General features: G+C 42.3%; 5 protein-coding genes across 12 annotated transcripts; 4 read left to right on the top strand and 1 right to left on the bottom strand.

The window, feature by feature from the left end:
• The first annotated feature begins 39,984 nt into the window (after positions 1 to 39,984).
• On the top strand, positions 39,985 to 59,231 carry AMN1 (antagonist of mitotic exit network 1 homolog). The gene is made up of 7 exons (XM_027726510.2): positions 39,985 to 40,098; positions 48,706 to 48,838; positions 51,454 to 51,598; positions 51,964 to 52,181; positions 53,641 to 53,697; positions 55,354 to 55,465; positions 56,077 to 59,231. The coding sequence occupies exons 1-7, from the start codon at positions 40,037 to 40,039 to the stop codon at positions 56,148 to 56,150; spliced, it is 801 nt and encodes a 266-aa protein (XP_027582311.1). The 5' UTR covers positions 39,985 to 40,036; the 3' UTR covers positions 56,151 to 59,231.
• On the bottom strand, positions 54,832 to 67,324 carry ETFBKMT (electron transfer flavoprotein subunit beta lysine methyltransferase). Of its 2 annotated transcripts, none has more exons than XM_039383160.1 (4): positions 67,196 to 67,324; positions 64,531 to 64,966; positions 61,536 to 61,666; positions 54,832 to 60,812 (listed from the first exon to the last, which is right to left on the bottom strand). In XM_039383160.1, the coding sequence occupies exons 2-4, from the start codon at positions 64,836 to 64,838 to the stop codon at positions 60,448 to 60,450; spliced, it is 804 nt and encodes a 267-aa protein (XP_039239094.1). In that variant the 5' UTR covers positions 64,839 to 64,966; positions 67,196 to 67,324; the 3' UTR covers positions 54,832 to 60,447. The 2 variants fall into 2 exon arrangements, with proteins under 2 accessions (XP_039239094.1, XP_027582310.1); XM_027726509.2 differs by lacking the exon at positions 67,196 to 67,324 and adding an exon at positions 66,979 to 67,141.
• Positions 67,325 to 81,251: 13,927 nt separating this feature from the next.
• Positions 81,252 to 194,799, top strand: DENND5B (DENN domain containing 5B). 2 transcript variants are annotated; one of them, XM_027726588.2, is made up of 22 exons: positions 81,252 to 81,534; positions 126,394 to 126,459; positions 132,950 to 133,059; positions 138,231 to 138,897; positions 151,072 to 151,259; positions 154,491 to 155,021; positions 156,414 to 156,645; positions 158,734 to 158,884; positions 169,757 to 169,850; positions 173,219 to 173,350; positions 174,451 to 174,603; positions 175,130 to 175,208; positions 176,431 to 176,512; positions 181,481 to 181,609; positions 182,922 to 183,043; positions 184,808 to 184,953; positions 186,642 to 186,760; positions 187,835 to 188,022; positions 188,687 to 188,769; positions 188,915 to 189,041; positions 189,854 to 190,028; positions 190,839 to 194,799. In XM_027726588.2, the coding sequence occupies exons 1-22, from the start codon at positions 81,423 to 81,425 to the stop codon at positions 191,020 to 191,022; spliced, it is 3,870 nt and encodes a 1,289-aa protein (XP_027582389.2). In that variant the 5' UTR covers positions 81,252 to 81,422; the 3' UTR covers positions 191,023 to 194,799. The 2 variants fall into 2 exon arrangements, with proteins under 2 accessions (XP_027582389.2, XP_027582391.2); XM_027726590.2 differs by lacking the exon at positions 126,394 to 126,459 and having other exon boundaries at positions 81,255 to 81,534.
• A 20,537-nt stretch (positions 194,800 to 215,336) lies between these two features.
• SINHCAF (SIN3-HDAC complex associated factor) lies at positions 215,337 to 229,240 on the top strand. The gene is made up of 6 exons (XM_027726722.2): positions 215,337 to 215,351; positions 221,278 to 221,425; positions 223,097 to 223,196; positions 224,128 to 224,254; positions 225,734 to 225,884; positions 226,752 to 229,240. Exons 2-6 carry the CDS (start codon positions 221,298 to 221,300, stop codon positions 226,912 to 226,914), a joined length of 669 nt encoding a protein of 222 aa, XP_027582523.1. The 5' UTR covers positions 215,337 to 215,351; positions 221,278 to 221,297; the 3' UTR covers positions 226,915 to 229,240.
• A 17,463-nt stretch (positions 229,241 to 246,703) lies between these two features.
• Positions 246,704 to 280,937, top strand: CAPRIN2 (caprin family member 2). 6 transcript variants are annotated; one of them, XM_027726670.2, is made up of 20 exons: positions 246,704 to 246,727; positions 247,858 to 248,120; positions 249,829 to 249,891; positions 253,400 to 253,486; positions 255,893 to 256,131; positions 257,499 to 257,581; positions 259,531 to 259,695; positions 260,173 to 260,216; positions 261,572 to 262,417; positions 267,502 to 267,633; positions 267,834 to 267,921; positions 268,361 to 268,416; positions 269,035 to 269,145; positions 270,507 to 270,617; positions 271,254 to 271,406; positions 274,369 to 274,552; positions 276,226 to 276,348; positions 277,628 to 277,728; positions 278,464 to 278,530; positions 280,012 to 280,937. In XM_027726670.2, the coding sequence occupies exons 2-20, from the start codon at positions 247,872 to 247,874 to the stop codon at positions 280,578 to 280,580; spliced, it is 3,471 nt and encodes a 1,156-aa protein (XP_027582471.2). In that variant the 5' UTR covers positions 246,704 to 246,727; positions 247,858 to 247,871; the 3' UTR covers positions 280,581 to 280,937. The 6 variants fall into 6 exon arrangements, with proteins under 6 accessions (XP_027582471.2, XP_027582469.2, XP_027582470.2 ...); XM_027726668.2 differs by having other exon boundaries at positions 276,163 to 276,348; XM_027726669.2 differs by having other exon boundaries at positions 246,705 to 246,727; positions 276,166 to 276,348.
• The last annotated feature ends 6,467 nt before the right edge of the window (positions 280,938 to 287,404 follow it).

Raw genomic sequence — 287,404 nt, 5'->3', positions numbered from 1 at the left:
GCTTATCATTGCACAGGTTTTCTAGCAATTGGCATGGCTTTCCTGTTACATAACATTTCTGTTAACTAGATTGGGTCAAAATTTTAATAATCAGTCCAATCATCATAATTTAGACTCTAACTTTTAAATGTACATGAACCACTCTCTCAACCCTTGGAGAAAGAACAATGGAGGCCGATACTCTATCTGACCTGGTTGTCACCAAACAGGACAAAAGAAACTTACCCAACACCAATTTGATGTGAATAAGCAGACATTTCTTTATTCAGCGCACTGAGAACACGGGGGATTGCTCCTCCAAACATGTTCTCTTTAGCAACAAAATCCATTCATTTTTATACTTTTTTTTTTTTTACATAAGCCCTTTCTTAAATTTAACCTTTACAGGGATTGGTGCCATTAGTTATATATCTTTATTCTAAAGCAATCATTGGTCAATTCTACTTAGCTCTACTGATTGGAATCTTTGATACTCAAATAAAGATGGAAAGGGTAAGGGGGTTTCCAAGCAGCATAAATGATCCAGTAACTTCTTGGTGAGGTTTCTATGGATGTATACTTCAAACTCAACACTCCTAACAATCCCATACATTATGCCTCACAATTTCCTATATTTAAATCGCAACTACTTCTTCTATATGATCAAATCTCAATTATTTTATCAGATTATTTGCAACATGGTGAAACAGGATGTTCTGCCTAAGTGGCGGTGAAGCAACTCAGACTTTACCCTATTTGCAAAAGGTGATAGATGAAGAAGAGGGATCATACTGGCTTTGGTGTTGAATGCCAAGCCAGCCTGACTCAACAATCCCAAAGCTAAACATGCTGAGGATGTGAAGAACAGTGATTCCTGGCAGAAACTGGTACAGGTAAGGAAGTGGCATACAAATTTCCTGATAAAGGAACCAACAAGTGAAACTACAGATAACTTATCTAAAGCTGCTGAGCTGACACAGCTGGCCAGGAAACATATGAATGACAGTCAATCACTTTATATTATAAAAGCCCAGCCCCACTGGGTTTTTTGTTTGGGGTTTATGTGTTTGGGTTTTTGGTTTTTTGTGGTTGTTTTTTTTTTTCCCAGGTAGATAACAACCACAGCCTTTTCCTCATCCACTAAGTAGGTCACCTTGTCATAGAATGAGACCAGGACCTGTCTTTCATAAACTCATGCTGGCTAGGCCTGTGCAGAAGCCTGGGCAACAAGGAGTTAACGCGCTGCTATAGCCACCAATAACCACCACTGTGCAAGCTGGAAAAGGATGTGGCTGGAGAGGGGGCCTGTATGGAGGCAGAGCAGCACCTTCCTTGGGCCCACTTCCCTGTTCTGGTCCATGGAGACTGAACAACACAAACCACAGCACAAACACAACACAAACACAAAACACAACTGAACAACACAAAACACAACACAAACACAGCACTCTCTCTTCCTCCCTCCTTTTCCCTGTTTTCTTTAATTCTCTATTTCTCTTACTACGTAGAAGATAAGGGCAAAACTTATACCACTTTCCATGCCAAGTGTATAATTTACTTGTAAAACTTTGTGAGGTTTTTTTGGACCCTCTGACATTTATTGTTCCTTTTCAACCACGGGCACCTGCAAATCTTCCTCTTGGGAATGGGACATGACAGCCTGATCCCCTGGTTGTCCTGTGTGGGCTGTATGATGGCACTCAACATGCTCTGCTCCATAGCCTTCCCTGGCACTGATGTCAGGCTGAGTCCTCCTTCTGACCTTTCACGTAGATGGGCATGACATTTGCTAACTTGGTAATTAATCTAAAGAATATGGGGAAGTACAAGGGGCCAGAGAAACCCTGGGAGGGGAGGAAAGAAGTAAAGGATTAAAAGACTACTCAGAGACTGAGGTAGCACCAGCAACAGAGAAACAACACTGATAGTCCCACCATGTCATAGTATTTTTCTGGACAAAATGTCCAGCACACAGCTAGACAAGTCCATAATACATTGCATGAACAGTTGGGCTCAGAGTTACAGTCAGTGGGGTTACATCAGGCTGGCACCAGTCACCAGTCAGGTCCCACAGGCTCAGTTTTAGGGCCAGTGCTCTTCAATGCCTTTATAAACAATCTGGACACACAAGTCAAACATACATTAAGTTTGCTGCTGGTACTAAATTAGGAGGAGCTGTGGACTCCCCCAAGGGTAGAGAGATCCTAGAGAGAGATCTAGATTGACTGGAGAGCTTTGGCAATCATCAACTGTATGAAATGTAAAAAGAGGAAGTGCTGGATTTACCAGCTGGGACAGGGTTATATGTGTTATATGAGCAAATTGGGGGACTGTAAGGAGCTAAAGAGCACAGTTGCCTGTCTGAAACATGGTTAAGGCCAGAGAAGGAACTTGCCATAAGATAAGACATGCGATAGCCACCACACCAGGAGCTTGAGACAAACACAGAAGGGAGCACAGAAGGGAGCAAAAGGAAGGAGCTAATTCCTGGAAGAAGGAGATCTGGTTAGCACATCCTGGTTAATGCATCCGGACAAAAATTCCCACTGTGGCAAACTGTGAAAGAAGCAACTGCTCATACACATATCACCAGTCAAAGAAAGATGACCCCAAGCTATGGGACAGAGAACATCTGTGACACCAACAACCGCCAAAGCCCCTCGAAATCTTGGAGGAAACATACACAGAAAGAGGACACACCCATCCTCACTTAGCATGCAAGGAAGGCTCTCCCATCCTTGCTTCATATGTAAATTAGGAGTATGCCTCCGTAAGTACTCAGAACTTGGACTGTATACCACCAGAAGAATGACCTGGGACTCCCACCACTGAATAGGCCAGGTTGAGGATAGACAAACAGGACACTGCTGGATTCAGAGGTGATGGATTTTCTGCTTGATCTCTCTCTCTCTCCCCACCCCACTCTATTTCTTTTACTATTTCTATCTCTCTACCTTACGTTTATTTTTAAATAAAATCTGTATTGCTGACTTCGATATATGGTCTCATTCGCACCTTAATTTGGGCGGAGGCATCTCTCACTTATAGGATCGTAACAGGGATGAGAGGCTGAAGAACAGCCCCCTGAAAAGAGATCTGGGGGCTTGGGTCGACAGCAAGTAGAGGATAAGTCGACAGTGCTCCCTGGCAGTCAAAAGGGCCAACCATGTCCTGGACTGTTTGATGGAGGTGGTTGTCCTGCTCTACTCTGCCCTACACTGGTGCAGCCTCACCTCTGTAGGGGGAGTTTTGTGTGTGATTTTGGGCACCTCAATATCAAAATGACATCAAACTATTAGAGAGTGACCAGAAAAGAATGACCAAGATGGTGAACAACCTCAAGTGCAACACTTATGAAGAGTGGCAGAGGTCACTTGGTTTGCTCAGTTTGGAGAAGAGAAGACTGAGGGGTGACCCCATTGCAGTCTACAACTTCCTCGAGGTGGGTGTCGTGAATGAGTGCTTTGGTTGCTTAAAGAATCACCACCAAAGGTATTAACAAAAGAAGGTTTTAATATATATTTGTGAAAGCATGACTTAACACAGTTAAATGGCAAGGTTTGCTCTATTGCTACATAAATAAAGGATATAAAGGAAATCTGGATCAGAACTTGTTTAAAATCATTTTCACTGAGACTGGGATACAAAAAGTAAGAGTGCTAAAGGATAAGGGAGACCCTCAGATTGAGTCAAACTTAGCTTCAGGCTTACTCAATGGTTTTATGTCTAAAGGATTTAGGAGCTTAATCATTATCTCAACACTACAAAATGGTTCAGTAGAACATATAAGTACAGAAGTAACTTAATTACAAATCTGAGTTGGCAATATTCATACTATACTTGCTACAGGGTGTGCAAAGCCAATACATTCAAAGGTACCTGTTAAAAATTCCACCAACACCACATCACCACCACCCCCAGATCAGTGAAATACTCATGTGGAATGTCTTTGCATCTCTCAACAGGTGAAGGGTTGAGCTGTGAGGAGTGGGGCTGTCAACCCAGTTTTTAGCTTTCAGTGATGGTCCTCCAAGTCTTAGAGTTGGCCAGCTCTGAGAGGCATCCCACCCACAGTGAGAGGCTGGCACATGCAGCCCACTGAGGTCCAGGAGAGCTCCAGGGGTCTCACTTAAGACTGCTGTTTATAGGGTTACAAAATGCTTGGCTTCAGTCATCTGTCAGTCTCCAGGATGATTCAGGCAAGTAATGTTCCAAGACTGTCACAGAATGGCTGCCTGTCTCTTGTCCTTTGTTAGCTAACAGAAGCTCCTGCTGCGGACAGTGCCTTCCTGCCTCAGTCATGCATGAGATAAGGTCCAGGAAAGCTTCATTGCCTAAGTCATTACTCACAGCTTACTCCTAATGAGAATTCCTGAGACTGTAGAGCAGCCTGAGGAGGGGAGGAAATGTACCACCACAGGGAGCAGTGGAGGGAGAAGTGCTGATCTCCTCTCTCTGGTGACCAGCAGGAGGAAATGTAATGAATCTGTGCTGAGGGAGGTTCAGATTGGACATTTGGAAAAGGTTCTTCACCGATGAAACAGAGCAAGGCCTGAAAAGTTAACCTGGTGAAGCAGAGCAAGGCCTGAAGAGTTAACTTAGAATGCATGCTCTGAGCAAAGAAACAAAGAACTAAGTTTCAAGGAGTAGCAGAAGATAACACATACATAAATCTGACACACTGACACAAAAGAACATAGAGTAAGAGCACCAAAAATGCTAACACACACATAAATAGACATATGGAAGGAACACAGGAAGATAAGGAGGAAAGAGAAGGGCCAGAGTCCAGAAACTCCAGCCAAATACATGTTGGAGTCAGCCAAACTGAGGAAAGTTCAAAAGATTAACTGAGAAAGAGGAGTAAAACAAGGACCCCCAAGGCCGAAGTAAGAGGATGTACCACCAAGGATCTCCCCAAAATGATGACTGCACCCTTAACTCTGCCCTAACTCCACCTACTATGAATATTACAATGAAATGTTGCAATAACATGAATATTCATGAAATGATGATGTAGTCTCTTGCAAGAATTGTATAATAGTCTGGCTTTTCACTGAGTGCTTCGGAGCTCTTTGTCCAGCGCGAGCTGGGAGTTCCCCAACGTTGCCTAAAATAAATACCTCGCTGCTTAAAGACTAAAACTTTGTCTCTGAGCAGTTTCTCTGCGCCTTTTGGGGCACAAATTTGGCATGACCGACAGGATGGCCAGTCAATGGAATAAGCTCCTCAGGGGAGTGGTCATGACACCAAGCCTGTCAGAGCTAAAGGAGCATCTGAACAACATCCTTTGTCATTTGGTTTGGTTTAAGAAAGTCCTGTGAGGAGCAGGGAGTTGGACTTTGATGATCCTTGTGGGTCCCTTCTAATATGAGGTATTCTATGATTCTGTGATCTGAAAATCAGTTGCTACAGAGCTGAATATCCTTCTCAACATGCCAAACAGGTTTCATGGGCCCAACATGTTTAATGCAAGTGAGAAATTAAAACTTGTTTCTTTATTAAGACAAACTCAGTGTCATGCTGCACTTCTAATTACCCTTGCACACACTCACAGGCATGTCACAACTTCCCATTACAGCAGAGAAATCAGGAGTGTGTTGCAGCAGATGGACTTCAGGTACTTATCCTATAACGGTTTTCTTGTTGCCCAAGGCTTTTTGGTTTCTTTGCTGGTCAGTGCTTAATCTTTTGGGGATCCTTGACCTTTGCCTTCTTTAGATTCCAAGTTGTCAGAGCATGACTCCCAGCCTAGTGCTGGTTTTGTGGCATCCCTGTCCCTTTACTCCACTGTCAGACATGGCCTCTCCTTGGTCAAGAGCTGAGAATACTGTGCAATCAGGAGCTATCTACAATGAGATGTGACCAGCAGGACAATGCAGTTCACGTCTTTGAGTGGAATTATCTGTCCCTCCTCGGGCTGAATTTTCTCATCTTTTTTAAGCATAACTGATTTTGTCAGATAACTTATACAATAGAAGTTGCTTAATGAAGAAAAGAACTTTGGGTTTCTTGTCCTGTAAGATTCACCCAAATAAAGCAATCTAAGATTACATCACCCAAATAAATATGCATTTGGTAAGCGGAGAATATGTATTAGATAGGTGGGTTTATGTGAAATTTACTGTATGAAAGAGGTAACTTTTTGGCCATGGTATGCTTGAATTGGAAACTTCCACCTTGCACCCTGCAAAGAGCAAACAATATCTCTTTTCTAAACTACACTCTGTGCCTGTGTTCAGAGAGCTCCTAAAATTAGCAACCTAAGCCAGAATTGGGTGTGATGCCCCTGCTGTGTGCCATGGCTGAACTGTGGACAGGAGAGCAATTTCAAAAAGTAAGGGAGTCTGTGAAACGTAACAATCATGAATTAATTATTGGAAGGTGGTGTCAGGATATAAGCTTGCTCTTCTTGAAAGCTGATACAGCAATTATATCAGTTACACTGCACTGGGCCAAATTGCTGAGGTAACAGTGTTGGAAACACAAGGTTGAAAAGGAACATCGGGAGTAGCCAAATTAGGGCTAATTTGAAAGAAATACTATGGGGAATGTTGTTTATTTTGGGAGAAATCTGGTCAGAGACAAGCAGGTATGGGTAGGGACAGTGAAAAGGTGGGATCAGGGGAAGAGAAAATGGGTAATTAGATATAATATGAGGTAAAGAATAAAGAAGGGATCTTGTGGCACTAGGATCGCAAGTTATTATGAATGGTGGTATTCAAAAATGGAGGTAACATGAACTAACCACATCCTGGTTTCAATTTCCATTCTGTCTCGGGGTCACATGCATTTTAATCTCAGTCCATGGCATGTCTTAGTTCATGTGTTTCAACTCACCTAGATGCCCAGATTCCATTACAATTGCTCTAAGTTATGTTGATTTTTTACAAGATTAAGTCTGAATAAACTCTCTAGGTCAGATTGCTAACGTTATTAGTTCACACAAGTTAATTTTCTTCCAATCAAAACCCACAATCAGTAACAGTATTGTTCCCTGCATCTTGAAACATGAAAAATGTTACTGATCCATTGCACTGACTTTCCACAATTCTCAGAATAGTGAGGGCAGACAGACTCATCATTTCCATCGTCTTCACCAATAATAGGTGAAAAATCTGTTTTCACTGAAAGAAACAGTGTTTCACTTGTGGAGATGCTGTCAAACTGTTTCCATTTTTCTCTTTTTACCTAGATCTAGGTTATGTCCCTACCTGGATCCGTACCCGGGGCCTTGCCCAGCCATCCTGGAGCTGTGTCTGGCCCTGGTTCCCCTCACCGGGCCTGGCCCTGACCCTGATCCATGGGCTGATGTCCCAGCAGTGCCCATTGCCAGTCACTGGGACTGCCCCCACCTGCCCTGCTCCCCAGCTGGGGTGGTAGGACAGTCCTGGCTGCCAGCCCTGCCCTGCTGCCCTTGGGAAGAGCAGTGAGTCAGGGAAAGCATCCAGTTGAGGGACAGCTCAGGGTTGACCCTGCCTCCACTTAGGTACTCCTTTCTCTTTGACGGGAGATTATCCCGCTCACGTGGTTGCACATCAAACAGTTCAATGTTGCAGTAACTGGAACCTGGGGTCACTGTGAACTGATGATTATCAGCAGGCACAGGATGTTCACTTTGTGGACTGAGACTTGATGGTGCACACCAAGCCCTGTCCTTGACTCCTCGCCAACCTCCAGGTCCTCACCTTGCAATGTCTATCAAAGGGCTATAAACCAGCAGAATATTTTTAGTATTCTATATGCCTTAACTGTGATGCACACACTCATTTTTTCATTATGACATTTCATTGATTTTATATGACAGAGGACTCATTCTATTTATAGTCACAGAAGGACCTCCACCTTTATCCTGCAAATTGTGTTCTGTCAACAATTTCAAACACAAAACTGTGTCCCCAGTCTCTGCATATATATATATTTGGAGGGGCACCTTCACTTCTATCATTCCTATTCTAGCAATTTTCTATTTTGCTTTATATCTCTGACCATTCCTGATGCAACTCAGTTATCCAGGTTAGAATATCTCACTCGGAAGGAGTTTCTTGTGAAGGTAAGGGCATAATGAACATCATCTTAATTGCAGAAAAGTGTTTCAAAGAATTAAATCCCAGGTGCCACTCAAATTTGAGCTTCTTAAAACTGTCAAGGTCAGGGATAACTAGTAATTTCAGTTCTTCCTTCTCTCGTTCACTGTCTTCTGTCATGCCCCTGTAACAGTTTTCATGGTTTTCGTGCACCACTTGTGCAGTCAGGATGACTGAAGGTCAGTCAGCACTTGCAACTGTTGCTTCATCCTCAGACCTTGGAGGCTGGTCATGGTCACTAAACCCTCGGAACAAAGGCCTCCAGCTGAGTCAGCAACTTGTCAAGTCACGCATGTGGGATGTATTTCCAGTTATCATGTTAATGCATTATATGTTTTTTTATTCCTATGCTTTCTTTTCCCTTTCCTGTTTTCCTAATCTTCATGTTTCTGTTGGGCACTGATGTTTACTGTTATTGATTGTATCACATGCCTCAGGCTGGCAATCTCTCTAACGGGCATAACCACCACTCTTTCATTCAGTTCCCTAATCTCATTTCTCTGGTGAGCTTTCACATGTCTGATCCACAAATGGTTCCTAGACTGACTCATCCATTTCTCAATCTCTCTACATGGATCCTTATTTGAAATAATCTTCCCATCTCCTGACTTTCACATTTCAGCTCAAGCAGATATCCAAAATCGTATTCCCTGTGCACAATAATCTGAATCTCAAACCACTCATCCTTCTATCACCTCTCTAAAATCACTTGCAGGCCTGCATACTTGGAATTACCTGCCCAGAAGTTCATCCCCATGGATGTTCACAGGTATATATCCAATGCACTTAACACTGAACTTCCAACAGTCAGCCAGATTTTGCTGAAATTATGCATTCATGCTTCAAAGTCTTCCACCCACAAGGTATTCTTTTACAGTTGTTGGACATTCTTGTTTTGGTCCTTCATTACTAAGGGCACAGTATCATAACCTGAACAGAATCAGATTTAAACTGATATCAGTAATATGCCATAATTAGACAGATATTAAGGAAAAGCAGTTGAAAAGAAAGGTGTTGTATGCATGTATTGTATTACCATTGATGTATAAAGTGAATTTTGAAGGTTTCTAGAACAGGGAAGTATCTAGTCATTAACCCTAGAAGGGAACCATGTTGGAATGTGCTTAGACTATTAGGACTCTACACCCAGATAAAACTATCAAGATACTATATGTTAAAGTATGTCAAGCTCCATCAGGGAAAACATGAGCTATGCTACCAGGGTATCTTGATAGATGCAAAACTCATGGGGTCATAAATGGAAATGCTCTCAGGAAACTGTATCTTGACGGTGTAGCCTTGAAGCCCAAGTAAAGTGGTGGTGTCATTGCTGGTACAGAGGCCAGAGGCTGTGATTTAGTTTTGTACTGCTTGAAGGCCGAGATTTGTCAACAGCTGCTTTGTCTGAGCTTGTTTTGGCCTGCATGGGGCTTTGCATTTGTTTATTTAGCTGTAACAGCAGTTGCCTAGCAATCAGATTACATATAATATTATCTAACTTGTTTCAACATTAGTTAACTTCATGAGTGTTATACTGTTATAGTAGCTTTTTATGTAACTATAGTTAGTGTAAATAGGTCATTATTCTGTGTCTGTGACCTAGAAGCTCCTGGAAGAGTATTGAGTACAGGATGATAGCAGAGGCCTTGAAAGTACAAGTACAGGATAGTACCAGAGACCTCAGGGTCATAAACAAGTTACCAGTGGTCAATTACCAGTCACTGAAGGAATGCAGCCTTGGGAGCCGGATAAAACTGGTTTTAAGGAAAAAAAAAAGAGAGAGAGAACAAGGGGCAAGTATTTAACATAAACTAAACCACAGACAGTGAATTTTGTTATAATAAGGAATTGTGAAGCAATAAAGAAAGAGGAAGCTGTGGTGCATGTTACAAGACATGTAAAAATAAATCCAAGCACAGACCCTAGAGTGAGGAAGTCCCCACCAACAGCATCACATTTCTCCCAGTGAAGAACAAAGGACACCAACAAATCACCATAACTCTCCTTTTTCACTGTCAGCTTCTGGGGCCAGAGTGGTAGTGGAAGGGTGATTCTTACGCCAAAGAACAGGGTAGGTAGGTACTGGAAAGTTTCCATACATCTGCTTTAACTGATAATTAATGTGGCTTTTTCTGTAATAATTATATTAATTAGACTACTAATGTTGGTACCGTTGTCACCAGACTGATAGCAATGCTTTGCTGTTGAGAATCCAGTTATTCAAACAACAAATTGTAGTAGTACAATGTATTTCTTTAGTCTGCACAAATGGTACATGTTGCAGCCCAATACTGAAGGAAACCAAAATGCCTGTAATTCAAACACTGCATAAGGGACCCACAACATGATCATGTGTAGAATCTGTTGAGGATGTGTATAACTGATACCAGAACTGGAACCATCTTTAGATGTACACCTAAGACTGCAACAACAACAATAGTAACAAAACCCACATACCACTAGCAGGCTAATGGTTATAACTCCACTATAATAATAACAACTACAAATGGCACAGGCACCACTGCCTCAGGGTGTGCAGAATCAATCAGTGCCATTATACAGTGCTGTGCCTTTCACTTTTACCTTAGTAAGGGCAAATAGACCTCTGATGTTTGTCTTGCCTCTGATTACTTCCACTTGAAGCCTGTTGTAACATGGATGCAACAGTGAGCCAAGAGATGAGTTTTCAGGAGTATTTGCTTTTTCAGGCAATATAAATCTGAGAAAGTCTGTTTTCTGCCACCTGGAATATTTCTTTTGTCTAAACATTTCCAAACATGGAGTGTATTGCCTGATTCACTGCTAGCTTGTTTGATTTTTTTTCTTTTTTTTGGAGGGGGGGTGTTTTGGAGCTGGCACCAGCTTGCCTTTCTGACATTTTTTGCGGTAAAACTATTGCCTGTGTGGTTGGCATGATGACTAAGAAGGACGTGTCGAATCTGGCACTTTTATGCTTGCAGCCTGAAAAGTTTCCAATTTCAATTGTCTTATGTCCTCTTCCTGCCTTGGACCTGTCACAAAATAAATGGTTTAGGTCACTTAAAGAATCCCCATCAAAGGTAATAGTGAAACCAAACTTTAATATGAATTTGCAAAAGCACAACAAAGTTTGATGGCAAGATTCACTCTACTACTTACTACACGGATAATACATATAAAGGAAAAGCAAATTAGAATCAATTTAGAGTGATTTATGTGGAGAGCAGGGGTTTAAAAGGCTTAAGGGAGAAAAGGGTAAGGGAGATCTTTCACTGAGTTGCAAGATTCAGAGTGGACCCCCTTGCTTTCTAAATTCCTTCTCAGAGAGGAGTTTGGGTGCAGTTGGATCCAAACTTAGGCTCAGACTTGGTCGATGGTATATGTCTAAAGAATCTAGCAGCACTTAATCATAGAAGCCCTTAAATGTTAAATTAACCAACTAACTTTGCTGATATACTCCTCCTTGTGTCTGCCTCTCTGGTTATCAAATCCTGTTCTTTATCTTCCTTCCATTCTCCACATCTTCAGTTCTGTCCTTCATTTTCCCAGTATGCTCACTGATGTTCTGAGGTCTTGTTAACCGTCTGATCTCTATGCCACCAACACTCACTATTCTTTTAGCCCTTCTGTAAACTGTTTCTGCTGGTGCTTTCAGACACACTTTTGTATTTGCCAGCCTTAGTGTTCCTATCACAAATCTCTGCATCAACAGACCTAACTACTATATAGAAATTGGGTTTTTTTCTCTATTTAAATTATGAGTCACTGTGTGTGGTTCCTACCTTTTTTTTCTTTTTCAATGAATGGATCCAGCCACTTCCTTTCACAATGAAGAAACAATGGTGGAAAGATTTCATCTTGCCTTCTCGCTTTGGATTCTCTGCCAACTTATGTGGCAGTTAAGAAAACAAAACTCACTAGGAGACCATACAGATAAGGAAAGTGATTTTTATTTAACTTCATGAATCAGCTGACTCTGTTTACTCATATTTTCACCAACAGAAGTATCAGTGTGTGTGTCTAATTAACCTGGCCAAGACGATTTGTGCTCAACATGCAGGACGAGACATGCCAGTACTGAATACTCTCTACATGTCCTAAACAAACTGCATTTGGATAACCTTTGAGAGTCAGCACTTACTGTGATCTTAGTATCCAGTTTCACTCCACATGAGTCTTAGACAACACTGCTGTGTCAATGCTCTGCTTTTGTTTTCCCTTTCTGGTTATGTTCTGGCTCCAGGCCAATTCCTTTATCCTCCTGTCATCTTAATCTATGGTTTCATTTTCTTGCTCTCTGGTTATTGAATGAAACCATTCATACCTTGTGCTGTGATCCAGGTGAACTGTTGACCTTAGATAACAATATATGCTGTTGTTCTAGTCCTTGTTCTACTGTTTCTTCTCATGTTTCCGCTTGCCCAAGCACACTTCCACTCTCACTTCTGGAACAACCATAGTATTTATGATGCAAATGTCTGCATAGGTTCCAAACAAAAGTGTGGGGTCATTTGCAGACTAGGATTTCAAAGAATGCTATCAATCACTAACATAATGTAAGTTAAATTGCTGGTTGTATTTGCCTATTCTGTTGTCAAGCAAGTTCTAGCTGGACTCACCACAGGAAAGCTCTTTGCTTCTCTGATGTTTTGTCTGTTATGCTTTCCAGTCCTTCTGTATCTTTTTAATAAGTATAGACTAATATACTGTCATAAAATTTGCTAAGGCATATTCGGGATTTGTGGACCTATCAACCTAGGATCATGTAGTATCTTAAGAGCTGATGCTTATCAAATGCCCTAAAAGTAAGGTTACAGTTTTCTTGGCTTACCCCTCTGAAGAACATGTGTGTACACACATTGCAGAGAACTTGAAACATTACTGAGTGTTTTGCCACAAAACAAGAGCAAAACCAAGCTAGTGACTGTCATCTACAACAGTCCCAGTGTAGTCCCAAGTATGGGTTTTACCCAGCACAAAGAAGCCAATTTACACAGAGTCGAGATCTGTATTTATTTCATGTCTGCACAGAGCTGGGTGTTGAGTGGTAAATCCAAAGCTAGCACCCACTCAGTATACCAGCTACCCACTTTTTTACACTTCAAACAGTGAAAGATAAACATTTCCCCTATACACAACAATGTAAACCTACAGTCACTGTGAATATATCTCCTCACTTTCATTTAAAGGCACAGTACCCGTTTATTTTTGCCATGCATGCTCTATGGGAAAGGGGCTTATTTGAGTAGGGGGATACTACAGACTATGGAGGTGTATTTTACTACGCAGATTACTAAAGGCTAGCAGGAAAGTTCAAGCAAAATTCTTCTTTGGCCTTATCAGCACTTTGTTCCTCTGTTATCTCCTTGTTTGATGGATTTAAGGCATCATCTTGTTCTCACTTCTCCTCAATGGGGCCTTGATTCTTGGTTTCTTATGATTATCTTGAATAGATAGGGTTTATTGCACATACAACCCCAGTCACCATTTGTTCAGTTCCTCTCTTGGGTTTCCATAGTTTGCACATGAAAGAGTCCCAGTGACAATATGGTCTGATGGAAATACTTCATCCCAAAGCTAGACTGGTAATGCCTTGCCTGTGCAGGGCTAGGTTCAGAGGTAACTTAGAGGTCTGTTCCTCTGCTGCCTACAAACCCTCTTTAAACATACTTGATTTTTACCTAAATGCTAAACAGCAAGCTGTCTTACAAGGGTCAGCCTGCAGCCCAGTATATTTGCACATTGGTCTCTTGAGAGAAGAGTCTGAGGTTGTCTGGAGTATCCCAGCTCTGAAGGGTACTTTTACCACTTAGCCATTGATTCAGACAGGCTAAGCTTGGCTCAAGCATTTGTAGAGGGATCTGTGGTAATTTAAATGTTGCAGTTACGGTTTCCTTTCAGGTTTTTATAATGGTTTGATGTGATTTCTCTGCATTTCCATTAACTTGAGGATTTTCTAGTACCATGAAAAGGTGTTTTATAAGCTCTTTTTTAGAAATCAGTTGAACTAATTCCTCTGTGAAGTATGACTAGATTTTATGAAAATGACTCATCTGGAAATCGTGTATTCTGTCAGGTATGGAAGGGCATAAACCTCCATGCTGCCCTTTCTAAGAGAGTTTCAGTCTAGTTGATGGTTAGTGATATCAACAAAGGCAAGTAAGTAGTTATTTCTCCTTGCTGTAGATTCCAGGAACCCTGCATAAGTGATGCAAATGTCATGGTGATAACCATGAGTCTTGTGATACTGAATCTCTATTCTCCTTTGGCTTGTTAAAGCTGTGGCTTATCTGATTAATTAAGCCTTGGGGCATTGAAGTTTTTTTGTGGGTTTTGTTTGGTTTTTTTTCCCTTAGCATAGGTATTTAGTGAGGGGTGGGTTTTTTTGGCTGGTTTTTTTTTGGGTTTTGGTGGGGGTTTTTTTCCCCTGAGCATAGGTATTTAGTGCTTCTTTGGAGGATTCTCAGGATTGCTGGATTAACTCCTACCTGCTATGGCCAGTACAACTGGCTTTCTGCTTCTGTAAATTTCCTGTACTTCTGTGGGGGTTTAAAACAGTTTGTTGTGCACACATACATTATGTCGTACAGCACATTTATGATGAGTTCTTTTATATCATTTGACTAATCTTATGGTGTTTGTCACAGGCAAATTTAGCCACAAAGCACCTGCCTTAACCACATAACTTGAACAGATTTAGGCACAGAATTCTGAGTAGATGAGCAAGTGGAGGTGTGTGTGCAGGATAAGGCAAGGGGATCCATGTCTCTTGCCATGCAAGAAGTTTGCATGAGAGATGCCTTGCTCTGAAGTCACATCAACATATGTTAATCGAGGTCCGAAAGGGACTTCCTGGAATCAACAGTGATTCCTCCCTCCTTCAAACACAAGGTTAGATAAAGTTATACAACACTTAGTTGCCCCAGGCACCAAGCAATACAGAAGTTTCATGTTAAGTTACCAACTGTTTAGTCACCGTAATCACTCATATATAATACCAATAAAACATAAAACTCACGTGACTCTCTATGATTGGTTACTCAGTCAATAAATATCTCTATGACTATACTAGATTTATACTATAAAATTTCCAGTATAGACTGGCTTTTGCATGTAACCTTCTTGCTGGCCATAGCTGAAGAAGCAGAAGGTGCTTATAATCTGTGGCCCACTGTGGCCCACGTGAATGCAAACTTGACATGGTGCACATCTAAAGCCTGATGGACCTTGGATGCCCAAAACCTCTCATAGCTGTTTGTCAACAGCTGGAAGCAACTGCTATTGCAGACCTGCTGGCTCAGCAGCCCAGGTTTTAATCTAAACCTGACTCATATTGAATCAAAAGTAAATCCACCTCCATAGTATTTTTCCCAGGAAAGTACCCTCATTCTCACAAATTATTAATTTCTAAGCAGCAGTGTAAATGCTGAGCTCACTCTCCCTTGAACTTCATCATTGTTCTAATTTTCTAGACACTGTAGGAAAATACCGTTCTTGTGAGGCACTTTCCTTTTGCATTTTGTGCCCTTGGTGTGGATTTCAGCTGTGCCCTGGCTGTCTCGGGTCCATACTGTCGTGGATAGAATGATGCACTTCGCTGGTAAGAGGGAAGTAAAAACATACTTCATCGATATAAAGCGGTGAGTTAACAAAGCAAATGTGACAGTGGCTTAACAAGATTCAATAGCAAGGTACAATTTGTTATTTATTGCATAGAGAACAGGGTCGGGCAGAGAGATACTCCCACTGAGTCACAAGGTGCAGAAAGGCCCCCCTTGCTGTCTAAACTCCTTCTCAGAGAGGAGTCTGAGTGTGACTGGATCCAGACTTAGTCCCAGATTTGGTCAATGTTTATGTCTAAAGGATTTTATGTGCACAATCAATCCTTTATATCGTTTAGCTAAGATATCAAAGTTTAACATGCTATTAATCACTCACTGAGAACCTGTTGTGGCCATCTCTGAATCCTGAGGAGTGACCTTGAGAGGCATCCTTGCTCAGTGGGAGGTACAGTGTGCAGCCTGCTGACCTGCAGGAGAGTTCAGTGGGCCCTGGGCTGTCCACTATTTATGGAATAGGGTGACTGACTCATAGTCACATTTGTAGACCAGCAAGACATCTGAGTCACTGTTCTAGAGAGCCCTTGGTCACCATGTCACCATCCATCCTCCAAAGTCCAGAGTAAACTGGATGCAACCACCACAGCCCCCACTGGTGGTTATGCCTTAAGGGGATGGGTGTGTGGGGGTGTGTGTGTGGGGGGGGTGTTAAACCACACTTCCACTATATTGATTGCTGCCATACACATTGTAGTTTCCACTTTAAAATGCGCTGTATGAAATCGGTTTAATACTGAAGAGAGTATTAACAATGAGGGAAAATAACAGGCCACACACAAGTTAGGTGGCTGTTTTCATCAGCTCTCACTGAAATCAAAAGTGGCAGTGAAAGCAGCGAAATCAGAAGTGGCAGTACAATCAGAAGTGTAAAGGTGAGGTTGGCAACACAGAGATAAGAGGCAAGGTGAGGTCTGGAGAAGTGAGAGGTAATACTGTCCCATCTGTTTGTGAAACCACAGCCAGAAGGTAAAGTTCCATGATAGGACTGGGCTCATCATCACCTTTATTTTAGGTTCATTTTGCAATAGAATTCCTAGGTTCTTAGATTCTTTGTTTGGTAGTGCAGGGAACATGCCCTCACAGCAGTTTTGCTGAGTGAAAAACTGTGAGAACACTTGTTATATTTCTGTAGATCTTACTGGCTGTGCACATCTTCCCCCTTCACAGTAGGGCAGGGATCTCATTAGGGCTAAGCACAAGGTAATGCAGAATAAAAGGTAAGTGAGTCTAAACACATCAGGTTAATATTATACTTGGGCTACGCAGATCAGGTGATAAATATTCATCAGTAAATAAAGAACTAAGAAATAATGAAAATCCTGAGAACACTATTCTGGAGAGGCACCTGATTGAGAGGGAAATGAAACTCCCTGAAAAAACCCTGGAAGAAAGCAATTGCTGTGTAGCACAGAGCTCCAGCTTGCTCCTGGGTAATCCACTGACTCACAGAAGCTCAGCAAGAGTTAAGCAGGAAAGATTGCCCAGCTATGTCTGAGAGTGAGAGGGTCTCTGGCAATAAAGAAAAGGAAATGGGCTAGATGAGCACTCAGGCTCCACTGCTTCTGAAGCAGCTCAGGAATCCCAGTACCTTTGATGGGCATGGGCTGAGGATGCATCATGGTGCAGTTCCCCTTCCAGGCACGGTACCACAGGTCTCCTTTGGGAGATAAGTGACTGGAAAAGACTGGATAAGTAATTAGAAAGAGCTTTTAACTGCTGAAAGAGCTGTTAGCTGCTGATGCCTCTGCCCTGAGTGCCTTTCCAAGGGAATGATTCTTCCTTCTGTTCCCAGGAGAAGCAGCCATCTACCACTCCCTGACTCACCCCAGGATCCCATTCTCTGCTGGTGCTGCTCCAAACACTGCTGCCAAGTGAAGAGCCCCTTTCTGTTAAAGCAGGCAAACCTAAAAAGGCTTCATAAGAGTCAGTGTAAACAGCATAAGGTAGCAGGGCAGGCATGTCCAAATCCCACACAAGGGACCTTGACTCTATTCACCACAAAGAGAAAGGCAGGTATAAATTCCCCTCACTTTACTCAGAAAAGAAAGTGAAGCTGGCTCAGTCTCACTTTATAACACTCTTTCTCTTTTCTGAATGCTCAGAGATCTCAGTTTTTAGTCACTTGTCCTATGCTGTAAGTTTCTTTAGACTGGATTTGGGTAACCTCCCAATTCTGGGGACCCAGTTGTCTGCAAAATTGGATTCATTATCTGGTATGCAACAGGCCAATAGTTACACACTCGAGAGAGGCATTGATTATTTCTTTATTCCAGAGCTTTGCAAGCCTGGGTGCTCGGTGGGTGTGATTTTTAGTATTATAATGAAAATACTTCAGCTTTAGGATACCTGGACCTTGAGTCTTTTGACAATTTAGCAATGTATACTCAGACATACATCAGCATCTTGATTTACTACATCCTTAAAGCCTGATAGTTCCAAAATGTCCTTGACTAAGGGATGCTAACTGTTCTACTGATATACAACAGCATCTTGATTTACTACATCCTTGAAGATTGTTAGTTCCAGGAAGTCCTTGACTAAGGGTTGTTAGCTGCTGCCTGTTCCACTGATGGTCTTTTTTTGCTGGTTAGGCTTGGAAGCATACAAAAACATAAGATAGTTTTGACATCAAAGTACATCCTAACTTAGGAAAATTTTGATATATTTCACATTTTGCTATACCTTTGTCAGAGGAATTTCTGAAGACATAGGCCCTACTTGATGGACTTCAGTGCTGCTAAATTGACTAAGAACTGACTAAAGACACACTGCTTTGTTTCTATTAGAAACCCTGTATTACTGCTGTCTCACAAACAGGGTTTGGTACCTGGTGTGTAAAGACAATCTCACACACAGAGATGAGATATTTGGTGTATTTCATATTTGCACGAAGATGGGTGCTAGGTGATTCCACAAAGCTAGCACACCATCTGAAGAATATATGCATAAGTAGACACTTTGGATCTGCTTGTATCTTGTTGTTTACTGGTAATTGATTGGCTACATGTTTGCTAACTAGTCCCACATCTGACATAACTGCACATCCTTTGAGTCAGAGGGTTTCTTGAGTCTGTGGCCCGTGAGCCAGCAGTCACAATCTCCCACTGCTGGAATTACTTTTCCTATTAGGACACCATTTTTGAGCCAAAGCAGTTAACTATGTTGTTTATACCTTTGATTTAAGATGGGCCTTTTAGCCAAGATCTGTAGCCTGGCCTTGGAAGCCATTGCTTCTCAGTATGTTTTTGAATCATTTACTGATCTCTTTAGGTCACCTTGACTTTCTGGCATAAACCAGCACTTTTTCATGCACACTGAGCAGCAATTCTTTTAACCCATACAACCAGCAATGATTTTTAAGGAGCCCTGTAGCAAACTGTGTATGCTTGTACATTCATGTTCCTGTATTTGATTTTCTGTCTAATAAGACTGATTTTGACTGTCATGGGTTGTGTGTCTCACTAGGAATCTGGACATTAAACCTGAATGCTTGCCACCCAGGACCTTGGAGATTCCAAGCATGTAGGCACTATTTGAACTAATTTTCTCACTTTTATTTTTTCACTCTCTGAATGTACTCATAGCTCTTAGTCCAAGATCATCTGCTGGAAGAAAGACAGGGCTTCAGGACATTTGGTGGGATCACTCTGTCTCAGAGCTGGCCTCTTTTATTGAGCTCCTGTCTTCTGTAGAGCTAAAGACAGCCTTGGTCTTGGCTGTGAATTCTCATGAATAGCTTTTCTTTTGCTAGAATATAAACAGCTCATTAGAGGACAATTAGGTGAATTCTTTCTTAAATGTTACATCAAAGCAAAGTGTAAACTGTCCTACCCTGATAAATGAAAAACAAGGTGGGGAGGCAAGGTCACATAAAGGAGCCACGATTTACTTGTGTCTCATGGGAACAAACTGATAAAATCCCATTGTTTTCCTGGATACATATTATCACTGAATATATTTAGAGAAGCACTGCTATCAAAATAATAGAGTTCAGTAGCAATACATTTTCTCACAAGAAGAGCATTTAGTCAGGTCAGGTTTAAAGGACAAGCAGCTCAACAATTTAAACATAGATTAACTAGTCAATTATTTCATGCTAAACTATGTTTACTCATCTATTCATGTATCTGAAGCTTCTGCACCCTGTTAATCAAATGGCATACATTGCCGGAATACCTGGCACGTACGCTGAAATCACGAAATTAAAAAGTGGGTTGGAAGGGACCTTTAAAGACTGACTAGCCCAACCAAACCCTGCCCATGGTCAATTAAGTGATGCCAAGCCTCAAGCATTCCTCATGTCCTGTGTGATTCTTAGGTTGATGACCATGTTCAATTATGACTTGGCATTATTCCAGCATTCTTACCTCTTGTGGTTAAAATGATATAATTATGGGATACATACAAGACAGCTATCATAACAAGAACAGATAACTAACAATTTTTGAGGCAACTATAACAAAAGCAGAGTATAGCTACTACGAAAAGAAGAAAAAGAAGAAGAGAAATGGAAGACAATTTTATAGGTTTCCTCAAGTGGCAAAACTACACTGGCAGAATCACTCTTTCAATGGTATAGTTAAGGCTCCTTAGTATCTGTCAATACAGTTGTGTTATCACAAAATAAAAAAAAGCACCTTGGTGATGAACACTGCTCTGGGGCAAAATAAAGGAATTTAGGCCTGGCCTTAGGTCTTATCTTTGGGACATAATTAGCTCACAGCAACCACGTTGGTGAGTTTAACTGTGACAACTGTAATAGAAAGGCTAAAACTGGTGCCAATGGAGCATGAATGAGAATGTCTGGGTGTGCAGACAGACAAAGTGTACCCATCAGGGAAAGGGGCCTGTGTTAACAGCACCCAACTAGCAAGTCATCAAGAACCATTCAGCCTCACAGGACAATAAGGCATGAAGACAAAGACATGTAATGACTCCTGATGATGCCCAGAGATAGAAACCTATTGATCACTGTTAAAATTCAAACCTACAAAAAGACATATCCAAACCCTGCCCATGGTCATCAACCTAAGAATCACACAGGACATGAGGAATGCTTGACACTTAGCATCACTTATTCTCCCTGTCACATGTGAATACAAGACTTGGACACAAGATTAAGATGCCCAGACTCCTGGTCAGATAGCTTGAACACCCAGGTGCTGGTGTCTGGATTCTGGGCAGACTCCATGGACACCACACACACTCTGGTACATGTCTGGGGGAATGGAAGTAGGTTTGTTTCAGTTTGTTCTAAATAAAGTCACCTCCTATAAGTTCTCACAAGGCTATTTCCTATGCAGGTCAGACAATATTGCACTAGTATTTTTCTTACCAAAGCCTCTTCAGGTCAATCCAAACTTTTAACTGTCTCCAATTTAATTGACTGAGAGAAGCCCTTTTCCATCCTGATGGAACTATTGTTATTACTGCAAATGAATTTTTACATTTACCCCCATGAATGTTAGTTTTATCATATTTCTTGTGTCCTCACTGTGCTTTTGTTGTCCCAAACATGGACTCATTACCTACTGTGCAGCCAATCCTCACACTAAGGAGAGGTATTTCTATTTCTTTATTCTTGTTTGTGCAAAGTAGGGAGCTGTGTGGTAACCCCCAAAAATCTGGCTCCCCATCATCAAAACTTTATGCTGTTTATACATTTTAACAAACAAAGGCATCAGCATTAATTGATTACAAATCACATAGCTTTTTCATGATTTAGTACTCAAACCCTTATTTGCTAGTTGTATCTCTCACTTCTCATGGTAATTAGTCCTCATGCACAGCTCTTCCCTCCATTTGACTCGGGGGTCTGTTTTGAGTAGGTGGGCAGTGGGTCAGCGGTCACAACCCCCCCTGCAAGAACTTCTTTTCCCCAGTTACTGCTCAGTCCTGCTGACTTTGCTCCTGGTGGCTCTTATCCAGACAGCCAATTCATCTTGGGATTGTTCTCCCTTTCCTTAAAACAAAGGATCAGCCAAGCCTACAAGTTTCAGTAAGTTTCACAATGCAGCTGCTTAATCCTAACTGCCTAGATATAGCTACTGATTAACAACAAAAATATTACAAAATTTGGTTCAAATCGTGAGAAGCTAGATAACTTTTTCCATCGTTATCTCACAACTAAGGTAAAATATTAAGGTTAAAAAAATCGCAAATCAAGAAATTGGGGAAGACACTGAAATCCTTTATACTAGTCAAAGGAACAATCAAAGAACACAAGGATTCTTTTTATACACTTTATTTCCCTTTTTTTTTTTAAATACAGGTAATCTTTAACACTACACAAAACATTAATATTACAGCAGCTGTATCACTTTGCTAAGACGTACCATGTTTCTAAAATCTTTGTCATAATTTGACAATTGGCCTTGTCAAGGACTATTCACCTAATTCTCTCTCTCTACCCTTTTTCACTGAAATCCCATTGTAAGCTGATCTCTATCAGGGACTCTATTGGCTCCCATGGTATCCAATATATCAAAACACCAACATTAAATTTTTAAGCCTTTATTAAGAGATTAAACTGGGCTAAGAAACCATACTACTGTGCTGTGTGCCAGAGAAACATTTGAAAAAGATACCCACGCAGGTTGATTTGTATTGTGGATGGAAAAGGAATAGGAGTATATCAGGTCTGTAAAATGCTCATAACAGTTCTAAATGTTCACATCCATACTTCTGATTTTTGTTAGGCTGAGCCCAGAAGAATCCACCCGTGAACTTACAGTGAACTCAGTATGTCAGGAGCAGGATTCTTGGCACTAAATCAGTTCAGTGTGCTCATACGATAAAGTACAGACACCATCAGTAAAACTGGCAGTTCTTCCCCGCATTACTGGGTGTCAGCTGTTTGATTTAAGGTGACTCAGGCCCTACAGATCATGACTGAAAAGCAACTCTCCATTTTTAGCCATTACTATATGTAATAATGGTTAAAAAGCAATTAAGAAACTTAGATTAAAAGGATTAACAATAACACCCAATAAACTCTGCCCTGCAAGTCAGTGATTACAGTTCCATTGATTAATCTTGCAAAGCTTTTTTCAGCAAAGGAGAATAATTTTACTTTAATGAGTGAATGAAATGTCTAATTTCACCTACTACTTCTATTGTGCTCACAGTAAGTGTGAAGTACATCCATTTGAAAACTGGCCAGCTACCAAATCAGGTCCACTTTCTAAGATCAAGTTAAATGTTTGAAATTCTGCCATGGAAGAGGGATGCATCTCACTCAAAAGAGAGAAGCAGTAATATGTTTTATTAAAAACAATAAAAAACAATGAGGTAAAACAACTTGATAAAATTCGATGGAACTTAAAATTCAGTGGCAAAATTCACTTTATTAATTACTGCATGGAAGAAACATATGAATAAAAATTGATTTACAATGGCTCGTAGAGGGACTGGAAGATGAAATGTTAGAAGGACCCTCTTATTGAGTCACAAGGTCTAGAGTAGACCCCTTTGCTCTTTTACAGAGCCTAGGTAGAGCTGGATGCAGTCTTAGTTGGTTCACATCTAATGAAATTATCCACACTATAACACCTGAGTAGCTACATAGATCAGTAATGCTTCACAGTATTAATTCAGCATGCTCTCAGTCTCTTTGTGAGTATCTGCCATGGGTAAGGGATCTCTCAAGCTCAAGGAGTAACCTTGGGAGCCACCCCTGCTCAGGGAGATATCATTGCCAGGCAGACTGCTACTTCAGCAAAGGGAGCTCAAAGCTTTGCACGGGCTGCCTGTGCCTGTACAGTGAAATAGCTGGCTGCCAGTCAACAGTGTAGACAAGACAGATACCTTGTTTTAGCTCTCATATCTTGTTCTGTACTTTTGGATATCTTGAACCATTGGGTTTTGAGTACATTTTCTGAAATATTTTTTCAGAACGCCTTCGCTCCCATGTACGTCAGCCAGGAGCTTTACAGCTTGTGAGTGCACCCCAAGGACACGAGGCCTTGTTGCTTCTTGGTCAGTGTGACCAAAAGTACAGCCAAGGGTCGAGTGTATCCATCACATTATCCCATCGCTGGAGGGTAAACCTGTGAGCTTGTTATACTCTATATAGTATAATGTAGTATAGAATGTAGAATATAAAATAGAATACGGAATATAGCATATAACATACTATATTGTAAAGGAAACTCCCCAGACTGACCATTCAACAGCCACTCTGGCAGTCCCACTCCCACCACCCGAGACTTTCACAGCTGGGACTGAAGCCCCTTCACAGTGGCGGCTCCAGTGAGGTGACAGGTGCCCCCCTTGACTCCCTGCACACCCCACTCTCACATAGTCAGACAAGTTTCCCTCACCAGTTCGGCCCCAGGTTTCCTATAGCAGGGTCACAGGCATCTGGTTCCTTTAAGTAATTTAATTGTGGTGCAGCAACAGAGGAACAGCTCAAGCTTGTGCCTCAGGGGAGGGACCTCAAACAAAGGAACCCCTGGGCCATTATACCCTCCCAGACCACGGGTATAGTCCAGGGGTTTTTGAGTCCTCAGCTCCTGCTGTGTCTCTGGGTAACCAATCACCTGGGCTGCACCACAGGGCCTGTGGTGCCCTTTGTTGAGCCAAGTTCACATCTCATTGCATGGGGTTCCCAGAGCACAGCCTGCAGCTCACACACTGGCCTACCTGCACTAGGCACATTCCTCAATACTTATGCTCTTGTAGCTTAAGAATATGATATTTCTGGTCACTTTTAGGCACAAAGCATTGTAACAGGTAATATTGTTACAGAGCAATTTAAATTTAGTAGTAGAATGGCTAAGGCTTAGTAGGAGAGTAGGCCTAGAAAGCAACACTCCAAAGTAGTAAGTTAGCAGCCTTGTTTGTGAGCATGGAATGTGTTGAAGAAGTGGAAACAATAATCAAAGGATTTAGTCAAGCATGTATATAATGATTTGTTACCTAGGATGTGGTAAGGGTCTGTTACACAGTTTCTAGGGGTAAGACAAATTAAGCAGATTTATGATTAGAGTAGATGATTATCAATTGTTATCAGTATGAAATATGAGCTTGTTTGTAACTGGATGTAACTGTTTTGCTGTGGAAACTGTACGTAAACTTGTTTGTGTATAAAAGCTGAATTGAGAATGAGGGTCTTTGGAATCCTGACTTGGGACGCTAGTCCTCAGGTTCCCGGGCCCAGAATAAAGCACCGCATAAACCGGCACTCTGTTGGTTTGTGTCTTTGTTACGGGCAACAACATGGCTTTGCACAAGACATAACTAGGCAGTAAGTAAAGCAAAGTTTGAGCAATTTGTGCAGAAAATTCTCATTGCCAGAGGTTGGTGTCCACAGAGGATACAGAGGAGTTCTGCCAAAGTAACTTTGTTCATGAATAAAGGGAGAGCTCAATGAGCACATCCAGTGAAAATCTCTCTTGAATAACTGGAGGATGTAGCCTCCTTTTTATTCTAAATTCTTCCTGGTCATGCTCTTACTTTCCTCACTGGCTAAAGTACCCAGAAGGTACAGACTTCCCAAAAATGCCTATTACATACAAGCATTTCCTTTCTCACTATTCTTCTACAGGTTAATTGATTCTTTCAGTCATTTTATCACCTAAAAACCAGCTATTTTATTACCCACAATTAGCCATTTCCTTGCATCTGCAAGCAGATGGAGGTTGTCTGGAAAGACACATTCGTCTTGTTCTTGTCAAAGTGGTTAGGAGTCATAAGACTAGATTTTTCCAAAACTAGGTTGACTCATTCTACTCCGAAGTAGAAATAGCCTTTTTCCACTGCTTTTTATGGTTAGATTTCATAAGCTACATTTAGTCCTTAAATTTTCTTTTGTTTCTCCCCTCCATCAAAGAGGAAGACACTTGAAACAAATTCTTCTCAACAGTTTCAGTATTGTGTAACTATGCAGCTAACAGGAAGTTTCTCCTTATTTAAGCTAAAATAGATTAGACTACTTCTTACAGATTTCATGGATGTCTGAGCAGCCAAAAGCATCTCTCTGACCTTCATCCTCTACCACCTGTGATTTCTTCCCATGACACACTTTACTGTTGTCTTTTACCTCAGGCACTGACAACCATCTCCCAGCTGCTTTTCCCACAGCAACCATTGACTAAACATCCCATAGAACCTGTTTCTGCAAGTTTTTCTTTTGCTTTGTACAGAATACCCCAGAAACCAGTCAATGCTTAAAAATGTTTGTATTAACATCTGGCACATTTCACTGAATACACATTTCTGTATGGCATGAATAACACAGCATCATCCACCTTTCTCTGTGTTTCTGGTATGTTATTTCCTCAGCAGCAAGTGTTACAAGTTTGGTGCCAACTTAACAGAAACGAATCAGTCTGGAAGTATTATTGATACTTATGCAATTTCTCTCAATTACATAACACATGTGAGCTAATTGGATTTAAAAAGGGAAGACAAGGACATGATAGCCGGGCTGGCAGTCTCAAAGGGTCAAGCCTAAGCTAAAGAAATGCTCTTGAGGCAAAGCAGAGACCAGGGGAGTGAAGACAAGCACAGAAATTCCTGATGGATGCCATCCTCAGAGAAGCAGTGATGTTGAAGAGCGTGTTTCTCTGCTTCACATGCCGTTTGGTCAGCCAACAGAATTTGCCAACAATTTCCCTGCAGTCACTTGTAAACTCTAGGGTGTTTGGTGAAAGTTTGATTTATGCTAATTTTAATTAAAAAACAGAACTTTATTTGCAGGAATTTTCAAGCCTTGTCATCTTTACAGTTTCCAAGTGAAGTACAAAGAACAGAACAAAGAAATTATTTTCCCCAAAGACTTTGATGAAAATAACTCACCTGCAACCAATATCAGGCCCTCAAATTGTTCTTAGAGGTGTTTTAAGAGGTAGAGCAACATAGAAAAAGACCTGCATTGCTCTAATTACTCTCCACTTCCTTCACAGATCTACATGGTATGCCTTTCAAGTCTTAATTCATTTGAGAGCCTTTGCAGTGTGCCAAATATTCAATCATCTTTGACTTTTGCTTGCATAGTTTCTAGCAGTAGCCCATACCTTTTCCCAGATGTGTATTTTGCACACAAGGTGAGCAGCACTGCATTGCCTTGCTTTTGTTTGAGACTTGCAAACCAGACAGAAGATCTACATTTGCCTCACAAATAGTTTCTTTACTGCTGCCTGTTGTCATTCACAAACACCTGAACAGCAGGGGCATCTTGTTCAGCTTAAGTTAACCAGCCTCATAAACAACCACAAACACTTAAACATTGTGACACCACCGGAAAAATTAGGAAGTGCCTAGGCACATCTAAACCACAGTTTAGCAGACAAAACTTTGTTTACTGCTCAGCACTGGGAACCTCTGTCCACCAGCTGGGCCCATGACCCAAGCCACATGCTGCAGCCAGGGAGAAGAGTGTCTTGGGGAGCTGCCCTTCTTACATACTCCTGCTCACAGGCACTTCAGCCCCAGCATTCGCATCACCATACAGAAGGAAGGAGAAATATGTCAGCCAGCTCCAAGCCCTCACAGGACACCACAAATTTTCTAAATTTCATAGGCATTCATCTTTCCATGATGAACCTTCTCACATCTGTCCCATTTACACTGTTTTGCTTTAAATTTGTTCTCCTTTTACATTACAGCCAGTTACATTATTATTCTCAGGGGTAAAGCCCTCTTTCCTACATCCTTGTTAGAATTCACAAGAATTATGAGTGGTTGTAGAGATCAGCTCCCAACAGAGAGGTTCAAATAAAATCTAAACATTTACAAGGCAGATCACCATCGAGATTATTATATTTGTCATCTCATCATTATTTTAGAGAAAGTGTTATTTACTAGACAGAAAACAACCAGTGCTTGTGAATTAGTAAGGGTGTTACTGAAAAACAGCCTAAAAAATCCTTAACCCCAACGCAGTGTTAAGAAACAGGCATTTTTTATTTGGTATCAGATGCACGAGGGGACATTTCCTCTGAAATACTGGGCATCCCAAATACAGAAAAGGCTCAGAAAAGGCTCATGTTTATATCCTATAGTTTACATATGTATTCATTGATTTTCCTAGAAGAAATATACATATTATAATAATTTTCCCCGAAGTTATTAACATATTTCCCCTCCCACTGACACACGCATTTTCTTGTCCTGAGTGTCCCTCAAGTGGTCTTTGGCGGTTGTTGACCCAAGAATTATCCCTAACCACTCGATGAACTCAATGTTACCTCCAAAATATGAAGAAGAGTTGGCATAACCTGCACTGGCCATTATTTGGAGTCCCTAGATCAATGAAGTGTACTTCTTGTTCCCCTTTTTGGTTGATGTTTAACATAGTTTTAATTGTGCAGTTCCATAGGCAGTTTTAATTGTGCAGTTCCATAGATTTTGCAAAATAGGCATTCTATTAACACCAGCTGAGTAAATAGTTCTTCATCTGGCAACAGGGGCTCACGAAAATGAAGTAAATTACATATTTCTACCTGGACAAAGCAATGGAGCACTTACAGCTATTTTCTGTGAATGCACCTAAGCGTTCAGGAGAGGCAGAGCATTTTAAGCGAGGGCTACAGCATGAGTGGTGAAACACCTACAGAGTAAGAGAAGACAACAACAGCTGGAAAATGTCTGTTAAAGAAGATGCACAATGTCTGTTAAAGAAGATATGTGTGTATGTACAGTATGTGTGTAGGACTATTGGGGTGAGCATAAAGCTTCAGGAAGGAGTTCAAGTGCAGCACATCTCCCACTTATCACTGGGGAAATGAGTGAAAAGGAAAGGAGAGAAAAGCCACTCCACTAGCCTCAGCTCCTCTATAATGTTTCACCACAGTGACACCACTCACTGCCTCAGGATGGCTGATCAGCTTCTGCCCCAGCAAAGCCTTCCCTCACAAGCCCTGCCCACAATCCATCTCAGTGCCACGTTTCTCTGTGCTGCTGGTCTCGTCCAGTAGCTTCAGCTCTTTGGCTCCCTGAACTGTTCTTGCCTTAATTTCATACCTGAACTCTTATCGCTAAACAATCCAGTGTTAAGCACCACATTAGTGCTCGGTTTCTTATTGTCTGCTGCATACTGGTCAATGACATTGGCATAAATTCTTCTGTGTAAAACTCCTTTAATTAAATGAACTTAGTCTAAACAGATCTTAAAGGCACATTGATTAAAATTCACACTACTTAAAAACCTGAACTTTCTAGCTGCAGGCTTCTATGCAAGGTCCTGCTGTAGAAACTTGAGTCCCAGTGGCTATATCCTGGGATTGCAAGTCAAATGTTATTTACTCAGTCTGATTGCAAATTTGTTCAGCATAATGAGTAGGTTTCTTCAGTTAAATCTTCTAGCCTGCTGCTTCTATGCAGCAGCCTGTTAAACTACAAACCCTTCCTTAAAGCCTTAGACCTCTGATAAAGCGTCTCAGGTACTTGCTAGTTAAACTGCTCTTACTCATCCTTCCCAAATCTGAGCTTCTGCCTCCAGGTATTCAAAGCTGCCTCCAACCTAGATCTTGCCACTCCTGTGCAGAGCCCCCCTTTTAGCCAACACATCTTGCTTCACTGTCTTCCATCTTCCAGGAACCTGTTGCCATTTATGAATACCTATCAACCTCTTAAAGGCTTATGAATACCTATCAACCTCTTGAAGGCATTTACAATTTGCAGTTGAGCACGTTTTTTGTGATGCAGATAGCAGATAAGTATGCTACTGGAGAGCTGGCAGACTCCTCAGTAACACAGTGATTAGCCATTCAAATCAACTTCTACACTACTCAAAGAGAAATGCACATGACACAGCCTGCCTTCAACACTTATTTTCCATCTCAAATTCTGTATCATCACACCTTCCTTCTCCATACTTCCTCCTTGTATGAAATAATGGGGTTCTCATATACTCACCAACATAGTTCTGCTTACTTTTTCTCTTTAGGCTAGACCATTACTGGAGCTGTTGGAGATAAAACCCAGGAAACACTGGTTTTACTTCACCCGCTGTTGAATTCACTGTACCCCAGCAGTGCTTGTGGTCTCCTACAAAAATATCACCTCAGCTCAGCTCCAGCTCCGAAATGAGGGCTGTACAAACCATCTTCCCATTATCTGCAGTAAGCAGGACACAAGGTCTGCTTTCTTACTGCTGGGCATCAAGTCCAGTTTCAAGTAACAGAGTCCACTGATCAGACACAAGCTGCCCTGGCTAAGAGCAGTAGATACTGTGTCCTAAGAGAAATACTTATTAGCATGGAAGGAACATTTATTTTACAATTCATACAGGCTAATGAGTCAGAAAGCAGGAACAGTTAGTGACTGCCAGGCAAAGAAACCTTCTGGCATCAGAGATAAAGTACATCCTATATATCCTTTAACTATCAGGAACTGGGAGTCAGTACAAGCCAGCCTAGCAGAGCTCACCCAGCAGTAGATGTTCAAGGATTAATTGCTTGATTAGTTATGGTACACATTGTTGCCTTATTCCTAGGTTATGGAAGTGTGTAAGAGCTGAGATGATTTATCAAATACACTGTCTGACTGTTGTAAGCTATTAATACAAAAAAAAATTGTATAAATTCATGGTGAGACATTACAGAAGGGGAGAGTGCTTTTGTTTTAAAAGTTATTTCACTTCTACACATTCTTTCATACTTCAAGCACCAAAGATGTATGTATCAGAGGGGACTCACCAGAATCACCAGCATGTCACAAAACAGCTGCTGAGACTTCTCTGCATGGCTTAGGCTCCTCTTAATTGACCTTGGGCTCCTCCGCTTGGTTGATTATGACAGGAGCTTTAGTTACTTTTTTGGACAGACCCTGTAGAAAACAGCAGTAATTCTAGAAAAAGCAATGGATTGCCTTGGAATGTTGCTCCCTCCAGCATCCTTATACCTTCAGTAAAATTGCTGCCTATCATCTTTGTTCTCTTATTTTATCAGGTTTGTCATCATTCTTGCTTTCTGAAATCACTTCCTAACTGAGTGATATCCTTCTCAAAGCCCAAGTCAGTACTGTGGATTCAGGGTATGTAGTGTAATCAGGACCAACGAATGTAGCTTTGCCTGGACCGGAGAATACAGACCTAAGAAGATATGAGAAGTGATAATGGATCAAATTAGGACACTAAGAGAGCAATTGTAGCCTCATAAGAAGTAATTAGGGACTTATTTATAGGGGCCCCTGGTGGTCTAGTGGTTAGGTTGCAGCACTCTCACTGCTGTGACCCAGGTTCAATTCCCAGCCAGGGAAAAACTCCCCCAGGCAGATGGAGCTCATCAGCCCTGTAAGGCCATCCATCTAAGAGATGGTCACTCTAAACAAACCTACGTCCTGAGGACCTTGCTGCCACCATCCAAGCTTGCTCAGCCCCAGCAGATGAACCTCAGGATTAAAGGGTGGGCTCAGTTCAGCACACACTGGGTCTCACCTAAAAAAATCCACTGTGCAGGCTTGAAGGGTTAATGACCTTTCCCAAATCTTTGCTTGCGAAGACTGGCCATACAGGGACTTATTTGTATTTTATATTGCAAAACCAAAACCAAGCTGACTTCTCCAACTAGTTGTTCAAGCACTGTCTTAACAACAGTGTTTCTAAGGATGGTGAGGACTGCTGTCCTTGATTCATCAGGCCAACACAGCCACAGCCATGTGAGTTGCATTAACATGAACTGTGATGAACTGTCCGTGGAAGCATCATAAATATTATTTTGAAAATGAAATTGTGCAGTGAGACCACTCTCCTTGACCTCAAAGAACATAACTGAACACGTGACAGTGGCTGCATCACTCCAAAGAACTCAGGGTGGTTTTCTATGGGGTAGTCCAAGAAAACCAGAACTTCCATGGGAAATTAGAAATTGCTAAAATACTTGCTATGGGCTAAAAGACACTATGTAAGAAAAGTACTGCAATATATAGATAATTAACAGTTACAAGATTTGCAGTATTAAAAAAATGGAAGCCATTCTGAAGGTTTCAAGCTGAGTGTGATAGATGAATAAGATGCAATCTGTGGAATGATAGAAATCTGCCAGCTGTAAATAAATAAGTTGAAAATCACTTTGGGGTGTCTAAATGCATCTTCTTTGCTAAGAGGCTATTTACCCAAATGTGCTTATCTGTGTATCTTATTCCGAGACAGGAAAAGATTTCATCCCTTACAACAAAGTATTCCAGGCATCCTGTATATGTGATGCATTACCTATGTCTGGAAAGTGCAGTCTCCCACACAGAGACGCCTGTGTGGGTCCCTCATTACTGCTGTCATTTTGAAGCTCTGCAGCTGCCTGGGGTGGCTACAGCTCTCAAGACCCCTCACTTGCTTATGAGATTCAAAAGAGATAACTTAGACTGAAACTGTTTTTAAGTATCCAGGATAACACTGCAATCTCGCTATCTTTCTCACCTTCACAGTCCTACTTTACTGGTTGGATCCCCTGGCTAAATACCTACAGCAGTAGCTTTCACAGCACAATTTACTCGGAGATAGGAAAAACAAAGGGAATTTTCAATCGTTAACTAAGGTACAAAAGACTCTGCTTGAGTCGTTTTCATAGAGGAAATGTTTTGGAAACATACTCTCATCTTCAACACAAGCATGTGTGTTCAAGTCATGAAAAATGATGTCCTCATCTTGTGCTTGGAGAACCAAGCCATAATGCTATGTCAGTAAGTAAATAAAAAGCTTTCAAACAAGACAGAGTGCAAACTATAAAACTGTCTTACTGATATTTAAATTTATATGTCAACTTTTTTTTTAATATATATAATTCTTTGACTTCCTGGCTCCTTAAGCAGCAAAGAGAGCTCTGAATTGCAAATGAAGTAAGATTTATGATTACTCACTTCACTATAGGTCCATCTGGTGTCAAAACCTGAAGAAAATCAAATCCATTTAAGTAAACCTGATATATCAGTGTGACAGTTAACACTGCCATAAGTAGACAGAAATAACTATAATGCAAAAGCATTGTGCATATATGTACATAATCTCTAAAAAAATTCAACAAACCTTGGCAAGAATGTGTGCACAACCTTTTCACTGACCCTAAAACAAAAATGTTTGTTACACATAAGCAGCATGGGCAAAGCTTGTATATGCCACATCCAGAAAACAATCTGTGTTATTAAAAAAGTGTGTCTTGATGGATGTCCAAGAAAGAAAGACACTCCCTGTGGGAAAATCAGCCAACCAATGTGTAGGAGTCACATAACTTTTTGACAAGAATAATTGTATAATAACTGTTGGAACAGCACAATCTTTATGTTCCAAAATGAACTACTTATGTGGGTGCCATTGTTTCAGAACTAGGTATGCAGAATCACTCTGACATTCTTTAATGCTTTGTTTGCAAGTGTTATCTTGCTATCATTAAAGAAAACAAACCACAAATGTTTGTGTAGGATCTAGTATCCAGCTCTTGAGGCTAGTCCAGAGCAGTGGGTCACCATTCCCTGGGCAACTACCCCGAGTTTTATTGTTCAGCATGACACTATGGACTATCCCTTGAGTCAGTTGGGATCAGCTGTCCTGGTTGTGTCCCCTCCCAACTTCTTGTGCATGCCCCAGTCCACTAACTGGTGGGGTGATTTGAGAAGCAGAAAAGGCCTTGAGTCAATGTAAGCCCTGCTCGGCAGCAACAAAAATATCAATGTGTTACCAACATTATTCTCATCCTAAACCCAAAACCCAGCACTGTACCAGTTATTAAGAAGAAAATTAACTCTATCCCAGCCAAACCCAGGACATACCCTCTGCCTGTACTCAGTGTCAGACAGCCCCCAAGGATGTCTAGTTTTGTACTCAGGTGTCAGCACAGGCTGCCAGTTGGATCAGATCATGATGATATTGCAGTATACCTTTCTAACCATTTCAACTCTTTAAAATTACTATTCCAACATGCATTCTGGTACCTTGTTCCTTACTAACTTAATTGTCAGTCATGTTAATACTGAGCAATAACAAAATTTAACACCATTGCTAATAAAATCTAATAGTCACAAAAACATCCCTTCTTAAGCACAGCCAGAAGAGGCAGCAAATAGCACAGCAGTTTCTGGGGTCTTGCTTCTAGATCTGCTGGGGCCTTCTTCTGGGATCACTGTCAAAGGACCTCTGGGAACCCTTTTGGGAAGCCTTTGAGGAGCTTGAGGTTGCCTGCTGCTGTTGGGAACAGAGAGCTGCAGGAGGCCTTGAGTTGCAGCAAGGTCTAGCAGGGCTAATGACCCGCCAGCTGTCTTTGATTAAAGGGCCCTTGGAGGTTTAGTTCCAGCTGACACTGATTGGGGAGGGTCTGACACCCTTTCAGGCTGAAGGCTATATAAGAGCTGGGCCTACGGCACAACGGCTTTGGGGGGCATTTGGTGTGGGAAGGGTTAGTGCCTTATCTTGTAACAGCACATGCTTCCTCAGCAGTGGTCAGGATGTGCTATAAGCTGCTGCCCTCAGCAGTCTTGGAAAAGCTTCCCCTGTGACGGTGGAGGTCTCAACCCAAGACAGACCTTCAGAAGAAGAGTGCTGGTCTCCCTTCCTTTAGCCTGAAGGGAGAAGCACGCCTTTTGAGATGTTTTATTAAGCAAAGGAGCTACAGGACGAGGTTAGCGTGCTATAGATCATCAGAGGTTGTGAAAGAGACTTGGATCTTCTCTGAGATCCTCTGGCTTTGAGAAACCATGGAGGTATGTACTGAGGGAGGGGCAGGCTGAGTCTATCTATCAGGGTGGGAAGTAAAAACTCTCAAGATGTTGAAAGCCTGTGATTCCTGCTGGTAGGAGAAATGATTATGCACTGCCTGATGATTTGTAATTACAAAATATTTTCAGCCTTGTGGTTGTAGAAAAGAGTGTCAAGTGAACCATCTGAGCTGGCTGAGCCTGAGCCTTGCAGAAGTGTAGCCATATAGAATAACAAATGTAGCTTAAAACTACTTAGCTTGACCTGTATAGCTTGTCATTAAAGGTCAGTACTCTCAGCAGAAAGGAATTTTTTAAGTGACAGAAGGTCTCCCTATTTTGAAGCAGAACTGATAAAAGGAACACAGCTATCAGGCCAAGTCAAAACTGGCCTTGTGCTCTGACACAGTCCAAAGGGCGTGAAGATGTCCTTTTCTTAAACTCTTTTGAACTTTGGCACAACCTGAAAAAGATGAGGCACAACCACCCAAAGGGACCATGAACAACCTAAAGATCATGAACAACCACCCAAAGGGACCACTGACTCAAAATGGGATTTGTGTCAAGGGGAGGGACAGGATTAGGTAATGTTTGAGTTGTTAGTTTGGTTACTGAATAAAGGCAGGAGGCTTTTGTAACTCAGGTATGCACAATTTAGAGACAATATTCTCTTTAGATCTTTTGTGCATCTTTAGATGCACAGTATTCTCTTGTGCATCCAGCATGCTGAAATAAAAGAATGTTTTGCTCCCTAAAACTCAAAAAAGGGTTTTAGAGAGTTTCTTTATACCCAGTTTTCAGGCAACAGGAGCACCAGAAGGAGGCATTAAGGGTTGCTTCCTTGATACTGACAGCTCTGCTGTAGGGAACAGGCCTGTCTGCTGACCTGTTGTCCAGGGGGCTTTGCTGCTTTTGAGGGTCTGTGATTTATGATAGCATGAAAAGCCTGCAGAGGCATCTCTGGCTGATTATTGATCCCTGCTGCTTTTTCATGTAATCATCAAATCCTCTCCAATTACTGGAGAGACCTGGATAGCATCAAGTATGATACAGCTCTGGAGAGATGGCACTCCAGAGTGCATAAGGGCCCATCTGGTGTGTCTTCAGACCTGCTGGTCAACTGTGGAGGTCAATAAAGCAAAGAAGATCCCATCTTGGGGGCAAGAAACTGGAATGGTTTATTGGACTCACAAGTTCATATTTAAAGGGTTTAGGGTCTACATATTCAACAGGGGGTTGTAACTATTACAATTATTACAATTAGGGGGTTTCAGGGAAGGGGAAAACCTAAGTTAACAAATTTGGGGTCTTACCACATATATCATAGGGGAAAACCCATTTTATCTTAGGGGAATTACATGGGGGGAAGATATTCACATCTCTTGAGACAGGATTATGCAGGGAGCAGTAGATACAATAGGACATGTGATAACATGAAAAAGTCTCTTCACAGCCTGCTGGAGAAGGCAGGAAAATTCCACAGAGATGAGGTCAATGAAAAGGGTTTTTTTTTCCCAGCTTCTGTAGCCCATGGCTTCTGTTTAAACCCAGAAATGTCCTTTTCTGATATCCAAATTTTGGAATTCAACAGTCAGCTTGTGGGGTTTTATTTTCTATGAACGTGGTATGCTCTTTGATGAGTAGATGTCACTTGGAAGAACTGGGATACACTGGACTAAGATGGGAGAGCATCTTTGCCAACAGGATGGTCAGTCTGGTAGGAAGAGCTTTAAACTGAGAACGATGGGGAAAGAAAGGATGACAATCAAATGAAGAAGTTGTGGATGAGGTTATCAAGCAAAAGATGAGGGCTTATGCAAACAGAGGGGACTTTATCATCAACTTGGGTGTCACTGAAGTACATGCATATAAGCACAAGATTCATAAAGGACTTCCTTGCTTTCTAAAGTCCTCAAGGAGGAGTCTAAGTGTGCCTGGATCTATACCAACCCCAGATGTGATAAGTGTAATTGATTCTATATATAACTTTGTCCTGCAGGATTAAACATGGCAAATGAAATACGTTAGTACGCATACAGTATGTGTTTTAATTGTAGTGATGAGAATTAAGCCAGCGATTATTAAAAGGTAAAATATCATAAGCACAATTGTCTACTACACAATATCGGTAGTTATAACTAATTACAGTGCACTACTTATTAAAACAGTAGTTTTAAAGCTGTCTTAATAATTATCAAGTAGATTGATGTTACTTACCCACACTGATGATGTGGGCAAATAATTTTTGCTCATACTCAAACAGTTACCTTGAAAGATATCCCTACTCAAGGGAGGAATCTCCACACATACTCCTAGAAGTCCTCTCTGCTGGAAAATGGGACCATGCCTTTATAGTACAAAGTCATCTGTTGTCAGTCATGTGTTGCTAGGCTAGCCGTTGTCAAGTCAACTCAACAGAACATGCTTTACTTTTAAATAAGATGTTGTCACTTGTTTGTTTTTTCTCATTCTGTAAACATCTGTCTTTCACATCCTTGTCAGTGCCAGTCTTTGTCAGGAAACATCTGTCTTTCATATCCCTGTGATGGGATTAATTTAGGATTGTTGTTAGGGTTGGTCTCAGCATTCTTCAACACTAAAAAGAGTGGTTTTATTGGAAGTGAACTCCATTGAAACGGAGTTCAGGATCTTGAAAAGAGGGAAGAAGAGGCCAGGACTATTGTCATGGCCTTCAAGAGGCCAGACTTCAGCCTGTTCAGGGATCTACTTGGGTGAATCCACCTGATATGATCCTGAAAAGAAGACAGGCCCAGAAGAGCTGGTTGGTTTTTGGGTTTTTTTGGTTTTTTTACCCCACAAAGAATCACTTTCTACAAGCTCAAGAATGGTCCATTCTGGTGTGCAGGAAAACCTGCAAAGATGGCAGGAGGGCCTGACTGAACTTAAGCATGGAAAGGAAGCATACAGGAGGTGGACACAAGCACAGGTGACTCAGAAGGAATAGGGCCACTGTCCATGTGTGCAAGGATGGGGGTTAGGAAAGCCAAATCCATCTGGAGTTGAATCTGGTAAAGAGATGTGAAAAACAAGCAGTGTTTCTGCAATAGAAAATGTGGGCTCGCTCCTCAATGAGGCTGGGACAGGGTGAAGAAGAATGCTGCAGTGGGCCAACACAGAAGGTATTGTAAAGAAGAGGCTGATTTCAAGCAGTTTTTAGGCAGAATTTAACTAGGTTTTGATTGTAGAGTTGCATGTGTGTTAGCATGAGGAACTGCTGAACTTGAGTATATGGCGTGTTGCCACTAACAATGCAATCTGTGTCTATTCTTTGTAAGGGCTCGTTCCCACGGGAATGTGTAAAAGTGTAATGTTTCCAGCAAACCTCGGTGTACCCTCTAGAACATTTAGTATCGTACAATAAGAGACTGATGGATTTGTTTTACTTCGATGAATACTGTAAAGATGTGATGAACAATGAGGCTATTGAATCTTACCACAAAGAATTCTGCAGAGCAGTGGCTCTACCAGAGAGAACTGTCCAGGTCTGCATCCTTGCATGTTTCTCAGCATTGGAAGAGACATGTAAGACTTCCCACTGTAACTTTTAAAAACATCTTTGTCTCTTAAGCATCTTCTGGGTTTTTGTTTGGGGTTTTTTTTTAGATACAGCAGAACCAGAACTTCACACTACTAAGCAGACATAGAAAGATTGAGGTCCTCAATGCCTTATTTGCCTTAGTCTTCATAGAACGGTTTGGATTGAAAAGAACCTTTAAAGGTCATCTAATTCAACCTCCCTGCTATAAGCAGGGATGTGTTCAACTAGATCAGCTTGCTATTGAAACCAATCAGGTTTCTGTCCAGCTCAGTATGGACTGGATAATTGTATAGGGAGGTAGACTGGAAACAGCCTCAGCTTCTGATTTCAAAGGATTAGCAACACAAAGACAAGCTGGAGACCAGTCCCTTGTGGTCAATACTAAGGTTATACCACTTAATATCTTCATTACATGACATGGGGCAAAGTGCATTCTCACAAGTTTGCTGATAATTCAAAACTGGGAATAGTGGTTGATGTACCTCATGTCCCTTTGAACAGAAATATGACAGGTTGGGGAAATCAGCATATAGGAACCTAATGACATTCAGCCAGCTGCTGTCCTACCCCGGGGAGGAATAACCTCATATACCAGCACAAGCTGAGGACCTGACTCTTTGTGGAGAGCCCATGTTCAAGCACTTCCTGAGTCACTGTTTATAGCCTGGTGTTTATCGGTATGGTTTCTCGCCATGTTAAGGCTGATGTGACTGAATTTCTTTCTGCAGCTTCCTGCAGTCAAACCAGTGTAAGAGCAGCACTCTTACACTGTCTGCTCCCTGGGATAGCCCGATGCTAGTTGGAGATACAGCCTGTGTGTGTGCTTCCTTCCCCTTAAGGGTGGCTTTTCACAGGTATGTGAAATTTGGCAGTTCATGAGCTGCTTCAGAAGCAACTCCTGAGGTTAAACAGCTAAAGGCTGTCAGTGGGCTAGTAGTTATTTCCAGCCCAGAAGCTGATGAATAGTACCCTCAGCACTGCCAAACTTGCTGATGGGAGAATGTGGTAAACTGAATATTGTGGAAAAAATAGCAAGAGAATTGGTTGCTCATCAGCCAGGTATGTGTGCTGTTTACATTTGTCACACAAGCACACAGAATTTGTCAGGACCACACAGTTTGCTGCAGCTTTATCATGCCCCCTGACCCAAGGAAAGGGATCTCCAGGGAGGCCTGCTAGCATTCTATGCTCAACCCAGCACCACCAGCATGGAGGTTTCTGCATTCCCAGTGCTAAAATGCTGCTCAAGGGAGCTTGGCTTTTTCCTGCATTTTTTTGGGGACAGACACTTCTCCATGGGAGCCAAGGCCAGCCTGCTCCTGCAGTATTCCTGATGCTCAGGCTGCTCGGGGGCATCTTGCTTGTGCTGTCAAGAGGAAAGCTAAAACAAAGCTCAGTTTAATGACCTCGTGTGCCTCCTGCTCTTGTTGCAAAATTCACAACTGGCCCATGATGATTGAATAGCATATTTCATTGTGTGCATGAGATGTCCCAGCCAAACTGGGCACATGCAAGCAATTTTTCTTTGGGGAGTTTTATAGCTTACACTTACAAGGGTATGATATGAATTACCCAATTACCTACTAATGCATATTTCTAATTATCCAATGACAAAGTATATGGTCTTGCAGCAGCATTATCCATTGCATCCTTGTGGTTTATCTGTCAGTCCAGATGTTTCAGTTGTTGACTTCAACAAAGTTATCAGGCATCAGCAGCAACCTGTGTTTCTCTTAGATACGGATCCTTCAGTTAATTTTATGAGAACAGAAGTTTCGTTTTCTTAGTCTGTCACTTGTTCTTTTTAGTAGGAGGTAGGTGAGGGGTCTTGGGTCTGAAGATAGCAATGAAGTCCTAATCATCTGGCTGATTTTTGGGAACTGTTTGGTCTCAATTTATGTCACACCATCCAAGCAGGAATGTAAAAAAAAGGGAAAAAAAAAAAAAAAAGAGAGCGAGCGATACAACGAATTACAGGTGGAAAGACGTGGCAGGCAGCTGGCATTCCTGCTGATTCCCGCACAGCCCCCGAGGCGGGAGCAGGACTACATCTCCCGTCATGCCGCATCCCGGCGGGCGCCGCCGCCATCTCGGCACCGGCACCGTTGGGTCGGGGCGGTGTCCCGGCCGCATTCCCCGGTCCCGGCCGCATTCCCCGGTCCCGGCAGCATTCCCCGGTCCCGGCCATGAGCCGCCTCAGCGGCGGCTGGGACGGCGCCGGCGAGGAAGTCCGGCTCCTCCTGGACCTGTGAGTGCCGCCCCGACACCCTCCCGCCGCGCCCACCTCGGGAGGAGGGCTGGGACTGAGGCACAGGGAGGGGACAGCGTTTGACAGGCCTTTGGCGGCGGTAGAGCGGGTGACAGGGTTTGGCAGAGTTCAGGAGCTGCAGGAGAGGTGACAGGGTTTGTCAGAGGTGACAGGGTTTGTCAGAGGTGAGCAGGAGCTGCAGGAGAGGTGACAGGGTTTAGCAGAGGTGACAGGGTGGCAGGGTAGGTGACAGGGTTTGGCGGTGTGGCAGGGTAGGTGACAGGGTTTGGCAGAGGTGACAGGGTGGCAGGGTAAGTGACAGGGTTTGGCAGAGGTGACAGGGTGGCAGGGTAGGTGACAGGGTTTGGCAGAGGTGAGCAGGAGCTGCAGGAGAGGTGACAGGGTTTGGCAGAGTTCAGGAGCTACAGGAGAAGTGACAAGGCTTGACAGATGTGACAGGGTTTGGGGTGGCAGGGTAGGTGACAGGGTTTTGGCAGAAGTGACCATTTGGGAGGAGTTACAGGACAAGTGACAGGGTTTGACAGGACTGGCAGGGCTTGGTGGGGGTGATGACGTTTGGCAGGTAGGTACCAATATGCTCCCGGACAGATCTGGATGTGGAGAGGTGGCTGAGGATCCCTGGCTTTGCCTGGCACCAGTTTGGTTTTGCTTTGAGGTTTTTCTTTATGCCAGATTCCTTTGTGTTTAGGAGGGAGTTAGAGACAGCGTAGGGGTAAAATATTTCATTTGACAGATAAAAGAAAAATAGCTGTCAAAGAGTAGAGTTAGTCTAACATTTTTATTCTTAAAAGCACTGAAGATAAGCTTATAGTTGCTGGGGTGTAGGCAATAAATGTTTTATAGTTTCCTATAAAGGTAGAATAACAGTGAAAACATAATTTAAATGATTGTTTAAACTGCAGATCAGTAACGTACTCTGCAAATATCAACCAGCTCTTTGAAAAGAATGTGATTTATCTTAATAATCTTTTCATTCAAGCTGAATTTAATGTTCTGTGGCAAGAGACAGTTAAATGTAACAGGAAAACTTGGCATAACTCACATCAATTTCCATGTATCTGCATTGGGTTTGGAATATTTTCTGCAAATTTGAACTAAGTAGTTGGTCGATTTACAGGCCTCTTTTCAAACATGGCTGCATTAGCCATTTAACGTCTTTAAGAGAAAAAAATTAATCTGAAGCTTACGTTAAGTTTTTAGTTACAACTGTTTTAATTTACTGCAATATATGATGACGGTCTGCCTCCTTCAGGGTGAATTGCCAGAAAAGTTCATTTAACCAGTGGCCAAAATGTAGGTGTCATATCATAAATATGTATTTAGCACATAAATGAAGCGTGTGCCCTTGTGCGACAAAAGACTGCTGCTGCCTATTCACATGACTCTATAGGCATCCATCATAGAAGAGGGAACAGTCACATGGTGGGTGCACATGTAGCCCCCCCAAAAGGCTCAAAGTCTGACTCACCCTAGCCAATGGCAGGATGCTGTTTTGCAGCGAGGAGGTGCCGGTTCATTTGGGATCTCAGTAGGAAAGGCGTGGGTTCTCAAGGCTTGTTGACTGGTTCATTGTATAAGGAATAGTAGCACTGGTAAAGGTGACAGCACTCGTATGTCCCTTCTGATGCTGAGGCCCCCTGGCTGTCACAGTGTGAGACAACCCCTTCACAGTGATCAGCATGTTGCCCCGATCCTGCCTATGGGGAGGTTCATATTTGTGGTCTTTGGAGCCTTGATAAGATTTTTTTTTCTTAGAAGTAAACAACTATTCTTCATTTCTGCAGTCAAGTTAAGGAATGTTGCATGTAGATTAGCTGGCTAATCTCAAAGCAGAGAATGTGGGTGGTGTAATCTACATATACTGTGTCAGAGCCTGGTACAGGCTTCTCTGTTGGTCAGGGAGCCAAGTTCATCCAGCAGTCACTGAGATTCTGTGAAGGCATTGCATTTTTGCACACAGGAATGAGTTAAAGGCGGCCCTGGTGCGTGCTTAGGTTTAGAATGTTGCTCATGTTGACATACAGGTCTCTGCACGCCAGGCCTGGGTTAAACTCTGCCCAGATTCTGCTTGAAATCATGGTCTCCTCCTTGAGTGTCTTCTACAGTGACCTACTTGAGATGTCTTTAATACACTGTGCTAACTTTAGTGGGGTTTTTTTGTGTGCTTCCACACTGGAAATCTTGCTTCCTTCCAAGTTTAAATCTGTGCTATGCTTCAGATTACAGAGCCTTAATATTTTGACCTCTTTAAAGTTTTTAATTGGTATGAGTTTAATTTGCTGTGATTTGGTGGCATTCTGATGCCAGACAAGGTTTTGTTGCAAAACCAGTTGTCTATAGGGACTTCAGAGCTGTGGTTTTATGCTAAATCAGATTTGGTGTAACTCTAGGTTGCTGCTGCCTCCTGCACTCAGCCAGTTGTCCTGGCAGTGTTGTTTCTGTGTCCTCACAGTTTTAGTCAAGGGTTTTTTTGCATTCAGATCAGATGCTGAACAGCTTACACTGCAACTGCGAGTTTCAGGGACAGCATGAGAAAGACACAGTAAAAAGTGGTTGAGCAGTCAAGTGGGGTATGGAAAAATAGCCTTTGCAACCTCTGGACTTTACATTTGGTTAGAGTGGGGTGTAGTGACCACATTAATGATATTTAAGGCAATGTATTATGCTACATGCTTAACCTTAGATCTTAAACTTGGTAACTTCTCTTCATCTGTACTGTAGTGCTCGATACCATAAGCAATTTCTATTTTTTGTTGGTTACTGATCTTTTTTACACTACTTCATTAATACTGCTGCAGTATATTATAATGTAATTATAATATAATTAATGGTCCATAAGACCACTACTCAAAACCAGTAATTACACAACTTCTTAACAAATGTAATTTAGTGTATTGTTTCTTGTCTTAATGCCAGTCGGGTGATGGCCATCTGTTAATGCCAGACTGCACTTTAAGCTTCTTACTTAAACTAGCTCTTAGGCTTATTGTTTAACTAGCAGAACTTACAAGAGAAACTAAAACCAGAACCAAATCTATTAATGTGTTGAGTAGTCCTTTTAATAAGGTCATTATTTTTAAGATCTCCAAACAAAGTGCATTTATTAAGGTGCTTGTCTGACACTTGATGGCCTTTGCCCCCTGCCCCAAAAGAGTAATTAACACTCCAACGAGAGCATCATATTGAAAATACTTAGAAACGTTCTTTTTTTCTCAAGCTATATCTTATATAGCATGAAGTTATTGCTCTCAAGATGAGAAATCACTCGCTTAGACAGGCAGTCCTAGCTGATGCAATTTTAAGGACAGTCTATCTCAAATTTTTAGTTGGTTTACATAATTCTACTTGGCTGAAAACTGACAGTGTAGGAGTTGCAGGGCCTGACAAACCATGGATGCCTGGCAGCAACAACACTTGCTGGAGAGGTGGAGAGGGCAGCTGGAGCAGATAAACAGCTTTAGCTGTCATACTGTTGGGAGGCTGGTGTTAAAAATCTCTCAATCCTGGCAGGTGTTTTAGGATGATTTGTTTATACCCAGACATGAGATCAGAATGGAGATTCTACCATCAAGCATCAGACTCTTAGAACAACACAAATAAAAGATCACATTTAAATGTGTTTTAATTAGTTACTACATGGTGAAGAAAGCATGCTACACCTGTAAATCATCACAAGACTGTGTATTTAGGTGTTGCTTAGGATTGCTCAGTGTGTCATTGATATATAGCTCTTGTTTAACAGTGTCAGGCTATTGCAGACTAATGTGTTAGTGACTAATCTGTCAGGGAAAAGGAATATCCTACAAAGCCATCAGAACATGTGGAGATGGGTATAAAAAAACTGAGAACAGAGGTAGAATAGCAACTTCAAAACAGATCTTCCTTTTGTGGTCTTTCTATGAATATAAATGATCTATTCCTAAAGAATGCAGGAAGATGTATCCATTTTGTTATTTGCCATTAAAACCAGTTCAGTATCTGTTCTTCTGGTTCATTTTTTCCGATATGTCCCACTCCTAACAACTGTTCTGCTATTCTGTGTTGTGTGACATTACTTAATATAAGCTGCACCTTGAGGTAAGATAGGCTATTTGTAGAATAATTAGTCATAAGGATCTAATTTCTGTTTTATGTATTTGAAATTGATGCCAAAAACCTCAGAATAGAAGAACTGCTCAGAGACTTTGCACCTTTTAGCAGCAAGGTATTTGGTTTATTGCAATGTTGGGAGCAAGGCAGTTCGCACTGCACAAACTGGCTTGACCCAAAAGTGCAAAACAAGCCACTTTATACATTTTAGATACACAGTTACACCTTCTAGCACGCATATTACTAGCTAGGCGGAGTCCAGGCCGAGTCTAGGCAGAGCTTTCAGGAATCTTCTTTTGGTTCAAATTTTAGGTGATCTTCTCATGCTTCGGTCTCCTGGTCGTATATGTGATAAGTATGAGGCTATAAATTTAGGTTGCAAGGAACAAAGATCTATTAATGCCACAAACAAACAAAAACGGCTAGCCGGGCGACCAGAGGAAACCCCTGTTCCTCCCGTGGTCCGCAAAGGGGAACAGAAACAGCACTTATTATACCCTTCTTTGCCACCTCCCCCCCAATGCCATGTCATCAGTTCATTGGTGGTGATTTCGCGGGCTGACTCCAGGTTGGTTCCTCCTTCGCGGGCTGACTCCAGGTTGGTTCCTCCTTTCGCGGGCTGACTCCAGGTTGGTTCCTCCTTCGCGGGCTGACTCCAGGTTGGCTCCTCCTTTCGCGGGCTGACTCCAGGTTGGCTCCTCCTTTCGCGGGCTGACTCCAGGTTGGCTCCTCCTTTCGCGGGCTGACTCCAGGTTGGCTCCTCCTTTCGCAGGCTATGTCCGTTGCTAAGGAGCACCCACCAATAGTTTTAAAGTCATTAGTCTCTATTAGGCCGTGATGCTGGAAATTTCCATCGGGATGACGGTTGGTCAGCCTGACTCCTCGTGGTCGACCCCCTCTTGTTTGTCTCCATATTGCTCTCTATTAATATGCTCAGAACAAACGCTTTCAAAACAGCAAGAGATAATATGCCAAATCATCATTGCGTTGTGGTCTGTTAGTTCGCAGCTTACTAATCTTGTGGTTAGGCATTGCATAACACTTAAACTTGTGATTACAACAAAGCACTTAATATAATTTAATAACTCTATTAACTCTTCCCATTCTGAACAGCAAATTTACTCGATGATCACTTATAACAGTATACAAGAGTCTTCATCAGCTGAACTTTTCAACTTTCATTGTTAGGTGACCTAGATTCTTCAAGCTTGCAAAATTCTGACTCTCAACCTCCTATGTCTAAACATCTGGTTTAAACCTGATTTATTACCTGGTGGTCTATTATATACTGCTCCTTATCATTCTTTCTATAATGAGACTTTGGTCCGGTAAGCAGGACAGAACAAGACATTAACCAGTGTTCCTACAATGTTCTAGCAAAACAGGCAGAACAAACATTAGGCAATACCTTCTTCTGGCTCAGTAGGGCAAGGTGTTTTACCAACTAAGCCATCATTAGCTCCTTTTGTGCTTTTCTCTGCCATCAAAATATAAATATTTGTCCTGTCATAAGGCTTTAAGGTTAAAGATCCTATGCCTTTTTCTGTTCTGTACCTCTAGACACGTTTGGAACAAATGGATGTGTTATTTAACATTTGATAGACAACTCTGAACTATAAACATCCTGTGTAACAAGTCTGATAATGTGGAGCAGGGGAAAAAGCTTTGCAAGAAGGAATGGTCTTTTATCAGGCCATTGCAGGAGTAAAACACCAGTCAGTTTTCCCTGTCCCTGAAAAACAGGAGTCATGACTTCTTTCATCAAGTTAGACTAGGTCAAAGTTTGTCTGCCAGGTGATTGCATTACAGGCTTTACTTACCAGTCTTAGTTATTGCTGTGTGTATCCAGATCCCATTCAGTCTAGGTGCCAACTACAGTAGAGAGAAATACTGTGCAGTTTCAATCACTGGTCTGAGTTTACTTGTAGGGGGAGTCAGTGGGAAAATGTCGATTCTACAAAAGCAAAATGTTTTGTAGGACGGTAATGTTTTCTTTCGACACTTTGGATACGATTTAAAAAGAAAAGTTGGCCTAGGGAATGTAATTCAGGTAGCTATGATCAATAGATAATAGAACCCCCAAATCAAAGCATTCCATCATTTCTGTGGACTCAGGTGTCTAAGTATGAGGAGACAGTGAAGAGTTACTCTTCCTCTCCCATTTCAGCTCCCTCCATTTCAATTTTGCTGTATGGTAATGCTTTTTAAACTTTTGGCATTTCCTAAGCAACAAACATTACCTTTTTGGTTATCTCTGGATGTTGATTAGCTTCATTCTAGTTTATGTTCCTCATTTGCCCAGGGACTTTGGAGTGGTGATTGCTCTGAAGGTCGGTATGCTCAGGGTGCTTAGAAGCCATTCCTAAACTCTTCCCGGACTTGCCTCTGGTGTTTCAGTAAGCCTGTGATTGTAATTTAAAGTTGCAGAGGTTGGAACATTAATATTTTACGTATTCTATGATACATTAAAGTGCTTTAGGAATCCTAAAAAGATAGGGTTGCATGATTAATGTCCCTCTCTGATACTCAATATTGCAAAAGTGAATATTCTTCTGTATATTTGACCCTGAAAAGCACGATTTCAGGTGTTCCAGCTGGGCACTATTCCACGTATAACTGGATAATAGTGATCTTTATTTTATTTTGCTTAAGTGAAGTTTTTAATGTTTTTTCCCCAAAAGCTCTGTTCCATCTAGAGTCTCGTAACATATTCAGAGCAAAATGATCCCTTTTTCTTGCATTCACACAGATAAAATTGTAGGATTTCAAATCCTGTCTTAAAGCATCGCCCAGCATTCTGTGATTCTAGTAGGCCTATTAATATTTATTTCTGCTTAGTCCTTCCTTTTTTGGACGAATACTTAAGCCCTATGTGTCTTCAAGATTTGTTTTGTAATTTCTCCTGCATCAATATCTCATTATGGAAACTTTGTGTAAGTCATGTTTCAGTATCTGGCCAAGGGAACAGATTGCTCCGAACAGGGAAGCAATTGTGACCCTAATACAAAAGTTGCCTAAAGGGCAGGGTGTTTATGATGTGTAGAAAACGCAGTATGTGTTGGCATTATTGCTAGTTCAAAATCTCTGTCCTGGTGTGTGTGATAATCAGGTTGTTTCCCTCATGTTGATAAATCATTCTGATGAATAAATATGTGGGGAGGCCTAAAATACTGCTATTAAAAGAAAAGGAATTGGCTATACTGATTTAAACTAATCAGTGTTTCTGATTGTGAGAGGATTTCAATAAGCTGTGTGAGGACCTTCCTCCTAATCCTAGGGCAGCTTAATTTCTTGAAGAACCATTGCTAGTGATGCTTTTTGTAATACCTTGTAAGGTCACTGTCCCCTATATATTAAATTTTCTGTGTGTCCACTTGTTACTTTATTTAACTAATCTACTTTCTAGGACTATGAGCCTGTTGATCTCAGATTTCCTGTACCCTACTGTCACAGGAAATTTTCTACCTCAAGTGACCATCCTGTGATCAGATCTAGTTTTAAGCACAAAGATAAAAGGGTTGAGCACAGGTTTACACAGCACAATTCATATTTAAAGAGTACTACAAACCAGACAGTGCACAAAATACTACACTGAAGATATCTCATTGTTTTTATCTGAGGTGAAAGAGAGGTGTCCCTTCCCTGGATCTAGCTGTCCCAACTAAAGATTTTAGTGCTTACTTAATGGAGTTTAGCTGCTGAAAAGGCTTTTCTTAAAGCTGGTGAATCTACTACCAGCAAACTCGTTTGGTAAGTGGGGCTGGTGACTGCAATGAAGGAGGCTAATCTTTGCCTGCAGGTGCTTGGGGAACACTTTCACAGAAGGATCAGCTGATTGACCCTGAAGGGCAGCAGCTGAATTGGTGGTAGCATGGAACAGCTGGAACTGATAAGGTCTGAAGGTATTTATTTAGTGCAACATTAGGGAACTAGCTGGCTTGCACGGGACAAACTAGCTCTGAAGTTCTCAGTGAAAAGCCAGGTAATTTATACAGTTTTCATGAGAGGTTGCAACATCTTTACATACGTATTCATTTGATTTTTGACATCTAATTATCATATTCATAATGGGCAAGACTTTTGGGTGGTCATTTCTGGTTTCTGTTCTTTAGCCTCACTTTGGGGGTCGCTCACTCTTCTTCCTCTCTTGAACTTTTCAACTTTTTCTGTTCATAGACCTAGTTTTCTGGGGCTTGCAAAACCTCTTGACTCATGGCCTTCTTATCTCCTTCAGATGTCCACCTTAGCTTTATTTATGACTGCTAAGTTACTTAAAGTACATTCCTACTATCTCTTACTTCAGCAGAGCAGAACAAGCTATCTCTATTTCAACATAAGCAGAACCCCTACCAGAGCGTGGTACCAACTCTATCCTAGTTAATCCTTTAAAACCTTGCTCTGTTTCAGCACCACAGCTGGATGCAGAAAATGACATTTCATGGCTTGCTTTTTCTGAGTGCCTCTTTTTGACTCTACTGTAACTTTCTTTTATTTCAGATGCCTTCAGTGTTTGACAAAGAACCTTTCCAGATATGCTGCAGATATTAAGTCACTGCCACCCAACATAAAGGATAAACTGATTAAATTAATGAGTAGGCAAGGGCAAATAACTGATTCAAATATCAGTGAGGTAAGAACCTATTAAAAACTATACTGTCTGTGATAGTTAATAGACGAGAATGAGCTGGACTAAAACTGTTTACATGAGGTAAATCGAAAGCCTTCTTACTCTGTCCATGTCCTTATAGTTTTATTTCTTAAACCTCATGGTGTTGATAGTCCCGTATTAGTAGTAAGATTATGTTTTAGTAAAAAGTAAATTAAAAATGTTCGCCCTTCAGTGATAATTGACTTTTGTGTAATCAGGTTGTTGCCCGTAACAAAGACACAAACCAACAGAGTGCCGGTTTATGCGGTGCTTTATTCGGGGCCCGGGAACCTGAGGACTAGCGTCCCAAGTCAGGATTCCGAAGACCCTCATTCTCAATTCAGCTTTTATACTTTTACACAAACAAGTTTACGTACAGTTTCCACAGCAAAACAGTTACATTTAGTTACAAACAAGCTCATATTTCATACTGATAACAATTGATAATCATCTACTCTAATCATAAATCTGCTTAATTTGTCTTACCCCTAGAAACTGTGTAACAGACCCTTACCACATCCTAGGTAACAAATCATTATATACATGCTTGACTAAATCCTTTGATTATTGTTTCCACTTCTTCAGCACATTCCATGCTCACAAACAAGGCTGCTAACTTACTACTTTGGAGTGTTGCTTTCTAGGCCTACTCTCCTACTAAGCCTTAGCCATTCTACTACTAAATTTGAATTGCTCTGTAACAAGGTGACATATAGTATCCCTGCTCAGTATGGGAAAGTAACCTGTATTGCACACCAGTCTCTGTTCCTGAATGCAGTATGTTTCAAGAAGCTTATGCATAATTTAGTAATGAAAGGATTTCAGGAACTTGTTAGAATTCTGTTAGGTTCTATTGACGTTAAGCACATGATCCGCATATAATTTATTTAAATTTTGATTCTTTGAAATATGATGATGCTAAGGCTAGGAATTGATAGTTCAAATTCTCTCGTCCTTTCTGCTTACTGATGTGTGCCAGTGTTTCAAAATGAAACCAGTTAATGACTTTCCTTCAGCTGTAAATTCAGGGACACATCTGTTTCCTATCTATCTACTGTTATCTTACTCAGCCTCAAAGGGAGGTGTGAAAATTGAGGAAAGCTAAAGGTTGGCTTTGGTGAAGTAGAGAATGAATGACTCCCTGTTCATTCCTGCTTTGACTTGTAATTCAGAAGAGACAATTATTATCAGTTTCTCAGAGCCAAGATAGTGAAGCCAAGACTGGAGGCAGAAGTAGAAGTACTGTGGAAAACGTACAAACAAAAAATTTTATCTTTATAATGTTCCATTTTTTTGATACTCTGCCCTTTGCTTCTCATTTAGACTTCCCTGCATTTAATAGTTCTTTTGCCTCATAAAAATTCTCATGTGGCTTCAAAATCAGCAGTTTGGTGGATTTTGTTGTGTCTTAGACAATTCAGAACTGTGAAAGAAAGCCAACAGTCAAGGAAAGCATCTTGAAAAAATGTTGATGATCACTTTGGCTTTAAGCTGTATTTGTCTGCTTTAGTTCCTTAGATATGAATTCAGAAATATGAGTGAAATAAGAACTGAATGTTATCTTGTGAAAACTGCTCACAAGTATCTCGTGGAGCATGTTGGCAGTTTTATGCCATAAAGAGACACATAAAGGCTTATAGCATTTGGGGAGGAAAAGCTGTCAGAGCTGTCTGAGGTCTGCCATCCATTTTGCTGAAAGGTTGCAGTTGGAATCTGCTAGAAGTTTTTGTTTATTTGACCTTGTTAGTAAATATTATATTTGTGAAACAGAAGACCAGTATTCCTTGTAATATCTTTATGGTACTGTGTTATAGTGAACCTGAGGAAGGAATAGACCTTTAACAAGCCTCTTAGCTATGCGGTTGTCTTTGCTTATGTGTGGAAATTTATGCTTTTGTCCTTGGGAGTTAAGGAAGGGAATAACAAGCTGAAGGGAGTATGTGGCTATCATTACTAAAATCTGAGGACTTCCATTGCTTTGGGTCTAACTTTTCATTAATGTCCTCTTGGGGAAGATTTCACAAAAACTCTGTCCTATGGTCTTGTGAGAGTAAAAGAGCCTATTTAATGAGGATTTGGTACCTCCTCATGGTATGATAATGAGATTGGTTGTTTATGAGCAAAAGAGTGTGTCTGCAGGTGAGAAAAATACTCTGGGATATCTTTCAAATATCACTGTTATCTGTTCCAGAGGTTTAAGTTCTGATGATAATCCGTGTTTTCTTGCACTGCAGATTTCTGCCACCAAAGTTGTGCTAGTAAATATGAGGGTATTGTCCCTGGTAAACATATCTGTGCTGGTAGAAGCACTGCTGGTAGCAATTGTACCATCAAGATATTATTTCCACTGTTTAAGTATCAATATTAATGTGTTCCTACTCTGTATGTCACAGAAGCTGACCATTCATGCTGTAGGACATGAACTGTTGCAGCAAATAGACCATATTTTCCCCAGAGCTTTCAGTTCCTAGGACTGGTAACCCCATCCTCTAGTGAAAAGTTCTATGTGGTATCTTATATTACAAGTTTTTTAGATTAAAATGCGCATGTTTGATGGCATAGCAGAGTGTGACTGCAGTGGTAGGTTTTCATTACAGGTACTGCACCCTGCTGTCGAGTCTCTAGACCTCCGAGACTGTGATATTTCAGATAATGCGTTACTGCAGCTTTATAACTGCAAGCAGCTGAAAAAAATCAACTTGAATTCTTGCAAGGAAAACAGATTTGGAATCACTTCAGAAGGTATGTTATCTGCGCACAGATAACTGGGATCTTATTTCTGGTTTGTTTTTCTTGTTAGATTGGAGTGAATTGCAAAAAATATCCAGGGTAAATATTGCTTTAGAAAATCCCCAATGCCACAGCAATGCTAATTAAAAGTCTCTTCTTCGGTGTAAATTACAGGCCTAGAGCACTGATTATCTTATGAGAGAGCTATCAGGTTACTCTCATGCTAAGTTTCTGGTTTAACTATGCTATGTGGATCATATTTTCCACTTTATCTTAATTATTCCTTCCTCAAAACTTGTCCCAGAGCCTTTGGACTCAGCATGGTGGTGATGTTAAAAAAGGAGTACCTCTTTCCATTGCTCTGTTTACTTTGGCAGGTGTCATAGCACTGGCCTTATCCTGCCCTTACCTGCAAGAAGCATCTTTTAAAAGGTGCTGTGATATAACTGACAGTGGAATTCTTGCTCTTGCACTCAACTGCCAATTCCTACAAATAGTGAACTTGGGTAGCTGTTCAGGCATCATGGATGCATCTCTGAAGGCACTAGGAGAAAACTGCAAGTTTCTTCACAGTGTGGACTTTTCATCTACTCAGGTAACTGTGGTGGCAATTGGCCAATTGACTGTTGTTTGTTTATTTTTTAGGATTGTCATGATAAAATTGAAAGGGGATCTTTTTAGCTCTATTCTTCACAAGATTTAGGACCACAGTTTACTTCCAATTTCCTCCTCTCAAGGAAAAGGAAAGGTATATTTTGCATCTTGGTAACCAGAAAAATATATATTTTGGTATTACAGCACGTATTGTGAACCAAAGATAAAGTTTTGTTAGACTCTACTTGATATTGGACGGTTGGGGCTTTTTTTTCGGTATCTTTATTTGGTGCATTCATTTTCAAGTTATAATGTCATCCAAAATACTTAATTTAAAGAAAGTGGAATCTTGGACTGATTATTGTCTGCTTTCAGTTAGGACAAACTGACATGAATAATAATAATATAGGATATCAAACAGTATAAGCCCCTAGTAAAAGTAAACACTCCATGATTAGTTCTAGTTCAAGAGTGACTGTGCTTTCTGAATGGCTTGTCAGAGTTATGTTATGGAGTCAACACTGAAAGAATGACATTGGAAATGTCAGAAATGGCAGGCAAGGGGATTTAAAAACAGTATTTAGCATGAGAAGAGGGAAATCAGCTGCAAAAGCAATATTGTAACATACAGTGAGATAATGAGCCAGGGAAAGGATTTTTTGCAGGAAGTGTAGTTCAGTTGAGGGTGATGGTGAATAATTATGTTGCATGTGAGTCCAGTACTGAGCATTTATAACGAAGTGTCAGATCTGTCAGATCAGGTTCTTATTTTAGATGATCTTCTTCTTTCAATTTTTCTAGAAGTAGGATATCAAAGGAATTTTAATATTTCATTTGGTAGTTTTTATCATTATCATTTAACTCCTACTTCTTCAAACTTAATTACTTCTTTATTTCCTTACCTCTCTCTCCCTTTGTAGGAATAGCTAAGTTTCCCTGTATATGTTCGAAATGAGATGAAAGCTGCTTGAGTAACTAATTGTTTCCACATTTTTTTTACCTTTCTGCAGTGATTACCTTTTTTTTCCCAACCCAAGAAACTTCCTTCAATTCCTTTGAGAGCGTCTGCAGTCCTGAAAACAGGAGAAAAATTGGTCTAGGTAGAGCAGAAATGCTTTTAACCTTATAAAGGAAAAGGGCTGTGCTCTGACCATAATAGTGTACCCGCTGTTAAATGAGACAGAGAAGCTGCAGAAGTAGCAGTTACACAGTTTGAAACATCCCTGTAGAAAGCCAGGCAGGATCACATGGCAGGAAAATGAAACAGTGTTTAAGAGAATGAAAACCAAACAAACAAACCAACCCTTGGATAATCTTCTCTACAAGCTTAGTTGGGAAGAAAATACTCTAATGTTAAGTGTATTCATTGATTGCAGGGAGGGAATAAATTAATATAATTTTCCCACCCAAATAGCTGTGTTGGAAAAAATTGAGCTTTAATCCACTGTGGTTTTTTCCAGGTAACAGATGATGGCGTTGTAGCACTGGTGAGTGGAACATGTTCGAAGAATTTAAAGGTAATTTACTTAACCTAGTAACAAGTGGATGAACAAAAACAAATACCTGCATTTTAAAATTATTGTTATCAGCATTACTTCTCAGGGATGGTTTTTACTGACAGACTTTTTTTGCTTTTGTTTATGTATACGCTTGCCTTGATCTTGATTGTGAACTGTATATTTTCTGTATCTCTGTAGCAGTGCCCCAGGCCAGTGTTTTTTGATAACCTCAGTCTTTTCAAAATGTTTCCTTCAGTTGACTATAACAAGCTTATTTTAACTGACAGCATTGGAGAGATCTATATAATAAATGCAAATGAATGCTTAACTTTTACTCTTGATTTCTTTGGAGTTATTTCTTGATTCTGTTGAACACAGAGGCAGAATTTGTAATGTGGAAAACTTCACGAGTTGAAGAAATCAATTAGCACCTCTGCATGGGTAAATGTAACTCTCACAGTCTCTGCAGTTTTAATAAGGCAAAATTTAACAGTTTTGTGTGGGATGACAATTTAAAAAGTTGTGTTCTCTCAGCATAAACTTCTAAAACAGTTTCTTCTTTACTAGCAGTAAGAAGAAGAAATCTAGTAGAGAACATGAAATTATTTGCTGCAATCTCTTCTTCTGTGTAACTGTTTTCCTTGTCTGTGTCACAGTCTTCATAACCTCTGTTTCATATCATCAAAGTGCAGATATAGTCAGTGGTGTAATGTCAGGTAGACAGTGAAAAAAGAATAGTCTTAAAATTCTCAAACTGTAACAAGCAGGTAGATTTATAAATACTTTTACTTCATTCATAGGCAGATTCCACATTTCACTTAATAAAACAAACTGAAAATTATACATAGATCAGCTCTTGTGTATATTGCTTCTCTAAGTACAGATCTTGTTTTATGTGTCATCATTCTGTACAAAGTTGCATTTATTACAAAAGGTCTCTTTCATTTCTCTGCTTTTTAAAGATCCTTAGAGTTTTTTATTGGAAAGTCTTTTTTCCAATTTATTTTTTTTATTTTTACCCCTGAATTCCCAAAGTACGTTTTACCAAGATTTGCATATTGATAGTTTCTTTTCTGCATTTCTTCTTTTATGTTATATTTAGTGATATATAAAGCAATTCAGAGGAGGAAAAAAGGTTGGTAATAATCTGTAAATTTATTGTGATTTTCTTTTTCTAGCACAAACAAGAGGTAATAGTTATACAACTCCAGAGAAAGGTTTTAGTCTAGTCTTGAAGAAGCTTTTAGACTTCTTTTAGGAACCATGTAGATAGATATTAGAAACTTCACCAGAGACTCATGAGTCCTGCCTGTTTTGGAAAACACCAGAATTCAGTTTGGGTCCTGGACAACAAACTGCTAGGAGAGCGTGTGTCATAGGAAAAGTGATGGGACTCAAACACCATGGAATGTCATTGAAGAGTTTTCTCAGTTGTCTTGAATGATATGTGCATATTGGGAAAACTCCGATATAAGTTTTCAGTTTTGACTCTTCATAGAAAAGCTGTTTTGTTTTTCCTGAGGGTATTTTCCCGGTCCGTGTAAGACCACATACAGGGGCAGTGCACAGAGGAGTGTGAGTGGGGATCTCTCAAACTGCTTGGGCAAAGGAAAGGTCTGCCTCTAAAACTATGGGTGCTGTGACAGGCTTTTGTTGCTACTATTTTCATACCAGGAGATCCACATGGAGCGCTGTGTGAACCTGACCGATGTCGCCGTGGAAGCCGTCCTTAATTGTTGTCCGAAGATACACATTTTTCTGTTCCATGGATGCCCACTGATAACAGGTAGGTCAAATCATGCAGGGAGTGAGAAGAGTAATTTCTTGCTGATAGTACCTTCTTGCTCTCTGGAAGAGCACGCTATACATTGTAAATAATCCCAAACAAATAATAACTTAGTAGATAAAATAATCATGCGCTGAGATTTTTCAAAGCAGGATGAGAGTTTTGCTTTGAAATATGCAACCTTCAGAGAGGGATTTTTTTGTTGTTGTTTTGAAAATTAGATTTATTTTTTTTTTTTAATGTCCCTTTTTCTGCCTTCAGCATGCTGATGAAGATCCAAAGACTTCAGAAAAATGTTAGCATCTTAAATCCCTACTCTATTCCAAAAGCATGGAACAGCACCCATTCAAGAAACAGTGGAATGGAGTAGGATAGCCCGTGGGTTTTTTAAGTCCTGTTGGTTGGTGATGCTTTATAGTTAGGTGATTGGAGAAAGAAACAAGTTGTTTTGGATTACTACAGGTGTATCTGAAGTGTGATATTGTAACAGCAAAATAAGCATAAATGCAGGTGTATAATTGAATTACTTTGCTGTGTTGTGTAGCTTATTTCTGAACACCACCTGTATGTGTTCTGAATCAATAACAAGAAAGTCCTTCGTTCTTTTGCAGATCGCTCCCGAGATGTTTTAGAGGAGCTCATCATATCAAACAAAATCAAGCAAGTCACATGGACTGTTTACTGATTATTTATCCTGTACAAATGAGTGTCAAGTTTACAGATGGGAGAGCCCTTTCAGCAAGCAAGCACCTTGGAGAACCAGCTGGTGACTTTTGTACCACCAGATTGTGTCCCTCCTGGTTCCCACTGGAGGTCTCTGTTGCTATTCCAGTCCTTGCCTGTGAGTCTGGGCTTCCCCATTGTCTCTGCTTGGAGCTCTGTCTCTCTTTGCATCGCTGAGGATACTTCATTAAGAGGAAAGTTAAACTGTAATTAACACTACACTGAGCCATAGCTCAGCCTCCTTGAAGTATCAGGCTTGGCTGCTCCTTGGCATCCTTTAGCAACTTAGCTACATGTACAGACCCACTTTAAGTAACTCTGAGTTTGTAGGCTGGGAAGGTACTTGCAACTAAAAGTACCAAGCCTAAACACATCATTGACACTCACACAGAAGTGTCTGTAAAGTTGGCAGTTAAATCTGACAAAAGTCATCAGACAGAACAGGTGAATGGAGGTGGCATTAAGAGCAATACAAATGTATTTTTAGTAGTAACAATCTCCTTTCACCATGTACTTCTGCTAGATCTGGAATGAAAAATGTAGGCACCTTTCTTCTGATGTTACTGATGCTGCAGATTTCTGGTTTTACTTACCATCAAATACTTGCTGGCTTTTTATGTATCCAAAGCTACAGTCTGTAAATGTGTGAACATAAACTTGCTTTGGAATTGTTATGGTGACTTTACAAATTTCAGAGTAGTAGCTATGACCTGTAAAAGAGTTTTGTATATGGGCAAATACTTAATTTGCTCTGGCTTTTGCCTACGTTTCTACATGAAAATCCTTTTAGGGAACAAAACATTGGTACTCATAAGCATAGCTGTGAGTGAAATAGGACCAAATTTTGCGTTTGAGTATATAAATCTCAGGATGGTAGAGTTCAGTAGAGTATGTGTTCTGCTGTATGCAGTTTATTATATATCCAGGGTCCCCCAGAAGCTGAAAATAACAATAAATGTATTGTTTAATTATAGTCATATTAAAGAAAAAATTTTTGAATTGTAGAATGAGTTGATTACATGATGGAGCAGTGGTCTCATCACAGTTACAAGTCATGTTCATTGGCTTTCTTGAACCAGCATAATCTCTCATGAGAATTCTGTGATTTCTGCATTAAACTTCTTAAATGCTAGCAATTTTAGCATTGTACAGGGCATGGAGCACACTAGGTTGATACTCTATGTGGAAGTAGAAGGGTTTAGCTAGGGTGGTCTTAGATGAATCCTGAGGACATTTGGAAACTTATGAGTTTAGGCAACTATAATGAATATGTTTACTTTACAATTTAACACCTGTCATAGCCACACTTATTTTAAGTGTTGCAGAAATAAACCAGTCTTCTACTAATCTATTCAAAGTTCAAGCAAATTGCATGGAAGATACATGTTGCAGCCAATATTAAAGGATATTATGATGTCTGACAAGGATCTCGTTCTTGTGATTATATGGTTCATGAAAGAGCAAATCTATTTAGAAAAGTTGTTCAAGTGTAACTAAAAGCATAATTTTCCAACTCCAGTGCCTAAATCCCTTACTCTTGTTGCATGGAGTACCATGGCTCAGCCCAGTGATGAGTGTGTTACTGTGATCCCTCTAGGTACAGCTGCACCAGCACAAACCATTCTTGCAAACAGGAGTTGATTTCGCTACATTATCCACAAGCATCTGAAAGCTGTAACTGCAGCAGATCCTTGCATTGGATAGATTAATAACCTAATCTACCAAGTTTTATTCCTTTTTTTTGGCTAAGTTTATTTTTATACCCTGTGTAGTCCCTGGTATCAATCAGGGCCCATCATTCCTTTGAACTCTTGGACGTGAGTTGGCAGTAAATTTGTTTTGCACTATTTTTGATATTGATCCATCTAGCTGATTAGGCAGCAGCAATGAGAGGCTCAGTAATTGTGTCCAATGGGTAAAGCATTCCTGGTTTCAGGAAGGTTGCCACAAAAAGACTAAGTGGAATTGAAAGTTAACTGAAGAAGGGAGGAGCCTTGGGAGGTTTCAAGTATAACTTCCTGCCCAAAGTAGGGCCAGCTCAAAGCTCAAACCAGCTTAGTCCACGCTTTATCCAGCCAAGTCTTGAAAAACTGAAGGTACAGAGCCTTCACAACCCTTTGAGGCAACTTGTTCCACTGCTTGACTGTATTAATGCTGAAATTTTTTTCCTTCTGTCCTGTTTGACCCTATTTTGTGTCAACACCCTTCCTCTCGCTGGTAGAGCCTGGCTGTCATCCTGATGGCCTCCTCATAGGTGTGGTCAGGCTGCTCAGACCTTCCTTGAAGCCCTGTCTTTTCCAAGCTGAACAAGTCCAGTTCCCTCACTCTGTTGCTGGCACGTAACAATTCATGTTATGTTACAAAGTGGTGGCCACCAGACTCCCAAGTGCTACATCCAGAAAGAAAGTTACAAATTAAGCTTATGTACAGTAGCGAGAGGTGGAAGACCACCAAACTCTGTAATAGCACAGGACACTTAAAAAAAATTGCCTGTGGGACAATACTACTGCTAACCTCACTGGCAAAGTTGTCCTTTCCCCCCTTGCTAATGTAACCTTGGATTTGTCATGTTGTTATGTCGAAGGCAAATGCAGCCTATAGTGTGTCCTTAAATGGGCGTGTAGATTTACCATTTTCCCCTACAGCCTCTTCTAAATGTCTAACTTAGTGCTTAAAAAATCTGTACAACAGGGCAACGAGTTAACACCACATTTTTAGGTTTGAAAGTTTAATGTAAGTCACTTTAAATCCTTCCCCAGTAGAACTTTTACATGTTTCTTACTTGCATAACTCTACTGGAGTATTTTTTGATTCAGGTTAAATCACAGTAATTTTCAACAAATGTTGGCAAGCACTGGGTGAAGTGGGAGAAGAACATCATGTATGTGCTTACCACTTCCTATTTCTGTATTGTTTGGATATTGTTACTGTTGCAAAATGTTGGGTGAGCACTGCAGAATATTCACATATTGTTCAGGTGATTAAAGTTTGTAAGACATCTGTTTGGGTAGTTCTGGAAACTTGTTAAATTACATAACATGTACATCTGACTGTGCTCTTAAGCCTCCTGCTTCATAAATACCATGGTTTTCTGAGTGATTACCACATACTTGTTCACACTTATAAGCTTCTACCACATAACCTGGTATTTGAATAGTTGTAAGTGCATTCTGTTGGTTGTGCAGGTATTAGTTCCCCATCAATGGTTATTCAGTAATTGACTGCTAAAGGGGACAGTTCTTGCAAGACTGCTTTGAAAACAGTGGTGGTTTCTTCAAATGGCTGCAGTTACAGCCTCTTACCTGTGGAACAATGTTTTTTTGACCCTGCAGACAGTTCTTTCTTGGCAGATGTAACTGAGAATAATTCTAGAGCTTGTTGTCCAGCATCTCCTCAAGAGAAGAGCAAAATAATTATATCAGACTTTTATTCCCTGTTTTTATTTAGTTATATTCTGTTTGTCACACAAGGAAAGATTTCTCCATCCCTCAGCAGCTTCCCAAGGTGATAGTTTGCCTGGTTTACCCTTGCAAAGTTCAGATATGTAGGTAATTTCACCCTACTCTCTAGATGATCAAGTTACCCCATAGCTAGTACTGTTTAGGTACTTTCCACTTACTAAAAACTTCTACACTGGCTACCAGTCAAGAAGCTATTTTAGGTTTGTGTGCAACTCCTACATAATCACTCAGGCAGTTTGAAGGAAGAGTAAGCTTTTATTATAGAGGAAAAAAGGGAGATTCAAATTAGTTACTCTGACATTCAGAAGAGAGATCCAGAAAAGGAGCAAGGCACTTTAAGTTGAGCATATTAAGAACTATTAATCTCTTATGATTTAGAATTTTATGAAGGACACTGACAATTTCTCTATAAATAAGCTGCAAAAGTCTGTGAAAGCAGTGCAGTAGTCTGTCAGCCATGGCCCTCTCCCCACAGCAGTGTACTGGACATCCAAAACATTTCACAGTACTGTTAGAGAGCAAGACACAAATATACATGAAAAACATCAAGCATGCAAACTCTTATGTGTGATTCATCTGTGGGTCTGCACTTCAGTGCAGGCCCTCTGGATACAGTTTGCATGTAGCTTTTACCTCAAATGGAGCAAAAGCCTCAGTGAGTATGACAAATCAGTTCAGTGAAGGTACAGGAATCTGCTTTACATTAACAAATAATGTACTGTGTTTCATTCCCATTTTCTTTTTACATACTCACTACAAAGCTAACCAAGCAAGACAAAATTCCTTACAAAGCCAACTTCAACAGTCTTCTGAGCCATTTGAGGGCTGATAACTCCAGACGATACTTGATGTTAATCCATGGTTTTCTTGTCTAGTGTACTCGGGAAGTGAATATTCTATAACTTTGTGCAAATGACTGTGAATGCTGTGGCTTAAAAACTGATGCCTGCCAGGGTCACCAATCAGCACTTCAGTTTGCTGTATCCTGATGCACTTCCTCAGCCACTGATGCAGACCATCAGCAAGTTGTTCATCATAAAACATATCTCCTAAAACAATGAGGTCCCAGTTGCCAGCCTCTGAATTAATGATGTTCTTAATGGTGATGGGGAAGGGATTCAGGTGGTTCAGTTCACAGTTCAGGATCATTGCCACTCCTGCAACTGAAGAAAAGTCAAAGCAAAATGAAAGTTACATTTTAGGATTCTGCCACTCAGCCCCCTTACAAATTTCCTTGACAGGTTTCAATTTCATCTCTTAAATATTTTTGTTTATCCTATCTAGGGACTTCCACAGTTTTCGTGATGGGTTAAAATCTGGCATAGAGTGATGAAATTTTATTCCCATTACACCATGACACAGGGAAGAACTATTCCTGGAATGGATACCAGTGGAAAACAATCATGGAACTGAATTAGGATATCTTACTGCCTTAATCTATGGATATACTTCTTCCCTAAACAATGAGTAAGTACATTATGAATAAACTGAATTCATAAGTGAATTATGGAAAAGTCTGGAGGGAAAAGGCAAAATCTAGGTCCTAACATCAAAGTACAGGAAAATGCTACAGTCCTATAGAGAAGCCAACTTGCTGTTTGCACTTGGAGTTCTCTTCCAAAGCAGCCATGATGGTGTATAGGCAACACTTGACAGAAACTTAGCTGTTTGTTCATTCTTAGGTGTTATAGAGATATACTGGTCCAAGAGAGGCTGGTACAACCCAGCTTCTAATACTGGCAAAATCCATTCCGCTTTTTAGCATTCTTAGAACTCTGTTTGGAGCTTGAATTTCTCCCAAATGGAGTAAAGAAAAGTCCTTGTTAAAGGTGCTTTAAAAATGAATAAGTATCTTTACACAGAGATGAAAAGAAAAAAGCCCTTACTAGGGTCGATGTCATTAGCGAGGACTTGGGATGCCCCACTCATCACAGCAGCTATTGCTGTTGCTCCACATCCACTTCCAAGATCCAAAACTGATCGTCCCTTAACGACGCGGGGATTATCTAAAATGTACCTGAAAAAGAAAAGCTGTTAAAGCAGTGGACAAGATGATGCAAATGTCTCAAGTTTGTGTTACACTAAGAGTTCTTATACATGTAATGAAGTGTGATACCTTAATAACACTATCCCACATGTGCAGCTGGTACGTAGCTCTTTATTTGTCTCTGCTGATATGAAAATCAAGAAAATCTTTCTTCCTTACTTGTTCCCCACCCTCCAAATGAAAAGAAATCCAGCTAAGTAAGCAGCATTTTATTTCAATCAGCTCCTTTTCTGACAGATGAGCTTCTAGACACAAACTGCAAGGTGACTACAATGAATCAGAATATATCAGAAATAGGAAAGTAAGGATCTGTAGAAATTAAAAACAATCTGCCTGAACAAACATGATGTATTCACAGTGAATATTTTGCCTGCCCATCGCCCTGAAGTGCTGCTTATGCAACTGCTTGGAAGAAGAGGAATTTCTCCTCTTTCTTTTCTTGAGCCACAAAGACACAGATGCAAATACTTCAAAACTGCTTAATGTTGTTCCTGAGTCGCACCGAGAAAAAGAATAGAGCTGTGGTGAGCAGAAGGAGTATCTTCATCTAATTGCTGACACATGCCAAAAGGAATCCTCTAAAACCTCTAGGCTGGAAGTGGGGAACTGACAGAAGGCAAGCAGCAGTTATTGTTAAACACTGTGAATCATATTACGGCCATTACAGAGGATTCAGAACTTTAACAACTGCCTTGACATTCAATTGGCTGTGAAGGGGAAGGCCCTCAGTGTCAGAGAAAAGAGCCCTGGGTGAAATGAATTACTGCAAAGCTACCATAAATTTACTACCAATTTCCATAACTTCTGTTGAAGTAGAAACTGGAAAGGATACTACATTTGTGTTATATTCTGGCAGGGAGAGCAAAGGCTGAGTCTTCACACAGGGCTACTGGTAAGCACAGCTTTTGCAGGGGTATTTCAATGCAGAGAACTGTAATGGAAATGTTAAGACTGGTGTAAATAGGGAATGGATGAATGGAAATGTCTGGGCCTGGTAGTACCAGCAGGAATGGCACAAAGAGGCCCAATAAGAGTGTTGAATGCGGGACACTTGTGTAGAGGCTCAGCAGCTCAGCTATTTGGCAATATTCCACTGAGGACATCGTTCACAGAATCACAGAATATGCTGAGTTGGAAGGGACTCACAGGGATCATTGAGTCCAACTCTTAGCCCTGCACAGGATCATCCCCAAGAGCCACATCATGTGCCCGAGAATATTGTCCACACTTTCTTGAACGCTGTCAGGCTTGGTGCTGTGACCACTTCCCTGGAGAACCCAACCACCTTCTGGATGATGAATCTCTAATATCCAACCTAAACCTCCTCTGACGCAATTTCAGGCCATTCCCTCGGGTCCTGTCACTGAGGACAGCCCCTAGTTTACCAACAGGGCTTGGTTTACCAACCAAGGGTGGAAGACTGGGGTGAGGTCTCCACAGAAGTGCTCTGTTTCTCCTATTTAGTGGCTCTGCTTGGATTTGCCACGACTTTCCACTAGTAATTTGTGTAGACCATGATCTTGCCTAATGCTGCAAATGCCTTGTTTCCATCTGAGTGGTTCTTGAGTTACTGCTGATGACTGTAGCGACTGAGGACAGCTGGACCCGGCTGTATCCCCTGGCACGCACACAGTGCATCAAGCTGCTGTTGGAGACTGCTGTCTGCCCTGCTGGGCTAACGAGGTATCTTAGGTTACACCAAGAGGAGTAGCTTGAAATAGGAGACTCCTGATGTTGTGGAAATGCCAACTGTGAAAGGAGCGCAGTTATAGAAGCAGCCGTATGTTGTCATGCTCCCTTTTTACCTTCCAGATTATGCAGCTAATCTCTGACATTCCTTATACATCAAACAAATGCTTAAACAGTAAGACAGTAAAGTAGTGAACTGCCAGATAATTACTGCTACCCAAATATATGGGCATATGTATCATATGATAACAAAATACAGAGATTAATTTATCTAATTTATTTACCCAGTGTTCAGGAGCGCTGTAGTTAATCTACGTGGCTAAGCAACTCACAATTTAACAGTAAGACTCATCTTTTCCCTGGACAAAAACACCTTCTTATTTATGCTTTGTCGCAGATAAACAGTAGAGCCTCAATTCAGATCCTTCCCTTTCATCTCTGTGGGGATTGTCTGACAGCTTGTTCTTTGCTGTAAAAATTAAGAATTTTTTCTGCTGTTCAAAGTGAGAGATTTGATTTTACAGAATAAAAGAACTCCAACTAATTCCTGAGAATCAGGAACATTAAAGACATTTTGACAGTCAGTAGCCAAAACCAAAATGTGGCTTCTGATGTGACTAAAAGACACCCACAGTAAGGCTTGACAATAAGGCTGCTGAAATCCTAGTTGAGGAGAGTGATTCAGGCTAACCAGCACTCCAAGTGCAGCAGCACAAACGTACTTTTCTCACCAGACCATATGCACATCCACACTCCTGTCTGTCTCCTACAAAAAACCCCCACACGTTATGACAAAATACAATCCTCCTGTTTGGAGCAAAAACGAGTGACAGAATTAACATTTCACTAGGTTGTGATGGCAACTGCACTGCCCTTCCACGGATCCAAATTCAGCCCCACTGTCAGCCACTGCATACAACAGATTTCTACTTAAGACATGTAAGCTATTCTGTATAGCAGCTGCTGGAACGTCACTGCCAACCAGCAGAGATTGCAGTGCTCTTGTATAAGCAGAGAGGGGTATGGATAATGCCCTCACAACAGGCAAATACACATTGCTAGGAATCACTACAAACAGAGCCAGGTCTGACATCCCGGCCTGCAGCAGACTGGACTTATCAATTATGGTGCATTGTGCTGCATACCTGGAGAGGGCTTGGCCTCCTGGCCAGTAAATTGCCCAGAATGGGTCCCCGTAAGGCCACAGGTCGGGTTTTTCTCTCCAGAACCTGCAGCGAGGGGTGAGGAGGCGCAGCCGTATCTCTGGTGTGAGGTGCCCGCTGTTGGTGACCTCCGTGTTCTCCTCCAAAAATGCTTTCACCTCGGGGTCCAGAGACTTGCCAGCACTCCAATGGCAACAGCGCTTCCAGCCTCCCCTCCTGCTACTCCAAGCTTTGGCAAAGAAGTTCTGCCTGTCCAAAAGGAGGAGCCACTTCCAGCCATGGAAGGCCATGCTTCTCCAAGGAGACGAACCCTCCCCAGGAGAGCTCAGAGCACAGCTTATCTGAAGCAGGCTGATGAGGCAGAAAGCTTGAAACAAACTCACAGGATGTCGTTTTTCATAGCGATGGATGACAATTCCTGAGAGGAGAAAAATGCTCCGTAAGTGATGTTTCTTCAAGGCTTTGCACCACCAGGGACTTTAGGAAGGAAAGGTCACTGTGCTGCTGTGTGACCACAAACACGTGCCTTGCCCCTGCCCAGGGTCTTTTAAGTCTGGAAGATGGGGTATTCAAGGAAGAAGCTTTCAAGAGACCCATTCAGGAGAGTACTATGAACATATCCATTGAGAAACAACCAGTTAGTAGGGCAGCTGATACAGGCAAAAATTAAATGTAGCCTTTTAACATCTCCCTCCCTCTGCCCCTACAATCCACTCTCATTTCAAGTTCTTCCATTGAATCTTCAGATTTTGCAGGAGGGCTCTGGCATTGCAGGGCCTATGGACATAGCAAAACTGATCTTAATCAGAGTACTCCCAATTTGTTGCATTTCAGTCTGTATTTTAAAGGATCAGTTAGTGTTACAGTGCAATAGTCTCAGGTGGTTGCTGTCAGCTATAGAAGAAAGCAGAGCTCCATCATTCTGCCCACCCCTGCCAATTTTTCACAAGAGAAGAATCGTGGACCACTTCACCATCCAGAGCTGTGCATGTTGCCCTTAAAAAAAAGCTAGACTAAGGGACAACAGAAAAAATATGCCAATAAAATGAAGTCTTAAGACTTTGTATTTCATTACTTCTGTTTCTCTTTATTTGTCTGTGACTTCAGTAAAAGTCCATATGTGTTTAGTGGTGTTTTTGTTGTGTGCTGGCCTCTGCTTTAGGTACTGGCTTTGGTAAATTTGACCGCTTGCCAAAATGTTAAACTGTGAACTTCCATCCCCTAACACTTAGCTGTTGAGGCTGATACTCCCATTAAGTCTTTGTTTAAATCACTGGCTAAAGGCTTTGTGGTTTTATTAGAAATAAACACACACATTCGAACATACTGCATTTTTCCATTCAGCAGAGTCCATGTAATTAATGAATGTAATTAATGAATGCCTTCCTTCTTGAAGGCAGAGCAGTATAAGCCTCTTCTGCCTAAGGGAAGCATGATGTTAACTGCAATCAAGCTGAGAGATAAATCTTGTCAGCTAATGCTGTATGCTGGCTTTTCCCCATGAATTGCTGCAAATTATCAGGGCTGAGGCTCCGCAGTGTTTATTTTGCAATGCCTGCCATGATGGTTACTTTCCTGAAATTAATCGACAGTAGAGAAACACCTGCCAAGAGCTCTGTGCTCAAAATGCCAAACTGGGCTCAAGCTCCTAGTGAGAGGGAAGGTGTCAGGATAGATATCCCTGCGTTTGACACTTCCAGCCCACCTGCCTTATTGGGAATAAAATCAGGATGGATCGCAGGATGGCTATCCCTGTGTTTGACACTCTCGGCCTGCCTGCCTTATTGGGATTAAAATCAGGATGGATAGCACGATGGCTATCCCTGTGTTTGATGCTCCTGGCCTGCCTGTCTTACTGGGAATAAAATCAGGATGGATAGCAGGATGAATATCCCTGCGTTTGAGACTCCTGGTCTGCCCATCTTACTGGGAATAAAATCAGGATGGATAGCAGGATGGCCATCCCTGCATTTGATGCTCCTGGCCTGCCCACCTTATTGGGAATAAAATCCAGATGGATAGCAGGATGGATATCGCTGTGTTTGACACTCCTGCAGGGCCTGCCCATCTTGCTGGAAATAAAATCAGTGGGCGAGTAGAACTTGGAAAAGGGGACAAAACCGAGCAAAACCTACGAGAAAAACCCCACCTTCGAAAAAAACCCCAACAAACAAACCAAAAAACAAACACACATACCATAACCAAAACAAAAACAAAAAAAACCAAAAGCCCCAAACAAAACAAACAAACAAACAAACAAACCAAACAAAAAACGAACTAATCCCAAACCAAAACCAAACACCAATTATTATGCAATTTAAGCTTTTTTTTTTTCTTTTTTTTTTTTTTTTCCCAAGGCAGCAAGTGCCTTCCAAAGCCCAACCGCACCGACACCCCCAGCCCCTTCCCATGGGGGTAAGCCAGACCTACCCGGGGCCGAAGGCCGCCCGGTTCAGCGAGGGGGGCAAACCGGGGCCGCCCCGCCGCCACCCCCGCACCCCCCGTGCCGGGCTCCCCTCTGCGGGGGGCACGGGCAGCTCCCGGCTGGAGCGGTGGGAAGGCCGGGACCTCCGCCGAGCCCGTCGTGCTGGGCCGCACCGCCCCCGGCGGGGCGGGCCCGGCGCCGGCAGCCCCGGCCCACACGTACCTGCGGCCGCCGCTGCTCCGCCACCGCCCCCGGGGCCGGGCCGGGGAAGGCCCCGCTCCCGCCCCCCCTTAAAGCGGCAGCATCGCCCTTGAGGGCTCCGCTGGTGCTCGGCGGTGGTTCTCCTTCCCGTCCTGCAGCGCCTGCCCCACTCTGAACCCACTCTGCTGCCCGGTCGGCGCCGTGCGCTTGCTGCGCTCCTGCTTCGTTTAGAACGCCTTTCTGAAAGGCTTGCGCTAGTGTGAATCATAGAATCATAGAATCAGGTGGGTTGGAAGGGACCTCCGAGATCATCAAGTCCAACCCTTGATCCACTACCGCTGCGGTTGCTAGACCATGGCGCTAAGTGCCACATCCAGTCTCATCTTAAAAGGCTCCAGGGACGGAGAATCCACTACTTCCCTGGGCAGCCCATTCCAATGTCTGATTACCCTCTCTGTAAAGAAATTCTAATATCTAACCTAAACCTCCTCTGGCACAACTTAAGACCATGCCCTCTTGACTTGCTGACTGGGGGGAAAAGAGACCAACCCCCACCCAGCTACAACCTTTCAGGTAGCTGTAGAGTCGAACTAGCTCTGTGTTTAAAAATGTGTATAAAAATCCACTCGGGAAAGGGAGTGATAACACGTCTGGATTTGACAGCAGGGAAAATGATGTGGGTTTCTTTTCCCCTTTGCACGTCAGGTCAAGGCCGCTGTCAATCCGATGTGACTCAGCCAGAGCTCTCCAGCTTCTCTGAGGCAGCAACAGGTACTGCGGGCACCGGCCACCGAAAGAGCATCCAGTGCCGACTCTGCTACTCAGACAAGTTGGACCTTTTGTTTACCCCTCTGCATGTTCCTTTTCCACGTGCTCCATCCGTTCAGTTCATATTTCTGCTACTCTACAGATCCCTTCGCTTCCCTCCACTCCAGACCCTCTCCAGTGTGGACAGGAGGGAGGGGTCTTCCTCTACAGCACCATGCTGCTGCTGTCCCTCAGGAGGGCACAGCTCTGTGGCAGGTAAGGGCCCAACAGCCTGCAAACAGTGGTGTTTCCTCTGAGGCCTCAAAGTGGCCAGATTTTCATGTGGCAGTGGCTGCGACTCACTGGTGGCTGGACAAGGAACCAAACCCACCTGCATCCCTCCCATTGCCAGCCGCTGACCATCACAGAGGGATCCACCCAGACAGGGGCTCACCTCCCTCCCAGGTGGGCTCAGTGCCAGAGCCAAGCCCAAGCCCCTCCTGAGGGTGCAGTAAGGCCAGGCTGGGTCTGGAGGTGGTTCTTGGGATCCCTGCTCGCTGGTCGTTTGCTGTCCTTCCTGCAACAGCCGGTTTTGTTACATTGACTAATTGGCTCCATCCAAGGAGTATCCCAACAACTCAATAGGAGTCACACCTGTGACTCTCCAACAGCTCCCACCGACTCTCTGCCCCATCTCCTGTCCCATCTACCAGGATTTAGGAAATACAAGCAGCTTCTGACAAGAGTGACAAATGTGTGTTTCTCTAGTTTCCCTATCGGACAAAGCGTCTCAAATTTCTCAGGCTCCGTTTTGAAAAGGCTCTTGTGCATTGCCCGAGGCGATGATTCTGCAGCACTTAGGATGCCAGGGTTTTAAACTTGGCGATTTCTCAGCCCAGGCCTGGATCTGCCCAAATCTCTGAGGTTACGAGGCCATCTAGTGAGCTGTTGGTTTGTTGCAATTAAAAGGTGCTCTCCAAGGTGGGAAAGCTGCTTATAAACCAGGACCTGTTCTTTAAACGAGGATAATCCGCAGTCTCCCACGAGAAGGTGACCCCTCCAAGTTGGGCTGCACAGTGTCTGAGACCCAGACAGAAGCTGGTGTCCACCTGCCACATGAAGGAGCCTGAAATCCACAGATATGTTAAGCTACAGGGATACTTGCATGCCTTTTAGTCTTGGGAAGCAGGACTCACACTCGGTGTTTTTAGAAATGATCCCTCAAATTGTATAAAGGTGTGGACTTTCGTGTTTTAAGCTCAGGAAGGGCATTATTTCTTGGAGCCCTTAGGGAAACTGAATTTTCAAAGGTCTTTCAGCAGCTCTTGCTGGTCCTTTCCAAGGAGGGAGACATTGAAAACAGTCATAATACCTAAAATTGTGCATAAAATGTGCAATTCAGGACATGGGGTTATGTGCCCTCTAGACATTCAACACCATGCAAGGAATAAAAAACTCGGTAATGTAACAGGAAAATCACTATCAACATCAACTCAGGATGCCATGTAAGATGCAGTACCAGCTTTAAGCATGCTGACAGATGAAGATACACCTCTACCTTGGACATTTTATCTTATGCCTGAGAGTATTCTCAGAGAAATCTAACAGGAAAGCTTTTTCACTTGGATCTCCAGCCTCTTTGATTACTATTTTAACAAATATCTTCTCAGGTCTGTTTTTTTTAAACTCCTCATATATGATTTTACTCAGTAGCTATGGGGGCCTCAGTGAGGTCACTGCTGTCTAACACAGACCAGCATCACACTGAGGCAGGTAAGAAGGATATAATCATAGAATCATGGAATGGTTTGAGTTGGAAAGGATCTTAAAGATCTCCAGTTCAAACCTTCCAAAGATGGTCCCTGGCTGTTCCCAGATGAGGGATTGCTTAGGTGAAAAAAGAGAGGTGAAGTCCTTGCTTCCCATTAACACTGGCTGGAATGTTAAAACCAGAAATCCAGTATTTCTTATTTAACTACAAATAATTAGTTATGATTGTATAGACTTCTAGCATGACATAAGAAAGCTCTGATACCAGTGATAGCTGCCATCCTTCTTGTGAAAGTCTAGGGGAACTACTTAGACTTTCAGAACATGCTTTGTGCTAATTACTTCAGCAAAGTCTGTCCCCCGTGAGAAAAAAAGTTTAATTTCCAAAGGCTTTTTGCTTTAGATGGTGGTATCTCAAGAATTTTTGCTGCTCAAATCTACGGTATCCTGTGCAACCAACTACCATAACTGTGCTGGAATTCGCTCCGAGGACAAGGACGTCTTTGATCATAACATAACATCGATTTGGCATATCATGGAGGAGTGCAACACTTGCAAAATACAGTTATAGAGTAACACACAAGGGACTCCTGCGTGTCCAAGGGAATTAGGGGATTACTGGCTGATGATACAACTGCCTGTATCTCAGGGGAAATCTTGTTTGAGCCAATTAATAACAAAGAAATGGAGCTGCACAAGGACAGATAGAAGGGGAAGACAGAGAGGAGCTACCTGCACATTAGCAAGCCCTCAGCTCATGATTCCCCACAGATACAAAGGTTAAACTCAAAAGAAGGCAAGCCTGTGGTTCAGCACCCAGCTGTTCATTCTCTCTTTTCCAGCTGGTACAGGTGACAAGACCAGCTGCTCCAGTTTGCTGCAGTGAAAGGACTGAAGGGAAGATGGATTAATTCGGAGCGCTGTTGATTTGTAAAAAGTATCCTAACAACTCAGTATGAATAGTCAGGGTTTTTGCACATCAGGATCAATTTGTGGTTGCCCAGAGGCTGTGGGAGCAAGTAATTATCAAAACGTAGCTGATGCATTAGCTAGGAGCTAAGGTAAAATTGAGGCTGAGAGCTCTGGCTAGGTAAGGGAGAGACAATTCAATTATTCTGTTGTGCCTTCAGCTGGAATCCAATTTCAGAATAACAAGATATCTTTTGCAGTTGAAGAATAATATCTTAACATAACAACAATCACATATTATATGTCATGTGTCCTGAAAGCATTAGATGTTCTCTTCATAGGATTATCTTTCCCCACTGCCTTGGCAGCTGCATTACATTAGGAGTAGGAAAGAGCAGCAGCAGGCAGAGATGAAGGCATCAAGTACCTTCTAGCAGCGGTAGATACAAGATAGGGGAATTTGTGATGTGCAACTGTTCTTCAAAGTGGAGGTGGGGTGATGAAATGAGAAGTTGTATTAATCTGACCTTTGTGCCACTGCAGATTCAGTTTTTCTCTGTGAGAGGTCCCTGTGAGAGCCTTGATGGTGAGACTGGGATGTTGAAACTCTTATCTCTGAGCTCATTCTTGATTTTGTCTTTTGTCCATGTGTGTGATTAAAGTATGCTTGGCTTTAGCTGACTGCTTGTGTTCATGCATGGTCAGACATGAGAGTATTTTTATAGCATGAATGAAGACTGGAAAGATGCACAGTCAGATGGTTTGTGCTTCTCTTTGGTGTATTGTTTGGATACTCGTTTTGCTGTTAAAACTACAGAGTATGTCTTTTCAAGCCCTGTTTTTGAACCACTGAAGTCTCCTTGAGCTGGTGGGACTTTGGCTCTCATATATCTCTTCAGTAATGATCCTTGAGCTCCTGAGGTCACAGCAATATCTTGTGACAATCATCCAGCACGACTGAACCTTGCCATGGGGTAAAAATTAGACAGAAGCAGTCCAGCCTGATGAACTTATTTGTTGTTAACGAACGTGTCCAGAGTTGTGTCCTGTAAAAACATCAGGTGCTCTGATAGTTTTATTTGCACAGCAAAAAGATTGCAGCACAGGCAGCAACTAAGAGGAAGCAGCCACCAGTTGGCCCAGCCACTTCTGATGACACAACTACTTGTAGCAGTACACTGAAAGAGGTGGTGGACAGTTTGCAGTGGGCTTTATTTGTAGCTCACTTTGGTCTTCCACAAACCAAACTATTCATGTCATACTTTTTATACCATTGTGTTGCTGCTGTGGTCATCTGTAATAACTTTCTGTTAATAACACACCAGTGTCTTATCTTAGGAGGGCAGGGGTCTGGGTCACAGCAGTCTGCAGGAAGCTTTTGGGTATCCGCAAGTCTGGGCCTAGCTAGCTCTGGAGCTAGCCCAAGGTGGGGGAAGATTTATTTACAGGAAGGACTGTAGACAGAGCTGAACAATGGCATCAGAGCATTCATTTGGTTGGGATTTTTTTTTTCTCATTGTTTTAGCGGTTTTTTTTCTTTGTTTTCCTGCAAAGCCCTTAAAGAGGAAGATGATGGAAGCTGAGTGAATATGGACAGCCAGGGAAAGAGGCTGCTTAAGCACCATGGAGTGTCTCCGTCTGGTCTCTGGATAACCTGTAGCTACCTAAGTTTTCCTGAATGAAACAAAGACATTCTCCATGTCCTCATCCCTCCTGATTTCCTATGTCAGTAAAACTCATCCCATCTGCCTTCCCTGTGGCTTTGTCCCACATTCCCTCCATATGTGGTGTACCAAGGGCAATATGCAAGTCCCATGACTTCAGTGTATTTATGCATCCTTAGCTTTTCCCAGACAGGCAGAAACAAAGTCAAATGCCAGAGCTAAACCAACAGTAAGTCTGGAACATGAGATCATGGCCACCAGCTGGGGCCCTAATGCAAGCAATGCTTCCTAAGCTTAGCTCTCTTTGTTACCAGGTAGGCTGGATTCACTACCATGTTTAAACCTCTAACTCTTCTTCAACTAATTCTTCTTCTGTCTAATTTATTTTCTTTTCTCTAAGCAGAGCAATTGCTTTGGCTTGCTCCAGAAACAAACCCTGAAGCCATAGTACCTCTGGTCATCTGATTTTAAGGATCATGCTAACAGCCATTGGTGCCAGGGAGAAGGTAAGCAAATAAAGTTTTCAAGGAGTTGCATCAGTTCACAGCAGCTGGTTAGTTTTACAATTCAAATTTTCTAGTTTTCCACTGGTGTTCAGAGCCTGGCACCAGCAGAACTCTTCCTTTTACCTTTGACATGGTAGTCTGCCAAACATTTGGACCTGGGGACAGAGGAAACAATGGAGATCTGAGACAGACAAGACAGGCAGGTGGTGCTTACTCTCCAGAGCATCTAGAGGAAGCTGTTTGCCAAGGATCTGACACAATATGCCTCCTCTTTTGGCTGATGTTTGCTGTTGCGTTTTGGGAGGATTTCGGGGTCCTCAAGCAACCTCTTTGTGAGTCAGGGTCATGCTAAGTCAGGAAATTTGCTCTTCACTATTTTGCAGTAATGTCCAGGGGACACAGAAAACAAGTGATATCACTACAAGGATGCCTAAAGGAATAGAAACACAACTCACCCACAGCACCAGTCAGCTCCCACTCATGATGAACAGAGTGACTGAAATTCGATGTGACCAAGGACAGAATAGCTGCTATTTATGCACATGGAGGCATGGGAAAGTCACAAGGGGCTGAAAAAACTCAGTCTTTGAAACTTTTCTCAGTTTTCAGTGGTATTGGACAAAGTGTCAGTTCCCCTGGCTTTCCCATCCATACTTACATAGCATATCCTCTGAAAAGGGGTGTTGGCATACCTCTCCTTTAGGATACAGGCAACTCTGTCACTTGTATCAGTAGGTTTCAAACACACATGTGCCCAGATGAATAGTTGGGGTCAATGATTTTAAAGGTTTTTTGCAACCTAAATGATTCTATGGGGTTTGTTTGCAGAACAATTTAAGCTGACAGTAGCCAATATATAATGTCCTGGTGTATTTCAAGCTTCTTCTCCAAGCTTGGTGCATTGGCAGTGAACTGCAATTTCCTTCACTGCAGCAGAGGACATGGTGCAGTGACACCCAAATGGCTTGTTGGGAGTGGGCTTGCTTCCAGCTGGATCTGCTACCTGCAGGCCTGGACAAGTTGTATGTGGAGCTGCTTGGATGCCTCCTTGTCACAGCTCCGGGGCTCCCAATGGCAAAGGTAGCCTGAGAACCTCCAACTTTGTACTGTGTGATGTCACTTCTTGAGTTTTATCAGCTGAGGTGTCCAGCTTCGTGCCAGCGGCTGCATCTAGCTGGAGTGGAAGCAGCAGTGTCACTGTGACCCTGCAGCATAGCTCCTCAGCTGTGGCATTGTGACCTGGTGCTGGAGGAGGCAGGAGCACCTGCAGGTAGACTAATCCTCAGTCTGAATAAATGGCCCAAGAAAAACAGAGCAGACAGGCTCTGTCATCTTCCAGACAAGAAAGTAAGCACTTCCACCGCTGAAATCAGCACATCTCAGCTGTATGTGCTGAGTATCAGGGCCCTGAGGGCACTAATGGGTCTTACTGGCCCTGGTTACCCCCCAGGCCTCCCCACACTTTGCCCACAGCACAGGACAGTATTTCAGCACCCCTGGGGCTGCTGGTCCCTGCTCCAGCAATGTCACTGCAGGCCTGGTCTCTATCTCCCCACAGTCCTGCCCTGCCCATTCATGGACCTCCACCAAGCCATCCTCCTCCTCCTGACTATCCCAAGGCTGTGTTTCTAGGCTGGTTCCCCTCACTGTCACCCATGGGCTGACATCAGAGTCAGAGCAGCCAGACACACTGTCAGTGCCTGGCACCAAAGACTACTACTGATCTCTTGCCTTCATCCCTGCCTGGTAGTGTTGAGTGCTAGGAAGCCAGTGGCTCTGACTGAGCTGGGAAAATACTTTTTTTTATTGGGTTTTCCCAGTAATAGCTGAATTTCAGCCTGGAGGGAGGTGTTGGAATAGCCCATTGCCACATTAGACAGTGTCAAATGCTCCCGCCCCCCAAAGGATGTGCTCGATGGGAACTGCTGGAATTGCTCAGCATGGATCCGGGCTTAAATAAGTTGTGACTATTGCTTTGCAAGGAAGTCACTAAGAAACATGATCCTCAAGGAGAAGCAAACTGCTTTGATCTCTGTCCTTCTGGGTGAGCTCCTCTGTGTGAGTTCAGAGCTGATTTCCAGCAAAGCAACAGCACAGTCAGCCAACACCGAAAGGTTACAGTCCCACTGTTGTCAGTAGTAAGTCTCTTAAGCAGCAAGTACTTCAAGGTAATGTGCTGTTTTCGGGCATGAGGAATAAGTGACAGAGAGATATGGCTGAACCTACAGACATAAATGTTTAGATTACTAGTAGGGAAATTAAAACAGACCCTTTAGTACTTTGATGAGCAAGAACTGATTCTAGATTCGTAACATAACATCACTGCAATGATACGAGGAGCAGAGTATGCAGCAAAGCAGCAGTCCTTGCTAAATGACCTAACAAGTCATAGTGCATATTCATTGCAGGAAACACGTTTCATCCGTCCTTGATTGCATGTTGTATATTGGCTATGGATTTGGTGGATTTAGATTTCTTTAGCATGCCCTTGGGCTTTCAAGTGTGCTAGGATGCATTGTAATGTAGATGCAGGGTGTCTGGCACTTCTTACTGAATAAGGCTTCAAAGGGAAGTTGAAATCAGACTCTAATTACATTTGTACAGAGGCCAAAGGCATTTTGAGGAAGAGATCACCTGCTGTTCATGGACAGATTTTGTCCAGAGTGCATGGTAAAATTGTGGGGTTGGTTCACACTCCCACTGGTATTGGCAGACATGGGACTACCTGATTTTTGGAAGCTGAGATAAAAGGAAAGCCATATTTGTGAGTAGGCTTTGAACACAATGCCATTACTCAGGTACATGTGACAGCATGAATACATCTTCTCTGGAAGGTTTCCCAGTGCCAGAGATCATCTGACTGGGAGCACAGACCACTGACACAGCTGTGCCTGAACCCCTGCCACTGCAGACAATATTGCTGTGGGCATGTGGTCCAAGCAGCTCACCAGGATCTCCTCGTGCCTTTCTCCTTGGCACAATGTGTGCCTTTGAAGCTCTAGTGCTTTAAAAAGAAGGCCACAGCCCTTTCCACATGCTTTACATGGGCAGGTACGTTATATTGCAAGACTCTCCTTCTTGGATCTTTCCCAAGCAGACTTCAGTGCTGGGGTCCTGGAGCACTGAAAACGGAGGAATTGGAGTTTAGAGGCAGGGAAACAAACACCTTCAGCAGACAGCAAAATTATTTCAGAAAGAAGAGCAGCAGTTTGCTGTCCTCACTGAATATTCACCTCATCCCAGGCCCGGTGTGAAAGGCATCTGTCAGCAGACGATGGTGTTGGGACGCGAGGGCCGGAAGGACTCGGCGTCAGAGCTGCTGCCCGTGTAGAGGTGCATCTGCCTCCCGGTGCAACGCCATCGGGCTGGCTGGGGGAACAATAGAGCTTTGTGCCTGGCAGATGTTCAGGCAGAGAAGAGGCAGTATTTGCTTTCTTTTCCTGAGGGCAGTTGAAGCACAGGGAGTGCACTGACCTGATTTCCAAAAGGGTGGCTGGTGCTTCTGCAAAGTCAGGTTACGAGCAATTTGGCCAAGGTCATGCAGCAAGTGAGTGATGCTGTCAGAGATGGATGGAAATCTCTGTGTGGGTGCTTTAGCTTGATGGTCCCACACAACACCTCCATTAATGCATGACATGCTAGTGATTTATCCAAGCAGCATACTTTGCTGATTAGGTTTTATCTTGGTAGCAGTGGGAACAGTATGTGTGTCTTCTACATCCAAAGAGCAGAAAGTGTACCTTACTCTGAGTAAAATATGGTCTTTGACCTCAGAGTCTTGGCACTGAATCATACAAAAGGTAATGGTTGCATATGATCCTTCTCCTGACTTCATAGGAGGAAGGGGAGGATTGCAGGAAGCCCTCACCTAATCAGTTGCTCAGCAAGGAGGTTCATCTTGCAAACTCGGTATAGAATCACAGGAAGAAGTGGAGTGAAATGACAGGAGTTACCACAGATGTTTGCCGTACTGTGCCATTGAACACATGAAGAGGAAAAGGCAGGGTGGCAAAGGACACACACCTCCAGAAAGCAGACATGGCAACAGCAGGATTTCCTAGGAGTCATTTCTGAGGTGGTGTTCAAAGTCTGTGTGCCCTGTCTGTCTGAGGTGTTGTTGCTACTTCTCCCTTCCAAGACGTTGAGAAAGCTGATTGAGTCTGAAGGGAGGTTTGAAAGGCCAGAGATGAGGCCAGATCTGAAGTGGAAGTGCCTCCTCAGCAGATGGATAAGGTGCATGCTGTGAAGTCTGGTTTGCAGCACAACAATGATGTGAATGAAAATGAGCAACGTAGTTCCATCCCTGCCTATATTTTGGGATCTGTTTTCTCATGGTGCGTTGGGTGCACTCAGGAGAGGCAGACAAGGCTACAGACTTGTTTGTGAAGCAAGCAGCAGGGACATAGGGTCAGTCCCAGGAGGGAGGAGGGAAGAAAGTGTAGTAAACTATTGAATAATTTCAGTTGCCTCATGAAACCTCTCCCCCAAGGATTCTCCTGGGGGAGCAGATAGGAGTGGAATTCATCTATATGTGTTTGCAATGCAAGGGCATTTGTACAATGAATGTACGTAAAATTAAGAAAACACAATGGGCTACAATAGGGAATTAGAGATTTAAAAACTTTGAATTATGAATCACCAAAGCTTCAGAGGTCTTATGGCTGAGATGCCAGAAAGTAGTCATCTTTTACTTTGTGATCTATAAGTCTGCTGTATGAATAATAATTACACAATGTGACAGAGGAAGGCCATGTGCTTTTATTCAAGCTCAATCTTTATAGATATGAGGCCAGTATAAAAGATGAGCTACTTGCTTTAATGGTATTATAATTTGATTAAATATTAGAATATGTGCCTGCAGTATCTTCTTTCTAAGCAACAATGAACTGGGCTGGAGGAAATGTTCTTCACTTTATGCCCTATGGCTCATGATCTGGTTTATTTGGTTTTAGACCCTAAGGCAGCCAATACCTTTTCCATGTTTTAAGTAGTCTTCTTGTATAAGCTCAGAGAAGGAAAATTGCTTTCTCTATGAACCTCTCTATAAAATCTTCTGCTGTTGTTGTTTTTCCAACTACTGCTATAGGCTTTTCTGCACTTTGTGCCAGCACAACTTAAATTTTGGTCTTACAGTCTATCCTTAACCCCTCCTTATCCCATTTCTCTGAGATGACTAATCATACCCAGCTCCTTGTGAAGTAGCTGACAGCACTGTGAACTGCTCAACTGAAAGTCAGCCAAAAGTCAAAATGTTCTGAGCATTACAAACATTTATATTGCATCTTAGTGGTTTTCCTTCCTTCCACCTTACAGGATCTCATGACCCCATAGATACTAGAGCAAAACAAGAGAGGCTTTCAATGGAAAAAATCGATGTGTCTTGGCAGCTTGTGAAAGATCTTCTACAGGGAGTTGTAGAGCTGTGTGGAAGAGTGAGCAACCCGTCACCAGCAGCATGATTTCCAATTCATTGAAGAATGCTGAAGAAAATAAAAAGGGAAGCAACAGTGTCACAGCAAGGAGAGGGGACGTAACCTTTAGATAGCAGGCTTTTTTCACCTCTCTGAAGCACTGAGCATTGGCTTCCTTGCAGAAGTAGGACAAAGACCTTGACAGGCCTGTAGTCGGATCTTTTATGGCAGATCTTAAGGGCAGGGGGGGCTGACAGGCTTGTTAGTGTTTGACCCAATTTAAACTACACAGGTTCTGAGGAACAAAGACTCACTGAGAGGTTAAGGAGAGGGAAACCTGAATCAAACTGACATTGAGAGAGAGGTGCTGTTGCATTCTGTTTGCACACCTGATGTGGGAAAACTTCATGGCACAACAGAACTTGGGTGGGCACAAGGTGTTCCTGGGTGCTGCATGCAACACAACTCAGCCACCTCTGCTCTGCTGGGCAGGCTCGCTCCAGCCAAAGCAGACACCTCTGCTACTTTTCCTGGGAGCAGTTGTTTAAACCCAGATACAAGGGGAAAGTGGCTTACAATGGGCTCGGTTGGGTTTCTGTCCACTTTGTGGTGACATGGGTGTATCTGGAGAGTGAAAGAAGACAAATGAAAAAACAGCTGTAAATGGGTATCCAGTTCACCTCCTGGAATGAAGGAAAGTATTGGCATTGGGCAGGAAGAAATGTAACTTGATGTAACTAAAATCCTGCAGTTGAGCTTGGAAAAGTTTTATTATAATTGCAGTTGCTGTCCAGTGAGTTAACTTTCAAGCCTAATTTCCCTGCTAAAATCTAAAAAAAGCCACTGATTCCTTGGGATGAGAGCCAGGATGAGGAGAAAAAACCCCATGAGAGGGAAGAAGAGCTACCCAAAGGCAGCATGTAGTATCTAAAGCTAGACCAGCTTGGAGGGAAAGACTGGAACAAGTTAGATGGAAGGGTTTAGATGAAAAAAATCCAGGGACATAACACAACTCACTAGAGCCCAGGCACCGCTGGGTCTGCTGGTACTACTTAGCAGACCTGAGTGGTCTCATTAGGATGACATTTGTGCCCAGAAGATCAGTTGTCTTAGAAGAAGAAATCATTTCCCCCCAACATTCCCATAAGAGTGTCTGCGGGACCTCTCCATAGAGGAGTGGGAGCTCAACCTCACAGTGAGTTTATTAGATTTTATACCTCCAATCCCATGTGTTGTGCTTTATCCTCTTGTTTAATGCTGTACATACTATTGATTTTATTGAGATACAGGTGAGTGCACAGGTGTCTGTGCACTGAACTTTATTCAAGCAAAAATACTGTCCTGTATAGAAGGCACCTAAACCAAAGCAACCTAGAACTACCTGCTACTTAAAGTTAAAAGGTCAGAACCATTGTATTGAATTTTGGGTTAATCTTAGAAGCAGTCTTAACTCATACATTCTTCAGAGAGGCTGGTGAAGCCTCTGTCTCAGACTGCCTGGAGACACCCATGCCATTGGGCCTCAGAAAAACCAGCCTACAACAACAGAACAAGAAGGTACTTCTCCACAGTAAGAGCAATTGGGTTTGAATGAGAGTCAGAGACTGACTTGTCAAGCTCTTATCATCTGACTTACAGCTGAATAAGCAAATACATAAGAGTTAATAAACAAACCAAACTAAATAAAACAATGTAGCTCACGGTGCAAAGTCGAGACAATGACTTGTCTCCTGGAAAATTTCTCTGTGGATCTAGCAAGGTTCAGGTTGTGCTGCAACAACAAGAATTGGTGATTGTGATAGAGGACCCATCTTCTTCTACTTTTTTTTTAAATTGGAACGTGAGAAAATTGTTTAGTTCTTGTCTGCTGTCAGTAGAACACTACAGGAAGCTGAGAAGTAAAAGAGCATAAAACTTGTTAATTTGAAGGGATGAAGAGAGAGAGATGCTGACCCAGGTGACCTCTAGGGAGGAATAGTTACTCCATGTACCTCCATAAAATGATACATACTGGATGAAATAACAGGTTCCTTGTAGGCATTTCCTTATCAAAGGCATTTGTTGAACAAGGACAATTGTAAATCATAAAAGGAAGAGATGTGATTCACTCTGATAGGAGTTAAATGAAAGGGGTCATAGGAGTCCACAGTAAGCAAAGGATGAGATTATTACAGACAGCATGGACCAAGACTAGTAAACAGATGAAACAGAAAAAGATGAAAGCGCATATTGAATTCTGCCAACAACTTCCTTACGATATACAAATGTCAGAATCATCTGACATATGCATGGATCTCATCCCTTTGGAGAAGAAAATCTTAGAACTTCAAAAGAATCATCTCTGACCCTTTAAAAATAGGTGCCGCTCCCGGACAGAGCTGCAAGTACTTTGGCATCGCGTGATCCTAAAAAGAGGGACTTTAGCAATGCAGGTAAAATAACGCTGATTTCTTCCTGGACCCGGCAGAATGGCTAGTAAATCTTAAATGAACTGGGAACTAAGCGACATTTTAGGGTTTTGCTGTGAAAGGGAGCGCGGGTAGCGAAGAAATAGCTCTCCGTCCTACAAATTAACGTGATACGGGCGACATCCATCTGGGAGCGGGGATGGAGCACGCACAAAAAGCCAACCGCTGCGGGCGGTGGTTGTTGCTTCGACGTTCGGATGGGGAGAAGCAGCAGCCGTTTCCCCCGGCAGGATTCCCGCAGGAAGCGCTCAGCGCAGCCGGAGCGCCGGGCGGGGCTCGGCCAATTCCGGCAGCAGAGCTCCGGGAGCTCCCTCCTGGGGGGGGCAAAGACATTCCCGATAGGAAGTGACACCGTCTCCTTTTTTATTTAAATAAAGCCAACCTCCCCCGCTCACACCCGGGGTGGGGTGGGGGATGGAGGAAGGAAGATTAAGCTTTAATCGCGTATCCCGAGGATTGCGGATAAAAAGCGCGGCAAAGCCGCCGGGGGCTCTCCCGCACCCCACGCGCCGGGAATGCCCGGCTAAGGCGCGGGGCGGGGGGGAGGCCGCGCAGGGTTTAAATGCCCCGCGGGGGCGGTCCGGCAGTGCGGCGCCTCCCGCCCGTCCCCGCCCCGCTCAGCTGACAGCGGGGCCGCCGGTGCCCGCCCGCCGGAGCCGCTGCCGCTCGGTGCCCGCCCGCCTGCGCGGCCCCGCCGGGGATGGGGGGCGGCGCGCCGTGACCGGCCCGAGCCGCGCTGCTGCCGCCGGGAGCCGCCGCCGGGAACCGGCGGGATGAGCGGGAGCGGCGCCCCCGGGCCCGGCGCGGCGCCCTGCCGCTTCGCCCACTACTTCGTGCTGTGCGGCATCGACGCGGAGAGCGGGCTGGAGCCCGACGAGCTGGCAGGTGAGCGCCGCCTCCGGGAGGCCTCCGCCCGCGCCCGCACGGCCGCGGCTCCGCCGGGCTTTGGGGATGCGCGGCTTCAAAATGTCTGCGCCCCCCGAGGAGGGAGGGGGGCGAGGGGAGGAGAGGGTCGCCGCGGCGGTGGGAGCCGCGGGGAGGGCGCGACTTTGAAGGATAAAGCATTCTCCCGGCGGGGCTGGCGGAGCATCCCCCCCGAGGGCAGCTCCCGCCGGGACGCGCCCTCCCCCGCAGGCCGGGCTCCGCCGACCCGCCGCTGGCCCCGGTCCCCGGTGGTGGCGGGGGACACGCAGCCTTCGCCCGCCCTCGGCCCAGCCGCGGCCGTCAGGGTGCGACTGACGGGAGAAGGGTACCGAGGGTTATGGAATTGGAGGGAGCCGAATGACCGAGCTTTCTATCGGGGCAGATGCATTTTCTTCTCTATCTGCACTGGAAAGGAGGGGGAGGGATCTAGGAAGAACTGAATAAATTAATGGAATCGCATCTTTATTATGCCGGTTTATTCACATTTTACGTCTGTTCAGAAATAGTCCTCCTGCATCCTTCCATCCCCCACCACCCCAAAATTGTTACGGAATCAGAGAACAAAATTAGTGCTATAGGATCTAACACGTTTTCTAAAACGTTTATTTTTGGTGGGTTCATGACTGTATATGAGCCGATTATGTTGGCATAAGGCAGCAGTTCTTCCTCAATGTCACTTTTGTTTATGTAAAAGAAACTAAGTCAGGTTTCTACATATAAAATTCGATTGACTTCAGGCTTAATAACAGGGCTTAATTGCATGGAAGCTAAACGTTTCCTCATGATCTTACGAATTTGGAGGTGCTCAGGTGCCTGTGTTTGACCATTCCTGTGCGTTTGCACTGCAGTCGATTGAGCTGTGCCCGGCTCAAATTGGAGGCAGCTGTACTGTCACAGCGAGCACCTCTGCCTGGCCATGGGATCCTGGCTGTGGGAGCCTGGTGAGGTCTCTGCAGCTATTGCATCAGGAAGTACGTTGCTGTCAGGTTGTGCAAGACAAAGACTTGATGATCTACATCACTGATCAATGTACACTGGTTGAAGTTCATGTTTTTGTCACCTGTAAAAGGGGTGGATGCACATACCTGACTTTCCAAGGAGGTTTATCTTAATGCACTTTATCTAAATCTCTACCCTTTGCAGTGAGCAAACACTGGAGGTAACCCCAGGATCTTCAAGCTGAAGCATTAGCCAAATGTGCTTTAATCTCTGTTTTGGGAGTTTTTTACATGTTCTAGTGACTGCAGTTGTATGTTTTCAGTTTCGCTGCTTTTAGTAGAAAACTCTTGGCTCGTCACCATCTCCCAGCTGATGGTGTACAGGGTTTGATTTGCATGATATGACCTATTGGGGTTTCAGCTACGTAAAGTTTGAATCATCTCTAACTCTTCTATCCAAAAAGAAACTATTTTTAAAGCCATGTTGGCTGGCAGGCTGTGCCTTCCCTGATGAGTACCCAGACCCTCAAACTGGTCTTTTGCTGATTTTTTTGCACCATTCCCCAGTGAGATAGACAGATGTGTTCTTGGGGAGCGCTGCTCAAGGACAGCCTGGGCGCGGTGGGTTCATGCAGTGTAGTGCCTCGACTACGGGGCTCATCTTTCATGGTCATTCAGTAGGTTTAGCTGAACTGCTCCAGCAACACAAAGCAAAAGGCATCTCCTTCTTAATTTTTCAGTAAGAGAAAGACATTTTGGCACATCTAGGATATATCCATTTATACAATCTAATGCAGCTATGAATGATTTCAAAGAGAAATTACCAAAAGTAGTTGTTTTTAAAGCAATGTCTTTGTAAGTGGCAAGGTCCATCAGGATGGTTTGTGCGTACAAACATTTTTGGAAATGCCACTTTGGGAGGCATTCTTAATACCTAGGGGGGGTTGGGATATGATAGAGGAAGAAGTGGAGTAACAGAAATATGATGGGACTTAATATTGCCACTGAGCAATGTTGTATTTTTAGGGACTCGTGACAAGAGCTTTCTGCTATCAGCTGGGAGCTCAGCAGTGGGAAATGCTGGGGAGGAACAGGGAGTGCTGGGAGCCACAAATATAATGCAGCCGTGAAAAAAATAACTCTGGTTTGAGATATAGCTGAGAAAACATTTCTGTTAAAGCCTGGGGAGTACTAATGCCACTGTAGGCGGGCAGTAGTGAGAACCCACCTACAAATCTGTGTTACAGGTTTCAAACACCAAGCTACTAGGATTGAATTCATTGCAGGAATGGGTAGGGAGAAAGAAGCTTGAGGGAACAGAAAGTCTATTGTATCACAGGAAACCCACAGACGAAGGCTATTCTTTCTAAAAATGTTCTTAAAATGTTTGGTAGAAAGAAATGATGCTGTTCTTTGTTCTTTCAGTTTTGAGTTATGTAGCTTGTTATCTTGCTATCCCTGTGCTTAAAGAGCTTGTTGAGGTAAGTCACGGCATCAGTGAAAAGTGGCTGTGACTTAAGCTGCTGCACAGATCATCCCCAGTTTAGCAAAAAAAAAAGTCATCAAGAACCTGCTTATCTCCAAACCTGTGAATCCCTTAGCAGCCAGTGTACACAAAGGGCCTTGCTCAGCCCACGTTTGACTGAGTGGAGCTGCGTTGGGGCTGAGCAAAGGAGCATGAGAAGAGACAAGAGGAGCTCTTCTGCCACCCTGGAGGCCCCAGGGCCTCTCCTGTGAACAGAGAAGCAGAAGTTACAAAATCCTCGAGGGATTTTCTGCTTTCAGATGGACTTGGTGATCATCTGAGACACAGGCAGCTCCCTGGAACACACAGTGTGTCGTGGAGCTGCTGGTGACTCACCTCTGGTGTCATCTGGGAGCTCCCTGACCTGTGCCCTCTCTTTGCCGAGGACAGCCCAGGACTCACCCCTGCGGGGAGGCTTTCCTTGCCTGATGGCTCAAGCCAAAAATCATTTTCTATAAAAACTCTCTGCAGTTAAAACAAACAAAAAAAACCCCACCAAAAATCCTCATCAGCTGCATCAGACATGAAGTGAAATGTTTCAATGATACTCTTGAAGGCAGGGCAAAGAACTACCTTTTTAATTTGTCTTGTAGAGTTGTTGATAGGTCTGTCCAGAAAAATGAAATAAAATCAAGGTTTTAAAGTTGTGTAAGGTTTTGACGTGCTTTTAAGGAAGAGTAACTTGCTTTATACTTCTTGTTCCACTGGATGCTCAGTGCTTAAAATAAGTTTGGTAGATGAGACTTTTCCACCAAGCAGATGGTTCATTTTGCTTAGATTATTTTTTTTCTTTTGCATGTCTGATGTTTTCTTGTACAGATTTTCCTAGTTTTTTTAACAACTTGCTCCGCAGCTGGCTTTTCATATGGCTGATTTGGGGTTTTTAAGTGAATTAATTTGAGAAGTTAAAAGCTGTTTACCTATTGCTCAGCTTGGTAGTGTATCCAAGCACTCAGTGAAGCTGCATATTGATATGATGTTGTCAAAACACTTGTGGCACTGTCACAAAGCTCTCGGTCAAGGATGAAGGGGAAAAACACACCAATTTCTAGGGAGTTGTAGGAGGAAAGGAAACTAACTAAGGATTTTTTGGCACTTAATAGTTGGAGAGGTCATAAAAAAAAGCAGGGTATTTGATGTGAAATACCTTGAAAAGCGTGAAAATTTCAGTATTGGTTTCAGTGCCCTGTTGAACTCCACTAAAATAGAATGAAGGGAGCTTTTCTCTCATGCTCAGGGCTGATGGAAAATAAATTTCAGTTCACTTTCCTCTACTTGCCTATCTGTTCCCAAGTAAAGCCATTTTGAGACTATCAACCTTGGAATTTTAGGCGCTTAAATGAATCCATTAAAGTAAATATTTAACATTGCATTTAACAAAAAGACCTAATTATTCATTAAATTGTTTCTATCAAATATTTTGTCATACTGTATAAACTTTATAAGAGTGTGTGCAAGGCACAAAATTATTCTAGCTGTAGCGGCCTTCGCCTTTTGCTTTGAGAGCAAGTTAAATTTTGTAGTATTTCATTAGTGTGTCACAAACTACAATTTAGAAAAATCCACAATACGCGTGACTCAATTAAAAATAAAATTAAATGTCTTTTATTGGGGAAGTAACTTAGTGCTCTGGAGGAAAGCATAGAATTAGGGATGAGTGTTTTGTTCCACAGTGGAAGGACTAGTCTGCGCTTCATTGAGGGTGCTGTTGGTGGAGCAGTTTGGAGGAAGAAAAGGTGTCAGAAGCCACCTCGGGAACTGGGGCCTGAAGGGCCGTATTGGATGCTGCTTTCTGTGTCTTACTGGTGGAGTTGTGGTAGCCCTCTTGCTGTGTGATATGAAAAGTTTTATAGCTTTTTTTCCACACATGAACTGTAAAATATTACCTCAAGACTATGGTTGCGGTGAGGAGACATTGTAGTTATTGTATCTTGTCTAGCAAACGTATTTTACACTGTCTGGTTTTGGCCATTGCATAAAGATTCACTGTCTCATTGTCCCATTCAATGTATACTTTAAAACTGTAGAGAGCTTCATTACTCTACTTTTAAGATCAAATTTATTTTTTTTTTTATGATCAGCAAAGCTGAGAGTGCTTACTGTTCATGCTCATTGGAACTGCTGAATGTCTCAGAGAAAATAAACACTACTTCTACCTCATGCTGTTTCCCTACAAATATCCAGATATTGGTAACTAATTTCCCCCCAGTGAAATGTTAAAATCCAAACAAGGCATATTGTAGTCTGGCTGACTTTCTTATCTAGTAGGCTCTTAAATTTAGAAAGCTAAGAGACTTTTCTGTCCTTGTGTGTGCCTGGCACCCGCGTGCTTGCTCATTGCAGAGTCTCCCCACATCCTGCACCATTCTCCATCGTGCTTCCTTCGTGCCAAGTCAGTGCACGAAGTGCTCTGCCAGAAAACTTGGTGGCACTACTACAGCGATACAACGTATTGTGTGCATGGCTTTTCTGAAAATAGGCAATTGGGTTTGCTCCTAGTTCACTGGAAATAGACTGAGAAATCTCCCTTTACCGAGGAATATCTGAACAGTTGTGATTCCTCTTAATGACTTACTCAGCTGACAGAAAGAAAAAGCAGGCTGCGGGAGTTTTGCTTTTCATTTTTAAGTACAGTCCAGATTTGCACAAAGCATTTTTGGAAGGATTGTCTGGGTTAAGTAGCCTGGATGTGGACAAGAGTGGTACAAGTGGAGGCAGAGATGGCTTATGCTGTAGAACTTAACAAAACTCGACTTGCTCCTCAGAAGCAGTTGACATAGATTGTTTAGGATTTCTGGTCATTGGGAGGCTAGTTGGAGTGATAGAATTCAAGCATTTCTCCAGCCCCTCTTAAGAAGTGATGCTCAAAGACAGCACTAAGTCTTCTGACTTCTGGAAAAAATAAGTCTTGTGGATCAGGGATGGATGGAGTAGCTGCATTATTGAAGTAACTGTCATTTTTCTGTGAATTGTCATAATAATAGTATATATTTAGAAAACCTGTTTGATAAAAATCTAAACTGGGTTAATATTTTGTTCATGTGAAACCAAATCTTATTCTACATACACAAAGTGTTACTTTTCTAGTTAAAGGAGTATGGAGATAATTGCTGCTTCTGGACAACCTTGACTTGATGCTGAAATAGAAATATGTTTCTGCTCTCTTCTACGTCTTTAAAGGTGGTGGCATGGATAGTTGCTGTAATGGTTTATTCTTAATTTTGTTTTGGTTTTATTTTTCTTTTTTGGTTTTTTGTTTTGTTTTGTTTTTGTTTTTGTTTTTGTTTTTTTGCTACTGGGGGAAACCAGAATTCCATTGTAATACCACAAAGATTTTTATTTTATTTAAAAAAAATGTCTGAATTATACATTGAAGATTTAGCTCCTGTGGGAGGATTTCTTCAGCCAGAGGAACTATAGCCAAAGGAAACAGTGCTTTTTATAAAGAATTGTCAATATTATTGACAACTATGATCTCCAGTTACAATAACCTTTAATAAGGAGTAACTTTCTTGCTCACTTGGATTACAGACTATTTCTGAAATTGCTAATGGCTGTGGTGTATTCTTATATTTTAGTAATAGTACTTTCATTCTCTATCTTTATATATGCCAGAGAAACACTGGATTTAAATGCTCCCCCAGCCGTGGTGTGACTATTCTGTTATACATTTACCTTCATCTAAGGTTTTTATACTGTATTCCTTTGAAAATAAGATATTGATTGGATTGGAAAAACATCATTATTCCTATCAATAGCACTGGCTCACTAATGCTAAACCAAAGAGAATTTCTTGTACTTTGTTTGCCAGATAAGCTGATGTTTTAATTTCCACTTAGAAGGACTAAAGCCTCTTGCATGCTCAGAGGCTGTTTTGCTGCCAGTGGCTGTTGCAGTAGCAGAGATGAGGAAGGTGTGATAGTGTATGTGAAGGGTTTTTTCAGTGACAATCCTAGCACCTGCTCTGTTAACATTGCAGTAGGTAGCCTTTTTCCTTCACATAGTGTAAACTGCAGTAGTAATCAAAGCGCTGGCGGGCAGAATGGCTGAGCTGCTGTCCTTTATAAGAACGACCTAAATCCAACCCTAATCTTGTTCCTGCACGTCAGCCTGAAGTCAGTGCTGGCCCCATCCTGGCAGCTTAGTGGTGCGGTGGCTGGGGAGGGACGGGGTCCCCGGGACTGCAGCCACCTGCCTCGGGCAAAGAGCTCTGAAAGGCAAAGGTGTGCACGTCCTGGAGAGCCCAGCCGTGCCAGATCAGGCCTCACCACGGCTGGGTGTTGGTAGGGAGGGTACGGAGATGGTGATTTTGAGCCTTATGTGAAGGGTCCCTGTTGCCAGCGGAGAGACTCCTGTGTTGATGTCCATCTCTGCCCTGGTCCTCAGGGTGCTGGGGGATGGTGGCATCTGGGGGAAGGCAATACACACCCCTCTGAGATTGGAAGAGCAATAATCATAAATATGTCAAATTGCTCAGGGCAGTGCGTGACTCCAGTATTGATTTCTCTGCTCAGCTGTTTTCCCGTGTCCTCTCCAGAGCCATTTCCCAGTGCTGCAGGAGCTGTGCCAGTGCCCTGACACCCTGCCCACAGCTCTCCTGTGCCAGTGCAGAGCTTGACACAGGAATAACTCCAAAACGAGCTGCTTTGGGAGGGGCAGGGCTGCAAGTAAGCCAGCAGAACAAGGGTGTCAGGAGGCCTCTCCTGCCTGCCTTCTTTCACCCGCTTGTCAGGGACTAATCAAGTTGTCCTTAATGCCAGCTTGTCCCTGAAACATACTGGCAAGTGTACAGCCCGCAAAGCCTCTGCGTGGGCTGATGCTGGATACGTGGCTGGCACACTGCTCCCCACTGCAGTTGCTGGTCTGTTGCAGTCAGGGCTGGAGTCAAGGAGAAATGTGAATGAAGGAGGAAAAAAAAACCAAACAAACAGTGCATGCACTTTGATGTAGTTAATGCTATGGTGTTTGCCTGGCGCTACTTGAGATCATATACACCACTTATATACGTGGGAAGAAGATGACAGGTAGCTTGTTCAGCCACCTCTTGTGTGTATGGAGAGGAATTGTTGTAGTCAAAATATGTGAACCTACATAAAGTTCATGAGTGTAAATAACCTAGAATTTTTTTCTTTTTTTTTTTCATTATCTATCTCTTGACCAGAAAATAGCAAAAGTATGTATGATAGGAAAAGTTGCATTGAGGAAAAACAAATTTGGTCAGGAAACAGTAGACCTTCGCTGTGGTGTTTTGATCATGTTAGTCATATTGATAATCTCAAAAAGTAATTAGGGAAAAGATGGTGATGGGTCATCATAGTAAAAGAAACATACTATGGAGATGGCTGATGTGTGGCAGACTACTGAGGTGTCAGATACTGGCATGGCTGGAAGAAGCCAACTCCGTTTGTGCTTCTTGCTTGGAGTCAAAGAACTTTAATTAGCAGTCTGATCATTGTAGCTTATCCAAGAGTTCTTTCATTAGGGTGTCCTAGGCTTGGTGATGGTGCCTGGCTGAAAACATGAAGTAAGCCATGCTCTTTTGAGGTGTGAGGTTTAGCTTCTACCTCCATCTACCCACCCAATCCATGAAAAATAACATCAGAACATCCAAACAGATATTTAAAGAGTGACATGGAAAGAATATTCTCTTGCTAATATATAGTCTGAGTTGTTTTGAAGGACTTTGCTAGATCTTAGTGATCTTAGTGCTCCAAGTGACAGTATAAAAATTAACTCTTAGTAGAATATAATATGGGGGGGATGGGTCTGTTTTTTCGTGGTCTGCAAAGAAAACTTGTTCTCTTGCTGGAGAACAACCTTCACAATTTCATGCAAAAATGTCAGCAGTTTTTGTTTTGTGTTGAGGCAATGTTTAAATATGTCAGTCTTGGAGAGTGAGAGCACCCCCCTCCTCCTTGGAGCATGAATTTGACTTTGCTTTGCAGTCACTTTATTCATCTAATTGCAATAATAATTCTGGGATCTTTTAATCTAACAATTAAAAAAGCCAAAAACAACACCAAGCTTTGTATCAAATGGAGTCAAATCGTGCTTTGAAACTGTGTGAGTGGTAAGTTGCACAACGTGAAAGCGGGGAGAATTCTCTGTCCACCCCCTTCTTGGTATTCTCTTGTCATGTTAAGGACTAACATGTGGAAGGGTAAGGGGGCTTAATCTGAAACACCATTCTGTGTAAACAATGATAGGATTAAAAAAAAAAAAAGCAAAGCTCAACTGTCATGGGTGTGTAGTGGCTGCTGCTTTTCACGGATGACTGAAATTATTTGTATAAATTTGCATTTTCCCCTTAGCATCTATATAAGCCTCTGCTCATTTCCATGCATAGCTATTTCCATGTACAAACGGGCTGGCGTGCGCTGGCACGCGATGTGATGCCGTGTTACCTGTGTTAGCAGTAACTATAGTTACAAGGGAAAAATCACGTATCACCACGGATGCTCCTCACACGAGGCTGCCCAAGTGTCAGAGGTGTTTCGAGTCTCCTGTGACTGAAAGACAAGAGGGCTGAGCTCTTTGTAATGAAACGATGAAACCAAGCGCTCACTTAACTGGTGATTCCTCAATGAAATATTGATCAAGTGGGCCAAGCAGTCTGCTTTGGACTGACCAATGTTTGGGATGCAGCTGGAGGCTGCTGAGAGGGGATGCTGCTGTCATCGTCCAATTACACTGATTTCACATGTCTGATGGCTTCTGCAGCCTGTGTTCTCACTGACCTGGATGCTGTCTGGAGGGTCCAAATCACTGATTCAGTAGCCCACCTCTCCTGCCTTTTTCTTCAAGTTGCTGCTGAGGTTAATCCAGTCAGGTGGTGTTAATGCCTTCTGCTGGGCCCTCTGGTTTCTCATGAGGTACTCAGGAAAGAGAATCAAGATTTGTTTTTCTAAGTTCAAGTTATGAAGTATTTGAGCAAAGAATGCAATATGCAATTGAGCAAATATTTGGCTTTTTTTTTTCTGTTTTGTTTTGTTGAGGGAGGGGAGGATTTGCTGATGAGTTAGTTACTCACAGAATACTATTTCTCCATCAGTATTCCCACTTGATATTCTTGTTTGTTTTATGCTGTGCCATACTGTGACATGAATTTAAAATAAGAACAATTTTATGCTTAAAAACAAAACAACAGCTCTCTTAACACAGACTTTTCGGCTGTGATGATGGCTGGTATGGGAGAGATGAAGTGCTGCTACACTGTTTCTGGAATAGGACTCTTTGTAATGTAGATTTTGTGCTTTCTCACTTTGTTTATTCTTACAGTATAACTCTTTGAAAATACCCAACACCAAGTATTTGGGGAAGAATCCCTGCTTTTTATTTAAAAAATATCAACACAAACCAAAAACATCCAAACAAAACCAACAAAACACCACAAACACCGGATCCCTTAAAATTTTGTGAAGATGTGAAGATTAAATGCTTAAAAACTGCCAGGTGTTTTGTAAAGTGACTGTTGGTGGATGTGTGCTCTGTCACAAAGGTGTGAAGGGTGTATTCTGCTGTACATTCTACCTTGTAAACACTGCAAGAATATCAAGGCCAGGAAGAACAGTACTACAGTGTCTCTAGTGCACCCCTTTTGCGTTGTCAGCATTTGTCTATAATGCCTATTGCTATAAATCTATTAAGGTAGAATATTTATATCTCTGAAAATCAGGATAGCAGCTATTCAGCATGGATGGATTAGGTGTTTAGCCTTTTCCCAAGATGGTGCTATTCAAGACAGGTTTATCTTACTGGCATTTGCAAATACGTTAACTCTTTCTGGCCTTAGTGAGTGTGAATAGCAGATGTTGTTTGACTCTTAATTCAAGCAGGAATGTGTAGTCTAGCGTTTCTATCTCAAATTGGAGAGTGACTAAGAGTTGAAGAATCACAGTGTAAGGAATGCTATTAAGTAATAATTTTTTTGCTGTGTCAATATGAACATCTGCATAGGGTGAGGCAGCTGTAGCTGTGATCTGATGTTGCACTTAGCAAAAGGGGAATGGTGATGGGAGATGTTAACTTGCACAACAACAGTTCTGGGTAATAATTTAGTTGTTTCTATGCCCGCGTCTTTGTTTTCTTTCTACTTGGAGCTGCCCATAGGGTGGTGAGTTGAGTGGGGAAAGAAAGAGCCCTGTTGCAAATTGCTCAGTCTAACGCACTTAAAAAAAACAACCTTCCCAAAAAAGTCCCTCCAGCTTAATGTGGACTGAACTTCCCATGAAAACTCTGCCTTAATGAGCTGGGACCCCTCAGCCCTGCTTTGTCCCTGTCAGCAGGTGAGAAAGAGCTGAGGTCCCTGGCGCGGGTGCCCTGGCTGTGACCCAGGAGCTCGGGGACCCGATTAGTTCAGCTCTTGTGCTTTCGGCGGGAATAAGAATGGGAAAACATCTCGTCTCGGGGGCCTGGATGTATTCATGCTCCTCGCCTGCAGGTCTGTGCTAGCGCTGGGAGAGGCGTCTCTCCAGGAACCAGGGAGAAAAGGCACAGACTTAGGTCTGTCCCAATGCGGAGAGTGAATTGCTCAGAGCAACTATCACATTGCATGTCCGAGATATAGCCCATATTTGATGGTGGTAACGATCTGAAAGATATTTGCAATTCAAAATCTGTGTTAGGTTTTGGTTATTAGTTAATGTTTTGTCAGCTCTTCATGACTATGACTTCTGACTGTGACCCAGGGTTGCTTGTGGTGCACTGAATAACTCAAAAGGGAAGCTGACGGTCAGCAGGAGACCATCTGTGTTGTTAATAGTGTAGTGTTATCACACTCAAAACTCAGGTCGTGTGATTTGATAACATGATCGCACTAGACTTGTTTCCTTTTTATTAAAAAAAGTCAAAAAAACGAGCCCCCAAACCAAACTGTATCCTTATCTACTACCTTCTGAGCCCACAGGTCAATTTAATTTTGTCAGAGATGAAAATGGAAAAGATAGGGTATGTTTTTTGGTGAAGTCCCTGCAGCTAGAGCAGAGATCCTAATTAACCTTCCAATAATACAAAGGCTGCTGGAAAAGCAACAGCACTTTCTAAAGGAAGAGAGGCCCCCTCCACGTGGGTATCCCGGCAGGCTAATTGGCAGCCTCAGAGCTGGGATCCGAGCAGAGCGTGCGTTGCCTTCTGCCCATCTGGTGGGTTTGGGAATGGAGGTAACTCGTGGTGCTGAGGGGGAAGGAAGAAAGATCGGAGCTCACAGGCTTGTGTGAGCAAAAGGAGCTCCAGGTGAGAGGACCATGATTTCTGTCCTGGCATCCTGTCGCATAATTCCTAGTGCTATTCACCGGTGCCTGTGAAACCGTACAGTGTGTTAATGCCATCGCGCTTAGTCTTTCTTGCTCAGTCTCAGCTCCTACAATGTGGTAACAGGCAATGGGAGCAAAGCTACGTTTGGCAATAAATAGCAATTCTGAGATGGTTGTTTGCAGGGTCCAAGTCCTTCCTCGAGCTCAATGAAAGGATGTAGGAGCTCAGCTGTGTTGGTGCTATTGCACCCAGAGATGTGTCTCTGAAAAAATGCTTCTGTATTGTTTGAAAATGCACTGAATGGGAGATACAGCAGCGGAATATGGTGGGGAAGAGGCTTCTTTACTTTCTTTTATCTTTCTTCCCCCTTCCCACATTTAAAACCAAACTGGCTTATCCTTATGCTTTATTTTATTTAAAATGCTATTCTGACCTTTCTGATAATATTGGTAAGAACCAAGATCTGTATTCAGATGTATTAAAGTGATAATGATGCATAAGGAGTCATAAAACTGTATTAAGTGCATTAAATTTTGAGTAACTCCAGTAAAAGGTGCTGCAAGGGCTGGCTAATCACTTTGCATTTATGAGTTGTCTTGGAAGTAAATTACAATATTCAGCTGGATCTGCCCGCAGAAATGGCTTAGAAGGAGATGGCATTGCCTTGCAGTGGAAAGTTGGCAATCTATGCTTGATTAATCTGCTCATACCAAAGTGGCATCCCTCCATGCTTCCAGCAAGCTTGTAATAGATGAATGAATTAATGAGCCCCTGGGTAACCGAGACTACTCTTGGGAGCTGGGAGGGACATCGGAAAGGATAAACATTGGTGACTCAGTTTCTCTTTCTTAAGTTACCTCTATATCGTTTCCCAAACAGTGCTTAACTGATTCTACATTGAAGTGAGAGTATTAAAAGTGCCTTTCCACATCACTGACAGTACCAGAGCTCTTTGTGTGGGTCTGACCAGCCAGGTTATTTATGTCCTTTTTTGTTTCCCTGAACTTTCTCTCTCTGAAAAATGTTGTGAGCATCAGATGTGGAAGACTGACTCTTGGTTAGTTGCTGCCAGACCATGCTGAGTCTTTGTATGTTAGAGAGAGGTTGGGATCAAACCTTGGGTCCAGCCAAGCGGTTCACTAAGCTGTTGCTGTCTTTTGAGCATATTCAATTAATTAGTTGGCAAAAGTCTGTAGAGGTCTCTGAGGCTGTCGATAATTTGTGGTTCAGAAAGTTTGGAAATTGTTCTAGGTTTAAGAGAAACCATTTCAGGAGGTTACTTAGCTTTTACAGGCTAGATTGTCTTCTATTTTCGCTATCCAAATATGTTTAATAAAAAAAAAAATTGCAGCTAAATTTAAGCAAACTTTTCACTCAGGAATTAAATTCGTGTTTTTCTTTCTTGCAGTGGCTTAGTGACAATTGTCTTGCTAATACATTTAAATTATACTCCTTAAAAAGGTATTATCTGGTTTATTTTGTAGGAGGTCATCAGTTTCGCAATATTGTGTAAAACTGAAACCAAATCCTCCTGTCTGCAGCTGCAGTGTTAAATAGAGCATCATTGTCATGTGGTGAGCATGGCTGTCAAAACACTTCGGGCAAAGTGGGTAACATGAACAGTTCTTCTACATTAAATATTTATAGAAGAAAATGCAAACTCAGAAGGCTGCCAGCAGACAGACATACTGCTTAAATACCTTGTTGTGGTGGTGAGGGCACGAATCTTTGCGTTGCAGCTCTAGGAAAAAGACGGTGAGCTGTTTCTCCTTGCCCACGGGCTCAACAGTGTACTTCTTCTGCGTGTAAATATATGTGAAAAGGAACTGGAAGTGTAAAACTTCACAAGAAAAACAATAGCCTTACACAGGTGATTTGCTTACCAGCTTCCCCCAAAATGGTCTGTTCTCTTGGCCCATTGGTCTTGTGCTACAACAGCCATAGAACAGCACAGCACAAGCCCTCTCTTGCGTGCCTGGCCTCAAGGGCCAGCATTTCTTTATTTCTGGTCCTCTGGTGCAAACAGGTGGTGAACTACAAGTGGCAAGATGCTGAGGAGAAAACCATGTAATTAAATCTGGCACCGTAGTATAATAAATCTCTGTTGTATTCTTTAGCTTTCTAGACGCCTTTGGAGCAATATACAATGGCTGTGATTAATGACTGTTGTATTGTCTTAAATAATAAGCTTGAGCCTTCAGATAGGTGACATAATTTAGCCGTAATGAGCGTCAGCTTCGTGTGTTTGATCTCAGTGCTTTGAATTTCAGCGTCGTTGTTGCCATGTCCTTGAGAGATTGTTCTATGCTGAAGAAAACCAGTAAAGGAGTGGGGTGGGAAGCAATTTCTCTGAGAGTGTGAAGAATCCAACCAAACTGTTGCTCTGAGGACTTTGACTCTTTTGTTGTATCTTGGTTTTAGATATGCAAGATGAAAGCAGTTGGATTGTTCATAAACTGGACCCACTGTTACTGAGAGAGATTTTTTTTTCTTTGATAAAAGTATTCCTTGCTGGGAGGTGTCTGCTGACAGTACCAGTGATGGGTGTTTCCTTTTGTGTGTCAAGATGCACCAAATACCCATAGCAGGGAAAAGGCTTTTTGGTCTTTTCCACACCACTGCCTCGTCCGTCATCACCTCAGCAGGCTTCTCTGTTGTTTTTTCCCTTGACTGAAGGCAGCAGTCCTTTGATATGAGCTCCTATTTTTTTTACATTTTCTGTATTCAGCTGACAGAGGAGAAAAAACGTTATATTCTCTTCCCTGCAGTACCTGTGAAGAGCTTTTCCCATCTCTGTATTGTGTATCTGCACAGCACTTCAGCAGAACTGGGAAGGGAGGGCCGAGAAGCTACAAAGCACATCAGACCTAATTATTCAGCCAGCATAAGGGCCTTTCTTTCCTGCTCAGGATATTCGCTTTTGACTGACATAGTGTGCTGATTTCAAAGCCATTCCACAGCGCCACAGAAATGCTTCAACCCCAAATCCATCCTCCTTCGGGCAGCCTGGCCCAAACAGGCAGCCCTCGCGGCAGGGCTTGGTGGTGAAGGGTCGACACAGACTCTCCCCTTTGTCATTATTTTTGTGAGGATGGGGGTAAAGGGATTTAAAATCCCTCACCCTTTCCTATTAAGTCTGACTCATTTTGTCTGGTTTAGCATTGTGGTAGAAAGAAACATAATGGATTTGTTAGGGTCAGTGCTTCACAATGTGACGGTTGACTTTGATGGGCAATAGGGCCTAGTTTGCCACTCCAGACAAAGGATTTGTAGGTCTTGCAGGCTGCCATCTGTTTCTAAAAGCAAGTTTTTATAGAGAAGGGATGCAGCTTGCATGCTGAAAAAGTTGGGGGTCTTTTTCTTGAGAGCTGCTGAGCCTTTGTATTTGAGCTTTTAATTTCAAAACTAAGCACAGTTTATTAATAGCAGGATCTCCCCCAGGCAAGATGAACATACAAATAACATTAGTGATGTGTTGATGTCTTCTAAAATAATTGTATTTTAGAATGCATGTACTTATCCCCAGAGTGGGTCCTATTCTTTTCTCCAGCCCCCACCCAAGCTCTCTGAAATGCAACATCTGGCCACATTCAGGTTGTTTGCCTTTATTCTGCTACATAAGCATACAAGACACAGATTGGAGAAGAAATAATGTTCAGCTTTCATTTGATTTTTTTTTTCACTTGTGCTGAAGTTGCCAAGGTGGTGTTAGGTCATACGTTGGACTCCATGATCTTAGAGGTCTTTTCCCACCTAGTTGATTTTGTGATTCTGCAAAATTTTATCCCGTGCTGTTTTAATAACAGCGGTAAAAACTAGTTGATCATACTCTACTCCTATAATCCAGACTGGAAAGTCCTGATTTCCTGCCATGAGCCTGCTGCAGAGTCTCTTAAATAAAGTGGCCAGCTGACCTGTAGGGTTTAGACATGCTGACAAGTATGATCTATTTGTGCCGTGCGTTAACCTGACTGTTAATGGATTGTTTCTATGTATAACTGCTGGAGGAAGCACAGAGCTGCGCAGTCCAGGTCTGGAGGGCAGGAAGACATCCTGCTGCAGGACTTAGCAAAAATAACGAGTAAAGCCTCTGCAGTTTTCTTCTTTCCAGCTGGAGATGAACAGGACCCTGAGAACTGATAAAGACGTCCTGGCTTGCCATCCAGTCCTGCCCGTTTATTTGGGCTGTTACTCTCCTGATGCAGTACTGGGAGCTGGTGTGTGTGTGTGTGCAGTGCTTCCTAACGCTCTTATGGTGCATTTTTCCCTTTTATTAAGGGGAGTGACTGGTGTGGCTGCAGTAGCTGTGCAGATGTGCAGATACACATGAGCATCACTGAAAATGGGGCTGGAAGTGCAGTACTCCCCTTGTTGAGAGGAGTTAATTTGCTGCTGCTGAATGTCACATTAAGACTGTGGTGGCAATGGCCCCAAACAGAGCAGCCCAAGTCCTGCCTCTGCAAACATCCCAGGCATCCCAGCACTCTCCTGCAAACCAGCATTTGCCAGCGATGAGCAGAAAGCTGGCAAAGCTGCCTGGGGACTTTGTTCTCGTTGCCTGAGTGCTGTGTTTCTGGCTGTTACTGGAATTACCTTTTCTCCAAATTTGCTCCCAGGCTTGGCAAGTGTCTTGGTGCTGGGGGCTGGCATGGGAGAAGGGGTTCGCTGCCTTGCCTGCCCTGCCTGCTGCTTGGTAGATGGAGACAAAGCCATCAGCTGTCCAGAAGCATGACCAGCTCTGATTCCCTGCCCTGGCTTTCCTCACAGTGCTGTGCCTGAACCAGCACTGCTCGAGCAAGGAGGGCTTTTCTACTGTGCAGGCAGCTGTGAAAAGAGGAAACTTTTTTTGAGGGAATTAAAGGAATAAAACGACTGCCTTTGATGTGGTGGCCTGGTTCTGTACCAAGCTTTTTGCCTCAGGAGCTGATAGCCTACCCCTCTGCCAAATTTTCCTGTGAAGGCTGGAATATACTACAGATAAATACCTGAGGCCCAGGGAAGCAGCATTCCTGGCCAATGGGATTAATTTAAATGAGAGTGTACCCAGCTCTTACATAAAGAGGAGAGCTGGTACGTAGTAGGCAGTCTAAACACTGATAGGCTGCCTCTATTGATACGGGCTCCTAGTGCTGGCCACTTTGTGGAATTTAAATAGTTTGCCAATGGCTTGTCAGATCCTGCCGTATAATTTAGCCAGCTTGGGATAGCTGATGTTAGTGATTTTCTTTGGAGACATGTGATGACAGTTCAGCCATCAAATATATGTGCTGGGAGTCAGCCCATCCAGCTACCTCTAAGCTCCTTTCAAGCAGTAGAAAAACTTCTTATCTCCTTTAAGGTGCAGCAGTGCCGTGGTGTCAAGTCCAAACACCTATGTGGCACCCTTGGAATTATGCTTGAGGAAGCCCATCATTTTCATGCAGTCAACTTTAAATTTTCAAAGCTGAGACTCTTGACTCTCTTTTCGCTAAAATATGGGGCAACACAACAAGCTTCACAGAAATGCAGCCATTAGCTTAAGAGGAGCAGATAAAAAAATGAAAGAGTGGTGGAATCATCATTTGTAGAAATAGCACTTGATTTAGTTGGTTTAGCCAAAGAATCTTTGGCTCTATCAGAGGAGAACTTTTTCTGCTGTACTTAATTGAATTTGCCAAGCTGGAACAAGCCCTGGCATAGCAGTTTCAACCCCTGCCTTTGCTACTCAGCAGCATTCAAAGCTGCAGAGAAGTGATGAAAAATGCTGAGCGAAAGCTGTGTGAACTGGAAAGTCAGCGCTGAAATGCCTTCTTGACCTGGTGGTGGTGGTGGGTCATTTCCTCCTCCTGAGTCAATTTGGGACATTTGGCACATATCCAACACACAGAAATGAGTTGTGTACCGCAGGCAGCACGGGTTACCACCACAGGGATTTTCTTCCTTGTGGAAGTCTGTGTGTGCACTCGGCACCGCCCGGGCGGGCGCCTGCACAGGCTGCGCTCCGGAGAATGCGTCTGATCTGATACCTTCTGCATCTGATTCCTTCTCCGTGGAGAAGGAAAGCTGAGATTACTTGGGAGCTGCAAGAGGAAGCTAGGACTTTTCACATCCCATTATATAGAAGCATTATTGTATCTGGAAGAATAAGGGTTATAATAGAGGAGTCTAAATCCTAAATTTTAGTCCTTGATGTGGCATTGACTGTAGATCCCAAGGAGCTTTATGTTCTGGCTTTCCTGCAGTCTACTGGAAAAAATGTGTTATTTGTACAGGGCAATGAAAGCATTGACTATGAAAGCTACAGTCATTTATATGTACAGTTGGATGCTTCTGAACCAGTTCAGCTCTGAGTGGTTTCAGCCTGTCTAGTGGGATAGTGGGGGACTAACATCCTACCAAATTAGTTGTTACTTTAATCAGGAAGGAGAGGAGTGGTGTGCAAATGAATGCCTTTCATTTGAGTTCATTTGGAGCTGTGGATGTAGGAGCTGCTGTTTTTGTTTGATAAACCTGATAAACCTCGTCTGCTGTAACAGTGATTTCAATTGGAGGAAGATAAATTGAGGTGGAGAAGGAAGTTGGAGGGCACAGGCTCAAGCCCGAGCAGGAAGGTGGTTTTAATAACCTTGTCAAATGCATGTTGCTTTAGTTCAGGATAAATGCCAGTTCTTCAAAGTTCTGAAGGTAAAAAAGACAGAGACCTCAAGTTGTTTAGGTATACTTAAATATAATATTTGAATGTATTTGCGATGCCTCTGAGAAACAAGCCAAGTGTCAACCAGCCAAGCAAGACAGAAGACTATATAACTTCCTTGTGAGAATGGGCAGGATCTCTGCTGAGTTTTGTGTTCCCAGTCCTGGAATGAGAGCTTTCTGATTGTGCTATCCAAAATGTTGATTAGTATGAAGTTCTGACAAAAAGGAGGAATTGAATGCAGTCAGAGGAAGAGTGATGTAGGAGGAAGAGTGAGGTAGTTTGTCTGTGGTCATGGGTGTGCCTCTTTGGGTGTGTGAGATTCCTGCCCTGGATTAAGGGCCACGGTGTGTGCTTCTGTGGGACCCAGAGGAAGTGACTCTCAAGTGCATTGAATAGTGTTGGGGCGGTTGTGTGTGTGAAGAATAGGAGGCAATGAATGCAAGCCTTTTCCCAACTTAAGGTTATCTTTTAAGTTTTGTTTTTATTTAATGAGTTGCATTAAAATAGCCCAGATACAAAGCTTGAGGTTAAAATGCGCACTAAAACTGGAATACAGACTACTGTTTGGAAAAGCAAACTGGCAGAAATTTGTAGGTAAGGAGAAGTCTGTGGCCTAAGAAATATGCAATACTGGTAATAGACCTGATGGTTTTTCTAGGTTATAAGGCAAAAAAAGATTATCAAATGGAAGTGATGACTTGGTGATGCTGAAAGTCAGATAGTTTTCCAACACTGTCAAAAATCCTTACAACAAAGATGCACAGTGCCTGGGAAGCTGAGGGTAGTGGAGGCTGTTCTTTCTCCAGATCATGGGGAATTCTGTGTGTGTGTGTACAGATATATATGCAAATTAAGTTGCTCTCTTCTGTCACAGCTGAAAGGACCCCAAGTAACCCTGTTTGTTATAAAATTGAGCTTCTGCAGGCTCACAACTCTGTGACTGTTTTCTGCTCACTAGGTAAGAATTCAGTGGAGATTTCTGATCATCCCAAGTGAGAAATAATTACCTTGATGGCCAACAGGTACAGCTTCAGAAAGAACCCTGGAAACTTAAGGGCTTCTTGTGAGTTTTTTTTTTGTGCACCAGATTGGAAAACCACAGTAATTTTCTGCATGGGGTGTCCAGTCAGTGATCTGAGGAAAGAAACCTACCTCATTTGGTGCTGAGACCCCTTGCAGATGAAGAACATGCAGTGGGTTTTCCTTGGTGGCACATGACAACCGATTCTAATGCTTGTCAAAGAGCCTCATTATTCCACAAATCCTAATATTCCACCAGGAATGAGCCTCTAAATCTCCCCAAACTTTTCATTTGTGTTAACAGTAGAAATTTTGACACCTCATTCCCTCACTCTGTCCCTCAGTTCACTAACAGAAAGTTGGGAAAATGTGAAAAAAGAAATCAATCTTTTTTTTTTTTTTTTTCTTGTATATGTATCTATGCTCACGATAAGTCAAGATAATGTTCTTAACTTCCTTAGGACTCTGAATATAAAATCCATATTTCAAAATCTATGAGGTAAGAAGTAAAAAGACATAAATGGAAGTCCTTTTGATAAATGTCTCTAAGAGGATTTGTTGAGATAGATGGCATGTAGGGATTAATTCATATATATATGTATATATATATTTGTACTACAAGATGATCTGATGTTAAACCTCTGACAGACAAAATCACAGTATTTCTTAAATAGGTACAGCATTTACATTTTTCTTGTGATATGGCTCTGATGTGGAGTCATTTCCACAAGCTTATCCAGAAAGCTTGGGTTATGCTGTGGAAGCACGAGCTCAGTTACATCCACGTTCACTAAAGTGTTCGGTGGTATTAGAGGCAACTAATGGCTGACAGCAGTCTTTTTTTCTTTCCCTTTGAAGCTTCCAAGCACGTGGCATGTCATCGGCCAAGGTGGTGGTGGTTTTCAGGGCTGCATCCTCTTGGTCCCTGCACTGAAGGCACCACATAGTTGTGGCTTCTGAAATAGGCTGCAAAAGTTGTCCTGCTATTGGAGCAGTGAGTGAGGACTGAGCCATTTCAGAGCAGTGGTGATGGTTACTGCAGCACTGGCAAAGCACTGACTGGGGGAAGAGGAGAGTCGCAAATGTTGAGGACAAGTTTCAGGGAGAAGTTTTTGGCTTCGTTGTGACTGGCCTGTCTGGTGACACTTAACTGCACAAAAAGACTTAGCTGAACTATCATGCTAAAAATCCTGTGGGGAGCATTCACTGGTATCTGAAATTCTTTCCTTCAAAAGCAATTTTCAAAATAAATTTTCTTATCCTCCAATCTTTAGCTCTTGTATTGGAGTATTAACAAAAGGAGAGGTTATCTCAGGGCCTGTAAGCCTATTTTGCAAGGAGGAGTGTGGTGGAAGAGGCTTCCAAGGACTTACTCTGACAGTAGATACCCTTCAGAAGACTCCTCTGCTCTGAGAGCTTCATCTTTCTCCACAAAGATGAAGGGAAAAGGTCTTACCACTCTCTTTGCTTTCTGTCTTACCTTTCTAGATCTCCAAAGAAGAGTAGTTTCCTTTTTGAAACGTACCATACTGATTGTAGTTGTGGCCATATGTTGTATTACTGAGTTAAATTTTGTTGGAAGGCTGAATTAAAAACTAGGTTGTCTCCTCCAGGCAATGCCACATGTTGATTAAGTAGCTTGAGCATCAAATGCTGTTCTACACTGCATATCAATGTCTGTCTAGATTGCCAAAGGGTCAGCCTAATGCCAGAGAGGATTCAGAGTGCTTTCTATTACCCACTCATGTATGGAATTCCTATCCTGGTCAGGGGTACTGTCCATCTTGTCTAATAACTGGTATATGCTGTTGCTATGGAGTACGATTCATGGACAATGTTATGAAATAACTATTCTGCAGGGACACATCTTCATGGTTACCCTTTGGAAAGGTTGATTTACATACTGAAATAGTAGGGAGCTTGTGTATGTGCACAGGCATCCTTCTGCTGAGCCCAATGTGCTGTGTGACAGGCAGACATGGGCAATGGCCAGTCAGCTTTTCATCCTCTACTGATACCAAAGTGAGTTTTTGTTTTCCTGTCTCCAGTGCATCCAGAGTTCTTCTCTTCATGATCATCTCCAGCATGTAAAATAATTCAGGTGATGCCTGTATAACTTTGTTTGATGGATGGGACTTACCCCATTACTGTATTACTTTTCTATTGGAATTTTTAACCTTATTTTGGAAAGTGGTTTAGTCAGTTGGGGAAGGGAGGGAAATGACATAACTTGTTGAGACATGATGATGTTTTTGGAAGTGAGAGAGAGGGGAATGTAGCTTTTTGGATTGCTTCCTTGAGGCTGCCATACTGACTTTCTGAAGAGTACCAGTGCAGGCAGATTTGGCATTTTTGAAGAATGTGCTCTCTGCACTTTTACACAATATTAGGAACCTGTCCCAGCTCAGGAAGATATTGGGCCTTTCCAGTAGTCTTAAGAAACTGCAGCAGCAGTGTGTGCATTACCCCAAAAGGGAGCTGGTGCACCCTGCCCTTTTGGAAACCTGTCTCAAATGGTACAGCAGCCTCTCAGTGCATGGTTACTCATGCTCAACAAGCCGTGGTCCCTCAACCAGAGGCAAGAATATGAAGAAATAAAACATTAAGCAGACTGAAGTTCAATACAATCATTGCATTAATCAAAACTGCCCTCCTATTTAGCACAAAAGCAGTTGCAACAAAGTAATGGACTCATCAATATGAATTCCATTCATTTCCGAATGATTCCATCAATACTTTGCTGTTTGATGCATTCATTTTATCCAGTTCATTTGTTATGCAGCTATTGCTTCTCCCCAGACAGTCTTAGTGCTTCACAGGAAGCAACTTTGTGTGGCAAAACTTAGTTTATCAGTGTGTTTGCTCACTGCAGGTCTGCTGATGAAGCAGACACATAGCTGTTTATAGGCCTTAAGTTTGGGCTTGACTATAGAAAATTCCTCAGACTGCTCAGATTCCTTCTAGGAATAGCAAAGAGAGCTTCTAGGTCCTATTTTAATTTGTGTTTTTGTGTTGTGGTTGCACCTCCAAGCACCTGGGAAACAGTGGCACAGGCTGACAGAGGTTTGGGAAGGCTCTGCTCAAGAGTCTTGTGCCCAGGCTGCATGCTCTTCCCTGCTGTTCCCTTCTCCTTTCTAAGCAGTATTCCTGAGCTGCCCCTCAAGAGAAGTGGTGACACTAAAACACTGCCTTCTCATTGATGCACAGTGTCTGTGGGACTGAGGAAAGAGAAAGTCCTTGTGCTAAAACTCTCCTCACAAAGGGGCTATTAAGTACTTTGGCTATTTAAGGAAAGCTTAAGGTCCCACTGTGTATGATGGTTGCCTACAGCAAGTATCTCATGGAAGAAAAGAGGGTGGGTGGGAAATCTCTTTGGAAGTTGTGTGAGCATGTGGAATGTCTAGGACTGGATGCTGTGTATGATTTCAGAGTAGCAGCTCCTGGCCCCGTTGTCATTGATGAGAAGATTAAATACCTTTGTGGTATAAAACATAAATTGATACATCTTTTCAATGTCATCCTGTAGTTCATTTTCCAAGGTTTACCTTCACTTTACAAGGACAAACCTTCTGATTGTATTGCAAGGCCAGTAGTGGCTCTGGGGGGCTGTCTGAAGAAGTGCATTCTCCCAGGGCAGGAGACAGGTCACTGCTTTGATGTGTCTTGGAGAACTCCAGTATCTGGCTGAATAAAAAGATTTTGCAGGTTGTGTAAAGTATTTGGTAGGGCATGGCACCAAGGTAATGCAGCACATTGTGAAATATTAATGTAGAGCTTAAAATCTTACTTCGAAAAATTGTTAAACTTTAATTACAACAAACATGGTTGAGCCATTGCATTAAAGTGTTAGAACTTGATGTTCAGTGTGTGAGTTCAAGCAGGTGAAGATCATCTTGAAAGATGCATGTGAACAGGACTTCCCCTGCCCTTCTTCTCCTTCAGAATAGTAGGGAGGAAGCATCAGAAAATAAAGTATGACATTAGCAGGGCTGGTTACAGGAATCTGCATGGATTTAAGACACTGAGTTCGTATTTATAAAACAGCTTGCCCCAGGAAGTAAAAAGCAGTTGTTCATCACCACCTCCTTAATGGGGCTCATAAATCTCTCTGACCTAAGGAAAGCTACAGAGCACAAGAGAAATCTTAATTCTGTAATGCAGTTGCAAGGTTTGACATGAGATTGAAGTCCCTGCCCAAACTCCCAGGATTTGATCCTGTGTTTTGTCCATCTGAGGATCCGGCCAGGTGTTTCACCTGACAGCGTTGAGCTCATCCCAGTCAGGTGAGTGGTGTCACCTTATGGGTCTTCTCTGTGGGCATTTGATTAGCTTTTTGGCTTAGCCAGGCATAATGTTTTTCCTTTACTAAAGTATTGTCAATGGCATGGCACCATTTGAAGTACTGCATAACCCTTAATGAGGGACTGTGGGTACTGATTGACTTGGCAATGCTTTGGAGCATCCCACTTGCAGCGATGTGGTCCATGTCTGCGATACACAGAGCTCAGGCACTGTTGCATACGTCTCTGACAGGGCCTTTTGTTCATGTTTGTAGCAGTTATGGTTCAATGGTTCTGTAAAACTGGTAGTTCTCTTCATTTGATCCTTTATTTAAAAATAATGAATGCGTTTAAAAAAAATAATAAAATGTCCCTAGCTCACCGCAGGCATGGCTGTTGCAAAGCAGTGAAGAGCCTCGGGCTCTTCAGGTGCAGGTTTCTCTCACTGCAGTGGTTTCCTTGGTGTAAATTATAAATGCAGTCATGTTGAATAGCATCATAGTATTGGACTGCCTTGCAGTAGCATGTGTGGGAGAGAGAGTGAGAGGGAGGGCAGGAATGAGCAGTATCCTCCTGAGAGGGAGTCTCTGGCTATATATTTGGAAAATCCCATAATTATCCCTTCGTAAACCACCTTTTGGTAAGGTAGCTATGGGAACCTTCTTTCAAAAAGAGGTAATTCAGTATTTTTCATCATTCCACATTTCAGGTTGGTTTTCACGTATTTCATTCTTCCTTTCCTTTCTTCTGTATCCCAGCAGTTTTCTTTTGGAAGTTTGGCGTTTCACATTCTAGAGATAATGTCTTTTGTTGTCATTTTTTGAATCCATACACATTAAAACCTTTCTTCATTTAAAGAAAAATTTTCACTTTTCAGAAATTTAAAGCTTCTTTTATCTGTGAAATCAGAAACAGTTTCCCTGAACTGCTTGCTTCCTTTTCTCCATATCCTTCCCATTCTCCAGGTGTCTTTTTAACACAAGAGGCTAAAATCACCTCTGAGGCATTGCCAGCCTGCCATGCAATGTGCTGGAGCTTGTGGAGACTTTTATCTTGTAATTAACTTGCAGATGTCTAACATGAAAATTTTATATGTGGATCTGAACATAGCATCACTTACCATCTGTAAATAAAACAAGGATAGGGCTTTGCATTAATAATGAGGGAGTTTATTTGAAAGAAATGCGAAAACCTGAACCAGAGATGTCTGAGATCTTTTTGTGGCACTTGTAGCAAAGGGAACTGACTCAGCTGCACAGTTGCTTAGAACAAGGGCACGGGAAATAGAAAACTTTGATTTCTCCCTTAAAATAAAGCTAAAATTAACTACAAGCACAGCTTGTGATGCCTATTTATAGCCAGTACAAACCTTCTTGGTAGAACACCTGTAGTCTCCTCCTGACGACAGTCCAGCCAGTAAAGGCTGCTGGCTCTAGCTTGGATGTGAAAAGCTCAAAGAAGCATGATACTACATTTTATTTGGTTTCTCTAATGCTACAAAGATCATAATTTTGAAGCTCTGATTAGGTATGGCCGACATTATACCGCAGAACATAAAAGTACTGGGGCTTTTCCATGTTACTTACCACATCAGCTGTGCTTTTGCAGGGAGAGATCCCAAACACTCCTGAAAATTTGATTGCTGCAGACAAAGCAGATAGTGGCCTGTGGGGACAAAGCCTCTGCGTTAGTTAAAAGTGAATGTGTGTAAGACAGACCAAAGGCCATGTTGGAACAGTAGCAATAGACAGAAGACTGTAAATGGGCCAGCAAAATGGTAATGATTCAAGTTATGAGAAGAAGAATATGGATGTGTCTGATCCTTTCTGAATACTTGACAAGTGATGCTATGGCAGCCTGGAGAACAAAGTATTCATTTTCTTCCTGCCTTCTACCAAGCTGGAGCCTGTGGAGCAGGAGCATGGATGAGAAATTAAGCAGAAGATTGCAGACACTTTAAGGACAGCAAATCCTTTTCCCTGAAATGTATGTAGATGGTTACTGAAGCTTCATTTTATATTCTGCTTCATCTCTGATGTGGTCTTACAGAGATCCTGTAGTTTTTGTAACTGCTTGAAAAATGTCTGTGGTCTTTCTGAATTTAGGCAGCAAATTGTACAGATAAGTACCAAAAGATCGTTTACTTTTTCTTTAGACCGTGGACATAATAGTTGCTTAAAAGTTACCATATTCACTAACCTATAAAAAAGGGATATTATGGTTTCCTATGATGTACAGGCCTGTCCTTTGTAGTGAGTGCAATGTAAACGTTCCCATCTGATTTTTGTCCAGTTGTTTATTGTAGTACAGTATATTAAATAGGTGTTGCTGAATAATTGAATGTGTCTCCAACTCTGCTTGCAGATGAGTCTTACTGCTAATGTGTGAAAAGTCACAGATGCTTTAGGGTAAGTGGCTGTCTTAAGTTCCTAAGGAGAAAGATGTAAATGCATAGGTACAGGGCACCTAGGTAGACCTTTTTGATTTGTAATTTGTTTATTTCACTTGCTCCTGAGTGCTCCCTTTAACACCCCTAGTCTGCTTGGGCTGTGTATTTGGTTGGCTTGGTTCCTGTGGCTTTCTTTTAAGATAGCTAACTTGTGTTTTTTCATATTTCCTGAAGGAAAGATGATGAGACAGAACTGTGGAATTTTTTACTTTGAATGATTAGGTAAAATTTAGGATATTAAATTTACTGGTTTAGGTGAACGTTGCTGTGAATTGTCATATTACTGAGGACTGTCACTGTTCATCCAGTTGTCTTGCTGTGGTCTGCTAAACGAAACAACAGCCACAGGAAACATATGGTTTCAGTTTTAGTGTGTTAAACAATTCACAATTTGTATTCTTAACCTGTTTATTGAGCCTGATTTTTAGCAAGCTCCTTCAGTAGGGTTGGTTTGTTCTATTTGCTGGTGGGGCACTGTGTCTGTTTACAACACAGATGTCTGTCTCCTACAATACAAATTGAGCTTTTTTTAGAGCCGTTTGAATGTTTTTAATATTCAAGCCCACTGCAGTCTCATAACTTAACCTACCAGCTGAAGTGAAGGCTTTTAAATGAGACTCTTCACTGCTGTTCCTATGGTTACACTGGAACAGAAACCTGCTAAATAGGAGCCAGAAGGGCACAGAAAATCTTCTAGTAGCAGTTGCTGTCATTATTGCAAGTTTATAATTTCCTATTTATTCTTTCATTTTTGTGCAGTATTTTTAAGTGGAAGTGTATCTTTCTGAGGATTAGGGGCTGCTACTGTTGGAAAACAGTAGCTAGAAGATGATGGAGATAGACACTGGAAACAGGTTTTTATTCTGCTTGCAAGAGGATTTATTTTTTTCTCCTACTACCGATTAACTTGAATTGCAAAGTGCTCTTTGTATGCAATTCTAAGAGACAGTTCCTGGGTTATCAGTAGGTGACTTGCATGCCAACTACAAACCAGTATCAATGTACATCTTCCTATCAGATGGTGGGAGTAATAAGTGGTACGTTAACTGCTATTGTGTGGAAATAATACATATTTAAAGCAAACAACCAGCAGTTCCTTGAGTGCTGGAACAAATGGAGCCCAGGTCTCCTGTGGATTTGCCTTGTGCATGATTGATTTTTACCATCTGAGAATGAGCACAAGCATTTCCTCACAGCTGGGGCATTTTGTGGTGTTTCCCTTGTGTCGCATCTCTGGGGAGAAAGGGCACCTGGCAGCGCTGGTGGGAGCTGTGGTGTCCTTTTCTCTCTCTCATCTCTCTACACCCACCTTTGGCTGGAGCAGAGGGATTTCCCCAGTTTTGCCATCTACTTTTGCTAGCACAAGAGCATATCAGGTCACCATTGCCATCTCCAGATGCTCGTCCCTTGAGCTCACTGGAGAGGCAAATGGGGAGGTTGGGTCACCGGGCTGCTCTTGCCTGGAGATGGGAGAGGACACAAGAGAGGACCTGGCAGGGCCTGGGCAGCTACTGAAGGGATGCAAGGGAGAAAACACTTGCCAGTAAGTAGTGGGACTGCCCCATGTCCCTCTTGCCCCTGCACACGTTAGTGAGAAGCTGGGACAGCCCCTCTCCATCCAGTGATGCCGAGCAGGCAGCCAGCATCTCTTGTGGCACTTGCCCACTTTGGGTTGGCCTCGAGCTGCCTCTCCCAGGGAGCCCCTTCCTCTGCCTGACTTCCCCTGGGCAGCAGATTGAGATGTCACTGCTGTTATCTCACTAATGCCGGTGAACAGGGAGTTTCCACAGGGGAGCGGGGTGAATAGTAGCAGTGGGAAGGCATGTTATCTGCTTGGGAACTGACCTCTTGGGGCTTGTTCTGGTTTCTGTTCAAAAGCTTTGCCTTGTGAAAACATCCACAAGCCCTGTGGCATGAGTGCAGGCTGAAGTCAGCTTTTGTACTGCAAAAAACCTGGGGTAATTAGACATCTATATAAATAACAGTTGAGGACACATGAAAACAGAACAATGTTTATTTCATCTTCTCTCTGGATGCCTGAGTTTGCCTTGCTTTTCAGATTATTGTAAAGGTTGGATAGAAGATCATCGCAAATGAGGAGCAAAGGAAATCTGATCATAATCATATAATGCAAGCTTTCTTTCTTTTTTTATAGTGCTGTTTGTGACAGGTCACATGCAAGTAAAGAAATAGGGAGTTGTAAAAGAGATAGTTTAAGAGGGACTGAAGAGAAAGTGGCAGGACTGCAAACTGGGAATTGGGGTTCTGCTCTGAATAATATCAAGCTCTGTTACATAACACGGTGCCTACTGGAGCAATCCATGCTTGTTTACCAGTGGTAAAGTGTCAGGATTACCTGGGGGGGCCAGTGGGATTAGGAATAGGAGTAAGATGTTCGGTTATTGGGAGGGAAGGGAACAAAGCAACAAACTGTAGCAATATACAACTATTTGTCAATCACACTTTGTGATAATTGCCTTTGGTTGTGGACTCTGCCCTTTGAGTCAGCAAATTGGCTCTGGCCACTCTGCTGGTGCCAGGAAGCCAGCCTGGCTGTGTCCTGCCATGAGCAGCCCAGGGATGGCCACCTCAGAGCTGTGTTGTTTTCTCCAGAGTATCTGGAGGATAGAGGGTTTGACACAGTGATTTCTGGGATAGCTGCCCTGAAGGAAGACAATATCTTATGTCCATCACTTGGCCTGAAACCTTTTCTATTGGGAAGCAGTTTGAGGTCAACATAGAAGATATTTTGGTTTAAATTTATTTTATTAAATAAATCACAAGATGGAAATGTGGACAACACAATTGAGAAGTTGAGAAAAATAGGTGAACAGGGATGAAAGGGCTCTCTTTTCTTGTACTACCTCCTGCTAGCCAAACAGCTGACTGTACCTCCCTGCCTTGGAGATCCTCGTATCCCTCTAACCTCACAATCTCCCCAAGAGCCAGCCAACTGTGTGCTGGTCTGGTACCTGACTAAGCCTGATGTCTTAAAGGGCTGGTGGCAAATCACTAGATTTTTCCATATCAAATCTTACAAATCTGTATGTAACAGTGATCAGAACACTTTGCATGCTACGAAGTTTCACTCGAGACCAGCAATGACGTTAGTCAGTCACTTGGGGAGACAGTCGGTTTGAAGGTAACTTGTGCAACTTAGTCACAAGGCAATAGTGTAGCAAAGGGATTACCAGAAACTCATTTGAGTGCCTGTTCTGAGAGGGATGATAGAACGAGGAGTGCACTGCTTGTTCGTTGTTGGATCCAAGAGTTCTGCTGGGCTTCATCTGTAATAATGTTTTAGCAGAAGTGACTTTCCAGCACTGGTGCAGTAAATAAGTCTGCCATGGTAAATTTACTGAACCCTTTGCTGATGGTTGCTGACTGCTAAGGGACTGACCTTTCTGCCCCAGCTGCAACTTTCAGGGAAGTGAAATTACTGTTCCAGAAACCAGTGGTTTATTGATGTTCATCTTGAGATGCTTAAAATCTTCCTCAGTCTTTGATACGTAGACACAGTAGGTCTTGGAGATAAAATGAGGAACTTCAGAAAAGCTGTTAACTGCATGAATAAATTCTGAATTTAAAATTAGGAACACTTCTGTCTTGTCAATATATAGACATATAAAAGTTCGGTTTGTACTTTCCCCTCCCCTTTTGTGTCCATTTTTGTCTTTTCAAACTGTTTTTTTTTTCTTTTCAGCATCCATCAATAAGACTGGTTTTTTTCCTCTTCCCTCTGAGCAAAAGCTGCCTTTGGTGGGATTTTGGTGGGAGTTGCTTGCGGGGATGATGAAATAGCAGCTGGTAGCTCTGAGAACCTTGCTGTGATATTGAGAGCCCTGCTGTGCTGTCAGAAGGGTGACATGCCTTCTTCTTCTGCAGATACCCAAGTCATTGGAGGATACTGTTTATTGCCAAAGATAGATGCCAAAGTCCTTCAGGCTTGTGCTTTATTTGGTCTTTATGAAGTGGAGAAAGGCTCTACATTTTTTTAGGCAAGGTGATAGAGTTGTCCTAAAACTTGGGGGCCATACCTGAGTAGAGGAGAGAGACATCTTTTTTTTAAAATGAGTAGGATATAAGAAAAGCTCTTATTAAGCTTTGTGGTTTTGCTTATTTATGATAAGTATATGTAAAACAGAAGTAACATAGGCACAAATAAACTTACAAGAGAAGTTAATTGTTGCATTTCTTCTCCAGTCTTTCAAAGACACAATTACCTTTCCCCTACTTCAGTTTGCCTTCTGATGGTCCTGAACAAAATTTTTTTTTTCTTCCCTTGCTCTTTCTGTTGTTCAAGAATGTATGGGCCCCAAATTCTGTTAACAGGAAAAAATTTTGTTTGGGTTTTGTTGGTTTTTTTTGGTTGTTTGTTTGTTTTTTTTTTTAATGACCTTTATAAAAGATACCATATTGTTCTTTTGGAGTATTGTAGGTAATATATGAAGTAAGCCTAAAATAAGGAATATCTTTCTTTAGATACTTTTAGTTGCTGGAATCTCCTTTGATGGCTAGACACATCACTTGAGAGGTACTACCAGGAGACTTCTGCTATTTAAATGTTGGTTAGGAGGATCCCCATGCACGTGAGGCTGGGCAGGGAGCAGACCCCAGGAATATTCATGCACTGACACAAAATACTGACCACTGGATCATGGCTGAGATCCATCTTTCATGTCTCCCTTTCAACTTATTGATGGTGCACTTCTGTTGTCGTGCAGCAAGCCATTTTTGGTGGATATCATCTCCTCTGGGAGATGGGAGAGGAAAAATTTAGACCGAGTTTCACCCTGCTCCAGCAAGCAAAAAACTGAACAAATTTTTCATGCGTGAAGGCAAATGTTCTACGTATTGCACCATGTTAGAGCTGACTTCTGGTATTCCCTTAGAAAGAAGTTTGTGATGGTTTAGCCCTAGCCAGCAATTCAGCCCCACAGAGCTGCTCATTCACTTTCCACCAGTGGGATAGGGAAGAAAATCAGAAGAGTAAAAATGAGAAAACGTGGGCTAAGATAATGACAATTTAATGGGTAAACCAAAGACTGCATGCACAAGCAAAGCAGGAAAAAAAAGGGAATTCATTCTTCCCTTCCCATGGGCAGACAGGTGTTCAGCCATCCCCAGGACAACAGGGCACCATCACACATAACAGTGACTTTGGAAGACAAATCCAAGCCATAGCTAGCTATTGTGAAGAAAATTAACTCTACCCCTGCCAAAACCAGCACAAAGCTGTAGCTGCATTTTGTGAGGGTGCTGTGCTTGTAAAACACTGGAAGCTTGCCTGCTTCCTTGAGGGATCAGGCCGTGCAGGGATTGGAAACCAGGCAAAGTGGTGCCTGAACTGTGGCTGACATGGGCAGGAGATTTGTTTCTGGTGACTGAGGAAGGAAATGTGATGGGCAGGAGCATCCTGCAGAGCTGAGATGCCCAGGCCGAAGGAGTTGTTATTTAGCAAATCCATAAACCTCAATCAGTGAGCAGCCAACCCTGCAAGTGCCAAAAGCCAGGCTTTTCTTATATATAGAAGGAAAATCCTGTGGTGCTGTATCCACTTTTGGATATGGGTTTAAAGATTTCGCAAATACCATAGAGCTGAGCAGTGTTACTTCTCCATTAAATCACTTAGTAAGAGCCTGAGTAATACCAGCCTTGCTGACAAAAGTTGGGAAAGCAGCTCACGTGCAACTGTTGTCTCTGTACATGTGCTGCCTCTGGGAAGGTGATAGATTCTGTAATTCATGTCAAGAGATCTGTGTGTCATTCTGCAAACAGAGATGATGCTCCAGATCAAGTCAATGGATCACTCCTGAGCGGGAAACCTTCCAAACGGGATACCCTGTGCATTTTAAAAACGAGCATCATAGCTAATACTGTTATATAGGTACTTACTGACAGCATGCTGATCAGGGCATCTGATTTTAGACACTTTCATAGTTTGTGGACACTCTCTTTAAAGCATCTCTGAGACTGTTGAGTATCTTTTGCATGTGGAGGGCCAGCACACGGGAGTCCCAGGTGCTCTCCAAGGAGAGGAGCGTGGAAGCATATGCTTATGATAGAAATTTCCTTTCAAACTGCACCATCAAGCTAAAAGCATGCCCTTAACCTTTTGCTCTTCAGGCAGCTTCCATGGCTATGTGTAATGCAGTTTTAGCGAGAGAACAGGTGAATGAGAAAGATATAAGCACCTTGTCAAAAAATAACTTGATTTGTAGAATCACAGAAAGACCTGGATCGGAGGGGACTTTAAGAGTTCCCATCACCTCGCCCACCCCTGTGCCATAGGCAGGGATGCCACTGTTTCTTTTGTGAATGAATCTGTCTTCATTCTTCCTTCTTTCCCTATTTCCCCATCTCTAAACCAAGTACAGCAGTCATCTAAGTGCATCTTTACTTGTACTGTTTCTCTCAATCTTGATGCCACCTAATTTTAGTTATGTTCTGTGGCCTGAACAGTATATTTTCAGTTTTAATGGTCTTGCACCTAAAGACTATCTGTCCTTAAGCATGTACCAGAATGACTTTTGACAGAAAGCATGTTGAATTTTGCTTTGGCAACAGTGTGGTGATATGTGTGTGCCTGATAAGCTTTACAATGCTCCAAATACTGTAATACAAGCATCTGAAGTCAGCTGGAGAAATGCAGGTTGATTCCAGTCTTTCAGCATAAGAAAAAATCAGAACAGGAGGAAAAAGTGGTAGAGGTTAGGGCCTTAAGGGCACTGTGGGAACAGGGGGCTCATGAAGCTGGAGGCTTTTCTCCTCTTAGGGCTGCAAGAAAAAGATATGGGGAAAAATACGCTCCAAGTAAAGTGTGCACCAACTGCCTCTCTGGCTCTGAAAAAACCTGAGGGCATTCTGTTTGTAATCTCCCCCCCCCCTCAAAAAATACTTCCTTTTTAAAACTCCAGCTCTTCCCTGAGTTGGGGGATTCACTTAACACAAAGCTTATGCTTCCCCTGTGGCTTCTTTGAGCACAGCTAACGGGGCCTGACCAAGTCACATCTCGCACCTTCAGAGCCAGGTTGGCATCGCTGGCTTTTAGGATTTGCTCTGTCCTTCTGTCTCATGCTGGGCTAATTTAGCCTCATCTTGGTAAACAAGAAAAGGGTCCTTATTCAACAGATTTGAGCTGGAGTGACTGCAGCTGTCGTCTGGTCTGTGCGCAAACCAATTTTGTTCGTTCCCTTGCCTGGCAGGAAGCCTGCACCAGAATTGTGTCGGGACTAATCAGCATTAAACCAATGTCAGGAGGGCTGCAGCAAGCTGCTCTGTAGCAAGACAAGAGCAACAAGGCCGTTCAGGAGGGATTAGCCTAAGTCCTGCCCGGGATGCAGCTGCGCTAGGAAAGGCACCGAAACTGTGCCGACTATTTTTCTTGGGCCTCGTTGTTGTGAAAGCAACCAACTGCCAAAAAAAAGTGGCTTCCCAGAGAGAAATCTGCATGATTTGCTGGATGTGAACAGAGGTCTCAGGAGAAGGTACAGGGACCATGGAGCTGTAATATCCAGGAGATACAAATGGTGCCTTTGAGCATGCCGGGCTTTCCTCTCCTGGAGAGGCAAGGTGGCAAACAGTGAAATAAGTTCAGTGTATGGTCTCCAGCCAGAAAGTGATGTTACTGATGCTTCTGCTGGGAGATGGAAGTATTTCAAAGAGAAGACGAGAGGCTTGGCAAGGGGTGATTCATACCTTTAATGCCTCACAAACTCTGTTTTCCCACCTTGTATTTACACTGCAGGTTCAAGAGTGCCTCCTGGTTTGCACTGAAAGCATTAAATCAGAGAAATCCTGACTTACACTGTTTGCTCCAAAGATGCTGAAATGTTGATGTCTTACTTTGCACTCCCCTCCCTACAGCTATTGAATTCTCTTTGCAGTTTTTCATCTCAAAAAGTATTTTTGTCTTGCTTCTGAGCACCATGATTTGGCTTTGTAGTCAGTCCTGCTTTGAATGGGGACATGGACCAGATCACCTCCAGAGGTCCTTCCCGACCCGATTATTCTGATCCACTCAATCCCGGTCCCCTTGCTTTTACCGGTATATGTTTTGGATGATTCTGAAATTCTGAAATTCTCCAGTTTCCTCTGTGACTCTGTCAGGGGTCTGTCTGTGTATCTGCTTGGCATTAGTCATCCCTTCTCTGACTGCAGCTATGACAGTGCATTGTGTAACAACATGAAATGGGCACGCTCATGTGTTATCCACAGCCAGCACAGCCATGCTTTAAATGCCTTCTAGGCCTCCCAAACCTCTGGTAAATCTGAGTCTGCGTAAATTTACACGTCAAAACTGTTTTCTAGCACAAAGCTAAGCCCAAATGAACTTTTGAACCATAACCCCGCCACATGTTAAGCGTGTTTTTGTTGTTTAGGAAGCTCACTTAGGGGGAGCAAGCAGACCTTCTGGTCTGAGGTGCCCCAATTAATTAAAAGCTATACAACATAAGAAATCCTCCTTCTTAGGGAAAAATCTTTAGCAGCAAACCTGTCTGAGTGAACTGAGACACAGGAACAGAGTGGCTTTCTGAAGGCTTTCATTACAAGAAAAATCCTTTGGGCCTTGGTGAAGAAGGGAGCAAAGGCCCAACCTTGCCTGGTGTTTACTGGTACACGAGATTGTCTACTCGGGCAGTGTCCGATGGCATGGAATATTTAGTGGGTGTGAGGTTATTAATTAGGCAGAAGAGTATCAGCTACCAGCAGTACCTTCTGAAACACAGTTTTCCTGAAGGGAGGTGAAATGATTTGTGGCGGACTCTTAAGCGGGAGTAAAAGGATAAAAAAACCCCAACCAAACAAAAAGGCCACTAATTTTTTGCAAACCTGCTGTCCAGCTGGGTACTAGCAGAACTGGGTGGGTTTTCAAGGGAGCTTCCAATGCATATCCTTAAATAGTCATTGAAATGGTTGGTCCCCACATGAATCTGTGTAAAATATATATGAGCCTCTCCAACTCTGGTAGCTCTGATTTTTGTTTGGTTGATTGGTTGGTTTTGGTTTTTTCCTGTCCTGGGTGAGAGAATCATGGCTTGTGTGTGAGCTGTGCCCGTGCTGCAGGTAGGCAGAGCAGACAGGGAGGGCTGAGCAGGATATGGTTCCTCATCAGTCTCACGTTCCACACTGCTGGGCAAACTGGACCATTCCATGCCAAGCACACCTCATCTCAGGTTGCTCCTTTTCCCTGGTCATCTTCCAGCAATATCTTTCCTGCCATGTTCATGCTAATGATATGTCTCATTCTTTCCCTGACAATAGGGATCAAAAATAGCTGTTTAAAAGAGAGAGGGCCGGTAACAGAAACCATATTTGCTGTAATCCAAACTCCCTTTTATCTTCTGTCCTTAAAGACTGGTATTGTTTCCTAAACAAGTTACCACTTTGAATTTCAGAGTCTCTCTATGAGTCTCTGAATCTTCAAAAGTTGCTGTCCCCAGTGCAGTTGGGGATTGGATTCTGGGGACCTAATTTTCATGCTTAATCATAGACAGTGTGCTCTGCTGATGGCCAGTGGCTTCAGGCTGTTATCCTGAAATTGCCACCTCTTGACACTTCTGAGGTAAGAGGTTGGTTTTTTTAATTCAAGGCATTTGACAAGTTTGAGCCCCCTCCCTGTGGGAGCACAGATGGCATCTAAAGGGATGCTGGAATGATTTCACTCCTACCTTGGTGATGACAAACCAGGTTTCAGAAGAGAGCAGCAAGACTCTGCAAGTCTATTTGAACAGAACCTTTTTCCCTGACAAATGTGGGATTTGATGCTCCCTGTGATGGCCAGTGCTGGGGCCTGAGGTCCTACTTGCTTACCCACACTCTCCTGACAGGTCATTATGTCGAGGGCTCCCCTCCTGTCCAGATCTCAGTTTCTTGCTTTCTGCCTCAGGGCATCCTGTGAGAAGTGCAGAGCTGTTCTGCATGTTAGGGAATTAATTATTGATTTTCAAGTAGAAGGGCTCTTCAGGAAAATTCATAGAATCATAGAAGGTTTGGCTTGGAAGGGACATTAAATATCATCAAGTTCCAAGCCCTCTGCTATGGGCAGGGACACCTTGCTCTAGACAGGTTGTTCAAAGCTCCATCCAAACTGGCCTTGAACACTTCCAGGAATGGGGCATCCGCAACTTTACTGAGCAATCTCTGCCAGTTCCTCACCACCCTCACAGTAAATTTGAGCTCGTGCAGCTTTGTATTACTTACACTCTACTGTGGCTTGCTTACTGAACTACAATTGCATAGGATACAATATTTCTCAAAGGAGCACAATTTCCAAAATATTAAGTAAAAGAAAGGTTAGGAAAAGGGAAAAACTGACTTTGTGTCTGAACAGAAGTAAGTGCTTTTGCTTCTGCGGGTTAACACAAGGTTGCAATTAAACGCATTTTCAAAGCAGAAACTAAAAGGCTTAGGGAACACCAGTTATTTTAGACAGTGTTAATTGCATGGCTTCTTTGACATGCCCTGACGGTTCAGGCAGATGAAGCAACGCTGTCATTTGCCAAAGAAGGTGCAAACCTCTGTCAGAGAGTCCAGCTGGATGAGTATTGTGGAGTCATGTGAGTCTGTGTGTTATCATTTGGGTAGGGCAACTGCACTTTGATCTGACCTGGAGGAGGACCTGTGCCCATATGAGGCTCAGGTTGTCCTGCCATTAAGTCAACTACTCAAGATTTACCCCGATGGGTTGTATCAAAATCCATCATGTCTCTAGGCATGGAGAAAGCAGTGGAGAGGTGGGAAGGTGATATGGGATAGTGCCACTGGGAGGATTGTTACAAGTACATCCTCCACCCTCACTGTAAAATCGAAGTGTTCCTGACCTGAATGAAACGTGGCTCAGCACTAACCTGCAGCCTAAACCAGCTATGTTGGGAAGCACCAGTATAAAAAAGGAAACAGGAAACACCAAAGAGTTTAGAGCTCTGGAATGAGTGGCAAAAGGATGTTTCTTTGGGGAGGCATTAATTTTGGGAAGGGGTTAACGAGAAGCACCACTGGAACAGACGGTTCCTCAGGCTGTTTGTAAATTGATACTCTGATGACACAAGATACAGATTCAGGTTGAAGTTTCATATTTCTGTATTAAAACAAGTCACTTTCAGGCTGTCATATCAGTATAAACACAGAATAAAACTTGCTGAATTCAAAGCCTGAGGTGGAGTCCTACTTTAGCAAGCAGCTTTTTTCAGAGGCAAGAGGAGTGTGTTTTGGAAGCTTTGTTGTTTCGGCTTATAAATAAGCTTATCTAGAAGTTTGAATGTTTTGTAATTCTTTCATGACCCTTGAATTTGCAGCTGTAAGATGTATGTAAGTGCTCAAATTCCTTTAATCTCATATACATACATAGTATGTATAGTCTTTTTGATTTCAAAGGGGAATTCTGTTCCCCACATGCACTCCCTGTTCTTGTGACTACTTGGAGACCAACCCCATCGGACTGACTAGCTATGTACATGTGAAGCCCTGGAAATATTCATTATAGTCAGTGGCAATCTTAATTAGTGAATTATCTCACAAGAAAGTATTTTTTCAGCCTGATAGTAGAACTACAGGTTTTATTTTAGCAAGTATCCAGTAATACTTGTGCTCAGCTATCCTCTGCTAAGCTTATTGCTAACAGCTGTGTAACTGTTGAGATCTACATCATTTGTTGTCACAAATATTTATAGTTTGGATTTTTCCTCTTGTGTGTGCTTCCTATTTAAGTATTAAAAAAAAAAAAATTGCTTCCTAAATGTAAATATTTAATCCAAGGCACGCTGACCTGTTAACCTGTGCACTGAGGAGGTATCCATCAGGGATACTGTTGGTGTATTTGCATGTTGCAGAATAAATCACCAGAAACCTGTCAAACCCTGAAGAGGTATGCAAATGCCTGCGTCTCTTTAATCTGACATGTGTGTATCCTGTTTGATTTGAGATGGGAATTTTAATCCCGTGGGAGCAATGCAGGAACTCCTGATTCTACTGCAGTCTTGTGAGGAATTATGAGCCAGCTGGTGCCCCAGGTTTGGGGACTCTCTGTTATTGCTGGGGCCATTCTGTGGAAGAGCCCCAGGTGCAGGGTGCAGCTTTTGAACCTGTAACAGATTGTTCCTGCCACTCCTCTCTCCTGCCTCCCCTCACAAGCACATATATGTGCTTGTGAATACATTACACATATGCTCTCTCTTACACAGAATAATGCTCTTTTGTTGGTGGGCTTATATTTTATAGCGAATGTTGAGTGGGGAATATTGAAACCCATCCTTATGCATTAAAAATTAGTCTCTCCTGACTTGATTTGAAGGAATAGCAACTTTTTCCTAGCAAAATGGAAATGTTCTTGGTTTTTTTTGTAACAGGATGCTCAGATTTAGCTGTCACGCATTGTCACACCAAGACACCATTGTTTTCAGATCCCATACATTTTGTTAGTTCTCTTTCCTTTTGCATGGCACTTTCCTGCATTTATTAGACCTTCCAGACCTCCATATACTCACAGAAACCATAGTTACTAAAATGTGTTTAGCTATGGCCCATGCCTAATGCAGCCTTGATCTGCTCAGCATAAAATACTCCGTTTCTAATGTGTAATGTTGTAACAGCTACCGAGGTCTCCAAAACAGCGTGGTACGTCTTGCCTCATTAGGTGAAGCATTTTATTTAACTCCATAAAATTCCACTTTATGCGAAAGGAATGTGTAAAATACAATAACACATGTCATGCAGAAACAGCAGGAGTTGTGTGCAATGGCCAGGGGGGCTCCAGTGCCTGTTTGGCTCTAAAAGCCTTGGTTTAGAAGTAGCTTCTCTGGAGTTGGTGACAGCTCACGGTTACGTAAAAATTAGAGCAGCAATTACGTGCCTTCTACCTATGTATTTTTAGCATGCCAATCAACTTGGGATCCAGGCACTGAAAGATTAGTGGATTAGTGGTAAAGACGAAACATTTGCTCAAATGCCAAGTAATTTTTAGGGTTATTTAGGTCTCTGTCCTCTGCTACTTTCATCTCTACTAGTAGGGCACTGAAATAACAGGCAAAACACGCACTTTGGGTGAAAGTAGACTTCAATTTCTTACTCTCCTTTTTGTACATCTCTCCAGGTCCACTTTCAGAGTTCCACTGGCTCTTTTCAATGCTGTTTGAGGCCAGGAAATGTTCACAGTTCCCATTTGTTGCTCTCTGCAGTCTTTTTAGCTTTAGGGTCTAAAAACATCCCTGAAACATACTGTTCTTACACGGATATTTATTACTCTATAGAGGGATTTTTAGAGGATTGGAAGTGGAAATGTGAGGGGAGAGAGAGGCAAGAGACTGGTTTTAATTGCTGGGCTTCAGCAAAGGAGAGACTTTTAAGATACAGAGCCCTTTGCACTGATCCCTTTTGAGTTTTTGTGGGAGGGACTTTACCTGTGTTCTTTAAGAGATCTTGTTGATGGCAGTGGACGGTGTATCCTGGAGTTAAAGCTGGGTTGTGGGGAGAGCAGGCAACCCCAAAATGCACCAGAGAAGAAATGTGATAGAAGCCTTGAAGTGGTGCTTTTAAGGCACAAAGGTTAGGACTGCACTTGCAAAATCACAATATCCTCCATTTCCAGATGTCTGTGGGGATGAGTGGGACAAGGGAAGAAAGGATCTGAGGCACAGGGGCATTTGTGAGCTGAACCCAGAGACAATTACTCTTCTGGCCTTTTCAAATGAGATCCATCTTTCTACAGATGCTTTGGCACCTAATATTCCCCAAGGTATTAAGGGAAGCCAAAGGATTTAGTTTCTGGTATCCTTTGTAGGGATCGGAACTAAATCTAAAGGCAAAGTAGAAATCCTGCTATGCTTTGAGTTTCCCACCTGGATCCCAGTTTCCCAGTTTGGATCCAGTAATTAATATTTGTCCATGCCTTTGGATTTGAATCCTGACACTTTACAGTGACTTGGTGATTGAGTCCTGGTTTCAGCTTTCTGTATTTTCAGTAGACTTGGAAACTGGCCACAAAATGGGCAGCACTGATTAAGCATATATCTATTTGTTTATGCTTTGTCTGAAATGCTTAGAGCTCTGCTGCAGTGAAAAAAGCTAAAGCTGTATCTAACTAGCAGTGATTTACTTTAAGTGTGCACAAGCATAACAAATATTTTTCATGTGCCTTACATGCACAATTACTGTGCACTGATAGCTTCTTAATGATCCCTTCTATAAACTCATTGGCAGCAGCCTGTTCTTCAGATTGTAAACAAAGTTGGTGTTGACTAAGACATGTAGGTTCTTGCAGAGGTGTTAATGGCAGAAGAGGTATTTTAACTGAGTAGTTACAACAACTGATCTTTCTTTCAATATGATATATTTGCCTCTTAACAATGTTCTAACACTTTTAGTTGACAAAACTAGAGTTGTTGGGGGTTTTTTTCAAAGTTAATAATAACTGCATCATCTGGCACGTTGCATAAATGCCTTGATCTCAGTGACAGCTTTGCCCCCATTAGAAGCATTTGCAGTGATATGCTGATCTCCAGTTATTGTGGTGCAGCGCTGGGTTGAAGCAGCTGAGAGCAATCTCCAAACTAAAATGGTTTCTGGGGTAGCTCTGAAGTGGAAGTACCAGCATTAAGGACCAATATTGGCTGCGTGGGCAGCAGATCCTTGTCTCTGCATCTTCATTCCTGCTCACCACCCTTCTCTGTCTGGTAATTTCAAGCCTTGCCTGAGGGTTCTGGTGACTTTTCAGTGTGGAGAAGGTTTTTTTGTCTTTTCTTACTCTGAAAGGATTCATTTGTTGAAAACTGGCAGAAGACTGGCTCTTGGAGACTGTCATAAGGACAATTCTTTATTGGCAGCAGCTTAAACAGCAGTTTTTCAGAACTCCCTAAACAAAGTTTGTGCTACACAAGGGAGTGTTTCTACTTTATGCCGATGAAAGAGCTTTCTTGACTACAAGAAGCCAAGTTCTTTCTTTGCCAGACCCTTTTCTCATCAAGACCACTTTTTAACTAAGTTTTCATAAAGCTTAGCAGCTGCAGCCTTTGACAGGCAACAGTTGTCTTCCTGTAACCCTTTGCTTGTAAAGGGTGTGCAAAAAAAGTAACTCACTACAGTGAGGGGCCACTTCTGGGCCCACTCTCCTTAAATTCACTTTTTGCCCACTGAGAAAACCAGTTGTCTAAACCTCACAGATGTGTGGGCCAGTTCTTCAGAGCACTGCAAAGAGGCTGTCCTTGCTCAGGGTGTTCTAAGTAGCTGTCTTGAGTGCCTGTAGTGGGTTGTGGATTGTGCTGTTTGAAGAAGAAAAATCTTCTCTGGAAACTGGAGATAATTTCCTTTTCATCACCACAACCTGTGGAAAGTGCCGAGTAAAAACCAGCCACGAGTCCTTTGGATCCTCTTTGTGGCTGAGTACACCGAGGGACAGCTCTTGGGGACATCAGAAAGCAAGGGCTTCCTTTGAACTGGAGAAATGCAGTGCAACAGTGCTGAGTCCAGGGAACTGAGACCCCAAGCTTGTGTGAGATGGGCAAAAGGAAAGCTAGAAAAAAGCAAAACCCCAATCAGGCATAATTGGTTAGCTGAGCTGCAGTATGGGCATCTTTGTGCTCTGTTTATCTCACAGTTGTTTAGTGCTGAAAACGTTCCAGCCCAAATTAAACTTCTTTCTTTTCTTGTAGTGACTTGCACACTAAGCTTAATTAGAGTGGCAGAAGGTGTTATATCTGTGAATTCATTCACACTGCCACTGTATAAACACAGCTTTGGTGAAACTGCTTCAAGTAACAAAACACCTGAAACTTGCTATCCTGATGAGTGGAGACTGATATTGGTGCATGATATTATGTGTACTACAAACTGGTTTTAAAAAAAAAATCTATTTTAATACAGCCCAGTTTGATATCACTGGATTGATGGAATTATAAAAATAAGGCTGTTCTTGTCATAAAAAAGCCCCAAAGCAAAATTTACTGAAAAACTCCCCTTTCTTTCCTGCATTCCCATAATACAGGGATTTTTAGGATGACGAGTTCTGGTGGTTTGTGGGTTTTGGTCTTTTCTTCCCCTTTTCTCCAGAAATACCAACTGTAGCAAAGCAGATTCTGAGACAAGACCCTTGTACTACCTCTGTTATAGTGGAGTAGAGAACAAAACCTGCTTTAAGATTCATTTGAATCAAAAATTATAATTGTGAGTCTTTTTCCAAAACCAGACTGAGAATGAGACAGAAATCAGGTCCATTTGAACTTGATCCTGTCCTGGTAAATAAGCAGAAAGCACAAGCGTGAAAGGTGTCCTGTGCAAAAGGCATGACTGGGTACCTCATTCTGTGTTCTGTCCATGGAGGGAGGTGAGCACATGGAATGAGGAGTGGGAAACAGGGATTGCAATGAGTAGGAATCTATCCAAACTTCATAGAGAATGTGATGGCATCTAAAATGCCTTCACTTTTTTGCAGTTCAGCCCAAGACCGTAGTTGAGTGCCTGTTGCTCCAAAGCCAGGAATCCCTTGCTAGACAGACTTTAGCATCCTGCTGCATTTAGGGACTTGTGTCTTGCTCTTGCTTGAACATTTTTCACTCTGCTGTTCTTCTGGGAGCTGAGAGCTGGATTTCTAACCCTTCATATGGTTTTATGTACAATGCTCACTTGCTATGTAACTAAACAAAAAGAAAGCAGGCAATTGTGTAGGAGCACCATGCCTTGGGTACCTGGTTTTATAACTCTGCCCACCCCAATGCAAGAAATCACCCAAACTGACATAATTTAAGCCACAGTTTTTTTAATTTGACAAGATTATGATGCAAGTTTTATGTAAAAGGGGTGGTATAACTCGTAGTTGTTAGTGAGTGTAGTGAGATGTCGATGGTCTGTTGGCAGCTGGGACTTGGGGCTATTTTAAGACTCTGATAGTGTTGGTGCTGTATAGTGTTACTCTGTAGGCAGAGAGTTCAGTATTTTAATCAAGGTCAGAAGGAAGGGATGCTGGAAACTAAACTTCTCACATTAGAGCCTTTTTATCCTTATTTAGACAAGCAATAACTCTTTTGGGTGGACAAAACTCCTTTTTAAAAGAATTTTTGAAATAGTGAGCCTTTCCTAAGTGTAATTAGTTTGTGGCAATGGTAGTATTCCATTACATTGTGTTTGTGTAAAGAATTAGGCTGTACAACGGTGTCCATAGCTCTGTATTTATATCACTGGTGTCAATTTGACTTCTTGTGCAGGAGTTTTTATGTAACATCTGTGACTGTTTAGCCACATGATTGATGATAATAAATGGTCAAAGTGCTGAAATGGGTAGTAGAAACCTGTCCCAGTTCATTAAGCTATACATTATTTCACAAAGTTGTTACATCTTCCCTTTTCACCCTTCTGTGGAAGCTGGGTGCCCAATTCTCTTTGTATGATAATCTTTAGGGGAGAACTGAGAGGATAGCCTGGCAGAGAGAGTTGTAAAGGTAGTGTGGATAATGGGCAATTAGCAAGAGTCTTCTCTAACTTTGACAATTGTTTTGTTTCTTTAATTTAAATACTCATGAAACTTTTTAGTTCAAGCAGCTGAAAAGTAGAACGAAATAACTTAAGATGCATGGGGTGGGAAAACGTCACCCTGCGGATTCTAATGTAGGCTATCTTCAGGTGCATCCTAAAGAAAAGAGAAAGTTATCCTAAAATACAAATTCCCATCTAAGAATCTCTATTGGAAGAACTCCTGTGCCCTCTGCTGAGTACTGCCTTCCAAAATAATCTGGCCTTGGCAGAACTGTCTTGGTCCTCTGAACAGGATTAACAGGTCAAGTATAAGGTTGTGGTGGAAATACTCTGAATTTACACCTAGGAACTGAATCACTAGAGAGGCCAATGGTATTGCAGCTCTAATGTGGGTGCCAGGTCTATAAAAATAGATTTAACTTGAGAAGGATTGTGTAATGCCTTTGTGTAGTGTGCAAATGCGACTTTTTTGATGGAGAAATTCCATGGTATCTGAAAACATTTTTTGGTTTTCTGCAGGAGATGAGCAAACCAGTTGGAAGAAACCTCAGTAAGGCAGGCTAGCAGGAAGCTGTTCCATTAGAAGTGCCTGCTGGGATAGCTGTTGCTGGAAGACATTAAAATTGTTCAGCCAAGTTCTAAACATAGCTTATTTATCCAAATTTTAGTCTAAAAACACCCAGCTATGAGACAGAAATGATGACTAGAGCTATTAGGTAACTTCAGTAAGTCCTGAAAATGGTATGCAGTACAGGATTGAAGGTGTAACAACATAGCTAACAGTATTATGTTAAATAAAACGTCTTGGGTTTAGTTCAACGCTAGTTGAAGAACTGATGTCTTTTTTTCCCCCTGAGTTTCACAGGCTCTGGAATGGCTCAATATGTGAACAAAGATGTCTTTCATAATAGGGAAGCTGTAAGGCAGGATGCTGTTTGAAGTACTGAGAATTTAATCTTGTTACTAATTTTGTCAAGTATTCTACCATGTCTGTCATTGCATTCAACACCTCTGTAGTAATACAGTCATAGAGGGGTTTATTTGTCACATGGATTTACCCTTTGCCAGTAGTGGGGGGAAGAGAGATTGCAAGGGGGAGTATTTAATGTCTGGTTCACATTTTTTCCCTTCCCCAGTACATTTGGATGTCCTTTCATTTTGTTCATACTTGTTTTTTGTTTTTTGTTTTTTTTTTTATTTCTGTCTGTTATGTTGTGTAGTCTTGTACAAATGGCTACAAGCAGATCTCCATGGCAAGAGCTCAGATACTGCAGACAAAACCTCAGGTAAAAAGGGGTTAAGGACAAAACAATCACCAGGCCCTCTCTGTTTCTTTATTTTCAGACTTCCAACTCCCCTTGAATCAAAGTAAGGATCAGAGATCAAAATCAAAGCCAAAATCCTTGGACTTTTTTATTTCTTTACCTAATTTAAATCAATATCTGTTAAATTTTGTTCTATTTCTTGACGCTCTCTCGGCAGATGTGCTTCCCCTCTCCAGCAAAATCCCAGTAGTGGAGTCAGTATATTGGTGGAGATGAGATATGCTAGATCTTTCTGTGCTTGATAAAGACTGAATAATATCTTGCATTGGAGGATACTTACCTACAAATCTAGATAGGCTTGGTTGTGTGGATTTGTGAACAAAGGGGACTGGAAGGTCCAGCTGCACCAATATCTGCAGCAGAGACCCAAAGTTTCCTGACATCTCAAGGAAGCATGTTTTGCAGTCTAGATTTAGATTGTAATACTGGTGAGGTTCACACAGACACACCCCCACCCCTGCCCTCAAAAAATCCAAATAATTTAAATGTACTGAAGAGTACACAACCCCCTATGGCTTCCTGCTTAAATGTGATCCATCAATTCCTTTATGTATCAATGTGCAAAAGGTAGGTTAGACACTGCCCCCCTCCTCAGCCGCTCCCCAGACAGCCACCACCATCTTACAGACAATGCAGATTTTAAAAATTTGGAATGAAAACTGTTTTGCCTGCCTTGTCCCAGTCCTCTCTTTCATATTGTCTCCCTTCTCTGCTGTGAGACTGTGCTCAGAAATAACACCTTTGAGTTAATGTCCTTGAACTCTGACTAGCCTTCCACTGCCACCTTGGTATCCTGGTGGGGCTCGGAGTAAAACCAGCAGAGCAGTTTCTGCGCTACTTAAACTTACCAGCTCCTGAACCTGACAATTAACAGCTTAGCTGCTCCCGAGCCAAGCACTGCTACTGCTGCTCCCACATTGTTTTCTCACTCACACCTTGTATACTATTTGCTTCTCGTGCAGGGTCATCCAGAATAAACCTAAAGTTCCGTCTGCAGGGAGAGAACGTAGCTGGATGTGCTGAACACTTCTAACTGGAAATAGCTGACAAAGAGATGGTCACCACGAGGCACAGCACTGTGCGTGGTTGTGCTCCCAATATGTTCCTCTAAAGGAATACAAGATATTTTTATTTCTGTAGTCACAGGCATTCCTGTTGACATTCCAGAGCTTGGAAGGAGAGACAGATAGCTTGCATTCCCTGGACCAGAGGGTGTGGGTGGAGGGATGCCTCTGCCTATTTGGTACATGGCTTTCTATGCCTCTGTAGCTGTGATTATTAATTGAAACAGATCTGCTTAAAACTTAAGATCACTAAATTTATACATAGGATCACTCTTATGAAAGCCATCATGACTGACAACCTCACAATTGCAGCTGCATTTCCCTAGTAATTGTATCCTGTATCCAAAACACAGATATTTTCTAATTTTGAGAAATCTTCTCATTTTGAAATTAAATTAGCACAGTTTTTCTTGATCTAGCATCTGTCACTTCACCATTTGCTTTTAATTTGAAACTAAATGTTCCTTTAAAAACCAGTGCCTTAAAGGGAAGGCAGAAGTCGTGAAGAGTACAGTTACATAGGATGTAGTGTCCAATTGAAATGGAAATGGAGTGTGACACATTTTACACAATATTGAAAAGTACTTGAATATTTTTTTAAAATATCTGGAGAGCAAAAGGCTTCTATTCAAACCCAATTTTTTAATTTGCCTCTGAGGGGCAGCTTACCCTGTGAGTTGTGTTGTTTGCATGAATGGGCACCACACACCAAATAAGATGTTTCTGTCTGCATTCACAGTACTGTTATCTGCCCATTAATATTTTAGTATACGGATTCAATTCACATTTGATACTTGCTTCATTTTTAATGTACCTTGCTAATCCTGTTTGGGAAGTTAGTAAGCAAGCACTTAAAAGCACATAGTAGATTTAATGAAAATTCACTGTTTGTCTAGAATAACAGCTAAGTAAATTCTACTTGCCACGTGTGGCTCAGTAGTTCAGAACTACCAAGGCTCAGAGCTGATACTGTCAGGTACCCTTTGGTCCAGATCCCTTTCCTCCTGTTTGCCAAGAAGGTTTTGCTCCCTGTGGTTCTCTTCCAGCTGCTTGTCAGTGTGGGGCTGGCTGTCGTGGTCCTTGTCTCTCATCTCATTTCAGTGAGAGTTGGGGGGTTTCCTGCTAGTTTGGCCAAACGATGCCATTTCACCCTGACATGCTGGCTGCTTCCTGTCCTATCCTCATACTGTTTCTTTCCTAAATTGTGTGTCTCCTCTAAAAGCTTACCCTGTTTGACTTTCTGGGAGGTAACTTTGTATGGGGGGTGCAATGCTGAGTTCTTTTGAGCTAATGACTGATTGATTCACTGCGGTGTGGGTTCTTGGCTTTTTTTCTCTTTTGTTTTGTGATCACTGAGAAAATCATGTTTTCTCTATGTGTGTTTTACATTTAATTTATATTTTTTTAAACCACCGGAGTAGTAAAATGCAAACACTGCAGAGACTCTGCAAAGGTAAGTTGTTTGTGCCATTTACTTTCCTGGATAAAATGAATCCATGTTGTCACCCTATTAGAACATTGTAGCTGCTAGTTTTTGGAAGCTGGATTTCTTAAAGCAATGCTTGTGCTTCATAACCAAAACATTTTAGACCTATCTGTCATCTAAACAACTGCACAGATATCTTCAGCAGCATACAAATTATTGGTCACTTCCAAAAGCTGACTGAAACCCTCATTTTATCATTATTACAGTGGTTTATTGGCAAATACGTCTTGTTTTTCTCCACTGGTTCTAGATGCTCCAGAGTATTGCCCCCCAGGTTGGGGGAGGGGGGTGGTTTATAGGAAAAATGAGATGAAGGATGTTAAATAATAAGAACAGCAAGATATCAGGGCCTTCCACTGCTCTTGCATCCCCAGTGATGTAGTTTTTGGTCTAACTTGGAAATTAATTTTTCAAGCAAAAGGTGTTTTTTTACAACATCTATGTGATGCAGAGTGGAACAATGGCCCCCAAAGAACCTGTGAAGGGCTCAAGTGATGAACTGCAAAAGTGATGAGGACCTCTGAAGCATGCAAATTACCCAATTAGCATCCATCCACTAGGTTACAGTAATGTTTTTGTGTTATGGAAAAGGAAGACTTTAAAGAAATTTGGACTCCAGCAATCATTTGCTGTCAGTAGTGGAGAACTTAATGAAGTCATCCAGTTCTTCTAAATTTTAGTAGAAGCAACCAAACAAATTTAGCATGAAATATCTGCTTTTCTGCCAGGTAAACTCTGTCAGATGTGAGAATTCTTGAAGATCTAATTAGGCAATAACCTCATCCATATTTGTTTGATTATGCAAGCACATTAATTATGGTTGATACTAAGAATTAAAAATGTTGCTGAGTATGTTTAAGTACATACCCGGAGAGAGAATTTTTGCTGATGTTGGTTGTTGGGATCTTTATTTTGTGAAGCTTTAGGAATTGGTGGGTGGCATTTTATCTTTATCTCTAATGCCTCTGCAAAGAACTTTTAGACCAAAATAAGAGATTATTCTACTGCCATGTTCTGCAGTAGAGTAATGGTCTCTGTTTTTTGGTATTTCAATCTGACTTTGTAGCTGAGCATGGAGAGGGTCTTCATGTTTCTGAATTTGATCTAATTTAGCTAATAACTTCAGTTTTCTTTATTTCAGTGATGCATACACTTTTGCTGGATTTGTGGTTTGCCTTGAGCAATTCCAGAAGCAGGCTGCTTTCACCTACCAGAGCTCCTCATGTGGAATCATAGAATCATTTGGTTTGGAAAAGACCTCTAAGATCACTGACTCCAACCATTAACCCAGCACTGCCAAGTCCACCACTAAACCATGTCCCTAAGTGCCACGTCTGCATGTCTTGTAGATGCCTCCAGGGATGGTGACTCAACCACTTCCCTCAGCAGCACATTCCAATGCTTAATAACCCTAAATTTTTCCTGATATTCAGTATAAACCTCCCCTGATGCAACTTGAGGCCGTTTCCTTTGGTCCTGTCACTTGTTACCTGAGAGAAGAATCTGACCCCCACCTCACAACCACCTCCTTTGAGGCAGTTGTACAGAGTGAGAAGATCTCCCCAGTCCCCTCATCCACTCCTCACCTTACCATTTCCTTCCCCAGGAAATACAGCTGCAGCGTTGCATCATCTCAGGCTTTTTCTCCTCCCCAGCCCAAAACAACCTTGTTGAAGCTTATTTGCTTTTCTCCCCACATGGTTACCCACCAAAACCAAGTGAGACAGGTGTAGGGCTAGAAGAAAAATAATCATAGGATCATTAAGGTTGGAAAAGACCTTTAAGATCATCGAATCCAACTGTTAACCCGGCACTGCCTTGGTACTACTAAACCATGTCCCCAAGTGCCACATCCACATGGTTTTTTTTGAACACTTCCAGGTATGGTGATTTCACCACAGTGCTGCAATGTGTCTAAATCCTGTGTTCAAAATGATCCATTGTATAAAAATAACCGTATCTTTAAAATCATAGAGATTACTCGGGAAGAAAAAGATTTTAAACCCTCTGAATGCATTTGAATGTGAGTGCCGTTGGAAGAGCTGGTTTGCTCTGCTCTGCTGGGTTCCTGAGCTTGGTGCAGTGGCTCTCACAGCAGGGTGAGATGCAATCCCAGCACCACTGACACATGTGTCTTGAGGAATTTCCATCCACCTACATGCATCCTGGTGGAGGGAAACTCCGGCATAAGCCTCTGCTTCCCCTTCCTGACCAAACAGGCAGCTGGTGTTGGTGTAAGAAATGCCTGACCTCTGCCTCCTCTTCCTCCACCTGCCTCTGTTGTGCAGGTGCTGCTGCACTGGCCCTGCCACTGTGATCCCCGAGACACGGTGCAGCTTCTGCCCTCTGCATTGAAGGTGTGCTAAGGGTTTCATACAAAAATGGTTTTCAACCCTCCTGAAACTTTGTCCTGATAATTTTTACCTTGTGAACTGCCACTGTGTTTTTCTCCGTTACCTCGTGTTCCCCGCAATTACCTCCAGACCCTAAGCTCTGCCAGGTGAAAAAAAACCAAAAAGCTCTGCTTTCACATGTCAGTTTGTACAGAAAGTTCCTTGAATCAATTCACTCTGAGACAAATGATTGTGTAGACTGTGCTTTGCAAGGAGCAAAGGGAACGTGCCGAGTGGATGCAGCCTCAGAAACCTTCGAGTAACTCCCGAACGGTGAATTTTGCAACACCTCACAGGCTGCTCACTGCACGAAGGGTTAGCTGTTGTATGTAACTCAGCAAACACAAGTTATACACCTGTGGTCCATGTTGCCTTCAGAGAGGCGTTAGTGACCTCAGGAGTGGGGGATTGCCTTTAGAACGCACCAAGCAATTGACTATTTTTTAATCCAAAATAACCTCTCATTAAAAACATTAGCGAAATATTGGTTCTCTCTTTAAGTATAACGAGAAATAATATTCTTTTGTAAAGAAAAGAAATCCAATTCTATTTCAGTAACATATTTTGAGAAATACTTAGGTAAGTCCCAGAGGGAGCTTTTGAGTGCAAAGCAAGGGTTGGTGGAAAACTTTCCACATTATGAACCCAAGGCACTATCCCGTGCATCTCTCTCAGAAAGCAAATGAATAGAAAAGATACACTTGTAGTTTTTAAAGCAAGAACACTGGAATTAGTAACCTGATACCTGAAAAAAGTGTAGTAGATGGTGATTTAATTAATAGACTTTAACTTCTTGTTTTGATGGCTCTCTTTGCATACTGTAGGCAATCCAGTGGGGGAAACTCCATTAAAAATATCACTGTGAAATACAGTATTTGTATGCTGATAACTGGATGCATTTCTGCTTGAAGTCTAATTTCGATCTTCCTCTTTGCATTTGCTGGATTCTTTGTGTGGAAAATGTCTGCCCTTGAAATTTGATGTAGAAAAAAATAAATGTTTAATTTTCACACAGGACTTGTGATATAAAAAAGATCATCTATAATGAATCCTTGAATAATTTATAATAGCCAAGAGGTGCTCATATTTTTTTGTTGACCTTAAGACAGTTTCCAACAAACTTGAGGGGAAGTGCTATTTCAATAAAGCCACCTCTAGGTATTCAAGCTATAGGGGAAGATCAAGAATTCAGTTCATTTCAGGATCTTTTTCTATAAAATCCCAGCAGTCATTTTTCTCTTGACAATATATTTCCATGCTGTAAATACTAAGCTGGAAGCTGGTTTGTAAGATTTTGTGGGAAGGAGGGTAAGATCAGACGGAATGTACATCTTTTCTGTTTCTCTTTTAAGAGTAGTACCTCTGTTGGAAGTGAAAATGCCCTTCAGATTTCACAAAAAAAAAGAAAAAAGGAAAAAAAAAAAAGAAAAACAAAAGAAAACTGCCCAAGTGAGCTCCCTCTGAAGCCACACTACTGTGACAAGTCATTATTTCTTCATTTTTTGCAGGAGAGAATTTTGACCAGAGTCCCTTAAGAAGAACCTTCAAGTCCAAAGTTTTGGCCCATTACCCTCAGAACATCGAGTGGAACCCCTTTGACCAGGATGCCGTCAACATGGTAGGTAGAGAAACTCTCTTCTCAAGGTGTTACCTGACAATTTCAACTCTTAAGCAGTTCCTGGGTTGTTCATAACCAGCCCTTGTGATGTGATGAACGAGGTGCTTCTGCTGGGACTAAGAGCACCCACTGGGTGTGCTGGTCGAAAAGCTGTAGAGGAGGAGGTATTGTGAAAATACAGGATACTTTCAGGCGCAGCAAAAGTAAAACACTGAATTTCCCTTTTTAGTTGTAGTTTTAAGTCTACTCCATGATGGAATAGATCTAACCACCGTCCCAGTGACTGGGTGAGAAGGGGTGTGGTTACCCAGGATACATACCCACGGGAGGCAAAACAAGGAATTTTTAAGATATATTAATATCCCAGTGAAATTTTTGGGTACAAAACACCTTGTGTTTCTGCATATAGCAAGGGAAAGAGGAATCTTTATGCAGAAACTGGAACTTACCTTAATCACAGCTGTTGCTGGGTCATCACTTTTAATGACACCTCTGCATCAGTGCATCTTTGGTACATCTCTTTCCTGTCAGCTCAGTTTGATGTGGGGATCTATGGTGCTAAGTCCCATGGACTGGGAAGGGAGAAAAAAACAGTTATTGTAGGAGGGGCAGTGGCAGTTGAAAGACTGGTGATCCACTGGGAATTTTTCTGAAGAGCTGATATTCAAAGGATGTTTTGAAAATCAGCAAAGCACTTGTTAGGAATATAACCTGACAACAGATTACTGGTATTTGAGCTTCCCAGTACAGAAAATGCTATTTGTTTTATAACTTAAAAGCAACCAACTTCTTGCTATTTTTAAAAGTGTGTATTGGATCTAACTCAATATTGGAAAATTAGGGAGCCCCTTTCCCCCCCCAGTCTAGTTTAGATGTTCTTTGCATTTGCAGAGGGTAGGACTGCATACTAGCTACAAAACAGAACTGATCGCGTTGTATGGTGCAGGTATGAAGTCAGGAGAATCTCCTGGCCCTCACCCAGGAGATAGAGAGGTGAGAAATAGATAAACCCCACAATAAAATGGCTTTTGCAAACACAAAAATGCATTTGTAACTTCCCTGCAATCATGAAGATGTAGAAGTCTGAAGTTCATCTCAGTTTTCACTGAATTCTCTTTTTAAGCACTGTGCCAAATATTTAACATGGAAATACAGGAGCTGGAAGTAGCAGTGACACAGAACTGATACTGTGGCACTGCACGTGCACAGAAAGGCAGAGATGAGCCCAGTCACTCCCTCTGCCTGCTGACAGCTGGGGATTTCTGTCCTCTGCTTCCAAATGTGCACTGATGGAGATGGTGTGGTATTTGGGCAGGTCTCCACATCACTTCGCTTATACAGAAGTCACGAAGGACTCTGAACGATGCTTCATCAGCAGTTAAGATGGTAATAATTCAACTGCCAAGGCTATTTATGCCTTTTAGTTCTGCCTTTGAATTGGGGATGTTAGGAGAAGTGATAGGGGTTGTGCAGCAGGAATATAGCAGCTGGAATTGCTGCATTATTTGTCTCTCACATTACAGTTGAAAATGTCTAATATTCCTGAAATGTAGTCATAGTATCAGATAAAAATGGAATGCTAAAACCAGCAAGAGACCTATTAAAATAAAATAATTGAACTGAGCTTCATTTAACTAAAATCAAACAGCTGAAGAACACATCTTTCATTTGCAATGTGTCTTGGAGGAAAAAAAAAACATTTACTAACAGCAGCAGTATTTAATGATATTTTAAATCATCTTTTGGAAAACTTCTTTATTGTTTTGATCTGAAGCATCATTTAAAGTAATATCCACCTCCACAGAATCCCTTGAGGCAATTATTGGCCTTTCTGATCTTGCCTTGCTGTATTAGTTCTGCCTATGTGTTTGCTTTATGTGAGCTTCCAGAAGCAATTTTCCTCAGAGAAGAAAATGCATAAATCCTTGAAGGTTAACTTGTGAGAACTCTGGCTTTGCTGGATGCTTAAGGAATTTCAATTGCCTTCTGGAACCATCCTATTGCTTTAAAAATAACCCCCTGAACTTCCAAGCAATCAAGCTGCCTAAAAGTCATGTTTTCTCTCACTTTCAAAGTATGTATCAAAGTACAGAGTTCTCTTTAATAGGGAAGTGTTTCTTTCCCCCCACTGCTTTTTGTGATTATCCCTGCCTAGCCTCACATGCTATCTTCTGTGGCCACTCTGCAAGTGATGTGTTGTAGCAAACCTAAGTTATCAGTAGAGGGGAAACTGGAATTTTTAGGAAACAAGCCTCCTATTTAGCCCTCTGATTCATCAAGTTATATAAATCTTTGCCTGTATTTCTGAACTCCAAGGAGGCATTATCTGCTTAACGTCTCATGTACTGAAATAAAAGAATCTAAGGTTCCCTGGTGTAATTTGAAGGATCAGGCTTTAACACAAACAAAAGCATCTTTCTCTCCACCCCCTCACCCACAGTGCAATTTGGGTATGGAGCTTGCTGCCTCTGCACGTTGTGAATGTGAGAAATATATAGAAGCTTAAAAAGTGAAATGGAGGATCTAATGGAGAAGAGATGAACCAGCGCTAGTGGGCAGTGGTCCAGAGGGGACCTTTGCTTCAGAAATATCTGGAAGGGATGATATCCAGGAGAAGAAGAAGGGGAGGGTTACAGTGTCTGTGTCCTGCCTCTGTGTTTAGGGAAAGGATATCTCCTACTCATGACTTCTAGAGACAGGTTATGGATTAGTTGATACCTTTTTAACTGTCTCGGTGCAGCTTCCTTTTATTTTTACAAACCATCTTGGTTATAAGCCTTATTGCAAATACGATTTAATTCCACATTTTTCTGCTGATGAATACGTTTAAATGTAAATAGTAAAGTGCTCTGGAAACCAAAATCCTGTCCTTTGATCAGTAACCTTGGACAGTTTTCAGTGTTTGTACAAAGATGCAGTACAGGTGACTGACTGCCTTCTCACTGTTAGCCAGTCAGCTTCACACCAGCAGGCAAAGATTTCACCCCCCTTAGCACATCCCAAGCCACTCTTCCCCAACACTCTTCTGTGGCATGTGTGACACAGATGAGATGGGAAGTGATTGATGTCCAAGGCCCTAAGATGAAAGTTTTCGTGCATGAACCGCAAATTCAAAGCTTTCTGTATTGCTGGTAAATGACTGCAGGCTCTTCCTTTTGATCTCAGCTTCTTAAGTGTCTCCTGGTTGTTCTTCCTGCCTTGGTGCTTCCCATCTCCTTTCTTTCCTTCTCTGCTTTCTCCCATGTCCTCTTGTAGGTCTAACAACAGCAACAGTCTCTGTGCCAGGGTTTGCAGCCAGGGTCTTAAAATGTTGTTATTCTACATATGTCAAGCTGTGGCTGAAACTTAATAGATGACTATCCCTTTGTGTGTATATACCCAGTATATAAAGGACAAGGGAATAATAATTAAGTCTTGGAGGAAATTTACTTAAAAGGCTTCTGAAACTGTCTCAGCTGGTCTGAATTTCCCTGATGCTTATCTGTTTTTGATCTTAGCCATATATATAATTTGCTTATGCAGGTATTTTTCTGTAGAGTGAAGAAAAATATAATCTTTGATAGCATTAAGATTTAAACCTGTGATTTCAGCCTGCTTGGCTTTGATAAGGCTTATAGCCACCATTGAAAGCCTGCATTCTAGAAATAAATTTTTATTAAGCAAGCCTGTCAAAAAAATGAGGTGAAGAGAGATATTTATTGGGCAGAATAAATTTAAATAAAGTGTGAAACAAGGATTTTTTACTGCTTCTTTATTGGAGAAGCCTTAACCATGGCACTACTGTTAACGCCTCAATAAAAGCTATAAAGCTTTTGAATGAAAATGTGGCTGCTGTTTAAAAATGGTTCAAGCTGCAGTTTCATGGTTTGTATCAGCAAACCCCATCAGTTGAATTAAATTCTTTTGCTAGCTCTATGCTACTTATTTCCCTATACATTACCTTTTTGAGCAATACATAAGAGTTGTCCTAGATAATTTAGGGGCCTGATAGCCTGTTGTGAAGTGAGTCTGGACCACTTGCCTGAATCCCAGCTGGGCTGGTAGCAGCTTAATCAGATTTTCAAGTGGCCTGTGCAAGGTGCACTGCAGAAGTTCAGGGTAGGATGTGCCTGAAAGTATATGATTATTTCTCTTGACCTCTTCTACCATCAGAAGGATTTACTCCGGGTCAAGGTGAGGCAGTAGGGGATACACACAGTTGTGTGTAGGTTCACATCCCTTGGGAAAGGTGACTTCAGCTGTTGCCTTTTGGAAAAGGAGGAACACTTTGAAGGCTCTCCCTCTCTTCTTTCTTTTTTATTTCTTCAGTTGGATGGTACAAAGGCAGCTTTAGTTCTTCGTTTATTAACATACTGATTTAGCTAGAACATGAAGAGTTTCCTGCTGATGCACATTTAAACAAGTTTTGCTGGATGTTTGATATTTTGTATTAGATGGCTGATAGCATTCCCGAGGAATGTCTGGAAAAATGCCTCCAGTTATCACCAGGACCATGTTTCAGAGAAACACCCAGTGTAGTAGAATCACTGCAAAGGATTTTGCTGAGTGGTAAATCAAAAAGGAGGCTGTCATAGATTTTGGGTGTTTCCCTCCCCATCCCCTCCCACACCCTTTTTTTCCAATCTAAGCTATTTTGTAGCACTTAAAGAAGAAAGTAAATGTAGTAGCTTAATAGCTGCCAGTCATTTGGGGTTTGGTTTGTTGAGGTTTTTTTCCATAAAATTAGGGAAGATCAAAGAATTTTAAGAAGTCTGTTTAATTTTAATTCAGTGGTATAAGATGCTTCCTTGGCTCTCTGATTTTAGAGCACTGTGGGCATGATATATGGAAATGAGAACAAAACTGGATGTTTTTATATGATGCTTAAGTAAACGACACAAAGACTATTCAGCAGTGAAAATAATTTCAGAAAGTAACGAAAATGGCTCATAATGACTTAATAGATGGGTAATTTTGAAGGGTGTTTTCCTTTCTTCAGTCGTGTCTACCTCTTCTTTTAAGTAGCATCAGTTTCAGACTGTTTGTTCTTGAATACTTTTCAGGGGGATTATGTTTAATAATAAATGGCTTGTTGTGATGCAGCGGATAAAAAGAATGTGCCTATACAGCAAAAATAACCAAATAAAATTGTAGCTCAGATAACTATGTCTATTTCTTCTCTCTTTTCTTAGCTGTGTATGCCCAAAGGGCTGTCCTTCAGGACGCAGGCAGATAACAGGGATCCACAGCTCCACTCGTTCATCATCACCAGAGAGGACGGCTCTCGTACGTATGGGTTTGTGCTCACGTTCTACGAGGAGGTCACGAGCAAGCAGATCTGCACGGCCATGCAAACACTGTACCAGATGCACAATGCAGAGCAGTACAGCAGTGTCTGTGCCTCCTCCTCGTGCAGCATGGACTCCCTGGCCAGCAGCATCGACGAGGGCGACGCCACGTCCCTCGCCAAGCTCCAGCGGTACAACTCCTACGACATCAGCAGAGACACGCTGTACGTCTCCAAGTGCATATGCCTCATCACCCCCCTGCCCTTCATGCAAGCCTGCAAGAAGTTCCTGATCCAGCTTTATAAGGCAGTGACCTCCCAGCAGCCGCCGCCGCTGCCCCTGGAGAGCTACATCCACAACATCCTCTACGAGGTGCCCCTGCCGCCCCCGGGGAGGTCGCTCAAGTTTTATGGGGTTTATGAGCCCATCATTTGCCAGAGGCCCGGGCCCAACGAGCTGCCGCTCTCTGACTACCCGCTGCGGGAGGTCTTCGAGCTGCTGGGCCTGGAGAACCTGGTCCAGGTTTTCACCTGCGTTCTTCTGGAGATGCAGATCCTTCTGTACTCACAAGGTGGGCGCTTGTCCGGCGGTGCATGTTGGGTCTGTTTCCGTCGGGCAGTTCCTGGGCAGCTGCAGCCACAGGAGATACAATAATTTAATGTTATGTGGAGCTAACATTGATCTTTAGGGGATTTGTGAAACGTGAGAATGGAAAGAAAAAATGTGAGAGAAGTGAGTCTGTCCTAATGAAAGCACTAAATAATTGTTTCCTCCAGGCAGTCTTGGTGCCGCTTGTTTAATTGTGCGTTGTATTTATCACTTGTGAAAGCTAGCAGTAGAATTAATTTGATTATTATCCATACACTGCCCTTGATCATGCTGCAAGACAGCGTGAGACAAATCCTTTCTTCCACAAGAATACCAGCAGAAAGTGTAATACATCTTGAAGACACTCTTGCTACTTTGTTTTTCAAATTTCAGCAGCATACTGACCTTGGGTGAAATTTCCTCCCTCCTGTGTGTTGGATATGTTCTGGTTAAAATGCTGGGAGTTTTTTAGCACTTGGAGGCTGAAGATGTAATGCTGGGTTGAAACTGAGTAGTGTTACAGGTCATCCCTTCGTAGTCCTGCTGTTTGGGACCTTTGCTGACAAGGATGCTGGTACTTCTTTTTGAGACACTTAAGATTGCAGTTGGCCAAGGCTGGCGACACTGGCAGAAGTTGCTTGCACAGAGCCTGTGCAGTTGAAGTGTGCCAGTAATCTTTTGAAAATCTGGTCTGTACCTTTTCTCTTATGGTTGTGTATTTCTGCAATAGTGCAAAACTCTGCTACAGGTTTGGGGAATCCCGACTTAGCGCTGGGAATACTCTGAGGTTTTACACCCTGTTTCCTGTACAATATTGGTTGCTGTGGGTCTATCCCTGGGGATATTCAGGTGCTAAAAGTAAGTGCTGCAAATGTTTCAATGCACCGGAGTGCCCAAACATGTCAAATTCAAGTTTCCTACTGGCTTTCAAAGGGATGCTCAGAGTTTTTGGAGATTCCTCCAAGTCTCACTGGATCCCTGTTCATATTATTTGGGTTTTCCAATGGCATCTGTAATGCTGACCCTAAACTAGGAAACAGTGCCTCAGGGAAAAATTTTTGGGGTGTTGAGAGGGCTGGTTTCATGAGACTAGAATGAAAAACATGAAGCCAGGAGATATACATACCTTTTATTGAAAAGAGGAAAAGGTGCTGAATACCTAGGCTTCTCAAGAGATGTGGCTCAAGCAACACACAGCTTGAAATGGAGAGAGGAGAGAGGATGGGAAGTCATCTAAAATGAGTACAGGTAGTGAACCTTCAGGCTTCAAAAGGGAATGCTTGTGTTTGTCATGGAAAAGAAAAGGTCAGTAAGTATGTAATGGTAATGCTAATAACTAAATGACTGAGAATGGGCAAAAAAAGTGTTCAGGGAGGTGGAAAGAGTGTAGTTCCTCTGCAAATGATGGAATTCAAAAGATTTCTAGTTCTTTGCAGAGCTCTTCTCCACATGAGCTCCAGGGGTTTGCTTGCAAGAACTGAAAATGAAGGGGTTTATCTGCTCTCAGTTTGAAGTATGAGCTGAAATCCTGCTGTTAGTTTTGATTAGGCTCCTTTTCCACTCCCTTCTGCTCCTATGTGTGTGTGTGCACTTACCTCCTTTCTTCTTCGTTTGAATTGTGCTGCCTTTGTCACTTTACACTGGGATTTGACATTAAATAGCACCACCAATAAAATGCTTCGCCACCCATCCCTTTTAGTTGATCCCACCCTGGTCCTTGTTAATGGACTCACTGAAAACTGATTTTTTTTTTCCCCTCTAAGGTAGTAGTATTAGCAAAAATGTGCTTGTCAGGTTGTATTTTAATATTTTGTACATGTAGAGAGCAACCTGTGTATGTGTTACTTTTGTAACAGTCCTTCAGACAGATACAAAATACACACTAAATAATTTTGACTCAATTTTCAGTGCCACCAGAAGTTAGAAAAATGTATTCTTCCAATTACTGTCTATAATTTAAGGGTTTACTCATTTTTTGTTTTCTCTGTAGGTTTTTTTTTTTAAACAAAAATGAGATAATGAGAAGTAATCCTTTCCACCCTCCAAAACACAGATTACTTTTTTTTTCTCTCTCCCTCTATAATTTGTGAATCTAGGGATGTCCTTGACATGACCTTTACTTCCCTATTTATTATAGGCACAACTTAATGGTGCATGGGGGAAAGTGTACAGTTGTATTAGGGAAATTCTGTGATTATGTAAATAGCATCATAATGCCAGTTCCCAGAGGTGAGGAGTGTGGAGTGGAGGGCAAGTGCAAAGCCTCAGTTTTGGCATATGCTGACAGCTGAGTACTTGGCTAATTGTGCACTGTGGCTTCTTTTAAATGTCAGTCTTGCAATTCCTGAAAGAGAAAACAGCAGCTACTTTCCTATTTGAGATGTAACCAGCCTAGACACCCCTGAAATCTCTCTAAGCTTTGAGATCCACTGGGGAAAAACACTTTCTTAACTCCCAAGTTCTTTCAAGGCAAAAGAGGAAGAGTTTTTGGCTTACATATCTCTTGTTCCAAAATAAAGAATGAGAGAGGGATTTTGCAAGTTCATCCTTCCTTCCCTTCCTGCTTTAAAGAGGATGGACTCATTGGATTGTGTTTCCAGTAGCCTGGCCTTCTCGTGACCTTCCCAAACTCAACAAGCAATTAGTAGGAGATGGTCTTGCATCCACTGGTTGCAATCTCAAGCAAGACAGCATTATTTACCCAAATCAGAATTCACTGACTTACTGCTAATACTCAAGAAATCAGAGCACTGGACCAAAACCTGCTTTAGTTCACCAAACTATTTCAGTGGGAGAGCTGCTAATAACATGTGTGGGAAATGGAAGCTGACTTTTTAGTGGTTCTCCTAGCCCTGTTGGAAGGAAGCTTTTCATTCAGTCTTACCAAAAATTTTGTTATTCTTTTAAAGAATAAATAGTTATTTTGGAAAGTTGATTGAAAATATAATTGGGTGCACAACCCTGACCATACAGTGAGTCTAGTTGGTGATAACAGCTGGTAGGAAGGTTGCACAGGGGCTGTACTGGCTTTTCTGGAGTGGCTTTTCTCGAGGGAACCAGGAGCTGATGATGAAAAAGTTTATTTTTAACCCTGTAGCTGAGGCATAATGTTTCCAGCAGCCTGAACAAAGGCAGCTAACTAAATGAAGAGGTGAGGGTGTTGGGTGGCTTTACCCAGCTTGCCCTGAATATTTTCCCAGCATGATACAAGAATGTCTGGCACAGCTCTGCAGTAGGGACAGGACAGGTAACTGTTTGTACCATGGCTGCTGCAGTCAGCTTTGGGTATCTAGTTGCATTGTTCGTGGTGTTTTACAGGTGAGTGGTATCCCATCACTTGGGAAAATGCAGGGATTGTAGTGAACTGTAACTTCAATTTACAGCTGTGGTGGTCAAGCAGAAGGTTGGACAAACTGACATGAAAGAATGATGAGCTCATTTTTTAAGCTGCATTTTGGACTGCAGACAACTACCTTAATCCTCAAGTTTACAGTTTATACTTTAAAGCAGCCTGGTGCTACAGAGCTCTCCCTGTGGCTTTACAAACTACAGTTTGGGAACTAATAATGTAGGTATCTGTATCTTTCTGGGGCAAAAGCCACTCTGACCAAAGCATTTCAGTCTGAATCTTTTAAATGTCTGTGCTTCTTGGGAGCTGCAAATGGTGCTGTGGCAGCATTAAGGCAAAACACGGAACAAAGTGACACAGCTGGCTGACTGGCAGAGATCTGTGCTTGCACCCCAATGACGAGACTGAAAAGATCAGCCCTTACTGTTCATGGAGACAGTGTGGACTTCCAGGGAGTTAATCAAAACCACTGTTGGTGGGTAGATGTAATAGACTGCTCTAAGTGCCAGCTTTGATCTGCAAAGGTGATATAAAAAGCTGCACCTGAAAGCATTGGAAGCTGAACTCCGATGTCTTCAGGTTACATCTCTCTGCATGTAAAGAACACTTTTAAGATTAAATAGGGACAGATTTTAACACTGGGGCTTTGAAAACCAAGGAGAGAGATTAGAAATTTTTTTCCCGGCAATTCTTGGGGTTGCAGTCTTTCCAATGCTCTTGCAAGTGCCCCTTTTTTTATTCAGAGCACAGCTTTCCAGTAAGACCACACAGATGTAAGGGTCTTGTTATGTCCACTCTGCAATAGCAGCTACAATTTCTGAAGGATCAGTAACAAAACACCACTGGCGTGAGACTTCTGCTGGAGAGAGATGAATTAAACTGTAAGCTCTGCAGAAACCTCAGCAATCCATTTTGTATGTCTGCCTTTCCAGGGATTAAAGCACGAGAGGGAACGTGTGGATGAGACAAAGATAAACTTCTTAGAGCTTAGACTGTTTCTACTCATTATATTTTTGAGCATTTTCCAAGTTGTTTTTCCAAGGGCTTGAGTAATTGCTTCTCCGAGATTGAAATATTATTTGCCTTTTTTTTTTTAATCTTAGAAATTATAATACAAATGACTATGCATATATAAAGTCATTGCCTAGAAAAAGGTAGTGTCTGAAAGATCTTTCTTATGAAGTCTGTTTTGGGGGAGATTTTTAAAAACTAATATACACATGATGTGTCTCTCTTTTAAAGCACTTTTACACCAAATAGCTATGTAGAAAACCTTTGCTCTTCTGCTCCTTGTTTTAATAGTTGCCCTCCACACTAGTATTCATCAAATTCAATGGGAAGTTATTGCAGAGAACAATTTACATGAGTCTCTTCCAACTCAGCATATTCTGTTATTCTGTGAAAATCTGTCTGTGCTGTGAAGGAGACCTGGGATTAGGGCCTCAAGAACACCACGCTCAGAGGAGGCCACAGTACATGTTCCTCTGGAAAGGAGACAAGTAACTGGATAGAATAATCAGAGAATGAATTATACTCTTCCTTTTTAACTCAGGTGAAAAGACAAAACTGTTTTTTAATTACAAGTTGATCGATTCTGTTAGCCAAAGTCAATACGACCTGAAAATTCAAGGTTTTAAGGCATCTGGAAATAAGGAAAAGGAGCTAGTACAGGTCTGTACTGCAATTCCACTCCCGTTTTTGTTCACAATGAGCTGTAAAGGAAGATTGGGTCACTGCTTTTAACGCTATGCATGCACACACGCTCCACCACCTCATTAATTGAATCTCATTATTTTCCATGATGAAACCTCTTTTCCTTTTAAGAATGAGGGGAAGAAAGTTAAATTAGGCCTTTTCATTCTAGTTATGGCAAATGCCAGATAAATATCATGGCAGTCAAAAGTGGTCTTGAGCAAAGTTGTTCCCTGCTGGGCTCTGTGTCCTCTCCACCACCTCACTACCTGCTGGGAGCCTGCTGTGCCCCAGCAGCTGCAGGGACAAGCAAGGGGCTCCCTGTGTCTTCAGGAGCATCCTCATGTGTCCTGCTGGCACCTTGTCAGCCTCGTCATGGACTTTCACCCTCCTCTCAGAGACTTAACCATGCTGGTAATGGGAGCTAATTCTTAAGGTGGCTCTTAATCATAAACTAATTTATGCTAAACCATTAATGGCAGGCTGTGACACGGATAAATCGTATAAATGGAAATTCATTGAAGTAGAAATGGGATTTTTTTTTACATTATACATTTGCCAATGAGGGAAAAGGGTAAGAACTGGCTTTGGTGAATATTGGCCTTGGGATGTTTCCCTGTGGGCAGAGCTGATCCCCTGTCTGAGAGGCTAATTCTTACTTCAGGCAATTAGACGCAGGCCCATCTTGACCATTCTGTTTAAGAAAATATGTATTTTGATATTTGCATAAAATGTATTTTGATATTTGCATAAAATGCCACTCTGCTGTTGTCGAGTAACTCGTGCTGTGTCACTTGCTGGTAAATCCACTCTTCCACTGGGGGTGAAGGGCACTAAAGTGCCATAGGGCGCTTCCCCAGGACAGGCTGCTGGTTACAACCCCATGTCACTGCATCTGCCCAAGGTCCCTGAATGCAGCACTGCTACAAGGTGATTTGTATAGTGAATAAACATTTCCTGAACCACTTCTGTGCTTTTTATCTGAACATCTCTTGAAAATCACCTGGACTGGCTTGCCGCTCATCACAGCTGCCAGTATACAAAGCAGATGAAAGGTGGAAGCTTCCAGGGTGCTTTGATGTCTGCAGCCCTTATATGTGCTGCTTCTGTGAAGCTGCTGAGATCTGATTTGAAAACCTTTGCTTTCATAAACAATTTTTGTCTCAGATGTGAATTTCAGATTTTGTTTTTCATCTGCACTAGGCTATATATAAACATCAGAGATCTGAAGGTACCAAGCCCCAAGATAGGTCTCATAGCAGTTATGTGCCGTTCCTGACTCATGCTCAGAGCTCAAAGCAAAATACTCATTTTTATTTTCCAGTTTTTCCTGGCTCATCTAATTCATATCTTGTTACCAAAAAAAAAGCAGTTGAACAGCAATTGCTTATAATACTTTGACTGAAGGGGTAGCATGTTGAAAAACTATTGGTCACAAGAATTTTTTAAAGCCTGTACAGCCTTATGCATTAAGGTTCATTGATGATTTTTTTTTCTCTCTGTTGTTGCTTTGTTTTATTTAAAAGTATTGCTTAGAATTGTTTTGTGCATTTTGATAAGGTACTCTTTGAGAACATCATCCGATTACCATCTTCCAGGATACATATTTAAATACATAGGTTTGCAAAGCTGCAGTTATACTTCATGCATGTTCAAAAAGCAGTAGAGGAAGGGAACTGGTGTCCAGCTAACTCATCGTCTCAAACACTTCCAAGTGCTTTTAAACTGTATGTAAAGCGGGACTTTAAAAGGAAAGGAAAGAAGCACAGTCTATTTTTAAAGCATCGGACTGGATTTAGAGGATCCAGGCTGTGACTCCAGCTCTGCAGTAGGCTTCCTGCCATACCTTTGGTAGGTTACAGGAACAGAGAGTTGGAATACTGTCAAGTTGTTCTTTCATTGGGAAGGAGGGGGGTGTTGAAACTGGAACGTGTACTGATCACAGCAGGAATGCCGTTTCTGGTTTGAATGAGCATGTGTGCTCTTACACATGCCCTATATACAAAATTCCTGTGGTTGGGCATTTGCTGGGATGGTCGCAGGTGAGATTCTCTTCTGTTTGATTATGACCAAAGATTTGAACCTGTTTTGGAAGTAGCACCTGAATGAGATCTTAGTTGTTTTGACAGGGAAAACACTGATATCTCATTTCCCTTTAGAAGGATCTTGGTTCTGCTTTGCTGCAGCATTGGAAGGATTTTGAAATATCGGACTCCTCTGTAGCAGGAAAAGTAATTTTTATGTTGAGCTTTGTGAATTGTTTAACATCTCAGAGCTTCTATAGAGCCTGTAAAATGCAAGGAAGATTATTTTGTTTTGTTTTCTCAGTCACTGCCTCTGTTTGAACTTCAAGCTCTTTGAGATAGATATTTCTGCATGCACAGTATCTGTTGTAATACTGTGCTGATTAGTTATTTTCCTGTTATTGTGTTGTGGACAATCAACATCAAGACAAATAATTGTCAAATTTTGTCCTCTTTCAGAAACACATTTATGTTCAGACGTTGAAACCATTTCCATCTCCAGCAGAAAACAGCGATTCATAATTATACAGGAATGTCTCAGGATTTGCATTTTAAGCACTACATTGTATTTTATGAGAGATATGAATATTACCAGACTTTGTAAAGCATGGCTGGAGTGTGGTGCTCGTGCAGAACTGGCAGCCTGTGGTGGAGCAGGTCCCTGCTGCAGTTACATGTCCTGCACAGGGAATTGAGATACAGGGACTTGGCTGAGCGCCCCCAGCAGATGATACCAGAAAAGGCAGTTTGATCCAGGCTCTTTTAACTTGACTGTTTTGCCCTCTTCTTCACTCAGGGAGAAGGTTAAGTGTGAGAGACAATGCTGCGCCAAATCCAGCTTAAGCAGCTGTTAGGAGGCAGCAGTTGCAATAGAAGCCCCTGGGACCACTTTGCCCTGGGATTATCCTCCTTGAGCAGTTTCTTTTGGAAAGTGTTCTGTGAACAAATTAGAGATTTAACTCTGAACGTGAAGAATCGTAGAATAATTTTGATTGGAAAAGACCTTTAAAATCATCAAGTCCAACCATAAACGTAACACTGCCAAGTCCACCACTAAATCATATCTCTAAGTGCCGCATTTACATGTCTTTTAGGTGCCTCCAGGGACAGTGACTCAACCCCTTCCCTGCTTGGCAACCCTCCCAGTGAAGAAATGTTTCCTAATATCCAATCTAAATCTCCACAGGCACAACTGGGGGCCATTTCCTCTTGTTCTATTGCTTATTACGTGGGAGAATAGACCGACCCCCACCTTACCACAGTCTCGTTTCAGGTAGTTGTAGAGAGTGAGAAAGTCTCCCTTAAGCCTCATTTTCTCAGGGCTAAAACCCCCCAGTTTCTTCATCTGCTTTTCATAGGACTTGTGTTCCAGACCCTTCACCAGCTTTATTGCCCTTCTCTGGACATGCTCCAGCACCTCAATGTCTTTTCTGTAGTGAGAGGACAAAACCAAACACAGCACTAGAGGTGTGACCTCACCAGTGCTGAGGACAGGAGGACAATCACTGACAGTGTAATGTATGTGATGCATGTAAGAGAGATGGAGCAATTAGACGGAAAGGAGATCCAGGGCAGGAGAAATTTAAAGCTCAGAGCCCATCTGCATGCTTTAGAGAAACACATCCACTGTTTGGGACACTTGGCAAGCCTCAGGATCTTTTGGGTCCTTTCTCCACTGTCCTGAGCTGCACAGCAAAGAGAAGGCAGGCACTGCCCTGGGCTTAGGTCTCAACTGTCCACTATTAATTTCCGTACCCAGGGATGATTTTGTGTGGGTCAGATCTTTCCTCTGGTGGCAGCAGCTGCTGCTGTGGGCCATCACCGTGGGCTGTGACTTTCTGTTCACGCATTTAAAGCAGTCAGGCAGTAACCTTCCTTGTTGGCATGGCAGGGCCTTTCGCTGCACCAGTGTGCTGTGCACCCCATCAGGTGGGTGAGCCCCAAGAAGAGGAAAGGATTTGTTTCACAGATCTCAGGAAACTGCCTGGATTTGAGCCATTCATCACTCTGAGTTTGTGACCTTCTGTGGCTATCACCTAGAAAATGTTTTTACTTTTTGTATCTTTTTCTAAATGTTTCTTGATGACAGGTGAATGGGTTGGAGTAGGATCAGAGAATAGTTTTCCTACCTGTAATTCATAAAATAATTGGCAAAACTTGTCGTGAAGTTGGAGATTGTTATCAAAGTGTAGTAGTGATGTGGGATAGAATCTGGAAACACTCTCTCCCTTTACACAAGCACACTGAGTCTACACAAACCCTGTTTTTTCCATTCACTTCCATTTCCCTTGGGTTTTTTGTTTGGTTGGAGTTTTGGGCATTTTTTTGGTTGTTTTTTTTTCTGTTCTGCCTCCTCTTTTTCTGTCTCTGGTTTGAGAAAATGGAGTAATCCTTTGTTTCCAGGTTTTCCTCAGTAACCATGTAAACTTTCCACAAGTGATGATTGGTACAAGACCTCACCATCAAAAAAAAAAAAAACGCTTCAGGCCTTACAGGATAGGTGTCTAACCTTCTACAGGCTTGAAAGAACATAAAAAGTAACTAGAGTTTATGACTTCTTTGAACAGATATCAAAATAATCATTTCCAGTTTTTTTTATATTTCTGGAGGAACCTGGGAACTTCAGCCAAAACTGAACTGATTACCTGTGCTAATCACTGACAAGCATTGATAGATGGTAACAATTAGCCTAATAATTTGGTCATCACTAGTTGTTTTTTGGCTGTTTGTTTTGGTGGGGTTTTTTTTAAACAGATTTCCTCATAGTAAATTGATTACAAAATTAGTGCTAGTGACCATGTTAAATGTTATCAGTAGCACCAGAGAATAGTGAGCATGCATTTCCTGAGCTGAATGCCCTTATTCTAGAAGATACTTGCACCTTTGCTGTCAAAACCTGTTACTTCATGTGGCTACGTGGATCAGAAGGGACTTTGAAATTCTCATGCACACTAAGACATGCTACTTTCTGTATTTTATTTTTTTTTTTAACCTTTAAAGCTTACAGAGTTATGAAATGTTATGAGACTCCTAAGCTTCGCCAGTAGGTACTGTAAGTTGGGTTTGTATACGTGCTCCTCAACAAGACAGCGAATGGAAATGTATAATTATAGACCATTGCAGCATGGGGAGGGATTCATAAATGGCTGATCTGTAGCTGGGAGTGATTTTGAGGTGTAACCTTGAGACTGACTTGCATGCATGAAATAATTTTAAAGACTGAGTGAATAGCTGTTGGTAAGACAAGATGAAAAATGTTTTTGCCCTGCTGACTGACCTTCTGCAGATCGAGGCTGGTTTTCCACAGAGAAGTGCTAGCAAGGAGAATGGGTTATGCAATTTGTTGTTCTAATTTGCATATTTATTCAAGTGTATCTTCCCAGTGACCTCCTAATAGCTGAGCAGTGTCAGATGACAGCGCTTTTGCTGTTGTTGACGTTTTCCAGGGTGTCTGGCTTGCTTGTTCAGGAAACGGGAAGGGCCAGGCTGGGTTTCTCTCCAGGCAAAAGCAGTCAGTGGGGCTATAGGAAAAAAGCCTTCTTACCTGACTCCAAACCAGAGTGTTCATACATGTATCTTTAATTTTCTGGAGTGGGGCAGAGGGATCAGGAGAGATGGGCAGCAATTCAAGTGTTACCAAGGATCTGGGTCTGGCCTTGGTGAGAGAGAAAGTCTTTTGGATGCTCAAGCCAAAGCTTGTGAGACTGGCACTGATGAGACTTGATTTTGGATACAGCCTGGCACTGATGAGACTTGATTTTGGATACAGCCATGGAGGACACGTCCCTTTTACCACTCTGCTGGTTATTGATGACATACCATGCACTGAAGCTGAGGGGAGCAATTCTTTTTGCAAATAGTGAAGAGCAGCTTTCACAAGTGGCAGAGGCCCAGAGTGGGAATGAGAACTGACTCCCCCTCTTGTCACAACCTTGCATTTTGGTGTTCCTGCCTTTAACCACTACCCTTAAATGAGATGCACTGCTTCTTCATGATCAGCTAAGATTCCTAAGGAATTTGGGGTTAAGTACTTTCACGTTGTGCAAAATTTAGGGGGAGTTTTTGTTAATTCAGAAGCTGCTGTAAGATGAGGTAGAAGCAAACATCTGGTCATCTGGCTTCACGTTCACCAGCAGCTTACAAGACCCAGGGGTCTTTACCTGTTTCCAGATGGATTGTCTGCAGTTTGAGATTTGCTGTAAGGGTGATATCTTTAATACTAATGTGTGATTTATTTATTTATATATTTTTAAATATTGTTCTCAATGTATTCCCTTATTTATATTAATAAATAGGTTGTGGTATTCCATCATGCCAGCTGGATATTTAAGAAATAATTTGCTCTTACCAAAATTCTGAAATATTTTGGCAGCTCAGCTGGATCAAAATAAATTTTGATTTAAAAAATAATGCATGGTGTGTTTACTTGAATCAAAATATTGCAAAGCAATGAACTAGTGGATTAAATACAAATTTGGAAAAGCAATGCAATATAAATATACTATCTACACAGAATATTTTTGAGGACTAAATTTATATTAGGCGTCTGTTTGGATTTTACTTGAAAGCAGTACTTTTAAATACTTAGGGATTGTAATCTTCTGCTGGTATGTGACCAAGGCAAGTCTTCTGGGAAGTGCACTCAGCCTTAGAAGTAGTAGCAAGTGGAGCAGAAGTGGGCAGGCAGGAGCAAGCAAGAAACCACAATGTTTCTTTGAAGTCCATTTCTTTCTCCTCCTTTTCCCTTGTAAAAATACATGCCTTTTATAGAATTACAGTATTGTTATCCTGTACTATAGAAAGAACTTTTGGTATCTTTTTAATAAATTAATTTAATGACAGAATAGATCTAGATAAGATATGAATATCTATGCTCAGCAGTTTTTCTGGGAGTACTGAGCTTTGACAAATTAAATAATGTCTAAGGTTTTTAAGTTTAAGGTTTGTAAGTACTGTCTTATTTTCAAAAGAACATCTTACCGTATAAACATGGTTTCTGTCTTGTTTTGTCACTGATGTCCTTGCCAAAGAGATTTCAAAAGCAAAACACAGGGATATAATTCAGTATCTGTCTCTCTCTCCCCCTGTCTAGATTATCAGCGTCTGATGACGGTGGCAGAAGGAATCACAACGCTGCTGTTCCCGTTTCAGTGGCAGCATGTGTACGTCCCCATCCTTCCTGCCTCTCTCCTGCATTTTCTGGATGCTCCTGTTCCCTACCTGATGGGGCTGCAGTCTAAGGAGGGAACTGACCGCTCCAAGCTGGAGCTGCCTCAGGAGGTCAGTCTCTGTCTTTGGGGTTGCTGTCCTGAAGCGTGTTATTAACATGTGTGAATTCCTACTGGAAAATGCCATGCCTGGTGGTAGGAGGCCTCTCTGGCATTGTGGAGACTTTTTGTCAGCAGGATTGAGATAGTAGGGGTATTCTCTGCAGCCCTTCCTGGTCCATTTCTGAATTTAATGAGTACCACTACTTGTCTTGACTTCCGCTTTTTGCTGTGACGCTGAAAGTTTCTCTGCTTTCCCTGCATCACACGCTCCCCCCAGGTTCTGTTACTCTGTCAGTGTCACAGTCCTATTGATAGAGGGCTAAAGAGCATTTCATTCGGGGATGATCTTTATGGATCTGGATCTCAGGTTCAGCTCCTAGATGGTGTAAACCTGTCCCCCTGCTGCTGCTGCTGCGAAGCGTGCCCTGTCCTGCCAGCCTCATCCTATCCTCGTGTGAGCCCGTGTGTTCATGGCTGAGTTGAGGTCTATTACTAGACCAGCACCTTGGCTTCAAACAAGCCAGATTTGCATTGATACTGTGCCTGTGAACCACTCAGAGAGAAAAAAAAGGAAGGAGAGGCCATCTTCCTCATTTAGGTGTTAAAATCCTAGGTGATGGTAGTGAGTAAAATGGAGATTTTTCTCCTCGAAATTTGACCAAGATGGTGAAAACTGCTTCACATTCTAATCTGGTTATACAGCAAAGTCTTTGGGATATGGCTAACCTGTCTGCATTCCAGATGGTGACTGGAAGCAGAGCAAGCCATGCTTTTTGACTTGGATTTCTTCTTAAAATCGGTGGGAACCCCAAAAATAACTGTTCATATGGCAGTATGACAGTGGCAGAGCTGAGCTCAGCTGTGTGCGGAGACTTCTCCTGGGAGCAGAGTCCCTAAGGCTTGCAAATATGTGCTCTTACTTAGAAGGCAGGTTGGAAGCAGCAACCGAGGAGAATATGCTGGAGAGGGAGTTTGTATGTGGAAGTGGAGGGATACACACAGGATAAGGGTAATGCCTTTTTTTAAAAAAGTCTATTTTAAATATTACATGGAGGTGACTGAGTCTGTCTCAGTGGCATGTAACTGCAAGTCAAGTTTTACCTCATGGGTGCAATCACCAAAGCACATGAAGTTTGCATTGATGAGGAAATGGAGCTGGTATCTAGCTACGCTCCTCAGTAAAATCATGCTAATATTATATAATTACTGTGATTTTAAAAATTATTAGTCACATGCTTTTAGTTGGCGGATTAAGCTGTCATTTTCCTTAAATTAAAGTTTTAATGTGACAGGCTTGAAGTACCGCTGGAATAACAAATTAAGTATCACCAGGGAGAGAAGAGCAATAGCGGGGTAGAATCAGCCCCTGATGTTTAACAAATGAGTGAAAAAATCAGCCTTTATGAACACCACAGGTCCAGTAACTCTGGGAGAGGGAAAGAAAGAAGGCATAATGAACAGACAAGATCTTAATCTCAAATTCCTGTAGACAATAAAAAAACGAAAAATCCTTCAGCATGCGAGCGGCGGTGAAGCGCTGTTCGCTTTAGCACTGCTTTATTGTTCAGGCCAGGGGCTAGCTTTTCAAGCTCTTGCTCTAAATATAAACCATTTGTTTGTTAGAGATAAAAATTCTAACAACTGGCCATCATGCTGTCTTAAGGTTACTAATCTCTCTGCATTAACTTTAATCATCAGATGTTTTTGAAGAGAGAAGTGAGACCAATTCCCCCAGGGTTTTCTGAATCCAAATCTCATTTTTCAAATTTTGTAAATGATATGCAGAGCTGAAATTAAAAAGCCTTTGAAATGAAATATTGATAGATAAGAAGGCAGTCCCTGAGCTAAAGAACCATACTGATACATACCACAACTCTTTAATAGCTGCATAGTTAAATAAAGCAAATCATTTTGTAAGAAGAAATGCTTTTCTTTGTACAGACTGAATTTAATATGAAAAAGTGAGATGAAGGGACACTTCTGCTTTACCAAATGAATCCTAATACCCTTTAAAATATCTATGTGAAAGGTGATTAATGTCAAACATGTCCCTGAAATATCCGATATAATATAAACATGTTTGCTATGGAATGTCTTGTCCTGCTGAAAATTAACCTTTTCAGAAAAGGAGGAAAACAAGTCCTTTCTGTTCACATAATCTGAAGATTAGTCTACAGTGTTCGGTAAGAAGTAAAGAACAGTCAAAGTGCCTTGGAGAAGGCAGAGATGCTGTGCTAGTGGTCAAATCAAGCTAACAAAGACCTGCTGCTGCTGCCCTGTGGGTTTCTCCATCTCCCGTTCTGCAGCTTTATGCCAGGGCGAAACCTGTCAATGCTCAGCAGCTTGGGAATCTGACCTGGTTTAAGATTTTACTCAGCACAGTGCACTCAGACAGCAAATTTCAGATGTAAGCCTCAGTTCAGAAGATCAATTACTGTTTTTCATTCTGCTATTATTCCTGAGGGTGCATTTGCAATGTAATTAATTTTTATATGGGGTTCTTCCATCCCTCCATTGACATTTTCCTAGTAAAAGTATCTGCTCTGCTAGATTAATGTCTTCACTTAACTTTAATCTTACGGGCTGAGATCCATCTCCATTCATAGCAAAGCTAAAAGCACTCTCTTTAAATCTCAGGCAGAGCAATTGCCAAGATTAAAATCCTCCATGGAAACAGGAGGTCAGGGGAGTGGGGAAATAGGGCACTATTTCCAGTGGGCAGGCTGTACTCAGACATGATCCCAAAGGACTTACATGGGACCCTCTTCTGTAATTTGCTCCTAGCAATGTCATCTTTCTCACTGAACATCTTGTTCCTTGGTAGCACAGGTACAGAGGCTTCTTGCAGTTGTATTGTGGTAAAATAAATGGGCCCGTGAGGTGCAGCAATTCACACAGAAGGTATTTACAGGGGCTGAGAATTTTATTTTACTCTGCTTACTGGTGTGTCCTTGGCTGGTCTGGGAGGGCTTATCAAATCTTTATAGTGCAAAGTTTGGGATCTGTAAGTCATGATGTTACAGGAGAGGGCAGGAGACTTAATTTATTCATTAAGTCATTGTCATCCAGTTGGCCCTGAGCTTGACTGAAGTCTGAAATGTCACAGGCTAGACAACACAGCTAAAGTCTCCTCCATGTGCGAGCACTTACCCTTCTATCTTGAAGCACCCTGGGAAAATAAGGCTACATCATAGAGAAGCCAATTCAAGTGTCCATTTTGAAATTTTTCTTTGTATTTCAGGCAAACTTGTGCTTTGTGGACATCGATAACCATTTTATCGAACTGCCAGAGGAATTCCCCCAGTTCCCCAACAAGCTGGAGTTCATCCAGGAAATCTCTGAGGTCCTCCTGCAGTTTGGGATCCCCCCAGAGGGCAACCTGCACTGCAGTGACAGCGCCACCAAACTCAAGAACTTGGTTCTTAGCGACTTGGTGAACGACAAGAAGAACGGGAACATCCCCAGCAACGCCCTCAACATGTACGAGCTGCTGAAGGGCAACGAGACGATCGCCCGCCTGCAGGCCCTCGCCAAAAGAACGGGCGTGACGATGGAAAAGATCACAACTCCCCTCACAGAGAAGGAGAAGGATGGCAAGTTGTCATGCGAGGAGCTGGAGCTGAGGGACTACAAACTGAACGTGCAGCTTCGCGAGGTTTTCGCCAACCGCTTCACACAGATGTTCGCAGACTACGAGGCTTTTGTCATCCAGGCTGCCCCCGACATGGAGTCATGGCTGACAAACAGGGAACAAATGCAAAACTTTGACAAAGTAAAGATAGCCATGTATTCATTTTTCCACCTAAAAGTGCTTTTGAGGGGGAGGGAGCATAGCTGTGTTATGTATACACAGCCTGGGCACTCTTTAATCTGCCGTTCTTCCTCTGCCTCACCGGGAGATTTGTCCATTCTCATTACACAGGCCCACATCACCTGCCAAAGCACATTGGTGCACATCCATGGAGCCGGTCAGAGCTGTCCCAGCTGGCACAAACCAAGCTGGCAGGCTTCTGCCTGCTGATGGGGCTGCTCCTCTGGCTTTGGTGGAAGGGTAGCAATGGAAAGTGACTGTTTTTTCTGTCTTTCTTTTTTTTGTTTGCTGAGAGGAGAGATGCACACGAGACAAAAACCAAATCCAGCCTTTCATGTTACCTAAACTCACAGTAGAGGTTGTTGGTAATGGGTAGTGTTGTTCTGAAGGTTATCACTTTGGTGTGGCACAAGAGCACTGTTATGACTCCATTGCAGTGTGTACACAAGAGTGAAAAGGAAGCTGAGATTAGAAATGGAGAAATAGAGACAGTAGGCTAGCAAAAGGAATGAGAAATGTTGGGAAGCTCACACAGTTGCTATTTCTTAGGGACTGCAAATAGATAGTGCTCTTAGCCATCAGCTTTTTCAGATACAAGTCCTTCTCTAAGGAGAATGTTAGAAGGATAAGCAATGAGGAACAGGCTATATACTGATCTGAGTCGGTTTTTGATAAAAAAACCTGCTGCCCTGCCTTTTACTGGTTTGTTTGTATTCAGGCATTAAACAGTGCAGCATCCAAAAGAAGGAAGTAATTTAGGCAATCTCTGCTAGTGCTTCTACAATAAAATGGGCTGTTAATTTTAGGGTTTTCAAAGCTCAGTTAGAGATTTAGGCCCACAGTCAGTTCTAATTGGAAATTCGTGATTAATTGCCCTGTGTAACGTCACAAAAGAGCATTAGCTGAAAGGCACTTGTGCATCCCTTGATACATATGACACCTTAATACGGGATATGATCCCAAGCTGGAATGCCCAGACCAGAGGTCCCAAGTGGGCACACGTGGTGGTGGTCTGGCATGTGTTGCACAGGGTTTGTTCCTGTGAGTGATAGCTGCTAGGTTGCTTTGCAAAAGCTGGCAGTGTGAGCACTTCTTCAGTAACTCCATTTCCCCTTTGCTCCAGCTGTTAGGAAGCCTCCCTGACTGTTTCTCACTGTTGTGACCAAAGAGGTGACCTGTGAACCAAACCCCTTTAGTAGATGGAGTCAGAACCTATCTGAGAAGTGGTTTTATGGTGGGAAAGCCTTGCCCAAGCCTTCCTGCTGGCTGCTGGATCGATTTGCTACTGCAGGATGACTCGTCATGTCAGCGCTGGGTGGGAACGTGGCACTAACCAGCTGTTCTGTATTTCAGGCTTCCTTCCTTTCGGACCAACCTGAGCCTTACCTCCCATTCCTTTCACACTTCATCGAAACACAGATGTTTGCAACCTTCATAGATAATAAGATAATCTCCCAGTGGGAAGAGAAGGACCCTTTCCTACGAGTTTTTGACTCCCGAATTGAGAAAATAAAGCTGTATAATGTGAGGGCCCCTGCACTGAGGACATCCAACTATCAGAAATGCAGCACTTTGAAGGAAGCAGGTACGTCCAGACGGGATAGTAAAATATTCAAAAGTACAGCGTCAGCCACAAAGAAATATAGGTCCTCAGTCATTTGAGCATTGCAGTCAATGAGGAAGCTCTAGAGCTACCTGAGGAGGGCTCAGCAGTGCCCTTATCTCCCCTAAGCAAAAACTTCAGCATGCTTTTGAACACCAGAAACAGCGTGAGCCTTTACCTTCCCTTTGAGCTCTCTTGGGCTGGTGCCATTAATAAACACAACCCAAACCATGGCACTGGGCTCAGGGTTTCTCATTTCAGGCAGCTCCTGTTCTGTTGCCAGGAGAGCTTTCCTTCGCCATGGTGGTGGGACCAGTGCCAGCCACACCAAGGAGTCGAGCCCCAGTGTCTACTCCACTGGCCTTGTCTGCCCCTTCCCATAAAAAGACCTTGTTTTGCCTTATGCCATTTGGTTAGAGCAGCGGGGGATGCTGGGGATGTAATCCTGTGTGGCATATTTAGTACCTCCAGCAGTAGAGTTCACTGTTAATGAACAATAACACTGTGTACTGAAGGCTTAGATTATTTTCCATTACAGTCACAGGATGCATTTTCAAATTATACTGGAGTTACTTACTCAGTACATGTACAAGTATTTATTTCATTTCCAAGTAATACAGGGAAATTATATTCTTAAATTTGTTGGGATATATATTAATAAACTGAGGCAAACACATTTCTCATGGGGTTCTTTTGTTTAACTCCTTCAGAATGTTTTACATGTTATAAACATGGCAGAAATAGAAATCTCTGTGTGCTTAACTTTTTCTGTCTAAACCCAATTCTAATTTGCAGGTCAACTGTCTATTCAGCGTCTAGTTTTGGCAGATATTGTGGCACCAGAACCTCATTTTCTGTCTTGTGAAAAGCAGCAAAATGATAGTAATACCAACTTTCCTTCATATTTACCATTCACAATATATGTCACCCCAGCACTGATCCAGCACCTGTTTGTTTAACCTGCTGTTTTCAGAACCCTTCAAACCCTCTGACCCCACACTACCCACTCCTTTTCTCCAAAATGGAACCATACAAAGTGATTTTTATTTTTATTTTTTTTAAAGGACAAAAAAAACCCTGCCAAGTTTCTAATAATAATGTATGTAAATCTTATGACAGTTTCTTTCCCATCACAGTTTTGTAAACTAGGAAATGAGTTCTGCGTTGTTCTTGAAAAATGGAAAAGGGGTTTAGCTTCCACATTTTGCATATTTATTCACTAGTTGTGATAAGCTGAAAGGACAGGCCTGCCCATTAATGGGTGGGCTGTAAAGAGTTGAATATTAAAGTTGCTAATTAAATGTTTAATTCCCTCAAACACCCCAATCCTTCACAAGTTCATCTGACTCAGTGTTGAGAAGGTGACAGGTTTTATTTTCATCCTGCTCAAGATTTGAGATTGAAACCCTCATTTCCTTGAAGCAAACAACTGAGCATTAGTCTTAGCAGAGCCAGGATTCCCAGGGAGTCCTCATTCTGTAGCCTCCTCTGTTTCCAAGCATCTGTTCATCTTGTTGATGCTGCTCAGGCCCTGCTACAGTTGGCTATGCTTTTTTGACGGCCTGTCACCCAGTAATGGCATATCTGATTTCAGGAGGAGGATCATTGTAGGTACCAGATGTTTGCAAAACTCAAGTTTCCCCCCGCCATGCATCTGCTCAGGGAGATGTGTCTGGGCAAAGCGAGATGCCCGGTCCCACAGAGAGTTGCAGCTGGCCTCGGAGGTCTCCATTCTGCTGAAGGAGCCTTGAAACCAAGCAGGGAATTGCAGGGAAAGATTGCACTGCACTTGCCAATTCATAATGCATCCCAGAGGCCCCTGTAAATACCTGCTTACTTAACAGCTAACTTGCTTGTGCCAGCGCTAGTTGTGTTGGGTAAAGAAACTAAAAGCAAAATTAAACCAAGTGTCTCCTCACTTCCGTAAGCGACAGATTTCCGTGTCTGAAGTCACTACTTAACTGTTTCAGCGGGTTTTCAGGGATGTGAGCATGACCCCTCCTGATGTGGCAGCACGTGCCCTCAGGTGGTTCTCTAGCGCGGTTGTTCACCTGTGACTGTAACTTGCAGCCCAGTCCATCGAGCAGAGGCTGATGAAGATCGACCACACAGCAATCCACCCGCACTTACTCGACATGAAGATCGGCCAAGGGAAGTACGAGCAAGGATTTTTCCCAAAGTTGCAGTCGGATGTCTTGGCAACGGGACCCACCAATAACAAGTAAGCACGGGTTTTGTTTTCTCTGTTTAAAAGCGCATTTCTTGTACAGAAGATTCACATTTGAACAGAAGTCCTAATTTTGGATGGCATATTTTCAGTTTATTGAACCCAGCAACTCTTTCCATTTCTGGTTTGTATGGGATATGATTTTTGAAGTTATAGCCATAGTTTGGGTTATGTTAGGAAGTGTCAGCTCTGGTTTGGGGAAGATTCCTCAGAACTGTGTTCTGTTAAGTACTCTGTTTTCTCATATATGTTTTTAGCTTTACCATTGCTCTTATGAATTTAGAAGTAATTTCTTTGCTGGTTTGCACTGAATAGGATAATTTTGAAACCCAAGCCAAAATTCAGATTCTGAAAGAAATTTTGGCATTGAAACCTCCACACCATCATGCAGAATGAAATTAATGCCCTCTCTGTTCCTTTCTTTTCTTTAACTGTTATGACATGACCCAGAGATTTTTGTAGCTCTCTTTTAGTTTCCTCAATGGAATACCCTGGAAGAATAACTTGGTGAAGGTAGACAGGATGTGATTCTGTACCTGGGTTTCTCTTTTGAGTCTGATAAGGTTCTGTGGTGCCCTTTGATATGAAGGTAGGGGTACCTATAGCTGTGTAAGTGAGCATACCAGTACATAGTTAATGTACCTAATGTAAAATGACAATCTGGAATACTGTTACACTTTACATTTGTACAGTTATAATACAAAGTAAGTGCTGTGAGTTTTTTTTAATCTTTCTTTCTTCAAACACCTCCCCAAGGGGGTTTCTCCCTCTTCAAAAATGAAATATTTGTGTACCAGTGATCACAAATTCATTAAATTATTCACTCAAGCTCTTCCTTCCAGTTTCTGTGGTAAGTCAAAGTGTGAGAGCACAGATAAATCCAAGAGCTTCAAAAGCTACAATTGTCCAAATGTTAAAGCAAGTTCTTGTTTGAGATATGTGCATGCACACAAGCTACTCTGAGCTGCTGTATGAGGTTCCCACTCATTTCTATTTATACAACTTTTGTGCACCGCAGTGCTATCTAATCCCTTTTTAATAACCTGCTAGGAATAAGATTTGCAAATGATACCCTTAAGGATTTGATGTTTTAAGAATTGCAATTCTTTAACAGAAATTTAAAAAAAAAAAAGGAGAAAAGGAGGTACACGTATTTCAAAGTTCCTTTGTTTGCAGTCATCCTGCAAATGGAGACAAAAGTTTATGGGTAATGGTCCCTTGAGGAATGGAGGATTTCTTCATCTTGTGGGATGCTGTATTTAGCAGTCAGCCTCTTATCCTTATGATGAGTTTCAGTTTTACAGTGTCAGCAACAGTGTGAGTGTGCCCAGCCTGCTGGAAGTTGTTATATCTTCTGGCTCTATTGCAGCATCTTATCTATGAATAAGCATCAAATTAAAAATAGTTTTCCTTATGTCTTTTGAGATGCTTCTGTTAGATTGGTACCTACTCTAAAATGTGGCTCTAACTCCTCAAGTGATAATTTTGATTTAGATTGCAGCATGTTTCAGAATTTGTAAGTACAAAAATCCCATTACTTATCGCAAAGCGATGTCAAAGTGACAAATGTTTGGAAGTCCTCCAGTTGTATATTGCCAAAAAGGTTTGTAATTGGAAAATCTCAAGACCATCTGTTTATATCTTTCTGCTTCCTGGTTTTCATGTGAGCAGCTGAGAGGACGCTCTCTCCCTTTTCAGATGTGTAATTCTGCTGAATTTACACCCATGCATCAAACAGATAGCTTTTTCATGCTCCCTGCAAATACAGCATGAGTCTTTTGACCACAAAATCAATTGAAGTGTAGTCTTCCATTAATTTGAATTTCCCAGTGTGTAATTCTCGGAGATACGTTTTATTTGCTTGTAGGACTGGACCTTTGCACGTGGGTGTGGGGTAAGAGAACATTTCAGCTACATTTCCAGACACTTCAGATGTAGCTATTGTGTGTTTATATTATAAAGTTAGTGCAAAGGATATTGCTATGTAGATGAGAATTATTTTTGCAGGCAGCTTCAGTTTAGTATAGCAAATTTTGTCCTGAGTATTGTAAGGAAGTGTATTTGGAGGGGGGAAAAAAAATCCTTTCCCGTGTTTCAGTCAGTTGTTGCTGAACAGTAGCAAATAAACCAATTCAAAGCTGTTTTGCTGAAAAGCTCACCTCAGTGGCCAGCAATCAGGTATTTATTGCTTCCCTGTCTGGGCTGATAAACTGACTAGAGCTCATAATGTTCCTGTAACCAGGCAGAGCACTAAAGATACCTCTGTGAGTCGCTGGGCTGTTATATGTGTAATATGTTACTTCAAAAATCACAGATAAAATGCAAACAACAAACACTTTTAGTGTAAGTTCTAGATCCTGTATTTGATCCCAGAAAACCACGTTGCCTAGGCAGGCAGAAATTGTGTTTGAGAGAAGAGGTGTCTGGCACTTGCTTGCTGGGGGCTTGGAGGGCAGGGCTTGGGCACAGAGGTGGGGTTGACAGGCACATATGAGGATTTAGGAGGATTACCTAGGATTATAGAATCATTTAGGTTGGGAAAGGCCCTGAAGATCATCGAGTCTAACGGTAAACCTGCCACTGCTAAGATCACAATTTGAACCTGGTACATTTGAACCTGAGCCCTGGCCAGACTGGGATTAAGGTTTGTTTCAGTACAAACCTGACAGGGATGGTGGAACTGAGAGTAAGAACTCCATGGGAGCAGAAGGCAGGCCTTTAAAGATTTCTTAAGGATAACATTAGGCGTGGGGATCCTGAACCTATCTAAACAATGAGGGCTTAAAAAAGGAAGCTTCCTGCATGGATAAATGATGAAAAAGAGAGAATCAGAGTAAATGGTCAGTTTTCATACTGGAGGGTTGATCACATTAGGATGTGTAAGTGTTAAAACACTGAAGTCTGGCAATCAGAGGAAGTCCACTGATGCTTAATCTGTCAGCCCACGGCCGTGCTTAGCAGCACTCTTTGCCCCACTTCTGTCACTCAGCTGCCTCCTCCTGCTTCCCCTTTACAGTTGTCCTTTAAAGGACTGGACAAGGGGATGAACCTGTGCTCTCTGGGCCCAGCCAGCATCAGGCTCTTGCTGCTTTCTCTCACCTGCTTGGTCATTTCTGGATCAGGAGAGCATCTCTTCTTACACTTGCTCCTGTTCTTACCAGCTGTTAGGGTACAGGTACCTGCTCAGTGTCATTTAGGGCTGGTATTCACCTCTTCCCCTGTGGTGTTGTGTGGAAATGTTGACTTGCTCAGCTAAACAAGAACTTCAGTGAAAAAAACCTCTAAACTTCAGTTTACTGAAGAGAAACAAAAAGTTTAAAAGTAAGCAAATAATTAAAAAAACCCACCCAAAACAACAAACCAATAATCAAAACCACTAAAAACCCCAAACAAACAAAACACTCCACCCCAGCCCCCTACCTCCGTAAAACTGGAGAACAGGGTCCCAGGTATATGATTAGTTTCCCTAATCATCTTTTTGATCAAGACCACAGAAGATGGATAGCTGCAGAATATGCTGATCTAAACTGAAATGAAAGATGATAACTGTTGTATCCAAATTTTTTCTATAAATTTAAGGAATATTACTTTTCTGTAAAGAAAACAGCAGTTCATCCCAGCTAGCAGCAACTGAACAAAAATCACCTCACCCAGTTCTGTTCTCTTTCCCATCAGGCGGTGTCCCACTTGAGGGACTCCCTCTGCTCTCATTGCCTTTGATACATCCCCCATATCATGGGAAAACCTTCTGAATCTGCAGAGAGCAGCTGCAGCTTCCTCTGGGTACAAAAGCATCCCCCATCATGCTGCTCTAACCTTGTAAAGCAGTGGCTTCTGCAGAAGTCCTCCTAGAAAGCGTCCCAGGAGAAAACAGGCTGCAGTCCCTTAGGGAATTTGTCTGTTATTCTGGAAAAGAGCCGTGGTTTCCGGAGTCCTCATTTCCTTTCTCAAACCTCAGCACCACACTGTGGTTTCTACATGTTCCCTTCTTCCTCTTCTGCATGCGTTTTCTGCCAGGCTTTTAAAATTGTAGCTGGGGCTCTACTGACTGATGCATTTGCAATGATCCAGGAGTGGAATTTGAATGACAAAAAGCCAAGCTACATAAACACTTCATGGTTTCTGATTAGCTAATTGTTAAATTAGGGGGAATATGCTTACAGTGCAAAATTAAAACAATGAAACAAGCTGTGTTTTCAATCTAATTGATTACCTTGTAACTTAATTTGTACTAAGAAGCTTGATAAATGAGATTAAATATTGCAGAGGAAAACATTGATTGTGCACAAAGCATGGGAATATATTTGCATTCTGGTGATTTGAAGTGAATGCCTGCAAAGAACAACTGAGCTGATTTTTTTCTTATAGCTTTTGGTTTTCAAATGAAGGTTTTGCTTTGTTACACACTAACAAAATGGCTTAAACTACCCTCTTTTGCTTTCCTTTCTCTTTAGCCCTTTTTTCTCCCATCTTCGTTATCTGAGCCCTGCTTTCCTCCTTGCCTACTTCCCTGACCAGCCTGTTTCCTCTTCCTGCCCTGGCCATTTCTCTCTCCTGAGTCCTCTCCCTTATATCCCAGCTTTGTCTGTCCTCTGTCCTGTCTGACTTGCAGCAATCCCTAAAGGAGGGCACAGTCTGAGTCTTCAAGCACAAATCCAGCTATACTTGGCCCCCTAACCTCAGGCTTTAGCTGAGTGATGAGTTGCTCTTGCCCATGAAGCAGATTTCAAAATTCTTTGCTTTCTCCAGGCATTTGTTCCTGATCTGTATTTTGCTGATCTCACCACTGTGTGTGTCAGTATTTATTTGTAAAAATCATGCACTAGGAGTGCATGAAGTCGGTTCATTTTTGTGCTCCAGTTTATGGCACAGCTTGTGTGGACACTGTCCTGTGGCCTCCACCGTCAGCCCCCTCCTCCAGCTGGGAACTGTCCAGGGCTGCCTGGTGCTCTGGTTCTCTTCATTTTTAAATAGGAGTGCTGTTTGCTTGTTACTAACATTTAACATCAGTTAATATTTTTTAAGAAAATATTATATATGTGTATATATATAATGCAAAGGAGTCGACGAATCTCTATATGATGACAGAATTTGTTCTGGTTTTAACTGAACTAGTTTTTGTATGAGAGATTGTCTTTTTTTTTTTTACTAAGTGGTTCATATTATGTGGTCTTTTATTACCTCCCTATCTACTGGGTACCATTTCAAGGCTGTCTATTTTCAATTAAGCTTTTTTTTTTTAATCAAGCCAGACAATTGCATTTTCAAGTAATATAGCATAGCATCTCTGCAGTGCATCTAAATGAGCATGAAATGAGTCAGCAGCAAGCCATCCCCACACAGCTCTGATGTTATTTAAACTTTGTGAGTAGTAAAAGCTCACCTTTTACATATGAAAATCTGAAAGATGCAGTTACTACACAAAAGGTAACCTAATACAGCAAACCACTGACAGGTGCAATGAAAACATGAACCACTTGTATTTAAATACCTGCATTTTCGAGAATAAGGTGTGACTGACAATCTAGGCTTAAAAATGGTTTCTGAGATAGGAGATACGTGCTGTGGTGACTTGGAACCTGATGGGCAAGTCTCCCTAACTGCTGACCCTCTGCTCAACTTGTGCAAGGTGGGGAAAGTACAACTAACTTCTCTGAGTTAATATATCATTTTAACACAGCTCTGCAGAATTAAAGTTCTCAGGGAGAACTGCATCGAATCCTTGCATCCTCTGTTCCATTTGCTCTCCCCTGAACAGTGCTACTGTCTCAAGGGACTTTGCAAATTAAATACCACTTAGGACAGTGGTTCCTCAGGGCTCCAGAGGTGATGCTGCCAGTTTGCTACTGCTTTTCCTTGCAGAGGATGGCAATTGTGGGTGCCACCCTTTTAAATCACTTCTTTTCATGTAAACTGATGAGACAGCCTGTCAGTGCAAGACCACTCTCTTTAAGGCATTTTGGTCATCTTTGTCCACCCAATGAGCAGTTTAAAGCTTTCCTATTCCACCCTACATCAGAGCTGGGAAAGGTGCATAAGTCTCTCTCTGAGCCTGCATTCTGCTTACCACGGACCAGCGTTTGTGAAGCAGATTCATAGTGTGGATCCCCTCCCCTGTCATCCCCATGAGCTCCTTGGGTGGAGCTCAGTTTTGACATTTCTTTTAATTTGTTTGGTCTGACATGTATTTGACTTAGAATCTCTGTGCAGTCCCACACAAACTGCATCTGAACCCAAGCAGTTTGCATGTGCAGCCTGTGTGTGTTTAATGTGTGGAGGCTGCATGCATGCTTTAGGGGCATTTGGTGGAGGGTGTAGTACAGGTATGTGCTAATTTGTGGATACAGAAACACAGATAACTCTTTGATGGGCATATATAGGTAGAAAGGGTATTGTCATGATTTGCAGACCTAAGTAGCAGTCTGCCTCATGAGATGGTTTATATGAGGAGATTTAGATTCCATCCTATAGACAAGTGCATTTGTGTACTTCCTTCTCTTTTAACACTGTAAATAGATTGTAAATTACGATAGTGACTTTCATGGTGATGGCAATATTGGTTAAATCCATCTGTGAATGATGTTCTCTAACAGCATGTTCATGTGTTGCAGTATATATCCTGCCTATTAAACTCGTGTCTGGTTTGGGTAGACATCATTTCTTCATTTCTCCACAGAGCTTTAAAAAGCAGGGTGGGGAAAAGGGGAAGAGAGAGAGAGATGTACACATGGTTGCAATACAACGCAGCCAGTCCCTGGTGTGAGGCTGCTGCTTTGCTAGATTGTTTCTGACAGCTTTGATGCTGACTACCTTACCACTTTTGTTATAGAAATCAAGCATCACAGGTTAAGTATCTTCTTTTGCAAGTGTCACTATTGTATTTCCTCCAACCTCTCTGCAAAACTATTCCTATGCTTGTTGTGTCTCATTTGATATTAAACAGCGCTGACTGAAATTCACTGTTTTCGTGCTACAAGGATCTTATTATGAGATGCCTTCATTTCATTTCTCTATATTGAACAGAGCACAGTCTTCCCTGATCCCTCCTCTGAAATATCCCTGCTTTCTCGCAGTCCCTGAAGGTGAGGACCATTCATCTGTGAACATGGGAGTTAGATACAGGCAGACATACTGAAACAAGCCTTTTCTCACTTCTCCATGTAGGCAGTTTGTCCCTGGGCTCCCCACTACACTGTGCCTGAGCTGCATCTGCTTAATCCCCAGAGACTTGGTGCTTGTAGCAATGCCTCCGCTGTGAGGAATAAATGAAACATGCCTGTAGTCCATGCTCATGGCTCTACCAGCAAAAAATAAAGGGGAGAGGGCATCTTGTGGGTCAGGAAATACTTGGGCAGCATCCAGGCTGAGCAGCAGCACTGCAGTGCTGTCCACTCCCAGGTGCCAAGGCTCATCCCTCCAAGGTAGGGACCAGCCAGGAGGGCTTGGTCTCCTCAAGTACCTGCTCCATAAGGACATGGGTGGTAGTGGTTCATCTGAAAAGCCCAAGACTAAGGGCTGACAAGCAAGTGTTTGCTGGTGGGATTACAGCTTTGCTCACTGCTTTGGCTGAGGTGTGAATACAGCAGTAGCTGACGGCAGTGCCAGGAGGAGCACCCGGATGGGATTTTGACAGCCTGAGGAAGGTGGTGTGGCTGCTGGGATGGGGTTTTATCCCCCTTAAAATCACTCTGAGTGATCAAAAGGAGAGGAAGAGTAATTTAAAATGCAGTTGCTGCTTGTAAGAGGAGTGGGAATGGTTATTATAATAGTGAAGCATTGTTATGGGAAAATTCTATGTGGCCCAGTAAAGAAAAGGCTTTAAAAGATTTAGCAGCTTAATCCTGCTTATCTGCTGTTAGATCTTCATGAAATCTCCTGGAGAGATTCAGAGCAGCATCTCAATACACAGACCTCACTCAGTGTCTCAACAGCTCCTCTCCCTCAGCTTAGAGGTTGGGGAAGAAGGAACGTGCAGCTCACTGCGTGTGTAATTGCTCCAGCTAATGAGCAGCAGTCATTTTTTTCATTAACACCCAATGATCTTTACATTTGTATCCTTAAAATGTTCAAATGGTTCTGATTAATAATCTGGAGAATAGTCTGTACCTTCTCCCAGATGAAGTACGGCGCTGGAATGAACTGAACTTTAATGATGGTGTAGTAGCTGTAATTATTCTGTAGCTTTCATTCTGCTTTCACCTTTGGTGAGACGTGTTCCCTCAAAGGACAGTTCTAGCAATTCTTTTGTCTTCCAGTAACTGCAGAAATGCGGATGGAGAGGGATCCAAGCTCTGTCTACAGTTCAGAAACTACCATATAAATTGGAGCATAAAAATATTATATGGGTAATGTTTGATCTATAGCTTAACTTTCCAATGTGTTATTGGCATTCTATCATGTAAAACATAAACGTGGTACTGGCTTGCAATAAATGGAAGGTCTCCAGAGCCGGGTAGCTAAAGTCACTTTTATGTCTGCTATCTTCTGTTCAAGGGTGTGGGGTTTTGTGCTACATTTCTACTTGTTGAGATAATTAAAATGTAGGATTTTATTTCTCCCTTTTCAGTCATCTAATAAGGTTTTGGCTATTGCTTCTGAAAAAAAAATTAAAAATTGTGACTTAATAAACTCAGGGGTTATTTATTTTTAAGACTTCTGCAGAGGTGCAGAGACACTTATGTCAGTAGTGTATTCCTCTGAGAAGGTATCAGCATTTACTGTGCAGACACCTATTGGGCTGTTTCATTTAGTTACCAGAGACTTGAGGCTACATTGCTTTAAAAAGAAATCCCTTATTGTATGGGATGCTGAGGTGAAGAACCGTAATTACATGCAGGCCCAGATTTCTTCCTCTGTACTTATTTTCTTGATGTTGTTTGGGAGGTAGGACGGGACTTCAATTTGACTATAAAAACTATAGTTCCTATGACTTTTTTCTCCTCTTTTTATTGGTGCAGTTAGCCAAAATTCAGTCTTCAGTCGACCCATCAGAGGAATTGGTGGAGGTAGTTAGGTACATGTATGCAAAGTCCTTCTCTCTGGAAACAGGAGGGTTTGTTTATCAGGGGTCATATCTCTGTCCTTCTCTTGGGTCAGGCTCCTCTCCCTACACATCCCAAATGGTCTGCCAGGCATGTCAGACCAAGTCCAGCTCAGTGCAAGAGTTTTCTCCCCCTGGCATGTATCTGCCTATGTCACCAGCTGAAACTCCTTGCCCAAACAGTTCAGATCCCAGATCTTATTTGTGTATGCTCTTGTTTGGGGTGCATACAGAGAAATTGATGGATTTGGGATCTGGAGACTGGTGTTCTCACCAATACCACCAATGTGGAGAGTCTCACCAAGCACATACTTCTGTCTTTGATGTGGACATCTACAGGTGCCCTCTGTATAGATCTAGCAAAGCAGAGAACCCACATCCTGAGGGGCTCTGCCTGTTGATCATAGTTCCTATAGAAAAAGCCATCTCAGAGCAGTTGTTCTGGCATGGTGCCCAGCATGGACACATCAGTCTGGAGTAGAGGGGCCAGGATGGAGATGGATTTTGAAGGGTCCCTTTGGTCCCTTTGACTCAAGTGCTGAGGTTGGCAAGTGTGGGGTTTGTTTTCTTTTTATTGCCTTTTTTTTTTTTTAATTTTTTTTTTCATTCCAGATTAAGGTTATCCCCTCAAATTCTTCCAGGCAGTTTCCTCCTGTAGGTAGAGCCTTTTTCATACATCCTGCCAGACACCAGAGCTGGAGCACTGCTCTGAACAGGATTTGTGTTCTCTTTCACCTTGGTTTCACTCTTTATCTTCTGAGTGCAGGAGAGAGGCAGGTGACTTCATGAATTGACTGAAAGGCTATACACTTAAAGGCTTTTTTTAAACTGTATTTGAAAGATAATTTTAAGTTTAATAAACACAACTACAGTAATCAAGTGATATTCTGAAGATATAGCCTTTATGTGCATTAAGCTGCTTATTTTTAATACTTGATAGTTTGCTTTATACAGTGTTATTTCCTCTTTCTTTTATAAATATTACATTAACTTCATTTTCTCTGCACCATTTGAGCATTTTTGTTGTCAAGGATTTGGCATAAAGGAGTTTGGACACTTAAGAGCTTCAACGTTGCCCAGTTTCAAACCTGGTTACCAGGTGGCTGCTTTCAGGCAACAGCTTCAGATGAGGAAAAATTCAGCTGGACATATATGAACATGTGGAAAATAATGAGGGGTTTTTTTGGTATTTAGAAACCTGATGCAAAAAAACAGAAGGTGAAGATAGCAACATGATTAATCCCAGGAACGTCAATGTTGTTTATAACCTTTAGACATAAATACACCCAATATCACAGTTGTTACTATTGCAATGAGAAATGTCTCTCAAATAGTTCCTGGAAATGCAGAAAGGAGAAGTAGCACTTCTCACAAAAGAGGAAAATCATAGAAGTTGCTGCTCAAAATACATCATTGTAATTTTGTTTGTTTCTACAGCCACTGTTTTTATCAAACTTCATCAAACACAGCAGTGGTGTTGGGTAATTAAGTACAACAGTTTACCTGGTGGTGGCATCAGTGGTGCTGCATGACCTGTGTTTTGGATGCCAGGAGCTCTCACTGCAGACCATGGCAGGCAGTGGGCACATTTCCATGAGGATTTTTGTCCCTTGGGTGCACAGTGGCCTGTTGCCTGCCAGATGGCTTCCCATGGGGAGATCAGGCACCACTTTGTGCTTGTGCTTACTGCACGGTCCAAGTTTGGGCTTCTCCTTCTCTTGCTGCAGCCCCATCGGATGTCTGTGGCTCCTGACCCAGGCTTTCCCTCCTGATTTTTTTTTTTTTTTTGCTGCTCATGTGTGTCTTCTCTCTCTCTGACTTCCCAGCCGCTGGGCCAGCCGCAGCACCACCACCCCGCGCAGGAAGGACCGCCTGCGGCAGCACTCGGAGCACATCGGCTTGGACAACGATCTGAGGGAGGTAGGTGGCATCATCTGCGGGCAGCACAGGCTGTGATCCAGGAGGTGGAGGTTTGGACAAACAATGTGCTTATTGCTTAGGGCAGTTTTGTGGCTACTGTGATATTTGTTTGGGTCTCTGTAGACATTTAGATGCCGCTTCGCTTGTCACAGATGCTTGTATATGTTGTACAACTTCAAAGTAAGCAACATAAATAAAGTGCTTTTATTATTTAGGAAAAAGACAGCCCCATTGTCATCAGAAAAAATGGCTTATTTGCTGGTTTAGACCCTGGTCGTGCTGCTGCATGCAGGCAGCAGAGCCCTGGTGCTTTCCTGAGTGCAGCTGCTGAGCTCTAGCCAGGTCTCTGGAAAAGTCAAGTCCTTGAATAAATGTCAGTGCTGTAGAAGCGAATGAGGCAGGGTTCTTTCCTTTCTTTTAAAGGAATTTTTTTTTTCTTTCTCTTGCGTAGATTCCTGACATGAGTAAGCCTATTTGAAAGGTTAAGACTTTGGGGCCTTTTTATGCCTAAAGCTTGGAAACTCCCATGCATCTTATAAATGTCAGTCACATACATGCATTTCTTTCCCATCTTTTCAGTTCCTTGTCCTTCATTAAATATTTTCTGCCACATTTTTCCATTGATGTCCATGTGCTTCTTTTGTATGTCGATAGCAAAAATAAAACACTCATGCTGTTTTGTGGTAAATCTTGCTGAATAATGTTGACCAGTGTTGGAGTTTGCCCTCTGAAAGAACCTGAGCAGATGAGTGGACTCTTCAACCATAGCTTCAAATGATGTTTCAGTGGAAACACAGCAAAACAGCACTTTTACATATTTGTTGCTATTTTTGCTAATGTGGCTTTGCAAGTATATTTTAAACAGTGCCTCGTGTGTATCTCAGCAGAGCCTTTTCAATACTTTGTCATGTATTTACTTTTTTCTTTTTTTGGCTGTGGATCATATGCATGCTTCTTTTGCTTTGTCTCCTCTTTCTTTCTGGCTGTTCTGCCATTGGGGCATCTGCCTCCTCTTAGCCATCGGAGGAGCTTTTGCTTCGTCAGAACTCAATGGCCTTCTGGGAGTGGGATCAGGGACCACCCCCTCCTGCACGGCCTCCTAAAAAATCCTTCTCTGAATGCTGCCTGGTATGTTTTAGTTTTTCTTGTTGAAAGCTGCTTTTGAGATGTTGCTAGCATGAGGAACCTCTGTCTTCACGGCGCCTCAAACCTCTCCCTTTCTCATAGAGTAGGAGCACGTCCCTGTAGCGCTTGGAAGTGTGGTTATAATCAGAAAAGTAGCTGGAAATGAGCTTCCACTCCAGTTCCCTGGCAAACACAGTGGCTCCAAGGCTGAAAGACAAGAATTTGTTTCACGTTCTTTTTTTTTCCCCCATGTTGCTAAGCTGGTGTCAAGTCCAAAAATCATCACCTTCTGACTGCTGAATCATTGCATCCCAGTGTGGAAGAAGGTGGTGGTGGATGTTGATGAACAGGCAAAGTGCAATCAACTGATTCTCTCAGCCCACCCTTGTTCTTCTGTTGAACTTACAAGAGCTAATACTATTCTTTTTTATTTTAGTGTAATAACAAGATATATAATGAATAAAATAAAGTTATCCATGTTTTGTACTCTTCAGACTATAACCACACTTTCCATTTTATTTATCTCTTTAAAAAGAAATATTAGATTTCCTAGTTATATATTCCCTTTATTACTTTTTTCACTTGTTTTGCTGTTAATTTTTGCACTGAGTTAGATGGAAGTCACTTGTGAGATTGCTTGATGGACAACACGCTTTCATCATCTGTGACTTTTTTTTTAATTCCCACCTGTAGTTTTTCAACTATTTTAAAATCCTTACAGTATTGGTGCAACTGTAATCACCTAACTGAGCACTTTTGATGAACACAGCTTTTCATGGCAGAACCCTATGTTCTTGTCTGAGCTGTTGGGGTGACATTAAGTAGTTCTTGTCCAAATTTTGTGTTGAAAAAATCCAGTTGTGTCAGATGAACTGTACTCTCCCAAAAAAAAAAAAAAAAAAAAAAAGTGAGCTATTTCAATTAACTTCAATATGTTTGGATTTTGCTTTTGCTTTTCCTGATCTAGTGGAAGGTGTCCATGCCCTGGCAGAAAGGTTGGGACCACGTGACCTTTAAGGTCTCTTTCAACCCAAACCATTCTATTATTCTATGAAATAAATTTTCTGCCCAGACAGAAAGCTCCAAGGATGCAACAGCCATAGTGACCTCTCAGTTTCCCAGAAAACCCAGCCAGCAGCAGCACTAAGTCCCTGAGGGAGATGTGATCCAGCTCTCTCTGGGAAGGAGTGATCATTGTCACATACCATCCCCCAAAGAGGCATCGTTAGCTGGATGAAAACACACTATGGAAACAGAGCATGAGCACACCAGGCTATGAGCACCGTGTTTCAAGACTTTTATTTGGCATCATTCTATTGTCTTACTCTTTTTTTACAAAAACTTTATGAATAATGCTTGAACAACTGGCCAACTTCTCATCCTTGCTCAGCCCTCTCGCTGATGTTTGGGTCAGATGTCACTTGTTGATTTTTTTTTTTTTTTTTTTTTTTTTTTTTTTTTTTTTTTTTTTTTTTTTTTTGGTGTGTGTTTTTTGGCTTAACAAATGAAAGCCAAACCGAAAAACACCCCACCCCTGAAGACAAGGCAGTGGAGCAGGGAAGTTTAAAGGTCTTTTATTACAGCTTGGATCTTTCTTTAAAGAGTATGCTGATTTTTTTTGTCCATACTTCACAATTATTACTCCATATAAAAATGATCCTTACTGTCAGTTCTGTTTAAAATGAGCTTCACTCGTAATCAAGAAGTTAATTGATAATAAAGACAAGTCTCATTTTTCCCACATAAACTATCCAGATGAAAAGTAATGGATGAAATCTTTCTCCTTCACGAAGTGTGTTTCTGCTTCTTGTAATTGATTTTCAGAGGATTTTTTTTTCTATTCATGTATAGTCTGGTCACAAATTAGACAGGGTTTTGTTTTGTTTTTTTAAGTGAGACTTAACAGTGAAAAGAAACTTTACTGGGTGTTTTGACTTCATTGCTTAATGAAGGTGTTGCACTTTATGCACATGGTGTGCCTAACTTCATGCTGGTGGCTAACAGCACAGTTCACTAGCTAGTGCTGACTGATTCTGTACCACGCAGGAAAATATCTTGCTTTTTCTGTTGTCAGAAGGAATCGCTCCACTCCTCAACCTGACACCTAAACATCAGACAAATCAAGATTTTGTTCCTAGATTAACACTAGCTCGTTCCTTTCCACCAGCATTTGCTTGCCTAGGATTAGGATGAGGAGAGTCCCTCTGACTTGTAATATCTAAAAATATTCTCTTTGTTTTTAGAAATACATGCAGGAGGCAAGGAGTCTAGGGAAAAATTTAAGGCAGCCCAAACTCTCAGACCTCTCTCCAGCTGTGATTGCACAAACCAACTGGAAGTTTGTGGAAGGGTTGCTGAAGGAATGTCGCATGAAGGTAGGTCGTCCCCTGTGTGTTCTCCCCTTGATTACACTGAGCCTAAATAGCATCTGCAGATGGTCTGATTCACAGCTGGAGTGCCATTAGTCTGCTGGAATACCAGACTATTCACCAGAGTGGATATCCCTTTAGTGTAACATTTACATTAGTATTACATATAGTGTAATATAGTGTATCAATTAGTGTATCATTAGTGATACATTAGTGTATCAATTTAGTGTTACATTTTTCAACAGCTAGAAAAGAAAGCAAGGTGTCCTTGCTCTTCTATTTATGCAGTTGAAGTTGATGGAAAGAGTAAAAAGGGCAGGAAGGAGAATCAGCATGATCAGACATCTCCAGGAGGATTTCCTTTAATTGTTCGTATTTACATGTAGCCTAAACAGAACGGGCTTGAGACCCTCAGTCAAAAGGGAAGAATTCAGCATGTGTCACTTGTGCACGTTGTTTATGCAGAGCAAATGAGGTATAGCAGTTTCTAATATTAAAGGAGCTTTTATTCACATGAAAATGTAGCTTGTGTCTGTTGCAGTTGGTGTTATACTGCATTACCTGAGTGTTAAACTTTAATGGCTGTAACAAGAAGAAAACCAGAAAGTCAGTGAGACTGAAAATGTATCTAGTGCTTTTCTCTGTTTTGCTCTACACTCTGCTTGGTAATAGATCAACAGTGTAGGAATAGGACAATGGATAAGGGATATAGAAATAGGACAGCTGGAACAGGCTCCCCAGGAAAGTGGTCACAGCACCAGTTCAAAAAGAGTTCAAGAAGTGTTTGGACAATGCTCTCAGGCACACGGTGTGATTCTTGGGGCTGTCCTGTGCAGGATCAGGAGTTGGGCTTTGATGATCCTCGTAGGTTCCTTCCAGCTCAGGATAGTCTGTGATTTGAAGTAATCATGCAAACTTTTTTTAATACAATTATTGCTTGTTAATTTACAAACTCTGTAAAGATATTAAACTTTCTCTGGTCAGGCTATTAGCAATGGTTTCTGTATTAAGCACATTCAAATGAACTCATCTAGAAATTCTGTCCCTTGCTAGATAATATTCTTAGAAACCTTTGGGGATTTTTTTTTTTATTTATTTATTTATAGACTAAACGCATGTTGGTAGAGAAGATGGGCCATGAAGCAGTTGAGCTGGGACATGGAGAAGCCAACATAACAGGTCTGGAGGAAAATACATTGATTGCTAGTCTCTGTGATCTGCTAGAAAGGATCTGGAGCCATGGTCTGCAGGTCAAGCAGGTTGGTAGCTGGAAACTTGGAACTTTGTGTGAACACTAGTCTAGCAAACACTGAACACCATCACTACCTTTTAAGCTGCTACTCAGTGGTGTCATTCCAACATAAAGTGGGAGGTACCTTTGGGCTCGGAGTCCCTGGTTCATATCTTGCCAAGGTTGAGGAGTTTTGGGTGTTAGGGATTTGGGGCGGGGGGTGTTGGTTTTTGGTTTTTTTCTTTTTCTATTTGAGAGATGCCTCTGGAAACTGCAGTGATGTTGTCAAGTATGTGTTTGGTTTCTTCTCTTTCAACCTTCAGAAGGAAAACCCAGAGAGAGGACAAAGAAACAAGGTGGGTGGTGTGACTAATAGGTCAGTGGGATGGTCCTCTCCTTTTCCTAAGATTTCATGATCCAAGAGAGAAGGATTGATTGTAATTACTGAACATTTTACCCATTTAAATGCCATTCCATTATTTTGCCATGTTTATTGGCCTCTTTTCTTTTACCTGAATTTATTTAAAGCTGCATGCTATGTATTCCATTTTCAGGGGAAATCTGCTCTGTGGTCCCATTTGCTTCAGTACCAAGAGAGAGAAGAGAAGCAGGAGCACAGTGCAGAGTCACCAGGTGAGTACTTGGCAACTGACTCCATGAAGGGTCCATCACAGTGAATGAACTTGGGCATGGGAGGAACAGTGCAACCACATGAAATCCATGCAGGATTTTTGGTGTATTTCTTTGCTAATATCACATTTACATTCTGAGACTTTTCATCATCATTGTGAGGATGTCTTGATGTCTGGACTAAATAGATTGAAATTGTTGGAGGCAAAGGAACATAGTTACTGTCCTTGTCTGGAAAATCATTTGATGTATGTTCACTAGCTTCATTTCCTTTTAATCAGCATTGAGTGAGGTGTGAGAAGCAGTGCTTCCACAAGAGATGATTTCTGTAGAAGCTGAAAGTGTGGAAGTGGGGGTAAGGCAGCTGACATTTTTCTTTCAGTGAGCATAATCTGTCTCTCAGATCCCAATGTGAATAACTCCATATTCACTAAATCTTTATACTGGTAGATAGTACAGTTCAGAAACTGTGTAATTGATCTCTGTACATCAGCCTAGGTGCTCAGTTTAAGCTTTGGCTTGGCCCTTTACAATCACTAAATTACTTCTGTGCTGTGAGAGAGATTGGTTTTCTGATGACCTGGAGATCTCCCTGCCCAGTGGCTGAGGTATTGTAGTCAAAATCTCTGAACTTTAGTTGGTCATCTTCCAAGGACTCTCCAATCCAAATCCTCCTGATGGGAACCTGTATGATCAGTCCTTGAAGATGCATTTATGGAAAAACTAGTCTCTCTCATGAAAAGACGTTTTAATAAACTTCAGTGAGTAATGCACTAAACAATCTGGCTGGCAGGCACAAATTCCTGAGAGCAAAATGTGTCACCAAAAAGCAGTTTGATCAGAGTAGCAGAGCACAGAAATGCGTGGCATTGTTAGCATTGAATATGTTACTGTAGCTTAATTTTATCGAGTTCTTCTCAGTTGTGAGCTTTTCCTAGAAACATCTCCTACTAATAAAACTCATCAGATTTATGTTAATGTGTTTCACATACAAAAAAGGAAGCTAAATCTCTGAATTCAGTGCTGGCTTAAGGAAGGAATAGGTAATGTATTCAGCATTTTTCATTTTGTCTACTTCTACGTTTCCAGGATGGAGTTAGTGATAATGCACAGAAACTCTGCAGTTACCAGCCACTTATGATTGTTTTCAGCTGTATGTGAAACAAATGCATTGCAGACTATTTCTGTAGTGTTGCGTTAACTTCATGTGTTTTCTCCATTGTAGTTGCTGTTGGAACAGAAAGACGAAAGTCTGACACAGGAATTACTCTGCCTACATTGAGGGTTTCCCTGATACAAGATATGAGGTACACAATTTGGTTCCTAAAGCACTGACTGTGGTTTTAATTGTGTAACATAAGGTAAAGATCCACACTGGCTTTGGGTCTACAAAGGCTAAGGAGAATTAAACCTTCTCTTCAGCCCACATTCAAATCTATGACATGTTGCCTTTCTGTTTTGAAAAACCTTTTTTCATGTTCACTTGATCTATTTTATCTAAAAGACAGTAAAAGCCACACACATTTTACTTGGATTTTAGTTTTCCCTGGGTGGGTTTCTTCCAGCAGTAGAGCCAACTTCTACAACTAACAGCAGATATGTTGAGTTCCTTGGTTCTTTGAGTTTGTTTCTTTTTGTTTGTGTCAAAATACTGACTGAGCAAGTACAGTTGATAAATAGAGCAAAAGGACATAAAAACTTGCTCGCAATGCCTGAGCAACGTTCTTTCTTCTCAGCTAGCATTTTATGGCAAATAGTAATAAATGAACAAATTTAGAAATGTATTCAAATTTAGAGTTTGGGTGAGTTTAAAGCTAGGATGTGAAGTTAGGGCAGGTGCTCTGCAGGAGACCACAGCCTGGCTGTGGAGACCTATTCAAGCAATGTTGGTTTGGAACCAGAAGGGTTAGAGGGTAAGAAGAGGTAGAGGCTGGTGTGACAGCACCAGACAGTTCTTCAGGGCATCTTCTTGATCAAGCCACTACCAGGTCAGGCTACTTTTTTGACACTTGTTTTGCTGGGGTTAAGGATTGCAGTGGGCTAAATGTGCCATGAAAAGAGAGGAGGACTAACACAATAATGCACATCTGTAAAGAGCTGCTAACAATTGCTGACAATTTAATGTGTGAGACAATATGAGTACTTCTTGTAATACCATGTCCTCCTTCCACATAAAAATATGGCAAAAAATCTTATGGCAAAAATAAAATTAATTGTAGTAAGTTCACAAAACCGCGATTACAGTCATGTGATTTTTACTATGTGTATTGATACGGATATTTTTTTTTTTCTGATGTGAGATCACACAGATTAGTCAGACTTTTCTGAAAGAAAATCACTGTACTTCCCACCTGCAGTGTCCAACCTTTTTGTTTGATGCTACATAGTGTGAGTCTTGTGCTCTGATTTTGAAGAATATGACATGTCACATAAGGCTAAAACAACATGCAAAAGTGGGAGAGGGAATATATACAGTGTAATTAGGAGTATGGTGCCAAGAGGTCATTTTGAACATGTGTCTGTCATTTTAGCATCCCTCTCATGGGATGTGGCAGCTATCTGCTTAATTCAGTCCTGCAAGGCTGACAGGCATGCAGAGGGTCAGTCTGAGGAAAGGATGAAGGAGGATCTGGAGCGGAAACTCACGTGCTGGGAGGGGATTGCTGGCAGAGGAGGCTCTGTGTGCTCACTGCTGCGTGCAGGGGTTCTGTCTTCCACGTACTTCCACTGGAGTAATGAAAGCCTAGCACAGATCTGAGCTCTCTTGTTTGAATCACAAAATTCTTTCTGCTGCTCTTCAGAGAAAAAGTACAGAAACAGAACATTACCTTCTGTAATATCTTGGGTATTCATGATTGTGCACAAACATGTCTGGTCATGGAAAATGCTGGGCAGATGGTGAGTTGAATTTGTCATCTGTAATCTCGTGGCATACTTTCTCCTGCTTGGAGGGAATGCCACTTAATATTTGTTTGCACACACAGATTCAGAATGAAGTTAGAAGGATGGGTAATTGTTAAATTGCTGGGGTTGCGGTGCTAACTGAACTAATGGCTAGAGGATTAAGCATTGCCTTAAGCATGGCTTGTTTTTGATGGCTCATGCAAGGTTATATAAACAACTTAAAAAGCAGGGCTTAGTCACAGTCATGCTCTGAGTGTGCCATGAGCCTGTGCTCCAGGTAAAGTGGTGTGTCCTCTGCCTCCCCTGCAAAGCCAGGCATCTTAGATGTGGTAAGGAAGATGCTCAAGGTGTTTATTTTGGCTTTGTGCATGGAGTCTTGGCACAAGCACGTTTGGGGGTATGCCCTTCAGCTTCTCCCCTGGCGAGGATCTGCAGCATCTCTCCCACCCCTCTTCTAGCTCCCCGTCAGATTCCTGCTGCAACCTGCTTCCAGCATGGGCACAGCCCTCGGGCACATTGCTGCATGTCCACCCCAACCAGTCAACACCAAGGCAACTCCCCAAAACCTTTGGTCCAGCTGGCTTGAGGTTTCTGATCCTTTCCCTTCGGACACGTTCTTCCTTGCTGTCAGCGCTTGGTTTGATGCCCGTGTTGTGCCTCCCCTCCTGCAGGGAACTTGCAAGTGGAGAATGTGAGCTGGGAGCTGGGCCCACGGCAGTGATACTTAATCTGCTGTGGTCAAAAAGAAGGCTTAGCCAAGACCTGCTGCCTACCTGGGATGAGCTAGTGTGGCTTGTTCCTAATGGTGCTGGGATGGGGAGCATGCACACCATCCTCAGGGGCATGGCAGCACTGAGCAGTTGTAACCTTTTCTGTCAGCACAGCTGTTTACAGAGGGGATGTCCTCCCATACCCCAGGCTTGCATTTGACGGGGTAAATAGATTTTTTGTTATTACTAATGGGATTAAAAGCAAGTCCCAGCCAAGGGAGTTGCATTGAAATGGCTGTTCAGTGCTCTGACAAGAAGAGTTTGCTGTGCAGTGTTGAGCACACAGTACTTATGCTGAGGTCACTGATAAAAATAGAGCTGTTCTGACTCCCACAGCTGAGAATGAATTAAATTTGGGTTCCTGAATGCCCTGTTCTGTTACACTCTGCTTTTGCTGACACCAAGACTGATTACTGGATCTTTTTAATGTCTCTGGCAAGCTGTATGGTTGCAAATCCTTATTTTTCCCAAATGCAGAATTAATGCTAATCTAGTCTGAGCCAGGAGCAGGTAATGAAGAGGCACAGAGCATGCATGGAATAAGGTTGAGTCCATCTGTACTTGAATCTTCTCACAGTGAAATAACATATTCCACTCGGTGTTTCATATTAGATGTAATTCAAGCCGAGCACTCTGGGGGAAGGGGAGGGAGGGAGATGATAGTCTGTGCTTTGATCTTCCCATCTCAAAAGACTTGAAACGTCTGAGAAGAGTGTCTCAACACTATGTAGTTGAGTGTAATATGCATCCAGTTTCTCAAGGACTCCGGATCACATGTCCAGCTGTCTGGGTTGGAAGGTCTAACATTGGCTGCCACATCCTGAGCCAGGGATTTCCAGTGCCAGGAGCAAGGCTCTGGGCAGCAATTCAGATGGTAGGCATCACTGCTGACAAAGGGAGGCTGCTGAGATTGGTTATAAAGGGCAAGGACATGTGTGTGAGTGTAATGTGCCCTCCTGCGTTTGTTTTACAGCTCAGCAAGAATTATAACTTATCTGGTCCATCAGAAAACCATCTGTGTGTGTTAGTAAACAGGAGGAAGTTTCTTAAAAAAAAAAAAAAGGCTTGGTTTTTTTGTTTGTTTGTTTGTTTAGAGCTTTTAAGCAACCTAGGTTTTGCCACTGGCAAGCTACCATCACTCTTATTGATGGTGCTTCAGATATGTACATACAGCACTGAGCCGTGTGATACAGACACCTCAGTGTGGATTGTGAAGGTAGACCTGTATTTTGAGAGTTGGGGCAGCCTGACGGAGAGCAGTGCAGCTGGACTGTGTCCAGTATCCACTCCATTTGTGCAGAGTGAACTTGTATTTCCGGACAGCACTAAGTTGTATTTGCAAATCTGCCCTAGAGGTCCTGGGCCTGTCGCGTTAGAGGCTCTGTAAACAAGAGAGTACTTTTGTCAAATAATGCAGGATCTAAATATTACATAAAGCACACGCTTGGGTGTAACAGATGGGGGAAAGCACGAGACAGTGAGACTATAGTAGTCAATGTAAAAAGCATCAGCCACAGCATGACTTTGTTGGATTTCCTTTGGAGTAAATATTGCCTAGCACTCAGCAACGCGTGGAGGGCTGTCAAGGAAGATGCAGGAGTTGGACAGGAAATCGCAGCAGAGATCTGTTCAGACTTCAGCTGATGGTAGTTGGAGCCTGCCACAGAGATTTGGAGGGCTGAATCACCTGTGCACTTAAAATGCAAACTGCATGAAAATGAAGAAATTGAAGCCTTTTTTTCTCTCTGGCTGGAAACTGTTATTCATTTTTCTTATTGTTTGTTTAACTACATGGGGGTTTTTGGAAGCAGCTTGGCCTTGCCATGGCTGCTCTCTTCCTCTTCTAAAACTCCCTGTGCTCTAAAACTAGAGTTTTCTGGCATTCTCCAAACCGAAATGTGGGAAGTTTAAAAAAAAAAAAAGAAAAACAAAACCATAGAAGAAAGCCCCTGTGGAACAGTTCTGCTTTCCTACAGATGAAGCATGTGGAAGGCTGTTCAAATTATCACTTACACAAGGGCCTCTTATATCTCTGAAAATGTGATTCTGCTTGAGGCTTCCTGTTGCTGTTTTTGCCCCAACAGTCCTTCTTTTCTTAGATTTCCCATTGCTGCTGCCTCAAAGGGTTTGTAAGAGCCTTCAAAGTAGACTGTCGTTTGGAGAAACTCTCAAGATACATGTTTGTCCTCTGCCCTCCCAGATGCACCCTTTTGATTCAGCAGTCTGAGGGGGCAAGTGTGATATAACTGGGTGTCACGAGGTGGCTGCTTTTTTTAGGTGTTAGCAGTGTCCATGAGGGCATCTACTTCCAGCAATGCAGGGATGAGCAGATTTACCCCTCCTTAACCTTGACCAAGCAAACACAGAGCAGCTGATTTGGGCTGTAGTGCATCGGGAAAAGTTGCCCCATGTTCTCATGCCAGTCTGGGGCTGCCAGGGATCTCAGTGCCACAATGAGGGGTTCTGGGGAGTCCTGCTGGGGGTCTCTGTAGAACTGATGTCAGAAGACATCTTCCAGTTCAGCTGCAGCATCACACTGGATGTTGCCATTTGTAGAATTTTTATGATTCATCTATTTATTTTCTTTCCCACACATTTCAGGCATGTTCAGAACATGAGTGAGATAAAGACTGATGTGGGGCGAGCCAGAGCCTGGATAAGGCTTTCTCTGGAGAAGAAGCTTTTATCTCAGCACCTGAAGCAACTGCTTTCCAACCAGGCACTTGCAAAGTAAGCTGGCTCCTTTTCTCAGTGCTTCGCTTTCATGTCTGCCTTAGTGATGTCTCAAGGTGCTGCTGCTTGTGGCACAGCCACACACCCTGTTTGGGTACTGTGGTTTCCAGCTAGAAGTGATTGAAGGGCAGAGGGTAGCTGGGGGAGGAGGTACTGCCCACCCAGCAGGGCAGAACTCTGCACGTCTGCATGGAAAACACATCACAGTTTTCAGGAAGGAGGCATTAGGTCGTGGTCAGATCAGTGCATTGATCCAAGCCACATCACAGCCCCTACACTCATTGTGTCTTGTGCAAATGAAGCAGCAGGGACAGGAATGCCCCATCTCACAGCAGCCCTGCCTTAGGCTGACTCCAGCCAAGCACAGGCCCCCATCCTGACTGCCCATGAGCTGGGTCAGAGGCCAGCCCTCCGAGCCTGCTCTCCCAGCTTTGCCTCCTTTTGCAAGCACAGGCACTTAGGGATCGCCTGTGTAGATGTCCCGTGACTTCATTTTCTCAAAACAATGTATTTAGTAAAAAACCCCCAAACCTTAGGAAAAGAAAACATCCTAGCTGTCGAAGGTACTTCTGGCTCTGTCATGTGTTGCATTAATGATTTATGCCAAAAGCTACCAAATACTCTGCTAGCGAGAAGAAAGAGGAGTAACTGGAGGCAGTCACCTCTTGGGAGTTCAACTAAAGGCATGGTGGCAGACCTGTCTTTTCCTGAAGGTGCATCTACATCTGCCTTCCTCAGCAATTCTTCAGGAGTCTGTTCCCTTCAGACTACAGCCTTGTCACAAGCTCTGTGCTGTCTCAGAGAGGGGCCAGTTTAATTTCTGGTGTGCCTTTGCACTGCTTAGGGCAATTGGTGATGTACACTTGGGTCCCTGAACTGAGAGAGTGGTGGGAGGATCCCATCTGCTGCTTGGTGCCTTCAGCTTAGTTTTCTCTGCCACAGTATGGAGAAGAAGATTAGACAAGACCATTCCAGAGTGGGGAGATATGGGGAAGAAATGAGGTTGCTGTTAGGTTGGTCCAGGTCTGCTGCTGTGAGTAGTGTTGGTTCATATCTGTGCCTTGCAGCAAACCCAAAACTGATATGAACTCTGTGGCCTTGCTGTGGGAGCATGGAGCCAAGAGTGGTCTGTAACACAGATGTGTAGCAGACTTACACACCCTTCTAGCAGCTTGTGTTGGTGAGGAGTCATACCTGCCATTAAGATCCACTCTTCATTTGATATTTCGAGATTCAAACACCTTTTAAGATACGTGGTGCTTTTTTCAACAACAGCAACAAAAATATGCAATGTCTTTTTTTCTACCAGGAAGCTTTACAAGCGTTACGCTTTCCTGCGCTGCGAGGAAGAACGGGAACAGTTTCTCTATCACCTGCTCTCGCTCAACGCTGTGGATTATTTCTGCTTCACAAGCGTCTTCACCACAATCAGTGAGTTGGAGAATCAATTTTTTTCCCCCTGAATAAAAAGTAGTTGCTGTCATGATTTGTAAGAGACGGTGTTGCTGGTGCCTGAGTAGCTGAGCCCTTATCTGGAAACCTTGGTTGTTGCTGTGAGGCTGCTGGGTGTTGCTCTGGGAAACCAGCTGGAGGGGAAACGTTGTATGGAAGTGCTCTGGATAAGAGCATTGCACAAAGGAGAGTAATCAGCAGAGTGCCACTCTCTGTATAGTTTCTTTCATCTTCCCTCCCAGACAAGTCCTCTACATCCTAATGCTTCTTTCTGGTCTTGCATTAAGCGTGCACCATAACAGCCTGCTCTCCTCAGACTGAGAAGGAGATGGAAGATTGGAGGATGAAATACATGGGACTTTGTGCTCCACTGTATATTTTCAATCTCTTTTTGTCTCTCCTTAAATGCCAGAAAGATTCCCTCTCTCATCCTCTCTTTTAAGGAGGAGAGCGGAGGTTGGACTGATATCTGGAAAAGAATCTTTTGTTTTTCCAACACTGGTCAATGTGGAAAAGGCAAGGTCCCATGAGATGACCTAATTATTTGGATTCACCTGGGCAGTTCTTAGTCTTCATTTCCCTGCCTGTTCAGAGTGAAGTGAAGCAAGCTTTACGTGGCTGTCAAAGCAGGCACTCATTCTACTTTTTCTCCTCTTAAAGCAAGAAATCTCCTCAGAACTAACACAGCGCAAAGAGATTTATTCATCCTTGATTACCTTATTTCTGCGGGGCATCCAGCTTGACAGCTCTTCCCTGTAGGACAAGTGCTTGGAATTTGAGAGTATTTTTTGAGTGCAGTATCACTGGATGGCACACAAAAGTAAAAAAGGTTGGCTTAGCTTCCCCAGTCAGAAAGGCAGCTTGTGAAACATAAGGAGAGAGAGAATCTTGCAGTGCTAGAGGTGCAGTATCGGGAGTCAAATCCAAATTGGGGTGGGTGGCAGTCCTTGTCTTAAGCATATATAGGTGGTACAGATTTAAAAGCAAAAGAATAAGAATAATAAACAAGGGGGTATCCACAGAGATGCATCATACTTGAGACTTTGGCCATACCAGCATTTCTTACTGCAGCCTTTCAGTACTTGAAGGGGGCCTGTAAGAAAGAGAGGGACGAACATTTTATCATTTGTCTGTTGCAATAGGACAAGGGGTAATGGTTTTAAACTAAAGGAGGGTCAGTTTAGATTAGCTATAAGAAAGAAGTTGCTTACTTTGAGAGTGTGAAACCTTGGCACAGGTTGCCCAGAGAAGTTGTGGATGCCCCGTCTCTGGAAACATTCAGGATCAAGTTGGACAGGGCTCTGAACAACCTGATCTATCTGAAGATGTCCCTACTCACTGCAAAGGGGTTGGACTAAATGGCCTCTAAAGGTGCCTTCCAAACCAGACTGTTCAATGATTCTGACATTCGTTTCTCTCGTATCCTGCCATGTACCCCCTCCTCCTCGGATCCTGCCGCAGGCGGGTTCGTCCCTTCCCTGAGCAGGCTGCGGAACTTTCCCTGCGCTGACCCGGCTCTGCGGGTTCTGCCGCGGGGCTGCAGCACCACCGTGCGGCACCGCCGCCCCCTCTGAGCACAGGGAAGGAGGGGTTCTCCTTGTTTGTTTGCTGAGACAGGGGACAAGAACTTCCCTTCAAGGGGAAGGCGTGCTTCGCTCCAGAAATCGCCTTTACTGTGAGAAGGAAAAAAAAAAAATCAAGACTAACGTACTTCCCCCCTCCCCTTCCCCGCCCTGTTCTCAGTGATCCCTTACAGGTCAGTGATAATTCCCATCAAAAAACTGAGCAATGCAATAACCACGTCAAACCCCTGGATATGTGTGTCAGGAGAACTAGGAGATACTGGGGTAATGCAAATTCCCAAAAATCACCTAGAAATGACGTTTGAGGTGAGTACATGCTCTTTACGTTTTACTGTCCAATTTGAAACGTGCTTTCAAATATTAATTTGGTCAGGGGTTATTAAGAGCAGAGCATTTCAGATTCTGTCTCAGTTTTTAAGGTCACTGTACATTCAAATATGTACAAGAAAATAGTGCTGCCTGCTCCTCCTGTGTGAGATGAAGGTTTCCTATGAGCACATACCACTTTTAACCACAGGCTTCACTGCCATCCCTGTCCCAGCCCAGGACTCCTCACCTGGCCAGTCTGTTTCCACATCTCATTCCCTTCCATGCCTCCTTGCCTATTTTTCCCTTTCACCCCTCATTTCCAACTCCTCATCTGCCTTCCAAGTTTCTTTTCCCTTCCCTTCTTTCCACTTACCACCACCCAAGTCCCTTTCTACATCTGGGCAGTTCCAGATTTCTTCTCCTGCTCCAGCTCCTTGTCCAGCGTTACTGCTTTCCTTCCAACCAGCCAGTCTAACCCCTGAGCTCTTCAACACCCCAGCCTCTGGTGCTGGCCCCTGGAAAACCCAAGAGCTGCCATCCCCACCAGGTTCTCTTCTCTGAGCTTGCTGGGGTTTTCTCTTTAGGTTTGATTTCCTGGCGTTCCCCTCTGCTTTCCTGCCCATCAATTACAGGTTGGCTCCGTGCCACACCAAAGCAGCTGCTACTGGGAATTGCAGGGAGAGCCCCATCAAGCTCCTGCAGCTCCCTCTGGGCTGTACCATATCCATTAAGGAGTGATTCTGTAGGAAAATCTGCTGCTAAAATTAAGGTTGTATCTATGGAGCATATGCAGACTGACCTTCAGCAACAATAGCAAAAAAAAGGCTGTTGCCAAATATAGGTAGATTTTGACATAGGGAGGATATTTTTGTGATAAATGCCTGCTTCTCATTCAGATAGTACTATTTTGCAGAAAAGATCTCCAGGCTTCTAACAAGCAAAATGACATATTTCTAAGGACCATATTAATGCTATTCTGGATTATTCTTTTGGCTGAAACTTTCCTAAAATATCAACTTGGGTAACCATCCACTATGGAAAATGTCAGCCCAAGCTGCTTGTTTGGCAGTATTAGAAGCAATGAAAACCAAGGTCTTGCAAGGGAAGTGTTTAGGTGACGTTAACAGATGTTGCTGCCAGCCCCACCTACAGTTACATAGAGCACTGGAATTCACAACCCCTCGTTTTCCTTTTTCTGTGACTTTATGGTGCTAAGTCTCATGTAGGTGATTTTTGTTTGGACCCAAAAAAGCATATCAATCTCTGAAAATAATAAAGGATCTAGGGACTGCTTCGTAGTATAGAGTGAGTTGACTGAAGGTCAGTATGCTCTAAATGCATTTTTGAAAAGCTGTTTTTATTGAAGATCTATTTCTTCTACAAAAGCACACCTTTTTATCATCTCAGCTCAGAAATTTGTAATTAATACTTCTCAGAAATATTGAGTGCTCACAACAAAGAATATAATCTTTTCACAAGCTTTTAATAGTTTTATTTCTTTGCTCCTGTCTTAAAATAATTATGGAGTTTTTCAAGATGCTCTGCATGTCTGGTTGAAAATACTTGCCCTATAAATCAAAGGAAACTGAATAAAGGCATACATTTGAGACCATATGTGTGCGTGTGGTGGGGGTGTGTGTTGTCTGTTGTTTTTTAAATGAAATAAAAACTGTTACTCCTTTCAGTGCCAGAACTTAGGGAAGCTGACGACCGTTCAGATTGGCCATGACAACTCAGGGCTGCTGGCCAAGTGGCTGGTTGATTGTGTCATGGTCAGGAATGAAATAACAGGACACACGTACAAGTAAGCAACAAGTCTTAATTTTCTTTGTCTGAAATTCTTCTGTGATGAATTTAAAGAAATCAAGAAGGCATTCACCTTCTCCTTAGTTGGTGGAACACTGTGTGGGCTGATTTGGGTCCCCGATAGGGTTGGGTTGGTCTCCCCCACCCCTGGTTCTCTCATTTCAGAAGGCCTAGTTGAAGTTAGATAATCTGATAAATGAGAGTTGAATGTAGGATTTTCTTTGCATCTTTCTGAGGCAGGACAGACAGTATAGATACTTTTGAAGTGATTCATATGTTTTTGTCTAATAATTAAATCTCTTGTTTTAAAGTAGTGTGGTAATATTGTGCGCAAATTAACTCTTTAAACCCCAAGAGCTGAAATCAGAGTTGGCAAATCTTTGGTTTCTTTTTCTTTTAAGAAACTCTGATTACAAGAAAATAAAAGGTTTTGATGATTTCTTAATCTTCTATTGAGTACATACCTGTGTCAAAAAATCTCCTAACTCATCGTTGGTTTTACAAAATATCTGGCTAAGCAGACTTAATTCTATTAAATGTGAACTTGGAAAACTAGAATGCAGAGAGGTGAGCTCCAGAGCTCAGAGTTGGCCACTGCATACAGGGGAAAGTAGGAGAAAATGGAGTACAGGGGCTGGGGGTGTGGACATGTGCATGGATTTCATTAGGACTGTGTATGGACTCAAAGAGTACAGCAATAAAATGTGAGGTGAGTATAAGGAGATGTCACAGCTTCATCTGGGTGGGAACTCTCTGTGGGGATTTAGTTGTTAATCATCACAATGTTTTTAAAGGCTGAATATCAGTTTTGGTTGCAAGTGAAAAAGGCAGAAAGCAAGATGTGGACTGTGAAATACGTGTATAACCCAAGCTTTGCGTATTTCCTTTCCTAAGGATGATCACTTGTGGTGCAGGGGATGCTGCCTGCAGGGTTCTGGTCTGAGAAGTTTCAGGGTACCGAGTACTCCCTGCCTGTTCTCAGTGTTTTTTGGATGCTAGCTGTCCCTCTAGCTTTGAGATCAAGCTGCACTACCTACGTGTCTGAGCTGTGCTTGTCCCGGGTGTGTGGCAGGTTTCCCTGTGGGCGATGGCTGGGAAAAGGTGTCGACGATGGCAGTTTGGAACGGATACTCATTGGAGAGCTGGTGTCCTCCACGTCTGACGAAGAGCTGGGAAAGCAGTGCCGGACCCCACCCCAGCAGAAATCTCCTACTGTGGCTCGGCGACTGAGCATCACTTCCCTCACAGGGAGGAACACCAGTAAGTCCTTTCCTTTCTCCCCAGGGCCCTAGAGAAGGGGGCAGCAACTGCTGAGAAGAAAAATCTCCTGTGAACAGGAGAGGTCGTCCTGAAGCAAGGCTTGGTGCAGAGCAACAGCTGCAAGCTGATGACATTTTCCTGCCCCAGTTTGTGTTTGCTCTGTGACACACACGTTGCCTCTTTCAATGTCCCCATTTGACAATTGAGGGATAATAATCTCTTTCTTTGGAGCATGGAGATGTGAGATGAGGTAGGAGGAGGCAGCAGAATTTGCAGTAGCTGATGCTGCTCAGCTTCCCAGCTCACTTTGCAGTCAGTGGGAAGTTCTCTCTGAAGGGCAGTTCAGAGCTTGATGTGGATGCTGTGAGCTGCCTTCCAGAGGAGCATATCTCCAGGGGGACTTTGGGGGACATCAACCTCACATCCCTAAAATTAACTTTTATGAGTAACTGCACCTGGCTACAACAGGACATGGGACTGTAAAGGTCATGCAAGGCTTTCTCTGCTAAAGCATAGTGTAGATCCTGGTCATACATCTGTCCAGCTCCTGTAAAACTAGAGGACATGACTGCTGAAATGCCAAGCCGGGAAAGATTAGTGCCCAAGAGTAATGCAGCATTTAAAAAACACCACTTCAGCTAGTATGCTTTCCATCATTTCACAGAGCCTAATGCAGGACAGATCCAAGAGGGAATCGGGGAAGCTGTGAACAATATCGTGAAACACTTTCACAAGCCAGAGAAAGAGGTAATTCCTGCTTTTCATTACTTACCTGCATATTTTCATAAACAGAAATGGAACTGAAGTACCAGTAGATGTGCTACCTTTAGATTTGAAGTTTCTGGCGTGCAAACAAGGCAAGTTGTATTTACCAACTCTCCCTTTCCCACAGAGGGGGAGCCTTACCATTCTCTTGTGTGGAGAAAATGGTCTGGTTGCAGCACTGGAGCAGGTCTTCCACCATGGATTCAAATCAGCTCGCATTTTTCATAAGAACGTCTTCATCTGGGATTTCATAGGTAAGCTTCTAGGTGATTTGGAGGCAGAAGAGAAAGAAAGATTAGAGCAAAATGACTACTCACACACACAGACCTCGGATTCTCATCAGCTAGGGTGCCATTTCTCCTGCCAAGCACCTGCTCCAGGTTGCTTAAAGTCAATAAGAAACCAGATGGAAGATGAGAAATACTAAACTCTGTGTAAGGAAAGAGTGTGAGCCTGTGCAGAAATTTAAGAATACTTCAGCTTCTTGTAATTTATTTGTAGATGAATGTTCAAACAGCTGCTTTTCTACCCAGAAAGAAAGTAGGCTGGAGGTCAGGGTAGAGTAGGAATTGATGTTCGGAGGAGAAGTGGGAAAGGGCAGGGAATGAAAGGTTTAGATTTCTAGTTGCTCTTGAGGACTCTCCTAATCCCTGTGCTGGCCTTCTGGTGATGCTTAACCTGTAGGCCTATGTTGCAGTAATTTAAGATGTACTTACCCCTTTAAAACAGGCTCACAGGCTGAGATACCTAGCCTGAGGTTCAGTGCTTACTCAGAAAAAGTGAAAAATCAAAGCTGATGGTATCACTTACAGTGAAACCCTAGATAGGTGCTCTGGAGCAGCTCCTTGATGTTACCTGGCTGTATTAGACATCAGCCAGTCTGACCACTGCTGTGTCATTGCAGAGGTGGACATGACCACCTACCTGTGGTCTTCAGAGCGAGAAATCCATATATAAACTGTTCAAGAGCTCTCAGCAGGTTGTTCTTTTAAGGCCTCCCTCGTGTAATCCTGTGTCATAATGAAGTACTTCTGCTCACCGAGTTCTGATTTTCTCCCTTCCACAGAGAAAGCTGTTGCTTATTTTGAAACCAGTGATCAGATTGGAGACAACGAGGAGGCCCTTTTGCTTCAGAGATCTTCATGCAAAACCTTCTGTCATTACGTGAATGCCATCAATACAGCTCCAAGGAACATTGGAAAGGATGGCAAATTCCAAATCCTGGTTTGCCTGGGGACAAGGTACCTGACTGCTCTGCATTATATGTGTCCTCTTGCATTAGACTAGAATATTTTTGCACTGATGTTATTACCTTTAGTTTTCCATTTTAAGGCATGCCTATTTTAGGCAGCTCTGATACTATGTGAGAATTGAATCAAAGAAGCAGTAATGATACATGGCTAGTGTCTAAACTGCTAAAAATGTTTTGAGCTTTTTTATAACTGTTAGCTTGACAGTCATGTGTATGAAATCTGCCTTGAAACGCTGTTTTTGATGAAGTACTGATTTTGGGAATGCAGAGTTCCTTTTCAGGAGCTGGTGAATTTCTAAATCCTCATTGAATTGCCTATGAAAACGAGTTGTCTGTTATAATTTTGACAGAACTATTCTAGATGAACCTTTCTTTCCTAATAGGATGTTTTCTGTCTTGCACTTGGAAGGGGGGGTTAGTTGTATTTTGGAGGGTGGAAGTTGATATGTCTAGAAATAGGTACCATTTTTGTCTTGTCTGCCTGGATACTTGGAAAGCCAGTTGGAAAACAGTCTGTTGGGTTTCATCTGAGTTTTACTTTCCCTGTTCCTGATCTGAAGATGTTGCTGAATTCTTACAAGTGTCCGGTTCTGCTGATACCTTTCCATTTTCATTCTGCAGTATGTAGTATTTTACTAACAAAATCAGGAGTTGTAATTACACAGGAAACATTTATGTGCAAACAACACACCACTCACAAAGAGGGACTGCGTGTTTTGGGTTGTGTTCTTGGAGAAGAATTTCAGTTTGAGATCCGTTGTGCTCGATGCTGAAACATTTCCTTTCATCCCCTTTTCAGGGACCACTTGCTCTCTCAGTGGATCCCATTACTGGCAGAGTGCCCGCCCATTACAAGGATGTATGAGGAGAATGCTCTCCTACGGGACCGCATGACTGTCAACTCCCTTATCCGAGTGCTACAGACATTGCAAGATTTCAACATCATCCTAGAAGGATCACTCATCAAAGGAGTGGATGTTTAGCATGGCTTTGCTGAGAACTTCATTATTCCTTTCCCAAGCAAGCAAACCACAGTTGGAGACCTGTCAGGACTTGAACACGATGGTAGTGCACCACTGTAAGGCAGAGCTGCCGGTTGAAGCGGAATTGGGAAGCCCGGTTTGTGCCCGATGGGGACTGTCCTATAAAGCTGCAGAAAGCTAAGATGCAGTATTGTAGTTTATTTGAAACAGAAATTTAGTACAAAAATAGAGTATTTTCATGTGTTTAGATGTGTGTAAATATGCTATCTTCTTTAAGAAATTATATTACTCTAAGAAATTTTTCTTAGACTGAATGTTCTTGTTCTGACTATGAGTAGGTTAAACCCAGGGGAAGGACTTGGGGGAGGGAAGGACCAAGGTGGGAAGGGATGCCGCTACTTGCTTGCAAGGAAGAAGCCAATCAGTGTGTAAATACAGCGCAAACTCAGCAGGGCTTTTTTCAGGTATTGCAAATTAATACAGCAAATATCCTTATGTAGCCATTGTGATTGTGTCACTCTTGGAAATGTTGTAAGCATATGCTGGTTTACCCTACTGTACATGGTCTCTCTTAGTTTTTAGTTTGTTTGAAGACTCACCTTTCCATGCATGGAAGTTGTGAGCCATCCATTTTTTTTTCTGTAAGTTCTTTTGTGTCACTTCTGTTGATCTCCAAAAGGGGAAATGTGTTGAAATGCTTAAAAACTGAAGAGGAGGACTGCTGTCAGCCTCAGAACCTGAGGCACCATGAGACACCTGTTTAAGCAGTGCTGCTGCAGCCTGAGATGGGGAATGATGGCTTGCTTGACTCACTCAGTGTGTCCCTTCTCTGTCTGCACATCCTGATGATTCCTCCTCACCATCGGCCAGTTTATGTTGTGGATGACCTTTTTCTTTTTTTCCCACATTGAGGAATTTGGTTTATACCAAATTCTTGCTGTACTTGAGAAGAATCGTTGCTGTAGAGCCACAAACACCGATGTTGCTGTGCTTCTGAACTCTATCAGCTGGCTTTGAAATGCTGACAGATTATAAGTCTTCCTTTATCCTGCAGAATCAGTGTTCCTAGGGGAGTACAGGATCTTTGATTACTTTTTTTTTTAATTTAAATGGTCCAGCTACAAAAAGAAAAGGATTTAAGTAAAAGGAGGAAAAAAATGAATCTCACTTTGGTATTTTGAGGCTTCTCTCCTACACTTTTTCCAGTTAATGTGTTACTAATATGGAGCATATATATAGATGCAGCTCCTAATGAGGAACTGGAAGCAACTGAAATCCTGTATGCTACAAATTGAACAAGAGACTGTATAAAAATCATGTTGTGAATACCACGCAGCAAACACGGAGAGTATTTTCCATTCTTGTGGATGGGAGTCGGAAGGATCTGAGGACACAGTTAGCTTCACCTGGTTTTAGGTTTTGGAGGTTAGTTTGAATATAGGTGTTTGCTTCCATTTGCTTATTCCCTATGATATTGGGCATTTTGTCAGTGGATTTCTTGGGAAAGACAGTCTCACTGTCAGCTGAGGCTTGGGAAAGGCCCCTGACTGGTACTGTATGCTGCCTTGCACTGTGCTCTCAGTGGCATTAGAAAGGACTTGGGAATGGTGAACAGTAGCAGGTCTTGGCATAGTGTGCACATTGTGGAGAGAGGGATGAGAGATAAGGAAAAGGAAAGAGGATGAGAATTAGGGTTTGCTTTCTCACCTACCTTTTGTCAAGCTTCTCTACTTTCCTGTGGTCCTCCTGCTGTCCAGTTCTTAAAACGGCACTCACTTTAGTGTCACAGTTTCACGTCATATTCCCAGCCAGAAGAAAACTCTTCACGTGACTTTGTTTCATTGGAAAGGAGAGTTTTATGTTACAAAAGTTTTTTTTTTGTTTCTAAGAAAGAAGTAAAATTACACTGTCAAGGAGTCTTCAACTTTAATGAGGGTTCCAGCATTTCATAACCGTTTTTAACTCCTGGGCTTGTGCTTCCTTAAACTAAGTTTGTCCTAAACAGCACTGCCATGTCACTGCTGTGGGTGTGAGTAACTAACATAAAGTCTGTGAATGGTGTCATGAGTTAGACATCTCTCTTACATTTCCAGAAATGTGAAATTTGGGGTGTTAAGGTTTTCTGTGTGGTCAGGCAAGTCTGCTTAAAGTCAGCAGATGATGCATGACAAACCTTCAGCAGCAGTTGACAATGCATTCCTAGTACTTAACTCTATCAATGAGTTATACATTTAGCACCAGAAACCATGTGGCAGCATTATTTGGTAATGACTGCTTAGGATGTTTTGATTTCTATTACAGCTCAGGCCTTTTATGTCTAATGACTGCTATACAGGATTTTTTCACGCCCAACCCAGTCTAAGTGACTTTCATTTTACTGAAATAACCACCTCTTTAGTCTTTGGATTTCTTCACATCATCATCTGCATTTACTAGCTGGATGCTTCCCAAAGTATACTGCTGCATACTTCTCCAAAGGCTATATATGACTTAAGCAGTCATAACATTCATCTGACATGACAAGGGTTAAGCACAAGCAGAATAAAGTAGAAATGTGGGCACTTCTAAAGGTCATTCATCTAAATGAATAATCCACACAAAGAGAAAAAGGCAATAACTACATGAAGTCTTTCTTAAGTTAGAAGAAGCGAAAACCTGAGAATTTTAAAAATTCAAATCAGGGCCTTTCCCCGTTTCAAACTACATTAAGAAACCTTTGAGCACTTAACACAACTTCACGTCAGCTTTTTCAGCAAGTGTTGACTCGTTTGGTTTTGTCAGGTTTCACATCATGTTAATAATAATACAATAAAAATTATGTATGTCTCATGTTTCCTTGTAGGCAATAAACCACCCTAAGATATGTTGAAAGGGGCACAGCTGAGTGCCTCAGATTCCTAGAAGACTAGTTCTTTGACAACCTTGGGAGTACAGTTCTTCGTAGTGAATTTTTATTCCACCATGTATGATTAATTTTTTAGCGGACTACTTTTGTTTATTGGAAACTGTGAGGTTTTTTTCTGTGAGGTTTTTTTCTGTAAGGTTTACAGAAATCATTCTACCCACGGTGAGAAACCCATTGGGATTCTTCTAAGCTAACACAGTTTTTACTTCAGTGTTAAAGCACCTTCTTTGGTTGAGAAAGGGAATCTTGGGAAAGACCAAAGCTCTCTGGTATCTGCTTTTTAAAAAAAAAATAAAATACTCCTATCCAATGCCCGTCTGCAGATGTCTGAGTTTGCATAGTCCTGTTATACTAACACCCAGCATGGTAGCTTGAAGAAGTCAGAGAATCAAATGCCTCACTATGTACAAAATATGTATTTATAATTCTCTGAAATAAATGAAATCGTACTGTTTAGTGAAAAATCTGCTCATGTTTATTCCAAGTTGGTTTGTGTAATTAGATATCATTGTTCAAAAATGTGGTTTTTTAGGATAGTTGCGCAACAGCATATTTGAGAAAATTCCTTCTTTCAATCAAATGAAGGTGCGCATCTTAAGGGGAAATATTGTGTGTTACACTTGAAATGTACAAATGTGCCCTGTATAGCTTAAAATGATCCTTAAATGTCTCCATTAAGTATATTTTGTCTTTACATTACTACTAACTGAAATAAGAACTGGATTATTTTCAAGACGACGTCAGTAAAAGTATTGCTATATCAAGCACTTTAACATACATACCACAAACCGACATGGGTTTTTCAGGTTTTGAAGTACATTGAAATACAGCTTTTCATGCTATGTCCTTTACAAATAAAACTGTGAGAATAATGGTTGGTGTCACTTTCTCCCTGCAGAGGAACCAAGAGATTCGGGCCTCAAGCAGAAGAGCTGCTCTGAACCTGGAGGGCATGTTCCATAGAGGGAATGAGTCCAACAAAATGATTCAGCTGATAGTGACTCCTGGTAGTGGGAACTTGCTGCAGCAAAGTAGGGGAGAAGAGAGTCTGAGGGCCTGCTCTCAAAACCTGTCCTTCTGCCTCCCCTGACACAAAGGGGAGGCAGAGACTGTGCTGAGCCTGAGCAGCTCTTAGGTCGAAAGCAGACTTAGGTGGAAAGCATGGCTGATGAAAGGGAAGAAATGGGATCCCAGTGAAGCTGAGTTCTAACCAGGGTGGTATTTGCCAGGCACCCTGGGTTCCTTTGCTCTTAGTATCTGGAATAGTGGGGAGAAGGAGGGTAGGATCCTGTTGGCAGCAAAATGGCAAGTGTGGGAAGCAAAAGTGTTGGAAGCAAAATGGGAACTGTAGCCAAGGATCTCTGTCCTCTCTTGATGTGAGCTGCTCTGATAATTTGAAATGCTGGAATGAAACTCGTGTCCTCCAGTCTGTCAGTGTGTTGTGTAAGAAGAAGGGTTGATGGACAAGAGAGAGATGGATGCCTGCAACAAAAAGATAGTGAAATGCCCTGCTTTTCCAGGTTGGACTGGATTTTCAGAAATTTCCCCCATGTCCCTCACAGCTCTAGATCTGGTGGAATTTGCAAAAATAGAATTTTTGAAAACTTGATAGTTGAAATGCAGACCCCTGCATGTATGTGTGCGTGGCACGTGTGAGGTGGGGCATGTCTGTTCACTCATGTTAACTCTCAGTTTTGAAAAGGCAGAGAATCTCAAGAGAGGACTGAAAGTTTCAGATCTTAGGATTATATATGTGGAAATCCTGAAATATATTATTTGCTTATGCTGGTGTTTATCAACAGTGTTGCAGCAAAATTATAGGATCCCATAACTGTGGATAAAATCCGTAGGGCTGCTTGTTGTCAAATGTCAGTGGGAGGAGTGGCCGTGCTTAATACTGCACCTGCTTACTAAATGTGTTAGGCTTATGTATGTAAATTAGAGATAGTGAGATCTGAGATCTTAAAGGCAGCAAGTACTTGAAGTATGGCAGGACTAAGCTTGTCCAGATGAGGAAGTGCAAATAACTTCCTCTCCACTGCACTGTCCTTGATGAAGTCTGGGAACACTGCAATGTTTTCTGCAAAGGGTAAGTAGAAGAAAACTGAGAAAATGGTAGGAGTTGAAAGAGCTCACCAACCTTTTTTTCCTTCCAGCATTTCAGGTAAGCTTGTATGATAAAAAAATTATGCTCGAGTTAAGAGCGAAGCTGCTTCCCTGACTGTCACCCCATCAGGTTGCGGTCAAGGAGCATTTCATTGCTGACATTCCTATTTTCTCTCCTGCTGTTCCATTAGATATGTATCATTATAAGCCGGTTTGATCTCAGCACAGGATGTGAAGGGAGTGGGAAGATTTCTGTATGGGTCTGCTATCTGGTGGCTGGTTATGGTAAACAATCCACCGAAGCACTGCAGAGCTGATTTGCCAGTGGAAAGCTGGAGTTCTGTGGGAAAGCTTGACACTTTAATGGGCCCATCCGTATTCCCTGCAGACCTCACAGGGCATCTCAGATCCTCTGAAAGAGCTTCTCTCAGAATGTGACCAGACAAATTATTTTCTTCTTGAACCAAACCCATCTTTGTCTTAGGGGTAGCAGAGAAGCCACAGGGAGAAACACAGCCAAAGCCCCCTGGTCCTTACCCACAGCATATTTTTCAAAAGATATTGCTGTAAATTACTTCATTGCTATGTCATCTAGTGACAACCTTGTTGTCACTCAATAATGAGTTCAGCGGGATCCATAAATGTAAAATAGTTGTGGGTTCTATCAGAGAGACTCAGGTGTTCGTACCAGTTACTCTGAGTAATACAGTAATATATGGACCTCTTGGTTTTACATGACCTCTTCCCTGAATCCACTGACTTTTAGACGTGGCCAAAGCAGCCAGTTACAATGGGTGAATCATAGAGTGGTCTGTTCACCCTGTTTCTGGTGTTCAAGCCCTGTGTAGGGTGAAGGGCTAAATAAGTGAAGATGGTAAATGGACAACTGAGTCTTATTTGTAAAGTGCATTTGGCAGGACTGTGCAACAGATATAACCCCCAAGAAGATCTCAAATGCTTATCACAGGGCATCTCTTCTCCCGGCAAGAGGCAGGCGTGGAGAATGCAAGAGATGTCCTAATCCTTACACAGTGCATTTGGTGATAGATTTTCTCCTGCTCCCACAGCCAGATGATACTAAAGCCTAAACTAAAGAAAAAAAAAATAAGCTCAATAGTAGCCAGATGTTGGGTTTGGTGCTCTGCAATCCTTGCATTCTCCTGCTTAGGAACACAAAGGCTGGTGTTAGCCTAAGGAAGCCATTTTCCTTGCCCTGCCTCTGCAGCCAGTGGGAAAAGATGGGCTCCTTCAGTAGGCCTTGCAAGGAGAAACCTCACTAGGCTGCTTTTAATTATGCCTAGAGAAGTCTAACAGAGGCAGCTTGTCCCTGAAGGCTAAGCTAGCATTAATCTTTATGAATATTCCCCCCAGCACTGTCCTCCCATACTGAGTTCATTCCTTCAAAGGCATCCAACTGATATATTGGCATGTTCTTTACACATTAAAAAAATGAAGAGTTTACAAGCGTGAAAGGTTAAAGTGATGGACTCAGATAGCTGTATTTTTACAATATACTGATAATTTAGATATGAAGACAAAGTCCTTATTTGTCTTACAGAGGCGCAGGAGAGAGACCAGAAAACGTGGCTTCAATTTTTAGGTCTCCCTAGCTTCCACCAAGAACTTTAAACACTATGCTTACTGGTTATCTTGCAGTTAGGGAGTGCTGGGACTTCACTGGAGCCAGTCTCTGCCTCGCCAAGGTAGGTTGTTCAGCCTTGGGGTCAGCAACTGCTCATCCTGCATCCACTGGTGTGTGACTGAGAGCTTCTTTTCAATGCTGCTGTGACAGAAGTGGCCTGAGGTCTCACCTGTGGTTAAATCCAGTTTAAAGGCATTGGTAAAACCTGTTGATTTTTGGTGGTGTGGGCATGTGCCAGTCTGTCAAGCAGTATATTGTTAGAGTTTTGTAATCATTAGGAGAAAAGAACAGGTTTTCTTCCTACTTAGCTACAATACAGTAATTACAGTTACTATCTGCAATGTGATTAAGCACTGCAGAAATGCATATAAATAATTGCTTGTGTGAGGATGGCAGCCAATTCCCTACCAAAAGGGAAGAAAAGGAAACAGATACTTTGCAAAAGCAACTTCCCTGGCTTTTTATCTTGAGCCTATAGCTCTTCTAGGAGGTACAGACATTCATTAACATCGGGTAAATCATGTCCCCTCTCTGCCCCACAGTCTGTCCCTGCTCATTGTAAGCCCAACTAGATCATCATCCAGAAAATGCATGGAGGAAGACATATGTAGTGCTCACCAGAGATCTTGAGTAGTAGTCAGAAATTGTCAGTACAACCAAGAATCATCTTTGTGGTGGTGGTGGTGTTTGGTTGTGATTTTTGGGTTATTTTTAAAGGCATGGATTTAATTTCAAATTAACTGGGAAGTCAGACCCAAGACAATGCTTCTGTACTTGAGATAGCTGTGTGCTCTTCCATGAAGTGTCCTTAGCCTGTTCCTTCTACTCAATGCTCTCACCTGAATTAAGTTTACCTGCTTGTACACATGCAGCTTTTAAACTGTCCTAACCCCACATGATAAATAGGATGTGTTCTAAATTGGATCATGAATATGAACCCACCAGCTTGGAATTAGTGTGGCTACTGGCTTGCCTGGGATCCTTTTTTTTTGTTTGTGGTTCCTGACTGTTTAAATAGTATGAAGCTGGCTGAAAGTGGGTGTAGTGCACAGGACATTCTCTCCCATCCCATAAAATTACTTTCAGAAAAACTGCATTCAGGGAGCATAAGTGGAAACATCACTCCATGGCTCTGCCCAGCTTTCATGTCCTTAAAGCTGTGGAAAAGGTTTCCATTCATGGTAACAGGAACATGGGAGAACTAGGAAAAACTTGCAGACCAGAGAAGCTATTTAATTCATCCTCAACATGGACTCTGTTAGAAGAGAATTTCAGATGTCAGCGGGAATTTGTGCTAGACAGGGGTAGTGTGGGTAGCTGTGTTCAGTGAGAAACAGGATAGCTGCTCTGGGCTTAGTCATTTGTGTTTAACTGGCACAATGCTAAAAAGTGAGGAATGAACTAGCTGATCTTCAATTCAAATGTGTGTTCTGGGAAGTGCAAATACAAGTTGATCCACCGTGGCTTGCTGAAGCCAGTGAAAGTTCCTAAAATTGATGAGTTTAGACAGGCATTCATGAACACTGTAGTCTGCAAAACCTATTAGTTTGTGCACAGAAGAGAAGCAACTCTCTTCTGGGAAAATAATAAAGTGACTACCGTTGCTACTTTCAACACACAGCATTTATTAAGACAGTCCCAGTCTTATACATAAGAGTTTGCTTCTAGGTGATCTCAGCATTTTAAGTACAAACACTTATCTCTGTGAAGGGCCAGGCTTGTGTTAATGAAGATATTCAAAAGCCTTGTGTTCATCTCTTGGTTGAGATAGCCTGGAAAAGTGGAAGTACACAGGGTCTGACAAGCAGAAGATCGACCATGAAGACTGATGGTGTTGACTCTGTGTAGAGTTGTGAACAGCATGGCTTGTCTTATCACGAAGTGCAGGATATTCTGGGCAGATCCCTCCCAGCCCAGTATCACAGATTACATTTGTGGGCAAATCTGAGACCCTGTTCACCACAGTAGAGCAGGAACCAGCCATAGAAGACAACAGTACAGGCATGTCCCTTTTCTCCTCTCCACAGCTGCTCCAGGCTCAAGTTATCAGAAGCATTTTGCTACTAGATGCACTTGTTCACTTTCCATTCACACCTGGCCTGTAGCCGAATTAAGTTTTCCTTTGACATTAGAGGTTAAACCTGTTTGCAATGGTACCAGCTCCTGCAAACATCCAAAGTGTTGGGAAGTTTTCATGCAAAAAATTATGCAGGGCTACTTACGAGTTTTTCCAAGGACTGCAAGCCTAATGCCTTGTCTAGTTCTTTTGCCATCCAAGCTAGCCATGTTCCTGGTGATGCCCTAAGCTGAGTTACTGAGCAAGGTTCCTTCTCTACAGAGTTTCCTCATATGCCCCTCTCTCCCCTGGACTTTGTTTCTTCCAGGTTTCATAAGCAGGGGGATTCTGAGTGACTTTTGTGCTGAGAGTAAGGTTTAGGAGAGGAAGAAGGAAGCAGCAGCAAGATGGGGGAGGAAGGAGTCCATAGTTCATTGAAATGGTTCTCAGCAGGCAGTGTTTCCATGCAAGCAACCTCCCTGACTTCCCCCACCAAAGTATTGCTTAGGGGAGGATGGCAGGAGGGCTTGTATTCCTTTTGCTCCTCCCAAATGTAAAAGAGACTTTCTGGCTTAGGCAATTTCTCAATAATAATGAAAAACTATTGAGGACTCCAGGCACAGTACTCCCTGTAACATCTTAATCGATTTCCCCTTCCCCCTCTTTCAAAAAATACTTGCCTGCAAGGGCCTGTTCTATTTTTTTCCTGTGTTGGCACAGGAACCATGGGTAAGGAGCTGGTAGATGATGGTAGCAGCTCTGTTTGTGTCTGTGTAATAACTCATGACTCTCTTACTCAGCTAATTAAAACCAAAGGCCCTCTAGCTACCCTGAAAAATGTAAATAACATTTATTAAAACATTGTTCTGTGGTATAAGCAGCACCCAAGTTAATGTAAGGCTGTTATGAAACAGGATTTTGCTTGCAAAGAAGTGGATGGCTGCAAATCGAGTGTATACCAGGCTTTCTTCATGAAAGGATTAAGCTGGGGACAAGCAGAAGTGTGTACAATTAAAAATGTATGAAAAGCACAAAGATAAACAGCTGGCAGGGGCCAAAGCTGTCTGAACACCTTTGCATCGTGCTTTGCCCATCTCTGGATTTAGCACAGACATACATGGTGTGATATACGCAGTGAAACAAGATTTTTCCAAGGGCATTCTGTTCTTAGCACAAGCAGCAAGGAAGTAGGAAGATGAAACATTAAACACATCAAAGCAGGTGAAAAAAGTTTTGATGAGACAAGAGAGTGTTCTTAAATCTCTGGCTAAATGTGCAATGCATGTTCAATAGCAGATCTGCTGTAATGTAAAAGAAAGGTGCAAAATGTGATTGTGAAGCCAGGAACAAAGTTCAGTCCAATTTAAGGACACACAGTTCCTGTGTATTCTCATTTATATCAAAACCCAGGTGTGTTTTGTACAAGCACAAAATGAACCTTTGGTGCAAAAGCAAGTGAGTGAAACTCCTTGGTTGTTCTTTGCACCTGATAAAGATGTTTCAGAACAGGCCTGATATAATTCATCTCCAGTTGTGACAATGCCAGACTAGCTTGAAAGGATTTGATCTGACTTCTGAGCACTCTAATCTGAGTCTATCAAACCTTTAAAAGATAAATAAATTAAGAACTCTGGGATTACGAGAGCATGTAAAGCCTTGTGAACATTCTAGCCTTGCTGAGCCGAACAGCATCGGCAATCCTAAACCCCTGTTTCTTAGAAGGAAATTGCAGAAACGTTTAGAGAAGTGCTTCTGTTTTCATGCAGAAACAAAACCACAGCTGAGATCAATAGGGTTGCCAGCCCTGAGGCGGCTTGTGTGGCAGCACGGATGAGGCCAGGGCTGATGGAGAGTCTGGGTTCACAGGCAGCCAGCCAGTGCTATTCCACAAAGTTTTTAAAGTGAGAAAGGGAAGGGAAAAGGAAAAAATGCCAGAAGAGTGGGCAAAACACTGGTGCTCACTCCCTGCTGCTGTGCTGGAGCATGAGTCAGAGACCTGGGTGAAAGCAGAGGCAGCTGGAGGAGGAGCAGCAGCGTGGCAGAGACCACACCAGCACATCAGCAGTGGTGGTGCTGGCCCCTGTGAGGAGGAGGAAGGAGGAGAGAGCTGGAGGGAGGATGTATCTTTATATTTTTTCCTAACAGCTGAGCAGGGGAATGACATGTAAGTGAAACCCTTGAAATGCAGAGATAAAACCAGACTTAAAAGTCCACGAAGACAACAGGTGACTAAGCACAAATCTGGTGACTTTTGGCTCAATAACATAGTCCAGATCTGTTCTTTACTGAAAGGCCTGTATCAAAATCCTTCAGTAAAGATGGGGTTATGTTTGTTTTGTTTTTTTTTAAGCTGGACACAATGATGCAGTTTACTTTCCCAGGACAGGAGACTCCACTCTGCTTCAGACACCATGTGTGGCTCTTTTGACAACTGTGTGGAATGGATGCTGTCGCTTACTTGATGACTCCTTTGGAAGATGTTTTATTGTAAGATCATTTTATGGTACATGTACTTTGCAATTGGTTATAGCTGAGTACTATTTCTAATTTTCCTGTGACTCATGTTATTATGGGCATTATTTGTGCTACCTCAGAGAGAAACAGGAGTTTTCTAGCAACAGGTTATTGACTGACCTTAGAGAAGTTGGGTGCTCCCATTTCCTTTATATGGAGAGGGAAACACCAGGACCACACCTAGAATATAGGTGAGTTTTAGGAGCCCTCAGTGCCAAAAGAGAACTAGCAGTGAAGGGAACTTGTCGTGTTTCTTGAAGAGATTTATAGATGTTTTCAAGTTTGAAGCAGCTGTCACCCACCACATCAGACTAACCACTCAGGAGGGCTTCCAGACTGATGGTAACAGGTTGCACTCCATCAACTCAGCCTGAATTTCTATGAGGAATGTAGTTAAGATGCCATAGCCAGCTACTCTCAGTGTTTTTGCAAGGACTGTACGTGAATTTCACACAGGCAGATGACGTGTTTTACTCCTGTCTACCTACTATGGCAGCCTTGGTGAATGGAAAATGAATAACTGCTACCACAAGAGTTGCCTGGAAACAGTCCTGTATCATTTAGAGTATGACTTGCCTGAAGCATGACTGCATGTACCTGTTGGGGGGGAGTCTGAGTCTTTCTCTGTGCATTTAAAGCACTAAAAACATGTGGAGCAGGAAGCAGTGATGACAGCAGATTATATAAACCCAGCAGGGAGGCGTGCTGTTGCAGAGCAGAAGCTGGCCAGCATGAAGATGCACCAAAATATCTGGAAGGCAAAAAGTTGTGGAGGCCTCGCTGCACCCTGCTGTCCCCCAGAAGCTGGGATGGGTGTAAGAGCCAGCACAGGAGGATCACAGCCTTAAGGTAAGGAATGTTGAGAGTCTGGGACCGTGAACATGAGTGGGGACTCTCATGGCACAGAGATTAAAAAACAAGGCAGTATTTACCAGACCTAAAAGTCTGTTATTACGTTCAGGGGGATCCATGCAGAAGGCTTGAAGGAAAGTGGACTATGGCACAGACCTGTTTCAGAGTCAGTCCCCGTGAAGCTGAGTTACTGGCATGCTGTGCCTCCACAAGGTTCACACCTGTCTAGGGATAGATAAAAGGGTGACACTGATTTGAAGCAGACTCTTGAGTTTATCCATCGGTATCTGTCCCCCAAGCCTCCCAGCACACCCTCAAAACATTGTTTCCATGCTCCAGTCAGCATCTACATGCTGACTCAGTGTAAGGAGCATGCTGGAAGCCCATTTGCCACAGCTTATAAAAGAGGTTTTAAAGGGCTGCTGCTGCCTTAAAGAGTGGCACTAACAAAACACCCCCTGTTTTGCAGGCCTCTTATGAATGACTACTTATTCTAATTTACAGCAGGATGTGTTTTATAAGAGGGTAAACTTGGCCCAACTATTTAAGTGAGAAGCATTTGAATGCTTACACACACACATACCCAACTAGGAAAGACCTTCACAGCTCACACACAGTCTGCTTGATGGGCACCACCATCCTTGCTCCTGAGGGTTTCAGTTGAGCCACTCCCCCTGCCTTCTTGGTGTGGCTAAATGTGTTGGGTCTCTCAGTTCTGAAACAGCTTGAGGATCTAGAAGTAGAGGGAAAGCCAGGCTGGTCAGACCTGCAGTCTGGGTCTGTCTGGGGCCATGGCTGGTACTACATGGCACAGAGAAAAGTGCCTGAAACCTTGAACTGTTTTGCTCACCATTCAGCAGTTGGCCCAAGCAGGAGGGATTTAGCCCTTGTTCAAACTTTTCTCTTTTTTATTATATGGCAAGAATGGGATGTTCATGATTCCCCATTCGACTCTGAGTACAAGTACTGAGCCCTGGCATTTGCAGGGCAAAGAAGGATTAGCACAAGAGGTTACTTCCAGAGCTATCCAGTTTTCTTTCCTCCTACAAGATAACTTTTCTCCTACAGATAACAAATCAACCAGTAAATATTGCTCTTGCTTTTGAAACCTTGTGTTAGGACTGGTTCAGCCACTGCTAAGGGTAGTTATCCTGACAAGAAGAGTCAGTCAGTTCAGCTGTGGATAGAGATTTGTTTTGACAGCATGCTGAAAATAGCTTCTCAGAAACCACACTGCTAGTTGGTTTTAGGAAAGCCAGTTTTTGAAGTGTTTCTGGCCAGCTTGTTACTCTGTAAATAGCTCTCACTTGTTTAGCTGTTTTGCAAAAAATGCCCATGCTTCAAGGACAGTACCATCCTAGACACCTCCTCACAGCCTGGTCATCCTTGCAGGATGGTCTTATTCAGTGTCCCCAGGAGCCCAACCTGGGGATTGCTCAAGGAGCCACCCTAGGCATGCTCACCTGCCATGCTGTGAGGAGACTGGGCTCCCTGCGCTTCCCATGTGCTTCAGGGCACTGCTGCCTGGCTGAACCCCCAGCCTGCTCAGGTAAGCTCAGTCCCAGCTGGAGTATCCTTCCTCCCACAGCTCCTAATCAGCCACAACCTCTCACAGCTAAGCCCAGTTACATCCCAGTGACTGAAAAAAAACCCCACAACTGTGGCTCTAACCAAAGACACTTCTTTGGAAGCTAAAATGTATGTGGTATAGAAGTCCTAAACTTTCCTGATTCAAAAGCTGCCCTCTCCTTTCTTAGAGGCTTCATATGCTTTTCCTGGGGATGGAAATAAGTTGCAAAATGCCTCCTCTGGCCCTGCAGGGTCGTGCTCTCTCGCATCCCTTCTTTTCTATACCCACATGGTTCTAGTGTCCTTGGTGGTCTCTTCATCACAGGGTCAGTGAGGGCAGAGGAGCTTTCCCGCTGGCCCTGAGATGTCTATCAGATCACTCTGTGCCTGTGTAGCACAGGGCTCATGCTGCACACTGGCTCTGTGGCTCAGGCTCTGCCACTTCTGCCCTGCAGGCAGCATCTGGGTCCCCTGACTTCTCTGCATGCTGTAATTTGCAATATGAACGAGTAGTTAGACCTGAGGGAAGTCACTACGGTCAGACATGTGCCCTGGTTTGGGTTTATTTAAGTCTCTTCCATCACTCTGTAGAGTTAATTCCTGACTATGAACATCCATTATGGGACCCAACTTGCTTTTGGGGATCTCCAGGATCAACATCTGCTCAAATTTTGCCTGAAGCTTCCCCATCCTGCCTCTGCCTCCCTCTATCTACATGTGAAGTGAGTGAATACTTCCTCCTGGAAAGTCTTTCACCTTCCCTTATCTTCTTTTTGTTTTCAGAATGGGATGTCTCTGCCCTGAGGAGGGGAGATATATCCTGCTGCCTCCTCCCTTTGTGCTGCACTCTTCCTGATGGCCCTTTTCCTCTACCTGCCCTTGGCTTGTTTTTCAGAGGATATTAAGTGTCAAATTTGGTTGATTTGTTGCAGTCCAATTAGCTGACTCAATCCAATTAAGCTATCTGAAGTTATCTCTGTAATGTGGTGGCTTTGTTAGTCAACTCCATTCCCTCCTACCCCTGCAAAAATTTTTGCCTCCAGCTCCCCCCTCCAGATTTTGGAGGTAGATTTCCACTTGGTTCTTGGCTGCTTGATCAAAGCTTGTGATTGAGACTGCAGGTTCTGCATATTTCCTTCAAGGACCATCTCCTCCTACTACCTCCTTTCCCTGGTTAGCCAGGTCTGCCCCCAGCTCTTCTTCCTCACCAGAAGACTTGGAAGTACTCTGTCTGTCTCTGGTAGCTTGGCAATAAGGTCAGCAAAGTGCTATCCCCTCGTGAGACCTGTTCGTTGTACACATCCTCTGCCTTGCTTTGACTGAGTAAAAACTGCCCACAGAGAAGTACGCTTTCTCCCTAGTTTGTTTGGCTCCCTGTAGTCAAAATCTGAAATTTTGTCACCTCCACGAAGTGCCTTTCTCCTTTGCTAGGGCTATCTCTCTTTTTTTTTTCTTTTTTTTCTTTTTTTTTTTTTTTTGGGGAGGGTGTGGAGCTTTTTTCCCCCTGAAAAAAGGGAACTTTGTTTTGTCTTCTGGTACTGTAGATTACAAACTGATGTCACTGAGGACAGACCTTTCCAAAGAAGGAATGGGTGATGCTTTAGCCTGGAAAGATAGTGCCTCAAGTTGCTTGTTTTTATTTAGCAGAGTTCTGGGTATGAGCCTAGAGCACCTACACCTGTAAGAAAATCCTTCCTGGCAGCTCCCACTAGGAGTCCTGTTGCCCCCCATGCTGAACGGGCTGGCTGCTCCCAGGAGAGGATATCAGGCATCAGGACATGACCTCTTTTCTGAAACATGACAAAAATCAATTTGCTTCCCTAGGTGTTGCCATTCCCAGGCATCCCTGTTTACCTACTTGATTCCTGTTGAGAAAGAGGTCAAGAGAAAAAGCCTCTCACACTGAGGTATTGCTTTCTAGGCACTATGGATGCTGTCCCAGCTACCTACCCTTGCTTTTCATTTTCTCCCAGCCACCTATGTCTGTGTTCAGGGCCATGCAGTGGTAAATAGGGTTAAGGAGATGGATTCACTTTGTTAGGAGTCCTAGGTTCAGTAAGAAACTTCAAAGAGCTAATTCTGTCCCCTGAATGATCTCACCTGAGACCGGGCCTACACAACACTCTCCGAAGGAGTTACTAACTTTCTCTTCCCCAAAGACTACTCTGAAATCATCAGTACAAAATATGGAACTTCTCTCCATGCTGTTGGGAAAGATGGGGCTCTTGATGCAGAGGAGAGATCTCTTTTGGGTTTCCAAATACTTGGTCTCTGTTTTCAGAACTGTCCCAAACGATAGGAGGAGGGGGGATAACTTTCTTGATAGGAAACAGCCTGGCAGGCAGAGAGGACTGATCTTCTTAATGGTGTCTTCAAATCGCCTTAATATAAATCCCCATAGAATAGTCTTACTGGCTTTAATAGGTATGGAAGCAAAGAAATGAGCAGCACTTGAGAAGCTGCATTAAAGGTGTTTAAGCAGTAATAGAAAATGGTCATTTTGCAATAGAATTTGAGCAATTCTTAAGAATTTAAGAGAATTATCTTCCTCTTAAGGAATTTGAAATGTCAATTAAAAATGCTTCAGAAAGCATCTGTTAAGCCCTGATGGATTTCTTAGGCTGGGCTATAAATGATCTGCCTTATTCCTAGGAGTAAACCAGTTCAGGGTCCTGTCTCTCTGAGCCACATAAGTTGAGTACTTCATTCTGGCAGCATGAATATCATAGTATCAATTTCTATTATCATCAAACTTTGCTGTCATTGTTTGTAGCCATCTGTTATTTGGGCTGAAACATAAAACGGAGGGGGAAATCACATTTCTTTATTAGCTTGTTTAGTTTAAACTACCAGTTATGGGAGCATTTGCACCTTCAAAAAATTAACATCCTGTTACTCATATGAGCAACTGGTGCAAGTTGGAGCTAAAGAATGGATCTGTCAACGATATTTCCCTCTAAAATTGTACTTCTTGGCAAAATCTTATTTACAACTCTAAGTCAATCAACACTTTTTTTTTTTTCTTTTTCCTGAAAGAACTCCTGGTAATTTTTTCAAAATCCTTCGGCCAGGCATATAGCCAATAAAGCAAATTTTCAGATTACTGAAGTTATAAAAAATATTTTACAGTGAAATCTCAAAGCAGGAACAGCTGCCTGGGTTTGATCTTGACAGCTGCTCTTCTCCTCACAACAAGTAGCCTATTTGTGTTTACTTATTCATTAATATTGAAAAATAACACAATAGGATCAGATGTCCTTGCTGGCAAATGCCCTACTTTTCCTCTATGTTAGCACCTCTGCCTCAGCATTGATGATACATGTATGTTTTATCTTTAAAACCCCCTCATGTTTAGCTTTATTATGACACCATTTAAATAATTTAGCTTCCTAGATAAAATAATTAAGAGCCCATGCAGGAAAGGTACCAGTTTAACTGGAACACAGAACGGTCCCATTAGTTTTCCAGAGACCACACACACTCTTAAAGTAAATATTTTTTAGAACTGATCTAGATGAGAAGAAATTCCCTGGACTAAAGCTCATATTCCAGGTCACCTGGGATCTCCATGAAATCCCATATTCCTCCTTTATACCGTGCTCTGAGTGGAAAGAAAGATGTTTAATTTTTTAAAACAGAGCCTTGTCAAATGAGGCTTTACCCATAGTGTAAAGGTGCACATGTGGTTTCTGCATTTTCCAAATAAAACTCCCTAGGCTTGGAGTTTAATAGTCCCAAGTTTGGAGCTATTTTTCATCACCCTCTATCCACGCAGCAAGGTCAGACAAGGTGTCCCTCTGATGGTGTGGGGAGCACAAGTGGCCTGCTCAAGGGCAGGGGGCTAGAGGGACCTTGGTGAAAGCTCATTAGCTATTTAAGTGCCTTTTATTTATTTGCAAGCCAGCTACCAGCCAAAAATGAGAACTCAACCCACTGTTGAGTTACAGGGCAGCCCTGAAATGTCCCCGGCAAACACTTCAAGGAGACTGAAGATGTTTCAGAAATGAAGGGTTTGACCATGTTTTTCATCTATCTGTTGCCATTTGGCCTTCTGTGGACAGAAGCTGTTTTCCTCTGAGGCCAGGGGCGGCCGAGCTGTTCACAGGCCGGAGCAACACAGTGTTGGAAAACCTCAGATCTTCCCCAGGTTTCAGCAACAACTGTGTTCATGAAAGTCAGAGTGTAAGGGCATAAAGCTGTGAAATAAATATCCGAGCAGTTATCCTGGCCCTGGTTTGCTTGCAGCAAGAGCCCACCCTGAGCTGTTCCATGGATGTTCAGCACGGTGATGACAAGGGCAGCAATTGATTGGCAGTGAGAGATCAGCTTTGTTCCACTGGGTGCTGAAAGGCAGCTTGATACCTATGAGAATTCTCCTTGAAAATGTCATTTCATCCTCATTTGGGGATTTAAATGCCATACTAGATGGCACTGGACTAAAAGGAATGTCACTAAGGGGCCCTGAGAAGTATGGAGAACAAAAAAATGGGGAAACAATGAGAGAAAAATCTGGGAGAAACACTCCCTCAAACCAAAAAGAAAGAAGCAGATAAACCCAGACATGTTATGTGCAAACAAAAGTTGTCAAAAGCACTGGAAGAGTTCCCTAGACTAGTTGAAACCAGGAAAATTATAGATGTATTTTGAGAAAATATTCAGCATTTGCAACGCAAGTTGAATGTGATTTGGTTTAGCTGTGTCTGGAAGGAAGCACTGGTACCAAAGGCAGCCCACTATTATCATTCAAAAAAACCCAAAAAAAAAACCCAAACAAAAATTCACATAATAACCTGGAGACTTCCCTGGAAGATATCCTCTCATACTGTGTGCCCAAACTGTCTGGTTTTGCAGCATGGAGGAAGGAAATAGTGTAGAATTACCAGGTATTTACACACAAGTGGAGAAGATGTGAGATGCTCAGACGAAGATAAGGAAAAGTGGCCTGTCCTGCTCTCCTGAAAATTCCTGGAGGTTAGCTAGTGCTGCTGCTGGAAGAAGAATCGTTTCAGCAGTTCGTGAGTTGCTAAATCTGCGCCTAAATCAGGATTAGACTGAAAAGGTCACTCGCAGGATAAAAGAAAGAAATTGTTATAGAAATATAGAAATGGCATTATTTTAGTATTTTAGAATATTCAGCAACAACTGCACACTGTGCCTGAGCTCCTGTTCATTCAGTAGGAAAGTTTTAAACACTTTGAAAGAAGGCATTCCATCTTCGGGCTTGATTTGAGTGTCAGCCCGGGAGGGAGTAGCTTGCAACTTTATTGCAGTTATCGGCTGTAATGGTGCTAAGTCATAACTCCTTAGGTGTTACCCTGTATATCACATGCTAATCCGTCTGACACAGTTTTTAAAGGAAACCTATTTCAACACAGCCCGCCCGCCGCCTCGTGAAGCAGCTCTTCCAAAATCGCACAAAAGAGCGTGAACCGATTTTTTTTTTTTTTTTCTAATTCGCTCATTCTGACGCCGCGGGAAAAAATTACATAAGGCGCCGATGACGACTTTTAAAGCGCTTTAAAAAAAGAACCCATCGCGGAAAAAAAAAAAAAATTTAAAAAAACCCCCCAAACCTCTCAAGAATCGAAAAAAAAATAAAAACAACAACAACAACAAAAAATTAAAAACAACAACAAAAAACCAAAACAAAACAAAAAAAAAACAAAAACAAAACACCAAAAAATAATCAAACAACAACAACAAAAAATAAAACCAAAAAAACCACCAAAACACAGCTTTGCTTCTTTCTTCCGGGGGCCGTGACGCTCCGCCCGAGGGGTTCAGGGCCGGTGTCCCCCCTCTGCGGAGAGGCGCCGACGGCCGCTCCATGCTGCGGGGACGGGACGCACGGCGCTCGGGGGAGCGGCGTCTCACGGCGGCGGTGGCTGCGGTGCCGTGTTGTGTTGGTGTCGTGTTGTGTTGTACCGTGCTGTTTCGCGGCATGCAGCGCTCCGGGGCCGCGGGAGGGGCGGGAGGCAGGTGCGGGGGGGGGGGAGGGCGTGAAGTCACCTCCGCCCGTCCCCGCGGGCCCCGCCCCCTCCCGCGCTTCCCGCGCGGCCCTTTCTCCCTTAAAAGGACAACGGGGCGCGCGCAGCCGGAGGGGGCTCGATTGAGCACAATGGGGCCGTGGGAACGGCGCCTGCGCAGAGCGGCGAGGGGGCGGGGCGGCCAGGGGAGAGTGGGCGGGAGGGGTGGGGGGGGCTCGCGCGCGCGCCCGCCCGCGCCCGGCGGCAGAGCGCGGGGAGCCGGGAGCGCGCGCAGCGGCGGGAGCGCCGCGCACCGCACGGGTGTGTGTTGGTGGGCGCAGCGCGGCGGTGAGTGACTGCTTTCCCTTGGCTCCTTGGTGGGGAGGGAGGGAGGAAAAGTACAGGCGAGAGAGGACGGCGGGTTTAAACTTTGAGCTTTTGGGGTTTTGGGGGGTTTATTATTTTTCGTTGTTGTTGTTGGGATTTCTTTTTTTTTTTTTCTTTTTTTTTTTAAATCCAGCAGCCGGTGGTTTCTGTTCCACACAAGTTTTACTGTCTCGGACCGTGTCTGCAGTTTCTGCAGCGGCAAAAAGACTTTGCCGCCTTGAAACTGTTTGACACGCGTGGCTTCTGCGCGCGGCGTTTCTCCCCTTTCTTTTTCATCTATTAGTGGAGTTTTAAATGAGGTGCGGGCGGGGAGAAACGCCCCCCGCATTGTTGCAGACCCATCCCGATAACTCTGACTTGTCCTCCCCACCCCAAAGTACAGTTAAAGCCTTTAGGGGGAACGAGTAGCCGGTTTCCTGCGATTTAACTTCGAAAGCGGTCCCAAGATGCGGAGCGGGTGGGGAAAACTGGGCTGCCTGGCGATGACGGGCTGCACGGAGCCTTTCCCGGGCCGCGGCTGCCCATCCTCGCCACGCGGACGGCGTGTCCCCGCCGGCCGTGCCTGCCCGGTGCGGAGCGGGTGCCGCAGGTGCGGCCCCGGGTGCGCCCCGCAGCGCACACCTGTAGCGCCGGCGAGCACAACTTGGTGCCAGCGGCGCGCTGGAGGGGAGGGGGTGCCCGCCATCCCTCCCTCTCTCCCTCAGCGTGTTTCACGGCGGGGAGAGGCGGCAGCTGCTTTTCTGTTATCGCTACTACTCGCGGAGGGGTCGGAGTGTGTGCACGCCCCGAGATGGGGCAAAACGCGTGTCCGTGGGCTGGTGTGTGACACGTGCTGTCGGTCGCACAGGTCGCGGCGTGGGGCCTCTCCCCCTCCTGCCCCCGGCCCGGTGCGCGGCGTTGCCGGCATGGGGAGGACGGTGTGGCGGGCGGCGATGGCGTCCTGCCGTTCCCGCAGCCCAGCGCCGCTGCAAGTCGCTCCGGTCCCCGCCGGCGTGTGCCTGTGCCCGGCGCCAACAAGTTTTAACTCCCGGCTCCGGGAGGCGTTTGTGCGGAGCGGGAGCGGGGCGGGCGGCGTGCCCCCGGCGCGGCACGTAGGCAGCGCCCGGCTGCAGGGAAAACAAAGGGCTCGCATGTGCTGCGGGCGGCGCGGCTCCCGGCGCGCCGGGGGACAGCGCTCGGCCGGGGCGGGGGGGGCGGGGGGGCTCGGCCCTGGCGTGTGGGGGGCGTCGGTTGGGGTGACACTTGTTCCGCGCGGGATAGTGTTTTTTAGGGGGCTGGCTGCCGTTTTTGGAGGACTTTGGAAGGGCGGTGAAACTTTGGATGCGCCCGCGCTCCCCGTGTCACCGCCGCGCCGCGCGCACGGCGCCGGGGCGGGCGGGGGAACCCCGCCGGCAGCCTCGGGGCTGCCGCGGGGTCGGGGGTCCGGGGGAGGGTCCGTGCGGCCCCCGCCGCGGCGTGACCGCGTTGCTGGGAGGTCTGCGACGGCCCTTTGAAGTGAAACTGTTGCCATGTTTGAATTACGTCAGGGCCGAGCCATGAGGAACCGGCGCGGGGTGGAGGGGGGGTGGCGCGGACGGGACCGGAGAGGGGGGCGGTGGCCGTCACCTCGCCGGGACGGGGGTCCCGGTGCTCGGCGGTGCGGCTGGATCCGCGCTTCCCGCCGCTCCTCCCGGTGCCGGATGGGGCGCCTGCACCGAGACCGCGTGGTGGGGCGGTGTTTGCAGCGCGGGGGCCGCCTCGGAGCGCCCACCTTCGCGCTCGGGGCTTTCCTCCCCGGCGCGCCGCCTTCCCCTTCCTGCGCTCTTCTCGTTTATTTTTAATTTTTATTCGTCTTTCGGCGAGTTGAACGCTTGGCAGCCCCGCGGAGGGAGGGAGGGAGGGGAGGCGCGGCCACCCCCGTGTGCGCTCCCCCGGCTCCACCTGACCGGCGGGGCCGCCCGCGAAAGTAGGTCGTTCGCCCCGGGGGGGTCTTTGTTCCCGCTCCGGCCCCAGCCCCGCCGGCGATAACGGGGGGGAGCGGGGCCGTGCCCGGGGCCGGCGCTTTCCCCGCGCCACGCGGTGCCCGGCGGAAAGCGGCGGGAGCGGCGCGACCGGGCTCTGCCTTTTCGGGCATCTCTTACTCGCTATTGTTTTGTTTTTGTTTCAAACTTGCGGTGTTTTGCGCCGGGGAAGTGCTCCCAGTCGCGTTCTCCCTTTCGTGAGGTAAAAGTTGCCGACTCCTCTCGTACATCCATATCGTGAAAGGGATTTAAAGGGACCTGCCAAACCTGTTGTTTACTCGGGCCGTCCCTTAACGCAGCGAGCTGGGCTGAATCCCGCCTGCCCCGGGGCTCCCCCAGTGGCTCTTCCCTGGCGGGAACGGCCCCGGTTCGTACTATAAAGAGCCTTGTCTGCTGACGGCCTGTCCTTCCGACGCAAGTTATTTAATAATCATTACAATTGCAAAAAAGTTTGGAGCTGCGCTGTGGCTGTGCAGGCAGCTGGCGCAGGATGCTGTCCCCCAGCCTGGCGCTGTGCGCCTGGAACACGTGTCTCTCTGGGCTCAAGGCCGGGCCCTGCCACCATCCCCTCGTGGCTGGGGAGTGGGGAGGAGAAGGCCCAGCGTCCTGAATTGAGCCCAGAACTGCAATAGCATTGCACTTGGGGTGGAGACCGAGTAACGTGCTTGAGCGTGAGCTGTGATGCTCTTTTTCATTTTGAGTTTTAATTCGGCGCTTAGGAAGGTGGCAGTTTGATGGCCATGGAGACAACTCTTTAACTCATTGATAAGGCATGCCTGGAGAGCAGTGCTTCCTCAGCAAACTCCTTCACTACTGTGTGTGTACTTACAGAGGTGAGACAGTTTCTGTCAGCCACCTGCTGGGTGTGTGCACCTCTTTCCAGTCTGGACACAGACAGTTTCACAGTGTAGTTTACAGCTTTTTTAAATAAAGAGAACAAGATCGCACAAACTCTGCACCATAGGGACAGACAGTGAACTGGAAACCTTTCTGCTGACACCAGTGGACACTGACCTCCTTTGGCATGCAGGTGAATTCTAGGTTTCTTGGGATCTATGGTATGTGGTAAAGAATCAGCAAGTAGCAAGTCGGAATTTTCAAACACACCCACAGGCATGCAGCATCCAGCTCCCACTGAAAGTAGGTGGGATTGAGTGCCAGTGCCTCTGGGAAAAATTCCTCCTCACTTCATTCTCTAAAAGAAGCTAATTGCCTTTGTGATTAGTCTTCCTTTAAGAAGAAAATATCACTGACTTCTTAGTAGAAGACGTTAAAAGAGATGATAAATTCACAGATATTAAAAATAAAGTTAAAACTGTAATGGTTTGTTGTCTTACTCGTGCTGAACAGCTCTTTCTCTGTTACCAAACTCTGTTTTGCATTGATTCTTAACACCTGATGCTTTGTACCTCTTCCTTAACGAGATGAACAACATACACATGTTTCTACTTGACAATCAGCTTCACACTTGCACCCCTTGTAGCACTTAGATTTTAACACAAAAAAGAAGCCAGGGAACTGGGGCTTGAAAATTGAGTGGTTATGCAGAATGCATAAGCAGGACTCCATTTCACAACTTAAGCCTTTGCCATTTTAGAATGTGCTCAGTCCAAAGTCCAAGTGGAATTATCAGTAATATTACTTAACGAAATGAAAATGTATCCTTTTTAATGAAGTCACTTCAGCTGTTCTGCCAAATAATTACTACACCTTCTGTTCAAATCCCCGTCTAGGTATGTTACCCTCTTTAAAAACAAACAAAAAAACCCAGCCAAAAAACACAAACCAAAACTGTTCAGTGTCTCATGATCACAAGTGTCTGTGATGCTTTTTCAGTAGCAGGTGATCGCAAACAGCATCATAACAGCTGTGGTGACTGCTTTCAGATAAGCATCGCAGACTGAACTCCAGCGCTTGTTTGAGAACATCCCAGGTTCTCCTTGTTGGGCTCAGACTGAGCATGATGTTAGTTATGCAACAGGGAGCAGGGGGAGTCATCTTTCAAGATGGAATGTCTGCAGGTGGGGCAGGTTAGGGTTTTTTTTTTCTTTTTAACCCCTATGCAAATCTTACTGATTACTGTTTTCATGCTTTGGCCTATCTCTTCTGCAGGACTAACCACATGACAGTTTAGAGGAACACCCAAGTGACTTAGCCCTTCAATTTTGTAGTTTAAGTGGGCTAGGAATTTACTTCCCAGTGAAGATCAACAGGTAACTAGGCTCCTTTGTGACTTAATTGTTTCTGAAAACTTAACTCAGAACAGCTTGTGACCCAGCCAGGATGCTGTGAATGCTCAAACACGGGAAAGAAATGTCCAATTTGATTTTTGGTACGTGGTTAGTATTTGCTGCCAGTTGCATCTGGTGTGCTAAGATTTTACTGCAGCTCTGAGCACGTGACAGTAGCTGTGGACAACTACCAGCAAAAGAGTGAGTTACTTATTTTGGCAGAGAAAAGATTCCTGAAATGTAGTTTTGAGTTTTGCTGGTTTTGCTCAGCACATCAAGTGACAACTCCACAGCATGCTGTTATATTCAGATGTGTCCTAGGCTGTAATGGCCAAATACAGCTTTCCTCCAAGTAAAGTTGTTTTGGGCGGAGAGAGGAAGGGAAGTGGAAGGAAAATCTGAGGGTATAGGAGGCCAGAAGAGTGTACGGTATGCACCATTCTAGGTTATGGGTGTTGGAAACTAGTCACTCTGTTTTGAGCTATAAGGACAGATGACTGAGTAAAAGAAATGTTGCTGCAGATAATGAAATTGCATTTTCAGATGACCCCAATTAGATTGGTCTCTTATGTCCTTGGAGCATTCTGGCTTTGTGCACGTTAAAGTGGTTTTTGGGGGGTCCAATTTTAACTTCTGTTCCAAGGGGTTTTTTTGCAGCGTGTAAACTCATGGTGGAGGTATGTTTACGTTGAGTCTCTGATATAGATCAGCTCCTCTGTTGATGTACAGTTTTCTGTCCTACAGTTGATTTTCAGTAGAGGTATTGCAGTTTATTTCAGCAGAGGGACAGGCCCAAGAATTTATTGCGAGAAACAACTCTGCTCCTGGCGCCTTAGACAGCTCTGGAAGCATTTTTCGTGTGTGTGCATGTGCCTGGGTGTATGCACTTGCAGATGCAAAAGGCAGAGCATGTATATTCTTTCTATATTAAGGCATCTGTTTCCTTCCCTTTAAAAGAAAAAAAAAATCATACCATTTTGGCTATGTTTCTTAGTTCCAATGAAATGCTATAGAGACAACAATTGTGAGATTTTTACTGACAGGAACCGGCTGCATCAACATATGTAGGCTAGATCGTATTTTTTTGTAGACCAACTTGAGGAAGGCTGTGCCAAGGCTGTTTTGTACACATAAAGGCAAATCAAATTGTTCTTCTCTTCTCTGTCAATGTACTGGCAGTTTTGGATTGTACAAAGGGTGAATGATCCAGGGTCAGAATGAAGAAATAGGAAGAGAGGAGAAGGTATTGAGTAGTTGGACTGGCATCCCTCTGCTCTCCCATAACTCCAGGGGATGTTTCTCTTTCATCTTTGCAAGAAGCAGGTGAGCACATTCATTCCAACTGGCCTGATAATTGTGTTACAAAGGGAGACATGCCTGCCTTCTAGGAATTCCATCCTTTCTGTTATAAAAGGTTTTCATTCTTCTTGGGTGATCAGAAAGAATGCAGAAGGAATCTGGAAAAGCAAATGGAAGTGGCTCAGCTTACTTTAAAATCTAAGAGTTCAGAAGTTCTTCCATAAATTGAAAACTTAATGAGCATCTAAAGCAATGCCTCCTTCTAATTTAGATCATCAAATTAAATTTTGCAAAGAAAACTAAGCACTAAATTCTAGTCCTGACAGGCAACAAAAGCATGAAACTATTTTCACACATGTAGTGATGCATGCTGCTTTGTACCAACCTTTCACAAAGCTAATAAGCAGGGTATGGGGATTCTTTTATTTCCCACTTACTTTATTGTTCTCTTCCTAACTCCAGATTTTTTTGCAAGACAAGTTTCTGGTTTTGATGCTACTTTTCCAAAAGCGAGAGGGTAGAATAATGGAGAGAGGTTTTTCCTGGAGTCTTTTCTGAATCCATTCAAGTTGCTAAAGCAGTTGTGTAAAGCAGAACTTGAGGGAGTAGGAACTTCTGCAGGGAGAAGCTGCAGAGGGGGAGACCAGGGAGGAGGAAGAGGAGAAACACTTTTCCCCTGACTTGGGGGAATACAGCTTCTCTGCTAGTGCAGGTAAATCTCCATTTCTGTAGAATGACAGATACACTCCACTGAGATTTCTGATTCATTGCTGGTGAGCTGTCCCTTTCGCTTCTGTGCAAGTGCTGATTTAAAAAATGTCATATATATTTTAATAACATGCTTAAATTTGGCAAATAATAACAAGCTTAAGTAACATTAATAACGTGCTTAGATTTGGCAAAATTATGTTGTGTAATTCTTTCTAATTTCTATGCAAGTTACTTACTTCCTACTTGCCATCTTTTTATCTGTCCCAGATTTCACATGGTTAAAATACCACAGCTAAGATTCAGGTATTAGGGTAGCTGGCAGTCTAACTCCCTGGTTCTAATTTGAGATCTAAATTGCAAAGCTTTCAAGTTAAAACCTTTCAAAGGGCACAGTCGTATGTACTTCTAAGTGCATATTAGCTATTAAGCTCTCCAGCTGACAGAATATTTAGTGTATAATGGTCAAATGGCAACTGTTTAGGATTAAATGTGTGACTGAACCGACGCCTTCCATTTATAACTGCACTTCAACGCAGTTGTCAGAGAAATCTGTTTAACTTGTGGTTTTGCTACTAGCTCTTCCCCATTCAGGCATGATGTATGGTAATACTGTTGCTGACCATTCATCAAGTGGGAAACAGATGGCACTAGTTTCCCTTCTATTGAAGGATGGTGTTGAAAGGCCGCTCCTGTGAGAATGGCAGCAATGATGCAAAACAAAATATTTTCAGAATATGTGTTTGATGCCAGGCTTTGCCAGAACATTAATACATCTTGTTCTACTGTGGTGTAAATACCAGCTGGTGACAGAGATCATCTTATCAGCGTCTGGATTTCTGGAAGAATCTGGGTTAGAAAGTAAATCTCGTTGTTGATGTTGATACGAGTTCTGTGCTTGCCATCCAGCAGTCAAGATGTACTTGCTGCATAAGTTTTGCAGCATTGATGAACCTTGTGTCTGCAATCAGTCTTGGACTTTCTAAATAAAAGTATCAGACCATGGATTTAACATTGGGGTGGTCAAACAATATCTAAAATTGCTGTTTGGAAGTTGAAAATTCCCAGGTGAGTATGCTGTTGGATCTCCAGAAGCTTGTTAAAGTGTTCATAATAGAGTGTCTCTTGGAGAAGCACATCAGATGCTAAGAAACAAAATACGTACTTCTGAGTGTTTGCCTAGACACTGTTGTGTATTTGCCTTCACAGGGCAGGGATACTGACCTGATTGGGTTGTGCTTTAGTTTGCTACGGGTCCCTGAAAACACACCCAGCAGAACCTGAGGGTAGTAACCATCCCTCAGCGAGCCCATTCAGCGGGTCATGGACTGCGTGCCTGCTGCCACCCGCACTGGATACTGTACCTGCTCACGGCTTCCAGGCCACTGCTGTGCTAGTGCAGGGAGTGGTGTATCTTCTAAAAAGCCTGGCAGAGTCTGGGGTGACTTTGCTGGGTATTTGCACAAGTCATCTTTGGGAGAACGTGGCCCTAGGTGAGCGTGGTGCAAATGTGAAGAAAGGAATACAGCACCTCAAACCTGTGGTAGACAGCATGAGGTGGGATGGGGGGAAGGAGACACCTATCCCCTCCATCTCTCTCCTAAGCATGGAGGATCTCCTTGGCATTCAGCTTGCACTAGTCCCTTGCCATTAACAGGCTTTGCAAAAAGTCAAGACAAGCCTTGTGGGGAGTTGACTGATGTCTTTCTAAGTGTTTTTGCAGTGGTAATTGCAAGGAGACTCCAAGTGGTCTTGTGTGTGCTATACCGAAATGTAAACATATACACTCTCAGCTGGATATGGGTTCCTTAATGTATTTTGTGTAAGAGTATTAACCAAAAATATTGGATACAGTTTTTGCTTTTCTCTTATTCTCAGCAGCTTGGGAAACTGTGTGTTTATTTTGCAGTACTGCTGTGCTCTTGATCTTCCCCTCTGGGGTTGGTGTGGGGGATGTATTTTCACCTCTGTGTGTGAAAGGCTGTGCTAGACCTGGGTGGTTTGCTAGCTTTTGCTGTGGTCCCACAAAAATGCACAAGATCTCTTTTCCTTGCACAAAATCTCTCTGTCAGTAAGGTAAGCACAGTGCTACATACAGTTGTTTTGTGGAAGCATGTTTTTGACCTCACCTGAACCTGCTTTTCAAATTATTTTATTGCCACAATGATGTGGCAAGTCTTGGCAGTGTAGACTGAAGATTTGAGATTAATGTTCTGTCCCACTGGAAGATATTAGAATTACACTCCTTACCTTCCTGCAGGTAGAAGATTTGGAGACAGATGACTATGCCACATACATTAACCAGTAACCAGGTTGGGTTGCTGGGACTTGGCAATCCTTGGGACTGGGAAGTGACTGGGACTTCCCTCTCACTAGACTAGCCCACAAGTGATGGAGATGCTGCTTTCCCAAAAGTCCTGCCTGAGCTACGGGGTCTTTCAGGTAGCATTTGTGGGAAGGCCAGTTAGTTTTCTGGTAGTTTCTACGAAAATATAATGACTTGGTCTTTTGTTAAGGGAAGAGGGGGAAATGTGTTATTTGCAGGGCTCCATCCAATTTTAATATTTTAAAAGCAAAAGTTCTCAGCAGTGGGAACCTGTTCTCACGGAGCTTCCTGCAGCCAGTGACCTGTCCCCTTCTGAGCAGATAGTGTGTGATAAGCAGCAGGGGTGGCTGCTCACTCCCTGCAGCAGGTGGTTGAGGCAAACCTTGCACCAGGGTCTGTTCAAAAGAGAGCTTCTTGGAACAGTCCTTGCCTGTGTTATGAGGCAGAGGCTGTGTGGCCTGTGAGGACTTGCTGTGTGTCCAGGCCCAGCGCCAGAAAAGCACCAGCTTTGCTCAGTTGTTGGTTTGGTTTTTTGAAGTGCTGTGGGAACTGTGTTTGCTCTGACAGCTTCTCATGCCGTGTCAGACTGTGCCTTACAGGAATCTGCATTGGGGAGTAGCTGGCACCAGGGGAGAACTTGTTTGGTGGTGGGGACATCATGTGTTGAAAGGGTCTGTGTCGTGGTGACTGCAGTAAATCCACTTGTGAGTAACTTGAAAAGTTTCTGCCTGGAAAACAACGTCGCTGTATAATACCTGCTCTGATAGCAAATCCTAGCTTAGGAAAAGAATAGGCAGACCTGTGAGAGCAGGATGGCATTTTTGGCCTTCTGTGTTGGTGCTGAGTTTGCAGAGCTGGTGGTGAAAAAATTCCCTGTAATTGGAGTTCCAGTGTTATTGGCAGCAATGTGTTGGTAGGCACATGCTGAGATGTGCCCCAGGGTCCTGCTCCCTGGCCCTTTTCTAGCTAGGTTTGCTTCCCATGGAAAGCAGGGTGGGGAAGGCAGGAGGGCGAGAACGGAGCATGTGCTGACATGGATCTGGGATGTGGCTGGGATGCTCACCCAGGCCTGAGAACAGAGCAGTGCTCCTTGGTCCTGCAGCGCAGACATGGCCACTGAGGGCTGGGTGGGACTCCACCCTGCTGTTTTTAGAGTGGCTTTTCAGGTATGTCTGCCCTACAGCCTCGAGGTATGACTGCAGCTCATTTAAAATGACTCCTACTCACTTTCAGCAAGGTTTGGCAGGGCTGTTTCCAACCAACACCGGTGGTGGTGACAGGGTAGTACCAGTGACCTGGAGTTCAGCTGCCAGCTCCTTATCCAGGGGCTCAGGCAGATTCACATGGCCTGTCCTGCAGCCTGTTTTACCACATACATAGAGCCTTCATTAGCCAAGTCAGCTGCATTCACACCTCTGGGTTGTGCTGTTCTGGATGTGCCCTTAGAGTAGATTTGTGCAGTAAATGAGGTTGTTACGAGTCCTACTGGGTATTGCTTAATATTCCAGCTGTTAATTACATAATTTTTTTAACAAGTGCATTCTAGATGCCTCTGCTCTTCTGAGGCAACATGACATAAAAAAATGGTGCCCCACTCTAGCAGTTTCCCATCTGAATTATAGTTTACCTTTGCCCAGGTTTTTCTTTTGGTATCTACAGTGATAAGTAACACCAGTTTCTCTTTGTTTTCACAGGGCACTGCTGGGAGGAAAAGATGTTTGGCTTTCACAAACCGAAGATGTATCGCAGTATAGAGGGCTGCTGTATTTGCAGAGCTAAGTCTTCCAGTTCCCGTTTCACTGACAGCAAACGTTACGAAAAGGATTTCCAGAATTGTTTTGGGTAAGATTCTTTCTTTAGTCGACGTCGTGGTCAGTTGTGACATTGATCTCCAGGCCTCCAACCTGGTGTACTGTTCTTCTTGCTCTGTAAGACCGAAAGATTAGGTTAGCAGAGGTGAGTGGTGGGAAAAGGCTGCCTGTGGCTTCCTCACAGCTTTCCTGAGCAGACAAGGAGGGGCTGGATCCTCTGCTGCTGTGTACAGTACCGTTTTAGTTTTGGTCTGCTGTCACTGCCCATGGAGAGCTGTTAATTCCTAACAGCAAAGTTTTGGGCTCATGCCTCACCCAGCTCACAGCACATGCAGGGATTTAAACCCCTCTCAAACTGTGCATTTTTCACTTGTTCCACAGAGGTGTAAATACCTACACAAAATGATGAACTGTACAGGTCCATGGAGGCTCTCTGTGGCTCTGAAGATTCAAGAATGTTAGATAAAACTTGAGGAGAAGTATTTAGAAGTTTCAGCAGTGTTTATGTGAAGTACTTGTTATGGATATTGGTGTCTTTGTTCAAATAGGACATGTCAACCTGTAATTAAAACTTCTCATTGGAAACCCCTTCTAATGGAAAAAATGAGTGTCAAGTAATTAGCTTTCAAATTAGGTAATGTTGCTTGAAAGCACTGGTAATAAAACTATAAATATGAGTGATTTCTTGTGCCAATTACTGTGACCTTTTAATTTTTTTTTAAAATACTTTCAAAGAGCTTTGAAATTATGTATAAATATTTCCCTCTTCCCCTCTTTTTCTAGAAACACTACTTTCATGTACAACTTTATAGTGCTTTGTATTTACCAGGGATTTTTGTACATCAGTCTGGTGGTGACAGTTTTCCTTATCATATTTCTTGACTACTGTCCTTGGCAGTCAAAGACTGTGTGAAGATACATTGCTTTTGCTTTTTTTTTGGGTTGTTGTTAACTGCAGTAAAGCAGCTTGCAGTGTACCAGGGCCATTGGTCTCATGCTTTCTGTTTGCCAAGGTAAAAATGCAGTCTTAACACTGAGCAAATACCTAAGCCTGCCCCATTCATCTATAAATCTTCAAAGTCTTCCTATTTAAATAGCTGAAAAATTCTACAAGGTTTCCCCTTTATATTTCTTTTAGCATGGATTAGCAGTAGGGATGATTCCTGAAGAAAACTTGTTAAAGGGAGCGAGTATTGCTGTCATTCCAGTGACTGCTGTTTCTGAAACCTTATCCTGTGCTTATGTGGGAGTGTGTTAGGTGGTATTTGTTACTCATCCTTGAAGCTCTGTGAGAAAGTTAAGACCTGAGTAAGCTGTTCATGTTTGTTCCCAAATGTACGTTTGAAGAACATGATTATTCCTCCTTCTCCAATCAAACTAACAAGCCCACTGGAACTGTGTGTTGTTTTCTGGTTTTGGGGGGAAAAAACCCCAGAACCTGAAGGTGACAGGACTGCTGTTTTCAGTGCCCCTCTGGAGGCAGATTACGACACCTTTTATTTCTGTGTGGAATAGTGCTTTTTGAAAGTGAGACCTGGTCTTTAAATGGCAATGCTTGAGCACCCCAGATGACTTGTAATGCCCGAAAAACAGAGCTTCAGAACTCCTCTTATTCGTCAATTTTTATGCTGCTTGCTGTTATCAAGTGAGGGTATGCTTTTATTAACTGTAGTTAAGTGATTTTTCCTTTTGTTTTTACCAGGCTCCATGAGGCCCGTTCAGGAGATATTTGCAATGCCTGTGTTCTTTTGGTGAAAAGATGGAAAAAATTACCAGCAGGATCCAAAAAAAATTGGAATCACGTTAGTAATCTATTTCTCTTCATTCCCCAAACCAAGTCTTTCTAGAGAGGGGAGGTGCTGGCAAAGATTTGGGGTTTGCTGTTTCCCCCACGCTCTCTCTTCCCACTCTCAGCATCTCTAAATCCTTCCTGGAGTATTTCCTATTCTGTGGCTCTTACCTGCCTTCGTTTGGCTTATGTGCAAATGGTGATTAATCAAGCCCGAGATGGAGTCACAGACTGACTTACCTTGTAATTCCTTGTTTTCACAAGCTCATAACTTTGTCCAAAAGTCTCTTATGACACTCAAAACATTTCAAATTTGGCCTCTATCCAAAACGGGTTGCTTTTTCTTTTTCCAAGCAAGTGACTTGCTTCAGCAGCACATAAATCAATGTCATTTAGCCAGATAATTACAATTACTAATATCTCGCAGCAATTCCCACTCATATTCTGGTTTGATACACCTAATTCAATTTGGGCCTAGGGCTGGGAAGATGATCAGGATTCCTTGTGTATGTAATAATCTTTATCCAGGAAGCCTTGATGGTAATGGGAGCCAGAACTATAGCTATCACTACCACTAGCTTTGCTCAGAGGTTAAATTTATGATTAAAAAAACAAAAACTGCAGGGCAAATACTTGGCAGACACTCCTAACTGTATCTGTATTAGTTTAAACAACTGTTATGGGCTAAACTGAATTTGTCAAAAATGGTAAGTCGGCAAAAGTTGAACTAAATGTGCTTTTAAAACCAGTTTTTGGGTTTCCCTACAGGCTCAGCTTCTTACAACCCAGATTTAAATGAAACATAAGGGTGTCACTGCACAGAACTGCCTTGGATTAACTAAATTGGTTTTGAGCACCTTCAGCTAAGTCAGTACAGGTGCCTTGACTGGGGCAGTATCTGGGCATGATGCAAAAGTGTTAGGCATGCATTTTCTGTGTTCTAGGTGGTAGATGCCAGGGCTGGACCCAGTCTTAAAACAACATTGAAACCAAAGAAAATGAAAACTCTGTCTGGAAGCAGAATAAAGAGCAATCAAATCAGCAAACTGCAAAAGGAATTCAAGCGGCACAGTAAGTGGATCCAGAGAGATTTTGGCAATAAACTTTAGCCTCCCCTCACATAGCTTACAGTTAGCTAGCCAAGTTGAATCACCATCTAGATTTGACTGTACGCTCACACATTTGGGCGCTGCCTGTTTTCACAACCTCTTGTTCTCTTGGACCTTGGAGAGGGGGTGGAATGAGGAGGAAGAATGTGTGTGCAGAGTGGGCTGCAAGACAGAGGTGGGGAAGTGGCAAGGGGGGAGTGTGGAGCCTGGCTTGAAAGAGTGGGCAGTTGTAGCTTATGTCCAACACTTAAATGACATGTCTCTAAAAAGAACGTCTTGAGCAAGATCCTCTTTGAAACTGAAGTTGGAAGAGGCTTCCCCCTGCTCTCAGTAATGTGCTATGGCCATTTTTCAGCTCTCTTTTCCCAAGAAGATTTCAATCTTTTTTTTGCATATATGTTTTCAACCCAGGCTTTGTATTTAGCCTAGACTTCCCCTCACCCACCCCTAATTTAAATTCTTATCATGTTTCCTTATACCTTCCTCTGCTGGTCTCAGTGATTTCTTTCCAGTAGAACATGGACTATTCAAATGGATTTGGATTCATAGCTTTCCAACAAAGCCATCTGCCAGTTATATTCTAAATATATGTTGGTCCTTTAGGGTTTTTTTTCTAAAGCAAACCTCCTAACTTCTTAACTGTTGCTGACTTGGTCTTCTCTCTCTTTCAATTATCTTACCTGGCTTGAAGGAGAAGTCTCCAAAGAATCCGTAAAGGTCCTGACCCAAAGAGCTTGTATCTCCTCATTCAATGTGCTGTAGTTAATCTAGTTGTGTTACTGTATCTGCTAGAGATGACAGCTGAAAGGTAGGCGAGTAGACACTCTGTTAAGGTGTGTGTCTGCACAGAGTCCATAGTTTGCAGTCTTGATCCAGCAAAAGCTCAATACTACCTAATGCATGATGAGAATATATATATATATATATATATATACATATATATATATATATATAAATACAAACACATACACATATAATGCACTAGAGAGAAGAGCTTTACAAGACTTTACCTGAACAGGTGAGAAAGGAGATTTACAGTAAGAGAGAAAGGTTACTAGGTATGAAGAGCAGATCCCATTGTCTTGAAGGATCTTCAGTGATTCCAGAGCAGGCCTGCATGGGCTATGTTTGAGAGCTGGAGGAGGAGGATCTGGAGGATCCTGGAGGAACTGAGCCTGATCCTGAACCTCTTTCCAATCTCTCACGTGCAAGGACCCCCTCCAGTTCCAAGGTCTGCTTTGGAAATGCTGACAGGTCGTCTCTGTATTGAAACCTGGTGGGGGCAAGTTAAAAAAAAGGGTTGTCATTGTTGGGTTTTTCTTGTTAATTGAAAAACCTCTGTTTCTCTGTTCCCAGTCCATGTATGACCTTTTACAAGCCAGGAAGGGGCTAAGTCATTGGATGCATGTCCTCATTGTGGCATTTATTCTTTCCCCTGCAGATTCTGATGCCCACAGCACAACCTCGAGTGCCTCCCCGGCTCAGTCGCCCTGTTACAGTAACCAGTCCGATGATGGCTCTGACACAGAGATGAGCGCTGGGTCCAGCAGAACACCAGTGTTCTCCTTTTTAGATCTCACATATTGGAAAAGGTAAAAAGCTGCACTCTGTGCAGGTGGTGACTAACGTCACATGCACACTGCTTGATTCGGCTTCTTCAGGAGTTTGTTGCTGCTGAACTATTTTTGGTTTAAGGATATAATTTAAGTCACAGAGCACTAGACAATACCTGTCTTCTTTCTATGGGAAGAAATGCCATGTACTTGAGACATTTTCCCCTATCTCCTTCCAGTTTCTTAAATACTAATGCAGCTACTGGAAAATATTTTTACTGGTTTGGGGAGCAACAGATAATATTCCTGTCTGTCATTATCTTTTCTTAAAACTATGCCCAGTAGATGTGATGTGTTGCCAAATACAAGAGTGTTCTCAGCTTGCCAGCAAACATAGCATTTGATTGGGTTGACCTGTGATGGTATTCATTTGGAAAAAAACAATAAATCCTGGAGTGGGAGGAAAACCACAAGGTTTTCTGGGAGCTGACGAGCTTGTTATCTTTTATTGCATGTTGTGACACAGTAATCCCTTGTTTAGCTAATTGCTCCATTGAAATTGTTGTGACTTTGCTGCCTCCTCTCAAATAATGTTTGCAAGTGCATTGTAGCCAAGGTTAGTTCAGCCCAGATAGTTGTGTGTCTGAAACTTCTCTGGGAAGCAAAGTGGGAGACTTAGTTTTGCAGAGATATGTTTGGATTTTTTCTCCATATTTTTGTTTCTTCCCCAAAGCAGTGTTGTGGATTTAGACACAGACTTGTTTTCTCTTTATAAGCAGCCTTTTTGCCCCTATCCTCTGAGCTGGAGGCTCAGTAGTGTCTGGGGTCAGACTTATTTTTTGCATGTTTGTAAATTCTGTATATTCTAAACACACAAAGTATCTGTCTCCCTGCCATTTCTTCCAGGCAAAAGGTCTGCTGTGGAATTATTTACAAAGGTCGTTTTGGGGAAGTCCTCATAGACACTCATCTCTTCAAACCTTGCTGTAGCAATAAAAAGTCTGCCACTGAAAAGCCAGAACAAGAAGGACCACAGTCTCCAGCAATCTCCACCCAAGAGGAATGGTGACTTCCTTGGATAGCTGCAGAAGGTTACACAGATCCTCTTATTCTCCGGAAAAATACTAGAAAAGTGACTCTTCACTTTGGACACCTGCTATGCTGCCAAAAGACTATTCCCTAGAACTGTTTTGGGTTTTACTGCTACAATTCCACAAACTCTGAAGCCAGTTTGTATCCTTTCAGAAAGACTGTACATAATATTTAAGATGCTATGGAACACTTGGCAAAGCTGAATGCTGCTGCAAGGTTGTCTAATCTTCCCCCCACACTCACTTCACAAGTGAACATGAGGATGGGGGTTTGTATATTAAAGTATATGTAGTTCATGTTTCTGTAATTGAAAGAAGCAGTGGTTGTAAGGTTTTTTTTTTCTTTAAAAGTTGGTTGGTAAACTCCCTTAAATCCCCAAGAAAATATTTCATTCTTAGACATGTATGACTCAATAAGATGAACTAATACATAGAAATGTTATAAGTCACCTCTCTAGTTATATAAATATATATTTTTAAAGGTGTGGAGATTTCACCCTGTACTACTGACGTAACAAAGACAAATATTTCATCCCTCCCTTGTGACACAGACTGGTAAACTGCAGACATCTCTACTATGAGTGGTAGCTTGCTGAGAAGGCCTCTAACATACAGTCCTCCTCAGAAGAGGTGGGAGAGCTCTCCACCTTAGCCGAGGAGGAACATAGCAAAAAGGGAGGTTACTTTGTTTTAAGCCATCAGCAGACACCCTGGGCATGGTGTAGTAACCAGCTGGTGGTGAGAGATGGACCAAGAAACATCCTGATACCCAAGTTAGGTGTAAGGGATGGCCAAAACTGAATAACTGCTCTCAGTTGGCCCAGTGCAGCTGCACTGTGACCACAAACAAAACTCCTGCTGATTTTGGACCTGACATAGAACCAAACCCCTTGCTAAGCAAATCAGGCTCTGGTCCAGGGACATAATCTGATTGCAGCCTGGGGTCTGGATTCACGGTTGCTGTTTTGAAACCCTTCCCCTGCAGTGCTTCTCTGTGTTTGGGTTTTGTTTTTTCTGTTTGTTTGTTTAAGCAACTGCCAGATCAACGCTTTTGTGAATACTGAATATGAAAAGTTCTGCTAAGAACGGTGCTGTGCTGAATCAAGGCAGCTCTGTTTGCATTCACGATCAAAAGATAATACTTTCTACATAGATTCCCAGACAAGCTCATGTGCAAATCATTGTGACACTCCTTCAATCTCCCCTTTGCCTGTGGGGTGGAAGCAGCTTCCTGGAAGATCGTGCTGCAGTTTTAGCTCCCAATTGCTTCATGTTCCTTTTATGAAGGTTTAACTTGTGTGAGTTGGGAATTCTGCTTTTTGTTTGTTTGTTTTTTCTGGTTTTGGGGGGAGGGGGGATTTTTTTCTTACCATTACTCTTTTGGGATATCCTACAATGGATTGCTACATGGTGTGATTCTTGGGGCTGTCCTACACAGGGCCAGGAGTTGGAGTTGATGATCCTGATCCTGAGTTGGTCCCTTCCAACTGAGCATATTCTATGATTCTAAGCTTTCCTTTTTGTGAGAGTCATCAGCATAATACTGTGGTGGGTAGGGTTTAGGACTGGATTTCCATGTAGTCTCCATTCCTGAAATGGGAATACTTAGCAAATGAAAATATAGATAGGGAAAGATACACAGGTTTTAAGAGGAGCCTCTGCCTTCAAAGCTTTTTTTTTTCTTTCTTTTTTCCTCTCCTTCTGTTGGGTAAACCAACCTCTGGAGAGAAAGAAAATCAGGGGAAACAGGGCTTTGACTTATCACAGCCTTACAGCTTAGAGCTTTCATTGGACTTATTTTGCTCTTCCTAAACTCTGGAGATTCTGAAGGGAGGACAAAGCTGCTTACCTTGCTTTCATCCTCAACCAAATAGAATCATTTGTGTTGGAGAAGACCTAAGATCATCGAGTCCAGCCATAGATATAATGGATACTTGGTTGTATAAAGGCATAATTAGGTTGGTCATGTCCAGTAAGGGCTTGAGCAAGAGTCCTCGCTATTTTTGCAGACACTTGTTTCATGTGAATTTGTGTTTTCAGCATCAGTAATTCTGTACACCTAAGGCTGCAGTATTGGTGGTAGGATGTGCTCTGATACGAATCATCTCTTCTGTATTTATTTATTTATTGCTAGATTTCAACCACCAACTGCTTCCCCTACTCCCTCCCACCTCTTCCATTCCTGGTAGTAATGCAAAATGAACTGTATGTAGTCATGCACTTTGTATTAATGTATTAGAAATCTATGGAACCCGTTTTGTACTTTTATACTGTTCAGACACTTGTAATCCAAACTTTTTTTTACTAGGGTAATGAATAAATTTAGACTTATTTAGAAAATAAGCAACTTCTCCTCTATTTATTTCAACTCTCTTCTGTTAAATTAGACTTGGTGTTGGAACCAGTCCAGGCAACCCATGATAAACGAGACCAAGACTTTTTTTTTTTTCTTTTGAGGTGGGGTGAGGTAATTCTCTTCCTATTTAATTTGGAAAGAAGAGCAGAGCAAAGGAAGGAGATGGTGTTTGTTATGATAGACAGCTGTCTTGGGGCAGAATCCCAGAGCTTTCCCTTGGCTCTGTGTGTGCGTCAGGCATTCCTTCACTGGGAATGGGTGGTGCTGACATTCGGTGTTCACGGGGAGCTTGCTCTCTTTCTGACTCACCATCATTCATTGAAGGCCAGCTGAAGTAACAGCGTTAAAGGGTTGGTGCTGACAGCATTTGGAAACATCCCTTTCCAGATCCAGCGGAGTCGGTGGAAGAGACTGGTGCTCCTCTACTGAAGCCGGAGCCTGGAGTGTTCCTTTCCACAACAGGTGTAGTCAGCTGGATAAGCTCCAGCAGACTGGTGGGAGCAAGGTCTCTGTCTGGTAGGAGCTGTCCATGAGTATCTGAGTTTAGAAGATAATGGGGAAAACATTGCAACTTAAGTTTGTTGCAAGAGACCATTTTTTACTTTAGTGGAGATGCTGATTTATTCCTGCTGAGACACTGGCTGTTTTCTTATAAATTGAGTTTGATGATATCCAGAGATTCATGTAGAAATCCCTTCAGAGAAAGCTTTGCATAGACTGCAAGACCACATGATTTTAGTACAATAGCATCTATTTTTTATATATTTGACACATCTGCTGAAGATGCCTAAACATACCTTGAACATAGTTCGGTTCACCTAAAATGAATTTACTATCTAAAATTACTGAAGAGAAGCAAAAGACAAGAAAAATCTGGCACGTGACAAGAAAATGTTTTGTTGAAGGCCACCAATGGACAGGGAGCAGATCCATGATTTCCAAAGCCTGAGCTGGGTGTCCAGTGCTGCTGCTGAAGCATGCAATGGCAAGTTCTGTTTGCTTTTGTATGGTGCTGCATGAAGAGTAATTTTATTCTGATTTGTGCAATTTTGAAGTTTCTCTGTGACTTCTACAACACTGAGACTGTGACCTGCTTTCTGAGCAGGTGACTGGGTGCCATCCAGCCCCAGTGACCAAAAGTTGCAGCTCTTGTGAAGTCATATAAAAACTTAGTTCCACTATGATGTAAGAAAAAGGGAATCTCCTCCTAAATGGTCCTTGCAGTATATAATGTAATTTTTTAGGTTGTCCAGACCAGAGGTAAGAGCAATTTGCCATGTATTCTGCAGATCTGGCCCTGCAAGTACCAACATCAGAGACACAACTAACTCCCTTTTGGTTCTTGTTTGTTTTCTTTCCATGGAAATCTGTTGGTGAGGAGGAAAAGGAGCACACATCCAGTTCCCTTTTTTCAGACACTGGAAGTGGCACCCAGAAAATGCTGTTGGCTTCCTCCATATAAAGAGTCTACAGTAAACAAACACTAAACCCATGCTCCCTTTCAGGATAACTATATATAGGATTTGTAAAGCTGTTGGAGGTATCTATTTGGTTGTGATGGGCATCATGTAGCCAATCCAGCCTTTTCAGTAAACCCCACTTTGCTGTTTGGAGGAGAGGTTCCAGTCTATTTCTATTGGAAATTCCATGTTTGTGTTGACCTGCAGCAGTTTTGAATTCTGTTGGTGAGGAACAGGTAAGTTAATGGTTATGGGCTTACAAAGAAGTTACACTTTCTGGGATAAAAAAATGGTATGCAGAGCACTTGTGTACTCCAAATCCTGAATGTATTTGGAGTGAATGTGACACATTTCAAGCCATTTAGCACAATGAATTTAGGTTTTGTTTCTCTTTTACATTTATTACTGAGAGTTATTTGGAGAATACTTTCTACTGTATCTGAGAGAGAGGTTATCCCTACAGGAGTCCATGATATCTGTTTTGCCATAGCCTCCAGCCCAGCAGAAGATCGACTGGAAAGGACAGACTGCCCAGATGTCCCAAAGACCTCAGTTCTGGGGAAGGGACTGTTCATGATCCTGCTCAGCCAAAAAGGGACTCTCACTGTCGGAACCTGTGAACCTAGCCCTGGCTCGCCGCAAAGACAAAACGGAGAAGGCTGGAAATGCACTGGGAAACACGGGAGAGGTGAGACTCGTCAGAAAGGGACGGTGGAATCGGGCACTTTGGCGGCCGCAAAGAGGGGTGGCACGGGTGGCTGTTATTGCCGACCTCTACAGCGTGGCCTGACGATACCGGGGAAAACACCGACGTTTAGGAGGAGGTCGAAAAGCCTCAGCCCCCGGGGACAGCGGGAGTTTGGGGGGGGCGAGGCCGGACGGGTCCCTCCCGGCGGCCGCGAGGCGGCGCTGGCCCGGCCCGGTCCGGCCCATCCCGGTGACAGACCGGTCGTCCCTTCCCTGCTGGCAGTCACAGCGGCCTGGGCATTCCCGGCTGGCAGTCACAGCGTCCAGGGCATCCCTGGCACAGCCCCGGGATGCGAGCCGTGAGTTGCCCTCGCTCAGGCACTGCCGGCAGCGCTCGGCTCTCTGCACAGGCACGGCCAGCGCCTCCAGCCCTAGCACACGAGTGAGGACCTCCTCCAAGGGCACACGAAGCTGGGGCTTTAATCACTTTAATTCCATCTCAGCAAAGAGCTACTGGGGGAAAAAAAAACAACAATTTTTTTTTTACCTGGGCAAACCCAAGTAGTACCAGAAGTGATGGTCTTTGTTGTCAGCCAGCGTAAATAAGTGTTATTGTCTCGTCCAAACCAGGTGCCACCATCTAAAGGGTTTGGCCCACTGAAAGTTGTTAGAGACTATAAGGGGTGCAGGGGAGTCGCTGCTGGCGGGATCACTTAGCAGGGAAAGCAGCTCAGTGGGTGACGTACATGTCTGTCAGCTCTCACTGCTGCTGTGTGGTGATGTGAGAGCCACAGCCACACTCACAGTAGTGCTGGCCCCTGGTGCTGCTGTTTTCAGCCTGTAGTTGCCCTGCGAGGCTCTGAGAGCAGCGCTCCACTTGGCCGCCCTCCACGGCAAAGTAGGGCACAGGCCCAGCGCTGCTGCAAGCTGGTATGCACGGCAGGAGATTTTCTTAGAAGCTGGGCTGGAGATGCTTCTCTGCTGCCAGGTCTGTTCCCAAGAATTTAAACTGTGAAACAGTGAGCCTTGGTGATTGGCAATGCTGCACCTCTTGAGTGTTTCACTTTCTGACATCTAAGAAGTAACTGCTCCCTGATGACTCTGACTGATCTGGCGTAGCTTGACCCTTGGTGTTTGCCTCCAAGTGATGATCTTTGGGCTCCCCTTCCACCTGAAAGGGAGCTGACCAGGGACCATGACCTCTTCCTCACCATCTGTGATCGTGAGAGAAACAGATCTTATACCCACCTACAGCCTCTTTTCAACTCTGCTTTAGGGAGAGCACACATCAGGTCATAAATCAGTGGGTGGGCTTTGCTGTTACATCAAGAGGCTCTGGTGTTCTTCATTTCCCCTTAGCTGCTGGTATACCTTCTGTGATTTTTATCTTCAAGAAATGAAAATGCAGGACACACAGGAGGAACACGTGGCATCTATTGCTTGTGGAGTTCACTAAGCATCAAGGGCCAAATCCTGCTCAAGGATGCAGGCCACTGCAATTGAATCAATCTGCAGTTGTTCATCTGAGAACAGGTGCAAATTAAAGGGCTGAGAATTTTACAGCTGATTCTCAGACACAATGTAACCAGGATTAACAAGTTTTTTTCCACTCCAATGAGATTTCTTAGCCATGTACTGCTGCTGCTCATTAACATTGCGTTAATTAGGCCATGGCATTCCACGGCAGTTTGGTACTGAAGCAGAGTTTCGATCTAGTAGGAGGAGATCTTTCACCTGCTTGAGAAACCTTACTAAGTAATTGGAAAAATGCAATGAATTGAATCCAGGTGAAGCATCACAGGTCAGTCATTAATGCCTCCTCACAAGGATTGCTTTCATGGCAAGGCCACCTTGTTAGGAATTGGAGTGCAAACCACAGCCTTTATGTGTGCCCCAATGCCACACAGTCAGTCCATGGGCTCATACTGAAGCAGCCACAGGGATAGAAATGCCAGTGAAGGAAACAAGCTGGGCAATTGTTCCTGGAGCTGCTGTGGCATAGAGGATACTGGAGTTAACATCCTGTCTTATGTCCTGAAGGGGTAGCAGATTTATTGTCCTCCTTTATGTTCTATTGAAATAAAACACAAATATAGAAACCTCTTTGCTCCTTTTTTTTTTCTGTTATTTTTCATCTTCTGGAGTTACAGAACTTCTAGAAATTTTAAAATAGTCTTAAACAGAGGTCAAGGTGCCCTAGAAAGAAAAACTGAGTAAAATCTAATCATGTTATATACTAGCTCTCCTAAGTAACATCACCTCTGTAACATCACCTTCTTAGTCTGATCCTGCCCCCTGTTTTCTCTCCTCTCAGCTTTGTCTCTTCTAGTGTTTGTGTCATTTCTGTAATTTCTATCTATCCCATTGGACAGACTTTTGAAGTCTGAGTGATAACTGATCCTGTTTTCACTGCTGGCTCTGCACCTTTGGGAGTAGATGGGAGTCCTGATACAAGCTGAATGTTTAAAACAAAGATCAGATGGAAAATGGGAACAGAGAGTATCCACACAGATTTCACAAGAAGACTAAGCTAATGTTCCTCTTAAGAGAAAATGGAAAAAAGTAAGTTTTCTAAATGAAGAAAAAGATGATTTTTCTAAATGTAAACAGTGGCACTCATATAACGCATGTTCCTATTGCGGGTGAGGAATGTGCTTTTTAGGAAAGGTATGAGAGAATACGGAGATATGTGAGAGCGTGGAATAAAAGTAGAGCTGAGAAACATCAGGACTCGAACAGATTTTCAGTGGTGTTGGCACATAGTAACCATCTGTTTTCTCTTTTGCTTCTGGAAGGCCTCTGTCAGCAGACAGGAGGCAGGAGCTTCACCTCGTCTGTGTTACCAGCTTTCCATGTGAGACAGGCGCTTTGCTGGGCAGGCACTTTCCCCTCTTTTGAAGGCGGGTGAGTGAAGAGCCCATCCCCTCCGCATCACCTCCCATCGTTTACACAAGCTAACCCTCGGCTATTGTCTGTGCCTGTGTGAACAGAGCTCTGTGCAGCACGATGTACGGCTCCCAGGCTTACATGGGAAGCTTGTGAGCTGCAGATGGCTGCCCCGGGACAGCGTGGGGCTGCAGGGAAGGCACACAGCACAGCAGAGACCCGCTGGAGTATGTGCAGAGAGAGCTATCTTCCCATATGTCCGCCCTGGAGCAAAATCTCCAACCACGGTGTAGGTTCCTCAGACCTATTTTTACCTACAGGGAAAACAGAAAAGAAACTAAGACTAAATAGGAATTATTTAATATCCTTGCAGGAAAGGGTAATTCAGACTTTTGGAGGCTTTGAGGGGCAAGAGAGAAGTTATGGAAGGGAAATTTATGCCATGTGGTTTGGAAGATGATTCTGGCACTCTGATACATAGATTTGATTCGATCTTCTAACACAAAAATTTCAGGAAAGTCATGTCTTTCCCCTCTCATGTTACTTCTTTACTGTTTCCTACATCTCTTTAATTAGGTTAAAATCAGCAAGCTGTAAACCATGAGGTAGATTTCTCCTAAGTTTCTAATGTGGAGATTACATACCTATGAGGCGGCCAAAATAAAAAGGCAGTGTTTGTATGAGGGATTATGCTTTCTGGTTGTCTGTGGCTGCAAGGGAACCCATTCCACTACCCAGGATGGGTCCTGTCACAGCTCTATATCCTGTAATGAATATGGAGATGGTATTTTAAACTGTGTAAATTATTGCCTGCCTCCTTGTTTAGAGGGGTTTGGACAGTTATTGCCAAACCTAGTGAGAGGACTGTTCAAAAATTATGCTGTCACCTCTGCTCTTGTCTAAACTAGAACAAACTGAAAATTGCATCTTTCTCTTTCAGTCTTTTCTCTCATTTACAGCGTAGCAATAGTGTGAGTTACAGGTGTATGTCCATGAGATGGGGAGTTTACCCATGCCCCTTGCTAACTTTAAAGCTGCCCCTTCCCCTTGGAACCCACCCTTGGAACTTGCACCTAATTTCAACTTTTTTTAAAATTTATTTTAGGTTTTCTAAAAGCTTGGGGGGTTTAAAAATAATAATAATAGAAAACCCAAACACCAAAACCAAAAAACCTAGATAAACCAAACCAAAAAAACCCACCAAAAAAACCAACCACCAGACAATAAACCAAACATACTAATTCATTGTGGGTATTAGCTGACCACTACTCCATGCATGCTTTCAGCCATAGCCCATTTAAGTACATTGGTTGTTGTGAACAACCCAACACAGAGGAAAATTAGATTTCTGTTTTTAGCACTGTCTTTCTGTCATCTCTTGTAAGCTGTAAATTCACTTAAATTTTCAAATTAGTTGAAAAATTATGGCCAACAGAATAAATAGAACATTTGGCTTCAAAAAAACCCCACCTTCATCATCACATCTACCTGCCTCGCTATGTAGATAGCAGTAAAAATAACAAATGATTCAGTCTTCAGTACATTCATTTAATAATTATAATAATTCACTGTGCTAAAAGGATTCAAAGGAAATTAATTGTGCAAGTAACAGGCCTCATGACTATGCAACAAAGTGGGAAATTTTCAAATCATGGTTTTAAAGCATGTATATGAGTTCACTGTTCTCTATTATCTATTTAGAAATCACTGTCACAACTCTCTTATTAATGTATGAGGTAGAAACCAAATGTATAATAATTTCAATCAACTTCATAATTTTTTAAAACACTGCTTTAAAACTCTCCATTATCATATGCAAAATGGTAAAGTCAGTTCCACTTAATTTATTTCATATGTTATTCCAACAGCATCACAAATAGTTCATTGTTACACATCTCTCCAAATAATGAGTTCAAGACATCTTTTCCTTCGCACCACTTCAGCTGCATGCTGCACACTTCATATTGTGTAATTGTCTGATGAAGAAGGGAAGCAGCATCAATGAAAAAGTGTTGGACACAGGTCTTACACCCCCCTATGGAATATTTGGACGATGGATAAAAAAGGAAACTAATGATGAAACTAATCAACAGATTACTAAAAACATAGTTTAACTTCCTTCCCTCATCAGAATTCTACCCATCACCACAGATGCTCTCACCCAGAATGGGAAACTTCCAGACAACCATGAGATTCCCATAAAAGGTGCTGGACAAAATTTAATGAGCTCTGTCTGAATGCTGCACTTACAGTATTTGCTGGAACAATTGATGTGAGTCTAACAAACCTCTTATTAGCTAAACAATATACTTTTTAAAAAGCCTAAAGAAACTAAAAAAAAAATGACCAAAAAAAAGGGTGTTAAATTACATTGGAGGCAGTCAATCTCTTATGCACTAAAGTCTGTATTTTGCTGGGCTGGGAACACAGTAATCATATAAAATGTATTTACTCAGAAATACCCTTGTTTCTTCTCAATCTACAAAATGTAAATGCCCTCCCCTCCACACCCACGGAGAGAAGCACATGTTCCTCTTCTGATGATTGTAATGTAAAATGTTTTGTAGCCCATTAAACTGCTATAATTTTTCTACTTGAAGTCTGTATATAGAATTTCAGAGTAAATAATCATATCTTGATTAACTGTGAGAAAGGTAATTTTCTGTGAGGCTGGGGGGGGTAAGGGTTCCATAAAAATATTTTCTTTATTAGAAATAAAGAAAATAAATATTTCTGCATTGGAAATTTAGGCAACTAATTTAGGTTCAACCCCGAGGTCATTCATAATTGTTGGTGTTTAGTATGTTGGGTTTTCTCTGCTACTTCCCACCACATAAAGAAAAGGGCAGAAGAGGACCTGACCAGTATGTACTGCTCTGTGTAGAGCCCTTTTATACTTGGGGATGCTCCAGGTCTGTGGATCTCCTGTGTCGTTTGAAAAAAAACCTCACAGCTATTAAGACAGTCTGAGATTCAGCCTGTGATCCACTGAAGAAAGAAAAATAAATAAAAAAACCCAAAAGAACAGTTATAAATTATACTGGCATTTCATTTGGCCATCATACTTGAGTATCTTCTTTATAAAGTCATGCAGTTTCTAGTGACTTTTTGAGATCCTGTGAGTTTTTACTGTATGTTTCCCTGTAGAGAGCAAGAATACCCACCTAACTGCAGTCAGGCACTATTTCAGGTGCCTTTCTACAATGGTACAGTATACTTGAACTACACAGCAGAAGAAACTTCTGACAGCAGCCAACTAAAATGTGAAGCTGAAACTGGTAATCCTTTGGTAGTGTGAAACTAGCAGCGGCATTATGGCAAGGTGAGGGGGAATGTGGAGGTTTTTAATTTAAAATCTCTCTCATAAAATATATTCAAAAATTCAAGGTGGGGATTGTTTTTTGTCTGTTGGTTGGTTGGTTTGGGTTTTTTTGAGCACATAAGTCAAATTTAGGCCTACACTGAATACATAAGCATAGTGAGAGTCAGGGGCAAAATACTGAGGGGCCCTTCCAAGAAGCCCACAGAAGTCTTTCCAATGGCTTCGATGAAGGCTGGATAATGTCTCGCAAAATTACTTATGTATTTAAAGATAAACCTATGAACAAATATTTACAGACTTGGGGGCTTTTGATTTAGTCTTCAGAGTGTCTGAGCCTTTCTGGTTACCATGGATGTCAGAGGGAGCTGTAGGTGGTTCAGCATTTCTGAAAGTGGAGGCTTCTAGTTACAGAGTTGCCTGCTCTGTCTAGGGCTACCTGGAGGCCTGCCTACCCCAGGGGACTTGGAGGGTGTTAAGATGGAAGGGCTTTTGATTCTGCATCCAAGATCTGACCCGCCCACCAGTTGCGCAGCCTGCACTGGAGCGTGCCCAGCCCGGGCCCTGGTGTGTGCAACCGGCTATTTGGGAGGGAAACTCAGGTGCCAAACAGGCTGACTTTCATCAGCTCACGTCCCTACATGTAACACCGAATAATTCAAGTGGTTCCAGAGGACTCTGAGGCCTGGGAAGTGTGGCCACAATCCAGGCGCACAGCATGGCCCTGCATTTTTTGCTCTTGTTTACATGCTGGTGGCAAGGATGGTGTGGCCATAACCTAGGCAGGTATGACAGGGCAGCATTCAAAATGGAATTTTTTTTTCACTTTGTGTTAACAATCCTGTGCATCATCATGCTGTTGACTCCTGAGTGAATCAAGGTCTGTGAAATGAGAGCATGTTTGTTTACCACTGAAACATGAAGATAACCACACCTGTTAGTGCTGCTTTTCAGCCTTACTGGAAGAGAAGATTTGTGCTTTGTTGTGGTTTTTATAGTTTTCCTTCTAAGCTGTAGGATGGTCACTAAATCTCTGCCTCTCTCTCCCAGGCTCACCCCTGGCTCTTTGTTTTGTTACCAGCAGCGGGAGTGGTGCAGGAGTATAATACTGCTCTGCTTTTCTGAGGATCTGCAAACACTCTGTTGCTGGAAACTTGTCTGGAGGCTGAAGGCTCTGATAATTTCACAGACTTTTGTCTTCAGTTGTGCTAGTGCACAGCTGGTTGAAAAACAGGAAAATTGAAATTATTCTCCTCTATCCTGGCAATCTTCAGAGATGGTTCTGGTATTTTACCAGAAAACGTTCCTCATATTCCATTGGGTCTGTGAGCTATAACAGCAGTATGCTTTTGACAACATTATTCATTGCTTTTTCATAACTATGTCTAGATATTCCGAGTGCTGCAGAAACCCTAAGGTTTTGTTTGCTTCTCTTTTTTTTTTTTTCATTTAGCAGGATCTCTGAATTGACTGGTATTTGTAACCTTTAAAATCTAATGATACGTATGTATCTGAATTATATGAATGAATAATACAGAGAGTAAATTATTATTCATCAACACTTTAAGTAAAGTTCTTTCATGTAACTTTCATTAGCATACTAATACTGTGCTGGAAAGCTCTCTAGATTTTTATCTCAAGGAAGCACTTACTGCTCCTCCTTAAGAAGATGAACTGTCCCATTAAGATCACAATTCTTGTGAGAAGGAAAAACAGCAAAAGCAAAACCCCCATGTTTTTCAATAGGAACCTTTAATAAAAATTAAATTTGTATATTGTCTTAATGAAGTCAGTGGGATTAGCCAACTGCTCAGAGTTAAGCATGGGTTTATGCAAATGGTTACTAAGGGTCCTGAACAAAAAAATAATTTTTAGTCTCTACTGCAGTTATCCTCCCTGTGGCTCCATGTTCCAACACTCGTGTCAATGACTGCACTTATATCAACACAGCCAACATAAAAAATGCAAAGTACTTAATCAAATTGTTCCAAGTGAAAGCTTCCTTCTTGTGGCAAAACTTAATAAGGGAAGAGAAAACCAGATTAGTTTCTATGCAGGCGCTTTAAGAGGGAGCTTTGTTCGTAACAAATACCGAGAGTAAATGAAAATGGGAGTTAGATGAAGCAGGGGATTAAAACAATGGCCAATATTTAATTCATTTTAATAGTACAAAAATATTAAGACCCAACTTGTCAGGATCCCTGAGTAAATGCATCCTGTCCTCTAAGGGCTTTATGAAATTGTTTCGGCCCTGTTAAAAACTGTCAGCAATATTCTTATTCCTCATAAAAGTCTATTCCTATTTATCAGAAAGATATTGATAGATTTATGAACAATTTATTTGCTGCTGAGTCTAAGAAAATAATGGTAGCAAGATAAGATCTTTTTAGAATATAAATTAATAAAGAGCCTGGATTTTATTAAAAAGTGGCAAAATTAAGGACTATGATGAAAATTGGTTTTCATACTTTGAATTCTACAAGGAATTATTGGAAGTCTTCATGAAAGTCAGGCCCTATCCTATAAGTCTTAAACATGCTTATTTGCATTCATGTGATCAGCATTGTTTTATTTTGTGAGAAAATGGCCAACATAAAACTAAGCATATGCATGCACATTTTTAGAGAACACCTCTCCAGTTTATAAGAGTATGAGAGGGGTGTTTGGGGTTTCTGCATTTAATTTTCCCTATAAATTCTATTTATCATGCATTTTAAACTTTGGTTAACATCTTCCCCATAGAAATACCATATTCTTTCATGTAAGATTTAAATTTATACAGGAACACACATGAATTAAATAAAATAAATGATAATAAAGATCTCTACAGTCTTCAAGCTTTGTTCCCTAGTAATTTTTGATTTTATTTTTCTCCCGACTGAATTTCATAATAGCACTTTTTGAAGTTGCCAAATTCTGCCCCTCTTTTTATTCAATTACATACAGATGCACAATGTCTTGCATATTACATTGCTGAGAACTTGCAGAATCAAAAAAAAAATGAAGCCACAGAGACTGCGTCCTAAATTCAGGTCACAGACGGATTTCAGGAATGTCAACTTCACACTTAGGAAAAGGAAAACATTTTTCCACAGACTACCAAAACTAAATAATAAAGATATGTTTTGGAGACAGCGTTGGTTTCAAATGGAGAAATACACTGGGCAGCTTTTTATAAACTTTCCTGTGAATGGTGGAGGTGGGATTATCCCCCTTTTCTATAGGAAAAAGTCACAGATGCTACTAACCTTAAGTGCATAATTCAAGACATATAATGCCTCATTCTCCAGGAGATTTGTATTCAAAGGACCATATTATGTTCAAAGCATCCCACCTACTAATGCTAATTGCAGCTGTGAATGCTCTGTATCTACAACTGGATTCTAATTCATCTAGAAAATGAAGAACATATCCATGCAAAGTTCTTCAGAAATATGTAGCAGAGACAATTTAATTTAGCTTAAAAGCCAATGTTCACTTGCATTATCCATAAAAATATATTTTTCTGCAGTTATTTTGCTCATTCACTCTAAGTGTTCTAAATCCTGCAAAAACTAAGTATGTGTCCTGAACTCAACAGTTTTAATGCACAATCCAGTTTTGTTCCAAGCCCACATCCATGCCAGGCACAAAGAAAGGAGGGAGGAGTTTCATGGAGAAAATAACACTTTAAACGTGTTCATTTATCAATATATCAAAATACCATCAGATAAACACAAAATTAACTGAATTAATATTGGTTTTAAGGAAAATTTTACTTCTACTATTTTCTAAATTTTTAATGCCCACATTTACAAGCTTACTAATATCTTAACATCAGATTTCCAAGGTTTCTGCAATAGTCCATCACTCTGACTCCTCTGCTGCCCCGTATATTATCTTCCATCCTTTTTATCTCCTCTGCACTTGAGTTAAGCATCTTGCCCATGTGCTTGGTAGCAGAAACATGGAGAATTGAAAAGTAAGATTCTCATCCTGAAAACGAGAGTGATCCCACAGCACAGTGGCCATCCAAAACCTGACAGTCTGCACGTCCTCTGAACATAAAGTCTGGAGAGAGTTTAGCTGCCAAAAACCCTAACAAGCACATGTGTGAGTTGCAACCTCCAAAAGTAAGCAAACGTTTTTCATAGGGTCGATGAAAAAAATGCTTCTGACAAATCCACTTTCATGGTGTCCTAGTTAGGACAGCTGAGACCAGTTCATCAGGGTATGGGTGTAACCCAAACCTGTGTATTCTATAGCCTTCCATGCCATTTCCCAGAAACTGTTGTCAATAGACTGTTCGCACCCTCTGCCCAGAGCAGCCTGACTCCTCAGGCTATAAACTAGGTGTTAAGAGGCCTGTGAGATAGGAGGATGCTCTTGTCCTCACACCCTTTGTGGAACTCCCCGCCCTGAGGGAAGTACTGACATTCCTGCCTGAACTGCAGGATATATAATCTTGGAGTCTCGGAACATTTTTTACCCACTCGTGGGATCCAGAGGAAGACTGCAGCTCATCGCTCTCAACCAGACTTAGACCACCACCCTATACTGGACTGCAATCACCACTTTTGACCAGACTGCAACAGCTCTCCCACCAGCAGGTTTTAACCTCTCCCTTTACTTTGGGCTCAAGCGGGGCCCAAGGAACACCACTTTGTTCATGCCCCAGGGTACTGGGTTATACATTTGGGTTTTGTGGGTTAAGACCAATTGTTTGTTTGTATGATTGTACTTACTGTATTATTTTAGTAAATTGTTATTCTGACTTATAATCTCTCCTTTGAGTTGAGTTCATTTCCCCTGCTGGTTAACTCTAAACCAGCACACATGGATTGATCCTTATTGCAAAGTGTTCATGGGCAAATGTTCCCTTTAATCTCACCACTGGAAATCAGTGAATTTCTTTGGAAATTTTTCCTCATGTACACACAAAAAAAAGAAATCCCGTATGAATCCCTGCTCTGCATTGTTCCCCTTTTTGCAACTGAGGTTTGATGAAATCCTAAGCAAGGACAGAGACATTAACAGAGGCAGGTGCCGCTGCTTACACTGCTCAGACCACATCATCTCCCTCCTCAGCTGGACCCTCTTATTACTAAGGTTACCAGCACTTTTAAAATTTGCTTTTGCTTTAACTTTTTTTTCAATTCCAGATGAACTCTTCCATTCTAGGTGTCTGCTTCAAACTGAGATGAGACCCACTAGGGTCTGGGCTAGGTGATATCCAGAGATCCCTTCCAAACCCAGAATTCCGTGATTCTGGGTGTGTTAACCATTTTCAAGAACTGAACTGAAAAAACAAGCAGTTCATAGGATCCTTTCTGTGCTTTCACTGAAATTCCAGAAACTCACAGCCCGGGAACAGGAATTTCAGCTTCTGCCAGGAAGCATAACTTCATTCCCTTGCAGATCTTAAAGGTATTAACACAGACTTTAATTAAACACACTGTTTGGCCTGGGGCTACATAGGTGAAATATGACTAAGCTGCTCCCAGGCACAGTAACTATTTCTGATTACTTTTTTTGCTCTCTTTCCTCTTTTCCTGGAAATTTATGGAAGAATAAAACAACCGATGTAAACACCGAAAGTGAGTGAAAAAAAGAGAAAAGCAAAATGAGAGGAATGGAAAGGAGTCAATAGAATCAAGAATTCTGATGAGTGAGGTGACTAGCACTGGCTGGGAATTGGAAAGGGTGCCTGGCACAAGTGGCACAAGAAGAGCAGGAATATGAACCAGTTTGCTAGGCAGAATTGAACATGGAGGTAAAAAAAGGAGAAAAAGTTTCTGTACAAGGAAACTGAAACAAGGATCCTGTGAAGGAAACACCGAAGACAAGGAGCTGGAGTGCTAAGGGAGAACTGTATATTTAAGAAACCTTTGCAAAAGTTAGCTAGAAATCACTGTGGAGTGCAGTAGCTTGTGTAAGGCAATGCTGGACACTGAGTGGGGCACCCAGACTCCTTGGCTTTGAGCTCTCAACAGCAGACAGGGAGTCACAGGGTATACACATGAAAAAATTCCTTGCAACGTAACATAGCCTTGCAGCAATGTATTTCCTAAGATCCTTCAGGTTCTTTCAATAAATTGGATGTAATTCTGACTTATATTCCTCTTTGTGAGATCTAATGTATTCATCATGTGTTGGTTCCAGAACTCCTCAGCCTTTCTGTCTAAAATATGTTCTGTGACTGAAAAAGGCTTCTCTAGTCCATCACCGTATAATCTTTGCAACAGCTTCACTGTGTCTTTCTCTCCTAAGGTTAACAAGCAGCTGATCTTATTCTACACATCGACTTACTTTCTGGAGTTTCACAACAAAATAATAAAAGGGGTGGCAGGGAACGAAAGTGGGAACCTGATCTCAGTCTTTGCCATGGCTGGCTGGGGGTTGGCCCACTGTACTGCAGGGAGGCAGGCTGATGCTGGATGCCACTGAGATTAGGAATGGTTTTGGTAGGCTGGATAAAAAGTCAGGTGTGGAAAACTCAAGTGGTTGGGCAAAGGGTTGGAATTGTGGGCAAAGGAGCCTGTGACTTGGACAACATGCAGACCTGGGGAAAAAGACTGAGCCTGGGGTCCAGGGGTGGAAATAGGAATGCAGGAAATATGAGAGTGGGATAAACTGCTAGGACTTGGAAAGATTAGAACAGTCCCAGTGAGAGGAGATAAGCAGAATCAGTCAAACATGAAAAAAAGGACAGAATATTTTTCTTCAGCCATCAGAGTGTAATCTCCTTCTGATCCTGGAGTAAAAGGCACAGATTCCCAGGTTGGGAATGCTGAGCATCTGGGACTCCATAGCTATGATCAATGTGTGGCTAGACTATAATAACCTATGATCATCTACTTAAAGATGATCTCACAATGGATCTGCAAAATGGAATTAAACTACTTAATTTTGGTTGTGCTTAATCCTGGCATCTCCTAACTTCAGTGGGCTTGAACTTGCCACATTAATAACACTCTACAGTGCTCTAGAGATCACATTTATACTATAAATGATATAGCAGAAGTCTCAATCAGATATTCTGTATTTGTTTTAAAAGTAAATTCAAATATCCTTTGATTTTAAATATGGATTTGGCTTGTATGACTTTTCTTTACAATTATTTCCTCTTTTATACAATTTCTTAATTGTAGAAGTGCACTATAAAGCAGTTTGCCAGCTGTAATTATGACATAGAATATTCCTGGGTGTATGAACATTAATTATTACTTATTATTAATATATGCATTAATTGATAATTCATTTTATAATTACTTTGCAAGGACCTATCCCATCAGTGCTAGCTTGGAAAAAAACACACAAAGAACATGAATCTACTGGAAGGACTCTCAGTGTACACTGCTGACCTGAGACACAAGCTGTGTCTTATTCATTAGCATTTCTTCTCAGTCATGAAAACTGCCCCACAAAATTACCTCATTCTAGGGGTCAGGGCTATAAGAAAAATAAAGTATTTTGAGACTTGTGACTAAACCAGGAGAAGTGGCAAGATTGTGGATGCTACAGGCTGAATCTGCATATGGCCGAATCTGATTCTGTGATACTCTGTGAATTCTCCTTATTGTTTGAATCACTTATCATTCGCTTGTTCTACTTTTAAATACAATCTTTTTTTTATATGAACCTTTCCTCTCCAGTTCTCTTATCCATCCTGTGTACTACATAAACATTTCTTATGTTCTGTAAAACCTCTCTCTGCAATCCATCTTCACTGACTTATTTTTATCTCTTTCAAAATGTCTCTACTTTCATAACTTTCACACTTTCACAACTTTTAGGATTGCTACAAACTTACTGTATTATTTATTGGGTTTTTTGAGGTAATGGCCACAAAAATGGAAACATAGAAAACAGAATTCCAGCTTAGTCTTCTGATCTTTAGACTAAAGTCTGTTTTATCTAGTCTTCCAACCTTTGGCCCCTTGTGCAGCGCTGATGGAGTTTAACAAAAGTTTGCGTGTGATTATTTTATGGTGTATGCTCAATGCACTTTAAGTGCTTTTACTAGTTATCAAGTGTTTACATGATGGGATTTCATTTGGGTTGCATTGGGTTGTCCTACGAGGAGCAGCTGAGGAAGCTGGGGTTGCTTAGCCCGGAGAAGACGAGGCTCAGGGGAGAACTTGCTCTCTACAACGCCCTGACAGGAGAGGGGTCAGTCTCTTCTCTCAGGCAACCCGTGATAGGACGAAGGACACAGTCTTAAGCTGCTCCAGAGGAGGTTCAGGTTGGACTTTAGGAAGGACTTCACAGAAAGGGAGATTAGACATTGGAATGGGCTGCCCAGGGAGGTGGTGGAGTCAACATCCATGGAGGTGTTTAAGGAAAGACTGGATATATCTACTGGACATGGTGATGTTTGGTCACAGGTTGGACTTGATGATCTCAGGTCTTTTCCAACCTACTTGATTCTGTGATTCAGTGATTTTTAGAAGACATAAACATTTTTTGTTACATAAGGTTACCCACAGTCCCACAAGTCTCCTCCAGGAACTCTGTACAGGCCCAGAAGAACCCTCCAGGTGGTTCCACAGGCACTTGTCTTATTGTCCCACGGCCACCCGTGTTACCCAAAGGATGCGACAGGCCCCTGGGCTGGGAGCAGGCGGAGCCCCGGGGGGGATCCCCTTGCACAGGGATGACGAGACCTCTCGCTGTTCGGAGAGAGCAGCCAGCCCGTCCTGGGCTGGCTGTCGTAAGAGGCTGCGGCGACACGCGCGACTCGAGGGCAGATCGCGGCTCCGCCAGTGCTGTGCCAACCTCTCCCGCACGGGCCGCGCCTGGCGGGGCGGGTGTCGCACCGCACGTCCCGGCCCTGTGAAGCGAGTGGCACCCCGCTCCCCTAGGACGTCCCATCCCGGGAGCCTGACTCCTCGATCCCAGGCATCCCCCCCAGATCCCACAGGCGGGCACCCGGGCGGGACTCCCCGACCTTCACGGTGCCCGCCCCGCGGTGCCCGCCCCCCGGTGGGGCGGCGGCGGCCACTGGGAGGCGGGCGGGGAGCGGCGCGGCCTCGCTCCGCCCCGCCGCTATATGAGGCGGGGGGCGGGCGGCGGGGCGGGCCTGAGCGTGTGCGGGCACCGAGGTGAGCGGGGAGGCGGGAGCGGGCGAGGCGCTGCGGGACCGGCCGGCTGACCGCGGCCCCCCGCAGCCCGGCCGCCGCAGCGGGCGCAGGAAGCCGAGGAGGAGGAGGTGAATCCCGCGGCAGGAAGGAGCCGCTGCTCCTCTCTTTTCCCTCCTCCTCCTCCTCCTCCACCGCCGCCCTGCTCGGGGAGAGGCGGCGGCCGTGCCCTTCTCTCCCCTGCCCATCCCTGGCAAGGACGGGATGGAGGGCTGAGCCCTGCGGGGTTGTCCCGGAGGGAGGCAGGTTTTCCCCCCCTCGCCCGCGGGGCTGCTGTGGCGCGGCCTCCCCGGCGGCGGGCAGGCAGAATTGTGGTGTCATTGCTTTCCAGGAGCAGGTGTCCGTAAGTAGTTGAAGATGAGGGTGGCGGAGCATCTCTTGCAGAAACTCTCTGCTCAAGGTTACAGCCTCTCCCATGGAAGCTGGTGTCTTCCCGTGGCACAGGCACGTCTTTCGGAGGGGTGTAGACAGGGACCGGCTCCTCACGGAGGGATGATGCCGTTGTAGCTGAGCGTGCTGCCGGCTTTATTCAGCGTTTTTCTTTTGTCATCCCTTTTTTTTCCATTGGAATATTTTTAAGTTCTCGGTTGGACTGCTGCAGAGGTCATATAAGGGTAAAACAGATTTAATGGGGTTTAGAGAGAAGAAGAGGGGCTATACCTTCAGGCATTCCACTTCGAAATCTTCATTCAGGCTGCAGCCCGGATGCCAGGCTGGGGGCGTGATTTGCAATTGCTTGCTTGCAGTTTTTTTTCCCCCTTGTGGGTGATGTGTGCAGGAAGCCTGCCTAGTTTTATATGGTCACTATATTGGGTTTCTGGAATCATCCCCTGTGCTGTCTAATTCTGCCTATGTAAAGGATTTCTGGTATCTGGATGGGTGGGGAGGCTTTGAACAATACAAAGTTTGCCTTGCTTTGAAATTTCGTGCCACAGATTTTTTGAAAGGGAGGGAGAAGAGCGAAAAATTGCGATCAGTTCTTACTGAGGCTCAGTTTTGTGGTTGTGTGTTCTGATGTACGATAAGAAAAGATGTAACTTGAGAAAGGGGAGGGAGGTGAGAGAGAGAGCTAAATAAAAGGAGTTTCTTTGCAGCTCCATCCATTTCAATGGTGCAGCTTTCCCAAGCCCCTTTTCATCGCCCATCATCACCTTCAGGCCGGTCGGAGGAAGGGGAGGAGAAGAGGATGAAGGCGGCCAAGCAGCAGGTGACCCCGTCTGGGGAGAGCCCGGCTCCCGCCAGCCCCCTGCAGTCCGCGCTGAGCACGGCGGCTTCTCCTTCCCAGGCTTACGAGACGTACATCGACAATGGGCTCATCTGCCTCAAACACAAGATCAGGAACATCGAGAAAAAGAAGGTAACTTGATTTTCTTCGGTATTTAAGCTGCCAGTTGTAAAGCTCGTTACGTATTATTGCAATTATTTTTAATAGCTGGAATATGGTTATGTGTGTATATAGAGATCAAGTATGTGTTGATCAGAACTGGAGATGCTTCTCCAGACTGAAACAGTTCAGAACAAACTTGGAACTGATTTAAAGATGGCTTATAATCTTGCAGAAATATCTATTTCTTTCATCAATTACATGCATCTAATATCAGGATGTAGAATTGTTTGTAAAATTGGAAATTAGAACAGCGCTTCCTCTGACGTGTGGAAATATCAGTTTATATTAAATATGTATTGCCCTTTAATTTGCATAAATATTTGACTTATATATTTTAAATATAGACAGATGTTGTTCATTGGAAAGCTTTTATATAGAAATCCTCCAAAGCCTGCTCTCTTGTTTTGGCCTCTGCTTTTCTGAGGTTGTGGGAACAGAAGAGTGTTAATGAGAATAATAACTTAGATGATACACTTAAAATATTGTGGCTATAGCTACTCAGACTTTTGCATTCCAAGGCTTTTCAGTTGATTGGCAGGTGACTGAAGGCTCTGTGCATGGCTTTTAATGCTATTTTCTGTGAGATAAAAGAAAAATTGTGCCACTGCTTTTAGTATTGGATCAGGATTACAAATGAAGCAGCTATGTGAATATATTGTGTTTCTCTAAATGTCTGCAGAGCTTTGTTACATGTTTGGGTGAGGAGAAGATCAGACTTCTGGCCATGTGGTTAGGGGACTTGATCCTCCTGCAGGAGATGCAGTATTACTGCTGTCTCATGTCATGCATCATGCTGTAGTTTTGAATAATGTCAGACAAGCATGTTTTCTTTGTGTGATCAACCAACTTTGTATTGTATTCTAATTCTGTCCTGGGTAGCTTATTGTTGTTAATTTCTCTGCTATCTTTGATTTTCACATGAATGACAATATGGCATCACCAGCAAATGAAAGTGTGACTTAATATGAGTAGAAAGTATTCCTAGTCATAGGCTTCTGTAGGTACTGTGTCAGTAAAATTCTGTAGATACACTAAACAATATTTGATTTCATGGCAGTAAACTCCCCTTTCTTTTTCCTGTGTGTATAAAAGAAGCTTGCAATACCTAATAGTTCAGTTTTGTATTGTTTACATCAGCATTTAACAACTGTTTCAGTATACTGGAAATAAATCTTATTTCTTTCCTGAGGACACTTGTCCACTTTCTTAGGGAATAGTGCTATAGAATCTTAATGTAACCAAAGCCAAATTTTTGAAAGACATGTTTTGAGAATTCAGAAGGATTATTCAAGGGTAATAGAACTGAATTCCAGCATTAACTTGGAAAAGCTAAACAAGCTAACTTAAAATAAGGACACTAGATGTATTTGGAGCCCCTTAAAAGTCTTGGATCAATGCATTAATATTTCTTAAATGAAACAAAGGTAGCAAGTAGGAACTGAAAGATCAATAACAGGGAAAGGAAGTAGACAGTCCTGCAGGCTAAGACTGCCAAATCAAAGGCAATAGCAAAACTTTGTGTTCCTTTCTCCTGACAACAAAAGGAAGAAGCAAAATCTCTCTTCTCTTGCACTATGTGGATGACTTAAAACACAGAAAGAATATGTAACTTGACTCATACCCCATAGTTCACATTAGACAGAAATTAATATAAAATTGGGTTTTGAATTTTCTGCAGCTCAAACTAGAAGACTACAAAGATCGTCTGAAGAAGGGGGAAGCCCTCAATCAAGACCAGTTGGTAAGCTTGCTTTATGCATGAGTTGAGGGCCTCAAAACCTTCCAGTGTGTCAGAAGGGACAGGTTGCTGAAGGAGATGATGGTGTGGTTTTACAGAAGCAGGGCCTGCAGGCTTGCAGTGGCGTCTTTCACAAAACCAAATGAACAAATTATTGGTAATTAGGCTGAACGCTGAGCCCACAAACTTTGTCTCCTGCTTTAACCTTCCTGCTCTGTAATGAAGTGGTAGAAGGTCCTTGTTTATCTTTGCTCTGTAGACTTTCAGCTTCAGTGCTTCTGCCCCTTTATTTCATAATGAGGTGTCTGTGTGCAGCTTATCTGTATTGGTAGTGCAGTGTCAGAACCCAAACCTCAAGAATTCTGGGGTAGCTAATTAATCCTCATGACTTTTTCATTAACAGGTGTCACTTGAAATTGCCTGTTGGCTGCACAGTGCTGTTGGTTACAAGTAGCTGTTAATATAACTGACAGGGTTTCTAGCTTTTTTTCTATCTTGAACTGGAATGGATTCTAGAACCAAAACAAAGTTTCTGTAACATGAAAGGTATTAATTCTTAAGTGTATCCGAGTAGCAGTGTCACATACTCCAAGGGGTTTATTGCTCTACTCATCCAAGAGTCACATTTTTGAAATGTACTGCACACATGCTAAAGAATAATTGTGTGATGAAGGGTACTGACACTTCAATGGTAGTGCTGATCCTGCTAATAAACCAGCTGGAAAAATATTTCATTGAGTGTTAGTTTTATCACAGTGCAGCAGCATGAGAACAGAGATACTATATTCTTACTCTGAATCATTTGTGAAAGAGAGTTAGACATAAATGGGATAAGAGGGGAAATGATAACTTGCTGCTTAAAAGCAGACCTATTGGAGTGAATAATCATTTAGCACTTAGCAGCAAAACGTGATGTAGTCTCTTGCCATCTCAAGTGCAAAAGTAAATTGATTAAACCTGATGGTTTGAAGTAGGATGATGGCCTTTCAGTTCCTGTAAACTCAATCTGGAATCAGGTGGGCAAGAATCTTTTGTGTTTAGATCATAGGTATTCTTTGCAATCTGTTTTCTACCATGAGCAGTGAGACTATTTAACAGTATTCTGTGTAAGTTGGATTAGTCTGGAAGATGCTTTAAAGCTGCATCTAAATTTGACCACTCTGGTATATGCCCTGGACTGTGAAAAGCTGTTAGGTGAAAGTGAAATTAAGATGTGGGGAACTAAAGAGATGAAGGATTACATAGATGCGTTTCCTTTCAAATGCATCCAGCAGCACTAATTTTGGAAAAGGATGTTAACTTGGTTACTGGCTTCTATGATTCCTAGCTGAGCTTCACTTTTTAAATATTAGTATCTTTATCCCAGTTTCTGGGATATCTCAGGCTTTTAAAATGTGGAATTAGATTCAGTCTTGCTAGTCAGCTGGCAGGTGGTAGTCAGACTGTTCAGATGACTTGAAGAGGCACATATACACTCAGTATAATTAATAATCTTATGAAAATTCCTGTTTCAGTGGTTAATATACAGAAATACTACATTTATAACTTTCAGATGCAAATTCCTGCTGTATATACAAATTGAAGCTAGAGTAGAGCTTCATACAGCCTAACACTTAACAAAGTGTTAGATGGCAGTTCAGTTTCTTTAGGTTTCAATTTCTAACACAGTGGAAGAAGTGCACATCTGGTGATGATGAACATGTTTTGCAAACAATTTGGATTAAGCTGTAATTACTTATGGTGCATGCCTGCCAGAGCTACTGTGTGCTAGCCTCGCTTTAGGAAACATTTGTTTCAAAAATGAGGAGCTTCCAGCAAGTTAAATGCTCTTACTGGCAATATTGTGCTGTTTTGCAAGCTGAGCAGATTTTTCTCAGTGCTGTTCCTCCAGCATGCTGTTAATGAATGTTAATAACAGGTGTGACAGAAAAAAGCTGTTGCTTTCCCGCAGGCTGAGTTATAGCTTGTCATCAGAGCAGTGGTAACTGTTCTTAGTGTTTTCAGATAGGGTGTTTTACTCTAGAATTTGCTTTGTTAAAAGCACAGTTACTGTAATCTGTCGGTGTTACGTTGTGAGTGTTCCTCTAATGTGTGGGCATTCGGGTCTTAGAAGTCATTCTCCTGAGTGCTAAGTGAACTGCTAATTAGCACTTAAAAGTTCCTTTAATGGATCTGAGTGTGGAGACAACCTAAACTACCAGGTGAGTGATTTACAGTAACACATGCATTATGTGTTGAGTAGCATTTAGGCCTAGTGTTGTCTAGTATGCTACAAAGGAGTCTATAAAAGTAACTAAGCAATCAAACTGATTGAACAAATGAACATGTAACTTGTTTTCCAGTTGCTTAGGAACACATGGAATTTGCAGACATCCCAAATCATATTGGGACAGTAGATTAAGCTTCTGTCACTGCACTGATGAAACTCAATGCTAACCTTGCTTTGGAAAAGCCTGTTACAGAAAAACTTATGATACCATGTCAGGAGCACAAACCAAACTGAGTGTAAAGCACCCATGAACAACTGAAATTAAACTTAACTTGTTACTTCCCAGACATGCCATATGGTATGAGGATATGGGCAGCATGTCTGAACTACAGCATTTTGTGATCTTGAGAGCTGTCAAGGAAGCTTATAAAAATGAGTGACTCATTAAAAAAAGGGTATATCAAAATGCAATTAATAATCTACTGCAATGAGTCTTTTTGAAGACTAGCTGGTAAAATATTGGTTAAAGCCATTAGTGAATACAGGAACATGGCTTAATTTGTGGAAACTAAATTTGAAAGACTTTTTTTCTTAAAGTATGACTTGCCTTGTGTACTACTAAAGTTGGTACAAATTATCTGTGAAGGCATTTGTGCATGAGGGTAGAAGATGTGCTGAACTTGTCTCCTGTATTCCTTCTGGATTTTCAGATCGGTGCCTGATTTTAAGTACCTGTTTACCTGTGATTGCTGAAACCTATGGCACCAAAATTAAAAAAAAAACCAAACAACAACAACAACAACAACAACAAATCAACCAAACAAAAAAAAAACAAAAAAACAAACAAAAAAACCCCAAAACAAAAAAAACCACCACAACAACAACAACAAAAAAAAACAAAACAAAAAAACAAACAAAACAAAACAAAACAAAAAAAACCCCAACCAAACAAACAAAAAAACCCCCAAAAAACCAACTTGTATCCAGGCTTTCTTGTGTCAACATTAGTATACCAAGTATTGTAAAAGATGTTACTTGGAATGTCTAATGCAGGCAAGCTTGTAGGATATCTGTCTGGTGGTGGGAGCTGGCTTTCTGCTGCACTTTTCAGATAGCTATGGGTCAATGATACTTGCAATTATAGTTAAAGTACCAGCTACAGACATAGTATTGTAAAGTTACAATTTCAGAGAAGTACACACTAAATGGCTGGTTCACAGTGAGAATTTAAATACCAGGAAACTGAGCTGCAGCCAGTAATTTTAAGCATGAAAAAATACATTTTTATCTGTTCCTTTGTAGGAGGCAGTAGAGAAATATGATGAAGTAGTACATAACTTGGAATTTGCCAAGGAGCTTCAGAAGACTTTTTCAGGACTTAGCCAAGATGTAAGTATAAATGCTCTTTCCTATATTGCCAGGAGGTAACTGCAAGATTTGTGCTACTTTTCTAATGGTTACTGTTGTATGCCAGTGCACACAATTCTAGGAAGTTCCTGTCTTGGAGCAGGAAAGTGTGGACAATTTTGTGTACCCCTCCATAATGTAGTAACTCACTGCATGCCCCTATAAGAGCTTGTGCTTAAGTAAACTGAGTCACTGGAGCTCAGCTGCTTTTGAGATGATTCCAGTTTACTGGGATTTGTACCAATAACTCATCCCCTGCACAGGTGCAGACTGCTGGGGAAGCAGCTCTACTGGATGGGACATGTGGGTCCCTGGGGACTGCAGGCAAAGTAAATGGATCACCCTTGGATCACTGAAGCCTAGACATACACTGAGACAGGAGATTAATGTGAAGTGATTATTTGGTGCTTGTTGACCAGTTGTGTCTGATTCTGATCACCTGGTAGACAAAGGCTATAGACAAGCTTCAGTGAGTCCAGTGGTGGGCCCCTGAATGGCTGGGGCCTGGAAAATGAGACCTCTGAGGAGAGCCTGGAAGAACTGGGCTTGCTGGGTCTGGTAAAGTGAAGGCTTGACAGGAGGGGGAGTATTAGCCTTCAGATACCAAATACTGAAAGGGTGGAGCCAGGATTTTGCTGAGAGATGCGGTAGGAGAAGGAATGATCACCGGTTGAAATAGTAGGTTCCAGCCAGGTAGGAGGAAATGGATACTCTGAGGATAATTGAGCACTAAAGCAGCCTGCCTAGAGAAGTAGTAAAATCTGTCCTTGGATCTCTTCAAGACCTGACTAAACAAAGCTCCAAGCAATCTAGTTTTGATTCAGCAGAGCCTTTATTCTGGAGGCTGGGCTAGACAATGTCTCAAGATCACTTCCAAACTGAATAATGTTCACAATGAGGGAAAGTGCCGAGGTTAAATCATTTTGGTTTCCTTAAGAAGTGTTTCTCAGTAAAATTCAACTAAAACTTGTGGAGTTTACTACTTCAATTGCTGTAGTTTTCTCTAATTATGGCAAGCCACATGAATAAGGTCTTTATTCAGGGTTTAAAGCACTACCTGCATTATTTTTATATACGTGTTTTATCTTTGGAGAAATCAGTCTCTTGGCTCAAGCAAATACTACCCTTGTGGAAAAATTTGATCCAGAGTAGTGGTGGGGATGCTAAACATGATTAGTCACTGTTCTGGCATTATTTCTCTGCCTCCTACAGAATGCTGAAGGACTGGTAAAATGGCTTGTCCCGATGTTTACTGAGACTGAAACAGTTTTGCTAGAGAGTGTGTCTTGTGTGTATATAGTATATATAGTAATTCCAGGTAGTGTGGTAAATCTCTCAAAGCACTATGTGAGCAGAACTTTAAGAGCCTTTTCAACAGTGTTATTGCTTTAGGTTCCCTCTGTCATTCTATGTTGAATATAGAAACTGCTGTACTGAATGGATTGCTTCGTATTGCTTTCCTTTGTGTAGCTGCCCATAAAAATATCAGAAATAAAGGATTGTGACCCAATGTATCTGTGTGCAGGTGTTTTTAGTAGTCCAGCATTAGCTTCTACCAGTTCATGTTTGTTCTTGAACTTATGCTGTATTTAAAGGGTAACTCACTTTGTTTTTAACTTGGCTCTGCTTCTGCTAGTATGGATTCTACAGCCAATAGCCATTACTGGAACACTAGAGGTCTTTCTGGCAACAGCATCCTTGTAACCTTTACAGTGTGTTCTAGGAAACAAAGCTTTCATAAATCTTGCCCCATACTGAAGCCTTTGGAATTCTGCAGTTACTTGGATAGCTTCTGCTGGATAGTTCTACTAGCACATGATGAGAAACTTCTCGACTGCATGAGCACTGTGTATGTTCTGGGACTTGTGTTGTTGCTTACTTAATGAGTGTTTCAGTCTTCTGCCAACAAAAATAAAAGTAACTAAGATTCTCCTGTATCAAACTGGAGTATGTAAAAATGAAGAGCAGTTGTCTTACTAGGAGAAACTTGAGGCAACATCTGCATCTCCAATTTTGTGCTAAATGTTAGAAGTCAACTAGGCCTGATTTTGTGCATTGGTATCAATTCTACCAATTCCTTTAAAAGCTGTTACAGTAAAACAACTAGCAGACATAATCAGGATCTAGATATCATAAAGGCATATCACAAGTGAAGCTACCAGTATCCAGTTTGACTAAAAGAATTAGTGGATAGATGGGGAACTATTCCAAAGGAGGAGCTTGAAAGATCCTGGCTATCTGAAGAGGGCTAGGAGGTTCTGTTACCTAACCAAAATTAATAGTTATTTTGCCCAGTGTAGGATGATCAATAGTAGAACTCAATGTTTTATCCTGGATTCCTGTTACTAAACTGTTGTGTTTAATTGTTGAATTTGTGTATTAAAACAGCTGCTGAAAGCACAGAAGAAGGCTCAGCGGAGAGAGAGTCTGTTGAAGCTTGAAGCAGAGAAGAAGAAACTGCGTACAATACTTCAAGTCCAGTACGTGCTGCAGAACTTCACTCAAGAGCACGTTCAGAAAGATTTCAAAGGTGGTGTGAATGGTGCAATATACTTGCCTTCTAAAGAACTAGACTACCTCATAAGATTTGCAAAACTGACGTGTCCAGAAAGAAATGAGAACCTGAGGTAAGTTCAGGGCTTTTGTCTAATTAGTATGCTTCATTCATTACAGTAAATGTCCTCTGTTTGACACTGCCATGTCTTTAAATACTGTGTTTTGGAACACTAATTAAAATTCTATTCAGCACCCTTGCTTTAGTCTGAGATTAGGAATGTAACAGATTTACCTCACTCTGAGCATTAAAGGAAAGCTGTAGTAATTACAACCTCAGGTGCAAGTTGCAGGCAAATTTTTGCCATCTCATGTCACTCTGTGGCGCTGCGGGGAGATAGTCCAACACCATCCTAAACAGGGAGGCTGGTGGCATGCTGCTGCCTTGAGATCTCACTGTTCATGAAGTGAGAAAAGTGCTTGGAACATAGAACAGTTTTGAATTTACTGCCCATGATGATCCACATGTGCTTCTTTACATTCCTTTGGAATAAAGTGTTACTCCCGAGGCTCTCTTGCTATTAACTTTAAAGTGGTTTTAAAAAATTGCCTGAAGTTTTTGATACCTCTTCACTAAATGTCATACATTTTAACAGGTTGTCAACAGAGGTAGTGTGTCTCAGGGCTAATGTGGCACTGCTGTCGTACTATGAAGGCTCATGCGTAGCATGACAGCCTGTCTGTTTTTAAGATAGTGTAGTAAGAATTGTATTTGAACATGGAATAAGTAGTTATTAGGTGGTAAGTTGAAACACTTCATGGTTAAGTCATGTTTGAATATGGACTAACTCTTAAGTTCCTAAAAGTTCTAATCACTTGTCGTACACTAATCTTTGCCTAATCTTTGCGTAAGTTAACTTCTAAAGAACAGCACTTAAAAACGCTTCACAACAGGAGTCTCTCATTCTAGTGAAATAACTTAATTTCTGGATTACTCTCACCATATTATGCTTCCACAGGAAGCTTAATCCTTTCTTTTGAGATGCTATGTTTCATCATGTTGGACTTCAAATTCCATTATCTGGAGGGTGTGGATCATGGACCTATGACAAGTTTCTAAATAACTGCTAGTTATCGAGAGTGGCAGGAGCTGCTGGTGGTTACCCTTGTACATGTTTGTCCAATAAACAAGGTGACCAGCCAATTAAACAGCAGTTGTTTCCCTGTCTGGGGATCCGGGCTTGGAATGAAGTCCAGCTATATGGGTGGGATATCTTGTGGGATAGTGCTGGGATCTGTGTAATGATCAGCTAAAGCACTTCTGTTTGCTAGGTTAAATCACATGGACAGGTACATTATAATTGCTTTCAGTGATTTCAGGGCTTAGTATTTGCTCTGTGTATGCAGCCTTGGTTTGGAGGGCTGAACTTGGGCTATTGGGATGCTGCAGCACTTGTTCTTGGCTATGATTCTACCTGGTGAAACTTGTCACTTGTTTTAGTGTTGAAGACCAGATGGAACAATCATCTCTCTACTTCTGGGACCTTCTAGAAGGAAGTGAGAAACCTGTAGTTGGAACAACATGTGAGTGTCTCATCTAGAGAAATAACTGAAACATCTGAAATTTGTGTGCTTGTTAAAACATCTTAAAACCAGTGAATATACATGGAAGGCTACCAAATGAAACGCTTCCAAGTGCTATGTGTAACTACTATCCAAGGATGAACTGCTGTTTTAAGTTCTGTTTTTTTTAAGTACAGATCAATAGCAATACAGCATACTTGCTTTTTCCAGGTCAAGACTTCTAACCAATGTACTAGCATCCTTTTGAGGAATAATTATGGTAGTAATTGAAAAGCTGATGTGTGAATACCTTGCAGAACAGTGGAAAGCTTTTTGTATAGCTATGTGCAAATGGGTTAAGTTTGGAATAGTTCCCAGCCATGAAAGGCTTAGTTGAGCATGCTGATGTGTGCTTCATTGGCCCCAGGCTGAAGGTCCCACAGCATTGAAGATTCTCCCTTATTTGTAGGAATTCTAGACTCATACCTGTTGTCTGCCTACAGTGCAGAATATACCACACTAGAGAAAGATAGTCACTTATGGAACTTACTGTGATCTCTGATCATGCACAGTGCAGTCTTACTTTGTACCTGTGTCAAGTGTCCTCACTTTCCAAGCACAGCAAAATCTGTGGGACTACATTATCTTCCATTTGTGCCATACTTCCTAAACCTCTGGTTGTAAACCAATATGCACATTCTTTTCTGTTCCTATTTACAACTTGCTTGCTTATGAGGAAACTGCCCTTACTTGAGTTGTAGTGTCTTTCCTATTGCAAACAGACCTTGCTTATCCCACTTGCTCCAATCCTGTAGTGGCTGTGTTGCAGGAATCTTTCACTCGTCACTGAAAATGCTGAAGCTGTTAGAGCAGAGCACTGGTGTGCCCTGTCTGACTTCCATATGCGGGTAGTTGAACTAACAGCTAAGTGTTAACTCTTTTCATGTACTTCTGGAGGAACTGCAAGCTTCCCTTGTATTGCTACAGGCTGGTAACTTTAACATTGTGTCTACTGACATGAATAGATAGTTGCCTTGGACTCCAAACTTTTGTTTTGTCTATCATCTAAACAACTTCTGTCATTATTTTATCAGTATCTCTATCCCTTTAATGTCAGTCTTGTGCCCTTCTGTGTGCAAGCTAGACTTCAGATAAAGCTGTTAGGTCATCTTATTAGCATTCATTGCCTTGGAAGACAATTTTTTTATAATCATGTTAAATTCTAGCCACAATTCTTGTTTGTGTGGTTATCACTGGTAGGAGTGATCTTGCACTGAATATTCTTCTTGTTCTCAAGGCTGTCCTGTCTCTAGCTCCTCTTAAACAATTTCCAGTATCACTGTTCTTTCTGAGGTCTTGCTCTAAGCTGCTGTCTCTTGTTTGCAGAGAGGAGAAAACTGGAGAGAGCTTCTCAGAGTACGCAGCTAAGCTTTTGTTCAACCATGTCAGCTTTGACTCTTTTCAAACTTGAGGATTAATTTCAGTTTGAAAGAGTCTCTTGCATTCTTCCTGCTTGTTTCTGCAATTCTTAACTTTTTCTTCTGAGACTTACTGTCCTGTTACTGGGAAAAGGGTCTTGTAGGGCAGTTCCACAGTGAATGTTTAGCTTTACCTACATTGCAGTCTGCACATGATTTTAGTATCAATGCTGGCTAGTTTGTTCATGGTTAACAAATCCCTTTCTAAGCATGTGAGACCAGGTGGCTCAGTGTTTATCTTGTGTGCATTTAAACACAAGATGTAGTCTTACCTCTGGATTGAAAAGATGCTTTCAACAGTAATGTATTAAGCACTCTAACAAATACTTTTCTTTACGAAAATGTTTTATTACTATAACTGGGTAAGATGTGTAAACTTGGAGAAGTTGCAATTCATATACAGGGAGGAAGAAGGAAGTCTTAGTCTGTAATCTTGAATACCCCTTAATTTCAGATTTTCCTATTTTAACTTCACGGATTTTTATTCTTCAGATAAACACATGAAGGACCTGTTATCCAAACTTATAGACTCTGGCTACTTTGAAAGTATTCCGACTCCTCGTACCACTGTGCCAGTAAAAGAATTGGAAGAAGAAGTAAATAGAAAATCTCAGAAAACAAGACAGATGTCAAAAGGAGAGTCTGTCAAGGAACCAGGTGGAATATTAAAGGGTTCAATTTTTGTATCATTGTTAGGAAAGACTTGAACTGAGCATTAACTTTGCATGACTTGATGCTGTAGCTTGCTTGCAGTGTAGTAACTGAAGTGGAACCTGCAAGTCTTGCAGCCCTATACTGGCTAATAATGTAGAAAAAAATTAACTCAGTTATAGAATGTTTTTTACCTTCTGAGCAGCTCTCCATGTTAAAGATGTGGGAACTGTCTGGTGTAGGGAATATTACATATTACAATAACCAAATTATGAATACTACAAAATGTTTCTTGCTTAACTCTGAACTTTTGCAAATGTAAAACCTAATCAGAAAATAAAAGCTTGTGTAAAAATAGCATGTTGGATGGCAAATTGAGCTTAGCAATTGGCACTACTATTTAAATAGAATTAAAGAGTTGCTACTGTTTGGTCTGCCTTTCTGCATTTGATCAGTTGAAACAAATTAACATCCTTTCTCTAGAATCCATTATGGAGCTTATGAAGTCTGAAATACAGCCACAGGAGGTAAGATACTCCACTACTAATTGCTTTCCTTTAGTATTGTGATTTATCAGACACAAAGTTGCACTTCTGCAGTTCTTTTATAAACTTAAAAAGGGAGTCTGAACAGCAACCTAGGTGTTGCTTTATGTAGGAAGCATTAAAGACTTAGTTGCATTTCCATTTCTAACCCCAAATTTATGGCATCTGGGGTATTTTGGGATAAATGGAGCAGGATTACATGAAGCAGTATAGTACTTTAATGCTCTGGCACTTTCCTGAATAAAACAAAGCCTTTAGAGTGGAAACACACAGATCTTTTGTGTACTGTGGAATAGAGAAAATACACATCTACTAAAGCTGTCTGTAAAAGCTAAGCTGATTGCAGTAGGCTTGATATCGGTAGGGTTGAGAATGATGTGGGTTTTGCCCTGATTTGTCAGAAAAGTAGGGATTCCAAGACAGGGTCGTGTGCACAGGGGTGTGTAGACCTGTTTCAGCAGCTCTTCAGAATCCTGTGCTCAAGCTTTGAATGTTAGTAGCATAAAAACCATTAGGTTCAAAAGGTGGGGAGGAGTGTCCTTTTCTAAGTGTAAATACTGGTTCTTAAAATGCTGAATCCCTGTTTCCCAGGTATCCCACTAGAGGGTGTACTCTAGAACGAGTTTTTGTAACTTACTGTTAACAGTTATCTGACTCTTCTGGTGTCTTGTCAGAAAAAAAAAATCTCAGCCAGTGAGCCTTGTACATTATTCACTTCATATATTTACTTCCTATTCATGACAAAGTGGTAACTCAGAAAAACTTCAGGACATCATTAAACTCTCAGACTTACTGATGCTGATCACAGCCTGCAGTTGAAGTCCAGTGGTACTAAATCTGAGAATCTGACTTTTTTTAGTATTATAACTCCATTAAGAATGAAGGTTATACTTGATTACTGGGTCTAATGTTTGGGGGGAGATGGCACTGCTAAGCTTAGCACAATGTTTGCTAATACAGTACCATGGCATTTTAGATGCTTAGGAGGAGAGTTAACTTTTGTAAAAAGTTGCGGTTGAACTTTGATATTGTCACTGCCTGGGAACACCAGGTAGCACTGAGGATAAGGGCAGGAGATTCACTCAGCTCTAGTGGGTTTTACTTGTGCTGTTCAGGACTGTTTCCTGTTTCTCTGTGGCATGCCAAGCAAAGCTAGTCTGCAGCGTGGTAGGATAAAGCCATGGCTGTCCACACAGTTTCTATGACTAGTGCTTAGACTGTCTGGGCTCTGCTTTTAGTCAGCAGTTTTCAGTAGCTGAGTGACCTAATTTAACTGACCTGAACTGTAGTAGCAAAATGTGTTCTTGGGAACCATTAAGTTTCTCTGGTCTATATAGTTTCTCAACAGGCGTTATTTGCCTGAAGCAGAATACTCTGTCAAGAAGAAGACAGAAGAGTCCAAATCTTGGGAAGCTGAGTGTGCTAGAAAGCAAGAACCTCCAAAGTCCTGGGAAATGCTTGTTGATACTGAAGAGAAGGAACAGAAGCAAAATCAAGAGGCCTTAAAGCCTTGGGAAGCTCGTGTTAGACAGCAAGAACTAAAAAGACCAGATTCTCCAAAGCCTTGGGAAGCTTGTGTTAAAGAGGAGGAACAGAAGTGTGAGTCTGCAAAGCCCTGGGAGACCCATGTTGAGGAGGAAAAACAGAAGAAGCAAGAAGCACCAAAGGCCTGGGTAGCACATGTCCGAGAGGAGCAGGAGTCTCCCAAACCCTGGGCAGCAAAGGTTAGGGAAGAGCAGGACCAGAAGAAACAGGCATCACCTAAGCCATGGGTAACAAAAGTTAGGGAAGAGCAGGAACAGAAAAAGCAAGAGTCCCCAAAACCGTGGGTAACCAAAGTTAAGGAAGAACCAGAAGAAAAGCGGGAATCTCCAAAACCTTGGGTAACCCAAACTAGGGAGCAACCAGAACAAAAGAAGCCAGAGCCTGTGAAAACATGGGAAATGCCTGTTAGGGAAGAGCCAGAGCAAAAGAAGCAGGAGCCCGTGAAGGCTTGGGCTGCACATTTTAGGGAGGAGCCAGAACAAAAGAAGCAGGAGACTCGAGAGGCTTGGGAAAAAGCTGGCAGGCAGCAGCAAGTGTCACCACCACAGTTACAGAACCCTCCGAAGTCCTGGGGAGCTGCAAGTATTGGGCCAAAGGAGCAGATGGGGCCAAAGAAGTTTGATATGGAACCCAAAGAAGTGAGTTGGCATACGTAGTATTACCTGTCCTAAGCTTTTGACACTAGTGTATTGGAATAAAGCTACCTATTAGCAGAGCGTTTATAAGGTGCATTTTGTAGGCCTGTACTTAATCTCCCATTTTATTCTTTCTTGAGGGTGAATAATTCTGGCACTTAAACTTTATACTTGAATAGCAAGATGGTCTACTTTGCTTTTTATATCAACACAGTGTTTGAGCCTTGAATAAGTGCTTTATGCACAAGACAGAAGAATTAACTTGGTTCATCTGTAGCTGTTGGCTCTGTCCACTGTTAGCAGTACAAAGCAGGTATGACTCATCCAGGGATCAAATACTTTGTGGCTGCATGCAAATAGCACTTCAGTAATTTTTAGGCTTTTGATTAAAATAGCTGCTGATTCAAGAGAGATCTAATGCCTAGATCAAGCAATACCAACTGTACAGGGGCTTAAATATGTATTTCCAGATGAATGCATGAACCATACTGCTGTCCTGGGGAGTCTAACAATAGCACAGCTTTAGAAATGTATAATGAAGCCATTGCAGGGCTTTCAGCTGAGGAGGCTGGTCACATTACCTTCCTTCTCACGTGTGCTTGGGTAGCAACAATTCTGATAACTGTAAAAATGGATAACTCTGCTTTATCTGCCATCTTATTAAGAGCAGTGTTAATTTAAAGTTAGACTTCAGGAATACAATATGGGGAGTTGAGCAATTCTCTGTATACAATGTTGTCAGCACTACTACCTTTGTGCAAGAAAGCAGGAATCACAATTATTACATTCTGTAATAATCACAGCAAATGATTAAGTTTATATCTTGTCAGTAAACTTGGCATAACTGAAAAATGGATGTTCTTGTGCCTAGAGGCGAGACCGCAAAGCGAAGGTTGAACACGAGATCAAGAGAGTATGTAACATGCAGCACTGGGTAACCCAATGGGATTGAGGTGTTTCACTTTGATTCATCTTTACACTGAAGCTGAGTGGAATCTTGTGTCCACTGGTGGTGGTGGTTCTGGCAGAAAACCTGGTTGTCTCCCTAAGTAACTCTGAGCACTAATAGGTGTGGTGCACCCAACTATGCATAGTATTACTGTAACTGAAACTAAGTATTGGAGTAGTCTCAAGCACTTTAAGAGGCCTTGGGATTTCTGGTGGCAGATTACTTTAAAGCTTAAATGCAAGAGATGAGGCTGTTATTTTTATATGGGATGGATAGATGGATGGCTTAAGTGGTCGACAAAACTTTGCTGCAGTGAGTAAAAAGGAGGGTCTCCAGTCAGTTGGAGGAACTTGGAGACTGCCTAGGAATCTTCCACTGGCAAAGTTAAACTAAATGTTGGAATGTGAGGTCGCTTAAGGTGGATTGCTGAATTAAGTAAAAGCATAATTTAAAGTATTCAAACTTTGATTTACTTAGTCCATAGAGAAACACCTGCTGGCTTTATTTTTGCTTAGTAGCTGTTGAGAAATCCTCATATCAAAAGTATATTGAATGAGTAGGAAATAGTGTACTGGCAACATAACTAGTCTTCACAACCAGTTTTTAAAAAAATGAGGATATCTTTGGCTTGAGGTGCATGTAAAGAACAATTAAAATCATATTAAGCTTTTCAGACAAGTTTCTCTTATCTTTGTTTATGTAAAGAGGCAATGCAGTGCTATAGCTGGATCTGTTTAACTCCCAGAGTGACTGTATAAATGACTTTGTGCAAAGATGTAGGCATGGCAGATAAAAGGCCTGTGTCAGTGCTGCTGCCCTCTGAGTGAAACTAACCTTTCTTTGCTCTGAAATAACTGTTAGAGCTCTGAGGTCTTTTAAAAGACTATGTTTTGAGATCTTTAAAATACATTTATTTAACTAAATGTACCATAAGGTGCAATGCCTGAGACCGCAGAGCGAGCTGATATGCAGGCCTCTTAAACTCTTTAAACATCTGTGCAATCTGTGGACCAGCAAACTTGTTTAGAGCTGAGTTTGTGGCCTGCTATGAGAAAGCAAAACAGTTTGGCTTGTGCTGTCATCCAGTTCCATTTAATTTATACCTGCTGTGAATACTGCCCTGAGTAGAAAGCAAATGTTAATTGTGTATCTACATGGTACAGCTGTGATTACAGCTTAGGTATCACCATTCCACCTCATTTAGTACTCCACAGCTAACAGGAGTACCTAGTATATTATAGGCACTCTGACTAATAAAATTCCAGTGTGGTCGGTGTGCCTTTACATTGGTTTATTTGCTAACAGTTGTTAACAGGTCCAAAACCAAATCCTGGGTATTTCAGTTCCACTTTTAGTTAGTTCTTTGGACATATGTCAAGACAGGTTTTGCCAAATGTATAAGTAGTGTTAAAGTTAGTTTTTACAAACATTGTTATGACAAATTACACCCTGAACTTACAAGTACTGTGTTACTCTTGGTTCAAGCAACATTCAGGTTCACGTTAAGTGATCTTGGCATTTACAAGCTTGATGTGAGCTGGAACAATAGGTTACTAAACTAAGAATCTGCTATCAGCTTGTAATGACTTCCAGAAACAGCATCTAATTGTAGGGTAGAAAGATAACTTGGTTTAAAGCCATCTTAAGAATGTTAAGTACTTACTCTTCTTCAAAGCATCTCTTTTTATAAAAGGCACAAAAACTTGAAGTACTTGAACTTCCTGATACCTTCTCATAAATGATCTTGTGTTGCACTAAATATCATAGTTTTGAACACCTAGGAACTAGCAAAGCAGCAAATCAATGAGGTAACTTCACTACAGCTGCTTCTGGCTGGTGTATTTTAATAACTGTAGGAACTAGAAAATAATTTCTATGCAACAGAAAGTCTGTGTTTCAGCCCTGGCTTAAAGCCTTAATGTCATTTATGTAACCCTGTATGCTTGTGCTTCTTATTGAAGTAAAGAATGCTACCAACATAAGGGAGAGTATGAGCTGTGGAAGGAGAGAAAAACTAACGAACTGTAAAACCACACAGGAATTTTATCATCTTTGGAAGCAAAAGTGACACACTGCAGTCTCTTCTGTTTCCATGCTCTTGAGGCTGTTTAAATTCTTTTGTGTTTAATGTACAAGTCTCACTTATGCAGCTAGTGGACTGTCTTAAGAGCTTGAGACACTGCCAGACTTGACCTGCCTGGGTGACTTAAAAGTGGAAGGCTTCTGTTACCCGTTTTCAAACATACAGAACCAGTTTGGTAGTGTACTTGTGTCTTAGTATAAACAGTAGTGAGGAGGAAGAGGGTAACAGAAGTATTAATCAGTTTAATGGATATAATGGTTTTACAATATGTAGGGGATTTACTAAGACAGTGAGTACTGTAGAATTTAGTCTGCTTGTAAATGAGGGCTAATAAAGTGATGGACAAAGATTCAGATTCCTAGTAACTTCATAATTTTCTGAGATTAACTTTATTCAGCTGTATCTTTTGTCCTGCACTTAGGTGCCTGATACCTTCAGTTACTGTTCAGTATTGGAAACTATACAGCAATATAAACCTGTGTAGTCAGTAGTTGAAGTAGTGCTTGTGCATCAGAATTTCTAATTAAGATAGTTGTACAAAGGTGTACTCATCTAGTTTTAGAATAAAGTAAAACTTCTCAGAGCTCAACAAGTAGCTGTCATGTGGGTCACACATATTAGAAATGGAGTCCTTCAGAGTTAATCATGTGCTGCAAGCTTCTTCCCTGTTCACAGTATGGAAACTTATGCAAATGTGAGTGATTAGTTTCAGGTAACTGTTGAAGAAGAAATGCAAGAGTGTCCAGCTTGCCCTAAAGCTGGACAAAGAGCACTTAATCAGTCTGTTTTGAATTTAGTGTGACAGGTATGACACATAACCTTCTGCCATACAGTCTTCCAATGATTTCATGCATGTACTCAACACACTGCTAATACAGTATATTGAAGTAGTAACCTCCTATTAGAAAGACAAGTCTTTGTACTGTAAGAAAGCAAAGGCTTTCACATGTTCCTGTGTATCTCAATGTTTGGACCAGTTGAAATAATGCAACTAAATGTTTTCAGATTTGCCTCTCTCTAGCTGCATAGACAAACATAAGAGCATCAAAGCTTTTGAGAGCCACAAAAAATTATGGATTTAAAATACTTATAACAAGCTTAACTCTTCTCCAAGTTGCTTTCAAAAGATGTTAAACTATCTAGACAATGTAATATTATTGTCACTCTGTAAATACCAGGGCTTCTGCTACTTAAGGAGCTTACTATTATGATTCTGCTACCTTAGACTTACCTGTTCTTTGACAAAATATTTCCCTCTTTAAAAGTGAAGTGACAACCAGTTGGGATGAACTGTTAAGGGACCATCTGAAACAATCAAGGAGTAAAAAGAGAAGCAGAAGTCCATATTTAGCCACAAAGTTAGGCTCTCATGGGGGAGTACAGGTGTATTTATGCCAAACTTTGAAATGTTTAATTAATAGTTTCTGCAAGAGCTGGTACATTCAGAGTATTTGGTTGTTACGGTTAAAACAAAATGTTTCCACTGAATTACCAGCTTGCAATGTATTTCTTAGGTGTAGTTTCTTCAGAATGTCTGGAAATGCCATGTTAATGAAGATCTGTACTTAGTGGCATGGGCTCTACTGGGAGGAAGTATGTTCTAAACCTTGAGTGATGCAGCTTTGATTTTTAAGTTGGTTCTGGCCTTCAACTTAAATATGTGAGTTTACTTAGATGGAAGTGCCTAATTTTGCAACAGATGCAGGCAACTTCTTGTCTTCTTCACATTTGATGATAAGAAACCAAATGAAGTGAATTAACCTAGTGAAAGGTGCCCCTGCCCATGGCAGGGGGCTTGGAACTAGATATTCTTTAAGGTCTCTTCCAACCCAAACCATTCTATGAAATCTGTGGCTTAACCAGCTGTAGCAACAGGAAGCTGATTTTTTTTTTTTTCTTTTACTAAAGTGAAAGCTTGATTCAGGAAATATCAATGACAGCACAGAATTCCTTGGCTTCCAGTGTCTGACACCTGTAGGTTACTCTGGAAGTATGTTGGACAAGACAGCTTGCCTTGCTTCCAGCATTAGATTTAATACAATTTCTCCTTATTAGGTGCCTAAACCTGTACATCAGCCAGCTGCAGAGTTTTGCTCTACTTCAACTCTTCCAAAAGATCCAGTACTGAGAAGGGAGAAACTTCAGGATCTGATGACTCAGATACAAGGGACTTACAACTTCATGCAAGTATGTTTTTGTCTGCTGTTGTAGCGCAAAGCTCCAATAACCCTACCAAGGGCTAGGGAAAACAGTGCTGACAAAGTGTGTTGGCACTGAATGAATGAATTTAGTGCTAATTAGCCAACAGCAGCTTGTCAAGTGAGAATGTTTCATTTGTATCTAGAGTTTAATTTTTTTCCTACCAACTGGTGATCTTTTTTCGAAAGGAGTCCATTCTGGATTTTGATAAAGCTTCACCAAGTGCCATTGGTTCATCCCAACCTCCTTCAGTTACTCCAGCAAGTAGTCCTGTAGGTAGGTGATACTATAAGTGTAAATGGTATGTAACATTCTGCAAGCACTAACAGGGTTTGCTTGGGCTGTAGATCAGTAAGCCAGGTCAAGGCAGCTTGTCTAACTATAAAGAATAAGCCATGCTAAGGAACTGTTTGGGTGGGTCTTGGGCTATAAAACTTAATTACCCTGTTTATTTTTTCTAATCTGTAAAGTGGGTATCTCATTTGTGGCAAAAACGTATTTATCATTGAATACCTGTCCTCTTTTATAAAAAACACTGAAGTTTTCAATTGGCTGTAGGTAACTGATAGTAGGTTAAATGTTTGCAGTGCACATGCTAAAAACAGCATGCATTTTCATACGCGAAATGTTTGGAAGAAATAGAACTCCGCACTGAACCTGTATGTAGTGTTTGAATTTAAAAGTAAATGCTGCTTAATGCATTCTTTTTTTACAGCTTCAAAAGAACAGAAACTGCCAAGTCAGAGTGATTTTCTTCAACAGCCCCTTCAAGTAAGTTGAAGTTAGGACTGCCCTGAAGAGGCAGATAGAGGTTATTTACTAGTATAGACTTATATTCTAATTAGTTTTTCTTGTCAATTGTTTTGTAACAAATTTCATACAACCTAGTAGCTTGCAAGTCTGAGATCACTCAAATGCTGCCAAAGTTGGCTGCTCTTCTGCTTGAAAAGCAGCAAGAGATGCTTGAAATTTCTTGAAGCTGTAAAGTATGTTGAAGACATGCTGAAATAGTTTGAATATTTAACTCATAGATTCAGGTCATAGCTAAAAGCTGTGTGCAGAAGAACACTGTTTCTTTCCTAGATAGTCCCTATTTTCATCTTTCAGATCCTCACTTGTCCCAAAGGTAGTGTCTCAAGCTTTGGTAGCCACAGTTAAATGAACCTTAAATTCACTTACCCTGCTTTCATATCTTGCTGTTTTGGCTTTTAAATAGACTTTCTTTCCACTAACAGAATTTCCTGAAAAACTGACTAACTAGTTAAAGCACTTCAGTTCCTGCCTTATTCTGTGGTTTACTTGGAAAGACCCAGAGTGTGAGTTCTAGTGAAACCAAACATTTAAATTAATTTTTTTCAAAACCTTGTCTCCGTTTTCTCTCCTTGCAAGGCTGCTGCTTCATCCATGGCACTGCACAGTTCAAATACTTCCCTGGCATCTGCTGATCACACTCTTTCTGGCTCTGAAACTGAAGACTTGGTGACACCACAGACACCACAGGTAACATACCCTGGGGTTCACTGGCATTTAGAAATCTGTGTGATAGCCAGCCCTAACAGAAAGCTGTGCTGGGGCCCTCCTGAATAACTGTACTTAAACAACATACAGGGGCAGAATGCTGGTAACACCAGTAGTGTAGCCCACAATCTGGAATACTTAAAGAAGGTTGGAAAACTCTTCCTAGTATTGCATGAATGCAAAGTGAACAGTCTGCTCCTTGAAACATAAAGGGTGTGGAATGAAAAATGCACACTAGAAAGTGTGATGAATATTCTTGTGGGAACATGTGAGCAGCATAAATGTTTGCTTTGGTTACAGTGTAGAATATTCCCTCTACTGATGACAAAGAGGTTGCATAAATTGGGATGGATATTGTCATGAAATAGAAGACCTGTGTGAAAGCTGAAGACTGAGATGTTCTCTCAAGCTTCTCTCAAGAAATACTCGGAATTGGACTCTTTGGTGTTCAGCCATGACCTCAAACCTTGCTTTCTTAACTGTATTTATGTGCAGTTAAGTCTTTAAATAGCATTCAAATATTGCTTAGAGCTGAAAAGCGTTTCAACTTATGCAGATCACTGTCTTAAAAATCTCTTGTGAAGTGTGTTGCTGTGTTGAGAATAATATGCTTGACAGGGATATTATAGTTTCTTCCAAACTTTGGAATTAGGGTTGCTTACACCCAGCATATCTCTAGTCCCTTTGGTTTGAAGTCTAGTATCTGTCTTTTTTCAGTCCTGCTTCTCATGGGAAGCAATGGGTAAGTTTTGTTTGGTCCCAGCACAACCAGGGAATACACTCCATGGTGAGAGTGCTCTCTCCTGGTGTGCAAGTGCATCCCAGTGCTGTCTGAGGCACCTGTGATGTGTGTACGTGGTGAGCACAGGATTGGTAGTCATTAGCCTTAGGCTCTGCATTTAAGTATTAAGCAACTCCTAAACTTAGCATTACAAGTGTGAGCTAACTATAGAACATGCAGGCTTTGCAAAAGCAAACCAAAGCTTGGCTCTGAAGCTTTGCTCAGTAGAGCTCACTAGAAGCTTAACATAAGACATGTCTTTCCATATAATTCAATGAGACAGGTGTGTGTCACAGACTTCACTGTAAGTAACTGCTTGAAGCAATTTACAGTTCTTAAAATTATCTGAGTTTGTTCAACCAGTTGCGTAAGCAGGTTAATCTAAGTTTGAATCTCTAAAGCCAATTACTTGAAGCTTTTGGTTAAGATGACTATTTACTTTGGCTTTGGACTTAATGTTTGTCCTGGTCTTTCAAAATCCATTTGTTTCAGCTTATGCACTGGTGTTTCGTAGCTCTACCAGAACTCTTTAGTACTACTTGTAACAGCAGGTTTCTTCTAGGCACCAACATCCCTTTCTCAAGAGGCTGAGAAATACACTTCCCAACCATTGTATCAGACAAGTTCACGTATTTCTGAGCCACTGATACCTAAAAAGATTGAAATTGCCCAGGTGAGCAATCACAAATACAGGTAAAGTAAACCTATTAGTTGCTGAAATGCAAGGCTCTGGACATGTTCCTTTTGACTTCTGATTCCTGTAAATATTTGTATTCTAAATCAACACTTGACTTTGCCATGGGCACAGATGAAATCTAGTGCAGGTTAATACTTTGTCTGGACAACTCAGCATTGTTTCTAATCTGAAACATGATTAAGTGGGGAAGGGGGGAAAAATCAACCCCCCTAAACTTTCTAAATTCCTCCAGAAAAGAGAAGCCACTCTTAATATCAGCCAGAGAATTATCTTTCAGTAAATGGAACAGAAAGCATTCAGTGTTTCCTTACTGGTGGGAAAAATACCGACTGTCTCTTTATTGTGAAATTATTGCAATGAATGGTATGTATAGTAGCTCATAGGCACATTTCACTTAATCAGCAGAGACTGCAATAGAAGTACTGTTTGCTGAGGATGCACAGCAAGATTTGAAATTGTAAGCAAAAGCTATTTTGTAGCTCTACTATGTCCAAATGTCATCCTGTAGAAACTGCTGACTTCTGTCAGTCTAGGCTTTAGAACAAATTAACTGCTTCTGTTACTGCCTGATAATTATCAAGTGACCTTTCATTACATTTGTTCTTCCCCCAGGCAACTATTCCCCTCCCAAGTGAGCCACAGTCACCATTGCCTACTTCAAGCGCCCCCATGTCATCGGTACCACCAGCGCAAAGCTTTCAGTCTCCTCCTGCAAGCAGCAGTTCTGTCACAATAACAGCAGCTCCCTTTCAGGCTATGCAGACTGTAAGTACACAGCTTAAGGCCACACAAAAATAATTGACAATAACGTTAGTAACTTGAGACTAATGCTGAGGAGCTGGCTCTTCTTGGTATGGTACAGAACTTGATAGATCATTCTGTTTTAACACTGAAAACCTAGGTTAGAACTCTGCTTCTCCAGTGCTTTCAGAACTCAAAACAGATCATCTAAGAACAGAGATCGTAGTTTTGCTCTGTACAGTCCCAAAATCTAATACTGGGATATGTTAGTAGCCTCAAGGAACTAAGAGGGAGAAGGCAGGCCTGGAAGGAACAGATTTATAGCTGTGCCCCCAGGTAAGGTTGATTGTACTTAAACTGTTCTTAGGAATAGATTTCAAATAAAGACTACATGAGAGAGAGAACTGTGAAGTACATAGCTGTTAGGACAAAAAGCTTTCTGAAGTCTGAACTTATCTTGCTGCTTTTTAAACAGTTTCCTTCAGTGGAGTAAAACTCAGTCCACTGGAATCATAGAAAATGTGTCCTTGATGGAGACTGGTGTTGCTCACTATCCTATCTTGTTAACAAGTAGTTGTGTTAACAATAGACATGTGTAGGAAATAGACCCCACACAGTCTGAGTTGTTTATTGCAAATAGAGAACACTAGTAATGGTGTATGGCCTGAAAAAAATACTATCTAATATTGCTACTTCTGCAGGCTTAAAGGGGTTCAGAGGAAGTCTCTCCATTTAGTTGTTAGTGTTACCTTCTCTGTACTTAGTCTTATTTACTCCTCTGATACCTTCTTCAGAAGATGTTAACCCTTCATTTAATGGTCTTGCTCAAAAGAAAGCTTAGAAAGAGGCCATTCTGATTCTCCAGAGGTGTTTTCTGTTTCAACAAATGTGCCTGTGCAGTTCCACAACTTGCTGGACAATATCTTCTTGTATTGAGACTTTGTAGGATTTGGTAGAATATGGTAGCTAATAACTGCTCAAAGCACAGGAATTAATAACTAAAACTTCAGTGACGTGCTGATGTGGTCTATGGTAAAATCACTGCATTGACTTTTTCTGCTTGCTGTTCTGTATGTGTAGAAGAGTTTCAAGTAGAACCTACCTCAGAGGTACAGAATTTTGATACACATTACAAATAGGGCAAGTGGTAGGGAGATGGTGCTTTCTGAGCTGGATCTATTTAAATTATGCTGAGGGGATAGGTGGTGATTTTTCCTGAAAGTGGAGAAATAGTAGCATACTATGATCAAGAATCTAGAGTCTTTTGGAGACCCACTCTATAAGATCAGCATCTGTCACGGTATAAATATGGAATGTTGGTCTCAGTCATTCTGATTGTCTGTGTTTGGAGTACTTTGATCATAATGGTACCACTGAAAGTTCACTTGAACTAATGCCATGTTAAATGTTCAAGATTTCTCTTGGGATTTTTGGGTAAACCTAGCAAACACCTGTCACTAAATTGCAAGGCTGTTCATTCCTCTTGTAGTGGTAGCAGCCTTTAACTTTCCAGTGCAGGGTTTTCTTGTTCCCTACATTGCTTAGATTCTCATTGCTGCCAGGAAAACACAGCCATTGGATTTGAGTAGAGAGTCAGGAGTCAGACAGTTCCTTGCCAGATAGTGGTATCAGTGACAGTAATGCAAGTATCTGATTATGTCCTCAGCTGTCTGAACAATAAGCACAATGGCATCAATAGGAAGCTTAAAGGCAGACCTGACCTGTAGCCCTAATCCTATATTCAAATTCCACCTGTAACTTTCACTGTAGGAAAAAGTAGACCACTTGCTAAAAATACTTCAGGATGTGGGTGTTGACAGCCTGACTGCACAGCACCTTCAAATCTCTTTTAGAAAGTGGACTGCTTTGGATCATTCTTTTTTTACCAGAGGGAATATCAAAAATTAAAAAAGAAATCAACAGAGCCTGTTTCATTTTACAGTGGTTCAAAATTTATGCTCAGCACTTCAGTATCATGAGGAGTTTCTGTGCTGACTCCCTCTTAGATGGGAGTTTCTTAGTCAAGACTTAGTTTCTTGACCCTAGAAGTGTGTTCATTTCCTGCTTTAATTATAGAGGCTTCTGAAAATGAAAAGAATTGTCAAGCTGTGAAGCTGTTCTCTGCATCTAGCTGTAGTTTTACCCTGGTCTGTCTTTAAAGAGTTTATAGTCTTGGGAAATGGTCAGAAACACCTCTAGACCTGGTATCAGTACTGCTGATGGTTCTCTTTGTGAAATTTAGACCCTTTTTACTTAAGAGATTTTTTTTTTTCCCCTATTTGATGTCGATAGTAGTTGTACTTTTGGCAGCATCATTTCTGGTAATTTTGTATTATTGGTTATAAAGCAATACAGTCACTGGAGTGAGTGAACTCTGGTTGATTAGATTAAACTATCGGTAATATCTGCTCACCATGGTACTTCTCAGGCTATAACATTTGACTTACAAGACTTACCTAGGTTGTGTTTACTCTTGGGAACTTTTTAAATGAGTAGGAGAGTTGAGGCCCAGTTTGCTGAAGGGGCAAAGGCTGTTTAGTATGGTGTTTGATTGGAGAGTAGTATTATATCAGATTCCAAGACACATATGAAGACCCAGATTCTTCCCAAATATATCTCCTCTCACTATAGGCTGTCCCAGCTTCAGGGTGAGCTGTAGGACAGGTGAATGAATTTAACAGGATTTCCCAAAGAAGGAAAATAGCTTATATGGTAGCTGTTCAGTTGATTAAGTACTGTAGCTATAGTCAATCAAGCTGTTTATTGGAGAGTAGCTACATAAACAGGTGTGTGTTCCATAAGTTTACTGAGAGGGAAAAGGATGGGTTTATGTACAGTATTTTTGATTATTTCTAAGAAACAGTTGGTGTTCTAGGAAACATATGCTAAAAAGCATATGGATTTGAAGCACGGCGTAGCAGGGTGGTGGCACTAGGCAGAGACTTTAGCTGGTAGTGTTAAACACTTGTCTTCAAATATGTTGTAGGTATTTAAAGTGAATGCACCACTGCCTCCACGTAAGGACCAGGAAATTAAGGAGGATTCTTCGTATTCAGCAGGATATAACCAGAGTTTCTCTACAGCAAGTACACAGACTCCTCCTCAATGCCAGTTGCAGTCGTCTCATGTTGCAGAACAAACCTCTCTTTCACAAGAATCTCTGTCTTCAGGTGAGAACTGCACTTGGGTCTGAAATTCAAGTAGACTTTAAATATCTTCAGTGTATAATAGTCTTTTAATTCATTATCATGTGCTGTGAGTTCTGACAGTGAAATTCTTAACAGGTGCTATATAAGGATTTAACATGAGGTTTACATCAACTCTAATGTAGTCAATGGTATATAAACTTAATTTCAAAACTGCTAGCAGGATGAAAAGCTGGTTCAAACTTGTTTCTCTACTAGATAAATAGACTGTGTCACCTACATGCCTGAATTTCCCAGTAGGTGAGAAATTCAAGTATGTAGTGATACTTGTCAGTCAAACAATTGCTTTCTTGGAATTGAAGCAATGATGAAATCCTCTTATTTGGAACCACTAATTTGGTCTCTGGTAATAGTGCTGTGCTGGGACTTGCTAAATGCTAAGTAAGAAAGTTGGGGTAAGTTCTTAGTCTGACCTGAGGAATACTGAACTTAGTAAGTGGTCTTGAGCTGTTGTATTTGACACAAACCTGACCTGCTTGACATTCAGATAGTGCACCAGGTGGATTTATGTAGCTGACACTAAATTTGACATGGTACTAGCCCCTAAATGTCCGAAAGAGGTTTCAGGATGAAAGAAAGCAACAGCCAGGGATCTGTGTTCATAAGAGTATCAAACCAAATGACTCAAGGTCATTTAAAACTGCTGTTTTTCTGCCAGAGTGATTTTCACATGACTTAGAGTAGAAACAGACTGATAGTGTGTGAAGTCAGTGAGACACATGAAGATTTAGAACTCAAAGAACAATATAAATATAGAAGTCAGGAATGCTCCTTCTCATCACTGAGAGTACAGGTGATCAGCTTTCTGTACATATTTTGATGGGAATTGTAATTTTTTGGTTAGCCTTGTACAGTGGCTCTGCACAGACCTCTCAAAAGGGTTTATACTGTTGCTCTGGATCAGTTTTAAGCTTCTTGGATCGATTTAAAACATGGTCCTGTGGAATTACACTCATGATTGCAAAGTCTGTATCTAAAGCTAACCACTCAACCACTCTGAGTGAAAAGCATTCTTGAATGTGTTGCTTGGGGCTGAACTGCCTAATAACATGTGGTAGGAATGTCTGTTGAAGAGACTGAACCCAAATATCTGTTTTCCATAGTTATGTTATTACTATCCAGATAAGACTGAGTTAATCTCATCAGTCTGAAGGATGTCAGTACTGAGGTGACCTAGTTTATCAGATAAACCACTGAGGTCTTGCTAGTAAAACAGTGTTGATTCCAAGTGACAATTCTTAATCAAATGTTACTTGATTTTAATCTAAATTGGGCTTTTTCATGCTGCTAGCAAGCTTGTTCTCACCTATGCAACTGAATATTGCAGTTGTTGAATGCATTAGAGGCTTACATTGATAGCCTGGGCTCTCAGTGCCTTTAAACAAGCATTATACTCTACAAAACTAAAGAAGGGGGGATCCCCACTTATTTCAAGTAATGGAGGAGCAGAAGAACAGAATATTCAGAGCAGCTTAATCAGTCTCTGAACATCCTAATGCTGCCCTTGCTTCTAGGTGTGGTAACTTATTGCAGTTAGAAAAAGCTTTAAATTCATCTGTGCCTTCTGTTTTAAGCAGTGAACTATCAATCTGATGGAGCTGTTCCTGTTAGCAACGGTAGCCTTGCCTTTTATCCAGCACAGGCTAATGTTATTCCCAGACCCCCTCAGCCTTACCTTAACAGTCGTGGGTCTGTCAGAGGATCTGCTAGAGGTGGAAGGTCACTGGCTAATTCATATCGCTCCCCTGGTGGCTACAAAGGTATGTCTGTATTTACTACCACCTTAAAATTTGCTGTACTAACGCTGCAATGTGATTTAACACAATGCAGTATTAAATTCAATCTCTGTATGTGAAACTTCTTAAGACCAGACTTTAAGGGCAATGTGCAAAGAACAGAGTCCTCTTATAGAATTCAAGGAAGTTCATTCTGACTCGTGGTCCCTGTACTTGAGATTCTCAGGTCAAATGGCAGAGCAATTTCATAGCCTTCTTAATTATGAAGATAGAAACTTTCACTAATAGGTTATTAGATTATCTAATTGTATGGACTCTTTATTTCATTTACTGTTCTGAACTTTTTACCCACTTCTATTCTTTCTCTTGGCATCTGTCTTGCTGACAGTCTGGGCAGGCATTTTTCTCATCAGATGTCACTTGTAGTATTTGCCCAAACCAAGATAGTCTTTGCTTAGCACTGCTGGCTTTAATATTACCAGCAGAAACCAGGATGGGGGACAGGCTCCCGGTAGTGAAGATCCCTTCCAGATTGAAAACAAATTGAAGAGTTATAAGAGGAGGATTATTTGGTCTCTGCAGACCAGTTGCTCTTTTGCTGCAAGCTGAAGTATTACAGAAAGTTTCAGCTGACTTTAAGCAGATACTAACTTAAGGTTGTTGGTAGCTGTGGTCTATTCCACTATCAAGTGGAAGGGCACTTAGTGTGTCATAGTTGCTTCAGTTATTGGGCTGAGCCTGCTCATACCTGGTAGGAATGTGTACCAGATGAGTTCTGTAGGTCTAATTTAACAGCATTTAAGGGTTTGGTGGTGTCTGGTATGAGATTGCTTGCAGTCCTCTTTGGTATTTAAATAATAGCTTAAGCTAATACTTTAAAGTAATGAGTTACTAGCTTAAGAGGCAAATTATTATAGTAGCACCTAAATGTATGACAGTGGTAGTTATATGTAATAGCAAAAGTAAGTGTTTCTTAATTCTCCATTAAATCCTGTTTCTGTATCTAGCAAGTTTTTCAGCTGTTCTAGGAAATCCCATTAGTATCACAGGCAATTGTTAGGGTCTGTTAATATTTTAAAACATGCAATTTTGATATATTCACAATGGATAGTTATGAGTAGCTAATGAAATGCATTTATTACAGGAGTAGTAAGACTCTGTTCCAAATTCTGAATTTAAGAATAGCTGTTTTAATGCATAGCTTAATATGCATAATTGCCAAAAAAGAGCTCTAGTTATATTCTGAACCTGTAGTGTAAACCAAGCAATGAATAATATTGAATAATCAATGTTATTTGAACAGGTTTTGATGCTTACAGAGGTTCACCTTCAATAACTAATGGCAACTATGGCCAGCTTCAGTTCCCTGGTAGAGATTATGCTGGAATGCCATATTCTCAGAGGGTAAGTATTGACTTTGTTTCCAGTAGCCTTCCAGTGTAGAGGAGCTAAGTCTTCTAATATGATAATTTTTCATAATCTTAACAGGTGAACTATTTCTTACAATCTAGACGTTAGTTTTGTTTCCTAGGCAAAACTCTTTTTTTGGAATGGCAGACAGCAGTTGAATTAAGTCAATTCAGACAGATAACATTTCTGTACAACAGGTTGAATTTTAGTCTGAAAGGAGTCTTTGAAATGCAGACAAGATAAGATGTTGTACGAGTCTGTTTTATTACTTTAAAAGTTGGTACACTAAAACGACTTTGTAATGTAAAATAATGAACCCCTAAATGGACCAGCTGAAAATGCAGTTATGCAAAATACCAAATAAGAAGTAAGAAAACAAAGGTTCTTGATGGGAGGAGAGTCTGTGAAGGTCTTCTCTACAGGCTTATGGACTTCTAACAGACTTGAGGTTTGAAGGTTCACTGAGTTTGCTCAGTGAACTCAATTGAGTGCATAGTTCAGAAGCTAACTTGCATTAAACAAGCATCAAAATAGCTCTTTAATTTTATATAAGCTGTTATAGAAGTAAATTTTCCATGGTTAAGGCTGTTTTATCTACACCTTATTTCTAAACTCCATCACTGCCTATTCTAGAGATTAAATTTGTTGTGCAAAAAAAAAAAAATAGCATATTTGCCTCACTTGATGTCAGATTTGCTTACAGCCATCTTCCTAATTCTTCTCTTTTAGGATGTTAATTACCAGCAGTGCTATAAACGAGGTGGGATAACTAGTGGTCCTCGAGCAAATTCAAGAGGTAAGGCTGACATCAGGTTCCCAGTGATACATAGACGTGCTTGGGTGTAGCAGCTGGGGTGTTATGGATAGTGTGAAAAACAGTACACCATCACCAACATAACAGATTGATCTTAGTATGAATTAACTGAGCTAGGTGGAAGCTTGAGGACTGTTCTTAGAGAGCATTGCATAGCAGCAGATTTAATTTCACTGTTCTCAGGTTGGAGTCTTCACGTATCAAAGTTCTGACACAATGGTACCCTACTGAACTGCACAAATAAAATTACTAGGAAAACACACATAGGGTGGTTCTCTGTGTTCAGGGAAAAAGCATTTAGCTTTCCCTTAATTGTATTTTCTCTTGGTTCTGGGTAAGATATCAGATCCCAGACACTTTGGAAGAGAACTTTTTCTATGAAAAATGGTGTGTTTGGTAGTACAGGCTTATTCTGTACTTCTGTGATGCAGTATAAAACCTAAAGAAGTAAGTAAGACTAGCTGCTTGAAACCAAGCACAAAATAGCATATATTTTGAGAAGTTGTAAACAAGATTATTTAATCCTACTGTATGGGCTGGAAAAAGCTGGACTTCTAGTGCTACAGGTGAGAAGTGAGATGAACAGTAGTTGTAGGTCACTACTTTAGAGAATAAAGGGAATTTACACCATATCATGGAAGCTGTTTTAGGATGAAGCAGGTCATCTCTCAGTTTGAGGGAGGATTCATAGAATATATATCAGAAGAGAACTGAATGAGATGGTGGTTAATTAACAGTTGACAGAAGTACTCATTAGCATTAGGATGTCATAGCAACTTTCCTTAGTTTCACCGATTATCTTTTAAGATGTTGCTTTCCAGTGGAAATAGCAATGGTTTGCAACTTGAGTGTGATTGTTTTAAATTTCTCAGATCTATTAATGGTTTCATTCTAGACCCTTTTAACTTAGATATTGGAAAAGATTAAACACTTCATTTTGGGAAATGTAGTGCAGAAAACTTTAAGCAACTCTAGTTTGTCAGGCTTAAAATATTCTAGCACCATAAGTTAGGACTAGTAAAGATGCAACTCTAGAAGAATGGTGTTGAGTAACTTGAAGTAAAAATTCAGATCTTGAAGGTGACTAAATGACTACTTGGCTCTAACTTTCGCAATTTTTTTTGGAAATTACATTTTTTTCTCCCCTCAGAAGTTAGCATATGCTTTCTATGCTGATATATGTCAAAAAGTAAAGCTAAAACTTGCAATCTACTGCCCTCTCCTACTTAGGAATATAAGAAGTAACTGCTCATAGCTAAGTTATGTCCCATGTTGCTGAACGCAAGTCTGATGAATGTAAACCAGCTTCAAAGCTCTCTTCTCACTGAAGTCCCTTAACTTGCTGTGGCTGAAAGACAAACCTCTCACAAAGCCTGCACACTTGGTGCTTAAGATTACGCCTGCAGGCCTAAGTGTATACTTCGGTTTAAGATACTTAACGCTGTGCCAATGATTTTTAACAGCAGGGTGGAGTGACTCCTCTCAGGTGAGCAGTCCAGAACGAGACAACGAAACCTTTAACAGTGGGGACTCTGGGCAGGGAGACTCCCGCAGCATCACCCCTGTGGACATGCCAGTGACGAGCCAAGCTGCCACCATCCTCCCGGTGCACGTCTACCCGCTCCCACAGCAGATGAGAGTCGCCTTCTCTGCTGCTCGAACATCCAACCTGGCCCCTGGGACTCTAGACCAGCCCATTGTGTTTGACCTGTTGCTGAACAACCTTGGAGAAACTTTTGATATCCAGCTTGGTAGGTTCAACTGTCCGGTGAATGGTACCTATGTCTTCATCTTCCACATGCTGAAACTGGCTGTAAATGTTCCGCTGTACGTGAATCTCATGAAGAACGAAGAGGTCCTCGTGTCAGCGTATGCGAACGACGGGGCTCCTGATCATGAAACAGCAAGTAATCATGCAGTCCTGCAGCTGTTCCAGGGGGATCAGATCTGGCTACGTCTGCACCGGGGAGCCATCTATGGAAGTAGCTGGAAATACTCCACCTTCTCGGGATACCTCCTTTATCAGGACTAAAATCCAGTGCGATGTTTACAAAAGAGCTGCTCCAAACACCTTGGTGGAGGGGGGTGGGACTAGCTTTGCACTTACTACTGACTTTATAGAGGATATGTGGTTCCATTATTGGGGGGAAATGATGGTCCTGTTGTGCAAGGTGAAATCATGGAGTTGGGGTACTGAATCAGCACTAATTTGGCACTTTATCAGTTGTGATGTAGCCTTGCTAATAAAGCTGTGAATGTATATTGTTTGCACTTACCCTAAACTGTATTAATGTCCAGCTTACTACACTATTGATTGCCTCAAGTATGGGCTATTCACAATGCCTTGTTGTGCCTCAATAAAACAAGTTAATATGCATTTTAGTATTAATCTTGCTCGTGGTTTCAATTTTAAAATATATCACTGAGCTTATACCTGATGTGGGAGATACATGAATATTATTGCATAGAACTGATCTTCAAGTTTCAGTAATTCAGGGTAATCTGTGTTTAACTGGGATTACTTGTTTATTTAGTTCCTGCTTGATGTCCTCATCAAGTGTTCCCTTGATCAAAATGAATTCAAGATTTAATTATATACCTTCTTTCTTTTTAACTGAAAGACCAAGAAATGAGAAGTGAAATGCTACATACTTAATTAGGACTACTTATTCCATATACATATCCTGTCAAAATCTAACATTGTCATAGCATCAGTCCTTCAGTAGTGATGCAGTTGAAATTCTTAAACCTCAAAATACTCACTGAAGGGCTAGCTCACAGTGTTATTCAGTTCCAAGATACTTTAAAGTTAAAATTCACCCTTCTGAAGCATAAATGTGTATTGCTTCCCTCACCCATGAGACTTGAATCAGATTGTAATGCAAGTTATCTCCTCATTAGAGAAGGCTGCTGAGGAACTTTGTATTTGAAACCTGCTGCTTGCAATTTAAATCGAACCTGAACACAAGTGCTAGGAAGCATTTCTGAAATTCCTTTCTTGCAGCTATTGGGTGGTTTGACCAGCCTTCAGCACTCCCTTGTGGCCTGAGGATTGAAAAGACATGAGGTATGTCCTTGTCTGAGCTGCAGTGTGTCAAATACTATAAATAATTCTGATGTTTAAAATGGTAATATGAACTAGTAAGAAGGTAGGTCACTGTCTCTTCCTCCTTTGAAAAGCTTCAGTAGATTGTTTTAGCAGTAAGAAGCACTTTATTTGAGTGTACTAAGGTAGCCAGTGCACAAGCCTGGCTGGTATATCTAAGGCTGAACTAGAACCATACAAAGTAAAGGCATCTTGGCTATCTGCTTATTTAAATAAAAGCAAACCCCTGAATTTAATAATTTTCAGACCTGATATAAAGCTGCTGTTTCTAGGTAACTGGTGTCACAACTTCAACTTTAAACATTTTGCCCTTGCTACCATGCAGGTGCCAAAACAAGTCTGGCATGACTTCTGACATAAAGTCACTGACATAAAGATCCTGATTTTGTTCCAAGCTCAGATTTGGTTTTCATACAGATTTTTTTAAATGGTGACCATACTTCAGGTCTTGGTTTAATTCCTTTGGCAAATTTTGAGTTGAGATATTTAGGTAGGATAAGCTTTAGGGAATTTAATTTTTAGCACTACAAAAATGTCAAGCCTTAACTATTGTACACTATGCCTTTATTTTGTATTTTTAAACACATTAGTTCTGACTTTAGCCAGTGAAGAGCCTTATTTCTAGAGCAGTCAAAACAGAGTAAGTGGCAGCTTAATTAGCACTTTTTCCTCAGAATGTGAACTCTCCTTGTAAATTGATTGAGAAATATGGTAGGCAGGCAGAAGTGGTAAGATAACTTTCAGCTTGCAATAGCTTTGCAGCTGTGGCCAGACAGACTTCCATTGCTTTTTTCACAGACCTACAACAAGCTTTTTTTTTTTTTTTTTTTTTAGACATGTGGGGCATTGAGTCACCCTTCTCCCAGGCTGTCTCTGATATCTCACTGGTAGTTCTAGCAAAGTGTATCTTTACCTAACGTGTCTTTAAGGCATCAGAGATTAAACATCTTACTTTCAGAACTGGTTGTCCATTTGTATAATACGGATTTTCAAATCCCTAACTAAAAAGAGTACAACCAGAATTGTGTGGATATGATGAATCTAAGAACTGTACTATTCCTTGATAGCGAACTTGACTGTAAGTCACAGCTTCTCAAAAACACAAAGCTTTTTAGGCCTTATCAGCGTGAATTAGAATAATCCCTACAGTAGCAGCTACTTTAAAGTAAAATATCTTGTTTTCTCCTGATATTTTTTTATTTAACAAAATACAAAACTTGGACAATTCTCTTCCCTTAGAACAACTAAAAATATAATTAATTTCATGCTATGGGTTATAGTACCTTTTCATCTACAGCTCTTCGTTTTCCCTGTTTCTAGTCAGCTGTGAACACAGCCTTTGCCAACCTCTGCTACAAAAAGGAGCATAAGCACAACTGAACAGGTGCTGTCATAAAGAAGCTTTCAGAGCAGAAGCAACTCAAAAGGCTGTTACTGAACCTCAAATGCTAAGGCTGTGTTTAAAAAAATACTGCAGAAGACCAAGCAAAGCACCTTTTTTCTGCACCAATAGCTGGCCAAAGTCCAAGGGCAGAAAACTTGTTATTCTAGTCTCCAAAACATCTAAAAATGTGACATCAAGGTTTTCTATGATGATAAACACCTAGGGTATTGATAACTCATCCTTTATGCTTCTAGATGAATACTTTTTGAAATCTTCTCAAAGTATTTCAGAAGATTTCAGTGCATTTACTGACACAGTTTTAGTCTACCTCAGAATGTCCAGACGAATGGCCTAGTTCTTTATTCTGCTTCTGGGCAAACCATTTAATAGGTGAGTTTCACAACTTGAAAACACTTGAGGTAGCACTGCATAGACTTCATGTAAATACTGTCTGACAGCACCTTTTTCCTCAGTAATTGTTAAATGGAGTTGCTTGAACTGTTGCATTAGGAAAAATGCCCCAACTGTATAAGAATGATAGTCAGGTCTAATTAAAACATACAAAGGGGCATCATAGTTCTGCTAATTTCTTTCTGCTGTCTTGCTTTGTAAATCAGATACCACCAAAATTCTCTCCAGTTTAGTTCTCTTGTGTGTCCTGCTAAAGATAAACTGTAAGGGTAAGGAACTAACACTATATTTTGATTTGGAATGAGTGAATTTCCATGTTTCCTTCTCCTGAGGTCAGTGAAATATCGGAATTACCCTGAAATGGGTGGGTGTAATGGTTTTGGCTGGGAGAGAGTTAATTTTGTTCAGAGTAACTGGTATGGGGCTCTGTTTTGGATTTGTGACCAAAGCACCGTTGATAACAAAGCAATGTTTTGGTTATTGCTGAGCAGTGCTAGCACAGCATCAAGGCCTTCTCTGCCTCTCATACCACCCCACCAGCAACTGGGCTGTGGGTGCACAAGGAGCTGGGAAGGAATACAACTGGGACAGCTGATCCCAATTAACAGAGAAGATGCCCCAGACTCTATGATGTTGCTCTCAGCAATACAAGCTGGGGGAAGAAGGAGAAGGGGACATTCAAGTTGCGGTGTCTGACATCTGAAGTCACCATTACACACGATGGAGCCCTGCTTTCCTGGAAATGGTTGAACACCTGTCTGCCCATTGGAAGTGGTAAATGAATTCCTTATTTTGCTTTGCTTGAGCATGGCTTTTGCTTTACCTGTTAAACTCTTCTTATCTGAACCTACAAGTTTTCTCACTTTTGCCTTTCCAGTTCTCTCCCTCATCCCCCTGCAGGGGCGTGAGCAAGCGGTTGTGTGGGGCTGAGCTGCCTGGTTGTGGGGTTAAACCATAACAGGTTTCCTTCCTAGAGTTTTCAAAGCACTAGGGTACCAGTACTTCTGTGTTGTTTTTTTTTTTCCCCAGGCTATGGAAGTGAGGGGACATCAGGAATAACCTCCCAGAATTGCCATGGCTGACTGCCTGCAGCTAGGGAAACCTCCATCCTGCAGGCTGCAGTGGTGGTGCAGGGAATGTCACTGCTCTGTTGTACTGGTTCAGTTTACGCACCTTTTCCTCCCTGACCGCTTTCTTATCTATAGCTGCTCCAAGGAAACAGTCAGTGGGGGTGATTGCTTTGGAATTTTAACTCTGATCAAAGGCTTGTATCTGGAGGACTGGAATACATTTATCTGCTGCAGATCATCCTCGCTAATTCTTTATCAAATCTATACATGTCTTTTGAGAAAACTGCTTGAGTCTTGTGGAGGATATGAAAAGTCTGTTGTGTATTATAATTGGAGAGATACAGTACCATAACCAGTTAAAAATCAGTTAACTCCAGTTAAGCACTTGTTCACAAGTCCTTGATCAACTTAATTTCGTGTCTTGTCTCCCAACTATAGACAATCCTGTTAAAAATGAAAAAACTTATAAATTTGTATCTGTGGACTGAACATTTCCAGGTGGTGTGGTACTTGAAAAATAATATGGTGAAGTACTAACCTAGCTGGATAGGTATGAACCTATCAGTTCATACATCTTTTGGACCTTAGATGACTAAGGTTTGAGATGTGGCTGGTATGGAACAAAGGCTTTATGCTAAGTACAGATCTAGTCACTTTGTCATTAGTTTACTGCAATGATGTAAACCCTATATTGAAAACAGAGGATCACTTTTAGCCTGTAGCACATCACACAAAGATCATTTTCTTTCCATGAGTGTCTGCTATTAACTACAACTTAGAACCAGATGCTGTCGTAGAGGAACTTGGTTGGCATGATAAGGGAGCTGTTGTTCTATGCCAGCAGAAAGTGTTACACGTTGTGTTCAGCCGAGACTCCACACACATTTCTAAACCGCCAAAAGTCAAAAGACTAATTCCAAGTAACCTGCAATATGTCAGGCTTTTCTAGTTTTCCTCCACCTCCCCAAGTCCTTGAACTTAATCAGATTATCTTGATGGCAAGTCTGTCAGGAGCTTGGTCTGATTTTTGTTGAAGTCAAACTTGCATTGCTTTAAAAATCTTTGGTTTCAGCAACTGGGTTTCAAAATAAGATTGATTGTTCTAAATGCTGTATAAAACTCTTGTTATAGTGCACCTGGAATGTTTTGGAGCTTTAAAAAAAAAAAAAAATCTTTGCTTTCCCATATCTCAGTACCTCCCTGGTACTATCTTCCTTCCCCCCCCCCCCCGTACTTGTATGCTGGCACAATTTTGATTTCAATTTTTTGATTTCAGTTTCTTTGTATATCACTTGTCCCTTTCACACAATCACCAGCAGTTAGAGAGCTGACAAGCAAATCTCAGAATTTTACCTCAGATTCTCTATTTGCAGAGTAGCAAACCAAATTAAAAAAAACACAAATAAATAAACCCCAACCATTCTAATTCAGTTCCAGATCCATAATTTTGAAGTAGGTCAAGCCTAAAGCATTAACAGAATCTTTGCTCTAACAATATGAGTTCTTGCTTCTAAGTAGTTACTTTCATCCTGAAGTTTTTGAAGTTACATAAAAATATCTCAATTAATGACTAAACTTATTTTTAGAATAACATAGCCATTGGTATCTATGGAGGTTCATGTTGTACAGAAAGAAGTACCAGGCATCCAGAAAATCCAGCACACGGGTAGACTACAATGCTTGCAACAATAATTCCACAATTAAATCACTGCTGACATATTACAAAGAAAATAAGCATTGTTGAACTGGATGTTACTTGATTTGGAGACTTGCTGGCATTGCCTCATTGATGTCTATGAGCAAAAAAAGCAGGTCTTAAAAGCCAAATCTCAGGTGTAAAATCTCTTCCACTTTTTGTGTAATCAATGTTGTGTGTTAAAAGTGCCATTTTTACATACAGGTAGTAAGTGCAATAAAATTCTAAAAAACATTTGAGGAAGATATTAAAACAGCCTTTAAGCATGTTTTGTTCTCTATTGATATGTTTTTTGTCACCAGCTCTGCAAGACTGAAGTCCTTCAACAAATAAATTTCATACCTTTTAAGTTCTCTCACCACAGATGAATACACAGAAATGGAATGAAACAGATCTGCTCTTAAACTGTCCATAACATCCCGTTTTGGGAAAAGGGAGTAGAGAGAGAACACCACAAATCCTTTAAAGTAATTTGGTTTGGGTATGATATGTGATCCAAGATCTTTGAAATGGGCAGTTTCCACTGGACTAGTCTTATTTACTATCTTAACCAAAATGGGAAAATAACAAAAAATTGCCATAGTTAACGATTACATAGTTAACATACTTTTTACACTAACATTGTTTTTGTTTCTATTTTATGATTACAGAACGTATTCTCATCTGCTTTTAAGAAGAAAAGGGAAGGTGAATGAAAGTGCCTACAATTTCGTCCTGAACGCTGTAGAGCTGTTGTTACTGGAAAACAGAAAGATAATGATCAGGTGTTCTGCAACACTTCAAAAAGTGATGAAAACCACAAGAGAGCCCAGGATCTCCAAGTGCTTGGTAGGTGCAATTCATTGTTACAGCTCGATTCTTTCCTAATTAGAGACAAAGTTACTAAGGGACAAATTGGAGGGTTTTTTTTATTAAATCAGCTTAGTGCCACCTGCTTTAACATCTTCCTCTGTTTATCCTGTAATTACAATGAACAAATAACATGTTGTCCCATTGTATTCTTAAGGCACCAATATAATGGGATGATCTTGTAATTGCTCTCCCGTTTGACTCTTCCTAAGCACAGCAAATAGTCTTTCTGTTCTTTCTAACAGTTCATCACACGTCTCTGGTTTGTAAATGTTATGTAAAACATCACCTGCAGAAGTAACCAGAGTATTTGGCTCACCAAGGTCATATTAGTCATGAG

This window comes from Pipra filicauda, unplaced genomic scaffold (genome assembly GCF_003945595.2).
Source record: "Pipra filicauda isolate LSUMZ 115617 unplaced genomic scaffold, ASM394559v2 scaffold2_size9829703_pilon, whole genome shotgun sequence".
Lineage (NCBI taxonomy): Eukaryota > Metazoa > Chordata > Aves > Passeriformes > Pipridae > Pipra > Pipra filicauda.
This window is presented reverse-complemented; position numbering and strand designations above follow the sequence as displayed.

Excerpts from the sequence above, each read along its gene's own strand:
- DENND5B (XM_027726588.2), top strand. The coding sequence starts at position 81,423 with ATGAGCGGGAGCGGCGCCCCCGGGCCCGGCGCGGCGCCCTGCCGCTTC. Across the intron at positions 174,604-175,129 it reads ATGGTCTGCAGGTCAAGCAG|GGGAAATCTGCTCTGTGGTC; the intron begins GTTGGTAGCTGG and ends TTCCATTTTCAG. Across the intron at positions 188,770-188,914 it reads TTCACAAGCCAGAGAAAGAG|AGGGGGAGCCTTACCATTCT; the intron begins GTAATTCCTGCT and ends CCTTTCCCACAG.
- AMN1 (XM_027726510.2), top strand. The coding sequence starts at position 40,037 with ATGAGCCGCCTCAGCGGCGGCTGGGACGGCGCCGGCGAGGAAGTCCGG. Across the intron at positions 48,839-51,453 it reads CTGATTCAAATATCAGTGAG|GTACTGCACCCTGCTGTCGA; the intron begins GTAAGAACCTAT and ends TTTTCATTACAG. Across the intron at positions 53,698-55,353 it reads CATGTTCGAAGAATTTAAAG|GAGATCCACATGGAGCGCTG; the intron begins GTAATTTACTTA and ends TTTTCATACCAG.
- ETFBKMT (XM_039383160.1), bottom strand. The coding sequence starts at position 64,838 with ATGGCCTTCCATGGCTGGAAGTGGCTCCTCCTTTTGGACAGGCAGAAC. Across the intron at positions 61,667-64,530 it reads GGAGGCCAAGCCCTCTCCAG|GTACATTTTAGATAATCCCC; the intron begins GTATGCAGCACA and ends TTTCTTTTTCAG. Across the intron at positions 60,813-61,535 it reads CGCTAATGACATCGACCCTA|TTGCAGGAGTGGCAATGATC; the intron begins GTAAGGGCTTTT and ends ACTTTTCTTCAG.
- CAPRIN2 (XM_027726668.2), top strand. The coding sequence starts at position 247,872 with ATGGTGCAGCTTTCCCAAGCCCCTTTTCATCGCCCATCATCACCTTCA. Across the intron at positions 276,349-277,627 it reads CTCCCCTGGTGGCTACAAAG|GTTTTGATGCTTACAGAGGT; the intron begins GTATGTCTGTAT and ends TTATTTGAACAG. Across the intron at positions 277,729-278,463 it reads GAATGCCATATTCTCAGAGG|GATGTTAATTACCAGCAGTG; the intron begins GTAAGTATTGAC and ends CTTCTCTTTTAG.
- SINHCAF (XM_027726722.2), top strand. The coding sequence starts at position 221,298 with ATGTTTGGCTTTCACAAACCGAAGATGTATCGCAGTATAGAGGGCTGC. Across the intron at positions 221,426-223,096 it reads GATTTCCAGAATTGTTTTGG|GCTCCATGAGGCCCGTTCAG; the intron begins GTAAGATTCTTT and ends TGTTTTTACCAG. Across the intron at positions 225,885-226,751 it reads GATCTCACATATTGGAAAAG|GCAAAAGGTCTGCTGTGGAA; the intron begins GTAAAAAGCTGC and ends CATTTCTTCCAG.